Raw genomic sequence first — 211,472 nt, forward strand, 5'->3', positions numbered from 1 at the left:
TTTATTTTAGATAGCGGAAATCAAATAAGGCAAATAATTGTTAATATTTTAACATGATTTTTTGTGAGTGTTAAAGAAATGATTTTTTGTAAAGTAAATTACTCTTTTGTGCCTTGAGAAAATGTTTAAATTACACCCCCCCCCCCCCCCCCCTCCTATCATTTTAAAATACTCTTCTCGCTTAAAAGTGTATACAATATGCTCTACATTTGGTCATTTTCAATGTAAACAAACCTCTTAAAAGTGGTAAATAATTAAGAATGTGCCTCCCAATGATATTTTCTCTTCTTTTACAACTTTTTGCGTCACCACCAACTAATATTGACTATCCTATTATAAACTTTAGTATTTTAAAGGATAGAATGAAGTTTTAAAAACATTTATTATTGGCTTTGAAATTTCACCTAATATCTTTATTTCATATTCTAAAGCTACAAGATTTGTATTAGATGTTTAAAATTAACTATTAATCATGTTGAGCACAAAAGGGAAAAAAATCTCTAAAAAGCTCATTTACATTAAAATAGACTCAAATGAAACACATTTATCTTTCAAGGGAGGGAAGCGTATCTTTTAAAAAAAGACTGGAGGAGAATGTAATATAAGCATGTACCAAGAGAAGTGAATATAATTTACATTTTTTTTAAGTATTAGTGTCCTTTGATTGCCCAGCCATATGGAAGAATTGACTCAAGTGTGTACGCTGAATTTTTTTTAAATTTTTTTTAATTCGATACATAATGATTAATGTCCAACACATGACATAAAATGTCAGTGTTGGAAGCATGCCCCAACATGTTTATAAAACTTGCGAGTAAACTCCTATAGTTGAATGGGTTTACTTTTCCACATGGATGAAATGAGTTGAATTGCATGAAAACTCATTGGTTAGTAGACTTGGGTGGAATTAGGTAAACTTGGGTTATACATTGGCGAGTTTGAGATTTTGCTGGATCACATTAGTTTTTCCCAAACCAAAATGCAACATTTTTAGCTTAAAATGCTTTGGCCAACTTTGGTAAAATGATTTTTATATGCTTCACCTTTAAGTGTAGAAGCTAGCCCAAAAACACAAATCAATCTGCCTCATTCATTGGTTCCTTGTCATCACTGTTTTGGTTTGCTTTGACATAAAATTAGAATGATTGAATATTTACAATGCATATGGCATTAAATTATGTTTTAATACTTTTATAGGCATTATAAATATTATTTATTTATTAGGCATACTCTTGTGAGTTTAGAAGTAAGGTTTACAAAAGCTTCACAAGTTTACATAATCTCTCGAGTTTGACAACATTGATTCCCAGTTTAGAAACTCCAACACCTCAAGCAGAAGTGTCCATATTTCAAACTCCGCAAGAAATATAGCAGATAGGGAGGAATGATAATGTAAGCCACCTTATACTATAAGTTATGTGAAAATCCATAAGAAATCCAGTACATCCCAACATTGATTCAATTTCTATGAGAAGCCTATCTCTCTTCTTAATATTTTGACCCAAATTACAGGTTAGAGATGTTGTAGTAACTACAGATATTTCTAGGTACACAGTACCTGTTAGTGTTGTCCAAAAAATAAATAAACAGTGGCTGCGGGCTAAATTTCACTAGATGAATTTTGATTTAGTCAGCTTCTATTTAGAACTAGATCATAAAATGTTTGGTCAGTACAATCAACCCTGTGCACAAAAGATTCTATGAAGATTTAAGGTACTAAAAGATATTAAAAATAAATAACATTGATGCAAGCTTCAATTTCCTGCTTGAAACGATCCAAGACAACTATAAAATGCTGCACTATCAAGATATTATCTCTAAAACATGGTCTCAAAAGGCATCCACTGACTAAGCTGTTAATAATTCAAAAACAAGTCACCCCTCCATTCAAACACAAACATGCATGCAATCATATCTCCAATTTCCATATTCCACAGAGCATTAACTCGTTTAGTCAACTAAACCCTACAAGGTTCGAAAATCACACTTCTTATTCACAAGATGAAAATGTCAAAAAAAAAAAACAACGACAATACACAAGTATATCTCTCATCTCCCTCCAAACAAAGAAAAGAAACACACACGCATGATCATAATTCATAACCTTGAGCATCTCCAAAGGTACAATCAAGGTGGAGTTGATTAACTCACTTTTGATGGACTCTATAATGTCACTTGAGATTTAAGAACTTCAACAAGTTTTCTCCAATGGTGCAATTCTTAAGAACTTAAAATAGGTTCTACAATTGTTTCGCGATTCTTACCAACTGTTAAAAACAGTTGTTAATATAAGCAAAACTACGACATCAATTACTCCAAGGGTGAAATTACATAAGAACTGGTTCTCAAATTGAAGAACCTCAGAAGCAACTTCCATTGAAGATGCTCTTAACCACCACAAAGCAATTTAACAAAAAAAAAAAAAAAAAAGCATTTCCCACATTAGAACAAAAACTAATACAAACAATCAAAATTTGAGGAAAAAAATTGTAACTTGCCACCAAACTTATAACTTCCAACATATAGAAAGAGAGAGACAGAGAGAAAGAAAGAAATACCGTACTTGTTGTTCAATGTCACGGTAGGCCTTCCCGTAGCTAGCAAGATCTGCCATTCCATGTGAGAGATTCACCGACGCGCCACCACCCTCTCCGATCACTCGCCGCAGTTCCGGTCATCATAGAAAACTCCAACCTCTTCTTCTCTCCACAACCATTCACCCTCACATGAAAACCAAAACCTCTCTCTCTCTCTCTAAAAAACCAACAAAGCCCACTTCGTATTCTCTCTCTAGAACCTTCCTGGATCCGCACCTCTTCGCAGAACCCAAAAAAAAATCCCTTCAACTCCACTCACGGTTCCAAGTCAAAGACCAAACCAGTTTTCCCGAATCGGGAAAAAAACCGGACTTTCGAGCTTGTTGAACAGGGCTCTCAAAAGGGTCGCGGTGGCTCGCAACGGAAGAGCAGCTTCAGAAAGGAAACACCGGCGACGAAAGTGGGCTCCGGCGGGGAGACAGAGGAGAGAGAGAGAAAAAAAACACTGAAAGGTGAAGAGAGAGAGAATCGGAGGATGTAAAGTACACCTAGTCAAAGATTAAGAAAGACGGAAAATTGTTAAAATAATAAAATTAATAATTTAGAATAATTTAGACTTGCGACTTGGAATATGCATGCGGTAAAAAAATCAATATAAATCAAAAAAACATTTTTCGAGTTTATTTTTTTTTATATTTTTAGTGTCCGTTAATTTTTTTAAAAAAAGGTATTCATTTTCTAAAAAACTATATAAAGAAAATATTTCTATAAAAATATTTATTTATCAATTATATTCTTATATAAAAGTTGTGCATATATTCAAAATTTATGTTTATAATTTTAATAAAATCAAAATTGTTAATATTTATTAAAGGGATAAATTAAATTTTTACTTAATAAATCATGTAAACATTAAAAAATTATTCCTGGTGACAAGTACTTGTTTATTTTTATATATTTTTCTTTTGGTGAAATCATGCTTACTTTTGTGATGGGACCATTTCGGATGAAAATAATAATTTTATTTATTTATCTATCCAATACTAGCAAAAGAAAAAGAAATTATACGGAACAATGAAAAATTGTAGTTGAAAAAGAAACCAGATAACATTTTCTAAAATACAACTCTGACTTTTTCTTTTAAAACTATCAGTTGATTAAAAAGTGACATAATTTTGAATTTTATAAAAAGGATTTTCATGTTTGGGAAGGAGACACGTAGGACGTAATCTGAAGGGGACAGAGCAGGTAACTTTATGTTGATATTTGGCTAAGGTTGTAATAAATGAGAAAATGACAAAAAAAATCCCGACTTTTATTTTTTGAAAAAAATAAATTAATTAAAATATATGAACTTATGATAAAGGATTTTTTTATTAAACTAATATCAAAATTAAAATAAATTTTTCCTTTAAGATACATTTCAAAATCATTGTATAAAAAAGTTTGTTAATTGTTAAGCTTTTAAGAAGAAGAAGAATATTTTTCACTGCAGAAAAAAAATCTATTAAGAATTTAAGATCATATTAAATTTTTTAAGAAATTACTATCTGTTTTATAGAGCATTTTTTATATTCATCTTAACACATTTTCTTTTTATATTTCTCTTGTCGTACACGTTTTTCCTTTAACATACGTATTAATATTATTATTTTAAAAATATACAAAATAATTAAAAAGAGTACTATTAAGAATAAAACTTGATGTGTTTTAAAATTTCAGAGGTAAGAAATCCTTATTTTTTTTCCTTTCTTCCTCCATTTTCATTTTCTTCCATAGACAATTTTTAAAATTTCATAAAGGTGGTCTATTTCAATGTTGTGTGTTTTATGCTAGTTTTTGGGGGTTTGGGTGGTGGAAATGATGTAGAAATATAGTGAAGGTGAGGGAAAATTTATTTCCTCATTTCCTTTCTTTCTTCATATCAAAGAGAGTTCCTTGAGTTTGATAGGTATGGAAACTTAAACCAACTTTAATCTCATGTATGTTTGATGTATTTGATCATTATTTTTTGATTATTAATGTTGTTTAATTTGATGTTCATGTTTGTAAATGAAATATTTGAATTAGATATAGATTGGAACTTATTAGAAGGACAAGAATAGTAGAAAATCGTGATTCTGCAAACCTTATTTTATGATGGCTAAAATTATTTTTGTTGCGACTAAAATTTTCGCTATGGTTGAAATTTTTTTCATTGCGACTAAAATTATTTTGCTACAACTAAAATCACATATTTTCACTATAGTGAGAATCTATTAAGTTATAGTGAAAATTTGAGTCGAGTTTTTGTTCTTTGTTTTGTTGTGGCAAACTTCAAGCACATTGAAGCAAAAATGGAGTAAGAACACAAAGCAAAATGAGAAAAGTGTTGGGAATAGTGTTGACATGGTGACATCAAACACATCTTTTTCCTCAAGTGGTAAACCTCTTCTTATATTTTCCTTTGGATTGTCCTTAAGCTTATGAATATTTCAAGAAAGACATTAAAACTCTATTCCTTGAATTTGTTCTTATGCTTTTATATGTTGAGATTTGATAGTGTTGGATCATGAAAACTTGTGGTGTGAAAAGTCTCATGATGTGTAGATAAACTATGTGAGAGTTCATGTGATTGGTGATAATGATATGAATAGTGAATTGATGAGGAATTGAGCAAGATGTGAGTGATGAATTGGTGATAAGTTGAATGAGATGTATGATGTTGATGTCGTGTTATTATCATATAATTAACTTTGTTTTACAAACTAATATAAAATAATTATATGTTATGTTGAGTAACTCTATGTACATGAAGAAGACCCATAAATGCTAATTGTTGAAGTGATGATACATGTATATAATTATTGTAGTAAGAAATGCTCATAATTATGTTTATTGATGGATGTCTTAAATTGTGTTTATTGATTTCTCGATGATGATATGAGATGTGGTTGAGATGATATTGTTTTATTATTAGAATTAAATTAATGTTGAGATTCATGAGATTCACATTCATATAAGTTTTTAGTGAGTTGTTTGTAGGATTTCAAGGTGTTGGAATGTCTTGCTATATTTATTGAACCATAGGTGAGTTCATGAGAGTGATGAACATGTGAATGGTGAATCTATGATATTATGACTTCTTATGGTGTTAAAATCGGTGAATGAATTTGTGATGATGTATGATATTGATTTTGAATAATCATAACCTAAATGCTTTGATGAATAACATTGCATGTGAGTAGCACGCAAGTTGAGGGTGCTTGGTGGCCCTCAACCTAGTGTTGGAGGTTATTGATGATGGCTAACAAGAATGGACCTATAGATTGCATTGGTGAACGAATCCTTAGATAAGTTAAGGTCTTTGCAAGTTTTAACGAGGCAAGTTACTACCCATGCTCATCTATTTTCAATAAAGTCACACTTTCTCCGTAGGATTAATTCGGGTTTTCCTAAATGGTCAATGTGTGAATATGTTAATGGATGTACTTAGGTTAATTGCTCAAGAGGTGAAATCTTTCGAGAGTCAAGAGCTAGCATGGCTAGGTGCATTGATAATTTTGTCTTGAGAATGATGTGTTACTCGATGAGTCATGGACATACTTTGATGTTTAATAATTTATGGATTGATGATGAGGATTATGTAATATGATTGAACCTTTATGTAATGGTTGATGAACTAATGATTATTATGATATGCTTTATTATATGAATTTCTAAGAGATAACCCCTGACATATGTGAGGAGCAAATGGATAGGAGGTGATTCTTTGCCTTTGGAGGGTTCATTGATGTGTGTACTTTAGCGTGAAGATGTGTTATCAGTTTTTGTTTTCTATTAAAAGTTATGTATAATATTGAGTGACTTAGAACTTATATAATTTATCCTTATAATGTGATTTATATTTATATGTATATTTTTATGAGATTTGGATTACTATAATATTGTATGTGTATATATATTATATGATGTTTTATTTTTAAGTTATATATTTTAACTTTTGACCTTAAAAAAATTGACAAGTATTTTAAATCTTTTAATTTAAAGTCTTCAGCTAAAATTAATTCATAATTTCATATAATAACAACCTGTTGTTAAATAAACTAGTAGCATCATCATACATGGACATTGCCTCATTGCAACCCAAGATTTGTAATGACCTTGGTCTTTATGCAGAATCACCCGTTTACCAATCCTCATAACTACCCAAATAGTCATTTACTAACCTTTTTGCCACTGTATGTGCATATATGCTCTTTCACAGTAAAAATTATCAACTCATGCATGGAATCATGTATCTACCACAATAAACAAATCTAATTGTTGAATACAACAAAATTTGGTTACTTAAACATCCTTTCAAAGATTAGATACAATATTAACATTATGTTTACCATCACACCATGGCCTTCCACAAGGTACTAAGCCAAACTTACCTCGTGAGTGTCTAAGGTACACCAAATACCAATTCATACATAGATGGATAACATTTTTAAGTAAATATTAATATTGGAAAATACTCAAGTTTCACATTAATTAGAGATAATCTCAAAATATAATTTATAAGGTGAGGCTAACCCTCATCCTATGAGCTAATTTTTGGAGTTGAGTTAGATCCAAACTCATATTCTAAGATGATATAGTTTTGATCTTGAGATCTTTGGCCCTTGCTTCCGTTGCGCCCACCTATCATTTATTGTTCACGCATAAAGTTCAAAAAATATTGTGTAATTGATTTTACCATCAAACAATTAAAAAATGTATAAATTATGTTTTTGACGGAATACACGCTTGGGCCAACTTGACAAAAACATTTTCGTACAAGTTAACATTTTTTATTGGAGTTCGTTACTTCAACTAGTCACATGTTCTTTATATGTACTTTTAGACATTAATTAGTATGATACCCGCGTGATTGCATGGGTCCCTTTGATTTTGGCTCATCCAAAATGATCCCGTACATATTAATGTATTAATAAGATGATATATACTACATTCATCAAAGTAATACACATTCATGAATTATGGGGTGCTGTTCCCAACTGTTTTTTAATAAAAATTTCAAATTAAAAATAAAATATAACTAAGTAATTAAAATTAGGAGAAAAATGGAAACTGCGTCTCCTATATGTATAAAATTTATATCCTTCTTCCTTTCAGTATGGTAATGGCATGGTGTGGATATGTCTTTCAAGATACGTCAACTGGAAGCAATATTTCCCTCCTTTCTCACTGGTAATCACGAAATAACCATTTTTTTTTTACAAAGAAACGTATATTTTAATAAAGGCTATGAATTAATTAAGGACATGATCTCGTCAGCCACTTTTAAACCTTTCCCTTTTTGCTTTTTCTGTTCTGAATTATTACATAATGCATGTGACCACATATATGCCGTGCCAAAATTACACACACTAACAAAACCTAGCAATAGATATTTCTTGTGCAACTCATTAGACATAAGCTAGCCCTCTTAAACAAAGTAACATTGTAGGAACAATTTTAGTCATACATGCATTAGACGAACCATAAAGAAAAGTGTCTTCCAAGTAATAAGCTACTTTGGTCTTTGGCTTTGCAGCACCCACATGGCCTCCTCAACTACCTTTTCTCTAGCTTAGAGAGGTAAAAGGAGAGAGAGACTGAACTTTGTTTTGATATGGGCCAAACTTGGGGTGATTGCAACATTCCTAGCAAGAACCCTACTTTTGTTTGTTAGTACACTTTAAAGGAATAACTAGTTGCCAGCCTTTGCCTATTGTCTTATTTGTTGGTGACCCTTGTCATTGTCAACAACATAGTTTGGATAAATAAATGTTTATTCCTTCTTGAATGCATTCTAATTAAAATATGATGGTGGGGGCAAAATAGGTTTGGGATTGGAATCGAAGAGATGATATGCTTGCATATTGATATGGTCAAGTTGTGACTTTGACTTATCTTTATGTTCACATCATATATCATTCCCCCCCTATATAGGGCTATATGTACAGTTTTAACAAAATCAAGTTTAAATCATGAGCATCATTATCAAAATTAGTTTTGTTAGCACGGTTAGTTTGACAAATTCGAATGCATAATTATATTGTTGTCCTACATTGCTTTTATGTTTCAGAGACTCCAATAATGTGTGGTGGAGCCAAATTTTCAGGTTAATGGTAGTGGGTGTAAAGTATATTAATTGTATGGTATGGAAAGAGAGGAAAAAACACTATTTTATCAATTTGGGTATATATAGGATATTATCAAGGTTTTAATTAAACTGCAGTCTAAAATTAATGCAATAACGGCCATAACATTAAGATTTTTAAGGTTTATAAAATCAGATTTCAACAACAATACTTACTATACATTTTACTACTTTTTTTTTTTACTTAAGATTTTTCAGGACTTTACATTCATGATGACCCACAACTCGACAATTTAAAATCATAGATGTGATAACAATCATATTATTTGCTAACAATCATACATTCCTTTCCTTCCCATGGCATTAGTACCTCTCCCAAACTAAACCTCTTTAACTGCATATAACTCAAGTACTGATCAACTTTTCAATATATGATTTACAATAGTTAGAATAATAATTACCAAAAAAAAAGGATTAGAGATGTAAGGAATGAAGATCTGAAAGTGTGACACCCATGGTTTATTACAGTTCATCAGTATGACAAATCTGGCTTTTATTGTGTTCTTTTCTTTCCATACCTACATTATTATACACCCACTGACACTTTACCTGAAAATTTGGCTCCACCACGTTAGAATCTCTGAAACATAAAATGAAAGCAATGCAGCATAATAATAAGACCATGCATATCGAATTTGCCAAACTAACAATGATAATAAACTTTTCGTAATGGTGCTTATGGTTTAAACTTGATTAATTTCGTTTGTAATCTCTTCAGTCCCATACATCTTAATCTTTTAGATGGTTCAATAGGAGTTTTGTTATAGTAACTACATTTATCTTGCTATATGACGAAGTAATCTCTGTCCTAAAGTTTAGAGCAATGCGTCAAAGTGAAACTGGCAGAAAACAAGTATTTCGGCTTCAACCAAATCTTACTTATCCTCTTTTTATTACTTCCTAATTAACTTTCAATATAGTATTATTGAGGTAAATGCACCTAAAATAGCAACGAAACACAATTGATTAGTAGTTTTCCAAATGAATTGTCATAAAGAAAATCATAAAAAGCATCCAGATCTAGAGCAAAAGTATAAGTTGACACACAAAATAAGGTTTTAAAACAAAAGCAAGTTATAGACAAAATAGTCTTAAAAACATCTCCTTCAACCTTACCTTTGCAGTTGAAGTTTCATACCTATAGTGTCTCATGCTAGCCGATAGTCATCTTATCTTCATATATTCAAACAAAATAAAAATTTCTATTTTAACTTTTTTCCTATTATTTGATATCAGAACAATTATCTAAGCAAAATTGAGCATAAGTTGTTTGAAATTAGAATATAGTAACTTTAGAGCATGATTTGACAACGCATATTAAAAAGTATTTTTTTATACATAATTTTGAAATTTAAATTTTGGAAATTATTTTTTCTTAGTTTCAGAATTGAAACTCTGCAACAATGAAACTACACTCATCAATATTTAGGGTATTATCGGAAATTAAAAAATTGAAGCGAGGTGTGAAATAACAAAAAACAATGGCCTTATGTAAATCAAACAAAACTCCATCATTTGAGACCCAATTAACGGGTAGAATATCAAACCGAAATTAAAAAAAAAAATGCAAGCATGAGCCATATGAGGGATGTGTTTGGGACACCCATCATTTTTGTTGGTACACCCAACAGTTTTTCAAAATACCAAAAATACCCACCAAAATGTCCTGGATATTTTTGGTTATAAACAGCAAATTAGTTTTTTCATTTCTGCAACACCTTTCTTTTTCGGGAAATCGCACTCCCTTTGTGTAACTTTCTTCCGTTAGTGTCCTTTTGTAAGTGTTTGTAATCACCAGTGATGTATACGTGTTGTTTACGAATATACGGTGAAATACAGTGATTTTTTGTTGTCGGAGAAGAAGAGGTGCAAATTTTTTTTTCAAAACATACGAATTGACAATCCGTATGATTCATATAGATTGATAATTCGTATGATTCATATGAATCTGTACAAATCATACAAATTGTCAATCCGTATGAACCAAATCCGTATGTTTTGAATTTTTTTAAAATTATAATTTATTTAGAATTTTTTATACATTTAATTTATTTACAAAATCTGATAATTAAACAAATTTGACTGAATTTTGTATTTAGATATTTATTACAATAATTAATAGTTAAACAAATTTAGTATTTATTTAAATGATGTATTTGAATGTGTATTACATAGACTGAAAATTAAACAAATATGATATTTAATTGAATGGCGTATTTAGATGTTTATTACAACAATTGATAATTAAACAAATTTTTTATTTTTTTACATATGTAAATTTTTATTAAACTTATGATTTTTATTTACAAATTATATATATAAAAAATTAATTGTCACAAAATTTATTATGTAAATTTACATGTGCATTAAATATATATTAGAAATTTTAGTATTATATATAGTGACATTAATTATTTTATAACATAATTATTTTATTAGTTCGGTTGATTAGAACATTGTGCTAATAATGCAAAAATAATAGGTTCGATTCTTATTTGAACCATTAATTTGTAAAACATATTTTTAAAAAAATTCGTATCAATTTTACAAAAAGGCCTAACTGGAATTTCACATGTTACACTTTCTGGAAAGATTTTTTTGAAATACACTTAACTTCCTTTATTTTTTTTGTATTTCCTAGATGACCTTTTTGGAAAGGCAGTTCTAGGAAAACAAAAACATATTTCTGGAAAGGCTTTTTTGGAAATATAGAAAAGTGTATTCCAGAAGAACAAAAATAACTTTCAGAAAGGTCTTTCTAGAATACATTGATTTTTTTATATTTCAAGAAAGGTTTTTCCTAAATTATATTTTTGTACATTTGAAAAGGCCTTTCCACAACTATAAAAAAATTAGTGTTATGAAAAGGCATTTCCAGAATATGTTTTTATATTTCTGAAAAGGCTCTTCAGGAATTATGTTTTATACTTCTAAAAAGACCTTTGCAGAATTATGTTTTTATACTTTTGGAAAGGCTTCTATGAAAGAATAAAAAATTGTATATTCTTGAACTTTTATTTTGTTCCTAACTTCGTCGGTGGCTTTGTGCTTTCTTTTCTGCATTAGGCTGGTTTGGTGGTGGTGTAAGGAGGTTGCAATAATGGTGTTTGGGTTGACAATCGACAGTGGTTTCGGTGGAGGCTTGGCTTGCTTGGGAGAGATAGGGTATTTGTGTCCATTCGGGTCCTTTGGAGGTGCAAGGAGCAAAAAAGGAAGGTGCAAGAAGAAAAAAGGGAGATCCAGAAAGTAAAATCCAAGTTATTGTTGTTAGGGATCTACTGAAAGATGAAAATTGTTTCCGTCCTTGTCAAGAGAGATGAAAATCATCTCTCTTTTTCACCTTTTCACTAAAATCTACTCAGTTATGCAAATAAGGGTTGTTGTCAATTCAATCCTTACTTTCACATGATGGATCTCATCACGAGTATGCTCGCTAGGAACCAAACTAAAATTTTTTGTTTAGGGGCTTTGCTCTTTCTTGAAACCAAAAAAAGAAAGAAAGAAGTAACTTTTTTACGCCTACTGTTAGAGATTCCACATGTTACAAACCGATTTTGTATAATTAAATTAGAATCAAATTCACATTTTAAGATAATATTAGAACTTATCCTAGTAAGTCTTGTTGGACTTATTAGGCTACCACATCAGATTGTTATTGAACTACTTGTATATATCAAATCTTGCAAATTTCATGCTCTAAAAATTTTAATGTATGTGTTGTATAGTAATGATACCAAAATAATATATATAAGTGGATGACATTTGTCACTTTATAATCCAGTTTTATATGATTGAGAGATTTATACCCACATTCTAAGACATCATTTTTTTTATTTTGTTATTCACACTCCCTTATTTTTTTTTTCAATAACGCTCTTTATTAATAATCATAGTTTTGTTGTTTCAAAATTTAATCTTTAAAAGTCTATCTATATGCTTCAGAATTAAACATTTGAAAGTCAATTCCACATTTCAGGATTAAATTTCTAAAAGTCTATTTGTATATTAAGATGAAAGTCTCTCTTCTAATTTAGATGAAAGTGAAACTAAAATTTTGTAATTTTCAAAATATTCCAAACAATAGTAGATCGAACAAGATGTTAAAGAAAGTGTTTTAGATACATTATTACTAACATTTTAATTTTTTTGTCCTGAGATCATGGTTGTCTTTTGACTCAGAGAGTCAAAGACTAATTTTGCTTATAATGTGGTTGTCAGTGACCAAAGATAATTTTTACGCACAATGAAAATCAAATATTCGTTTTCTCGTTAAATATATCATTTTCCATGGCCACATGTGAACACAACTATCATTTCTATTATTTTTAATTGTGTAGCAAACAGTGTGCATTTACATAATTCCAAAATTTAAATACAAAAGGTTTTATGCATATAATTTTTAGAATTTAAATTATGAAACTCACTTCATTTTTAACATAATTCTGAAGTAATGATACTACACTCACTTGTAAGAGCGATATTATTGGAAAAAAATAATTCTGAAGTAATGATACTACACTCACTTGTAAGAGCGATATTATTGGAAAAAAATAAAATAAAAATTTAGTGGGTGTAGTAAAATTGAGGTGCTAAAAAGAAATTCTAGAAGAAATGCAAAAATAAATGCCATGACATCCAATCACTTTACTTTAAAATTGATTTTAATCAAAATTATTATTTTAAAAATCAATTTTATTCTAATTTTTATAAATACTCATTCAAATACTTATTCGTGCATCTTGTTGCTCCAACGATTTTTCAGGAAGCATCAACATTATTGCGGAGTTATTAATTAACATCTTTCTGCAACACACAATATTCTTTTAGCCGAGCCGAGATGAACATGGGATACTCAAATTGCAATTAATATTTTTTCAGGAAAAATATGATTGGTTTGGACCTGTTTCAATTAATAATTGATTAATAACATCATGGAATATTGCTTGATTATGACAATTAGTTCAATTATATTGCTCCTATAAACACTAGGGTTGATCAGAAAATAAGCTAATAAATGTATTGACTTCTCCTTTTTCAATACGATACAATGTTTATGGTTGGAAGGACCACCTCTTGAGATGTGCCAGTTATTAGTTTTTATTGTTAGAAAATAGAATTCTCGTTTTTCCTTTTAAAAAAGTTATGTATTCCATTTTAAAAATACTCTAATATATAATATATAAGTTATATCAAATTAAAAATATTACTTAATATGTCTTTACCTAAAAATATTAATTAATATGTCACACTTACATCCAACGAAGAAAATATAAAAGTAAATTTGTCGATGTGCTTTGCACACATGAAAAATAAAATTATCAGAGATATTTACAAAGATAGTACAATATAATGAATTAATGATTGTTTGTTAGTCCATGAAAAAATAGAGCGGAGCTTGAAGACCAATAACTACATTATAGGAAATTAGTAAAAAGAATCTCTCAACAAATAATATAGTTGAGAATTTGATTTATATTTGAGTCTTATAGCAATACAATACGAATATCGTAGATGTTATTGTTATATAATAATGATGTATATATAATAATTAGATAAATTATAGTTTTTATTATATTCATACTGATTGTATATATGAGTATGAAATATTGATATTTTTGTATTGTAATATAAATATGATATTTTAAATAAATAGTGGGATATACATTATATTTTTTTTGTAAATTTTTACATGTATCAAAATATATTAATACTTTCAAATAATGACAAAAAATAATATTTTCGTCTTTTATATTTTATAACTCTTTTGATGGGTTAGAAAATTAAGCACACAAACACATCAAATTTAAAAAGTAAAATGATTGCATAGACTTTAAAATTATTAGTCTTTGTAGAAATTTAATATAAAGACAAATTAAGCTTCCATTTTCTGTGCTTTAGCAAAATGACACATGATATTTATTGGTCTTAATTCTAAGTAGACTTTTCTTAGTATAATATCAATCCTAGAAAGTTTTAGAAATATTCTAACGTCCAACTTACGTATGTTTTGGAAGAGAGGAAAGAAAATGAAAAAGGGTAAAAAAGGTTTAAAATTTGAATTTGAAAAATTAGAAGGAAAGAAAATTTAATTGGCCAAAAGTAATACACATTTCCATCACTCCCCTTTTTTATTTTTCTTCTTTTATACACCTTACACCTATTTTATCTTTGAGGAAGACTAACAATATTCTTCTGTTATTTATTAAAATTTATAAAAAATAACAAATTTTAATTAATGGTTTCACATCAAAATTAAAAAATATATATAATCATTAAATAAAAAATAGAACTCACCAATTTAAATTTATAATTTTTAATAATTTTTAGACAATAATATACAACATTAAAAAAAAGATTTTTTTTTTCTTTATAACAATCACGCTGTCCCACAATTTTCTCTTATTAGATTGGCTAAGTGCATTTTTTTTATTTTTCCTTCGTATAACCTTTAATTTAGTTCACAATTAAGAGAATATGTCTTCTAGGCTTGAAGAGAGCATACTAAATACTTAGGAATTTTTGTCATTTCATTTATTCTCTTGAATTAGAAAATATATTAGGACCTTATTTTACTTTAGAGCATGCTAGTAATTTTAAACATTAAGATTTCTCTTATTTTTCTAAAATACTTTTTCTTATCAATTTTTTTAATTTAAATATATTTTTAGGTCCTTTAAATTTGGATTATCTTTGTTTTTTTCCTCCAAATTTAATTTTTCATTTTTTAGTTCCTCAATTTTGAAAAATGTTTTTTAAACCCTCTTGACTGATTTTTGACGATTTAAATGCATAACTTGTGGCATTTTTTGTAGGAGGAGGACTAAAAAAATATTTTTTAAAATTAAGGGAATAAAAATAAATTTAAATTTGGGGATCAACTACAAAAGTAATCTAAATTTGATGGTCCAAAAGTATATTTAAACAATTATTTCAAGAGACTATGAAATTTGATTGAATTAAGACCTAATCTTTGTAAGTTCTTGAAGCAGCCTAATAGGTAGATTCTGATTATAAAATAAGGATTACTTTGAGGAATTTATTATTAACATAAAGCTCCTTATCTTATTTTCCATGATCAATGTTCTAATTGTGAGATTTTGATTAGGGATGATAAAATAAGTTCAATCCATTGGATTGACCCATTTGATATGCTAATCAAAGCAATATAAGTTTAAATTTCCAACCTATTGTTAAAATAGGTTCAACCTATATATTTGGTAGGTAAAGGGACAGTTATGTTGGATCAACGTGTCGGGTCAACTTTCCTTTTTATTTTTTTTCTTATATTTGTTGTAATTCATTCAAACTTACTTGTCGAGGAGGATGGTTGTTTTGTTCTTTTTGGTTTTTCTTCACATTTTTGTGGTTGCTTTGTTTCCTTTCATTTCTCTTTCATGAGTTTTAAGAGGGTGATCTGAAGGGGGGAAAGATGGATTAAGGTGTGATTTTGATGTGGATGTGGGTTGATTATTGTGGAAGAAAAATTAATGACAGAAAGAGTGATAATTTTACATTGGTTGTTTCATAATTGATGTAGAAAGACACTTTTTATGTTGCTTACAAAACAATTGATGTAAAAAAGGAAATACATTTTACATAGACAAGATTTACATATTGGTTTTAGAATTGATGTAAAAAGCTCATTTTACCTGATGCAAAATATCTCCCCACCATTGGTGAATTTAAAAACATGTGCAAAGACTTTTTTATTTCTTGGGGACCGGTGCAAAGACTTGAAATTGCTAGTCTATACAAAACATTCATGTAAAGACAAATTAGTCATGCATTTTTTGTACTTTGGCAAAATAACACATCATATTTCTTGGTGGGCTTAAATAATTTTTTTTTAATATTTTAGTCCTCTTAATTTTAATACTTGGTTTTAGTCCTTACTATCAACTATCAACATTTACGGATTATGTAATAATGTTGTTGGTTGTCCATTGACTCGTCACGTTACTAATGAGTTAATTTGATAGACTGTGATGTGTAAATTTTGTAGTAATTTGGATCTTCAAATTCTCATATGTTAAAAATAATTGATAATGCTAGATTAGATGATGAGAGATTTTAAAAAAATTACACCTTATTTATTGTTAAGATCTTTGATAGCATGAGAAGTCAATGAATGGTTAATGTAACTACATGTTATGTAGTCAATTAATGTTCTTACTTTGATAATATGGACTGATTTATTTTTTTAATTTTTACTGGGACTAAACATTATTGAAAGGCTAAAACAAAAACACTCTAATAATTTATAGGAGCCAAAATGTTGTTTAAGCCTTGTTTGTTTTAATTTTACATAGACTTTTCTCAGCATCGTGTGCTCGTTAAAGTGACAAACTCAAATACTTTAATGTGCAGCTAACGTAGTGTAATTTAATGACATTACAAAAATTTCCTTGATAATCTAAAAATAAAATCATAGTTATATTTTTTATTTATTAAAATTTGTAACATCATTTTTTTGTCGAATTATCTGATGAAATTTTAGTTGTTACAACTTGCTGGTACAGTATGAAGTAGAGCTTGATGAATCTGTAATTAATATATGAGATAATTTTATTACACAATTATATAATTATTGAATTTTTTATTATAAATTGCTTATCACCTGAGCGTAATAAAGGAATTTAAAATATGTAAGCCTCGTATATGGGGTCTTCCTATTTTAATTTTTAAAATAAAGTTTTTTTTAAGAGAAAACTTCCTTATTTTGCTGTCTTCGATAAGTGAACGAGAATTAACAAGTCAATCATTTAGCCATACTATGTTTTTCGTCGTCATATTTTTTCTTTATTCTAAAAATTTACATTTGAAAAACTTAGTTTGTTTTCTTGTCTTTGAACAAGAATTAACAACTTATTGGTATGGTCATACTATCATCACTGTTCCCGATTTTCATTTTACTGAGTTGTTTCATATCAGCAAAAATATAATGAGCAATAATTGTTTTCAAAACTAACGTATGCATTTGTGAATTTAAAAACAAGTGCAAAGATTTTTTTATTTCTTGGGACAAGTGCAAAGACTTAAAATTGTTAGTCTACACAAAACATTCATGTAAACACAAATTAATCTTGCATTTCTTGAATAACACATCATATTTTTTTGGTGTGCTTAAATAATTTGATTACACAATTATATAATTATTGATTTTTTTATTATAAATTCTATATTTTTTCCATGAAGAATGGTAAGTTTAAATTGCTTATCACCTGAGTGTAATAAAGGAATTTAAAATATATATGCCTCGTATACGGAGATTTCGTATTTTAATTTTTAAAATAAGGTTTTTTTTAAGAGAAAATATCCTTATTTTGTTGTCTTCGATAAGTGAACGAGAATTAACACAACTGTGTCATCTAACCATACTATCAGCTATATAAACCCTGCGGCAGGCTCCATCTTTCATACTTCACCATTTAAGAGAAAGTGATCACAGTAACCGATCTTTGTTTTACTCTTAGTCATTTCATAATGAGTTGTTATTCTCTGAAACTATTTTATGCACTTTTGCTGCTTTTATTGCATGCTGCTGGATCCATTCTTGGATTCAACAGCCTTCCCAATAGCGCAGAAATTAAGTGCATTGAGAGTGAGAGACAAGCACTCCTCAACTTCAAACATGGCCTCAATAACAGAGACTGTTGCAAATGGAAAGGCATCCAATGCAACAATCAAACTGGTCATGTTGAGATGCTTCATCTCCGTGGTCAGGATGCACAATATTTGAGAGGTGCAATCAATATCTCTTCATTGATTGCCCTTCAAAATATTGAACACTTGGATCTCAGCTATAATGATTTTCCAAGGAGTCATATCCCAGAACACATGGGCTCGTTCACCAACTTGAGATATCTCAATCTCTCTTATTGTGCATTTGTTGGGAGTATTCCTTCTGATATTGGAAAGCTTACACATTTACTGTCTCTTGATCTAGGTAACAATTTTTATCTCCATGGAAAAATCCCTTATCAACTTGGAAACCTTACACATTTACAATATCTTGATCTAAGTTATAATTATCTGGATGGGGAACTCCCTTATCAACTTGGAAATCTCTCACAGTTGAGGTATCTTGATCTTGCGGGGGGGAATTCATTCTCGGGAGCACTCCCTATCCAGATTGGGAATCTTTGTTTGTTGCACACTCTTGGACTTGGTGGCAATTTTGATGTGAAATCCAAGGATGCAGAGTGGTTGACTAATCTTTCTTCCTTGACCAAACTTAGGCTAAGTTCACTACACAACCTTTCCTCTTCTCATCACTGGCTACAAATGATCAGCAAGCTTATTCCAAACTTAAGAGAGTTGAGGCTAGTTGGTTGTTCTCTTTCAGATACAAATATTCAATCTCTGTTTTATTCACCTTCCAACTTTTCCACTGCTCTTACCATCCTTGATCTTTCTTCAAATAAGCTCACATCCTCAACATTTCAACTGTTGTCAAACTTTCCTTCTCTTGTTATCCTTGACCTTTCCTATAATAATATGACATCATCAGTCTTTCAAGGTGGTTTCAACTTCAGTTCAAAACTTCAAAATCTTGATCTGCAAAATTGTAGTCTTACGGATGGAAGTTTTCTTATGTCATCTTCCTTCATTATGAGTTCTTCATCTTCTCTTGTTTTCCTTGATCTCTCCTCAAATCTGTTGAAATCATCAATTATATTTTACTGGCTCTTTAACTCCACCACCAATCTTCATAACCTTTTCCTTTATAATAACATGTTAGAAGGTCCCATTCCAGATGGATTTGGGAAAGTAATGAACTCTCTTGAAGTTCTTCACCTATCCGATAACAAACTGCAAGGCGAGATTCCATCTTTCTTTGGTAACATGTGCGCATTGCAGAGTTTACACCTCTCAAATAACAAGTTGAACGGGGAATTTTCTAGCTTCTTCCGAAATTCTTCATGGTGCAACAGACACATATTTAGGATGTTGCGTTTATCTTATAACCGGTTGACTGGCATGTTACCTAAAAGCATTGGATTGCTATCAGAGTTGGAGTATCTTAACTTGGCTGGGAATTCTTTGGAGGGTGACGTCACTGAATCCCATCTTTCTAATTTTTCCAAATTAAAATACTTGCGCCTATCAGAGTTGTCTCTGAAATTTGTCCCGAGTTGGGTTCCTCCATTCCAATTAATACAGTTGGGACTCCGTTCTTGCGAGTTGGGCCCCACTTTTCCTAGTTGGCTCAAGACTCAAAGTTCTTTGTATTGGCTTGATATTTCTGATAACGGGATTAATGACTCTGTACCAGACTGGTTTTGGAATAACTTGCAAAATATGGGATTCTTAAATATGTCTCACAATTATCTCATTGGTTCAATTCCTAATATATCGTTGAAGCTTCCTCTCAGACCGTCTATACTTCTGAATTCCAATCAGTTTGAGGGTAAAATTCCGTCATTTTTACTACAAGCTTCCGAGCTGATGCTCTCTGAAAATAATTTTTCAGATTTGTTTTCATTCTTATGTGACCAAAGCACAGCTTCAAATTTGGGCACTTTAGATGTGTCACACAATCAAATAAAGGGGCAACTGCCAGATTGTTGGAAATCAGTAAAGCAATTACTGTTCCTTGATTTAAGCAGCAATAAATTGTCAGGGAAGATTCCTATGTCCATGGGCGCCCTTGTTAATATGGAAGCCTTGGTTTTACGAAACAATGGTTTAATGGGTGAGTTGCCTTCTTCTTTGAAGAATTGCAGCAGTTTATTTATGCTGGACCTGAGTGAAAATATGTTGTCGGGTCCAATACCATCATGGATTGGAGAAAGTATGCAGCAATTGATAATCCTGAACATGCGAGGAAATCACCTCTCAGGAAATCTACCCATTCATCTCTGTTATTTGAACCGTATTCAATTGTTGGATCTTTCAAGGAATAATTTGTCAAGAGGAATTCCATCATGCTTAAAGAATTTCACTGCAATGTCTGAACAGACCATCAACTCAAGTGACACTATGTCTCGTATATATTGGTATAATAACACTTACTATGAAATTTATGGTAGTTACTCATTGGAAGGTTATACACTTGACATAACATGGATGTGGAAAGGTGTGGAACAGGGGTTCAAGAATCCAGAGTTAAAGCTCAAGAGCATTGATCTTTCCAGTAACCATTTAACCGGTGAAATACCAAAGGAGGTCGGATATTTGCTTGGGTTAGTTTCTTTGAATCTATCAAGAAACAATTTGAGTGGAGAAATTCCTTCTCGGATTGGGAATTTAAGGTCACTAGAATCACTTGACTTGTCAAGAAATCACATCTCTGGGAGAATTCCTTCTTCTCTTTCTGAAATTGATTATTTGCAGAAATTAGACTTGTCACACAACTCTCTTTCTGGAAGAATCCCATCAGGAAGACATTTTGAAACCTTTGAAGCCTCTAGTTTTGAAGGAAACATTGATCTTTGTGGTGAACAACTTAACAAAACTTGTCCTGGGGATGAAGATCAGACAACAGCAGAGCATCAAGAACCACCAGTCAAAGGTGATGATTCAGTTTTCTATGAGGGATTATACATCAGCTTGGGGATTGGATACTTCACTGGATTTTGGGGCTTATTAGGGCCATTACTACTGTGGCGTCCTTGGAGAATTGCTTACATCAGGTTTCTGAACAGATTAACAGACTATGTATATGTATGCTTATTGTGAATGTGGGAATTGTTGCTGATCGCTCAAGGCAAAAAGGTATGTTCTAGATTTATTTGTCAATTTCATGGTTTATGTTCTGACTTAGTCTTATTTTACATATATCAAGAAATTGCTTCACTGGATCAAAAAGAGCAATATGGATTTCACTTAGAGGAGGCCAAGAATAATAATAATAATTTAATCTAATTATTATTTAACTTGTAATTTTTTTAAAATTTTTTACAAAGAAAAAATATACAACTATATTAAGCATAAAAACATTACTATCTAATTAATTTTATCATTTATATGAAAATAAATAAATAATTTTTTTATTCCTAAATACTAGAAACATAAACTCTTTCAAATATATTAATTAGACATTTATGGAAGAAACAAATAGATGCATTTTTTAAAATGATTTTCCATAATTATAAATGTACACTTACACATTACAAATATTTTATTATTATCTTTAATTTCTTTTTATCTCACTTTTTACTATCACATTATATTACCTATTATACATACACTTCTCTTTCTTTTTTCTTTTTGTCGCCCTAAGTGTCAACTAAGATGACATGTATTATTTTTCAATATTTTTTTTCATAAATTTTAAGGGGACCGTAATTCTTTTAACATGGTATTTTAAATACACTTTGTGAAAAACTTGGGGGCCATGGTCCCTGCATGTATACTTCCATTTTCAATTTTATATGAAAAAATATAATTCTGTTTATATCTTGTAATTAATCCAGCACATTAATTGTTGTAAAAAAAAATGCTGATTGTTGCAGATGTGCTGCAGACTTCTGATCAGAGAAGAAACCATTGTTGGCAGCTACAAATGCGAGATAATTTCTTTGATATAGGAGTTTACAATGTTTTGTATTTAAGTAATGAACTGCAAAATCTTGTTTCCAGAAAGTTAGTATGCTATTGTTGTATTTATTGTATTTGTAATGCTGTTTGTTTTTCATTATTGTGCTTAGATCTGTGATATCTAAAATTTCACCACTTCATATTCATCTTCAACAATGCTTTCTACTATATTCTCCTAGTGCAGCTATACTTAACTGTGAATCAAATTTGTGCATGAGAAGAAGAATGCAAGATACCCTATTTGTTCCTAGTTACTACCAGTGTATTGCATCCTTGTGTTAGACCCCTTCTGTACATGCACTTTTGCTTTGCCAAAAGTAGCAAGTAGAGCATTAAAAATTGCATCAAGCTAGTGTTAGGTTGCTGGACTTATCAAATTTTATCTATTTATCTCAATTATCACGAAAATAGAAAAGAGTATATCTGTAAATGAAATTCACACAATGAATGCTAATTTGAAATTCTCTCTCTTCCGTTGCACCAATATGAGAGTGCCAATTAGATCCCATCATCTAGTCCTTTGACAGAGTAAGTATTTCACCAAGACCAAGACTCTATGTGGGCCTCAACTAAAGTTAGCTTCCTTTGTCGATAAAACTGAAGACGTTTGAACCAAAAGATTTTTCCAAAAAATCGATATTAATAAACATATTAATAAACTCAACTTGTTTTTAATTATGCTACTATTTTTTTAACATTCATTTTTATAAAATTGATGTTAAAATAACAACATTAAATATATATTTTCTAGTGTTATATAAAGGGTTCGATGTTAGGGTATGAACCCTAAAGCTGGCGTCGAGGGCAGCAAACCTCCAGCAAGAAGAAGAAGAAGAAGACACAGAGGTAAGAAAAGAGAAATATCATTTTTCTCATATCCCGCTTCATTATTTACATAGCTATATATAGAGGGATTCCTCTTAACAGAATTGTAAATTCTATCCAAAAGGAATCTAATAAGGATTTCTGTTTTCATATGATTGCCTACGAGGGAGCAACCACTACAAGCAGAATTTGGGGCTGATTCTTGCAATTCCATCTTCCAATTCTGCCCTTACACGTAGTCAGCCAGGTAAGCAAGCTTTACCACTCTTCTCTTGGTCCCTTCTCCTCTCTGCACCATTGGTGCTGGTGCTTCCTGTGTTTCTGGCATTCTCTCATGCTTCCCTATCATTCGACAAGCTAGATTGAGAGAAATTCAGAATCTGCTACGCTCATTCTCCTCATGCTATTTCATTGATCAAGGGTCCTATCATCTTGGCTCATCGATATGCTTCTCTCATTCAAAATATTCAGAATATGTCTTTACCTAAAAATATTAATTAATATGTGACACTTACACCCAACTAAGAATAGTAAATTTGTGGAAGTGCTTTGCACACTTGAAAAATAAAATTATTAGAAATATTTATAAAGACAATATAATGAATTAATGGTTGTTTGTTAGTCCCTGATAAAATTGAGTGGAGCTTGAAGACCAATAAGTATATTACATGAAATTAGTTAAAAGAATCTCTCAATAAATAATATAGTTGAGAATTTGATTTTTATTTGAGTCTAATAGTAATAGAATACCAATATTGTAAATGTTATTGTTATATAATAATGATATATATAATAATAATTAGACAAATTATAGTGTTTATTATATTCATACTGATTGTATGAGTATGAAATAGTGATATTTTTGTATTATAATATAAAGATTATGTTTTAAATAAATAGCGTATAAACTATAATTTTTTAAAATTTTTCACATGTATTGAAATATATTAGTACTTTAAAATAATGATAAAAAAAGATGATATTGTCATCTTCTTTGTTTTCTAACTCTTTTAATGGGTTAGAAAATTAAACACACAATCACATCCAAATTTAAAAGTAATACGATGACTGTATAGACTTTGAAATTATTAGTCTTTGTGGAAATTTTATATCAAGACAAATTAATTAAGCTTGCATTTTTTGCGCTTTAACCAAATGACAAATGATATTTATTCATCTTAGTTCTTAGTAGACTTTTCACAGTATGATGTTAACCCTAGAAAGACTTGGAAATATTCTAACGTGCAAGGACTTTTTTATTTAATGGGGACTAAAGATTGTGCAAAAACATTAGTGTAAAGATAAATTAGTATTGCATTTCTCGTATTTTGACAAAATAACACATCATATTTTTGGTGGGTTTAAATAATTGTTTTTTCCCTATAAAATTAAGAATTTTTTTGCACTTTAATATATAAATATTTTTTACATATATTTTAGTGCTTGTAATTTTAATATTTGAATTTATTGTTTGCTATCAACTATCAATAGGTTACTGATTATGTAAGAGTGATGTTGGTAGTTCATTGGCCTGTCGACAATATCAATAGTTTGACATGCTATTATATGTAAATTTTTTGGTAAATTGAATTATTACATTTTCATATATTTAAAATAATTGATGATGTTAGATCAACTTATGAGAAATTAAAAAAAAATATAATTTACTGAAAATAATTACATATTATTTATTGTTAAAATCTTTATAAGTTAATTAACGGTTAATGTAATTTCATGTTATGTCGTCAATTAATATTTTTACTTGACAGATTAAATGTTTTTTTTAAGTTTGACTAGGACTAAAATAAAAAACTTTGAAAAACTAAAGCAGAAAACACACTAATTTATAGTAGCCAAAATGATGTTTAAGCCTTGTTTGTGTTAATTTTACATAGATTTTTTCTAAGTATGGTGCTCGTTAAAGTGACAAACTCAAATACCTTTTATGGGCACCTCATATTTAATGACATTACAAAAATTCCCTTGATAATGTAAAAATAGAATCATATTTATATTTTTTATGTATTAAATTTTTAACATCATTTTTTTTTGTCGAATTATCTGATGAAATTTTAATTATTACAACATGCTGCTACAATATGAAGTATATCTTCATGAACCTGTAATTAATATACGAAATCATTTTATTACACAATTATCTAATTATTTATTTTTTTATTTTAAATTCTAATTTTTTTCTTGAAGAATGGTAAGATTTTGTAAGAGTAATTTTTTAAAAGCCATGTCTTAATTAAAGAAAAAAAATCAAATCACAACATATAAGAAAATATTTATTAGACGTGATTGATTAACATGGCAGTATCAAATGAAACAGGAATGGTTTCCCTCTCATATTTTTCTTTTAAAAAAATTATATATACAGGTTAATTAATTTTTTTATATAAAATATAGTTATGAAATTTATTAATTAACATAATTTTGTATGTTTAAGCTTGTTATTATTTTACTCCTCCACTACTTATTTTCTGGATATGTTCATGTTAATTAATCCCTATTAAATATTTTAATCCCCAACATATGAACACGGAAGATTCCAGCCAAAAGATATAATTGAACACATAGAATACCACCTTCTTTTTTTTTTTGGTCTAGAATAATACCACCTGTTTAAGAGAACATGCATCTACAAGTTATTGGTGGTTTTTTCTTCTTCTTATGATAGCATAGAAGAATATTATTGTGAAAATTCAGAAGTTAATTTGTCTTATCACATGAAAGTTTGAGGACACAATTTCTGCCCAAAACATAAGCTCCCATCACTATCTACTTCATCAACAGACTACATATATGTAATATGATTCTAAAAACAAAACACTTATAAACAGCCAGTTTAGTTAAATCCAAGCAATTGTTTTCCAAGTCTGCCAACCCTTAAAATATGGGTTAGAAAATTAAGCTCGCCCACCAATCACATCAAAAAGGAAAATTAAAACACGTCCACAAAAATATTTAAATCAAAAGAAAATTAAAGGAAACTCACGCTGATACATTAGTTTGTGGAAAAATTCTGTCTTCACTTTTTCCATACTAGGGTCCTTTGACTGATACATCAGCTAATCGCTATCAAGTTTCAAATATATCAACCAAATATTGAGATAAATGCCACAAAATCAAAAATAAAAAAGAACCCCGTGCATTTACATTATCTGAAATTCTTTGAATGGTATCTGGTCCAAGAGAAAATTCCAAAAGCAAAGAACTCTTAGAGCTTCAATAGTCATTTTCATGAGGTTAATCGTTACTGCAATAGTCTTTCAATAGTCTTTCCCTCACATGTTAGCCTTTCCCTCGAGTGAAAGTCATTTTCAATCCAAGAATATTCAATGGTGACCCTTAGAGCTTAATCGTTACTGCCCCTGGCTTGTCTAGCCATTGCCACAACATGTTCTAGAATCTTGTACTATTGCAACACCTGCAACTCTGCTACCTGACATTCATGCATGAATTCACCCATCAGAAAGACTTTTGATGCAAAGAACTCTATATCCATGAATCCATCAACACCATCTTACTCGTCTAAGCTAGTCACTAAGTCAAACCATTGACTCTGACATCAAATTTTTTGAAAAATCCAAGAGAGTAAATACTAGAGAAATTTTTCACAATAGGGTAATCAGTTTTGGCAAGTAGTTTACTGGAATTAAATAATATTGAATAAATTAATTTGAATAAATAAAATTAATAAACTAAATAATTTTTCAATTAAAAAAGAATAGATTTTTATTATAGTAATAGAATTATATAGTTTCTATCTTTTAGAACTTATATACATATATAATTGGTATGTGTATCCCAAAAAGTTTAGAAATCATAATCACATAAATTAGTCAAAGAAATCTTGCAAATGAGTTTGTTAATTGGATTACTAAAAAAAATTAGTTTGTTAATGGGGTGATTACAATTTGCTTATTTATTAGTATAAAACAAAGCAAATATCATCAATGGAGAGAATGAGAGGGATAGAAAGTGTGTTGTGGGTGAGTAGAGGTTTCTTTAGCCAAAAAGTTCCACACAAAGTTTCCAATTTTCTATCACATGCAAAACTTTGCCATAGTGTCTTTTGTTTTGCATTGACTTGGAAGTCAATTTATGCAAAGATGGAACGCGCCCAGAAATGTCAGAAATTATTAAGGTTGTTACAACATTGCCATCGAAATTGATTTGCACGTAGGTCATTATCAGAAAATTTGGCACTTAAATTTTATTTTAGTTTAATTTGTTTATTGCCAACTTTGAAATTTGGTCCACCATTTTTTTTCTTGTAAATTTGGTCTTTCCATATTTTAAATTTTGTTCACAATTAATTTGATATTCAATATTTACCAGAAACGGAGATGGCAACACTATTGGATCAATATTTTTTGGTAAATATTAGATGTATGAACAAAAATTATATTAGGAGATTTGTGCTCAAGTAGAGGAAATTAAAATATATAAACCTTGTATATGGAGTCTTCATATTTTAATTTTTAAAAAAAATTAAAGAGAAAATTTCCTTAATATTTTGTCTTCGACGAGAATAAACAACTCTGTCGTTTAGCCATACTATCAACTATATAAATCCTGCCGCAGGATCCATCTTTCATACTTGACAATTAAAGAGAAAACTGATCACAGTAACCGATCTTTGTTTTACTCTTAGTCATTTCATAATGAGTTGTTATTTTCTGAAACTATTTTATGCACTTTTGCTGCTTTTATTGCATGCTGCAGTATCCATTCTTGGATTCAACAGCCTTCCCAATAGCGCAGAAATTAAGTGCATTCAGACTGAGAGACAAACACTCCTCAACTTCAAACATGGCCTCATAGATCGCTATGGCATTCTCTCTACATGGAGTGACGATCACACTAACAGAGACTGTTGCAAATGGAAAGGCATTCTATGCAACAATCAAACTGGTCATGTTGAGACGCTTCATCTCCGTGGTCAGGATACACAATATTTGAGAGGTTCAATCAATATCTCTTCATTGATTACCCTTGAAAATATTGAACACTTGGATCTCAGCAATAATGATTTTCAAGGGAGTCATATCCCAGAAATCATGGGCTCGTTCACCAATTTAAGATATCTCAATCTCTCTCATTCTTTATTTCGTGGGAGTATTCCTTCTGATATTGGAAAGCTTACACATTTACGGTATCTGGATCTAGGCAGCAATGGATATCTTCGTGGACAAATCCCTTATCAACTTGGAAACCTTTCACATTTACTGTATCTGGATCTAGGTCGCAATAAATATCTCCATGGACAACTCCCTTGTCAACTTGGAAACCTTACACATTTACAATATCTTGATCTAAGTTATAATGATTTCCAAGGGGAACTCCCTTATCAACTTGGAAATCTCTCACAGTTGAGGTATCTTGATCTTGCGAGGGGCAATTCATTTTCGGGAGCACTCCCTTTCCAGGTTAGGAATCTTCCTTTGTTGCACACTCTTGGACTTGGTGGCAATTTTGATGTCAAATCTAAGGATGCAGAGTGGTTGGCTAATCTTTCTTCTTTGACAAAACTTAAGCTAACTTCACTACGCAACCTTTCCTCTTCTCATCATTGGCTACAAATGATCAGCAAGCTTATTCCAAACTTAAGAGAGTTGAGGCTAGTTGGTTGTTCTCTTTCAGATACAAATATTCAATCTCTGTTTTATTCACCTTCCAACTTTTCCACTGCTCTTACCATCCTTGATCTTTCTTTAAATAAGCTCACATCCTCAACATTTCAACTGTTGTCAAACTTTAGCCTTAATCTTCAGGAGCTTTATCTTTATGATAATAACATTGTTTTGTCATCTCCTCTCTGCCTAAACTTTCCTTCTCTTGTTATCCTTGACCTTTCCTATAATAATATGACATCATTAGTCTTTCAAGGTGGTTTCAACTTCAGCTCAAAACTTCAAAATCTTCATTTGCAACATTGTAGTCTTACGGATGGAAGTTTTCTTATGTCATCTACTTCCAGTATGAGTTCTTCATCTTCTCTTGTTTCCCTTGATCTCTCCTCAAATCTGTTGAAATCATCAACTATATTTTACTGGCTCTTTAACTCCACCACCAATCTTCATAAGCTTTCCCTTTATCATAACATGTTGGAAGGTCCCATTCCAGATGGATTTGGGAAAGTAATGAACTCTCTTGAAGTTCTTGACCTCTCGGGTAACAAACTGCAAGGCCAGATTCCATCTTTCTTTGGTAACGTGTGCGCATTGCGGAGTTTAGACCTCTCAAATAACAAGTTGAACGGGGAATTTTCTAGCTTCATCCGAAATTCTTCATGGTGCAACAGAGACATATTTACGAACTTGGATTTATCTGATAACCGGTTGACTGGCATGTTACCTAAAAGCATTCGATTGCTATCAGAGCTGGAGGATCTTAACTTGGTTAGGAATTCTTTGGAGGGTGAGGTCACTGAATCCCATCTTTCTAATTTTTCCAAATTAAAATACTTGCGGCTATCAGAGAACTCATTGTCTCTGAAATTCGTCCCGAGTTGGGTTCCTCCATTCCAATTAGAATACTTGGGAATCGGTTCTTGCAAGTTGGGCCCCACTTTTCCTAGTTGGCTCAAGACTCAAAGTTCTTTGTATTGGCTTGATATTTCTGATAACGGGATTAATGACTCTGTACCAGATTGGTTTTGGAATAAGTTGCAAAATATGGGATTGTTAAATATGTCTTCCAATTATCTCATTGGTGTAATTCCTAATATATCCTTGAAGCTTCCTTTCAGACCATTTATACATCTGAAATCAAATCAGTTTGAGGGTAAAATTCCGTCATTTTTACTAGAAGCTTCCCATCTGATTCTCTCTGAAAATAATTTTTCCGATGTGTTTTCATTCTTATGTGACCAAAGCACAGCTGCAAAGTTTGCCACTTTAGATGTATCACACAATCAAATAAAGGGGCAACTCCCAGATTGTTGGAAATCAGTAAAACAATTACTGTTTCTTGATTTAAGCAGCAATAAATTGTCAGGGAAGATTCCTACGTCCATGGGCGCCCTTGTTAATATAGAAGCCTTGATTCTACGAAACAATGGTTTAACGGGTGAGTTGCCTTCTTCTTTGAAGAATTGCAGCAGTTTATTTATGCTGGACCTGAGTGAAAATATGTTGTCGGGTCCAATACCATCATGGATTGGAGAAAGTATGCAGCAATTGATAATGTTGAACATGCGAGGAAATCACCTCTCAGGAAATCTACCCGTCCATCTCTGTTATTTGAAGAGTATTCAATTGTTGGATCTTTCAAGGAATAACTTGTCAAGAGGAATTCCAACTTGCTTAAAGAATTTGACTGCAATGTCTGAACAGACCATCAACTCAAGTGACACTATGTCTCGTATATATTGGTATAATAACACTTACTATGAAATTTATGGTAGTTACTCATTGGGAGGTTATATGCTTGGCATAACATGGATGTGGAAAGGTGTGGAACGAGGGTTCAAGAATCCAGAGTTAAAGCTCAAAAGCATTGATCTTTCCAGTAACAATTTAACGGGTGAAATACCAAAAGAGTTCGGATATTTGCTTGGGTTGGTTTCTTTGAATCTATCAAGAAACAATTTGAGTGGAGAAATTCCTTCTCAGATTGGGAATTTAAGTTCACTAGAATCACTTGACTTGTCAAGAAATCACATCTCTGGGAGAATTCCTTCTTCTCTTTCTGAAATTGATTATTTGCAAAAATTAGACTTGTCACACAACTCTCTTTCTGGAAGAATCCCATCAGGAAGACATTTTGAAACCTTTGAAGCCTCTAGTTTTGAAGGAAACATTGATCTTTGTGGTGAACAACTTAACAAAACTTGTCCTGGGGATGAAGATCAGACAACAGCAGAGCATCAAGAACCACCAGTCAAAGGTGATGATTCAGTTTTCTATGAGGGATTATACATCAGCTTGGGGATTGGATACTTCACTGGATTTTGGTGTTTACTAGGGCCATTACTACTGTGGCCTCCTTGGAGAATTGCTTACATCAGGTTTCTGAACAGATTAACAGACTATGTATATGTATGCTTATGGTGAATGTGAGAATTGTTGCTGATCGCTCCAAGGCAAAAAGGTATGTTCTAGATTTATTTGTCAAGTTCATGGTTTATGTTCTGACTTTGTTTTACATATATCAAGAAATTGCTTCACTGATCAAAAAGAGCAATATGTATTTCACTTAGAGGAGGCCAAGAATAATAATAATAATTTAATCTAATTAATATTTAACTTGTAATTTCTTTTATATTTTTTGTAAAGAAAAAATATACAACTATATTAAGCATAAAAACATTACTTTCTAATTAGTTTTATCATTTATATGAAAATAAATAGATACGTTTTTTTATTCCTAATTATTAGAAACATAAATTCTTTCAAATATATTAATTATACATTTATAGAAGAAACAAGTAGATGCATTTCTTTAAAATGATTTTCCATAATTATAAATGTATACTTGCACATTACAAATACTTTATTATTCTTTTTAATTTCTTTTTATCTCACTTTTTACTATCACATTAACACATTATATTATCTATTATACCTACACTTCTCTTTCTTTCTTTTTTCTTTTATCTCCCTAAGTGTCAACTAAGATGACATGTATTATTTTTCAATATTTTTTTCATAAATTTTAAGGGGACCGTAATTCTTTTAACATGGTATTTTAAATACACTTTGTGAAAAACTTAGGGGTCATGGTCCGTGCATGTATACTTCCATTTTCAATTTTATATGAAAAAATATAATTCTGTTTATATCTTGTAATTAATCCACCACATTAATTTTTGTACAAAAAATGCCGATTGTTGCAGATGCGCTGCACGCTTCTGATCAGAGAAGAAACCATTGTTGGCAGCTACAAATGCGAGATAATTCTTTAGTATAGGAGTTTACAATGTTTTGTATTTAAGTAATGAACTGCAAAATCTTGTTTCCAGAAACTTAGTATGCTATTGTTGTATTTTATTGTATAATATATTTGTAATGCTGTTTGTTTTTCAGTATTGTGCTTAGATCTGTGATATCTAAAATTTCACCATTTCATATTCATCTTCAACAATGCTTTCTACTATATTCTCCTAGTGCAGCTATACTTAACTGTGAATCAAATTTGTGCACGAGAAGAATAATGCAAGATACCCTATTTGTTCCTATAGTTACTACCAGTATATTTGCATCCTTGTGTTAGGTTGCTGGTCTTATCACATTTTATCTATTTATCTCACAATTATCCCGAAGATAGAAAAGGATATATCTGTAAATGAAATTCACACAAATGAATGCTAATTTGAAATTCTCTCTTCCGTAGCACCAATATGAGAGTGCCAATTAGATCCCATCATCTAGTCCTTATTTTAGGAATAAGTTTCGTAAGAAAAGGGAAAGGATCATAGGCAGTCTAAAACACAACTTCATTTCATGCAGTTTTGCCATTTCTTTTGCAATTTTCATTTTTTAATTTGTATTCTGCCATTTAAATTGATACACTTTTCTAAATGTTGTAAGCTATCAAACTTCTAGTTTTATAAGAAGTCTGTCTGCAATAAATGGTATCATTAGTAATTAGTACATATTCTCACTGGTATCACTGAAAATATCTCTTGGAGATTACCTTTTCAAGATAGGAGTGGACCACGTATGGTTCATCATGGGCTTAGCCTGTCAAAACATGATCATGATTCGTTGAAGGTTCACCACAAGTATTTACAATAAATCTATTGCAATACTAATTTTTCTTTTCTCTGCAGCTTTAGGCGAAGTCTCCCTAATTTAGGAATAAATGCATTAATTCGTAGTCTGTGCAAAACATTAGTGTAAAGATAAATTAGTACTATTACATTTTTCATACTTTTGACAAAATAACATATCATATTTTTTTGAGTTTAAATAATTGTTTTTTGCTCCTATAAAATTGAGGATTTTTTAATACTTTAATATATAATTTTTTTTATATATTTTAGTGCTTGTAATTTTAATATTTGAATTTATTGTTTGCTATCAACTATCAATAGGTTAAGAGTGATGTTGCTAGTTCATTGTTCCGTCGACGATATCAATAGTTTGACATGCTATTATTATATGTAAATCTTCTGGTAAATTGAATTTTTAAATTCTTATATGTTTAAAATAATTGATGATGTTAGATTAATTAATGAGAAATTTAAAAACATAATTTACTAAAAATAATTCCATATTATTTATTGTTAAAATCTTTATAAGTCAATTAACGGTTAATGTAATTCCATGTTATATCATCAAATAATATTCTTACTTACAATAAAGACTAAATATTTTTTTTAAGTTTGACTAGGACTAAAATAAAAAACTTTGAAAAACTAAAGCAGAAAACACACTAATTTACCATAGCCAAAATGAGGTTTAAGCCTTGTTTGTGTTAATTTTACATAGACTTTTTCTAAGCATCGTGCTCGTTAAAGTGAAAAACTCAAATATCTTTTATGGGCACCTCACAGTGTCATTTAATGACATTACAAAAATTCCCTTGATAATGTAAAAACAGAATCATATTTATATTTTTTATTTATTAAAATTTTTAACATCATTTTTTTGTCGAATTATCTGATGAAATTTTAGTTATTACAACATGCTGCTACAATATGAAGTATATCTTGATGAACCTGTAATTAATATACGAAATCATTTTACTACACAATTATATAATTATTGATTTTTTATTATAAATTCTAATTTTTTTTTCTTGAAGAATGGTAAGATTTTGTAAGAGTAATTTTTTAAAAGCCATGTCTTAATTAAAGAAAAAAAATCAAATCACAACATATAAGAAAATATTTATTAAACGTGATTGATTAACATGGCAGTATCAAATGAAACAAGAATGGTTTCCCTCTCATATTTTTCTTTTAAAAAAATCATATATACAGGTTAATTAATTTTTTATATAAAATATAGTTATGAAATTTATTAATTAACATAATTTTGTATGTTTAAGCTTGGTATTATTTTACTCCTCCACTACTTATTTTCTGGATATGTTCATGTTAATTAATCCCTATTAAATATTTTAATCCCCAACATATGAACACGGAAGATTCCAGCTAAAAGATATAATTGAACACAGAGAATACCACCTTTTGTTTTTGGTCTAGAAGAATACCACCTGTTTAAGAGAACATGCATCTACAAGATATTGGTGGTTTTTTCTTCTTCTTATGATAGCATAGAAGAATATTATTGTGAAAATTCAGAAGATAATTTGTCTTATGACATGAAAGTTTGAGGACACAATTTCTGCCCAAAACATAAGCTCCCACTATCTACTTCATCAACAGACTACATATATGTGATATGATTCTAAAAAGAAAACATGTATAAACAGCCAGTTTAGTTAAATCCAAGCAATTGTTTTCCAAGTCTGCCAACCCTTAAAACATGGGTTAGAAAATTAAGCTCGCCAATCACATCAAAAAGGAAAATTAAAACACGCCCACAAAAATATTTAAATCAAAAGAAAATTAAAGGAAACTCATGCTGATACATTAGTTTGTGGAAAAATTCTGTCTTCACGGTATTCTTTTTCCATACTAGGGTCCGTTGGCTGATACATCAGCTAATCGCTATCATGTTTCAAATATATCAACCAAATATTGAGATAAATGCCACAAAATCAAAAATAAAAAAGAACCCCGTGCATTTACATTATCTGAAATTCTTTGAATGGTATCTGGTCCAAGAGAAAATTCCAAAAGCAAATTTATTTTAAAGGATATAAAAATACAATAAAAAAATATTATGGTACCAGGAAATATGTAAAATGAACAAATAAGGAGAGAAGTATTTTTTTTTTCACAATATAGCATGCTAGACAGAATTATCAATTGTTAACAACACAGGTGTAAGCTAAGAAAAAGACTCTCAAGTTAATTGTCTTTTTTCTCAATATTTTATCCCGAGTAACTATATAAGTGATTTTTACATCACATTTTAACCTAAAAAATCATAAGGTTCATGTTTATGATTTTCTTCTCACTTATTATATGGTATTCAATTTTTTCATTTCTATCTGATGTGAGACTTTCATAGTTATATTTTTTATTTATTAAAATTTGTAACATCATTTTTTTGTTGAATTATCTGATGAAATTTTAGTTGTTACAACTTGCTGGTACAGTATGAAGTAGAGCTTGATGAACCTGTAATTAATATATGAGATAATTTTGTTAGACAATTATATAATTATTTGAATTTTTTTATTATAAATTGCTTATCACCTGAGTGTAATAAAGGAATTTAAAATATATCAGCCTCGTATATGGAGTCTTCGTATTTTAATTTTTAAAATAAAGTGTTTTTTTAAGAGAAGACTTCCTTATTCTTTAAAATAAAGGAATTTTTTTAAGAAATTATTAGTCTTTGTAGAAATTTTATGTCTTTGTAGAAATTTTATATAAAGACAAATTAAACTTCCATTTTCTGTGCTTTAACAAAATGACACATGATATTTATTGGTCTTAATTCTAAGTAGATTTTTCTTAGTATGATATCAATCCTAGAAAGTTTTAGAAATAGAAATATTCTAACGTGCAACTTACTTATGTTTTGGAAGAGAGGAAAGAAAATGAAAAAAGGTAAAAAAGGTTTAAAATTTGAATTTAAAAAATTAGAAGGAAAGAAAATTTAATTGGCCGAAAGTAACACACATTTCCATCACTCCCCTTTTTTATTTTTCTTCTTTTATACACCTTACACCTATTTTATCTTTGAGGAAGACTAACAATACTCTTTTCTGTTATTTATTAAAATTTATAAAAAATCACAAATTTTAATTAATGGTTTCACATCAAAATTAAGAAATATATATAATCATTAAATAAAAAATAGAACTCACCAATTTAAATTTATAATTTTTAATAATTTTTAGTCAATAATATACAACATTAAAAAAAAGATTTTTTTTCTTTATAACCAATAAAAGAGTACTAGACAGTGTCACTAACGATATTTCTCTTTCATATTCCCACCGGCGCAATCACTTTACCACTGAAACCACAACAACCATCACGCTGTCCCACAATTTTCTCTTATTACATTGGCTAAGTGCATTGTTTTATTTTTCCTTCATATAACCTTTAATTTGGTTCACAATTAAGATAATATGTCTTCTAGGCTTGAAGAGAGCATACTAAATACTTAGGAATTTTTGTCATTTCATTTATTCTCTTGAATTAGAAAATATATTAGGACCTTACTTTACTTTAGAGCATGCTAGTAATTTTAAACATTAAGATTTCTCTTATTTTTCTAAAATACTTTTTTTTATCAATTTTTTTAATTTAAATATATTTTTAGGTCCTCTAAATTTGGATTATCTTTGTTTTTTTCCTCCAAATTTAATTTTTCATTTTTTAGTTCCTCAATTTTGAAAAATGTTTTTTAAACCCTCTTGACTGATTTTTGATGATTTAAATGCATAACTTGTGGCATTTTTTGTAGGAGGAGGACTAAAAAAATATTTTTTTAAATTAAGGGAATAAAAATAAATTTAAATTTGGGGATCAACTACAAAAGTAATCTAAATTTGATGGTCCAAAAGTATATTTAAACAATTATTTCAAGAGACTATGAAATTTGATTGAATTAAGACCTAATCTTTGTAAGTTCTTGAAGCAGCCTCATAGGTAGATTCTGATTATAAAATAAGAATTACTTTGAGGAATTTATTATTAACATAAAGCTCCTTATCTTATTTTCCATGATCAATGTTCTAATTGTGAGATTTTGATTAGGGATGATAAAATAAGTTCAATCCATTGGATTGACCCATTTGATATGCTAAACAAAGCAATATAAGTTTAAATTTCCAACCTATTGTTAAAATAGGTTCAACCTATATATTTGGTAGGTAAAGGGGCAGTTATGTTGGATCAACGTGTCGGGTCAACTTTCCTTTTTATTTTTTTTCTTATATTTGTTGTAATTCATTCAAACTTACTTGTCGAGGAGGATGGTTGTTTTGTTCTTTTTAGTTTTTCTTCACATTTTTGTGGTTGCTTTGTTTCCTTTCATTTCTCTTTCATGAGTTTTAAGAGGGTGATCTGAACGGGGGAAAGATGGATTAAGGAGTGATTTTGATGTGGATGTGGGTTGATTATTGTGGAAGAAAAATTAATGACAGAAAGAGTGATAATTTTACATTGGTTGTTTCATAATTGATGTAGAAAGACACTTTTTATGTTGCTTACAAAACAATTGATGTAAAAAAGGAAATACATTTTACATAGACAAGATTTACATATTGGTTTTGGAATTGATGTAAAAAGCTCATTTTACCTGATGCAAAATATCTCCCCACCATTGGTGAATTTAAAAACATGTGCAAAGACTTGAAATTGCTAGTCTATACAAAACATTCATGTAAAGACAAATTAGTCATGCATTTTTTGTACTTTGGCAAAATAACACATCATATTTCTTGGTGGGCTTAAATAATTTTTTTTTATATTTTAGTCCTTGTAATTTTAATACTTGGTTTTAGTCCTTACTATCAACTATCAACATTTACGGATTATGTAATAATGTTGTTGGTTGTCCATTGACTCGTCACGTTACTAATGAGTTAATTTGATAGACTGTCATGTGTAAATTTTGTAGTAATTTGGATCTTCAAATTCTCATGTGTTAAAAATAATTGATAATGCTAGATTAGTTGATGAGAGATTTTAAAAAAATTACACATTATTTATTGTTAAGATCTTTGATAGCATGAGAAGTCAATGAATGGTTAATGTAACTACATGTTATGTAGTCAATTAATGTTCTTACTTTGATAATATGGACTGATTTATTTTTTTAATTTTTACTGGGACTAAACATTATTGAAAGGCTAAAACAAAAACACTCTAATAATTTATAGGAGCCAAAATGTTGTTTAAGCCTTGTTTGTTTTAATTTTACATAAACTTTTCTCAGCATCGTGTGTTCGTTAAAGTGACAAACTCAAATACTTTAATGTGCAGCTCACGTAGTGTAATTTAATGACATTGCAAAAATTTCCTTGATAATCTAAAAATAAAATCATAGTTATATTTTTTATTTATTAAAATTTGTAACATCATTTTTTGTCGAATTATCTGATGAAATTTTAGTTGTTACAACTTGCTGGTACAGTATGAAGTAGAGCTTGATGAATATGTAATTAATATATGAGATAATTTTATTACACAATTATATAATTATTGAATTTCTTTATTATAAATTGCTTATCACCTGAGCGTAATAAAGGAATTTAAAATATGTAGGCCTCGTATATGGAGTCTTCGTATTTTAATTTTTAAAATAAAGTTTTTTTTAAGAGAAAACTTCCTTATTTCTTTGATAAGTGAACGAGAATTAACAAGTCTGTCATTTAGCCATACTATGTTTTTCGTCGTCATATTTTTTCTTTATTCTAAAAATTTACATTTGAAAAACTTAGTTTGTTTTCTTGTCTTTGAACAAGAATTAACAACTTATTCGTATGGTCATACTATCATCACTGTTCCCGATTTTAATCTTACTGAGTTGTTTCATATCAGCAAAAATATAATGAGCAATAATTGTTTTCAAAACTAACGTATGCATTTGTGAATTTAAAAACAAGTGCAAAGATTTTTTTATTTCTTGGGACAAGTGCAAAGACTTAAAATTGTTAGTCTACACAAAACATTCATGTAAACACAAATTAATCTTGCATTTCTTGAATAACACATCATATTTTTTGGTGTGCTTAAATAATTTGATTACACAATTATATAATTATTGATTTTTTTATTATAAATTCTATATTTTTTCCATGAAGAATGGTAAGTTTAAATTGCTTATCACCTGGGTGTAATAAAGGAATTTAAAATATATAAGCCTCGTATACGGAGTCTTCGTATTTTAATTTTTAAAATAAAGTTTTTTTTAAGAGAAAATATCCTTATTTTGTTGTCTTCGATAAGTGAACGAAAATTAACACAACTCTGTCATCTAGCCATACTATCAGCTATATAAATCCTGCCGCAGGCTCCATCTTTCATACTTCACCATTTAAGAGAAAACTGATCACAGTAATCGATCTTCGTTTTACTCTTAGTCATTTCATAATGAGTTGTTATTTTCTGAAACTATTTTATGCACTTTTGCTGCTTTTATTGCATGCTGCTGGATCCATTCTTGGATTCAACAGCCTTCCCAATAGTGCAGAAATTAAGTGCATTGAGGCTGAGAGACAAGCACTCCTCAACTTCAAACATGGCCTCATAGATGGCTATGGCATGCTGTCTACATGGAGGGACGATGGCAATAACGGAGACTGTTGCAAATGGAAAGGCATTCAATGCAACAATCAAACTGGTCATGTTGAGATGCTTCATCTCCGTGGTCAGGATACACAATATTTGAGTGGTGCAATCAATATCTCTTCATTGATTGCCCTTGAAAATATTGAACACTTGGATCTCAGCTCTAATGCTTTTCCATGGAGTTATATCCCAGAACACATGGGCTCGTTCACCAACTTAAGATATCTCAATCTCTCTGCTTCTTCATTTGGTGGGAGTATTCCTTCTGATATTGGAAAGCTTACACATTTACTGTCTCTTGATCTACGTAAGAATTTTTATCTCCATGGACAAATCCCTTATCAACTTGGAAACCTTACACATTTACAATATCTTGATCTAAGTGATAATGATCTAGATGGGGAACTCCCTTATCAACTTGGAAATCTCTCACAGTTGAGGTATCTTGATCTTGCGGGGGGGAATTCATTCTCGGGAGCATTTCCTTTCCAAGTTGGGAATCTTCCTTTGTTGCACACTCTTGCACTTGGTGGCAATTTTGATGTGAAATCTAAGGATGCAGAGTGGTTGAATCATCTTTCTTCCTTGACAAAACTTAGGCTAAGTTCACTACACAACCTTTCCTCTTCTCATCACTGGCTACAAATGATCAGCAAGCTTGTTCCAAACTTAAGAGAGTTGAGGCTAGTTGGTTGTTCTCTTTCAGATACAAATATTCAATCTCTGTTTTATTCACCTTCCAACTTTTCCACTGCTCTTACCATCCTTGATCTTTCTTCAAATAAGCTCACATCCTCAACATTTCAACTGTTGTCAAACTTTAGCCTTAATCTTCAGGAGCTTTATCTTCGTGATAATAACATTGTTTTGCCATCTCCTCTCTGCCCAAACTTTCCGGCTCTTGTTATCCTTGGCCTTTCCTATAATAATATGTCATCATCAGTCTTTCTAGGTGGTTTCAACTTCAGCTCAAAACTTCAAAATCTGGATTTGTATAATTGTAGTCTTACGGATGGAAGTTTTCGTATGTCATCTTCTTTCATTATGAGTTCTTCATTTTCTCTTGTTTCCCTTGATCTCTCCTCAAATCTGTTGAAATCATCAACTATATTTTATTGGCTCTTTAACTCCACCACCAATCTTCATAACCTTTTCCTTTATAATAACATGTTAGAAGGTCCCATTCCAGATGGATTTGGGAAAGTAATGAACTCTCTTGAAGTTCTTGACCTCTCCGGTAACAAACTGCAAGGCGAGATTCCATCTTTCTTTGGTAACATGTGCGCATTGCAGGTTTTAGACCTCTCAAATAACAAGTTGACTGGCATGTTACCTAACGGGGAATTTTCTTGCTTCTTCCGAAATTCTTCATGGTGCAACAGAGACATATTTAAGGGCTTGGATTTATCTTATAACCGGTTGACTGGCATGTTACCTAAAAGCATTGGTTTTCTATCAGAGTTGGAGTATCTTATCTTGGCTGGGAATTCTTTGGAGGGTGACGTCACTGAATCCCATCTTTCTAATTTTTCCAAATTAAAATCCTTGTACATATCAGAGAACTCATTGTCTCTGAAATTTGTGCCGAGTTGGGTTCCTCCATTCCAATTAGAATCATTGGGAATCAGATCTTGCAAGTTGGGCCCCACTTTTCCTAGTTGGCTCAAGACTCAAAGATCGTTGTATGAGCTTGATATCTCTGATAACGGGATTAATGACTCTGTACCAGACTGGTTTTGGAATAAGTTGCAAAATATGGGATTGTTAAATATGTCTTCCAATTATCTCATTGGTGCAATTCCTAATATATCATTGAAGCTTCCTAACAGACCGTCTATACTTCTGAATTCCAATCAGTTTGAGGGTAAAATTCCGTCATTTTTACTACATGCTTCCGAGCTGATGCTCTCTGAAAATAATTTTTCAGATTTGTTTTCATTCTTATGTGACCAAAGCACAGCTTCAAATTTGGGCACTTTAGATGTGTCACACAATCAAATAAAGGGGCAACTGCCAGATTGTTGGAAATCAGTAAAGCAATTACTGTTCCTTGATTTAAGCAGCAATAAATTGTCAGGGAAGATTCCTATGTCCATGGGCGCCCTTGTTAATATGGAAGCCTTGGTTTTACGAAACAATGGTTTAATGGGTGAGTTGCCTTCTTCTTTGAAGAATTGCAGCAGTTTATTTATGCTGGACCTGAGTGAAAATATGTTGTCGGGTCCAATACCATCATGGATTGGAGAAAGTATGCAGCAATTGATAATCCTGAACATGCGAGGAAATCACCTCTCAGGAAATCTACCCATTCATCTCTGTTATTTGAACCGTATTCAATTGTTGGATCTTTCAAGGAATAATTTGTCAAGAGGAATTCCATCATGCTTAAAGAATTTCACTGCAATGTCTCAACAGAGCATCAACTCAAGTGACACTATGTCTCGTATATATTGGTATAATAACACTTACCATGCAATTTATGGTTTCTCATCGGGAGATTATACGCTTGACATAACATGGATGTGGAAAGGTGTGGAACAGGGGTTCAAGAATCCAGAGTTAAAGCTCAAGAGCATTGATCTTTCCAGTAACCATTTAACCGGTGAAATACCAAAGGAGGTCGGATATTTGCTTGGGTTAGTTTCTTTGAATCTATCAAGAAACAATTTGAGTGGAGAAATTCCTTCTCGGATTGCGAATTTAAGGTCACTAGAATCACTTGACTTGTCAAGAAATCACATCTCTGGGAGAATTCCTTCTTCTCTTTCTGAAATTGATTATTTGCAAAAATTAGACTTGTCACACAACTCTCTTTCTGGAAGAATCCCATCAGGAAGACATTTTGAAACCTTTGAAGCCTCTAGTTTTGAAGGAAACATTGATCTTTGTGGTGAACAACTTAACAAAACTTGTCCTGGGGATGGAGATCAGACAACAGAAGAGCATCAAGAAACAGCAGTCAAAGGTGATGATTCAGTTTTCTATGAGGGATTATACATGAGCTTGGGGATTGGATACTTCACTGGATTTTGGGGCTTATTAGGGCCATTACTACTGTGGCCTCCTTGGAGAATTGCTTACATGAGGTTTCTGAACAGATTAACAGACTATTTATATGTATGCTTATTGTGAATGTGGGAATTGTTGCTGATCGCTCCAAGGCAAAAAGGTATGTTCTAGATTTATTTGTCAATTTCATGGTTTATGTTCTGACTTAGTCTTATTTTACATATATCAAGAAATTGCTTCACTGGATCAAAAAGAGCAATATGGATTTCACTTAGAGGAGGCCAAGAATAATAATAATAATTTAATCTAATTATTATTTAACTTGTAATTTTTTTTAAAATTTTTACAAAGAAAAAATATACAACTATATTAAGCATAAAAACATTACTATCTAATTAATTTTATCATTTATATGAAAATTAATAAATAATTTTTTATTCCTAAATACTAGAAACATAAACTCTTTCAAATATATTAATTAGACATTTATGGAAGAAACAAATAGATGCATTTTTTAAAATGATTTTCCATAATTATAAATGTACACTTACACATTACAAATATTTTATTATTATCTTTAATTTCTTTTTATCTCACTTTTTACTATCACATTATATTACCTATTATACATACACTTCTCTTTCTTTTTTCTTTTTGTCGCCCTAAGTGTCAACTAAGATGACATGTATTATTTTTCAATATTTTTTTTCATAAATTTTAAGGGGACCGTAATTCTTTTAACATGGTATTTTAAATACACTTTGTGAAAAACTTGGGGGCCATGGTCCCTGCATGTATACTTCCATTTTCAATTTTATATGAAAAAATATAATTATGTTTATATCTTGTAATTAATCCAGCACATTAATTGTTGTAAAAAAAAATGCTGATTGTTGCAGATGTGCTGCAGACTTCTGATCAGAGAAGAAACCATTGTTGGCAGCTACAAATGCGAGATAATTTCTTTAATATAGGAGTTTACAATGTTTTGTATTTAAGTAATGAACTGCAAAATCTTGTTTCCAGAAAGTTAGTATGCTATTGTTGTATTTATTGTATTTGTAATGCTGTTTGTTTTTCATTATTGTGCTTAGATCTGTGATATCTAAAATTTCACCACTTCATATTCATCTTCAACAATGCTTTCTACTATATTCTCCTAGTGCAGCTATACTTAACTGTGAATCAAATTTGTGCATGAGAAGAAGAATGCAAGATACCCTATTTGTTCCTAGTTACTACCAGTGTATTTGCATCCTTGTGTTAGACCCCCTCTGTACATGCACTTTTGCTTTGCTAAAAATTGCATCAAGCTAGTGTTAGGTTGCTGGACTTATCACATTTTATCTATTTATCTCAATTATCACGAAAATAGAAAAGAGTATATCTGTAAATGAAATTCACACAATGAATGCTAATTTGAAATTCTCTCTCTTCCGTTGCACCAATATGAGAGTGCCAATTAGATCCCATCATCTAGTCCTTATTTTCGTAAGAAAAGGGAAAGGATCATAGGCAGTCTAAAACACAACTTCATTTCATGCAGTTTTGCCATTTCTTTTGCAATTTTCATTTTTTTATTTGTATTCTGCCATTTAAATTGATACACTTTTCTAAATGTTGTAAACTATCAAACTTCTAGTTTTATAAGAAGTCTGTCTGCAATAAATGGTATCATTAGTACTTAGTACATATTCTCACTGCTATCACTGAAAATATCTGTTGGAGACTACCTTTTCAAGAGAGGAGTGGACCACGTATGGTTCATCATGGGCTTAGCCTGTCAAATCATGATCATGATTCGTTGAAGGTTCACCACAAGTATTTACAATAAATCTATTGCAATACTAATTTTTCTTTTTTCTGCAGCTTTAGGCGAAGTCTCCCTAATTTAGGAATAAATGTCTTAATTCTAATCACTAGTTAGCAATTACTCTATCATCACCATCCATCTTATATCTCTTGTATCCTCTATTCTCTTTCGTTTTATTTAAAGAGATTCTCAATCCTAAAATAGTGTTCTCCGTCTCTAGTCTTCATGTTTTTCTCTATATTCAATGAGATTTCGGGTAAAGCCAGATGAATACATTTATAAACTAAATGTCAATGTTGGTAGTCTGCTTTCCATCATCGCAGTAAAGTTCCTTAGACAAGTTGGAATTCCTTTTGACAAGTTATTTCTTGAAAGATCCAAGATATGAATTTGCCTCAAATAACAGAGATGAACAGGAACACTTCCATTAAAGTGGTTTACACGCAAGCTCAAGATTTGTAATTGTTGTAAACTTTGTCCAATCCATGACGGTATTGGACCAGACAACAAATTTTCACTCAAGTCTAGTATATCTAAACGAGTGCAGTTCTTCAAGGTGAATGGTAGGTCTCCAATAAAATTGTTGTGTCTTAAGACCAAAGCTTCCAAATTAACAAGTGTACCCATGGACTGTGGAATCTTGCCTGACAATTTATTATTGCTCAGATCAAGAAATTCTAATGTATTTAGATGTTCCCAACAGTTGGGCAGTTGTCCCATTATTCGATTACTTGATAAGTCCAAAGTGTGTAGGTTTGTACTTGCTCTTTTTCCACACAAGAATGTGTTTAAGCCTGAAATCTTATTGTTGGAAAAATCTAATGCATAAGCGTGGGATAAAAAAGCAGGAATTTCACCTTCAAGTTGATTTGAATTTAGAATTATAAGTTTATAGTCATCAGTAAGCTTGATCGGGAAATTCGGAATTGTACCTTTGAGACTGTTGTAAGACATATTCATCAAACTTATAGACTGTAACTTGTTCCAAAACCAGTCTGGCACAAAGTCATCAATCCCAGCATCAGAGATATCTAGAAAGCCCAAGTGACTTTGAGTTTGGAGCCAACTTGGGAAACTAGGACCCAACTTGCAAGAAGCTAGTCCCAAATTATATAATTGGAAAGGTGGAACCCATGTAGTACCAAACTTTAGAGACAACGAGTTGTCTGTTAAGTCTAACTCCTCCAATTTGGACAAATTTGTGAGATGCCATTCATTGATATCACCCTCCAAGTAATTATCCTGTAGGTGAAGAGACTCCAACTCATGTAGCAACCCAATGCTTTTAGGTATTTCTCCAGTTAACCGATTATTGGAAAGATGTAATGTCCTCAAAGATGTAAAATTTGAAAGATTAGGTATTGGACCTTCTAACGAGTTATCATTAAGGTTAAGGGTGACAAGAGGAGATGAAGAATTTTGAATGGAAGCAGATAGCACAACACTTTCATCAGTGAGATTACAATCAACTAGACTCAACTCTCTCAAGTTTGTTATAAGCTCACCGATCATTTGTTGCCAGTAACGAGAGGAGCCAAGATTATGCAATGATGTCAGGCCAAGAGTTGTTAAAAAAGAGAGAGAAGATAGCCACTGTGCATCGTTAATTTTAAGATCAAAATTGCCTTCAAGTCTAAGAGTATGCAAGATAGGAAGATTCCCAGCCCGGAAAGGTATTGGCCCGGAAAGATTAAGTCCTCTAAGACAAAGATATTGCAGTTGTGAGAGATTTTTAAAGTGATAAGGGATCTCTCCATGAATAGCCACATTATAACTTAGATCTAGATATCGTAATGCTGTAAGCTTCCCTACTTCAGAAGGGATTTCTCCAAGAAGAGAATTTCCACTCAGATCTAGATGTTGCAAGCTTGTAAGCATCCCTACTTCAGAATGGATTTCTCCACGAAAAGAATTGAAGCTTAGATCTAAGTGTCGTAAGCTTGTAAGCTTCCCTACTTCAGAAGGGATTTCTCCGTGAAGAGAATTTCTACTTAGATCTAGATGTTGTAAGCCTGTAAGCACCCCTACTTCAGAAGGGATTTCTCCACTAAGAGAATTTAGGCTTAGATCTAGATGCTGTAAACTTGTAAGCTTCCCTAGTTGAGAAGGTATTGCTCCATCAAGAGAATTCCATTTAAGATCAAGATACTCCAACTTTGAGAGATTCCCCAATTCATAAGGAATTCTCCCACCAAACCTCGACCATGATAGATCAAGATATTTTAAGTTGGTGAACGAGCCCATAAATTTTGGGATGTAACTCCCTTCAAAATCATTATTGCTAAGATTCAAATATTCAATATTTTGCAAGTCAATCAATGAAGAAATATTGATTACACCTGACAAACGTTGTGGGTAGTGACCATGAAGATCAAGCTTGGAGACGTGACCTGTTTCATTATTGCATTGAAGGCCTTTCCATTTGCAACAATCTCTGTTATTTTCATCATCCCTCCATGTAGACAGCATGCCAGAGTCATTTACAAGGCCACGTTTGAAGTTGAGGAGGGCTTGTCTCTCACTTTCAATGCATTTCACACGTGAGATCTCCGATGTAGAGTTCAATCCAAGAATGGATATTTCAGTATGCAAAAAGCACACTAACAATGCAAACAAGATTTTGACAAAGTAACCACCCATTAGGATTTTTCAGATATGAATTATGGTTTACCAGTTATGCTGTATTGAACACAGCAGCAAGATTTAAGTAGTTACTATACTTGTACGGCACAATTTCTACGCCCTTTGTTTTCATTCGCTGTTCCAAGTCTAGAAAGCAAGAAAGTTTCAAAAGGTAGAGTTATTTGAATGAAAAGAAAATTAAAGGAAACTCTTGTCGTCAAAATGAGAAAATGGAATAGAGTTGAATATGAGAAACACAATTACTTCTTTATTATATATTTCTTGGTTTTAAATTAATATATCAAGCAGCAATTAGATCTTAGATGTAAAAAGAATATCGAATTCTAATGGAACTTCAATGTTAGCACAGCTTAATAAAAACAGAGGCACGGGATTTAAGTAGTTAGCACAGCTTAATTTCTTCGCCCTTTGTTTTCGGTCGCTGTTCCAAGTCAAAGCAAGCAAGAAAGTTTCAAAGGTAGAGTTGTCAAAATGAGAACATAGGAATAGAGTTGAAAATGACAGACATAATTATTTCTTTATTATGCATTTCTTGGTTTTAAATTAACAAGTGGGTTTTAGATTTAAAAGTTCTTGAATTATAATGAAACTTTAATGGATAATATATTCATACTAGTATATTAACTACGTTTAAATACTTTATGAAAAAACTTTCTAATAAGAATACTTATGAGAGGAAAAGACCATTTTTATAAAGATTTGATAATTAAAAAACACATGCTACAGGGATTAAAAAAAAAAAAAGATCGCATGAAAGAAATTTTAAAAGAATATTTGGACGTACTAGTTAGGATTTGAAGAAAAATTTAGTATAAAAACTAAAATTAAATCGTTTTATATTCGTGTTAAAATATAACTTCTATTGATTTAAACCTTAAAATTTATTTTTTTATCAAAATCCTACATAAAATAAAAAAATTATAATTTCTTCATAAAAAAAAACCTTCCATCTACTTATATAACACAACAGTGTTAAGTTTATATGTTACCAATCGTATTAGAGAGGACATGAAATCTGCCACATCAATATCATACCCATTTCGTATTTTACTCATTCAGTTTCTATATAGAAATTTTATTTTACTCATTCCAATAAGTTATTTATAGGGGTGTTTGCCGGTTGACTTAAATTGAATTGGATTAAACTTTTTATTCAACCCGATCAAAAATTTATATGTTGGGTTATGGGTCAGGTGTTACAAATCCAGCTAAATCGGATCACAAACTGGTTGAATCGAATTGGATTAATGGGGTGTGAATATTTTTTATTTTGTAAAAATAATTTTTTTTGCACAATTTGTTTTTATCTAAAGTTTTGTAAGTATAAAATAATTAAATAAACTCAAAGAAATTAAATTGTGACAATATTTAATTTATAGAATTAATGATTTTACTATCAATACGGTGTTTTTAAGTTAAAACATCATGATAGTTTAATAAAATAATTTAATAAATTATATGAGTTAAAAATTAATGTATTTTATATTTAATAATTAATTTTTATATAATAATAAATTTAATTATATGATATGAATTGGATTAGGTAAAATTTTAAAAATAAAACTCGTTACCAAATTAATTATAATCGAATCTTAATTTAATTGTGTCGAAATTGATCCTAATACTTGTAATCTAATCCAATATAATTAGATCAAATTAAATGATAGGTAATCTTAAACCCATGAAAAATCCTATTGTGACAAGATGTACATTGAGTGTGGACATCTTAAGTTTTTTTTTTATAGAAAAAATACTGGTAGTAAGTAATAAATATATTAAAAATTAAATAAATATATACATAAAAGTATCTTCTTTTAAATTACTTACAATATTATTTTCTATGTTAGTAACACTTAGATAGTATTTGTCCAAGCTTATTATTAACTCTTCTTCTAAAAGTAAAAGTTACGCCAAACACTCAAAATGGAAATGCTCTTTTGCACCCAACATTTTACTTCCTCAAATATAACAAAATTCAATCTTAGTCTTACTCACTTATCACATGACATAATAAAATATTGGAGCATATATTCGCTACCTAACAAGTTGTTTATTTTATATGATATTATTGTTTTTTTACCAATAGAAAAGATCTACGTATTATGTTAAGTAATTTCAAATTATGTTTTATTTATAATTAAAAAATTTTATTTCTTGTCTCAATCAAAATAATTGAACTTAAATTTTAATTGAAACATAAGTAAGTGAAAATAAAAAGTATAAAACTGTGTGTCTTTGAAAAGTTTCTTAAAATTAAATCATTAAAGTAAAATGTGTATGAGTTGCTTTTATACGGACTAATTAATTGAAAAAATAAGGAACTCGTAATTTTAAATAAATTAAAGGTTAAAATATAAGAGAGATCTTGTATCAAATTAATTGAGTCGGGTATGATTTAAACCTACTGAATGACAAGTATTTTATTAGCTTAAATATATTTAAGGTATATGCTAAATGTTTTGGATTCCTATTAAAAAAAATTATTGTTGTAAGTGCCTAATATATTAAAATTTTTATTTTGAATTTAACTAACTCATGATAATGACTCAAAAATAAAAGTTTAATATATAAGCAGCCAAAATAATGAAAAAATGAGTAAGGACATAGAACAAAGCTAAGTCATTTATTAGAGACCTTAAACATATTTAAACTTTATTTTTTTTAAAATATATTAAAACTGCATATTGTATTTTAAATTCAAATTTAAAACCTTGTAAATTGAGAAATTCACTGTAACTGTAATTAAGATATTGGAATGTGATGGTAATCGTAGTAGATATTCAACAATCTCAAAGATTCTTCAAAACTATTTCCTAAATTTTAATTTTTTAAGGTAATTTATATTTTCATGTTTGTATCAATATGATTTTATCAATATTTTTAAAAATAAACCGATCAAGACCAAAGGTTCAAGTTTCATTGGTTTAACTATATTAAAATATGGTAAAATTAAACAAGTATTAATTAATATAATAATAATAATAATAAAATAATACATACACTAGTATTAAGTAAATATAATATCATAACTTTATGACATTCGAAAATAAAATAAAACACTATTTTATAGATTTTTAATTAGCATTTAAAACGCATGAAAATAAAATATATCATAATACTTAATTTTAAATTTTAATAAATGATGATTAATGTTAGAGTGAACCTGAAATTATACTACTTACTAATAAATTAGTGGACACACATGACTTTTAATATATTGTTAAATTAATTTGTGACATTTATATATTTATAGACTAAATTGATGATTTTAAGGTTAGAGGAAGAACTATATTATCAGCTAGTGCACAGTTTAGATACTAAATAGGCAATTTATAGTTTGATTTTTATTTTGTGGCATTGTTTTTGGGTACAATTTTTTATGGAATTTTTTTCTTTATTGGTTTGATATTTTTGAAACATCATAGCAATTTATCTGATATTGGACAAGTGGCCCCAAGTGTGGAAAAATAACAAAGTGTAGACTCAGTTTTTCAACAACTTATTTCCCTGGGACCAATAATAATTGCTTGTTTGACATGGAATGGTCAATATAGACGGAGGGTGTAGAAATTAAGCCTTTCGTACAATTATACCAACTACATTAACCCTGTTGCTGTGTTTTCAATACATCGCAAATAATAATTCGAAGTGTTTTGTGTTGTTCTTCTACTCTTATCAGAGTTTATAGCATATATAGCAGAAATTACATATCTGGAAAATTGTAATGGGCAGTCACTTTCTCAAAATTTTGTTTGCAGTGTTAGTATCCCTTCTTGGATTCAACTGGCCAGCACAGAGTTCACATGTGAAATGCATAGAGAAGGAGAGGCAGGCACTACTCAACTTCAAACAAGGCCTCATAGATCACTCTAGCATGCTGTCCACATGGAGGGATGATGACAGTAACAAAGATTGCTGCAATTGGAGAGGCATTGAATGCAACAATGAAACAGGTCACGTACAAATACTCGATCTTCACGGTTTGAATACGCATTTTTTGACTGGTCTAATCGATCTCACTTCTTTGGTTTACTTGCAAAATATGGAGTATTTGGATCTCAGTTCGAATTATGATTCCAATAAAAGTAAACTCCCTGAACACCTGGGCTCTTTCAGAAGCTTAAGATATCTGAATCTATCATATATGAATTTTGATGGGGAGATTCCTTGTGAAATAGGAAATCTCTCAAAGTTGGAGTATCTTGATCTTAAAGTAAGTTCTCTCCGGGGACCAATCCCTTCTCAGCTAGGGAAGCTTACATGTTTACGATATCTAGATTTAAAGGGCAATTATGATCTCCATGGAGAAATCCCTTATCAAATTGGGAATCTCTCACTGTTGAGGTATCTTGATCTTGGGTTTACTTCACTTTCCAAAGCAATCCCTTTCCATGTTGGGAATCTTCCTATCTTGCATACTCTTAGACTTCCTGGCAGTTTTGATCTTATGGTTAACGATGCTAAGTGGCTATCTTCTCTCTCTTCCTTAACAAATTTTGGCCTGGATTCAATGCCAAATCTTGGCTCCTCTGGTCACTGGCAACAAATGATTGCTGAGCTTATTCCAAACTTAAGAGAGCTGAGACTAGTTCGTTGTAGTCTTTCTGATCATGATATTTCACCGTTGTTTCGTTCTCATTCCAACCTTTCCACTTCTCTTTCCATCCTTGACCTCTCTGATAATATGCTGACATCATCAACATTTCAATTGTTGTTCAACTATAGTCATAATCTCCAAGAGCTTCGTCTTCGTGGTAATAATATTGATTTGTCGTCTCCTCACCATCCAAACTTTCCCTCGCTTGTGGTCCTTGATCTCGCTGTTAATGACCTCACATCATCAATAATTTTAGGAAATTTCAACTTCAGCTCCACCATACAAGAACTTTATCTAGAAGAGTGCAGTTTTACTGATAAAAGTTTTCTTGTTCCATCTACTTTCATAAAAAAGTCTTCATCTTCTCTTGTCACCCTTGATCTCTCCTCTAATCTATTGAAATCATTGGCTATATTTCACTGGGTTTCCAACTTCACCACCAATCTTCATACACTTTCTCTTGATCATAACTTGTTAGAAGGTCCCATTCCAGATGGATTTGGGAAAGTAATGAACTCTCTTGAAGTTCTAACCCTTTCCTCTAACAAACTGCAAGGTGAGATTCCAGCTTCTCTTGGAAATATATGCACATTACAGGAATTAGACATTAGCAGTAACAACTTGAGTGGGAAAATTTATAGCTTTATTCAAAATTCTTCAATTTTGTCGTCTTTGAGGAGATTAGATCTTTCCAATAATAAATTAACGGGTGAAATACCAAAAAGCATTCGTTTGTTATATCAGTTGGAGAGTCTTCACCTAGAGAAGAATTATTTGGAGGGTGATATCAACGAATTGCATCTCACAAATTTGTCCAAATTGATGGAATTAGACTTAACAGACAACTCATTGTCTCTAAAGTTTGCTACTTCCTGGATTCCATCTTTCCAAATATTTCATTTGGGACTAGGTTCTTGCAAGTTGGGACCTAGTTTCCCAAGTTGGCTCCAGACTCAAAGTCAGTTAAGCTTTCTAGATATTTCTGATGCTGAGATTGATGACTTTGTACCGGATTGGTTTTGGAACAAGTTACAGTCTATAAGTGAGTTGAACATGTCTAGCAACAGTCTCAAAGGTACAATTCCAAATCTACCAATCAAGCTGACTGATGTTGATAGATTTATAACTCTAAATTCAAATCAACTTGAAGGTGAAATTCCTGCTTTTTTATCACAAGCGTACATGTTGGATCTTTCCAAAAATAAGATTTCAGATTTAAATCTGTTCTTGTGCGGAAAAGGTGCAACCACAAAAATCAACACATTGGATTTGTCAAATAATCAAATAATGGGACAGCTGCCTGACTGTTGGGAACATCTAATTTCATTAGCATATCTTGATCTAAGTGATAATAAATTGTCAGGGAAGATTCCACAGTCCTTGGGTACTCTTGTTAATTTGGGAGCTTTGGCCTTACGAAACAACAGTTTAACTGGAAAGCTACCATTCACATTGAAGAACTGCACAAGTTTATATATATTAGATGTGGATGAAAATTTGTTGTCTGGTACAATACCATCATGGATTGGAAAAAGTCTACAACAATTGGAAATCTTAAGCTTGAGAGTAAATCGCTTCTTTGGAAGTGTTCCTGTTCATCTCTGCTATTTGATGCAAATTCATCTGTTAGATCTTTCAAGGAATCACTTGTCTGGAAGAATTCCAACATGTCTGAGGAATTTTACTGCAATGATGGAAAGACCAGTAAACAGATCTGAAATTGTAGAAGGCTATTATGACTCTAAGGTCTCATTGATGTGGAAAGGCCAGGAACATGTGTTTTTCAATCCTGAGTATCTTTTAATGAGCATTGATCTCTCAAGTAACAACTTAACGGGTGAAATACCGACAGGGTTTGGGTATTTACTTGGATTAGTTTCTTTGAATTTATCAAGAAACAACTTAAATGGAGAAATTCCTGACGAGATTGGGAATTTAAATTTGTTAGAATTTCTCGACTTATCAAGAAATCATTTCTCAGGCAAAATACCTTCTACTCTTTCCAAAATTGATCGTCTTTCTGTGTTAGACTTATCAAACAACAATCTGATTGGAAGAATCCCCCTGGGAAGACAGTTGCAAACCTTTGATGCCTCTACTTTTGGACGAAATCTTGGTCTTTGTGGTGAGCAACTTAACAAAAGTTGTCCTGGAGATGAGACAATAGCAAAGCCTCAAGGACTAGCAATTGATGGTGAAGATGACAATTCAATTTTCTATGGAGCATTATACATGAGCATTATTCAATTTTCTTTTCTTTTTCTTTACGCCCTCAGCATCCCTACCCTCCTTTCTTCTCTGCATTCTCTCTTCCTCCACCGGCAACGACCTGCTTTTCGTGTGTTTTTCACGCAGTTCTCAAGACCAGGGTAAGTAATGACTGTGGACTGTTGCTGGAATTCCTTGCAGGTATCATCCCGCTAAGCCTTGCACATAGGCTTAGCCGGAACAAACAAGGGGAAGAGCAAAAAGGAGGAGCGCGCTCAGCCGCCACGAAACGCAAAGGCCATCACGACGCCCGCGCTTAGCCAGCACAGCCGTGCTAAGCGCGCTCACGAACTTCAGCGAACACGCTAAGCGCGCGCTAGCTGCGCTAAGCGCGTGCATCCGGCTGCAAGGAGGCGCGCCAAGCGCGGGGCTGGGCCTCGGGGTCCAACAGCCCTTCTGCTTTGCTTTTCACACCCCCCTTCCTTCTAACTTCACCCCCCTCCTTCTACTTTCTGCACCCCCTTCTTTACTATTTCCACCCCTAATTTGTTTACTTTTTGCACCCCCACTAATTACTAACTGCAATCTGTTTTGCTGTTTTTGTGGATTTTGTTTTTTTTTCAGATGGCTTCTCGCAAGCGCCGTGCCGTGCCCACACCAGGGGAAGCGTCCAACTGGGACACTTCCCGCTTCACATCTGAGGTTGCTTGGCACAGGTACCAAGACAACATTCAGCTCTGGAACATCCTTCCGGAGAGGAATGTTGAACTGGGACCTGGGATGTTTGACGAGTTCCTCCAGGAACTCAGGAGGCGCAGATGGGATCAGGTGCTGACTCACCTTCCGGAGAAGCGGATTGACGTGGCTCTGGTGAAAGAGTTCTATTCGAACCTTTATGATCCAGAGGACCACAGTCCCAGGTTCTGCAGGGTGCGAGGACAGGTCGTTCGTTTTGATGCTGACACCATTAACGACTTCCTCGACACCCCAGTTATTTTGGAGGACGGGGAGGAGTATACAGCATACACCAGATACCTCAGCACTCACCCTGATCCTGACACCATCGCGGCCACACTGTGCACTCCAGGGGGGCGCTTTGTCCTTAATGCTGATGGTCTCCCCTGGAAGCTCCTGAGGAAGGACATGACGACACTTGCTCAGACATGGAGTGTCCTTTCTTATTACGATCTTGCGCCCACTTCTCACACTTCTGATGTTAATCTTGACAGGGCCCGCTTGATCTACGGTTTGGTGAGCCGCATGGACATGGATGTGGGCAGCTTTATATCACAGCAGATCAGCCAGATTGCCTAGTCCAGCACCTCGAGGCTCGGGTTCCCGGCGTTGATTACAGCGCTGTGTGACATTCAGGGGGTGGTTTCTGATACCCTGATCTTTGAGTCACTCAGCCCTGCGATCAACCTAGCCTATGTGAAGAAGAACTGCTGGAACCCCGCCGATCCATCGATCACTTTCCCTGGGCCTCGCCGCACACGTACCAGAGCTTCAGCATCAGCATCTGAGGCCCCTCTCCCTACCCAGTCTCCGTCTCAGCCATCCCAGCGACCGCGACATCCACCTGCTTCCACCTCAGCATCCATGGACACGCATGGGCAGATGCTGAGGTCCCTTCACGTTGGACAGCAGCTCATCATGGAGAATATGCATAGGCTGTCCCTACACCTGCACATGGACCCCCCGCTCACCACTCCAGAGGCCTATCGTCAGCGAGTCGCCTGGCCAGGAGACCAGCCCTCCACTGACAGGGGGGAAGAGCCTTCTGGAGCCGCTGAGGATCCTGCAGTCGATGAGGACCTCATTGCTAACTTAGCCACCGCTGACTGGGGCCCATGGGCAGACTTGGGCGGAGGCAGTTGATTTTTCTTGATGTTTTCCTTTTATGTTCTGATGTTTCTTTTATGTTTTGTTTCTTTTGTGTTTTGTGGTCTGTTTAGGTATTAAAAAGAAGTAGTAGTAATAATATGAGAGATTTAGCATTTGTTTTCTGAATAATAATTGCATGATAACTTGAGCGGTCATAATTTTTGAGCTTGTTCTGAAAGGTTGAAACACTTGAGATGCCACTAGTCCTTGGAAACATTGGTTCTGGAAGCACGAGTCAGGAAGTGGAACATGAATAGCACAAGGTGAGAAGGATAGTCTGATGGAACAAGGTCATAACTGGTATGCCGTATACTTACTTTAATTCCGGTGAGAGTGTGAACTTAATTGTGAGAGAAAACGCCTGTTTTTAAGTTCCTGGTTTTGCATCACTCTTGAATTGTTAGAATAGTTACTTAAGGTGGAAATGATCAAGGCCATGTTTGTTATATCTAGCTACTTAGCCAAAAAGCCAACCCGACATCATTTTTTTCCCTTGCACCCATGATTGAGCCTATATATCATATTATTTTATTCTGAATTAACCTTTAAGCCAATAAAATGATAGGTCCTACCCTTTAGGATGATAAGAGAGCAAAAATGGGTTATAAAGGTCTTAATTTGGGGGATTTTGGAAAATAGGTAGCTAAGACAATGGTACAGCATGTAGTAAGACACCTCTTATAAACTAGAAGCCCGAAAAAAAAAATCATGAGTAAAATAAAGGGCAGAAACAAAGAGCAAGAGAGGTGGCAAAAGAAAAGTGTTGCGGGGAAATAAAAGGGTTAAGAAGAATGCATCGGAAGTATTAGAAATTTTTGCTCTCTTAATCCTAATTTGAATTTTCAAGAAAAACCATGATTTTTGTGAGCCAAGCCCCAATACAAGCCAATAAAGTCCTTAGTCATCCACCTGAAGGTAACTAAAGATAACTATACTTGAGAGGAAATGCAAAACTTTGGAATCTTACTTGCAGGTTGTTAGAAAATTGCAGACACTAAACCATACACTTGTGAGCAGAGGAAAACACCAGCCTTGTGAGGAAAGTAAGGCAAGCCAGATGTGATCAAGATTCCAAAGGACTGACTAACCACTTGTGTGTTTTATGCTTTCATTTTGAGATGTTGACAGATGCGGAAAGGACCACTGGAAGAAGGCCCGTAAGCCTACTTCAGCCACTATAAATAGAGAGGCAGTCCCAAGGAAATTCCATCCCATCTCAGAGCATCACTCTCAGTACCTCAAGCCTGAGTTTTCTTCCCTCTTTATATTCTTTGTTTTGTTAGCCTCTTCTTTCTTCCATCCCCAGTTGTAAGCCCTCAATGGGCATGAGTGGCTAAACCCCTAGCTAGGGCCTGGCAGGCCTAAAAAGCCAACGATGTACACTGAGCTTCAAGAATTATCAATGCAAAGGAATTTATTCCAGGTTTTTCTGTTCTATTTCTTTTCTTTTACTCTTGCATTCATTCTTAGATCTCTTTTTGGGTTTTAATCGCTCGGGATAGGGTAATTCTCAATAATATTTAAGATTCAATGCATGCATCAGTTTTAGGGGTTATACGCTTGGGAAAGGGTAACACCTAATAGAACATCTAAAGAAAAGAATCATTGGGTTAGCATTGCTAGGCATAGAATGATAACTCACTGCCCATGCATTTAAGCAACATCTAGAACTTGATCTTAATGCATTTTAATTATTGAATCTTCACAAAGGCATTTGGGAGATAGGTAGTTAAAATAGGCTTGCCAACGTGAGGCATCAGGGGCAAGTAGTCAACAGATGTGGGTAGAACTAATACCATTTCATTGATAATGAATATCTTATTTACATGCATCGTAGGCCAATTGGGTTTGTCTGGTCTTGGCATTTCTATCAATTGTTTCCCTTTTACTCATTTATTTTAGTAATAGCACTCTTTACTATTCCTACTTTCATTTCTACTTTACTACTTTACTCCCACTTACAAATTGAGAGGTATTAAAAAGTGCAATAAAATCCCTGTGGACACGATACTCGGACTTCCGAGCTTTACTACTTGTCACGATTTGGTGCACTTGCCAAAGTCTTAACACTGAATCTATCATATATGAATTTTGATGGGGAGATTCCTTGTGAAATAGGAAATCTCTCAAAATTGGAGTATCTTGATCTTAAAGTAAGTTCTCTCCGGGGACCAATCCCTTCTCAGCTAGGGAAGCTTACATGTTTACGATATCTAGATTTAAAGGGCAATTATGATCTCCATGGAGAAATCCCTTATCAAATTGGGAATCTCTCACTGTTGAGGTATCTTGATCTTGGGTTTACTTCACTTTCCAAAGCAATCCCTTTCCATGTTGGGAATCTTCCTATCTTGCATACTCTTAGACTTCCTGGCAGTTTTGATCTTATGGTTAACGATGCTAAGTGGCTATCTTCTCTCTCTTCCTTAACAAATTTTGGCCTGGATTCAATGCCAAATCTTGGCTCCTCTGGTCACTGGCAACAAATGATTGCTGAGCTTATTCCAAACTTAAGAGAGCTGAGACTAGTTCGTTGTAGTCTTTCTGATCATGATATTTCATCGTTGTTTCGTTCTCATTCCAACCTTTCCACTTCTCTTTCCATCCTTGACCTCTCTGATAATATGCTGACATCATCAACATTTCAATTGTTGTTCAACTATAGTCATTATCTCCAAGAGCTTCGTCTTCGTGGTAATAATATTGATTTGTCGTCTCCTCACTATCCAAACTTTCCCTCCCTTGTGGTCCTTGATCTCGCTGTTAATGATCTCACATCATCAATAATTTTAGGAAATTTCAACTTCAGCTCCACCATACAAGAACTTTATCTAGAAGAGTGCAGTTTTACTGATAAAATTTTTCTTGTTCCATCTACTTTCATAAAAAAGTCTTCATCTTCTCTTGTCACCCTTGATCTCTCCTCTAATCTATTGAAATCATTGGCTATATTTCACTGGGTTTCCAACTTCACCACCAATCTTCATACACTTTCTCTTGATCATAACTTGTTAGAAGGTCCCATTCCAGATGGAATTGGGAAAGTAATGAACTCTCTTGAAGTTCTAACCCTTTCCTCTAACAAACTGCAAGGTGAGATTCCAGCTTCTCTTGGAAATATATGCACATTACAGGAATTAGACATTAGCAGTAACAACTTGAGTGGGAAAATTTATAGCTTTATTCAAAATTCTTCAATTTTGTCGTCTTTGAGGAGATTAGATCTTTCCAATAATAAATTAACGGGTGAAATACCAAAAAGCATTCGTTTGTTATATCAGTTGGAGAGTCTTCACCTAGAGAAGAATTATTTGGAGGGTGATATCAACGAATTGCATCTCACAAATTTGTCCAAATTGATGGAATTAGACTTAACAGACAACTCATTGTCTCTAAAGTTTGCTACTTCCTGGATTCCATCTTTCCAAATATTTCATTTGGGGATAGGTTCTTGCAAGTTGGGACCTAGTTTCCCAAGTTGGCTCCAGACTCAGTCAGTTAAGCTTTCTAGATATTTCTGATGCTGAGATTGATGACTTTGTACCGGATTGGTTTTGGAACAAGTTACAGTCTATAAGTGAGTTGAACATGTCTAGCAACAGTCTCAAAGGTACAATTCCAAATCTACCAATCAAGCTTACTGATGTTGATAGATTTATAACTCTAAATTCAAATCAACTTGAAGGTGAAATTCCTGCTTTTTTATCACAAGCGTACATGTTGGATCTTTCCAAAAATAAGATTTCAGATTTAAATCCGTTCTTGTGCGGAAAAGGTGTAACCACAAAAATCGACACATTGGATTTGTCAAATAATCAAATAATGGGACAGCTGCCTGACTGTTGGGAACATCTAATTTCATTAGCATATCTTGATCTAAGTGATAATAAATTGTCAGGGAAGATTCCACAGTCCTTGGGTACTCTTGTTAATTTGGGAGCTTTGGCCTTACGAAACAACAGTTTAACTGGAAAGCTACCATTCACATTGAAGAACTGCACAAGTTTATATATATTAGATGTGGGTGAAAATTTGTTGTCTGGTACAATACCATCATGGATTGGAAAAAGTCTACAACAATTGGAAATCTTAAGCTTGAGAGTAAATCGCTTCTTTGGAAGTGTTCCTGTTCATCTCTGCTATTTGATGCAAATTCATCTCTTAGATCTTTCAAGGAATCACTTGTGTGGAAGAATTCCAACGTGTCTGAGGAATTTTACTGCAATGATGGAAAGACCAGTAAACAGATCTGAAATTGTAGAAGGCTATTATGACTCTAAGGTCTCATTGATGTGGAAAGGCCAGGAACATGTGTTTTTCAATCCCGAGTATCTTTTAATGAGCATTGATCTCTCAAGTAACAACTTAACGGGTGAAATACCGACAGGGTTTGGGTATTTACTTGGATTAGTTTCTTTGAATTTATCAAGAAACAACTTAAATGGAGAAATTCCTGACGAGATTGGGAATTTAAATTTGTTAGAATTTCTCGACTTATCAAGAAATCATTTCTCAGGCATAATTCCTTCTACTCTTTCCAAAATTGATCGTCTTTCTGTGTTAGACTTATCAAACAACAATCTGATTGGAAGAATCCCCCGGGGAAGACAGTTGCAAACCTTTGACGCCTCTACTTTTGGAGGAAATCTTGGTCTTTGTGGTGAGCAACTTAACAAAAGTTGTCCTGGAGATGAGACAATAGCAAAGCCTCAAGGACTAGCAATTGATGGTGAAGATGACAATTCAATTTTCTATGGAGCATTATACATGAGCTTGGGGTTTGGATTCTTCACAGGCTTTTGGTGCTTATTGGGGACAATACTACTTTGGCAACCATGGAGAATTACTTATATGAGATTCTTGAACAGACTGACAGACTATATATTTGTAACAATGGAAGTAAATATGGGGAAGTGCTATAGGTGGCTCACAGGCTAGTAGCCAGGTACCTAATACTGATAGCTTCTTTCTATGAACTTCATAGTTTTTATTTCTCTGCTTTAGTTAAATAAATCATTAGCTTTTTTTTCTAAAAGCATGAATCTAATTGTTAGAATATATTTTTTTAATTCTTTATCCATGTCAATGCTAACTCATGAAGTAGTGGTTTACTTCATTATCTCTCCTATGTCTCTCCAACACACATATTGGCTTTCGTAAAACCAACTCTTCTATTTCTTTAGTTCATGCTTTGACTAATGATTATTTTTCTTATTGCAAAGAAATTATAGATGGCGTGTTCTATTTAGAGAATTTTTTGTTGTTTTCAAATAACTTCCTGCAAAATTTAAACCTCTTTAATAATGCTTAGATTTATGTACTTTTTTGCAATGGCTAGGTAGATTTTCAGTTTCATTTAGTTTATTACTGAAATTCAGTCTTTAACTTTTCTCTATCACAATTAATATTTGTATTCTGAATTGTAGCACAAAGTTTGCTGTTTATGGCTGATTAGCTTCAAAATTGCAATCTTGGATGAAAGCTTTATGGATTGCTAGATGTGTAGGATATTTAGTATATTGATGTTTACCATGTAATGTAAAATCTCTGTTTGAAGGAACTTTTTGGTTTGATTGTCTTCCATTGTATAATGTATTGTAATTTTATTTTGTTTCAGTGTGGCCATGATTGCCATTAAAACAGATTTTGAGAAAGGTTGAAGGAAGTTATATGGTTAGAGTGTGACTCCTCTTTGGTGGTTTCTTCTTTCAAATCCCTTCATATTGTCCCTTGGCAATAATTACACAATCGCTTTAACAATTGTTTGCTGCTGACACAATCCCTTTAACAATTGTACTACTTATTAGCCTCTGCACATCTTGTGCACGACACCTTTAATTTATTCTGCCATGGAATAAACCAATATTTCTTGTTTGAACGAAATATATATATCTATGTTTTGTTCACAATGAAATCATGATTATATAAGTATAATGTAATTTTGATTGAAAATGTTATGTGAAACTCATTAACACGCGGCTCAAGCTTATTGGGTGAAGAAAAGCTTATAAAATGTGATAATTTCATATAAAACTATATTTCCAAGTGGATCAGTTAGTCATTAGAAGGAGAATTAAATAGTCATACACAAATTCACTAGGTCTTTTTTGCACAAATAAAAACTTGCTTATGATATTTTATTTTCAAGTTATTGTATGGAAATTAAAAATTTAATTAGGAGCTAGGCTTTTCATCTTAATTACTCAGATAAAATAGATAATCCAACAAAAAATCTCTAATTAAGTTAAACAAATGTTATGTTGCTTCGGAAAATTGCTGCTGGAAATAACAAAACCTATTATTACATATTCTGGTTTTTGTTTCAATAAAAATAAAGTGTAGCGCTCGAAGGTTAAAATAGTTGTAAAAAAAATAATAATATAAGATCAGAGTTGTACTTATATAAAATGAGGTTTTCCAAAACTTAAAATATGTATGCAACATGTATAAGCAATTAAGGAGCAATAACTCAGAAATTTATATTTATTGGTTCATCCCAACCCGGACTACACCCAATATTTACACTTATAGGATTTTCCTTTAAGATCAAACACTCTTACAACTAGTATTCTTTCTTTTGAAAGCTTCACAATATCCTGATATTCTAAACTTCTACAGGTTCTACTTAGTATTCATTGCTAGCTTTTGTAGTATAAACCACAACTCAGTATTTTAATGTTGTTAGATCAATTAATATATTTATTACGTCAACAATTTCAAATTTACATATAAAAAGCGTGGATGAAAATCCAGCGTTTTAATTGAATTGAAACAAAAAATAAATCCTTAATTGAGTTGAGTTTATAAACTAAAATTTCTCACTTGCAAAAATGATGTCATTAGAGTGTTCAATCTATATACACATTAATACAATGTCTTGTCTCAAACCTAACTCCCAATAATAATGGCATTAGAATGATCAATCAATAGACAAATAGTATTAATTAATACTAATAAGTTGTGTTTTTTTAGATTGAGTTCAATGTACAGTGTTTAATTTTGTCTGTTTCAGCTTCTCTCTCTTCCTCTTCTTTTTGAATTTTGACTCTATGAACAGAATGTTTTAGGGTATCTTCTCTTGGGATGAATCATTGAGTAATGTTATCGACCGTGGCAATGTTGCAGTTCTTTGGCGGTTTTGCATGCATTGAAAACTCTGTCGCTATGTACTTCGTGACAGAAGCAGGGTTTTCTTAATTAACACATTTGTTAACCGTTTGAGTTGCCATGTTCTTCTAGTCTCTGTGTAGTGAGTGAAATTAAACCAAATATACTGTTTGTTAAGCAATTACTTTCTCTCTTAAATTTTGAAAAAAATTAGGTAGAATTAAAAATAAAATCATCCTCTCCTTTTTTTCTCTTTAACCAATTATACTGTTTGTGTTATATTTATTTCCAAGTATCTATATCAGGGACAAAGTAAAAAATTCGCTTCAAGAGAGTCAAGAAAAAACATATAGTATAAAATTTAAAATTTTACATGCATAAATATACAAAAAATTACTATATAATATGTATCTAATATTTTTTATAAATAAAAAGTATATAACAATACTAAATAAAAATAATAATATTACTATATGAGAAAATAAATAATTAGATAAATAAAATAATTTTAAATAATTATAAATAAAGACATCAACAATTACAAACACTCTTAACACCTACTTATACTTTTTTTCGAGTGTCAGCTAATATGTAGTTTTCATAAATTATTTTTCAACAATTGGGGGGAAAGTTATAAGTAGTTAATGCAAGAGCCTATATATTTAAAATGAACATCTATTACATTCAATTGTTTTGAAAAAAAAAAGGAGGGTTGGGACATTTAATGCATCCGTGGCAATCTTGGCCTATAAATAGAAAGCAATTTTGCTCATTTGATTATCCCATCTCAGTTTTAGTATTTCATTCTTAACTTAGAGAGAGTTCTTTTGAGTGAGAATTGAATTCTCCTATTATAAGAAAAAATGTGTAATTGTTCTCTCCTTATATTTGGAGAGCGGTAATAGTTTTCTTTAACTTAAAGTGAAAATATTTCTCTCATCTTTACCCGTGATTTTTCCCTTATCCATTGATGATCTTTCATGTTAAAGTAATATTATGTCCATTCCTATTTTTTTCTCATATCTTATTTTAACCGAGTGATATTATTTTGTTATTCTAGTACCCAATACGATTTTGTCTTTTTAATCAAATTGCTCTACACAGTTAAAAGTGTCTTGTTTGTAATTCATATGATTAAACTGTTCACTTTTTGGGATATATACAGTTTTAATATATATTATTGTTATTATATGATTAAATTAAATTGTTTAATTACCATCTGAAATGTATGCAGCTTAATATTTGTTATTGTTATTATATATGTCTTAGATAATTATTTTTTCCCTTAAAAATTGCTTATCATGATGTTTGGAAGTTGGCTAGCTTTTAGTAGAGTAAATACACAGTTTGTGTTACCGTTTATTAAGTTACAGAGTTTGAGCAGCAAAGAGAAGCTACAAAGAAGATGGATGAATATTGGAGCATGATTTGTGGGGATTCTGTTTGTTCTGAGACTGTAGGCAAGCCTTGCTATTATGATCTATGAAGCACGAACACCTCAGCCCCTTGTCGTGTCTGGGTGTCCGATACAACACCGACACCGATATGACACCCGTACGACGTCCTATATTTTGGATATTACAGGTGTTCACATGTCCGCTGTCCGTGTCAGTGGGGGTACTTCATAGGTTATGATTTGAGGTTTTTGAAAGATCCTTCCACATGCATCATACATTTGATGATCATTTTGTTTGATGTGTTACTGCTGATCATGATGGCATTTGTTGCAATTAATTTGGAAGTCTTCATTGAGACCGTTTCAGGTGGAAAGATATTCGACTTTGCAGCTAGTTTCAGCCATATTCAATGGCTCTGTTGGGTTGTTGCTATAAGTCTTAAGCTGAACCAACTTCCAAGGGCATGGTTGTGGCTATTTAGTATTCTTATATTCTTTGTTTCTGGTTTTCTCTGTGCTTTATCCACGTCTTACACGATTAGTAGCCAAGAACTGTCCCTCAAGGCAGTTTTAGATGTTCTATCTTTTCGTGGGGCAATTTTTCTACTCTTATGCACATATAACGTAAGTAAATATGAAGACAATGATGGAGAAAATGAAGAATGTCTTTATGCCCCTTTAAGTGACCAATTAAATGAAGTTGATCCTATTAGCCATGTAACTCCATTTGCCAAAAGCTGGATTCTTTAGTAAGATTTCATTTTTGTGGTTGAGTCCATTGATGAGAAAGGGTTAAAAGAAAAAACACTTAAGGGTGAGGATATCCCAAAGTTGTATTTGTGGGCAATAATTCTGTGCTATTGGAGAGAGATTTTGATGTCAGGACTTTTTGCATTGCTCAAGGTACTAACTCTGTTAGCTAGTCCTCTACTACTGAATGTCTCATTGGTAGTGATGGTTCTCACAGTGCTTTGCAATACTCCATTTGGCAAAGTTACAGCATAAGTTTCTGACCAAACTTTTGGTAGCACAAGATGAGAGATTCAAGGCTGGTTCGGAGGCTCTACTGAATATGAAAGTGTTGAAGCTATATGCATGGGAAATCCATTTTAAAAATGCTATAGAAAGCTTAAGAAATATGGAAATCAAATGGTTATCTTCAGTGCTATTACAAAAAGCATACAACATCATTCTCTTTTGGTGTTCGCCTATTTATTAAGTAAGATCATTTTGTATGCATAATTAAGCTAGTTATTTTTTACTACTCCAGTACTTATTTTATGGATATGTTCCTGTTAATTATTTATTTTAAAAGCAAAAGACAATAAATATGTTCCTATTAATTAATAAATATGTTCCCGTTAATTTATTTTTTTTAATAAATAAATATGTTCCTGTTTGCATAAAAGAGTATAAAATGGATAATAATCTGATTTCACGCCATGCTCATATTCAATTTTTGAATAAACTAATTTACCAGTAAACAAATGGACAACAAAGAAATACGTATCAGGATATCCAACAAAAGGTGGTATATATAATGGTCCAATACCATCATGGATTGGAGAAAGTATGCATCAATTGATAATCTTGAACATGCGAGGAAATCACCTCTCCGGAAATCTACCCATTCATCTCTGTTATTTGAACCGTATTCAATTGTTGGATCTTTCAAGGAATAATTTGTCAAGAGGAATTCCATCATGCTTAAAGAATTTGACTGCAATGTCTGAACAGAGCATCAACTCAAGTGACACTATGTCTCGTATATATTGGTATAATAACACTTACTATGAAATTTATGGTTCCTCATTGGAAGGTTATACGCTTGACATAACATGGATGTGGAAAGGTGTGGAACAGGGGTTCAAGAATCCAGAGTTAAAGCTCAAGAGCATTGATCTTTCCAGTAACCATTTAACCGGTGAAATACCAAAGGAGGTCGGATATTTGCTTGGGTTAGTTTCTTTGAATCTATCAAGAAACAATTTGAGTGGAGAAATTCCTTCTCGGATTGGGAATTTAAGGTCACTAGAATCACTTGACTTGTCAAGAAATCACATCTCTGGGAGAATTCCTTCTTCTCTTTCTGAAATTGATTATTTGCAAAAATTAGACTTGTCACACAACTCTCTTTCTGGAAGAATCCCATCAGGAAGACATTTTGAAACCTTTGAAGCTTCTAGTTTTGAAGGAAACATTGATCTTTGTGGTGAACAACTTAACAAAACTTGTCCTGGGGATGAAGATCAGACAACAGCAGAGCATCAAGAACCACCAGTCAAAGGTGATGATTCAGTTTTCTATGAGGGATTATACATGAGCTTGGGGATTGGATACTTCACTGGATTTTGGGGCTTATTAGGGCCATTACTACTGTGGCGTCCTTGGAGAATTGCTTACATCAAGTTTCTGAACAGATTAACAGACTATGTATATGTATGTTTATTGTGAATGTGGGAATTGTTGCTGATCGCTCCAAGGCAAAAAGGTATGTTCTAGATTTATTTGTCAATTTCATGGTTTATGTTCTGACTTAGTCTTATTTTACATATATCAAGAAATTGCTTCACTGGATCAAAAAGAGCAATATGGATTTCACTTAGAGGAGGCCAAGAATAATAATAATAATTTAATCTAATTATTATTTAACTTGTAATTTTTTTAAAATTTTTTACAAAGAAAAAATATACAACTATATTAAGCATAAAAACATTACTATCTAATTAATTTTATCATTTATATGAAAATAAATATATAATTTTTTTATTCCTAAATACTAGAAACATAAACTCTTTCAAATATATTAATTAGACATTTATAGAAGAAACAAATAGATGCATTTTTTAAAATGATTTTCCATAATTATAAATGTACACTTACACATTACAAATATTTTATTATTATCTTTAATTTCTTTTTATCTCACTTTTTACTATCACATTATATTACCTATTATACATACACTTCTCTTTCTTTTTTCTTTTTGTCTCCCTAAGTGTCAACTAAGATGACATGTATTATTTTTCAATATTTTTTTTCATAAATTTTAAGGGGACCGTAATTCTTTTAACATGGTATTTTAAATACACTTTGTGAAAAACTTGGGGGCCATTCCATTTTCAATTTTATATGAAAAAATATAATTATGTTTATATCTTGTAATTAATCCAGCACATTAATTGTTGTAAAAAAAATGCTGATTGTTGCAGATGTGCTGCAGGCTTCTGATCAGAGAATAAACCATTGTTGGCAGCTACAAATGCGAGATAATTTCTTTAATATAGGAGTTTACAATGTTTTGTATTTAAGTAATGAACTGCAAAATCTTGTTTCCAGAAACTTAGTATGCTATTGTTGTATTTATTGTATAATATATTTGTAATGCTGTTTGTTTTTCATTATTGTGCTTAGATCTGTGATATCTAAAATTTCACCACTTCATATTCATCTTCAACAATGTTTTCTACTATATTCTGCTAGTGCAGCTATACTTAACTGTGAATCAAATTTGTGCATGAGAAGAAGAATGCAAGGTACCCTATTTGTTCCTAGTTACTACCAGTATATTTGCATCCTTGTGTTAGATCCCTTCTGTTCATGCACTTTTGCTTTGCCAAAAGTAGCAAGCAGAGCATTAAAAATTGCATAAGCTAGTTTTAGGTTGCTGGACTTATCACATTTTATCTATTTATCTCACAGTTATCACGACGATAGAAAAGGGTATATCAGTAAATGAAATTCACACAATGAATGCTAATTTGAAATTCTCTCTCTTCCGTAGCACCAATATGAGAGTGCCAATTAGATCCCATCATCTAGTCCTTATTTTAGGAATAAGTTTCGTAAGAAAAGGGAAAGGATCATAGGCAGTCTAAAACACATCTTCATTTCATGCAGTTTTGCCATTTCTTTTGCAATTTTCATTTTTTAATTTGTATTCTGCCATTTAAATTGATACACTTTTCTAAATGTTGTAAACTATCAAACTTCTAGTTTTATAAGAAGTCTGTCTGCAATAAATGGTATCATTAGTACTTAGTACATATTCTCACTGGTATCACTGAAAATATCTGTTGGAGACTACCATTTCAAGAGAGGAGTGGACCACGTATGGTTCATCATGGGCTTAGCCTGTCAAATCATGATCATGATTCGTTGAAGGTTCACCACAAGTATTTACAATAAATCTATTGCAATACTAATTTTTCATTTTTCTGCAGCTTTAGGCGAAGTTTCCCTAATTTAGGAATAAATGCCTTAATTCTAATCACTAGTTAGCAATTACTCTATCATCACCATCCATCTTATATCTTTTGTATTCTCTATTCTCTTTCGTTTTGTTTAAAGAGATTCTCAATCCTAAAATAGTGTTCTCCATCTCTAGTCTTCATGTTTTTCTCTATATTCAATGAGATTTCGGGTGAAGCCTGTTGAATACATTTATTAATTAACATAATTTTTTATGTTTAAGCTTGTTATTATTTTACTCCTCCACTACTTATTTTCTGGATATGTTCATGTTAATTAATCCCTATTAAATATTTTAATCCCCAACATATGAACACGGAAGATTCCAGCCAAAAGATATAATTGAACACAGAGAATACCACCTTTTTTTTTTGGTCTAGAAGAATACCACCTGTTTAACAGAACATGCATCTACAAGTTATTGGTGGTTTTTTCTTCTTCTTACGATAGCATAGAAGAATATTATTGTGAAAATTCAGAAGTTAATTTGTCTTATCACATGAAAGTTTGAGGACACAATTTCTGCCCAAAACATAAGCTCCCACTATCTACTTCATCAACAGACTACATATATGTGATATGATTCTAAAAAGAAAACATGTATGAACAGCCACTTCAGTTAAATCCAAGCAATTGTTTTCCAAGTCTGCCAACCCTTAAAATATGGGTTAGAAAATTAAGCTCGCCAATCACATCAAAAAGGAAAATTAAAACACGCACACAAAAATATTTAAATCAAAAGAAGATTAAAGGAAACTCATGCTGCTGATACGTTAGTTTGTGGAAAAATTCTGTCTTCACGGTATTCTTTTTCCATACTAGGGTCCGTTGACTGATACATCAGCTAATCGCTATCAAGTTTCAAATATATCAACCAAATATTGAGATAAATGCCACAAAATCAAAAATAAAAAAGAACCCCGTGCATTTACATTATCTGAAATTCTTTGAATGGTATCTGGTCCAAGAGAAAATTCCAAAAGGAAATTTATTTTAAAGGATATAAAAATACAATAAAAAGAATATTTTTACACCAGGAAATATGTAAAATGAACAAATAAGGAGAGAAATATTTATGTTCACAATATAACATCAATTGTTAATGGCACAACGATGTGTAAACTAAGACAAAGGCTCTAAGTCAATTCTCTTTCCTCTCAATATTTTATCACGAGTAGTGATTTTTACATCACATCTTAACCTAAAATTATAAGGCTCATATTTATAATTTTTTCTTCACTTATTATATGGTACTCAACTTTTTCATTTCTATATCATGTGAGACTTCTGTTAGTACTTGTACTTTAATAATCTTTTCCCTCAAGTTTGTGTCTCTTTCACATGTTAGCCTTCCCCTAGAGCATAAGCCATTTTTAATCCAAGAATATTCAATGATGACTTTTAGAGCTTAATTGTTACTGCCCCCAGCTTGTCTAGCCATTGTTACAACATGTTCTAGTATCTTGCACTATTGCAACACCTGCAACTTTGCTACTTGACATTCATGCATGAATTTATCTGTCAGAAAGACTTTTGATACAAAGAACTCTATATACATGAATCCATCGACGTCATCTTACTTGTCTATGTCAGTGACCAAGTCAAACCATTGACTCTGATATCAATTTTTTGAAAAATCGAAGAGAGTAAATACGAGAGAGATTTTCCGCAATAGGTCACCAAACAAATTATATAAGTGAACTTGACACTATCATCTTAACACTCCCATGCTTATTTTTGAATAAAAAAGCTGTAGGCAGATTCTAGAATAATTTTAATAGCATAAGAGATAGGCAAAACCAAAACATAGTTTTAGTTCACAAACTAAACAGGATCTAGACTTGTATGTGAGCCCCTCATTTCCAAAATCCAACCCCATCCTCTATTAGCTGTCCCAATCATAGAAGTAACACAATGCATAATATTAATTTAAAGCATAACAAACTATATATGTTCAAGAGCCAACCACTAATGTAAAGTGTGCTAAGCCAGTTCGTATACATACGCAGTAGGGTTAGCTACGTTAGAGCCTAACAGAACGGAATATTGAATGGCTGGTTCTGGAATTTGATCAATTACAATGTAATTCGGTAAAATTTGTTTTAAAACTTCATAGAAAATATCTTTTTTTCTATGCTCATTCAACCCTGCTCTTAGACATTAACTTATTTATAAGTAAAAATCAGAATGCAGGGTAGAGTGAATATGAAACGGCTTACCAGTAGGAAGAGGACTTCTAAGAACACCTGAGAAGTGTAATGTACAACAAGAATACAGTCTCGTGAGAATCAATTTTCAATTTCCCATGAATTTAGATAGCGAACTAGTAATTATTATAATTTCGAAAACAAAAGTGGTCAGAAGATCAACATGTCCTCACTTATACAAACTCAATCGATGGCACAAAAAAACAAAATTCCTGTTCAATTTCCATTCCATGTCTGGAGCAAAAGTACTTCCACAACAGCAATGGGAACAAAATAGCGTGCATAATGCAAATTGGTATTAATGACTGCTACAATTTTGTAATCTGCAGCATATAACAAAGCTTTGGAGGATGCTATTGCTGTTCTTATCCAAATTGCAATTAATGCCTATTGATTCTCGGGATTGTAATTTCTTTTTGCTTACATAGTACCTTTTTGTGTTGAGGATTTCTTCCTCCCATTAATAACAACAAGTTTGGTTGTTGACAATTTGGCAACTCTGATTTTAATATATGATAACATATTTTGATCCACGTGAGTTAAGGGTGAAAGATTAACTAAAATAGTAATAGGATTTGGTGCTATGTTTTATTCAAATTCAGCTGAAAAGTTCATGATGTGACATTTTGTTGTTAGGTCCAATCCAATATTGTTCTAGAGGATTCTAGTAGTTTCGGTGATGTCTTATATGTTTTACAACTTCTGTTTTTATTTTATATTTTCGCTTCTCTGAACTGTCTTGGTTTTTAACTCAAACGAGATTATTTCTTTTATATTTCTAAGAGAAAAATTTCTTATCTGCTCGTTACAGACAATGATTATGATATCTATATGTGAATAATAAATTCAGTTAGCACTGCTGATTTTGTATGCTCTTTTTCCAATCTACTCTGATGTCTTATCAATAAATATTCTGGAAATGGCTATCGCATAGACGCCAAGCACTTTAATTGCATAATTCTAACATCATGTTTTAGAGCTGACTCTTTTTGTTATATTTTTCCCAGTGCAAGTAAAACTCTGGAAAAGAGCTGCACTAGAGCAATGTTTTGTTTCCACAAATTAAGAACCATATATGACAGAAAGCTTTTTTTTTTCTTTATTTGGAGCTAAGGATAGTATGACAAAAGTTTCTGTAACAATATTATGTATGTAACATGTCGTCAATTGGAATGAAGAATTATGCCTAATCTGATGTTTATGCTTCCAAGTCTCCCATTCAGGATCAAGCTTCAGGCACCAAAGAGAAAAGTGGCGATTTTAAAGATTGTTGTGTCTCTGAACATCAAGCCAGAGACAAATGTGGTGCAGCAGGATGTAACAGACAAGTAAATACACTATATAGAGGACGAGTTGTAAAATGCGCTCTATTTTATATTAAGTTGACATATAAACGATTATAAAAATGAAAGTTTCATTATTCTAATTACGTTCTAAAATTATAGCAGATGTGAAATCTATTTAATTATAATATTATAAATTCTGAGCCAATTGTTAAAATTTTTAATGTGTTGACTGGTTAGTGAAAAGGGACTGTGTGATGAAGACCATTTGTTGGGCAACAACTTTTCCTCAACTACCTTTGGTATGTGTATGAACTATGAACACATTGTTCTATTTTCCATAAGATATATGGGTTCACCTTGTTTCACCGTTCTTGCTGAGGCCTTTAAGGTTTCGTCAACATTGTTCTCATGGTTTGATTAAAAAATAACATTTGTTAGGTAATTAACAACGCAGAGCACGCAGGGCAATTCATTTATATATGAGAGGTTGAAGACAGGTGTCTTTAATTTTCCACATGTTCTTATTTTCTCTCCTCTTCTTTGCCTTCAACTCACTACTTAATTATAACCCTTACGTTTCTTTTATTTTGAGTCCTTTAATTTCATACTAAAAGCAAATTAAGACAATAATTTAGTACAGTTTTTTTTCCTTAACAATTGACATTTACAAACATTGACCTTTACAAGGACTAATTAAGGGACAATAAATACAACAAATTTGAATAAAAAGGTACTTAAAACCTTCAAATCTGCATTTGATTTTTTCACTTTGTGTTGTCGTTGTCTTATGAGCAACAATACATTGGTAGCCTTTTCTCGTGCTAAAAGCAAAGGAAACTGAACTCCAAATCAGATGCAGATTGAATTTGTCATTTTGAGTAGTCATTGGTATGATGATGACCATTGTGAGCAAAGAAGGGACACAAAATGATGTGTTTGCAAGAGATGCGTTGCTGTCTGGGTAAGGTTTAAATTACTTTCTGAATTTTTGAATTAATTTGTTAATTGTAATTATTTGGCTTCATTTTATTATACCCAATTAATTTGTTAATTGTAATTATTTAGCATTTTTTATTGGAGTTCGTTACTTCAATTAGTCACATGTTCTTAATATGTACTTTTAGGCATTAATTAGTATGATACCCGCGTGATTGCATGGGTCCCTTTGATTTTCGCTCATCCAAAATGATCCCGTACATATTAAACGTATTAATAAGATTATATATACTACATTCATCAAAGTAATACACATTCATAAAAAACATATCTTGATTTTTTTCCAGTTAAGTTTGTTCTTATTATTTTATTTTTTTATAAGTATCATAATTAGGACATTTTTTCCTCTGTGAGACTTTGAAGTATCTCTGCATATTTTAATTCTTTAAAGATTAATTCTTAATTTAAAACTTAGTCATAATTAAAGTTTATCACCTTTTGCCAAGAACGTCTTGTGTGAGAAGTTTCTATTTGTTCTATATATAAGTATTGCAGCTAATTTATACCTCCAAAAGTTAAGTGTTTAATTATTTGTATCTGTTCTTTTTTTTTAAACTATTTTAATTATAATTTTAATACTATAATAATAATAATAACGTAATTTTCGTCATTGTAAAAAAATAGAAACCTTTTGCCATTTTCTTTTTATCGACATATTTGAAAGGAAGATAGTAAACCTATGGTGCTGTAAGAAAAAAATCACTATTGATTGATTTCTATGAATTATGGGGTGCTGTTCCCAACTGTTTTTTAATAAAAATTTCAAATTAAAAATAAAATATAACTAAGTAATTAAAATTAGGAGAAAAATGGAAACTGCGTCTCCTATATGTATAAAATTTATATCCTTCTTGCTTTCAGTATGGTAATGGCATGGTGTGGATATCTCTTTCAAGATACGTCAACTGGAAGCAATATTTCCCTCCTTTCTCACTGGTAATCACGAAATAACCATTTTTTTTAACAAAGAAACGTATATTTTAATAAAGGCTATGAATTAATTAAGGACATGATCTCGTCAGCCACATTTACACCTTTCCCTTTTTGCTTTTTCTGTTCAGAATTATGTTACTTTAAAGGAATAACTAGTTGCCAGCCTTTGCCTATTGTCTTATTTGTTGGTGACCCTTGTCATTGTCAACAACATAGTTTGGATAAATAAATGTTTATTCCTTCTTGAATGCATTCTAATTAAAATATGATGGTGGGGGCAAAATAGGTTTGGGATTGGAATCGAAGAGATGATATGCTTGCATATTGATATGGTCAAGTTGTGACTTTGACTTATCTTTATGTTCACATCATATATCATCCCCCCCCCCCCCCCCTATATAGGGCTATATGTACAGTTTTAACAAAATCAAGTTTAAATCATGAGCATCATTATCAAAATTAGTTTTGTTAGCACGGTTAGTTTGACAAATTCGAATGCATAATTATATTGTTGTCCTACATTGCTTTTATGTTTCAGAGACTCCAATAATGTGTGGTGGAGCCAAATTTTCAGGTTAATGGTAGTGGGTGTAAAGTATATTAATTGTATGGTATGGAAAGAGAGGAAAAAAACACTATTTTATCAATTTGGGTATATATAGGATATTATCAAGGTTTTAATTAAACTGCAGTCTAAAATTAATGCAATAACGGCCATAACATTAAGATTTTTAAGGTTTATAAAATCAGATTTCAACAACAATACTTACTATACATTTTACTACTTTTTTTTTTACTTAAGATTTTTCAGGACTTTACATTCATGATGACCCACAACTCGACAATTTAAAATCATAGATGTGATAACAATCATATTATTTGCTAACAATCATACATTCCTTTCCTTCCCATGGCATTAGTACCTCTCCCAAACTAAACCTCTTTAACTACTGCATGTAACTCAAGTACTGATCAACTTTTCAATATATGATTTACAATAGTTAGAATAATAATTTCCAAAAAAAAAGGATTAGAGATGTAAGGAATGAAGATCTGAAAGTGTGACACCCATGGTTTATTACAGTTCATCAGTATGACAAATCTGGCTTTTATTGTGTTCTTTTCTTTCCATACCTACATTATTATACACCCACTGACACTTTACCTGAAAATTTGGCTCCACCACGTTAGAATCTCTGAAACATAAAATGAAAGCAATGCAGGATAATAATAAGACCATGCATATCGAATTTGCCAAACTAACAATGATAATAAACTTTTCGTAATGGTGCTTATGGTTTAAACTTGATTAATTTCGTTTGTAATCTCTTCAGTCCCATACATCTTAATCTTTTAGATGGTTCAATAGGAGTTTTGTTATAGTAACTACATTTATCTTGCTATATGACGAAGTAATCTCTGTCCTAAAGTTTAGAGCAATGCGTCAAAGTGAAACTGGCAGAAAACAAGTATTTCGGCTTCAACCAAATCCTACTTATCCTCTTTTTATTACTTCCTAATTAACTTTCAATATAGTATTATTGAGGTAAATGCACCTAAAATAGCAACGAAACACAATTGATTAGTAGTTTTCCAAATGAATTGTCATAAAGAAAATCATAAAAAGCATCCAGATCTAGAGCAAAAGTATAAGTTGACACACAAAATAAGGTTTTAAAACAAAAACAAGTTATAGACAAAATAGTCTTAAAAACATCTCCTTCAACCTTACCTTTGCAGTTGAAGTTTCATACCTATAGTGTCTCATGCTAGCCGATAGTCATCTTATCTTCATATATTCAAACAAAATAAAAATTTCTATTTTAACTTTTTTCCTATTATTTGATATCAGAACAATTATCTAAGCAAAATTGAGCATAAGTTGTTTGAAATTATAATATAGTAAATTTAGAGCATGATTTGACAATGCATATTAAAAAGTATTTTTTTATACATAATTTTGAAATTTAAATTTTGGAAATGATTTTTTCTTAGTTTCAGAATTTAAACTCTGCAACAATGAAACTACACTCATCAATATTTAGGGTATTATCGGAAATTAAAAAATTGAAGCGAGGTGTGAAATAACAAAAAACAATGGCCTTATGTAAATCAAACAAAACTCCATCATTTGAGACCCAATTAACGGGTAGAATATCAAACCGAAATTAAAAAAAAAAAATGCAAGCATGAGCCATATGAGGGATGTGTTTGGGACACCCATCATTTTTGTTGGTACACCCAACAGTTTTTCAAAATACCAAAAATACCCACCAAAATGTCCTGGATATTTTTGGTTATAAACAGCAAATTAGTTTTTTCATTTCTGCAACACCTTTCTTTTTCGGGAAATCGTACTCCCTTTGTGTAACTTTCTTCCGATAGTGTCCTTTTGTAAGTGTTTGTAATCGCCAGTGATGTATACATGTTGTTTACGAATATACGGTGAAATAGTGATTTTTTGTTGTCGGAGAAGAAGAGGTGTGAATTTTTTTTTCAAAACATACGAATTGACAATCCGTATGATTCATACAGATTGATAATCCGTATGATTTATATGAATCTGTACAAATCATACAAATTGTCAATCCGTATGAACCAAATCCGTATGTTTTGAATTTTTTTAAAATTATAATTTATTTAGAATTTTTTATACATTTAATTTATTTACAAAATCTGATAATTAAACAAATTTGACTGAATGTTGTATTTAGATATTTATTACAATAATTAATAGTTAAACAAATTTAGTATTTATTTAAATGATGTATTTGAATGTGTATTACATAGATTGAATGACGTATTTAGATGTTTATTACAACAATTGATAATTAAACAAATTTTTTATTTTTTTACATATGTAAATTTTTATTAAACTTATGATTTTTATTTACAAATTATATATATAAAAAATTAATTGTCACAAAATTTATTATGTAAATTTACATGTGCATTAAATATATATTAGAAATTTTAGTATTATATATAGTGACATTAATTATTTTATAACATAATTGGTTTATTAGTTCGGTTGATTAGAACATTGTGCTAATAATGCGAAAATAATAGGTTCGATTCTTATTTGAACCATTAATTTGTAAAACATATTTTTAAAAAAATTCGTATCAATTTTACAAAAAGAACAAACTGGAATTTCACATGTTATACTTTCTAGAAAGATTTTTTTGAAATACACTTAACTTCCTTTATTTTTTTGTATTTCCTAGATGACCTTTTTGGAAAGGCAGTTCTAGGAAAACAAAAACATATTTCTGGAAAGGCTTTTTTGGAAATATAGAAAAGTGTATTCCAGAAGAACAAAAATAACTTTCAGAAAGGTCTTTCTAGAATACATTAATTTTTTTATATTTCAAGAAAGGTTTTTCCTAAATTATATTTTTGTACATTTGAAAAGGCCTTCCCACAACTATAAAAAAATTAGTGTTATGAAAAGGCATTTCCAGAATATGTTTTTATATTTCTGAAAAGGCTCTTCAGGAATTATGTTTTATACTTCTAAAAAGACCTTTGCAGAATTATGTTTTTATACTTTTGGAAAGGCTTCTATGAAAGAATAAAAAATTGTATATTCTTGAACTTTTATTTTGTTCCTAACTTCGTCGGTGGCTTTGTGCTTTCTTTTCTGCATTAGGCTGGTTCGGTGGTGGTGTAAGGAGGTTGCAACAATGGTGTTTGGGTTGACAATCGACAGTGGTTTTGGTGGAGGCTTGGTTTGCTTGGGAGAGACAGGGTATTTGTGTCCATTCGGGTCCTTTGGAGGTGCAAGGAGCAAAAAAGGGAGGTGCGAGAAGAAAAAAGGGAGATCCAGAAAGTAAAATCCAAGTTATTGTTGTTAGGGATCTACTGAAAGATGGGTACTGGGTAGCCTTTACCGATGTGTTAACCAGATTTGAGAATTGTTTTCGTCCTTGTCAAGAGAGATGAGAATCATCTCTCCTTTTCACCTTTTCACTAAAATCTACTCAGTTATGCAAATAGTTTGGGAGAATCATTTTAGGAAGACCTTACTCGAGTGTCTCTTGAACAGTTGTTCACCCTTATTAATAAGGGTTGTCGTCAATTCAATCCTTACTTTCACATGATGGATCTCATCACGAGTATGCTGGCTAGGAACCAAACTAAAATTTTTTGTTTAGGGGCTTTGACCCTTCTTGAAACCAAAAAAAGAAAGAAAGAAGTAACTTTTTTACACCTGCTGTTAGAGATTCCACATGTTACAAACTGATTTTGTATAATTAAATTAGAATCAAATTTACATTTTAAGATAATATTAAAACTTATCCTAGTAAGTCTTGTTGGGCTTATTGGGCTATCACATCAGATTGTTATTGAATTACTTGTTTTAATGTGTGTGTTGTATAATAATGATACCAAAATAATAATATATATAAGTGGATGACATTTGTTACTTTATAATCCAGTTTTATATGATTGAGAGATTTATACCCATATTCTAAGACATCATTTTTTTATTTTGTTATTCACACTCCCTTATTTTTTTTTTCCAATAATGCTCTTTATTAATAATCATAGTTTTGTTGTTTCAAAATTTAATCTTTAAAAGTCTATCTATATGCTTCAGAATTAAACATTTGAAAGTCAATTCCACATTTCAGGATTAAATTTCTAAAAGTCTATTTGTATATTAAGATGGAAGTCTGTCTTCTAATTTAGATGAAAGTGAAACTAAAATTTTGTAATTTTTAAAATATTTCAAACAATAGTAGATCAAGTAAGATGTTAAAGAGAGTGTTTTAGATACATTATTACTAACATTTTAATTTTTTTTGTCCTACATCTAAGATCATGGTTGTCTTTTGACTCAGAGAATCAAAGACTAATTTTGCTTATAATGTGGTTGTCAGTGATCAAAAATAATTTTCACGCATAATGAAAATCAAATATTCGTTTTCTCGATAAATATATCATTTTTCATATGTGAACACAACTATCATTTCTATTAATTTTAATTGTGTAGCAAACAGTGTGCATTTACATAATTCCAAAATTTAAATACAAAAGGTTTTATGCATATAATTTTTAGAATTTAAATTATGAAACTCACTTCATTTTTAACATAATTCTGAAGTAATGATACTACACTCACTTGTAAGAGCGATATTATTGAAAAAAAATAAAATAAAAATTTAGTGGGTGTAGTAAAATTGAGGTGCTAAAAAGAAATTCTAGAAGAAATGCAAAAAAAAATGCCATGACATCCAATCACTTTACTTTAAAATTGATTTTAATCAAAATTATTATTTTAAAAATCAATTTTATTCTAATTTTTATAAATACTCATTCAAATACTTATTCGTGCATCTTGTTGCTCCAAAGATTTTTCAGGAAGCATCAACATTATTGCGGAGTTATTAACATCTTTCTGCAACACACAATATTCTTTTAGCCGAGCCGAGATGAACGATGGGATACTCAAATTGCAATTAATATTTTTTCAGGAAAAATATGATTGGTTTGGACCTGTTTCAATTAATAATTGATTAATAACATCATGGAATATTGCTTGATTATGACAATTAGTTCAATTATATTGCTCCTATAAACACTAGGGTTGATCAGAAAATAAGCTAATAAATGTATTGACTTCTCCTTTTTCAATATGATACAATGTTTATGGTTGGAAGGACCACCTCTTGAGGTGTGCCAGTTATTAGTTTTTATTGTTAGAAAATAGAATTCTCGTTTTTCCTTTTAAAAAAATTATGTATTTCATTTTAAAAATACTATAATATATAATATATAAGTTATATCAAATTAAAAATATTACTTAATATGTCTTTACTTAAAAATATTAATTAATATGTCACACTTACATCCAACGAAAAAAATATAAAAGTAAATTTGTCGATGAAAAATAAAATTATTAGAGATATTTATAAAGATAGTACAATATAATGAATTAATGATTTTTTGTTAGTCCATGAAAAAATAGAGCGGAGCTTGTAGACCAATAATTACATTATAGGAAATTAGTAAAAAGAATCTCTCAATGAATAATATAATTGAGAATTTGATTTATATTTGAGTCTTATAGTAATAGAATAAGAATATTGTAGATGTTATTGTTATATAATAATGATATATATATATATATATATATCATAATAATTAGATAAATTATAGTTTTTATTATATTCATACTGATTGTATACATGAGTATGAAATATTGATATTTTTGTATTGTAATATAAATATGATATTTTAAATAAATAGTGGGATATACATTATATTTTTTTGTAAATTTTTACATGTATCAAAATATATTAGTACTTTCAAATAATGACAAAAAATAATATTTTCGTCTTTTATGTTTTCTAACTCTTTTGATGGGTTAGAAAATTAAGCACACAAACACATCAAATTTAAAAAGTAAAATGATTGCATAGACTTTAAAATTATTAGTCTTTGTAGAAATTTTATATAAAGACAAATTAAGCTTCCATTTTGTGTGCTTTAGCAAAATGACACATGATATTTATTGGTCTTAATTCTAAGGAGACTTTTCTTAGTATGATATCAATCCTAGAAAGTTTTAGAAATATTCTAACGTGCAACTTACGTATGTTTTGGAAGAGAGGAAAGAAAATGAAAAAGGGTAAAAAAGGTTTAAAATTTGAATTTAAAAAATTAGAAGGAAAGAAAATTTTATTGGCCAAAAGTAACACACATTTCCATCACTCCCCTTTTTTATTTTTCTTCTTTTATGCACCTTACACCTATTTTATCTTTGAGGAAGACTAACAATACTCTTTTCTGTTATTTATTAAAATTTATAAAAAATCACAAATTTTAATTAATGGTTTCACATCAAAATTAAGAAATATATATAATCATTAAATAAAAAATAGAACTCACCAATTTAAATTTATAATTTTTAATAATTTTTAGTCAATAATATACAACATTAAAAAAAGATTTTTTTTTTCTTTATAACCAACAAAAGAGTACTAGACAGTGTCACTAACGATATTTCTCTTTTATATTCCCACCCCACAATTTTCTATTATTACATTGGCTAAGTGCATTTTTTTTTATTTTCCCTTCATATAACCTTTAATTTGGTTCACAATTAAGAGAATATGTCTTCTAGGCTTGAAGAGAGCATACTAAATACTTAGGAATTTTTGTCATTTCATTTATTCTCTTGAATTAGAAAATATATTAGGACCTTATTTTACTTTAGAGCATGCTAGTAATTTTAAACATTAAGATTTCTCTTATTTTTCTAAAATACTTTTTTTTATCAATTTTTTATTTAAATATATTTTTAGGTCCTTTAAATTTGGATTATCTTTGTTTTTTTCTTCCAAATTTAATTTTTCATTTTTTAGTTCCTCAATTTTGAAAAATGTTTTTTAAACCCTCTTGACTGATTTTTGATGATTTAAATGCATAACTTGTGGCATTTTTGTAGGAGGAGGACTAAAAAAATATTTTTTAAAATTAAGGGAATAAAAATAAATTTAAATTTGGGGATCAACTACAAAAGTAATCTAAATTTGATGGTCCAAAAGTATATTTAAACAAATATTTCAAGAGACTATGAAATTTGATTGAATTAAGACCTAATCTTTGTAAGTTTTTGAAGCAGCCTAATAGGTAGATTCTGATTATAAAATAAGGATTACTTTGAGGAATTTATTATTAACATAAAGCTCCTTATCTTATTTTCCATGATCAATGTTCTAATTGTGAGATTTTGATTAGGGATGATAAAATAAGTCCAATCCATTGGATTGACCCATTTGATATGCTAAACAAAGCAATATAAGTTTAAATTTCCAACCTATTGTTAAAATAGGTTCAACCTATATATTTGGTAGGTAAAGGGGCAGTTATGTTGGATCAACGTGTCGGGTCAACTTTCCTTTTTATTTTTTTCTTGTATTTGTTGTAACTCATCCAAACTTACTTGTTGAGAGGATGGTTGTTTTGTTCTTTTTGGTTTTTCTTCACATTGTGTGGTTGCTTTGTTTCCTTTCATTTCTCTTTCATGAGTTTTAAGAGGGTGATCTGAATGGGGGGAAAGATGGATTAAGGTGTGATTTTGATGTGGATGTGGGTTGATTATTGTGGAAGAAAAATTAATGACAGAAAGAGTGATAATTTTACATTGATTGTTTCATACTTGATGTAGAAAGACACTTTTTATGTTGGTTACAAAACAATTGATGTAAAAAAGGAAATACATTTTACATAGACAATATTTACATATTGGTTCTAGAATTGATGTAAAAAGCTCATTTTACCTTATGCAAAATATCTCCCCACCATTGGTGAATTTAAAAACATGTGCAAAGACTTTTTTATTTCTTGGGGACCGGTGCAAAGACTTGAAATTGCTAGTCTATGCAAAACATTCATGTAAAGACAAATTAGTCATGCATTTTTTGTACTTTGACAAAATAACACATCATATTTCTTGGTGGACTTAAATATATATTTTTTATATATTTTAGTCCTTGTAATTTTAATACTTGGTTTTAGTCGTTACTATCAACTATCAGCATTTATGGATTATGTAATCATGTTGTTGGTTGTCCATTGACTCGTCATGTTACTAATGAGTTAATTTGATAGACTGTCATATGTAAATTTTGTAGTAATTTGGATCTTCAAATTCTAATGTGTTAAAAATAATTGATAGTGCTAGATTAGTTGATGAGAGATTTTAAAAAAATTACACATTATTTATTGTTAAGATCTTTGATAGCATGAGAAGTCAATGAATGATTAATGTAACTACATGTTATGTAGTCAATTAATGTTCTTACTTTGATAATATGGACTGATTTATTTTTTTAATTTTTACTGGGACTAAACATTATTGAAAGGCTAAAACAAAAACACTAATAATTTATAGTAGCCAAAATGTTGTTTAAGCCTTGTTTGTTTTAATTTTACATAGACTTTTCTCAGCATCGTGTGCTCGTTAAAGTGACAAACTCAAATACTTTAATGTGCAGCTCAGGTAGTGTAATTTAATGACATTACAAAAATTCCCTTGATAATCTAAAAATAAAATCATAGTTATATTTTTTATTTATTAAAATTTGTAACATCATTTTTTTGTCGAATTATCTGATGAAATTTACTTGTTACAACTTGCTGGTACAGTATGAAATAGAGTTTGATGAACCTGTAATTAATATATGAGATAATTTTATTACACAATTATATAATTATTGAATTTTTTTTATTATAAATTGCTTATCACCTGAGCGTAATAAAGGAATTTAAAATATATAAGCCTCGTATATGGAGTCTTCGTATTTTAATTTTTAAAATAAAGTTTTTTTTAAGAGAAAACTTCCTTATTTTGCTGTCTTCAATAAGTGAACGAGAATTAACAAGTTAGTCATTTAGCCATACTATGTTTTTCGTCGTCATATTTTTTCTTTATTCTAAAAATTTACATTTGAAAAACTTAGTTTGTTTTCTTGTCTTTGAACAAGAATTAACAACTTATTCGTATGGTCATACTATCATCACTGTTCCCGATTTTCATTTTACTGAGTTGTTTCATATCAGCAAAAATATAATGAGCAATAATTGTTTTCAAAACTAAAGTATGCATTTGTGAATTTAAAAACAAGTGCAAAGATTTTTTTATTTCTTGGGACAAGTGCAAAGACTTAAAATTGTTAGTCTACACAAAACATTCAAGTAAACATAAATTAATCTTGCATTTCTTGTACTTGGGCAAAATAACACATCATATTTTTTTGTGTGCTTAAATAATTTGATTACACAATTATATAATTATTGATTTTTTTATCATAAATTCTATATTTTTTCCATGAAGAATGGTAAGTTTAAATTGCTTATCACCTGAGTGTAATAAAGGAATTTAAAATATATAAGCCTCGTATACGGAGTCTTCGTATTTTAATGTTTAAAATAAAGTTTTTTTTAAGAGAAAATATCCTTATTTTGTTGTCTTCGATAAGTGAACGAGAATTAACACAACTCTGTCATTTAGCCATACTATCAGCTATATAAATCCTGCCGCAGGCTCCATCTTTCATACTTCACAATTTAAGAGAAAACTGATCACAGTAACCCATCTTTGTTTTACTCATCTTTGTTTTACTCTTAGTCATTTCATAATGAGTTGTTATTTTCTGAAACTATTTTATGCACTTTTGCTGCTTTTATTGCATGCTGCAGGATCCATTCTTGGATTCAACAGCCTTCCCAATAGCACAGAAATTAAGTGCATTGAGACTGAGAGACAAGCACTCCTCAACTTCACACATGGCCTCATAGATGACTTTGACATTCTCTCTACATGGAGGGACGATCACAGTAACAGAGACTGTTGCAAATGGAAAGGCATTCAATGCAACAATCAAACTGGTCATGTTGAGATGCTTCATCTCCGTGGTAATGGTACACAATTTTTGAGTGGTGCAATCAATATCTCTTCATTGATTGCCCTTGAAAATATTGAACACTTGGATCTCAGCTCTAATGATTTTGAAGTGAGTCATATCCCAGAACTCATGGGCTCGTTCACCAACTTAAGATATCTCAATCTCTCTGATTGTTATTTTATTGGGATTATTCCTTCTGATATTGGAAAGCTTACACATTTACTGTCTCTTGATCTAGGTAAGAATTTTTATCTCCATGGACAAATCCCTTATCAACTTGGAAACCTTACACATTTACAATATCTTGATCTAAGTGATAATTATCTGGATGGGGAACTCCCTTATCAACTTGGAAATCTCTCACAGTTGAGGTATCTTGATCTTGCGGGGGGGAATTCATTTTCGGGAGCATTTCCTTTCCAAGTTGGGAATCTTCCTTTGTTGCACACTCTTGGACTTGGTGGCAATTTTGATGTGAAATCTAAGGATGCAGAGTGGTTGACTAATCTTTCTTCCTTGACAAAACTTAGGCTAAGTTCACTACACAACCTTTCCTCTTCTCATCACTGGCTACAAATGATCAGCAAGCTTATTCCAAACTTAAGAGAGTTGAGGCTAGTTGGTTGTTCTCTTTCAGATACAAATATTCAATCTCTGTTTTATTCACCTTCCAACTTTTCCACTGCTCTTACCATCCTTGATCTTTCTTCAAATAAGCTCACATCCTCAACATATCAACTGTTGTCAAACTTTAGCCTTAATCTTCAGGAGCTTTATCTTGGTCATAATAACATTGTTTTGTCATCTCCTCTCTGCCCAAACTTTCCGGCTCTTGTTATCCTTGACCTTTCCTATAATAATATGACATCATCAGTCTTTCAAGGTGGTTTCAACTTCAGTTCAAAACTTCAAAATCTGGATTTGCAAAATTGTAGTCTTACTGATGGAAGTTTTCTTATGTCATCTTCTTTCATTATGCGTTCTTCATCTTCTCTTGTGTCCCTTGATCTCTCCTCAAATCTGTTGAAATCATCAACTATATTTTACTGGCTCTTTAACTCTACCACCAATCTTCATAACCTTGACCTTGGTTATAACATGTTAGAAGGTCCCATTCCAGATGGATTTGGGAAAGTAATGAACTCTCTTGAAGTTCTTGACCTCTACGGTAACAAACTGCAAGGCGAGATTCCATCTTTCTTTGGTAACATGTGCGCATTGCAGTGGTTACGGCTCTCACATAACAAGTTGAACGGGGAATTCTCTAGCTTCTTCCGAAATTCTTCATGGTGCAACAGAGACATATTTACGAGGTTGGATTTATCTTATAACCGGTTGACTGGCATGTTACCTAAAAGCATTGGATTGCTGTCAGAGTTGGAGGATCTTCACTTGGCTGGGAATTCTTTGGAGGGTGACGTCACTGAATCCCATCTTTCTAATTTTTCCAAATTAAAATACTTTCGCCTATCAGAGAACTCGTTGTCTCTGAAATTTGTCCCGAGTTGGGTTCCTCCATTCCAATTATTACACTTGGGACTCAGTTCTTGCGAGTTGGGCCCCACTTTTCCTAGTTGGCTCAAGACTCAAAGTTCGTTGTATGACTCTGTACCAGACTCTGATAACGGGATTAATGACTCTGTACCAGACTGGTTTTGGAATAACTTGCAAAATATGATATTATTAAATATGTCTCACAATTATATCATTAGTGCAATTCCTAATATATCATTGAACCTTCCTAACAGACCGTCTATACTTCTGAATTCCAATCAGTTTGAGGGTAAAATTCCGTCATTTTTACTACAAGCTTCCGAGCTGATGCTCTCTGAAAATAATTTTTCAGATTTGTTTTCATTCTTATGTGACCAAAGCACAGCTTCAAATTTGGGCACTTTAGATGTGTCACACAATCAAATAAAGGGGCAACTGCCAGATTGTTGGAAATCAGTAAAGCAATTACTGTTCCTTGATTTAAGCAGCAATAAATTGTCAGGGAAGATTCCTATGTCCATGGGCGCCCTTGTTAATATGGAAGCCTTGGTTTTACGAAACAATGGTTTAATGGGTGAGTTGCCTTCTTCTTTGAAGAATTGCAGCAGTTTATTTATGCTGGACCTGAGTGAAAATATGTTGTCGGGTCCAATACCATCATGGATTGGAGAAAGTATGCATCAATTGATAATCTTGAACATGCGAGGAAATCACCTCTCCGGAAATCTACCCATTCATCTCTGTTATTTGAACCGTATTCAATTGTTGGATCTTTCAAGGAATAATTTGTCAAGAGGAATTCCATCATGCTTAAAGAATTTCACTGCAATGTCTGAACAGAGCATCAACTCAAGTGACACTATGTCTCGTATATATTGGGTTAATGAGACTTACCATGATATTTATGGTCTTTACTCATTCGGAGGTTATACGCTTGACATAATATGGATGTGGAAAGGTGTGGAACGGGGGTTCAAGAATCCAGAGTTACAGCTTAAGAGCATTGATCTTTCCTGTAACAATTTAACGGGTGAAATACCAAAGGAGGTCGGATATTTGCTTGGGTTAGTTTCTTTGAATCTATCAAGAAACAATTTGAGTGGAGAAATTCCTTCTCGGATTGGGAATTTAAGGTCACTAGACTCACTTGACTTGTCAAGAAATCACATCTCTGGGAGAATTCCTTCTTCTCTTTCTGAAATTGATGATTTGGGAAAATTAGACTTGTCACACAACTCTCTTTCTGGAAGAATCCCATCAGGAAGACATTTTGAAACCTTTGAAGCCTCTAGTTTTGAAGGAAACATTGATCTTTGTGGTGAACAACTTAACAAAACTTGTCCTGGGGATGGAGATCAGACAACAGAAGAGCATCAAGAACCACCAGTCAAAGGTGATGATTCAGTTTTCTATGAGGGATTATACATCAGCTTGGGGATTGGATACTTCACTGGATTTTGGGGCTTATTAGGGCCATTACTACTGTGGCCTCCTTGGAGAATTGCTTACATCAGGTTTCTAAACAGATTAACAGACTATGTATATGTATGCTTATTGTGAATGTGGGAATTGTTGCTGATCACTCCAAGGCAAAAAGGTATGTTCTAGATTTATTTGTCAATTTCATGGTTTATGTTCTGACTTTGTTTTATTTTACATATATCAAGAAATTGCTTCACTGATCAAAAAGAGCAATATGGATTTCACATAGAGGAGGCCAAGAATAATAATAATAATTTAATCTAATTATTATTTAACTTGTAATTTTTTTTAAAATTTTTTACAAAGAAAAAATGTACAACTATATTAAGCATAAAAACATTACTATCTAATTAATTTTATCATTTATATGAAAATAAATAAATAATTTTTTTATTCCTAAATACTAGAAACATAAACTCTTTCAAATATATTAATTAGACATTTATAGAAGAAACAAATAGATGCATTTTTTAAAATGATTTTCCATAATTATAAATGTACACTTACACATTACAAATATTTTATTATTATCTTTAATTTCTTTTTATCTCACTTTTTACTTTCAAATATTTTTTTTCATAAATTTTAAGGGGACCGTAATTCTTTTAACATGGTATTTTAAATACACTTTGTGAAAAACTTGGGGGCCATGCTCCCTGCGTGTATACTTCCATCTTCAATTTTATATGAAAAAATATAATTCTGTTTATATCTTGTAATTAATCCAGAACATTAATTGTTGTACAAAAAAATGCTGATTGTTGCAGATGTGCTGCATGCTTCTGATCAGAGAAGAAACCATTGTTGGCAGCTACAAATGCGAGATAATATATTTGTATTTATTGTATAATATATTTGTAATGCTGTTTGTTTTTCATTATTGTGATTAGATCTGTGTTATCTAAAATTTCACCACTTCATATTCATCTTCAACAATGCTTTCTACTATATTCTCCTAGTGCAGCTATACTTAACTGTGAATCAAATTTGTGCATGAGAAGAAGAATGCAAGATACCCTATTTGTTCCTAGTTATTACCAGTATATTTGCATCCTTGTGTTAGACCCCTTCTGTACATGCACTTTTGCTTTGCCAAAAGTAGCAAGCAGAGCATTAAAAATTGCATCAAGCTAGTGTTAGGTTGCTGGACTTATCACATTTTATCTATTTATCTCACAATTATCACGATAGAAAAGGGTATATCTGTAAATGAAATTCACACAATGAATGCTAATTTGAAATTCTCTCTCTTCCGTTGCACCAATATGAGAGTGCCAATTAGATCCCATCATCTAGTCCTTATTTTAGGAATAAGTTTCGTAAGAAAAGGGAAAGGATCATAGGCAGTCTAAAACACAACTTCATTTCATGCAGTTTTGCCATTTCGTTTGCAATTTTCATTTTTTTATTTGTATTCTGCCATTTAAATTGATACACTTTTCTAAATGTTGTAAACTATCAAACTTCTAGTTTTATAAGAAGTCTGTCTGCAATAAATGGTATCATTAGTACTCAGTACATATTCTCACTGGTATCACTGAAAATAACTGTTGGAGACTACCTTTTCAAGAGAGGAGTTGACCACGTATGGTTCATCATGGGCTTAGCCTGTCAAATCATGATCATGATTCGTTGAAGGTTCACCACAAGTATTTACAATAAATCTATTGCAATACTAATTTTTCATTTTTCTGCAGCTTTAGGCGAAGTCTCCCTAATTTAGGAATAAATGCCTTAATTCTAATCACTAGTTAGCAATTACTCTATCATCACCATCCATCTTATATCTTCTGTATCCTCTATTCTCTTTCGTTTTATTTAAAGAGATTCTCAATCCTAAAATAGTGTTCTCCGTCTCTAGTCTTCATGTTTTTCTCTATATTCCATGAGATTTCGGGTAAAGCCAGTTGAATACATTTATAAACTAAATGTCAATGTTGGTAGTCCCTAATTTAGGAGATCGCGGTGATTTTGAGGCTGCTATTTATGTGACCACATGGAGGAATTGATGGTGGTATACGCAGCAATTTCCTAGACAGTAGACACTATCCTCACCTACTGGAGGCTATGAATATTAAGGAATCCTTTGACAGAGTAAGTATTTCACCAAGACCAAGACTATATGTGACTCTATTAAGGAATAAATGACATTAAATGTATATTTTCTAGTGTTATATAAAGGGTTCGACAAGCTAGATTGAGAGAAATTCAGAATCTGACTTGCTACGCTCATTCTCCTTATGCTATTTCATTGATCAAGGCTCCTATCATCTTGGCTCATCGGTATGCTTCTCTCATTTAAAATATTCAGAATATGTCTTTACCTAAAAATATTAATTAATATGTGACACTTACACCCAACTAAGAATAGTAAATTTGTTGAAGTGCTTTGCACACTTGAGAAATAAAATTATTAGAGACATTTATAAAGACATGACAATATAATGAATTAATGATTGTTTGTTAGTCCCTGGTAAAATTGAGTGGAGCTTCAAGACCAATAAGTATATTACAGAAAATTAGTTAAAAGAATCTCTCAATAAATAATATAGTTGAGAATTTGATTTTTATTTGAGTCTAATAGTAATAGAATATGAATATTGTAAATGTTATTGTTATATAATAATAATTAGACAAATTATAGTGTTTATTATATTCATACTGATTGTATGAGTATGAAATAGTGATATTTTTGTATTATAATATAAAGATTATATTTTAAATAAATAGCGTATAAACTATAATTTTTAAAATTTTTTCACATGTATTGAAATATATTAGTACTTTAAAATAATGATGAAAAAAGATGATATTGTCGTCTTTTTTGTTTTCTAACTCCTTTAATGGGTTAGAAAATTAAACACACACTCACATCCAAATTTAAAAGTAAAACGATTGTATAGACTTTAAAATTATTAGTCTTTATGGAAATTTTATATCAAGACAAATTAATTAAGCTTGCATTTTCTGCGCTTTAGCCAAATGACAAATGATATTTATTCATCTTAATTTTTAGTAGACTTTTCACATAATGATATCAACCCTAGAAAGACTTGAAAATACTCTAACCTGCAATGACTTTTTTATTTATTGGGGACAAGTGCAAAGATTGTGCAAAAACATTAGTGTAAAGATAAATTAGTATTGCATTCTTCGTACTTTGCCGAAATAACACATAATATTTTTGGTGGGTTTAAATAATTGTTTTTTGTCCTTATAAAATTAAGGATTTTTTTGTACTTTAATATATAAATATTTTTTTTTATATATTTTAGTGCTTGTAATTTTAATATTTGAATTTATTGTTTGCTATCAACTATCAATAGGTTACTGATTATGTAAGAGTGATGTTGGTAGTTCATTGTCCTCTCGACAATATCAATAGTTTGACATGCTATTATATGTAAATTTTTTGGTAAATTGAATTATTACATTTTCATATGTTTAAAATAATTGATGATGTTAGATTAACTGATGAGAAATTTAAAAAAACATAATTTAATAAAAATAATTACATATTATTTATTGTTAAAATCTTTATAAGTTAATTAACGGTTAATGTAATTCCATGTTATGTCGTCAATTAATATTTTTACTTGACAATAAAAACTAAATATTTTTTTTAGTTTGACCAGCACTAAAATAAAAAACTTTGAAAAATTAAAGCAGAAAACACACTAATATAGTAGCCAAAATGATGTTTAAGCCTTGTTTGTGTTAATTTTACATAGACTTTTTTTAAGCATGGTGCTCGTTAAAGTGACAAACTCAAATACCTTTTATGGGCACCTCACGTGTCATTTAATGACATTACAAAAATTCCCTTGATAATGTAAAAATAGAATCATATTTATATTTTTTATTTATTAAATTTTTAACATCATTTTTTTGTCGAGTTATCTGATGAAATTTTAGTTATTACAACATACTGCTACAATATCAAGTATATCTTCATGAACCTGTACTTAATATACGAAATCATTTTATTACATAATTATATAATTATTGATTTTTTTATTATAAATTCTAATTTTTTTTCTTGAAGAATGGTAAGATTTTGTAAGAGTAATTTTTTAAAAGCCATGTCTTAATTAAAGACAAAAAATCAAATCACAACATATAAGAAAATATTTATTAGACGTGATTGATTAACATGGCAGTATCAAATGAAACAAGAATGGTTTCCCTCTCATATTTTTCTTTTAAAAAAATTATATATACAGGTTAATTAATTTTTTATATAAAATATAGTTATGAAATTTATTAATTAACATAATTTTGTATGTTTAAGCTTGTTATTATTTTACTCCTCCACTACTTATTTTCTGGATATGTTCATGTTAATTAATCCCTATTAAATATTTTAATCCCCAACATACGAACACGGAAGATTCCAGCCAAAAGATATAATTGAACACAGAGAATACCACCTTTTTTTTTTTTTGGTTTAGAAGAATACCACCTGTTTAAGAGAACATGCATCTACAAGTTATTGGTGGTTTTTTCTTCTTATGATAGCATAGAAGAATATTATTGTGAAAATTCAGAAGTTAATTTGTCTTATCACATGAAAGTTTGAGGACACAATTTCTGCCCAAAACATAAGCTCCCATCACTATCTACTTCATCAACTGACTACATATATGTGATATGATTCTAAAAAGAAAACATGTATAAACAGCCATAAACTGCAAATTTTGAAGCTTTCATCCCGGATTGAAATTTTGAAGCTAATACGCCATAAACTGCAAATTCCGTGCTACATATCATATTACATATATTAATGGAAATGGAGAAGAATTAGACAACGAGTTTTCGTAGTAGATTAAATGAACTGGAAATCTAGCTATATAGCCATTCAAGTACACAAATGTGCATAGCTGTAAGCATTTTTTCATGAGGTTTAAACTTCAAACATTAGACATATCATTGAAAAAAAAATCTCTAAACAGAGAACATGCACCAGCATCTAAAAAATTTCTTTAACAAGAAGAAGAATAGTAATAATCTTTTTCGATAAAGTAACTACTATTAGTGAAGGCACAAATTAAAGAAACAGAAGGAAAGTAACTATTAGTAAACACTATGAAGTTCCAAAGGGTGAAGTTATTGGAATTACGTACCTACTAGCCTTTGAACCACATATGGCACTTGGCCATGTTCACTTCCACCATTAGAAGTATATAGTCTGTGAGTCTGATCAAGAATCTTTGGTAAGCAATTCTCCATGGTTTCCAAAGTAGTATTGGCCCTAATAAGCCCCAAAAGCCTGTGAAGAATCCTAGGCCCAAGCTCATATATAATGCTCCATAGAATATTGAATCTTCATCTTCACCATCAACTGCTTCTCCTTCAGGCGTCCCTATTGGCTTATCTCAGGGACAACTTTTGTTAAGTTGTTGACCACAAAGATTCGTATTTCCTTCAAAACTAGAGCCATCAAAGGTTTGCAACTGTCTTCCCCAAGGGATTCTTCCATTGAGATCGTTGTTTGATAAGTCTAAGACAGCAAGACGGTCAATTTTGGAAAGAGTAGATGGAATTTTTCCTGAGATATGATTTCTTGATAAGTCAAGAAATTCTAACGAATTTAAATTCCCAATCTCAGAAGGAATTTGTCCATGTAAGTTGTTTCTTGATAAATTCAAAGATACCAATCCAAGTAAATATCCAAGCTCTTTTGGTACTTCACCTGTTAAATCATTACTTGAGAGATCAATGCTCTTTAGAAGATTCTCTGGATTCCAATACATATGATCCTGACCTTTCCACATCAATAACACAATAGAGTCATAAATGAGAGGGGAGATTGATGTAGATGATATTCTTCGCCCCATTACAATTTGACTTGTGATTACTCTGCTTTCCATCATCGCAGTATAGTTCCTTAGACAAGTTGGAATTCCTTTTGACAAGTTATTTCTTGAAAGATCCAAGATATGAATTTGCCTCAAATAACAGAGATGAACAGGAACACTTCCATTAAAGTGGTTTACACGCAAGCTCAAGATTTGTAATTGTTGTAAACTTTGTCCAATCCATGACGGTATTGGACCAGACAAAATTTTCACTCAAGTCTAGTATATCTAAACGAGTGCAGTTCTTCAAGGTGAATGGTAGGTCTCCAATAAAATTGTTGTGTCTTAAGACCAAAGCTTCCAAATTAACAAGTGTACCCATGGACTGTGGAATCTTGCCTGACAATTTATTATTGCTCAGATCAAGAAATTCTAATGTATTTAGATGTTCCCAACAGTTGGGCAGTTGTCCCATTATTCGATTACTTTTGAATTATAAGTTTATAGTCATCAGTAAGCTTGATCGGGAAATTCGGAATTGTACCTTTGAGACTGTTGTAAGACATATTCATCAAACTTATAGACTGTAACTTGTTCCAAAACCAGTCTGGCACAAAGTCATCAATCCCAGAATCAGAGATATCTAGAAAGCCCAAGTGACTTTGAGTTTGGAGCCAACTTGGGAAACTAGGACCCAACTTGCAAGAAGCTAGTCCCAAATTATATAATTGGAAAGGTGGAACCCATGTAGTACCAAACTTTAGAGACAACGAGTTGTCTGTTAAGTCTAACTCCTCCAATTTGGACAAATTGTTGAGATGCCATTCATTGATATCACCCTCCAAGTAATTATCCTGTAGGTGAAGAGACTCCAACTCATGTAGCAACCCATTATTGGAAAGATGTAATGTCCTCAAAGATGTAAAATTTGAAAGATTAGGTATTGGACCTTCTAACGAGTTATCATTAAGGTTAAGGGTCACAAGAGGAGATGAAGAATTTTGAATGGAAGCAGATAGCACAACACTTTCATCAGTGAGATTACAATCAACTAGACTCAACTCTCTCAAGTTTGTTATAAGCTCACCGATCATTTGTTGCCAGTAACGAGAGGAGCCAAGATTATGCAATGATGTCAGGTCAAGAGTTGTTAAAAAAGAGAGAGAAGATAGCCACTTTGCATCGTTAATTTTAAGATCAAAATTGCCTTCAAGTCTAAGAGTATGCAAGATAGGAAGATTCCCAACCCGCAAAGGTATTGGTCCGGAAAGATTAAGTCCTCTAAGACAAAGATATTGCAGTTGTGAGAGATTCTTAAAGTGATAAGGGATCTCTCCATGAATAGCCACATTATAACTTAGATCTAGATATCGTAAGGCTGTAAGCTTCCCTACTTCAGAAGGGATTTCTCCAAGAAGAGAATTTCCACTCAGATCTAGATGTTGCAAGATTGTAAGCATCCCTACTTCAGAATGGATTTCTCCACGAAAAGAATTGAAGCTTAGATCTAAGTGTCGTAAGGCTGTAAGCTTCCCTACTTCAGAAGGGATTTCTCCAAGAAGAGAATTTCAACTCAGATCTAGATGTTGTAAGCTTGTAAGCACCCCTACTTCAGAAGGGATTTCTCCACTAAGAGAATTTAGGCTTAGATCTAGATGCTGTAAACTTGTAAGCTTCCCTAGTTGAGAAGGTATTGCTCCATCAAGAGAATTCCATTTAAGATCAAGATACTCCAACTTTGAGAGATTCCCCAATTCATAAGGAATTCTCCCACCAAACCTCGACCATGATAGATCAAGATATTTTAAGTTGGTGAACGAGCCCATAAATTTTGGGATGTAACTCCCTTCAAAATCATTATTGCTAAGATTCAAATATTCAATATTTTGCAAGTCAATCAATGAAGAAATATTGATTAGACCTGACAAACGTTGTGGGTAGTGACCATGAAGATCAAGCATGTAGACGTGACCTGTTTCATTATTGCATTGAAGGCCTTTCCATTTGCAACAATCTCTGTTATTTTCATCATCCCTCCATGTAGAGAGCATGCCAGAGTCATTTACAAGGCCACGTTTGAAGTTGAGGAGGGCTTGTCTCTCACTTTCAATGCATTTCACACGTGAGATCTCCGATGTAGAGTTCAATCCAAGAATGGATATTTCAGTATGCAAAAAGCACACTAACAATGCAAACAAGATTTTGAGAAAGTAACCACCCATTAGGATTTTTCAGATATGAATTACGGTTTACCAGTTGTGCTGTATTGAACACAGAGCAGCAAGATTTAAGTAGTCACTATACTTGTACGGCACAATTTCTACGCCCTTTGTTTTCATTCGCTGTTCCAAGTCTAGAAAGCAAGAAAGTTTCAAAAGGTAGAGTTATTTGAATGAAAAGAAAATTAAAGGAAACTCTTGTCGTCAAAATGAGAAAATGGAATAGAGTTGAATATGAGAAACACAATTACTTCTTTATTATATATTTCTTGGTTTTAAATTATTATACCAAGCAGCAATTAGATCTTAGATGTAAAAAGAATCTCGAATTCTAATGGAACTTCAATGTTAGCACAGCTTAATTTCTTCGCCCTTAGTTTTCGTTCGCTGTTCCAAGTCAAAGCAAGCAAGAAAGTTTCAAAGGTAGATGTGACACCCTCTACCCCTCACATATATATTAATAAAGGAATAAAAAATTCAAATATTAATTAAAAGTATTTTTAAAACATTTTTAAATACAAGCTTTTCAAATGGGTAAAAGGCTCACATTCACTTTCTTCTACATCATATTCAAACTTGTCCAAATAAATAATAAAGTCATCTCGACTCAAAGAAAGTCATATAAGTCTCATACAATTAATATAGAACCTATATCCTAATGTCACATCCTATCAGAGCGTGGTGTTTCCGTGTCCTCTAGCATGAGGTTCTTCATAGTCATCCACCTATTCATCTGCTCCCCCGAACACAAGTTCAAGATCATCACAGGATCCAAACACAACAACACACAGGGAGTGAGTTATCACATTCATAGCTAATAGAGAAACAAGACAATTAAATATATATATTATATAAATGAGATACCACTTGCTTAAACATAGCTCACGTAACTTCACCACTTCGTCATTCAAAATTCACTTTTCAATTATCAATCACATTACACAAGAATCCCACACTTAGATCAAGATATAATAACACATCAATTAGCAAGCATATGCAATAGTTATGCTAAGACTCAATTCTATATGCAATGTGGTACCATGTCAGTGAAAAAACACCCTGGGGCGCTTAGGAGTACATAACAAGACACACCACACAATGGATTTGTCAGGTCACTCTCACTAAGTAAGATCATAGGGAGACCAGTCAGGGTCACGATGTTTTGCGAGAATGCTCCAACCATATGAGATCAGCATAGGCTTAAAAGAGCACTCAAACCCGGTGACCCCCAAGGCCTACACTCCGAAGAGTCCGTCAGGGCCTCTCCCTGCTGATTCAGGTCCAACCCCTAAAATAATTTTTTTTACATGCAGACACTGCTCATGAATTATACAATACCCACGACCTTACACTCGTGTTTTAAACACGTTCAACACAATTGCGCTACGATTTAACACTGGTTCCTAAATAGGAAACCTACATTTTCTCTTTAACACTGCGCATCAACGCTTTTCTCAAGATAACGCTGGTCGGGTATTGTACAATTCATAGTTTACAACACAAGTAATTTCACATCAAGTGTTAACTACACACTTATCCACAACTAGAACTCATTCACAATTTCACATCTCATAGTGTCACAATCCACCATCACATGTTTACACGTATCTCACAAATTAACACATGTCCAACTTTACACTTATACTCAATCTCAATAACAATATTATAATCTCAAAGCAACATGTTATTCTACAATTCATCACATACTCACAATTTGAATTATCATTTCATATCCTCAATATAACAATTTATATAAAAGACTATCACAACATGAGGACTAAAACCCCTCAAATAATATTACACAATTATATCCAAATCATAGGTCGAAATATACAAATATCAAGAGCACAATTTATCAAGCAATTTTCATTAGGACATCAATATTTTATTTATAATCATAAAGGAAAAATTGCAATTTAACAAACATCCCAAAATAAAATCCCAATTTAATCCTCTAAGGATCCCTACACATGTTCTCACTAATTCCCAACTGTGAATAACTCATCCCTTACCTCTAAGCGGGTTCACGTGTCTTCAGCCAGCGATAGCAACATCTCTAGCGGTTCCCAGAAATTCTTTCAATTATTCATCCGACTGCTCCTATAGAATTCCGAAACGTCAGAGAGACGGAGAAAAGATTGAAACCTCCACTTGTACTGTCTTTATACGATTCCTTTTTCTCCCTCCACGAATATTATCTCGTAAATCCCAACGGTGGAAGCGTGCGGAATTGAATTTCGAACAACATATCCAAATTTCACAATAATCCAACGGTTAACGAAACCGGGATCGTAGTTTTACCAAGACAGCTCTGGGTTTCTGCGGGAAAGAAAAAGGCTACAATGCGAAGGGTTTTTCTCTCAGTGCAGACATGATATCAACATTCCCAACGGTGAGAATGCTTGGAATTGTGTTGAGAACATGATACTCAAATTTCACGACGATCCAACGATGAACGGGTTCGAGATCGTCGTTTTTCTGAGACTGGTTTGGTGGGCTGCGGGAAAAAGAAAGGATTTTGAGAGGAGGAGGGGAAAAACGAAAATGAGGCGCAGCTGACTTAACATAACTATTTATACCTAGGGTACTCAGCCTATTATTTGCTCTATATTTATTTATTTATTTATTTATTACTAAAAATCTTTTTAAATTTATTTACGAAAAATTGTGATGTTACAGTAGTGTCAAAATGAGAAAATAGGAATAGAGTTGAAAATGACAGACACAATTACTTCTTTATTATGCATTTCTTGGTTTTAAATTAACAAGTGGGTTTTAGATTTAAAAGTTCTTGAATTATAATGAAACTTTAATGGATAATATATTCATACTAGTATATTAACTATGTTTAAATACTTTATGAAAAAACTTTCTAATAAGAATACTTATGAGAGGAAAAGGCCATTTTTATAAAGATTTAATAATTAAAAAACACATGCTACAGGGATTAAAAAATAAGATCGCATGAAAGAAATTTTAAAAGAATATTTGGACGTACTAGTTAGGATTTGAAGAAAAATTTAGTATAAAAACTAAATTTATTTTTTATCAAAATCATACATAAAATAAAAAAATTCTAATTTCTTCATAAAAAAAAAACCTTCTATCTACTTATATAACACAACAGTGTTAAGTTTATATGTTACCAATCATATTAGAGAGGACATGACATCTGCCACATCAATATCATACCCATTTCGTGTTTTACTCATTCAGTTTCTATATAGAAATTTTATTTTACTCATTCCAATAAGTTATTTATAGGGGTGTTTGCCGGTTGACTTAAATTGAATTGGATTAAACTTTTTATTTAACCCAATCAAAAATTTATATGTTGGGTTATGGGTCAGGTGTTACAAATCAAGCTAAATCGGATCACAAACTGGTTGAATCGAATTGGATTAATGGGGTGTGAATATTTTTTATTTTGTAAAAATAATTTTTTTTGCACAATTTGTTTTTATCTAAAGTTTTGTAAGTACAAAATAACTAAATAAACTCAAAGAAATCAAATTGTGACAATATTTGATTTATAGAATTAATGATTTTACTATCAATACGGTGTTTTTATGTTAAAAAATCATGATAGTTAATCTAATAAATTATATGAGTTAAAAATTAATGTATTTTGTATTTAATAATTAATTTTTTTATAATAATAAATTTAATTATATGATATGGATTGAAACATAAGTAAGTGAAAATAAAAAGTATAAAACTGTGTGTCTTTGAAAAGTTTCTTAAAATTAAATCATTAAAGTAAAATGTGTATGAGTTGCTTTTATACGGACTAATTAATTGAAAAAATAAGGAACTCGTAATTTTAAATAAATTAAAGGTTAAAATATAAGAGAGATCTTGTATCAAATTAATTGAGTCAGGTATGATTTAAACCTACTGAATGACAAGTATTTTATTAGCTTAAATATATTTAAGGTATATGCTAAATGTTTTGGATTCCTATTAAAAAAATTTATTGTTGTAAGTGTCTAATATATTAAAATTTTTATTTTGAATTTAACTAACTCATGATAATGACTCAAAAATAAAAGTTTAATATATAAGGAGCCAAAATAATGAAAAAATGAGTAAGGACATAGAATAAAGCTAAGTCATTTATTAGAGACCTTAAACATATTTAAACCTTATTTTTTTTCAAAATATATTAAAACTGCATATTGTATTTTAAATTCGAATTTAAAACCTTGTAAATTGAGAATATGATTTTATCAATATTTTTAAAAATAAACCGATCAAGACCAAAGGTTCAAGTTTCATTGGTTTAACTATATTAAAATATGGTCAAATTAAACAAGTATTAATTAATATAATAATAATAATAATAAAATAATACATACACTAGTATTAAGTAAATATAATATCATAACTTTATGACATTCGAAAGTAAAATAAAACACTATTTTATAGATTTTTAATTAGCATTTAAAACGCATGCAAATAAAATATATCATAATACTTAATTTTAAATTTTAATAAATGATGATTAATGTTAGAGTGAACCTGAAATTATACTACTTACTAATAAATTAGTGGACACACATGACTTTTAATATATTGTTAAATTAATTTGTGACATTTATATATTTATAGATTAAATTGATGATTTTAAGGTTAGAGGAAGAACTATATTATCAGCTAGTGCACAGTTTAGATACTAAATAGGCAATTTATAGTTTTATTTTTATTCTGTGGCATTGTTTTTGGGTACAATTTTTTATGGAATTTTTTTCTTTATTGGTTTGATATTTTTGAAACTTCATAGCAATTTATCTGATATTGGACAAGTGGCCACAAGTGTGGAAAAATAACAAAGTGTAGACTCAGTTTTTCAACAACTTATTTCCCTGGGACCAATAATAATTGCTTGTTTGACATGCAATAGTCAATATAGACGGAGGGTGTAGAAATTAAGCCTTTCGTACAATTATACCAACTACATTAATTAACCCTGTTGCTGTGTTTTCAATAGATCGCAAATAATAATTCGAAGTGCTTTGTGTTGTTCTTCTACTCTTATCAGAGTTTATAGCATATATAGCAGAAATTACATATCTGGAAATTGTAATGGGCAGTCACTTTCTCAAAATTTTGTTTGCAGTGTTAGTATCCCTTCTTGGATTCAACTGGCCAGCACAGAGTTCACATGTGAAATGCATAGAGAAGGAGAGGCAGGCACTACTCAACTTCAAACAAGGCCTCATAGATCACTCTAGCATGCTGTCCACATGGAGGGATGATGACAGTAACAAAGATTGCTGCAATTGGAGAGGCATTGAATGCAACAATGAAACAGGTCACGTACAAATACTCGATCTTCACGGTTCAAATACGCATTTTTTGACTGGTCTAATCGATCTCACTTCTTTGATTTACTTGCAAAATATGGAGTATTTGGATCTCAGTTCGAATTATGATTCCAATAAAAGTAAACTTCCTGAACACCTGGGCTCTTTCAGAAGCTTAAGATATCTGAATCTATCATATATGAATTTTGATGGGGAGATTCCTTGTGAAATAGGAAATCTCTCAAAGTTGGAGTATCTTGATCTTAAAGTAAGTTCTCTCCGGGGACCAATCCCTTCTCAGCTAGGGAAGCTTACATGTTTACGATATCTAGATTTAAAGGGCAATTATGATCTCCATGGAGAAATCCCTTATCAAATTGGGAATCTCTCACTGTTGAGGTATCTTGATCTTGGGTTTACTTCACTTTCCAAAGCAATCCCTTTCCATGTTGGGAATCTTCCTATCTTGCATACTCTTAGACTTGCTGGCAGTTTTGATCTTATGGTTAACGATGCTAAGTGGCTATCTTCTCTCTCTTCCTTAACAAATTTTGGCCTGGATTCAATGCCAAATCTTGGCTCCTCTGGTCACTGGCAACAAATGATTGCTGAGCTTATTCCAAACTTAAGAGAGCTGAGACTAGTTCGTTGTAGTCTTTCTGATCATGATATTTCATCGTTGTTTCGTTCTCATTCCAACCTTTCCACTTCTCTTTCCATCCTTGACCTCTCTGATAATATGCTGACATCATCAACATTTCAATTGTTGTTCAACTATAGTCATAATCTCCAAGAGCTTCGTCTTCGTGGTAATAATATTGATTTGTCGTCTCCTCACTATCCAAACTTTCCCTCCCTTGTGGTCCTTGATCTCGCTGTTAATGACCTGACATCATCAATAATTTTAGGAAATTTCAACTTCAGCTCCACCATACAAGAACTTTATCTAGAAGAGTGCAGTTTTACTGATAAAAGTTTTCTTGTTCCATCTACTTTCATAAAAAAGTCTTCATCTTCTCTTGTCACCCTTGATCTCTCCTCTAATCTATTGAAATCATTGACTATATTTCACTGGGTTTCCAACTTCACCACCAATCTTCATACACTTTCTCTTGATCATAACTTGTTAGAAGGTCCCATTCCAGATGGATTTGGGAAAGTAATGAACTCTCTTGAAGTTCTAACCCTTTCCTCTAACAAACTGCAAGGTGAGATTCCAGCTTCTCTTGGAAATATATGCACATTACAGGAATTAGACATTAGCAGTAACAACTTGAGTGGGAAAATTTATAGCTTTATTCAAAATTCTTCAATTTTGTCGTCTTTGAGGAGATTAGATCTTTCCGATAATAAATTAACGGGTGAAATACCAAAAAGCATTCGTTTGTTATATCAGTTGGAGAGTCTTCACCTAGAGAAGAATTATTTGGAGGGTGATATCAACGAATTGCATCTCACAAATTTGTCCAAATTGATGGAATTAGACTTAACAGACAATTCGTTGTCTCTAAAGTTTGCTACTTCCTGGATTCCATCTTTCCAAATATTTCATTTGGGACTAGGTTCTTGCAAGTTGGGACCTAGTTTCCCAAGTTGGCTCCAGACTCAAAGTCAGTTAAGCTTTCTAGATATTTCTGATGCTGAGATTGATGACTTTGTACCAGATTGGTTTTGGAACAAGTTACAGTCTATAAGTGAGTTGAACATGTCTAGCAACAGTCTCAAAGGTACAATTCCAAATCTACCAATCAAGCTTACTGATGTTGATAGATTTATAACTCTAAATTCAAATCAACTTGAAGGTGAAATTCCTGCTTTTTTATCACAAGCGTACATGTTGGATCTTTCCAAAAATAAGATTTCAGATTTAAATCTGTTCTTGTGCGGAAAAGGTGCAACCACAAAAATCGACACATTGGATTTGTCAAATAATCAAATAATGGGACAGCTGCCTGACTGTTGGGAACATCTAATTTCATTAGCATATCTTGATCTAAGTGATAATAAATTGTCAGGGAAGATTCCACAGTCCTTGGGTACTCTTGTTAATTTGGGAGCTTTGGCCTTACGAAACAACAGTTTAACAGGAAAGCTACCATTCACATTGAAGAACTGCACAAGTTTATATATATTAGATGTGGGTGAAAATTTGTTGTCTGGTACAATACCATCATGGATTGGAAAAAGTCTACAACAATTGGAAATCTTAAGCTTGAGAGTAAATCGCTTCTTTGGAAGTGTTCCTGTTCATCTCTGCTATTTGATGCAAATTCATCTCTTAGATCTTTCAAGGAATCACTTGTCTGGAAAAATTCCAACATGTCTGAGGAATTTTACTGCAATGATGGAAAGACCAGTAAACAGATCTGAAATTGTAGAAGGCTATTATGACTCTAAGGTCTCATTGATGTGGAAAGGCCAGGAACATGTGTTTTTCAATCCTGAGTATCTTTTAATGAGCATTGATCTCTCAAGTAACAACTTAACGGGTGAAATACCGACAGGGTTTGGGTATTTACTTGGATTAGTTTCTTTGAATTTATCAAGAAACAACTTAAATGGAGAAATTCCTGACGAGATTGGGAATTTAAATTTGTTAGAATTTCTCGACTTATCAAGAAATCATTTCTCAGGCAAAATTCCTTCTACTCTTTCCAAAATTGATCGTCTTTCTGTGTTAGACTTATCAAACAACAATCTGATTGGAAGAATCCCCCGGGGAAGACAGTTGCAAACCTTTGACGCCTCTACTTTTGGAGGAAATCTTGGTCTTTGTGGTGAGCAACTTAACAAAAGTTGTCCTGGAGATGAGACAATAGCAAAGCCTCAAGGACTAGCAATTGATGGTGAAGATGACAATTCAATTTTCTATGGAGCATTATACATGAGCTTGGGGTTTGGATTCTTCACAGGCTTTTGGTGCTTATTGGGGACAATACTACTTTGGCAACCATGGAGAATTACTTATATGAGATTCTTGAACAGACTGACAGACTATATACTTGTAACAATGGAAGTAAATATGGGGAAGTGCTATAGGTGGCTCACAGGCTAGTAGCCAGGTACCTAATACTGATAGCTTCTTTCTATGAACTTCATAGTTTTTATTTCTCTGCTTTAGTTAAATAAATCATTAGCTTTTTTTCTAAAAGCATGAATCTAATTGTTAGAATATATTTTTTTAATTCTTTATCCATGTCAATGCTAACTCATGAAGTAGTGGTTTACTTCATTATCTCTCCTATGTCTCTCCAACACACATATTGGCTTTCGTAAAACCAACTCTTCTATTTCTTTAGTTCATGCTTTGACTAATGATTATTTTTCTTATTGCAAAGAAATTATAGATGGCGTGTTCTGTTTAGAGAATTTTTTGTTGTTTTCAAATAACTTCCTGCAAAATTTAAACCTCTTTAATAATGCTTAGATTTATGTACTTTTTTGCAATGGCTAGGTAGATTTTCAGTTTCATTTAGTTTATTACTGAAATTCAGTCTTTAACTTTTCTCTATCACCATTAATATTTGTATTCTGAATTGTAGCACAAAGTTTGCTGTTTATGGCTGATTAGCTTCAAAATTGCAATCTTGGATGAAAGCTTTATGGATTGCTAGATGTGTAGGATATTTAGTATATTGATGTTTACCATGTAAAATCTCTGTTTGAAGGAACTTTTTGGTTTGATTGTCTTCCATTGTATAATGTATTGTAATTTTATTTTGTTTCAGTGTGGCCATGATTGCCATTAAAACAGATTTTGAGAAAGGTTGAAGGAAGTTATATGGTTAGAGTGTGACTCCTCTTTGGTGGTTTCTTCTTTCAAATCCCTTCATATTGTCCCTTGGCAATAATTACACAATCGCTTTAACAATTGTTTGCTGCTGACACAATCCCTTTAACAATTGTACTACTTATTAGCCTCTGCACATCTTGTGCACGACACCTTTAATTTATTCTGCCATGGAATAAACCAATATTTCTTGTTTGAACGAAATATATATAGCTATGTTTTATTCACAATGAAATCATGATTATATAAGTATAATGTAATTTTGATTGGAAATGTTATGTGAAACTCATTAACACGCGGCTCAAGCTTATTGGGTGAAGAAAAGCTTATAAAATGTGACAATTTCATATAAAACTATATTTTGAAGTGGATCAGTTAGTCATTAGAAGGAGAATTAAATAGTCACACACAAATTCACTAGGTCTTTTTTGCACAAATAAAAACTTGCTTATGATATTTTATTTTCAAGTTATTGTATGGAAATTAAAAATTTAATTAGGAGCTAGGCTTTTCATCTTAATTACTCAGATAAAATAGATAATCCAACAAAAAATCTCTAATTAAGTTAAACAAATGTTATGTTGCTTCTGAAAATTGCTCCTGGAAATAACAAAACCTATTATTACATATTCTGGTTTTTGTTTCAATAAAAATAAAGTGTAGCGCTCGAAGGTTAAAATAGTTGTAAAAAAAAATAATATAAGATCAGAGTTGTACTTATATAAAATGAGGTTTTCCAAAACTTAAAATATGTATGCAACATGTATAAGCAATTAAGGAGCAATAACTCAGAAATTTATATTAATTGGTTCATCCCAACCCGGACTACACCCAATATTTACACTTATAGGATTTTCCTTTAAGATCAAACACTCTTACAACTAGTATTCTTTCTTTTGAAAGCTTCACAATATCCTGATATTCTAAACTTCTACAGGTACTACTTAGTATTCATTGCTAGCTTTTATAGTATAAACCACAACTCAGTATTTTAATGTTGTTAGATCAATTAATATATTTATTACGTCAACAATTTCAAATTTACATATAAAAAGCGTGGATGAAAATCCAGCGTTTTAATTGAATTGAAACAGAAAATAAATCCTTAATTGAGTTGAGTTTATAAACTAAAATTTCTCACTTGCAAAAATGATGTCATTAGAGTGTTCAATCTATATACACATTAATACAATGTCTTGTCTCAAACCTAACTCCCAACAATAATGGCATTATAATGATCAATCAATAGACAAATAGTATTAATTAATACTAATAAGTTGTGTTTTTTTAGATTGAGTTCAATGTACAGTGTTTAATTTTGTCTGTTTCAGCTTCTCTCTCTTCCTCTTCTTTTTGAATTTTGACTCTATGAACAGAATGTTTTTGGGTATCTTCTCTTGGGATGAATCATTGAGTAATGTTATCGACCGTGGCAATGTTGCAGTTCTTTGGCGGTTTTGCATGCATTGAAAACTCTGTCGCTATGTACTTCGTGACAGAAGCAGGGTTTTCTTAATTAACACATTTGTTAACCGTTTGAGTTGCCATGTTGTTCTAGTGAGTGAAATTAAACCAAATATACTGTTTGTTAAGCAATTACATTCTCTCTTAAATTTTGAAAAAAATTAGGTAGAATTAAAAATAAAATCATCCTCTCCTTTATTTCTCTCTAACCAAATATACTGTTTGTGTCTTATATTTATTTTTTCGAGTATATATATCAGGGACAAAGTAAAAAATTCGCTTCAAGAGAGTCAAGAAAAAAAACATATAGTATAAAAATTAAAAATTTTACATGCATAAAATATACAAAAAATTACTATATAATATGTATCTAATATTTTTTATAAATAAAAAGTATATAACTATACTAAATAAAAATAATAATATTACTATATGAGAAAATAAATAATTAGATAAATAAAATAATTTTAAATAATTATATATAAAGACATCAACAATTACAAAAACTCTTAACACCTACTTATACTTTTTTTTCTTTCTATATTTGAGTGTCAACTAATATGTAGTTTTCATAAATTATTTTTCAATAATTGTGAGGAAAGTTATAAATAGTTAATGCAAAAGCCTATATATTTAAAATGAACATCTATTACATTCAATTGTTTTGAAACAAAAAAGGAGGGTTGGGACATTTAATGCATCCGTTGCAATCTTGGCCTATAAATAGAAAGCAATTTTGCTCATTTGATTATTCCATCTCAGTTTTAGTATTTCATTCTTAGACTTAGAGAGAATTCTTTTGAGTGAGAATTGAATTCTCCTATTATAAGAAAAAAGGTGTAATTGTTCTCTCCTTATATTTGGAGAGCGATAATAGTTTTCTACTCTTATGCACATATAACGTAAGTAAATATGAAGGCAATGATGGAGAAAATGAAGAATGTCTTTATGCCCCTTTAAGTGACCAATTAAATGAAGTTGATCCTATTAGCCATGTAACTCCATTTGCCAAAAGCTGGATTCTTTAGTAAGATTTCATTTTTGTGGTTGAGTCCATTGATGAGAAAGGGTTAAAAGAAAAAAACACTTAAGGGTGAGGATATCCCAAAGTTGTATTTGTGGGCAATAATTCTGTGCTATTGGAGAGAGATTTTGATGTCAGGACTTTTTGCATTGCTCAAGGTACTAACTCTGTTAGCTAGTCCTCTACTACTGAATGTCTCATTGGTAGTGATGGTTCTCACAGTGCTTTGCAATACTCCATTTGGCAAAGTTACAGCATAAGTTTCTGACCAAACTTTTGGTAGCACAAGATGAGAGATTCAAGGCTGGTTCGGAGGCTCTACTGAATATGAAAGTGTTGAAGCTATATGCATGGGAAATCCATTTTAAAAATGCTATAGAAAGCTTAAGAAATATGGAAATCAAATGGTTATCTTCAGTGCTATTACAAAAAGCATACAACATCATTCTCTTTTGGTGTTCGCCTATTAAGTAAGATCATTTTGTATGCATAATTAAGCTAGTTATTTTTTACTACTCCAGTACTTATTTTATGGATATGTTCCTGTTAATTATTTATTTTAAAAGCAAAAGACAATAAATATGTTCCTATTAATTAATAAATATGTTCCCGTTAATTTATTTTTTTTAATAAATAAATATGTTCCTGTTTTCATAAAAGAGTATAAAATGGATAATAATCTGATTTCACGCCATGCTCATATTCAATTTTTGAATAAACTAATTTACCAGTAAAAAAATGGACAACAAAGAAATACGTATCAGGATATCCAACAAAAGGTGGTATATATAATGGTTGTTGACGAGAGATATTATTTTAAGATAAAAATGATTATAAAAAATTTTACTCATTTATTTAATCATAATTTATTATGTATTTAAAATTAATTATTTTAAAGTAATTCAAATGATAATATATTATTGAATGACATGTAAAACGTTTTTAAACTATCATAGTATAAACGTTAAACTCTTTTAAATTTAAATTATTAGATGATAAATTTTATTACATTATTTGTGGTTAGATACATACCAAAAGCTCGAAGCCTTTGCACCAATTTCATACCCTCTCACATTATTGACTGGCTTAATTTTCTACCCTATAAAGCATATTAGATGTGTAGTGGCATATTGCCAATAGTGGAAAATGCAACTTAGACAAGTTGAGGAATGAAAAACAATAACTCACTAAGCAAATTTTTAGGAGTATGCTATGGAGTGCAGGAACTGCGAAGTCGGGGTGTAAGCGGATGCGGATTATTTCTAAATCCAAATTGACCTAAATTTAAATAATTTAAATTGATTTTTTTTTTTGTTTTGGGTCAAATCTAAACTAATTAAATTTGTTGAATTTGGTTTGAGATATGAGTTTTAACATTTAAATGTATTGATCCATTAATTTATTATTTGTAATATATATATATATATATATATATATATATATATATGTGTGTGTGTGTGTTTTTCAATTTAAAAAAAATCAAATACTATTGATTATTGATTAAATAGATTTATTAACTTGAATTGAGTAAACAGCAATGTATTATTATCCTTCAAGATCAAAATGATAAAAATTTTATTGATTGAAATCACTTAAGGTAAACTTATAAAAATATTTTAAATTTATTTATAAAAAGTAGGTTTCATAATATCTCATTAATTTTGGTAAAAAAAAAAGTTACAAAACTATCCTGATGTAAAAAACGTAAGGTAAAAAAGGTGAAAAAAACAAGGGTACATATGTAACAATGCATATGACCACGCATTGTTAGATTTTCATTATTTTGTTAAGCTTGCAAGTATTTGTGGTGGTACCTGTCTGCTGCCTTTTATTTCTCTTACTTTTGTTTCTATTGATTCTTTTATTTAGTCTAACTTTAAGTTTAGTTAGTGATCTTACTTTTGTTTTTATTGGTTCTTTTAATTTAGTCCAACTTTCACTTTTCACATTGCAGTTTTCGTCCTTTCACATCTAAATTTTGAAATTCTAGTTAATATTAATTAAGCCTCTGTGATCGACAGAAAAGAGAATCACTAATCATTGTACATGGTTTGAGACCATGAGTTATAAACTAATTTTGAGGAAATTTTTTCATCATTGTACATGTTTTGTGACCATGAGTTCAACCCTTTCTTTACGTTTAACTACATGACCACATGAGCGAACTCGTAAATTATTATATTTTATTTTATTATCATCATGCACTACATGAAAAAAGAGAATTAACGGGAGTTTTATTTTTTAACGTTTTATTGTTGATATAATAATATACATATCAACTAGTTAAATATAGTTTTAAATTATTAGTTTCTTAAAAGGATTTTAAAATTGTGACTTTATAAAATCGGTAACAATAAATCAGTCATTCTTGACAATATGACACAATTATTACAATGACAATTTTATAAAATTATGATTGAATTTTTGTTACCAGCTAAAACATTTAACCTTTATTTCGTTTAGTAAACAATAATTTTATATGGGCTTTACATAAAAGAATAAAAAAAATAATTTAATTTGATGTATTTAGTTACATTGATTTCACTAGTTGTAAGAGTTCAAGTAATAAAAAGTGCATATCTTATCCCTTGAAGTGAGAAATAAAAAGTAAAAAAAATTCTGAGTGATTCTAAAAGAAATGATTTTTTAAATCATGTTAATGAATAAGATAATACAAACAAAAATAAAAATAAAAACGTAATATTATAAAAAATGTCATATGAACATTATTATTTAAAACGCACAAATAATGTCTCAATGGAGTTGAGTTGGAGGGATTGTCTCTTCTTTATATTTCTCTTATTGTGATGTAGAGGGAGTGTGCTCTTTCTTCTACTTCTTTTATATGATGCAATGTCCATGTGAAAGCTTGAGTGTTCATAAGTTTTATTATAAGTTTTATGTTTCTTTCTTCTCCAGCTAAACAACCCACGTTAGTTGATCCACACAATCAAATTTCTCACAGTACTCTTACCAATTTTACCTAATATTTAGGTACTGAACATAACTTACATTAAGCTCCTGCTATTTTACTATTGCTTTTCATTAAAATAATTTAAGAGAAATCATAGTAAATTTTAACAAGTGAAAATATTTATATGTTATGAACCAATTAAAAATTATAATAAATATAATCTTTAAGATAAGTTTTAATTATAGTTTTGATCCCTAATTAATATTTAATTTTTGTATTTAATTTTATAATAAATATTTCTTTTACGACTTTAGAGTCATTAAAAAAATTATTATAACTTTAAAGTTGTATTTAAAAAAATGAAAAAAAATATAAACGTTATAATTTTTTTTCACGATTTTAGTGTAAAAAAAACATGTTACAACCTTTTAGAATATTAATTTAAATTTTATCCTCATATTGTAAATTTGACAAAAAAATTCTTGATTGGTCATTTGGCCCCTTTGGGTCTCATGTGGTCCCAAAAGCTTTTATACCGTGTCAGTTTGATTTTGTGTTGGATAATTGATTTTAAATTTAAAATTGATTTTGAATATATTTCTACTTGTTTGGTTTGATGTTAGAGAAGAATTCATAATTAATTTTGAGTCCATAATTTCTAGTTAGGTTGAAGCAACTTTGAATAGGTTTTGTATTGGATCCAAAATTTTATATTGAATTTTAATTTATTTTTAACTTAATTTTATAATAAAATATTTAAACATACGACACATTAATTCAAAATTAATTTTAATCAAAATCAATTTTAATCAAAATCAATTTTACTAACACCCAACCAAACACACTTGAACAATCCATCCCTCATGCAAACCAACATTCATTTTTTAACCCTTTCATATCTCAGGTTGTGCCCAGTATTCATTTGAATTAAATTGGAACTCTCTGTAAACATGATTTATTTGATTTTTCTACTTCATGTATCAATTTTATTGTTTTAGTTTTTCTCTTTAAAATGCATTTTGTAATTTGTAAAAGCCTTCATACTTCTGTGAAGGGAATAATCAGTTTTAGCAAGTAGTTGTATGGAATTAAATAATATTAATAAACTAAATAATTTGCCAATTAAAAAAGAATACACTAATAGAATTATATAGTTTATATAATTTAGAACTTACATATATAATTGGTATGTGTATCCCCAAAAGTTTAGAAATCATAATTGCATTAAATTAGCCAAAGAAATCTTGCAAATGAGTTTGTTAATTGGGTTGATTATAATTTGCTTATTTATTAGTATAAAACAAAGCAAATATCATCAATGGAGAGAATGAGAGGGATAGAAAGTGTGTTGTGGGTGAGTAGAGGTTTCTTTAGTCAAAAAGTTTGACACAAAGTTTCCAATTTTCTACCCTGTGCAAAACGTTGCTATAGTGTCTTTTGTTTTGCATTGACTTGGAAGTCAATTTATGCAAAGATGGGAACGCAGAAATGTCAAAGAAATTATTAAGAGAAAACTGATCACAATAACCGATATTGATTATATAAATCCTGTCGCAGGCTCGATCTTTGATACTCGACAATTTAAGAGAAAACTGATCACAGTAACCGATCTTTGTTTTACTCTTAGTCATTTCATAATGAGTTGTTATTCTCTGAAACTATTTTATGCACTTGTGCTGCTTTTATTGCATGCTGCAGGATCCATTCTTGGATTCAACTACCTTCCCAATAGCGCAGAAATTAAGTGCATTGAGAGTGAGAGACAAGCACTCCTCAACTTCAAACATGGCCTCATAGATGACTCTGGCATGCTGTCTACATGGAGGGACGATGGCAATAACAGAGACTGTTGCAAATGGAAAGGCATTCAATGCAACAATCAAACTGGTCATGTTGAGATGCTTCATCTCCGTGGTGATACACAATATTTGATAGGTGCAATCAATATCTCTTCATTGATTGCCCTTGAAAATATTGAACACTTGGATCTCAGCTATAATTATTTTGAAGTGAGTCATATCCCAGAACTCATGGGCTCGTTCACCAACTTAAGATATCTCAATCTCTCTACTTCTTCATTTGGTGGGAGTATTCCTTCTGATATTGGAAAGCTTACACATTTACTGTCTCTTGATCTAGGTAAGAATTATCTCCATGGACAAATCCCTTATCAACTTGGAAACCTTACACATTTACAATATCTTGATCTAAGTGATAATGATCTAGATGGGGAACTCCCTTATCAACTTGGAAATCTCTCACAGTTGAGGTATCTTGATCTTGCGGGGGGGAATTCATTCTCGGGAGCATTTCCTTTCCAAGTTGGGAATCTTCCTTTGTTGCACACTCTTGCACTTGGTGGCAATTTTGATGTGAAATCTAAGGATGCAGAGTGGTTGACTAATCTTTCTTCCTTGACAAAACTTAGGCTAAGTTCACTACACAACCTTTCCTCTTCTCATCACTGGCTACAAATGATCAGCAAGCTTATTACAAACTTAAGAGAGTTGAGGCTAGTTGGTTGTTCTCTTTCAGATACAAATATTCAATCTCTGTTTTATTCACCTTCAAACTTTTCCACTGCTCTTACCATCCTTGATCTTTCTTCAAATAAGCTCACATCCTCAACATTTCAACTGTTGTCAAACTTTCCGGCTCTTGTTATCCTTGACCTTTCCTATAATAATATGTCATCATCAGTCTTTCAAGGTGGTTTCAACTTCAGTTCAAAACTTCAAAATCTTGATTTGCAAAATTGTAGTCTTACGGATGAAAGTTTTCTTATGTCATCTTCTTTCATTATGAGTTCTTCATCTTCTCTTGTTTCCCTTGATCTCTCCTCAAATCTGTTGAAATCATCAACTATATTTTACTGGCTCTTCAACTCCACCACCAATCTTCATAACCTTTTCCTTGATGATAACATATTAGAAGGCCCCATTCCAGATGGATTTGGGAAAGTAATGAACTCTCTTGAAGTTCTTCACTTCTCCGGTAACAAACTGCAAGGAGAGATTCCAACTTTCTTTGGGAACATGTGCGCATTGCAGAGTTTATCCCTCTCATATAACAAGTTGAATGGGGAAATTTCTAGCTTCTTTCAAAATTCTTCATGGTGCAACCGAAACATATTTAAGAGCTTGGATTTATCTAATAACCAGATTACTGGCATGTTACCTAAAGCATTGGTTTTCTATCAGAGTTGGAGGATCTTAACTTGGCTGGGAATTCTTTGAAGGGTGACGTCACTGAATCCCATCTTTCTAATTTTTCCAAATTAAAATACTTGTACTTATCAGAGAGCTCGTTGTCTCTGAAATTTGTCCCGAGTTGGGTTCCTCCATTCCAATTAGAATCATTGGGAATCAGATCTTGCAAGTTGGGCCCCACTTTTCCTAGTTGGCTCAAGACTCAAAGTTCTTTGTATATGCTTGATATTTCTGATAACGGGATTAATGACTCTGTACCAGACTGGTTTTGGAATAACTTGCAAAATATGATATTATTAAATATGTCTCACAATTATCTCATTAGTGCAATTCCTAATATATCATTGAAGCTTCCTAACAGACCGTCTATACTTCTGAATTCAAATCAGTTTGAGGGTAAAATTCCGTCATTTTTACTACAAGCTTCCGAGCTGATGCTCTCTGAAAATAATTTTTCAGATTTGTTTTCATTCTTATGTGACCAAAGCACAGCTTCAAATTTGGGCACTTTAGATGTGTCACACAATCAAATAAAGGGGCAACTGCCAGATTGTTGGAAATCAGTAAAGCAATTACTGTTCCTTGATTTAAGCAGCAATAAATTGTCAGGGAAGATTCCTATGTCCATGGGCGCCCTTGTTAATATGGAAGCCTTGGTTTTACGAAACAATGGTTTAATGGGTGAGTTGCCTTCTTCTTTGAAGAATTGCAGCAGTTTATTTATGCTGGACCTGAGTGAAAATATGTTGTCGGGTCCAATACCATCATGGATTGGAGAAAGTATGCATCAATTGATAATCTTGAACTTGCGAGGAAATCACCTCTCCGGAAATCTACCCATTCATCTCTGTTATTTGAACCGTATTCAATTGTTGGATCTTTCAAGGAATAATTTGTCAAGAGGAATTCCATCATGCTTAAAGAATTTGACTGCAATGTCTGAACAGAGCATCAACTCAAGTGACACTATGTCTCGTATATATTGGTATAATAACACTTACTATGAAATTTATGGTAGTTACTCATTGGAAGGTTATACACTTGACATAACATGGATGTGGAAAGGTGTGGAACAGGGGTTCAAGAATCCAGAGTTAAAGCTCAAGAGCATTGATCTTTCCAGTAACCATTTAACCGGTGAAATACCAAAGGAGGTCGGATATTTGCTTGGGTTAGTTTCTTTGAATCTATCAAGAAACAATTTGAGTGGAGAAATTCCTTCTCGGATTGGGAATTTAAGGTCACTAGAATCACTTGACTTGTCAAGAAATCACATCGCTGGGAGAATTCCTTCTTCTCTTTCTGAAATTGATTATTTGCAAAAATTAGACTTGTCACACAACTCTCTTTCTGGAAGAATCCCATCAGGAAGACATTTTGAAACCTTTGAAGCTTCTAGTTTTGAAGGAAACATTGATCTTTGTGGTGAACAACTTAACAAAACTTGTCCTGGGGATGAAGATCAGACAACAGCAGAGCATCAAGAACCACCAGTCAAAGGTGATGATTCAGTTTTCTATGAGGGATTATACATGAGCTTGGGGATTGGATACTTCACTGGATTTTGGGGCTTATTAGGGCCATTACTACTGTGGCGTCCTTGGAGAATTGCTTACATCAAGTTTCTGAACAGATTAACAGACTATGTATATGTATGTTTATTGTGAATGTGGGAATTGTTGCTGATCGCTCCAAGGCAAAAAGGTATGTTCTAGATTTATTTGTCAATTTCATGGTTTATGTTCTGACTTAGTCTTATTTTACATATATCAAGAAATTGCTTCACTGGATCAAAAAGAGCAATATGGATTTCACTTAGAGGAGGCCAAGAATAATAATAATAATTTAATCTAATTATTATTTAACTTGTAATTTTTTTAAAATTTTTTACAAAGAAAAAATATACAACTATATTAAGCATAAAAACATTACTATCTAATTAATTTTATCATTTATATGAAAATAAATATATAATTTTTTTATTCCTAAATACTAGAAACATAAACTCTTTCAAATATATTAATTAGACATTTATAGAAAAAACAAATAGATGCATTTTTTAAAATGATTTTCCATAATTATAAATGTACACTTACACATTACAAATATTTTATTATTATCTTTAATTTCTTTTTATCTCACTTTTTACTATCACATTATATTACCTATTATACATACACTTCTCTTTCTTTTTTCTTTTTGTCTCCCTAAGTGTCAACTAAGATGACATGTATTATTTTTCAATATTTTTTTTCATAAATTTTTTCTTTTTGTCTCCCTAAGTGTCAACTAAGATGACATGTATTATTTTTCAATATTTTTTTTCATAAATTTTAAGGGGACCGTAATTCTTTTAACATGGTATTTTAAATACACTTTGTGAAAAACTTGGGGGCCATTCCATTTTCAATTTTATATGAAAAAATATAATTCTGTTTATATCTTGTAATTAATCCAGCACATTAATTGTTGTAAAAAAAATGCTGATTGTTGCAGATGTGCTGCAGGCTTCTGATCAGAGAAGAAACCATTGTTGGCAGCTACAAATGCGAGATAATTTCTTTAATATAGGAGTTTACAATGTTTTGTATTTAAGTAATGAACTGCAAAATCTTGTTTCCAGAAACTTAGTATGCTATTGTTGTATTTATTGTATAATATATTTGTAATGCTGTTTGTTTTTCATTATTGTGCTTAGATCTGTGATATCTAAAATTTCACCACTTCATATTCATCTTCAACAATGCTTTCTACTATATTCTGCTAGTGCAGCTATACTTAACTGTGAATCAAATTTGTGCATGAGAAGAAGAATGCAAGGTACCCTATTTGTTCCTAGTTACTACCAGTATATTTGCATCCTTGTGTTAGATCCCTTCTGTTCATGCACTTTTGCTTTGCCAAAAGTAGCAAGCAGAGCATTAAAAATTGCATAAGCTAGTTTTAGGTTGCTGGACTGATCACATTTTATCTATTTATCTCACAGTTATCACGAAGATAGAAAAGGGTATATCTGTAAATGAAATTCACACAATGAATGCTAATTTGAAATTCTCTCTCTTCCGTAGCACCAATATGAGAGTGCCAATTAGATCCCATCATCTAGTCCTTATTTTAGGAATAAGTTTCATAAGAAAAGGGAAAGGATCATAGGCAGTCTAAAACACAACTTCATTTCATGCAGTTTTGCCATTTCTTTTGCAATTTTCATTTTTTAATTTGTATTCTGCCATTTAAATTGATACACTTTTCTAAAAGTTGTAAACTACCAACTTCTAGTTTTATAAGAAGTCTGTCTGCAATAAATGGTATCATTACTAATTAGTACACATTCTCATTGGTATCACTGAAAATATCTGTTGGAGACTACCTTTTCAAGATAGGAGTGGACCACGTATGGTTCATCATGGGCTTAGCCTGTCAAATCATGATCATGATTCGTTGAAGGTTCACCATGGTGACCACATGGAGGAATTGATGGTGGTATACGCAGCAATATTTGTTTCCTAGACAGTAGACACTATCCTCACCTACTGGAGGCTATGGATATTAAGGAATCCTTTGACAGAGTAAGTATTTCACCAAGACCAAGACTCTATGTGGGTCCCAACTAATAGTTAACTTCCGATCTTGTCGATAAAAGTGAAGACGCGCGTTTGAACCAAAAGATTTTTCAAAAAAATCGATAATAATAAACTCAACTTATTTATAATTATGCTACTATTTTTTTAACATTCATTTTTATAAAATTGATGTTAAAATAACAACATTAAATGTATATTTTCTAGTGTTATATAAAGGGTTCGACAAGCTAGATTGAGAGAAATTCAGAATCTGCTACGCTCATTCTCCTCATGCTATTCCATTGATCAAGGGTCCTATCATATTAGCTCATTGTATGCTCCTCTCATTCGAAATATTCAGAATATGTCTTTACCTAAAAATATTAATTAATATGTGACACTTACACCCAACTAAGAATAGTAAATTTGTGGAAGGGCTTTGCACACTTGAAAAATAAAATTATTAGAGATATTTATAAAGACATTACAATATAATGAATTAATGGTTGTTTGTTAGTCCCTGATAAAATTGATTGAGTGGAGCTTGAAGACCAATAAGTATATTACAGGAAATTAGTTAAAAGAATCTCTTAATAAATAATATAGTTGAGAATTTGATTTTTATTTGAGTCTAATAGTAATAGAATACGAATATTTTAAATGTTATTGTTATATAATAATGATATATATAATAATAATTAGACAAATTATAGTGTTTATTATATTCATACTGATTGTATGAGTATGAAATAGTGATATTTTTGTATTATAATATAAAGATTATGTTTTAAATAAATAGCATATAAATTATAATTTTTTAAAATTTTTAACATGTAATGAAAATATTAGTACTTTAAAATAATGATAAAAAAAGATGATATTGTTGTCTTCTTTGTTTTCTAACTTTTTTAATGGGTTAGAAAATTAAACACACAATCACATCCAAATTTAAAAGTAAAACGATTGTATAGACTTTGAAATTATTAGTCTTTGTGGAAATTTTATATCAAGACAAATTAATTAAATTTGTATTTTATGTGCTTTAGCCAAATGGCAAATGATATTTATTCATCTTAGTTCTTAGTAGACTTTTCACAATATGATGTCAACCCTAGAAAGACTTGGAAATATTCTAAGGTGCAAGGACTTTTTTATTTATTGGGGACCAAAAATTGTGCAAAAACATTTGTGTAAAGATAAATTAGTATTGCATTTCTCGTACTTTGACAAAATAACACATCATATTTTTGGTGGGTTTAAATAATTGTTTTTTTCCCTATAAAATTAAGGATTTTTTTGCACTTTAATATATAAAGATTTTTTATATATATTTTAGTGCTTGTAATTTTAATATTTGAATTTATTGTTTGCTATCAACTATCAATAGGTTACTGATTATGTAAGAGTGATGCTGGTAGTTCATTGTCCTGTCGACAATATCAATAGCTTGACATGCTATTATATGTAAATTTTTTGGTAAATTGAATTATTACATTTTCATATATTTAAAATAATTGATGATGTTAGATTAACTTATGAGAAATTAAAAAAAAAACATAATTTACTAAAAATAATTGCATATTATTTATTATTAAAATCTTTATAAGTTAATTAACGGTTAATGTAATTCCGTGTTATGTCGTCAATTAATATTTTTACTTGACAATAAAGATTAAATATTTTTTTAAGTTTGACCAGGACTAAAATAAAAAACTTTGAAAAACTAAAGCAGAAAATACACTAATTTATAAGCCAAAATGATGTTTAAGCCTTGTTTGCGTTAATTTTACATAGACTTTTTCTAAGCATGGTGCTCGTTAAAGTGACAAACTCAAATACCTTTTATGGGCACCTCACGTGTCATTTAATGACTTTACAAAAATTTCCTTGATAATGTAAAAATAGAATCATATTTATATTTTTTATTTATTAAATTTTTAACATCATTTTTTTGTCGAATTATCTGATGAAATTTTAGTTATTACAACATGCTGCTACAATATGAAGTATATCTTCATGAACCTATAATTAATATACGAAATCATTTTATTACACAATTATATAATTATTGATTTTTTTATTTTAAATTCTAATTTTTTTCTTGAAGAATGGTAAGATTTTGTAAGAGTAATTTTTTAAAAGCCATTTCTTAATTAAAGAAAAAAAATCAAATCACAACATATAAGAAAATATTTATTAGACGTGATTGATTAACATGGCAGTATCAAATGAAACAAGAATGGTTTCCCTCTCATATTTTTCTTTTAAAAAAATTATATATACAGGTTAATTAATTTTCTATATAAAATATAGTTATGAAATTTATTAATTAACATAATTTTGTAAGTTTAAGCTTGTTATTATTTTACTCCTCCACTACTTATCTTCTGGATATGTTCATGTTAATTAATCCCTATTAAATATTTTAATCCCCAGCATATGAACACGGAAGATTCCAGCCAAAAGATATAATTGAACACAGAGAATACCACCTTTTTTTTGGTCTAGAAGAATACCACCTGTTTAAGAGAAGATGCATCTACAAGTTATTGGTGGTTTTTTCTTCTTCTTATGATAGCATAGACACAATTCTGAAGAATACCACCTGTTTAATTGAAAATTCTGAAGATAATTTGTCTTATCACATGAAAGTTTGAGGACACAATTTCTGCCCAAAACATAAGCTCCCACTGTCTACTTCATCAACAGACTACATATATGTGATATGATTCTAAAAACAAAACACGTATAAACAGCCGGTTCATTTAAATCCAATAGTTTGTGGAAAAATTCTGTCTTCACGGTATTCTTTTTCCATACTAGGGTCCGTTGACTGATACATCAGCTAATCGCTATCAAGTTTCAAATATATCAACCAAATATTGAGATAAACGCCACAAAATCAAAAATAAAAAAGAACCCCGTGCATTTACATTATCTGAAATTCTTTGAATGGTATCTGGTCCAAGAGAAAATTCCAAAAGAAAATTTATTTTAAAGGATATAAAAATACAATAAAAAGAATATTTTGACACCAGGAAATATGTAAAATGAACAAATAAGGAGAGAAGTATTTTTCTTCACAATATAGCATGCTAGACAAAATTATCAATTGTTAATGACACAGAGAGGTGTAAGCTAAGAAAAAGACCCTCAAGTCAATTGTCTTTCCTCTCAATATTTTATCCCAAGTAATTATATAAGTGATTTTTACATCATATTTTAACCTAAACAATCATAAGACTCATGTTTATGATTTTTTTCTCACTTATTATATGGCACTCAACTTTTTCATTTCTATCTTATGTGAGACTTCTCCTCACACTTGTACTTCAATAGTCTTTCCCTCATGTTTGTGTTTCTCCCACATGTTAATCTTCCCCTCGAGCGGAAGTCATTTTCAATCCAAGAATATTCAATGGTGACCCTTAGAGCTTAATCGTTACTGCCCCCGGCTTGTCTAGCCATTGCCACAACATGTTCTAGTATCTTGTACTATTGCAACACCTTCAACTCTGCTACCCGACATTCATGCATGAATTCACCCGTCATAAAGACTTTTGATGCAAGGAACTCTATATCCATGAATCCATCAACGTCATCTTACTCGTCTAAGCTAGTCACCAAGTCAAACCATTGACTCTGATATCAAATTTTTTGAAAAATCCAAGAGAGTAAATACTAGAGAAATTTTCCGCAATAGGTCACCAAACAAATTACAAAAGTAAACTTGATATCATATCTTAAAGTTCCAACACTTATTTTTGAATAAAAAAACTGTAGGTGGATTCTAGAATAATTTTAATAGCATAAGAGATAGGCAAAACCAAAACATAGTTTTAGTTCACAAACTAAACAGGATCTAGACTTGTATGTGAGCCCCTTTTTGTTGCTCATTCAACCCTGCTCTTAGACATTAACTTATTTATAAGTAAAAATCAGAATGCAGGGGAGAGTGAATATGATACGGCTTACCAGTAGGAAGAGGACTTCTAAGAACACCTGAGAAGTGTAATGTACAACAAGAATACAGTTTCGTGGGAATCAATTTTCAATTTCCCATGAATTTAGATAGCGAACTAGTAATTATTATAATTTCAAAAACAAAAGTGGTCAGAAGATCAACATGTCCTCACTTATACAAACTCAATCGATGGCACAAAAAAACAAAATTCCTGATCAATTTTCATTCCATGTCTGGAGCAAAAGTACTTCCACAACAGCAATGGGAACGAAATAGCGTGCATAATGCAAAATGGTATTAATGACTGCTACAATTTTGTAATATGAAGCATATAACAAAGGTTTGGAGGATGCTATTGCTGTTCTTATCAAAATAGCAATGCCTAGCTATTGATTCTCGGGATTGTAATTTATTTTTGCTTATTTAGTACCTTTTTGTGTTGAGAATTTCTTCCTCTCAATAATAGGGCAAAAGTTTACATTGTGTTGAGAATTTCTTCCTCACAATAATAACAAGATTGATTGTTGACAATTTGGCAACTCTTAATTTAATCTATGATAACATATTCTGATCCACGTGAGTTAAGGGAGAAAAATTAATTAAAATTTAGGTGTGCTCTATAGTAATAGGATTTGGTGCTCTGTTTTATTCAAATTCAGCTGAAAAGTTCATGATGTGACATTTTGTTGTTAGGTCCAATCAAATATTGTTCTAGAGGGTTCTAGTAGTTTAGGTGATGTCTTATATGTTTTACAACTTCTGTTTTTATTTTATATTTTCGCTTCTCTGAACTTGTCTTGGTTTTTAACTCAGACGAGATGACTTCTTTATATTTAAAAGAGAAAAAATTCTTATCTGCTCAGTTACAGACAATGGTTATGATATCTACATGTGAATAATAAATTCAGTTATCAAGATGATTTTGTATGCTCTTTTTCCAATCTACTCTGCATGTCTCATCAATAAATATTCTGCACTTTAATTGCATAATTTTAACATCATGTTTTAGAGCTGACTCTTTTTGTTATATTTTTCCCAGTGCAAGTAAACCTCCCGGAAAGAGCAATAGAGCAATATTTTGTTTCCACAAAATAAGAACCACATATGACAGAAAGCTTTTTTTTCTTTATTTGGAGCTAAGGGTAGTATGACAAAAGTTTCTGTAACAATATGTGTAAAATTCATAAGCTCTTTGATATTAGACCTTAAAAATGGTTGGACAAGAAATAAAATGAAGTGAAGATAGCTGGATGTTAGACCAACTTCATTTGCACACCTTTGATGATAAGAAGTATAGCTGAATCAAGGTAGAGCTGTAGAGGACGAGGAGAACCTCAATAGACAGCTATGACACCAGCATGTTGATGTAATAATAGTCTAATTTGCACTGAACACTTTGATGATAAAAACAAAAGCATTTTTAATTATTCAATTACCAACAAATCAGTGTAATTAAAGAGAAATGCTAATGTAATTATAATCATTATTTTGTAGGTGGTAAAGCGAGTATTTAAATTTTGCAGGCTTAAATAAGTAGTCGGAACATACTAGCCTGATCAACAAACATTATTTTGATATCTCGCATTCTTGAAAAGAGATTATACAATAAAAAGACAATCAAAATCAATAGGTTTTTCCAAACACTTATTTTGCATTGCATAGCAAACATCAATACTACATAGTACATATCGTACACCTTCAGCTATTCATGAAGCTTTCATCCCGGATTGAAATTTTGAAGCTAATACGCCATAAACTGCAAATTCCGTGCTACATATCAGATTACATATATTAATGGAAATGGAGAAGAATTAGACAACGAGTTTTCGTAGTAGAATAAATGAACTGGAAATCTAGCTATATAGCCATTCAAGTACACAAATGTGCATAGCAGTAAGCATTTTTTCATGAGGTTTAAACTTCAAACATTAGGCATATCATTGAAAAAAAAATCTCTAAACAGAGAACATGCACCAGCATCTAAACAATTTCTTTAACAAGAAGAAGAATAGTAATAATCTTTTTCGATAAAGTAACTACTATTAGTGAAGGCACAAATTAAAGAAACAGAAGGAAAGTAACTATTAGTAAACACTGAAGTTCCAAAGGGTGAAGTTATTGGAATTACGTACCTACTAGCCTTTGAACCACATATGGCACTTGGCCATGTTCACTTCCACCATTAGAAGTATATAGTCTGTGAGTCTGATCAAGAATCTTTGGTAAGCAATTCTCCATGGTTTCCAAAGTAGTATTGGCCCTAATAAGCCCCAAAAGCCTGTGAAGAATCCTAGGCCCAAGCTCATATATAATGCTCCATAGAATATTGAATCTTCATCTTCACCATCAACTGCTTCTCCTTCAGGCGTCCCTATTGGCTTATCTCCAGGACAACTTTTGTTAAGTTGTTGACCACAAAGATTCGTATTTCCTTCAAAACTAGAGCCATCAAAGGTTTGCAACTGTCTTCCCCAAGGGATTCTTCCATTGAGATCGTTGTTTGATAAGTCTAAGACAGCAAGACGGTCAATTTTGGAAAGAGTAGATGGAATTTTTCCTGAGATATGATTTCTTGATAAGTCAAGAAATTCTAACGAATTTAAATTCCCAATCTCAGAAGGAATTTGTCCATGTAAGTTGTTTCTTGATAAATTCAAAGATACCAATCCAAGTAAATATCCAAGCTCTTTTGGTACTTCACCTGTTAAATCATTACTTGAAAGATCAATGCTCTTTAGAAGATTCTCTGGATTCCAATACATATGATCCTGACCTTTCCACATCAATAACACATTAGAGTCATAAATGAGAGGGGAGATTGATCTAGATGATATTCTTCGCCCCCTTACAATTTGACTTGTGATTACTCTGCTTTCCATCATCGCAGTAAAGTTCCTTAGACAAGTTGGAATTCCTTTTGACAAGTTATTTCTTGAAAGATCCAAGATATGAATTTGCCTCAAATAACAGAGATGAACAGGAACACTTCCATTAAAGTGGTTTACACGCAAGCTCAAGATTTGTAATTGTTGTAAACTTTGTCCAATCCATGACGGTATTGGACCAGACAACAAATTTTCACTCAAGTCTAGTATATCTAAACGAGTGCAGTTCTTCAAGGTGAATGGTAGGTCTCCAATAAAATTGTTGTGTCTTAAGACCAAAGCTTCCAAATTAACAAGTGTACCCATGGACTGTGGAATCTTGCCTGACAATTTATTATTGCTCAGATCAAGAAATTCTAATGTATTTAGATGTTCCCAACAGTTGGGCAGTTGTCCCATTATTCGATTACTTGATAAGTCCAAAGTGTGTAGGTTTGTACTTGCTCTTTTTCCACACAAGAATGTGTTTAAGCCTGAAATCTTATTGTTGGAAAAATCTAATGCATAAGCGTGGGATAAAAAAGCAGGAATTTCACCTTCAAGTTGATTTGAATTTAGAATTATAAGTTTATAGTCATCAGTAAGCTTGATCGGGAAATTCGGAATTGTACCTTTGAGAGTGTTGTAAGACATATTCATCAAACTTATAGACTGTAACTTGTTCCAAAACCAGTCTGGCACAAAGTCATCAATCCCAGCATCAGAGATATCTAGAAAGCCCAAGTGACTTTGAGTTTGGAGCCAACTTGGGAAACTAGGACCCAACTTGCAAGAAGCTAGTCCCAAATTATATAATTGGAAAGGTGGAACCCATGTAGTACCAAACTTTAGAGACAACGAGTTGTCTGTTAAGTCTAACTCCTCCAATTTGGACAAATTTGTGAGATGCCATTCATTGATATCACCCTCCAAGTAATTATCCTGTAGGTGAAGAGACTCCAACTCATGTAGCAACCCAATGCTTTTAGGTATTTCTCCAGTTAACCGATTATTGGAAAGATGTAATGCCCTCAAAGATGTAAAATTTGAAAGATTAGGTATTGGACCTTCTAACGAGTTATCATTAAGGTTAAGGGTCACAAGAGGAGATGAAGAATTTTGAATGGAAGCAGATAGCACAACACTTTCATCAGTGAGATTACAATCAACTAGACTCAACTCTCTCAAGTTTGTTATAAGCTCACCGATCATTTGTTGCCAGTAACGAGAGGAGCCAAGATTATGCAATGATGTCAGGCCAAGAGTTGTTAAAAAAGAGAGAGAAGATAGCCACTGTGCATCGTTAATTTTAAGATCAAAATTGCCTTCAAGTCTAAGAGTATGCAAGATAGGAAGATTCCCAGCCCGGAAAGGTATTGGCCCGGAAAGATTAAGTCCTCTAAGACAAAGATATTGCAGTTGTGAGAGATTTTTAAAGTGATAAGGGATCTCTCCATGAATAGCCACATTATAACTTAGATCTAGATATCGTAATGCTGTAAGCTTCCCTACTTCAGAAGGGATTTCTCCAAGAAGAGAATTTCCACTCAGATCTAGATGTTGCAAGCTTGTAAGCATCCCTACTTCAGAATGGATTTCTCCACGAAAAGAATTGAAGCTTAGATCTAAGTGTCGTAAGCTTGTAAGCTTCCCTACTTCAGAAGGGATTTCTCCGTGAAGAGAATTTCTACTTAGATCTAGATGTTGTAAGCCTGTAAGCACCCCTACTTCAGAAGGGATTTCTCCACTAAGAGAATTTAGGCTTAGATCTAGATGCTGTAAACTTGTAAGCTTCCCTAGTTGAGAAGGTATTGCTCCATCAAGAGAATTCCATTTAAGATCAAGATACTCCAACTTTGAGAGATTCCCCAATTCATAAGGAATTCTCCCACCAAACCTCGACCATGATAGATCAAGATATTTTAAGTTGGTGAACGAGCCCATAAATTTTGGGATGTAACTCCCTTCAAAATCATTATTGCTAAGATTCAAATATTCAATATTTTGCAAGTCAATCAATGAAGAAATATTGATTACACCTGACAAACGTTGTGGGTAGTGACCATGAAGATCAAGCTTGGAGACGTGACCTGTTTCATTATTGCATTGAAGACCTTTCCATTTGCAACAATCTCTGTTATTTTCATCATCCCTCCATGTAGACAGCATGCCAGAGTCATTTACAAGGCCACGTTTGAAGTTGAGGAGGGCTTGTCTCTCACTTTCAATGCATTTCACACGTGAGATCTCCGATGTAGAGTTCAATCCAAGAATGGATATTTCAGTATGCAAAAAGCACACTAACAATGCAAACAAGATTTTGACAAAGTAACCACCCATTAGGATTTTTCAGATATGAATTATGGTTTACCAGTTATGCTGTATTGAACACAGCAGCAAGATTTAAGTAGTTACTATACTTGTACGGCACAATTTCTACGCCCTTTGTTTTCATTCGCTGTTCCAAGTCTAGAAAGCAAGAAAGTTTCAAAAGGTAGAGTTATTTGAATGAAAAGAAAATTAAAGGAAACTCTTGTCGTCAAAATGAGAAAATGGAATAGAGTTGAATATGAGAAACACAATTACTTCTTTATTATATATTTCTTGGTTTTAAATTAATATATCAAGCAGCAATTAGATCTTAGATGTAAAAAGAATATCGAATTCTAATGGAACTTCAATGTTAGCACAGCTTAATAAAAACAGAGGCACGGGATTTAAGTAGTTAGCACAGCTTAATTTCTTCGCCCTTTGTTTTCGGTCGCTGTTCCAAGTCAAAGCAAGCAAGAAAGTTTCAAAGGTAGAGTTGTCAAAATGAGAAAATAGGAATAGAGTTGAAAATGACAGACACAATTACTTCTGTATTATGCATTTCTTGGTTTTAAATTAACAAGCTAGTGGGTTTTAGATTTAAAAGTTCTTGAATTATAATGAAACTTTAATGGATAATATATTCATACTAGTATATTAACTATGTTTAAATACTTTATGAAAAAACTTTCTAATAAGAATACTTATGAGAGGAAAAGGCCATTTTTATAAAGATTTAATAATTAAAAAACACATGCTACAGGGATTAAAAAATAAGATCGCATGAAAGAAATTTTAAAAGAATATTTGGACGTACTAGTTAGGATTTGAAGAAAAATTTAGTATAAAAACTAAAATTAAATCGTTTTATATTCGTGTTAAAATATAACTTCTATTGATTTAAACCTTAAAATTTATTTATTTTATCAAAATCATACATAAAATAAAAAAATTATAATTTCTTCATAAAAAAAAACCTTCCATCTACTTATATAACACAACAGTGTTAAGTTTATATGTTACCAATCGTATTAGAGAGGACATGACATCTGCCACATCAATATCATACCCATTTCGTATTTTACTCATTCAGTTTCTATATAGAAATTTTATTTTACTCATTCCAATAAGTTATTTATAGGGGTGTTGGCTGGTTGACTTAAATTGAATTGGATTAAACTTTTTATTGGTTTTAGTTCCTTTGTCCCACATCGTTTGGTTTGTAAAACTTGTGTGGTCTTAGTCTCACATCGCTTGGTTTGTAAAAACTTGTGTCTCATTAGTGTTATATATAGAGACACCTTGTAAGCTTTTATGTGTAAGTAATAGAAAGTTCTCTTAGTGTAGCCGTGGACGTAGGCACATACATTGTGTACTGAACCACATTAAACTTTGTGTCTTTTTCTTTCTTCCCTTTATTTCTTTCTCTTCTTTTATTGCTCTATACTAACAACTTTCTTCCCTTTATTTCTTTCTCTTCTTTTATTGCTCTATACTAACAACTGGTATCAAGAGCTTTTGGTTACTCCATGGGATTTCCTTAGTTTAAAGGAATTAGTGGGAGTCTTCTCAGTTTAGAGGAGGCAGTGGGAGAAATGGCATTAGAAGATGGGAAGATGAAGATAGAGAAGTTCGATGACAGAGATTTCAGCTTTTGGAAGATGCAGATAGAGGATTATCTATATCAGAAGAAGCTGTATCAGCCCTTATCAGGGGTTAAGCCAGAAGACATGAAGCAAGAAGAATGGAACTTGCTAGATCGACAGGCTCTTGGCGTGATCAGATTGACATTAGCCAAGAACGTCGCGTTCAACATTGTGAACAAGAAGACTACTGCAAGCTTAATGAAGGCGTTATCAGATATGTACGAGAAGTCGTCGGCAGCCAACAAAGTATACTTGATGTGCCGGTTGTTCAACCTCAAGATGGGATAAGGTATCTCTGTAACTGATCATATTAATGAATTTAATATTATTCTTGCCCAGTTGGAATCAGTGCAGATTAAATTTGAGGATGAGGTGAAGGCATTGATTCTATTGTCATCACTACCGGATAGTTGGGCTGCAACTGTTACTGCAGTTAGTAGTTCTACAAGGGATAACACATTAAAGCTTAGTGACATCCGTGACTTGATCTTAAGCGAAGATGTTCGCAAGAGAGATTCAGGAGAATCTTCCAGTCATGTTTTCAATTCAGCATTGAATACTGAAGGCAGGGGAAGGACTACCCAGAAGGGTCAGAATGGTCGAGGCAGATCAAAGTCAAGAGGGAAAGGTCAGAGAAAATTTCAAAGTTACGTTACTTGCTGGAATTGTGACAAGAGAGGTCACTTTAGCAATCAGTGCAAGGCACCAAAGAAGAACAAGTCGCACAAAAAAAAAGAAGCGCGATGATGATGAATCCGCAAATGCAGCAACTGATGAACTTGATGATGCATTAATTTGCAATTTGGATAGTCCTGTTGATTCATGGATCATGGACTCAAGTGCGTTGTTCCACACTACTCCCTCTAAAGATTTATTGTCTAACTATGTTTCTGGAAGATTTGGAAAAGTTTACCTTACAGATGGAAAATCTCTTGACATTGTCCGAAGAGGTGATATCAACATCAAGACCTCCAGTGGATCCCTATGGACATTGCACAATGTCAAACATATTCCTGCCTTAAAGAGAAATTTAATATCTATAGGGCAGTTGGATGATGAGGGACATCACACCACTTTTGGAGATGGAGCTTGGAAGGTAACAAAAGGCAATCTCGTTGTGGCTCGTGGAAAGAAGCGAGGATCTCTTTACATGATTGCAGATGATGATATGGTAGCAGTTACTGAGGCTTTCAATAATTCAACCATGTAACATCAAAGACTTGGACACATGAGTGAAAAAGGAATGAAGCTTATGGTGGCAAAGGGTAAGCTATCAAGCCTCAAGCATGTTGATGTTGGTGCTTGTGAACATTGTATCCTTGGAAAGCAGAAAAGGTCAGTTTCTCAAGGGCAGGGAAGACTCTTAAAGCTGAAAAGCTAGAATTGGTGCACACAGATGTTTGGGGGCCTGCCCCAGTGAAATATGTTGGAAACTCATGCTATTATGTCACCTTTATCGACGACTCTACCAAAAAGGTATGGGTTTATTTTCTTAAAAATAAATCTGATGTGTTTTCTGTGTTTAAAAGGTGGAAAACAGAAGTTGAAAATCAGACAGGTCTAAAGGTTAAAAGTTTGAAATCTGACAATGGTGGGGAGTATGATAGTCAGGAGTTTAAAGACTTCTGTTCAAAACATGGGATCAGAATGATCAAGACAATACCAGGAACACCTAAGCAAAATGGTGTTGCAGAAAGGATGAATAGAACCTTGAACGAGAGAGCAAGGTGTATGCGAATCCAATCTGGCTTGCCTAAAGCATTTTGGGCAGAAGCAATAAACACAACAGCATATCTCATCAATAGAGGACCATCAGTTCCTTTGAATTATTAGTTGCCCGAAGAAGTATGGTCTGGAAAGGAGGTAAAACTTTCACATTTGAGAATTTTTGGTTGTGTTTCATATATACTGACAGACTCTAATAATAGAGATAAATTGGAATCGAAGGCGAGCAAGTGTTATTTTATTGGTTATGGATCTGACATGTATGGCTACAGGTTTTGGGATGACCAAACCAAGAAAGTTATCAGAAGCATAAATCTTAATTTTAATGAGAACTTATTTTATAAGGACAAATTTTCTGCAGAATCTACATGTGCAGGTAAACTGTGACACCCTCTACCCCTCACATATATATTAATAAAGGAATAAAAATTCAAATATTAATTAAAAGTATTTTTAAAACATTTTTAAATACAAGCTTTTCAAATGGATAAAAGGCTCACATTCACTTTCTTCTACATCATATTCAAACTTGTCCAAATAAATAATAAAGTCATCTCGACTCAAAGAAAATCATATAAGTCTCATACAATTAATATAGAACCTATATCCTAATGTCACATCCTATCAGAGCGTGGTGTTCCCGTGTCCTCTAGCATGAGGTTCTTCATAGTCATCCACCTATTCATCTGCTCCCCCGAACACAAGTTCAAGATCATCACAGGATCCAAACACAACAACACACAGGGAGTGAGTTATCACATTCCTAGCTAATAGAGAAACAAGACAATTAAATATACGTATTATATAAATGAGATACCACTTGCTTAAACATAGCTCACGTAACTTCACCACTTCGTCATTCAAAATTCACTTTTCAATTATCAATCACATTACACAAGAATCCCACACTTCGATCAAGATATAATAACACATCAATTAGCAAGCATATGCAATAGTTATGCTAAGACTCAATTCTATATGCAATGTGGTACCATGTCAGTGAAAAACCACCCTGGGGCGCTTAGGAGTACATAACAAGACACACCACACAATGGGTTTGTCAGGTCACTCTCACTAAGTAAGATCATAGGGAGACCAGTCAGGGTCACGATGTTTTGCGAGAATGCTCCAACCATATGAGATCAGCATAGGCTTAAAGGAGCACTCAAACCCGGTGACCCCCAAGGCCTACACTCCGAAGAGTCCGTCAGGGCCTCTCCCTCCTGATTCAGGTCCAACCCCTAAAATAATTTTTTTTACATGCAGACACTGCTCATGAATTATACAATACCCACGACCTTACACTCGTGTTTTAAACACGTTCAACACAATTGCGCTATGATTTAACACTGGTTCCTAAATAGGAAACCTACATTTTCTCTTTAACACTGCGCATCAACGCTTTTCTCAAGATAACGCTGGTCGGGTATTGTACAATTCATAGCTTACAACACAAGTAATTTCACATCAAGTGTTAACTATACACTTATCCACAACTAGAACTCATTCACAATTTCACATCTCACAGTGTCACAATCCACCATCACATGTTTACACGTATCTCACAAATTAACACATGTTCAACTTTACACTTATACTCAATCTCAATAACAATATTATAATCTCAAAGAAACATGTTATTCTACAATTCATCACATACTCACAATTTGAATTATCATTTCATATCCTCAATATAACAATTTATATAAAAGACTATCACAACATGAGGACTAAAACCCCTCAAATAATATTACACAATTATATCCAAATCATAGGTCCAAATATACAAATATCAAGAGCACAATTTATCAAGCAATTTTCATCAGGACATCATTATTTTATTTATAATCATAAAGGAAAAATTGCAATTTAATAAACATCTCAAAATAAAACCCCAATTTAATCCTCTAAGGATCCCTACACATGTTCTCACTAATCCCCAACTGTGAATAACTCATCCCTTACCTCTAAGCGGGCTCACGTGTCTTCAGCCAGCGATAGCAACATCTCTAGTGGTTCCCGGAAATTCTTTCAATTGTTCATCCGACTGCTCCGATAGAATTCCCAAACGTCAGAGAGACGGAGAAGAGATTGAAACCTCCACTTGTACTGTCTTCATACGATTCCTTTTTCTCCCTCCACGAATATTATCTCGCAAATCCCAACGGTGGAAGCGTGAAGAATTGAATTTCGAACAACATATCCAAATTTCACAATAATCCAACGGTTAACGAAACCGGGATCGTAGTTTTACCAAGACAGCTCTGGGTTTCTGCGGGAAAGAAAAAGGCTACAATGCGAAGGGTTTTTCTCTTAGTTCAGACATGATATCGAAATTCCCAACGGTGAGAATGCTCGGAATTGTGTTGCGAACATGATACTCAAATTTCACGGCGATCCAACGGTGAACGGGTTCGAGATTGTCGTTTTTCTGAGACTGGTTTGGTGGGCTGCGGAAAAAAGAAAGGGTTTTAAGAGGAGAAGGGAAAAAACGAAAATGAGGCCAAAAGGAGACAGCTGACTTAACATAACTATTTATACCTAGGGTACTCAGCCTATTATTTGCTCTATATTTATTTATTTATTTTACTAAAAAGCTTTTTAAATTTATTTACGAAAAATTGGGATGTTACAATTCCACCCCTCTTAAAAGAAGTTTCGTCCCCGAAACTTGCCGAAAGATCGAGAAAAAGATATCACGCATATGATTATCAATATCAAGTTGTGTGTCTAGTTGAAACTCTTTTTCCGTTACTTCGATCACAAGACTCCTCTGCACTTAACTACTAAATCCGGTGATCCTCGTTTACTCAATGATAGAATTTCATAAGTAAGTCTTCTCACGAGAGTGACATCTCAACTATAATAGAATGTGAAAGACATACTATAACTGAAGGAATCTCAGGGAACCGCTATAGATGTTACTATCGTTGGCTGAAGACACGTGAGTCCGCTCAGAGGTAAGGGATGAGTTTATCGCAATTGGGGATTAGAATGAACATGTGTAGGGATCCTTAGAGAACTAAATTTGGGTTTATTTTGAGATGTTTATTGAACTATAATTTTCTCTTTATGATTATAAATATAATATTATTGTGTTCTATGTACCAATTGATGTCCTGATGAGAATTGATTGATAAACTTGAGTGCTCTTGATGTCTTTGTGTTTAACCCATGAATTTGATTAATTGATTTTGATATAATTGTGAGAAACTATTTCAGGGATTTTACACCCCATGTTGTGATGAAATCTTTTGTATAAATTGTTATGTTGAGGTTATGAAATGATGATTCAAACTGTGAGTATGTGATAAATTGAACATGTGACGGACGATGAAATACAAGTGTATTGAGATGAGATGTGTGTATTGAGTTGTGAACTATGAACTGTGCAATCACACAATTGTAAGACCCTTTAAGGGTGACGAGTATTGTGATGGGATCCACTGTGGGAACCCGACGAGTTAAAATGATTTTGAAAACAATTGAGTAGATGTGTGTATTGCATAGTTCATAGGTAAAGTGTACATGATTCATGAGGTGTGATAACATGTTAAATTGAGATTATACCATTGTGATTGGGATTAAGTGTATGTGATAAATTGAGTATGTATATGATTGAGATATATATGTGCATTGAGTTGTGAACTATGAATTGTACAATCACACGATCATAAGTCCCTTCAAGGACGACGAGTTAATGTTAAGTCCCTTTTATGACGACGAGTTGATGTTAAGTCCCTTTTAGGGCGATGAGTTGATGTTAAGTCCCTTTTTGGGCGACGAGTTAATGATAAGACCCTTAAAGGGCGGCGAGTTAAAATTATTTAGAGAACAATTGAGGAGCCGTGTCTTTTGTACAATTCATAGATAGAGTCTGTGTGCTAAAATAGTTTTAGGGGTTGGACCTGAATCAGGAGGGAGAGGCCTTGACGGACTCTTCGGAGTGTAGGCCTTGGGGGTCACCGGGTTTGAGTGCTCCTTTAAGCCTATGTTGATCCCATATGGTTGGAGCATTCTCGCAAAACATCGTGACCCTGACTGGTCTCCCTATGATCTTACTTAGTGAGAGTGACCTGACAAACCCATTGTGTGGTGTGTCTTGTTATGTACTCCTAAGCGCCCCAGGGTGGTTTTTCACTGACATGGTACCACATTGCATATAGGCTTGAGTCTTAGCATAACTGTCGTATACGCTTGCTAATTGTTTATTATGAAATTGATGTGTTATTATATCTTGATCGGAGTGTGTGATTCCTGTGTATAATGATTGATGATTGAAAGGTGTGATTGATGGATGAAAAGTGTGATTGATGAATGACAAAGTGATGAAATAATGTGAGATATGCTAAGTAAATTGTATTTGGCTACTATATGTTGTGTTGTTTCTCTCTAGTAGTTAGCAATGTGATAACTCACTCCCGGTTTGCTGTTTGTGTTTGGATCCTGTGATGATCTTGAACTTTGTGTTCGGGGGAGCAGATGAATAGGTGGATGACTATGAAGAACCTCATGCTAGAGGACACGGGAACACCACGCTCTGATAGGATGTGACATTAGGATATAGGTTCTATATTAATTGTATGAGACTTATATGACTTTCTTTGAGTCGAGATGACTTTATTATTTATTTGGACAAGTTTGAATATGATGTAGAAGAAAGTGAATGTGAGCCTTTTATCCATTTGAAAAGCTTGTATTTAAAAATGTTTTAAAAATAATTTTAATTAATATTTGAATTTTTATTCCTTTATTAATATATATGTGAGGGGTAGAGGGTGTCACAGAGGCAGTGATACAAGAAGTTTAATGAGTTTATAAGCAACTCAGGATTCAAAAGATGTGACATGGACCATTGCTGCTATGTTAAGAAATATACTAATAGTTATGTTATCCTTGTCATGTATGTTGATGACATGTTGATTGCAGGATCTAGTATGGCAGAAATTAACAAGTTGAAGCAGCAGTTGGCAGAAAACTTTGAAATGAAGGATCTTGGTCCAGCTAAACAAATCCTTGGTATGAGAATTCTTAGAAACAGATCAGAAGGAATCTTGAAGCTGTCTCAGGAGATGTGTTTATGCTTCAGAAAAGCCAATCTCACTTTACAGGAATTTTCAGATGCAGACTTGGGAGGAGATTTTGATACCAAGAAAAGTACCACAGGCTACATTTTTATCTTGAGAGGTACTGTTGTGAGTTGGAAGTCTAAAATTCAAGATAGAGTTGCTCTCTCAACCACGGAAGCCGAGTACATAGCTATCTCAGAAGCAGGTAAATAGATGATTTGGCTAAAGAATTTTCTCAATGAATTAGGGAAAGAACAAGATGATGCTCCAATGTTTAGTGACAATCAAAGTGCTATAAGTCTTGCTAAGAATCTAGTCTTCCATTCTAGATGCAAGCATATTCAATTAAGATACCATTTTATCAGGGAGTTGATAAATGATGGAGACCTATCTTTATTGAAGATCTTAGGATCAAAGAGTCCAGCAGATATGTTGACTAAAGCTGTTACAACTGACAAAATGAGGCTTTGCATTGCCTTAGTTGGCCTTCAAGGATAATTGAAGATGAAGGCGCTACACTAGGTAAAGAGTCGATGAACTCATTGCTTACAAGGAACTGCTAGAGTTTGGAACTTAGACCCCAAGTGGGAGAATTGTTAGAGTTTGTGGTCTTAGTTCCTTTGTCCCACATCGCTTGGTCTGTAAAACTTGTGTGGTCTTAGTCCCACATCGCTTGGTTTGTAAAAACTTGTGTCTCATTAGTGTTATATATAGAGACACCTTGTAAGCTTTTATGTGTAAATAATAAAAAGTTCTCCTAGTGTAGCCGTGGACGTAGCCACATATATTGTGTGCTGAACCACGTTAAACTTTGTGTCTTTTTCTTTCTCTTCTTTTATTGCTCTATACTAACATTATTTAACCCGATCAAAAATTTATATGTTGGGTTATGGGTCAGGTGTTACAAATCCAGCTAAATCGGATCACAAACTGGTTGAATAGAATTGGATTAATGGGGTGTGAATATTTTTTATTTTGTAAAAATAATTTTTTTTGCACAATTTGTTTTTATCTAAAGTTTTGTAAGTATAAAATAACTAAATAAACTCAAAGAAATTAAATTGTGACAATATTTGATTTATAGAATTAATGATTTTACTATCAATACGGTGTTTTTAAGTTAAAAAATCATGATAGTTTAATAAAATAATTTAATAAATTATATGAGTTAAAAATTAATGTATTTTATATTTAATAATTAATTTTTATATAATAATAAATTTAATTATATGATATGAATTGGATTAGGTAAAATTTTAAAAATAAAACTCGTTACCAAATTAATTATAATCGAATCTTAATTTAATTGTGTCGAAATTGATCTTAATACTTGTAATCTAATCCAATATAATTAGATCAAATTGAATGATAGGTAATCTTAAACCCATAAAAAATCCTATTGTGACAAGATGTACATGGAGTGTGGACATCTTAAGTTTTTTTTTTTTTAGAAAAAAATACTGGTAGTAAGTAATAAATATATTAAAAATTAAATAAATATATACATAAAAGTATCTTCTTTTAAATTACTTACAATATTATTTTCTATGTTAGTAACACTTAGATAGTACTTGTCCAAGCTTATTATTAACTCTTCTTCTAAGAGTAAAAGTTACGCCAAACACTCAAAATGGAAATGCTCTTTTGCACCCAACATTTAACTTCCTCCATTACATGCCGTAGATAAATATAACAAAATTCAATCTTAGTCTTACTCACTTATCACATGACATAATAAAATATTGGAGCATATATTCGCTACCTAACAAGTTGTTTATTTTATATGATATTATTGTTTTTTTACCAATAGAAAAGATCTACGTATTATGTTAAGTAATTTCAAATTATGTTTTATTTATAATTAAAAAAATTTATTTCTTGTCTCAATCAAAATAATTGAACTTAAATTTTAATTGAAACATAAGTAAGTGAAAATAAAAAGTATAAAACTGTGTGTCTTTGAAAAGTTTCTTAAAATTAAATCATTAAAGTAAAATGTGTATGAGTTGCTTTTATACGGACTAATTAATTGAAAAAAATAAGGAACTCGTAATTTTAAATAAATTAAAGGTTAAAATATAAGAGAGATCTTGTATCAAATTAATTGAGTCAGGTATGATTTAAACCTACTGAATGACAAGTATTTTATTAGTTTAAATATATTTAAGGTATATGCTAAATGTTTTGGATTCCTATTAAAAAAAATTATTGTTGTAAGTGCTTAATATATTAAAATTTTTATTTTGAATTTAACCAGCTCATGATAATGACTTAAAAATAAAAGTTTAATATATATATGGAACCAAAATAATGAAAAAATGAAGTCATTTATTAGAGACCTTAAATATATTTAAACCTTATTTTTTTCAAAATATATTAAAACTGCATATTGTATTTTAAATTCAAATTTAAAACCTTGTAAATTGAGAAATTCACTGTAACTGTAATTAAGATATTGGAATGTGATGGTAATCGTAGTAGATATTCAACAATCTCAAAGATTCTTCAAAACTATTTCCTAAATTTTAATTTATTAAGGTAATTTATATTTTCAAGTTTGTATCAATATGATTTTATCAATATTTTTAAAAATAAACCGATCAAGACCAAAGGTTCAAGTTTCATTGGTTTAACTACATTAAAATATGGTCAAATTAAACAAGTATTAATATAATAATAATAATAATAAAATAATACATACACTAGTATTAAGTAAATATAATATCATAACTTTATGACATTCGAAAATAAAATAAAACACTATTTTATAGATTTTTAATTAGCATTTAAAACGCATGCAAATAAAATATATCATAATACTTAATTTTAAATTTTAATAAATGATGATTAATGCTAGAGTGAACCTGAAATTATACTACTTACTAATAAATTAGTAGACACACATGACTTTTAATATATTGTTAAATTAATTTGTGACATTTATATATTTATAGACTAAATTGATCGTTAGAGGAACTATATTATCAGCTAGTGCACAGTTTAGATACTAAATAGGCAATTTATAGTTTGATTTTTATTTTGTGGCATTGTTTTTGGGTACAATTTTTTATGGAATTTTTTTACGTGCCCGGTATGGGGCTCCCTTGATTCCCCTCATATGAGCCTTACTCGTAAGCCATTTGGAGGCACATGGGTTTGCCTCAGCATAAGCATCATCAACGACGCACTGATGCACCGTCGGAAAGTGCTTGTATATCCAGCACTACAAACACGAAGTCAACATTAATACAAAAACATGTATTTCGTCCTAGTTCAATTTAAATTATAAGTAATACAATATTTACCAGAAATAATGTCATTTAATCGGCCATCTGCCGTGTAGGAGTCTGTGACGCTTCGTTCAGATGGTCATACAAGTGCTCCAATGCTGCCGCTCCCTAAAAGAATCCCCCTGCCTGAGCCAGGTCCCTAAAAGCCTCCAAGTGCATGACATGAACATGTGTTGCACTCTTGTTAGCGAAAAGAGTGCAGCTGACCAAGTGGAGGAGATACGCGTGGGCTGCTACAACCCAACGTCTGGCCCAACATCCGTGGAGCTGCGTAAGAACCTTCTTCCGCATGTGACAGATGCTTCGTCTCCTTCGTGCGGAAGATGGTTCTTTCGTTGGTTCCTGCAGAAGAAAGTTCTTCCGCGTGAACCAACGGAAGAACCATCTTCCGCTCGAAGAAGACGAAACATCTTTCACATGCGGAAGAACCTTCGTCTTCTCCCTCGCGCAACAAGCAAAACACAGAGGTCATCTACCCTAAGGCCATTCCTCCATGGATGCAGTCCTAAGCTCTAAGTCATCTACCCTACAACAATAATCAAAGAAAAAAGCAATTAAAGGGTAAGAAAAGGAAGCTAACCTCGACACCGAAGAATGTATAAGGGAATGCAGGTGGAAATGGCTGCACATAAGACGAAAGGGGAGAAGCTGCGGAAGAAGGTAGTGGCGCTGGGTGTGGGTCTCGCTTTTTTATTTAAAATTAACCAAGGATAATTTTATCCATTCATTAAAGTGTTGGGTGCACCAACAATAGTGCTGGGTGCACCTAGCAACACCCTCTACTGAAAGGTGAGTACTGGGTAGCCTTAACTGGATGTGTTAACGAGATTCGAGAGTTATTTTCGTCCTTATCAAAAGAGATGACAATCATCTTTCCTTTTCACCTTTTCACTAAAATCTATCCAGTTATGCAAATAGCTTGTGAGAATCATTTTAGGAAGACCTTACTCGAGTGTCTCTTGAACAATTGTTTACCCTTATTAATAAGGGTTGTCATCAATCCAATCCTTACTTTCACATGATGGATCTCATCACGAGTATGCTGGCTAGGAACCAAACTAAAATTTTTTGTTTAGGGGCTTTGCCCCTTCTTGAAACCAAGAAAAGAAAGAAAGAAGTAACTTTTTTATGATTGTTCTTAGAGATTCCACATGTTACAACTGATTTTGTATAATTAAAATTAGACTTAAATTTATATTTTAAGATAATATTAGAGCTTATCCTAGTAAGTCTGCCTTGTTGGACTTACTGGGCTACCACATCAGGTTGTTATTGAAATACTTGTATATATCAAATCTTGCAAATTTCATGCGGGAGAAATTTAGTCCTTAACGTGTGTGTGTGTTGCATAGTAATGATACGAAAATAATATATATAAGTGGATGGCACTTGTTACTTTATAATCCAGTTTTATATGATTCAGAGATTTATACCCACATTGTAAGACATTGTTGACTCGTTGGCAAGTGTACCAAATCGTCACAAGTAGTAAAGTTCTTAGAAGTCCGAGTGTCGAATCCACAGGGACTTTGTTTGTACTTAGATTAATGCAAATCCAATTTAAAAGCAAGAGATAAGAAATTTAAAATTTAAAATAAAAGATAAAGATAATAGATAAGATAAGATGAAAGAAATTTAAAATAAAAGATAAAGATAATAGATAAGATAAGATGAAAGAAATTTAAAATAAAAGATAAAGATAAAGTCAAGATAAGATAATGTTGGGAACTGACTTGCCTAACCTGCCTAGGATGTATGAGTTTATGATTTTTCTTTACCAATTCAGGTGATTTTATAATGTAATCACTCTATGCCTAACAATGATTTTATTATGATATCTTTTCTTCTTGTTCTATTAGAAGTTATCCTCTCCCGAGCGTCTAACCCCTAAAACTAATGCATGCATATCTTCTTTAAATCTTATTTAGAAGTTACCCTCTCCCGAGCATCTAACCCCTAACAGAATATAAAGATGAGTATGCAAGATAAAAACAGAAAAGAAAATAGGAAAGAAAAACCTGGTATTGCATTGATAAATAGTGAAGAGTACATCATACATCACATTGGCTTCTAGGCCTGCCAGGTCCTAACTAAGGGTTTAGCCACTCATGGCATTGAGGGCTTTACAAGTAGAAGAGGGGTGAAAGAAAGAAAGGGAGTAAATGAAACCCCTAGGAGAGGGGGTTCTGTCGTGGTTTTTTCTGTCCCTTGGACTGGCTCTCTATTTATAGCTGTTGAAGTGGGCTTTGGGCCTTCGTAGGCGCGCTCAGCGCGACACCCCCTCGCTCAGCACATGTAGATCGCGCGCTTAGCGCGCATGTTGCAGGCTTAGCGCGTGCTTCTGTTAGATCGCGGGCTTAGCGCGCGTGTTGCAGGCTTAGCGCACGCTTCTGTTAGATCGCGGGCTTAGCGCGCGTGTTGCAGGCTTAGCGCGCGCTTCTGTTGGATCATGGGCTTAGCGCGTAACGCGCGCTCAGCGCGCGTATTGGACTGGGCCTACTTCAGATTTTCTTCTTTTCTTCAATTTTTCTAGCCTTTTTGCTTGTTACACCTCCAGTTTTTATATCTGCGGCCAAAATTCAACAAAACATCAATTCTTTAATATTTAAGCGCAAATAACTGCTAAATAATTATTTTTAAAAACAATTTTGCCTTATTTTCTATTATCAAAATACAATTATTTAGTAGTTATCAAAATCCCCCAAATTAAAACTTTGCTTGTCCCCAAGCAAATCAAATTAAAAGCAGGCTCCGAATGCTTCAACATTTTCAATGGCTGCAATTTCTCAGATTCCTCCAACTGGTCCTTTCCGCATTTGTCATAATCCCACTATGGAAGCATAAATTACATCAAGATGAAATTGGTTAGTATCGGAAATCAATCAAGTTGGTTTGCCTCACTTTCCTCACAAGGTTAGTGTTTATCTCTACGCACAAGTGTTTGGGGTGAGTGTTTAAAATTTATACGACCTGCAATTAAGATTCCCAAATTTTTGCACTTCATCTCAATTAAAGTTATTCTTACTTACATTTGGTGGATCACTAAGGACTTTTATTGGCTTGTAATGGGGCCTGGCTAGACAAGAAATCATGGTTTTTCTGGGATTTCAAACTTAAGGTTATAAGAGAGCATTCATCCTAGAAAAACTTAGCCTAGGCTTTATTTGTTTTTCAGCCTTAACACATATGCAATCTATTTTTCTTATTTCCAACCTTAGCACTTATGGCACCTTTTTTTTTTCTGCCCTTATTTTCTCTTTTTTTTTTTTTTTTGGAAAGTGACTTTGTGTTTACAAGCTCTTTTTATTATTATTTTTTTTTTGGAAAAAGACTTTGGGCTTACAAGCTCTTTTTTTTTTTTTTTGGGTGCCTTATTATGTGCTACTTTTACATTCCCAAGACCATCTTCATTCTATCCATTCCCCAAATTAGGGGTTTATTATGACTAAAACCTTTATGCTCTCTTAGAACCCTAAAATAAGGTTAGAGATATCACAATTAGGCTCAGGGTTTTTTTTAAAAAAAAATAATTACTAATTTTGGCTCAACAAGGGTGCAAGGGATAAATTTCATCACAGGTTTGCTTTTTGGCTATGTGGCTAAAATAAAAATAAAACATGGCCTTGATCATATCCACCTTATGTAAATAATCTAACAGTCTAAGAATGATGCAAAATTAGGAATTTAAAAACAGACGTTCTCTCATAATTAAGTTCACACAGCTCTCCAGGACAAGATAAAGTTATCGGCTTACCGGAACGTGATCTCTTTCCATCAAGCTAACCTTTTCTCTCTTTGTGATTCATGTCTCACTGGTTGACTGACTCTTACTTCCAGGAAACCAGTATTTTCACAATTGTCATGTAGCATTTCAAGTGTTGAATCCTTCAGAAAAAGCCTAAATAGTGACTTCACAAATATCATGCAATTTTTATTCAATGACTAAATTTAAACTACTGAAATTAAAATGCATAAAATCAAAATGCACAAATTCAAAATAAAGAAAAGAAATAACACAACTATCCTAAAAGAAACAAAATGCGATTAACTAAAAGAGAGATAAAGTAAGAAATCTTGGGTTGCCTCCCAGTAAGCGCTTCTTTAACGTCATTAGCTTGACGAGTCAAATGCCTTCAAGGTGGCATGAAGGTCACAAAGAACACATCTTCCTTGCATTTTCGTCTCTTAGCTAGAGACGCCATGAAACTCATGTATGCTGGAAACACCTTCCATATTGTAGCAAGAAAAGTGCTGGTGGTCAAGGAGAGAAGGACACTTAAGGGTTTATCATGTTTTTCATGTCTTTCTTCCTTGACAATCAGTTGATGAGGAGTGGTATTGACTTGGAGAATACTTTCTTGTTGAATTTCTACTTGTGAGTACTTCTCCCATTGTTGTGCTTTCTCCTCATTTCTTTCTATCTCTTCCTTCTTTTCTTCTTTCACATCTTCCTCAGTTAAAATTACCTTGCACTCCTTTTTGTGCTTCATCTCAATATTTACCGCAAAGGTTTCGGTGGGCTTTTCAGCAACTAGCTTAGCTAATTGTACTTCCAGATTTCTGATTGCTGCATCAGTGCTCTTCTGATGTGACCTTGCTTCCTGCATGAATTGTACCAGCAATTCTTCTAGCCTACTGCTTTCTTCCTGTGGCCTGGGCTCTTGGTCACGTAGAATGACATAATCATTGGCCGCCATATTCTCTATTAGCTTAATAGCTTCTTCTGGAGTCTTTAACTTGATCTTCCCATCGGCTGAGGCGTCAAGGAGCTGCTTGGAATGGGGTTGCAAGCCATCAATAAAGATGTTGAGCTGGACTGGCTCACTAAACCCACGTGTAGGAGTCTTCCAAAGTAACCTATGAAAGCGATCAAGGGCTTCACTCAATGATTCATGAGGGTGTTGGTGGAAGGATGAGATTTCCACCTTTCCCTCAATGGTCTTGGACTCTGGGAAATATTTCTTCAAGAACTTCTCCACCACCTCGTCCCATGTCCGCAGGCTATTCCCTTTAAACGAGCGAAGCCATGTTCTTGCTTCACCGGCCAAGGAAAAACAAAATAAGTCAAGGTGGATGGCATCTTCAGGCACTCCTACTATCTTCACCGTGTTGCAAATGTCGACGTATGTGGCCATGTGTGCGTATGGATCTTCACTTGGTAGGCCGTAAAATTGATTCCCTTGAATCAGCTGGATCAAGGAATATGGATATGAGAAGTTGGTCGTCTGCACCTCTGGTCTAGCTATGCTGGTGAAGTACTGAGGTATAATAGGGCTAGAGTAATCCTCTAGCGTCATTCTCTGTGGACGATTTTCTGCCATGATGCGTTCTTCGAAGAAGGAGTGTGCACTGTTAACAAAAGAAATAACTACCGTGCACGTTATCATAGAATAAATACTTTTTTTTTATTTTAAAAAAGAAAAGAATAAAGTAAGAATGATTAAAGGGAAAAAAAATTGAAAAATAAAACAAAGTAGCTAAAATAAATAATAGATAAAAAAAAGAAGAAAAAAAAAGCAAAACAAATAAAATAAAAATAAAAAATAGAAAGTGAAAACTAATTGCTTACAAATTGGAATATGCAAATAATCAAGTACGAAAAACAAAGTCCCCGGCAACGGCGCCAAAAACTTGTTGACTCGTTGGCAAGTGTACCAAATCGTCACAAGTAGTAAAGTTCTCGGAAGTCCGAGTGTCGAATCCACATGGACTTTGTTTGTACTTAGATTAATGCAAATCCAATTTAAAAGCAAGAGATAAGAAATTTAAAATTTAAAATAAAAGATAAAGATAATAGATAAGATAAGATGAAAGAAATTTAAAATAAAAGATAAAGATAATAGATAAGATAAGATGAAAGAAATTTAAAATAAAAGATAAAGATAAAGTCAAGATAAGATAATGTTGGGAACTGACTTGCCTAACCTGCCTAGGATGTATGAGTTTATGATTTTTCTTTACCAATTCAGGTGATTTTATCCCACCCACATCTATTCATTTACTTGCCCCTGATGCCTCACGATGACAAGCCTATTTTACCTATCTATCCCCCAAATGCCTTTGCAAAGACTCAACAGATAAAATGCATGAAGTTCTAATTCTAGATGTTTGCTTTGACGCATGGGCATAATGTAATCACTCTATGCCTAACAATAATTTTATTATGATATCTTTTCTTCTTGTTCTATTAGAAGTTATTCTCTCCCGAGCGTCTAACCCCTAAAACTAATGCATGCATATCTTCTTTAAATCTTATTTAGAAGTTACCCTCTCCCGAGCATCTAACCCCTAACAGAATATAAAGATGAGTATGCAAGATAAAAACAGAAAAGAAAATAGGAAAGAAAAACTTGGTATTGCATTGATAAATAGTGAAGAGTACATCATACATCACATTGGCTTCTAGGCCTGCCAGGCCCTAACTAAGGGTTTAGCCACTCATGGCCATTGAGGGCTTTACAAGTAGAAGAGGGGTGAAAGAAAGAAAGGGAGTAAATGAAACCCCTAGGAGAGGGGGTTCTGTCGTGGTTTTTTCTGTCCCTTGGACTGGCTCTCTATTTATAGCTGTTGAAGTGGGCTTTGGGCCTTCGTAGGCGCGCTCAGCGCGACACCCCCTCGCTCAGCACATGTAGATCGCGCGCTTAGCGCGCATGTTGCAGGCTTAGCGCGTGCTTCTGTTAGATCGCGGGCTTAGCGCGCGTGTTGCAGGCTTAGCGCGCGCTTCTGTTGGATCATGGGCTTAGCGCGTAACGCGCGCTCAGCGCGCGTATTGGACTGGGCCTGCTTCAGATTTTCTTCTTTTCTTCAATTTTTCTAGCCTTTTTGCTTGTTACACCTCCAGTTTTTATATCTGCGGTCAAAATTCAACAAAACATCAATTCTTTAATATTTAAGCGCAAATAACTGCTAAATAATTATTTTTAAAAACAATTTTGCCTTATTTTCTATTATCAAAATACAATTATTTAGCAGTTATCAGACATCATTTTTTTTATTTTGTTATCCACACTTTATAAGGGTATTTATTTTGAAAGTCATGACTTAATTAAATAAAAAAAATCAAATAACAACTTTTAAGAAATATGAATAAACAATGGTACAATAAATCATACAAACAAAAACAAGTTTAAATTGCTTATCACTGAGTGTAATAAAGGAAATTAAAATATATAAACCTCGTATATGGAGTCTTCGTATCTTAATTTGAAAAATAAAGTTTTTTAAATTGCCATGAAATGTATATTTTCTAGTGTTATATAAAGGGTTGGACCAAGCCAGATTGAGAGGAATTCAGAATCTGACTTGCTACTAGGAGTGGGAATAGGTCAGACCGGCCTACAGGGGCTTATGACCTGGCCTACATAAAGCCTGACCTGAACTGACTTATTTAATTAAAAGGTTAGACTCAGGCTTTTTTAAAAGCCTATTAAATTAAATAGACCAGACTTAGGCTTATTAAAAAACCTTATAAGCCTGATAGGCCGGCCTATATATATATATATACTTATATTATTTTTTGGATACAATTAATTTTTTTTTTGAAACTATCAGACTTTGATTACACATTACTGCTCCATAACTTCTATTCCTATAATCAGGTAAGACTTTAATTACAATTTAGGTGTGAGTCATGTGCCATTTTATATTCCTCATTATTTTTATTGACTTTCATTTTCCTTTAACTTTCCTATTACGTTCCTACTCCATAAAATATTAAATATTTATTGTGAAAAAAGCTTTTAAAAAGACTATCAGGTCAGACCAGACTTTTAAAAAGGTCAGGTCAAGTCAAAATAAAAATCTTTAATAGACTATAGACTAGACTCAGACCTCAAAGATTCATCATAGGCTAGACTCAGGCCTTTCAAAGTCTGACCTGACCTGACCTATTCCCACCCCTACTTGCTACACTGATTCTCCTCATGCTATTTCGTTGATCAAGGGTCCTATCATTGTGGCTCATCGGTATGCTTCTCTTATGCAGAATATGTCTTTACCTAAAAATATTAATTAATATGTGACACTCACACCCAACAAAGAATAGTAAATTTGTCGTAGTGCTTTGTACACTTGAAAAATAAAATTATTAGAGACATTTATAAAGATATTACAATATAATGAATTAATGATTGTTTGTTCGTCCCTGATAAAATTGAGTGGAGCTTGGAGACCAATAAGTACATTATAGTAAATTAGTTAAAAGAATCTCTAAACGAATAATATAGTTGAGAATTTGATTTTTATTTAAGTCCAATAATAATAGAATACGAATATTGTAAATATTATTGTTATATAATAATGATATATATGATAATAATTAGACAAATTATAGTTTTTATTATATTCATACTGATTGTATGAGTATGAAATATTGATATTTTTGTATCGTAATATAAAGATTATATTTTAAATAAATAACATATACACTATATTAGTACTTTTAAATAATGACAATAAAAGATGATATTGTCTTCTTGTTTGTTTTCTAACTCTTTTAATGGGTTAGAAAATTAAGCACACAATCACATCTCGAATTTCAAAAGTAAAATGATTGCATAGACTTTGAAATTATTAGCCTTTGCAGAAATTTTATATCAAGACAAATTAAGTTTGCATTTTCCGCGCTTTAGCCAAATGACAAATGATATTTATTCATCTTAGTTCTAAATGACTTTTTTATTTCTTGGGGACAAAAGACTTGAAATTCGTAGTCTGTACAAAACATTCGTGTAAAGATAAATTAGTATTGCATTTCTCGTACATTGACAAAATAACACATCATATTTTTGGTGAGTTTAAATAATTTATTTTTGGTCCCTATAAAATTAAAGATTCTTTTAGTACTTTAATAAATATTTTTTTTATATTTTAATGCTTGTAGTTTTAATATTTGAATTTATGGTTTGTTATCAACTATCAATAGGTTATTATGTAATAGTAATCTTGATAGTCCATTGACTTGTTGACCATATCAATAATTTGACATGCTATTATATGTAAATTTTTTGATAAATTGAATTTTTAAATTCTCATATGTTTAAGCCTTGTTTGTGTTAATTTTACATAAACCTTTTTCTAAGCATGGTGTGCTCGTTAAAGTGACAAACTCAAATACTTTTTATGGGAAGCTCACGTGTCATTTAATGACATTACAAAAATTCCCTTGATAATGTAAAAATAGAATCATAGTTATATTTTTTATTTATTAAAATTTTTAACATCATTTTTTTGTCGAATTATCTGATGAAATTTTAGTTATTACAATATGCTGCTACAATATGAAGTATATCTTCATGAACCTGTAATTAATATACGAAATCATTTCATTACACAATTATATAATTGTTGATTTTTTATTATAAATTCTATTTTTTCCTTGAAGAATGGTAAGATTTTGTAAGAGTAACTTTTTAAAAGGCATGTCTTAATTAAAGAAAAAAATCAAATCACAACATATAAGAAATATGAATAAATAATTAGTACAATAAAACATACAAACAAAAACAAGTTTGAATTGCTTATAGTGTAATAAAGGGATTTCCTTCAAAAATACATGTGGAAAAATGCGAGCCTACTAAAATAAGAAAGAACTAAGATGAGCTATAAACTCTAGTATCATGTTAGATTTCAATTTAAAATCAATTGACACTAAGTGAAGTTGTCTAACAAATCTATAAACTACATCCCAAGAATTGAGAGAAGTGATGTGAGACTTCCTAACAGTTTTTTTAGCCAAAAAGTTCGACACAAAGTTTTCAATTTTCTACCCCATGCAAAACGTTGCTATAGTGTCTTTTGTTTTGCATTGACTTGGAAGTCAATTTATGCAAAGATGGAATGCAGATATGTCCAAGAAGTTATTATTAAGGCTGTTACAACATTGCCATCGAAATTGATTTGCAGGTCATTATCAGAAAATATGGCACTGAAGTTTTATTTTAGTTTAATTTTGTTATTGCCAACTTTGAAATTTGGTCTCCCATTTTCTTTTTCTTGTAAATTTGGTCTTTCCCCATTTTAACTTTTGTTCATAATTAATTTGATATTCAATATTTAACAGAAATGGAGATAGCAACACTATTGGATCTATATATATTTCTGTTAAATATTAAATGTATGAACAAAAATTATATTAGGAGATTTGTGCTCAAGTCGAGGATATTAAACTATAAAAACCTTGTGTATGGAGTCTTCGTATTTTAATTTTAAAAATAAAATTTTTTTAAAGAGAAAATTTCCTTATTTTGTTGTCTTCGATAAGCGAACAAGAATCAACAACTCTGCCATTTAGCCACACTATCAGCTATATAAATCCTAACGCAGGCTCAATCTTTCATACTTCACAATTAAAGAGAAAACTGATCACAGTAACCGATCTTTGTTTTACTCTTAGTCATTTCATAATGAGTTGCTATTTTCTGAAACTATTTTATGCACTTTTGCTGCTTTTATTGCATGCTGCAGGATCCATTCTTGGATTCAACAGCCTTCCCAATATCACAGAAATTAAGTGCATTGAGACTGAGAGACAAGCACTCCTCAACTTCAAACATGGCCTCATAGATGGCTATGGCATTCTCTCTACATGGAGTGATGATGACACTAACAGAGACTGTTGCAAATGGAAAGGCATTCAATGCAATAATCAAACTGGTCATGTTGAGATGCTTCATCTCCGTGGTTGTAGTAGACAATATTTGAGAGGTGCAATAAATATCTCTTCATTGATTGCCCTTGATAATATTGAACACTTGGATCTCAGCTATAATTATTTTGTTGGGAGTCATATCCTAGAACTCGTGGGCTCGTTCGCCAACTTAAGATATCTCAATCTCTCTGAGTCTTTATTTGGTGGGAGCATTCCTTCTGATATTGGAAAGCTTACACATTTACTGTCTCTTGATCTAGGTAAGAATCTTTATCTCCATGGACAAATCCCTTATCAACTTGGAAACCTTACACATTTACAATATCTTGATCTAAGTTATAATCATCTAGATGGGGAACTCCCTTATCAACTTGGAAATCTCTCACAGTTGAGGTATCTTGATCTTGCGGGGCGGAATTCATTTTCGGGAGCACTCCCTTTCCAAGTTGGGAAACTTCCTTTGTTGCACACTCTTGGACTTGGTGGTAATTTTGATGTCAAATCTAAGGATGCAGAGCAGTTGACTAATCTTTCTTCCTTGACGAAACTTAAGCTAAGTTCACTACACAACCTTTCCTCTTCTCATCACTGGCTACAAATGATCAGCAAGCTTATTCCAAACTTAAGAGAGTTGAGGCTATTTGATTGTTCTCTTTCAGATACAAATATTCAATCTCTGTTTTATTCACCTTCCAACTTTTCCACTGCTCTTACCATCCTTGATCTTTCTTCAAATAAGCTCACATCCTCAACATTTCAACTGTTGTCAAACTTTAGCCTTAATCTTCAGGAGCTTTATCTTCATCATAATGACATTGTTTTGTCATCTCCTCTCTGCCCAAAGTTTCCTTCTCTTGTTATCCTTGACCTTTCCTATAATAATATGACATCATTAGTCTTTCAAGGTGGTTTCAACTTCAGTTCAAAACTTCAAAATCTTTATTTGCAAAATTGTAGTCTTACGGATGGAAGTTTTCTTATGTCATCTTCTTTCATTATGAGTTCTTCATCTTCTCTTGTTTCCCTTGATCTCTCCTCAAATCTGTTGAAATCATCAACTATATTTTACTGGCTCTTTAACTCCACCACCAATCTTCATAACCTTTTCCTTGATTATAACATGTTAGAAGGTCCCATTCCAGATGGATTTGGGAAAGTAATGAACTCTCTTGAAGTTCTATACCTCTCCGGTAACAAACTGCAAGGCGAGATTCCATCTTTCTTTGGTAACATGTGCACATTGCAGAAGTTATACCTCTCAAATAACAAGTTGAACGGGGAATTTTCTAGCTTCTTCCGAAATTCTTCATGGTGCAACAGAGACATATTTACGATGCTGGATTTATCTGATAACCGGTTGACTGGCATGTTACCTAAAAGCATTGGATTGCTATCAGAGTTGGAGGAACTTTACTTGGCTGGGAATTCTTTGGAGGGTGACGTCACTGAATCCCATCTTTCTAATTTTTCCAAATTAAAATACTTGCACCTATCAGAAAACTCGTTGTCTCTGACATTAGTCCCGAGTTGGGTTCCTCCATTCCAATTAATAAAGTTGGGACTCGGATCCTTCAAGTTGGGTCCTACTTTTCCTAGTTGGCTCAAGACTCAACTTTCGGGTTTGTCTTCATTTTTGTGTGACCAAAGTGCAGCTGGAAACTTGGGCCTTTTAGATTTATCAAACAATCAGATAAAGGAACAAATTCCAGATTGTTGGAAGCGTGTAGATACACTACTGGTTCTTGATTTAAGCCACAATAAATTGTCTGGGAAGATTCCCATTTCCTTGAGCACCCTTGTTAAATTGAAAGCATTGGTTTTAGGCTACAATAATTTAATGGGTGGATTGCCTTCTACTTTGAAGAATTGCAGCAATTTAATTATGCTTGATGTGGGTGAAAATATGTTATCCGGTCCAATACCATCATGGATCGGAGAAAGTATGCACCAACTGATAATCTTGAACATGAGAGGGAATAACTTCTCTGGAAATCTTCCCAATCATCTTTGCTATTTGAAGCACATTCAATTGTTGGATCTTTCACGGAATAAGTTATCCAAAGGAATTCCAACGTGCTTAAAGAATTTTACTGCATTGTCTGAAAAAAGCATCAACAGAAGTGATACTATATATCGTGTATATTGGTACAATCGTAGTTACTACGAATTTGACAGTCTCAGTTTGGGTGATTATACGTTTGACGTAACATGCATGTGGAAAGGTGTGGAACATGGGTTCAGAAATCCAGAATTGTTTCTCAAGAGCATTGATCTTTCAAGTAATAATTTAACAGGTGAAATACCAAAAGAGGTTGGATATTTGCTTGGGTTAGTTTCTTTGAATTTATCAAGAAACAATCTGAGCAGAGAAATTCCTCCAGAGATCGGAAATTTAAGTTTGCTAGATTCCCTTGACTTATCAAGAAATCATTTCTTTGGGCAAATTCCTTCTTCTTTTTCTGAAATTGATGGTCTAGGCAAATTAGACTTGTCAGACAATTCTCTTTCCGGAAGAATCCCATCAGGAAGACATTTCGAGACCTTTGAAGCCTCTAGTTTTGAAGGAAATGTTAATCTTTGTGGTGAACAACTTAACAAAACTTGTCCTGGAGAAGGGGAACAGACAACAGCAAAGCCTCAAGAATCAGCAGTCAACGGTGATGATTCGGTTTTCTATGAAGCATTATACATGAGCTTGGGGATTGGATACTTCATTGGGTTTTGGGGCTTCTTAGGACCAATACTACTTTGGCTTCCTTGGAGAAATGCTTACATGAGGTTCCTGAACAGATTGACAGGCTACATATATGTATGGTTGTTGTAAATGTGGCAAAGTGTTGCTGGTGGCTCGAAGGCAAAAAGGTACGTTGTAGCTTCTATTTTTCAAATGCATGGTTTATCTTTTGCTATAGTTGTATTTATCAAGAATTGTTTCACGTACAAAATAACGGTACTAAAATGTATTTTGAACTGAAAGTTCATACTATCAGTAATCTAATTGCTAGAAGTTTCCAAATTATTTGTTCTTCGTAAGTATTTTTTTTATAAACTTCCTAACTTAACTAACAAATGGAAAGAATGTGATTTTAGTCCTTATACTTTTGGTTAAAGATCCTTATACTTATATATTGATAATTGTGTTCCTCAAACTTTAAAAAGTATGTGGATTTAGTCCCTCGGAACTTTAAAAAACATGATGAAATCTTAGTAAGAAAGGACTAAATCTACATAATTTTTAAATTTTAAGACCAAAGTTATGAATATGAAAGTATAGGAACCTTGATAACGTATAATCGATAGTTAAGTAATAAAAAAGAGTTAGCAAGCAGTTATCCAATTGAGATATTTTTTTTTCTTTTTTAAAAGAAATTGTTTCATACATAAATACGTACATAATATTAGTCTTTTAGTTTAATATGTATCATTTTTGTGTCTTTCCTACGAAATTTCTTATTTTAATTCTTAATGAGTGAATTAAGTCATTGAGAAGTTGTTTCTCATAAAAAAGAACTAGCCTTACTTTTGTGAAATATAGATATGATTCTCAAATCACAATAGTTCACTCGTATAAGTATATGAGTACCTTGTTTTATGGCCCACACATCTCTATAGTACTGGTAGTTTTATTTTTTTACTCATAATACTAATACTGGTAACTCTATACTACTCAGATATTTCTTGTAACAGTTACAGTATATATGTTGATTTCAGAGTAATTGACTTGATTTATATAAGATAGTTTTTCTAATGTTAATTTGAAGATTCTAAAAGGGATTGTTATTGCCCCCAGAGCTCAGGTGGTGCTCTCAGCCCCACTAAAAAAGGTGAAGTGTTTGGGGTTTGATTCCCCAATCCCACCAAGTCCTGCCCAAGTTCTTGGGACTGCAAAGATATTAACAAAGCCAAATAACATTTGTTTGTTGTTGCAGAATAATGATATATATTGCATTCATTTCCAATTCTATATAGACAAATACAATTCCGCCTTTATCTTGTAATCCACCACATTCATGCTGGTGCAAAAAAATGCAGTTTATTGCAGATGTGTTGCACACTTCTGATCTGGGATGAAAGATTCGTTGGTTGCAATAAGTGCAGGATATTTTTTAGTATTACAGTTTACAATATTTTGTATTTAAGTAATGAATTGCAAAATCTTGTTTCCAGAAACTTTCTATGATTTCTGATAATTATATATGTAGCTTCAACATTACAAATACTTTATTATTATCTTTAATTTCTTCTTATCTCACTTTTTACTATCACACTATCACATTATATTACCTATCATACTTACACTTCTCTTTCTTTTTTCTTTTTGTCTCCCTAAGTGTCAACTAACATGGCATGTATTATTTTTCAATATTTTTTTCCCATAAATTTTAACGGGACCATAATTCTTATTACATGATATTTTAAATACACTTTGTGAAAAACTTGGGGGGGGGGGCATGTCCCTGCATGTATACTTCCATTTTCAATTTTATGTAAACAAATATAATTTTGTCTATATCTTGTAATCCACCACATTAATTTCTGTACAAAAAATGCTGATTGTTGCAGATGTGGTGCACGCTTCGGATCAGAGAAGAAATCATTGTTGGCAGCTACAAGTGCGAGATATTTCTTTAGTATAGGAGTTTACAATGTTTGGTATTTAAGTAATGAACTGCAAAATCTTGTTTCCAGAAACTTAGTATGATATTGTTGTATTTTATTGTATAATATATTAGTAATGCTGTTTGTTTTTCATTATTGTGCTTAGATCTGTGATATCTAGAATTTGACAACTTAATATTTCATCTTCAACAATGCTTTCTACTATATTCTCCTAGTGCAGCTATACTTAACTGTGAATCAAATTTGTGCATGAGAAGAAGAATGCAAGATATCATATTAGTTCCTAGTTACTATCACTATATTTGCATCCTTGTGTTAGACCCCTTCTGTACATGCACTTTCGGTTCGCCAAAAGTAGCAAGCAGAGCATTAAAATTTGCATCAAGCTAGTGTTAGGTTGCTGGTCTTATCACATTTTATGAATTTATCTCACAATTATCATGAAGATAGACAAGGATACATCAGTAAATGAAATTCACCCAATGAATGCTAATTTTAAAATTCTCTCTCTTCCGTTGCACCAACATGAGAGTGCCAATTAGATCCCATCATCTAGTCCTTATTTTAGAAGTCTGTCTGCAATAAACTTCTAGTTTTATAAGAAGTCTGTCTGCAATAAATGGTATCATTAGTAATTAGTACATATGCTCACTGGTATCACTGGAAATATCTATTGGAGACTACCTTTTCAAGATAGGAGTGGACCACGTATGGTTCATCATGGGCCACCACCAGTATTTACAATAAATCTATTCGGTTGGTTGGAATACAAGTGTAAGATGACATCCCACAAAAAGTTGAGTACTATATAAGTGAGGAGAAAATTAATAAATTTGAGTCTTAAGATTTTGGGTTAAAGTGTGGTATCTTATGAGGCAGAGGTGATGCAGAGGAGGTGTAGATGGTTAGGTACATTCAATATTTTTAATTTTGTATAGAGAAATAAAATTCCGTCTTTATCTTGTAATGCACTGCATTAGTTATTGTTTGGACAAATAAAAAAATCTCAGTTTATAGCAGGTGTGCTACACACAATTCTTATATATATGGGTTGAAATCATTGTGGGTTCCAACAAGTGAAATAAACCATCTGCACCTCCTTTTATTTTCTTTCTTGGGATCACAGCAGCTGCAACAAAGCACCCTCCCTTTTACTCTCTTTGTTCAAAACATAGTATCAGCAACCAACGCTGGGACACACCAAGGGCAAGTGGTGAACACCATAACCACTTGCTAATGAGGACTTCTATACGCTAACTTGGTATACCCCTGAAGTTCTAACCGAGTTAGAACAAAAATCCTTTGACAGCTTAAGTATTTCACCAAGACCAAGACTCTATGTGAGTCTCAACTAATAATTAACTTCCGATCTTGTCGATAAAAGTGAAGGGGTTTGGACATTTTGGCCAAGAATGGAGCTTCTGAAGATTCTTTAGTTTTTAGTCTGCATCTTCTTACTGATGCGTCAGGAGTTGTCTTTCCTCGTTTGTAGTTTTTGCCTTTTATTTTCTTCCCACACACACAAAAGAAAAAAAAAAACAACCTTGGACCACGTAAAAGTTGTAACCCAAAAAGAAAATAGTTGGACATAGCCCAAAACGACGACGTTGCGATTCATCACTTGTGAACACCCCCATTTCCCCACCGCAAAGTCTCATTCTGCAAAATGGAGGCCAGTGTCTCATCCTCTCTCGGCCTCCCTTCTCCCAAACCCCACGAAATCTCAATCTCAACCTCACTGATTTTTTTTCTCTCCTCATACACTTTTTTTCCTACACCCTCCCTTTCGCCTCCACCTCCAAATGGGCCTGGCCCACCCCAAAGCCCAGCAACCAATCCCTCCTCAAAACCCTCTCCGATGTACAGTCCTTGTGTTAAAACTTCATATACTGTTTTTGTGCTTAGATCGTAATAATGTGTAGGATCTACTAGGATTGTGGCTAAATATGTGCAAGCATTTTGTTCTTTTATGGAATATTTGGGTTGCCATGGGATGTTCAAGGGTGAGGGAAGGGAAGGCTAATTCTGTTTTAAAGTGAGAGTTGTGGATTGTATTTGTGGATAAAAATGAATAAGGGGTGATTAGAAGGTTACATCCTAATGTTATTGTTATTCCTTTTATTTTAAAAATATTCAAATGAATAAGGCGTTTGTTGTTGTATTCAAATAAGAAAATATTATTTTCAAATGAACTATTCTAGTATGTTGTAACATGTATAAAGTCTGAAGAAGTTTTGGCATGAAATTCTATTAAGAAGGAAAAACACGTGTCAAACGTCACATCACATGTGAGTCAGGCAAAACACACGATTGAGGAAAGAGAACATATTATTGAAGGACTTCGCACATTAGGGTATATGATGAAGATAATTTTCTATTTGATGTCTCTTTCTTTCTGAAATTCTGATTTCATTTCCTTCCTTTCTTTGAGATATTTTTTTGATCTGTTTGTATTTGAAGTTATCATAGTGAGTTGTAATGTCATTACTCCAAGATTGTTTGTGTCTTGTTTCTGTTATTTGTCACATTCTTTTCCTTACTGATTGTATTCTAGTGTCTCGGAACAATATTAATTCAGTTTGATAATAAAAAAACTACATTGATATGTTTCATATGAACTATTCATTATTTCTTATTTCTTGCTCATGCCTATCAAAAGTAGAGTTTTCTCAAAAAATGCTTATTAGGCATGATTGCAATTGAATGGTTGGTAATTGTCTACGGAAAAAAAATATATTGATGGATAAATTATTGATAACTTAGTTAAGATTGCACGAGATCAAGTCAATGTGTAGTGCATAGAATCATCATAAGAAAATATAATGGTTCCTAAAATAGGAAGCAAGTTGTGCAACATTTTGGAATTCAAAATGTATTGTGGGGGAGTTGTTGGAGATTTCGAATCATGACCGGAAAAAGTAAGTAGTAATTGTAAGTCATGATCTAATAGAAGGGTTCCCACACCTTTATAAACTTTCTATTAACTTCAAGATGTATTTAATTTCTTGTGCTTCATATTTTAGGAGGATAATCAATCAAATACAAATTTATTTTATCTTGTATTTTATTTATTTTTAACATTTTCAGTCTTTATTGTTTTCCTTTATTGTTTTTTTTTTACTACTTTGATTTCTTGTTTTCATTTCATATACTTTTCATTTATATTTCCAACCTTTGTCTTTTACACAAAATCCTATCTTCTACATTCTTCTTCATTCACCTAAACCTAATTTCTTTTAGGAGTAATTTGAGAACCCATCATAATCAAGAAGCATATTCCCCCTTCTTTGCACAAATCCTTTGATTATTCTGGCCTTTCCAGATCTTGTTGAGACTAGGGAAAACATATTTCGTCTGATTTTGAATTTTTAAGTGACATCAATGATAAAATTGTTTTTACTTTTATTTTAAATGAGAATTATAGTAAATTATAGCAATTCTTGACACCAATTCCTGATATCTTGCCTTACCTACAGTTGAAGCTCCAAGTCAATCATAGTCTCGGCTTCTAAAAACTCTCATGTAAAGTAAAAACTCTTGCAGACCTTCACAGACTATATATCAACTGTCTTGAAACAGTGATTTCCAAGTCATTACACATTGTGCAATAAAATTACAAATACATTATACAATGAAAGACTATCAAATTAATAAGTTTCTTGAAACAGTGATTTTCCAAGTCATTATACATTATACAATAAAAAACTATCAAATCAATAAGTTTCTTGAAACAGTGATTTACCAAGTCATTATTTCAGAATATCATTCTTTTGACATATGTTACATTGTAAACTTCAATACTTTATATGTTACGCTTCATGCAATCCATGATATGCTTTTATCCCTCATCAGAACTCTGAAGCAAAACTGCCATAAACTGCAAATTTTGTGCCAAAATTCAGATAACAGACATTAATGGTGATGGACAAAAATTAGAAACTGAATTTTAGTAATAAATTAAACTAAATGAAACTCAAAATCTAGCTAGTCATTAGAGTACAAAAATGTACATAACCCTAAGAATTATTAAGAAGCTAATTCATTAGAGAAATCATTTGAAAACAAAAGAATTTCTCTAAACAGAACACAACCTATAATTTCTTTCCAAGAAAAATAATCACTTCTTAGAGATGTAACTACGAATAGTAACAGCAGAAGTAAAGAAAAGAAACAGGAGAATTAGATAAACTCAATGTGTTAAATTGATAAAAGCCAATATGTGCGTGTGTTGGAGAGATGCATAAGCAAGAGATATAATAAAGTAAAATTGTATTACATGGAGTTAGAATTAACAAATAACTGAGATAAAGAATTATATAAATAAAATCAATCAATTAGATTCGCTTCAAAAAGAACATTTTTGTTAGGAAAATGTAACATCCCAATTTTTATAATCTAGATTAAAAAGGATTGTTATTTATAAATAAATAGAGTTTTAAAAAAATGATGAGATTTTATAAATAAATAAATAAGAAGATATAATTATTAATTAAAATAATGATTTGAGAGAAAATAAAAATGGTATTTCATTTATTTGTTTGATAGAAAATAAAATAGAGTTTGTTTTTATAAAATAAATAAATAAATAAATATAGAGCAAATAATAGGCTGAATATCCTAGGCATAAATAGTTATGTTAAGTCAGGTGCCTATTTTTTGCCTCATTTTCGTTTTTCCCCTTCTCTCAAAACCCTTTCTTTTTCTCGCAGCTCACCAAACCTGTCTTAGAAAAATGACGATCTCGGACTTGTTCACCGTTGGATCGTCATGAAATTTAAGTATCATGTTCGCAACCCAATATCGAACATTCTCACCGTTGGGAATTTCAAAATCATATCTGAGATTAGAGAAAAACCCTTCGCATTGTAGCATTTTAATTTTCCACAGAAACCCAAAACTGTCTTGGTAAAACTACGATCTCGGTTTCGATAACCGTTGAATTTTCATAAAATTTGGATATGTTGTTCAAAATTCAATTGGGCACACTTTCAATGTTGGGATTTTCGAGATAATATTCGTGGAGGGAGGAAAAAGAATCGCATGAAGACAGTACAAGTGGAAGTTTCAATCTCTTCTCCGTCTCTTTGACGTTTGAGAATTCTATCGGAGCAGTCGGAGGAATAACTGAAGGAATCTCAGGGAACCGCTAGAGATGTTACTATCGCTGGCTAAAGACACGTGAGTCCGCTCAGAGGTAAGGGATGAGTTATTCACAATTGGAGATTAGTGAGAACATGTGTAGGGATCCTTAGAGAACTAAATTTGGGTTTATTTTAGGATGTTTATTGAATTATAATTTTTCTTTATGATTATGAATGCAATATTATTGTGTTCTATGTACCAATTGATGTCTTGATGAGAACTGATTGATAAACTTGAGTGCTCTTGATGTCTTTGTGTTTAACCCATGATTTTGATTAATTGATTTTGATACAATTGTGAGAAATTATTTTATAGGCTTTACATCCCATGTTGTGATAAAGTCTTTTGTATAAATTTTTATGTTGAGGTTATGAAATGATGATTCAAACTGTGAGTATGTGATAAATTGCATATGTGACGGATGATGAAATACATGTGTATTGAGATGAGATGTGTGTATTGAATTGTAAACTATGAACTGTGCAATCATACAATTGTAAGACCCTTTAAGGGTGACGAGTATTGTGATGGGATCCACTGTGGGAACCCGAAGAGTTAAAATGATTTTGAAAACAATTGAGTAAATGTGTGTATTGCATCGTTCATAGATAAAGTGTATATGATTCATGAGGTGTGATAACATGTTAAATTGAAATTATACCATTGTGATTGGGATTAAGTGTATGTGATAAATTGAGTATGTATATGATTGAGATATATATGTGCATTGAAGTGTTGTGTGCATTGAGTTGTGAACTATGAATTGTACAATCACACGATCATAAGTCCCTTCAAGGGCAACGAGTTAATGCTAAGTCCCTTTTAGGGCGACGAGTTGATGCTAAGTCCCTTTTAGGGCGACGAGTTGATGTTAAGTCTCTTTAAGGGCGACGAGTTAATGATAAGACCCTTAAAGGGCGACGAGTTAAAATTATTTTGAGAACAATTGAGGAGTCGTGTGTTTTGTACAGTTCATAGATAGAGTCTGTGTGCTAAAATGTTTTCTGGGTTGGACCTGAATCAGGAGGGAGAGGCCTTGACGGACTCTTCGGAGTGTAGGCTTTGGGGGTCACACGGTTTGAGTGCTCCTTTAAGCCTATGTTGATCCCATATGGTTGGAGCATTCTCGCAAAACACTATGACCTTGACTGGTCTCCCTATGATATTACCTAGTGAGAGTGACTTGACTTAGTATTGTGTGGTTTGTCTTGTCATGTACTCCTAGGCGCCCGACGAGGTTTTTCACTGACATGGTACCACATTGCATATAGGCTTGAGTCTTAGCATAACTGTCGCATACGCTTGCTAATTGTTTATTATGAAATTGATGTGTTATTATGTCTTGATCGGAGTGTGTGATTCCTGTGTATAGTGATTGATGATTGAAATGTGTGATTGATGGATGAAAAGTGTGATTGATGAATGACAAAGTGATGAAATAATGTGAGATATGCTAAGTAAATTGTATTTGGCTACTATATGTTGTGTTGCTTCTCTCTAGTAGTTAGAAATGTGATAACTCACTCCCAGTTTGCTGTTTGTGTTTGGATCCTGTGATGATCTTGAACTTTGTGTTCGGGGGAGTAGATGAATAGGTGATTGACTATGAAGAACCTCATGCTAGAGGACACGGGATCACCACGCTCTGATAGGATGTGACATTAGGATATAGGTTCTATATTAATTGTATGAGACTTAGATGACCTTCTTTGAGTTGAGATGACTTTATTATTTATTTGGACAAGTTTTAATATGATGTAGAAGAAACTGAATGTGAGCCATTTACTCATTTGAAAAGCTTGTATTTAAAAATGTTTTAAAAATACTTTTAATTAATATTTGAATTTTTATTCCTTTATTAATATATATGTGAGGGATAGAGGGTGTCACAGAAAAGGCACTCTCCCTTTCCATCACAAAAGGAGTTATTGAGGTATTTAATTCTGAAATAGAAATAAATATTATGAAGTTAAAAGAAAGAAGTTATTGGAATAACATACCTCCTAGCCTTTGAGCCACCTATCGCACTTGGCTACATTCAGTTCAACCGTTAGAAGTATATAGTCTGTCAATCTGTTCAAGAATTTCAGGTAAGCAATTCTCCATGGTTGCCAAAGTAGTATTGGCCCTAATAAGCCCCAAAAGCCTGTGATGAATCCAATCCCCAAGCTCATATATAATGCTCCATGGAAAACTGAATTGTCATCAAGTGCTGGTCATTGAGGCTTTGCTATTGTCTCATCTCTTGGACAACTTTTGTTAATTTGTTGACCACAAAGACCAGGATTTCCTTCAAAACTAGAGGCATCAAAGGTTTGCAAATGTCCTTCCCATGGAATTCTTCCACTGAGATCATTGTTTGATTAGTTTAACTTGCCAAGACCATCAATTTTGGAAAGAGTAGAAGGAATTTTGCCAGATAAATGATTTCTTGATAAGTCAAGAATGTCTAGTCAAGTTGGATTTCCAATCTCAGAAGGAATTTCTCCATTTAAGTGGTTTCTTGCTAAATTCAAAGAAACTAATCCAAATAAATACCCAACCTCTTTTGGTATTTCAGCTAATAAATCATTACTTGAGAGATCAATGCTCTTTAGAATATACTCAGGATTCCAAAATTCATAATCCTGACCTTTCCACATCAGTAGCACATCAGAGACATAACTATAGAAGTTAATCTCTTTAACTGATATTTTTCGTCCCCTTTCAATTTCACTTGTGCTTACTCCCCTTTCCGTCATTGCAGTAAAATTGCTGAAACAGGTTGGAATTCTTCCTGACAAATTATTTCTTGAAAGATCCAAGAGATGAATTTTCCTCAAATAACTGATATGTATAGGAACACTTCCAAAAAAGTGATTTACTCTCAAGCTTAGATTTTCAGTTGTTGTAGACTTTCTCCTATCCATGAGGGTATTTGGCCAAACAACAGATTTTGAATCACGTCTAATATATCTAAATGAGTGCAATTCTTCAACATGAATGGTAGTTCTCCAATTAAACTATTGTTTCGTAAAACCAAAGCTTGCAAATAAACAAGAGTACCCATGGACTGTGGAATCTTCCCTGACAATTTATTATTGCTTAGATCAAGATATTCTAATGAATATAGATCATCCCAACAGTCGGGAAGCTGTCCCATTATTTGATTATTTAATAAATCCAAAGTGTACAGGTATGTAGTTGCATTTTTTCCACACAAGAATGAATTTATATCAGAAATCTAGTTTTCTGAAAGATCCAATGTCCAAGCTTATGACAAAAAGTTAGGAATTCGACCTTCAAATTGATTTGAATTTAGAATTATTGATGTTCCATAACGTTTGGTATGAAGCTTGATTGGTAAATTTGGAATTGTGCCTTTGAGACTGTTGTAAGACATATTCATACCATATATATGCGGTAACTTGTTCCAAAACCAGTCTGGTACAAAGTCATCAATCCCAGCATCAGAGATATCTAGCATGCTCAAGTGACTTTGAGTTTGGAGCCAACTTGCGAAACTAGGACCCAACTTGAAAGAATAGTCCCAAAGTATGTAATTGGAAAGGTGGAACCCATGTAGCACCAAACTTTAGAGACAATGAGTTGTCTGTTATGCCTAAGACCTTCAATTTGGACAAATTTGTGAGATGTGATTCAGTGATATCACCCTCCAAGTAATTCTCCTCTAGGGAAAGATACTCCAACTCATGTAGCAACCCAATGCTTTTAGGTATTTCTCCAGTTAACTGATTATTAGAAATATCTAATCTCCTCAAAGATGTAAAATTTGAAAGAATAGGTAGCATGCCAGTAATCCGGTTATCTGATAAATCCAGAGTCTGAAATACAAGTCTGTTGCACCATGAAGAATTTTGAATGAAGCTAGAAATTTCCCCACTCAAGCTGTTATTGTTAAGGAATAATGCCTGCAATGTATATGACCTGTTTCATTGCTGCAGTCGATGCCTTTCTTTCCATTTGCAACAATCTCTATTGTTATCACCATTGCTCCATGTAGACAGCATGCAAGAGTCATCTCGATGGCCTTGTTTGAAGTTGAGCAGTGCTTGTCTCTCCCTCTCAATGCATTTCACATGTGATGAGGAGTTGAATCCAAGAATGGATGCTTGGGTATGCAAAAAGCACACTAACATTGCAAACAAGATTTTCAGAGAGTAAGTGCCCATCACAATTTTCCAGATATGTAATTTTATGAAACAACAATCGCCAACAAATGTGACTTGCGATGTATTGTAAAGTGGAAGCATAGCAAGCAGGATTTAAGTAGTTTGTGTACGACTAATTTCTACGCCCTTAGTTTTCGTTGACTATGCAAGAAATTAAGGTAGGATGATTCAAACGAAAAGAAAATTATAGAATCATTAGATGTAAACGAGATAATGGGAATAAAGATGAAAACGAGAGACAATTATTTTTGTTATCATATATTTCGTGGTCTTCTATTTTTTTAAAAGATAATGGTCTTCTATTTTTTTTTAAAATTCATTTTGATACCTTATCTTATTTTAAAGGTTTAAAATGATCCTTTAACTAGTTAAACATTCATAATGATATTCTAACCGAGTATTATTTGATGAAAAAAAAAATGAATATATTTAAGTGGCTGAAGAATTATTTTGAATTTTTTAAATAAGACAAGTTACTAAAATGAAAATTTTAAAGTATAAATAATCATTTTGAATGATTTAAATGAGATAAAGAACAAAAGTAAACTTTTAAAAGATAAAAGATCATTTTGAGAAAAATAAATAAGATAAAGTACTAAAATAATCATTTATCCTTTTTTATCATCACTGTTATTATAAAACTAAATATTTAAAGAATTAAAATAAATAAGGTTTAAATATTTTTTTATCCTATAATTTAGTGCTTTTTTATTTTTGTCTTTGTAATTTTTTTTATTTTAATCCTTAAAGAAGTTTGTTTATTTTATTTTTCGTCCTTAAAACGTCTAGATGACACTTTGAATAATAAACAATATGTTTTGAATTGTGAAAATAGGTTGTTTGAAGTTCTTTAAGGGAAAAATCAAGGTAAATTAATTATCGTTTTAGCCTTTATATTTTTCACTTTTTTTAATTAAATATTCATGATTGTTTTCCAATCATTTTTTACATTTACTAATATTTTAAAAATATTTACTATGACATAATTGATTAGCAAGCAAGGCTGGATCCAAATGGGACAAAGAATTGTGTTGCACTCTCATTGTTTTCCTTTATATAGACTTTAATTTATATATATATATATATATATATATATATATATATATATATATATATGTACCGCTATAAATTTATCAATTAAGATCATTTTGTATGCATAATTAAGCTAGTTATTTTTTACTCCTCCGGTATTTATTTTATGAATATGTTCCTGTTAAATAATTTATTTTAAAAGAAAAGACGATAAATATGTTCCTGTTAATTTATTTATTTTAATAAATAAATATGTTCCTATTTGCATAAAGAGTATAAAATGGACAATAATGTGATTTCACGTCAAGCTCATGTTCAATTGTTGTATAAACTAATTTACCAGTAAAAAAAAAATGGACGACAAAGAAATGCGTATCAGCATATCCAAAAAAATGTGGTATATATAATGGTTGTTGATGAGAGATATTATTTTAAGATAAAAATGGTTATAAAAAATTTTATACAGTAATTTAATTATAATTTATTATATATTTAAAATAATCATATTAAAATAATTTAAATAGTAACATGCAATTGAATGATAATATAATTTTTTTATTATATATTTAAAATAATTATCTAAATATAATTCAAAGATAACATGTAATTAAATAATAATATAAAATAATTTTAAATTATCAATACATAAATATTAAACTCTTTCTTAATTTAAATTATTAAACGATAAATTTTATTATATTATTTGTGGTTAAATACAGACCTAAAGCTCGAAGCCTTTGGACCAAGTTCATATCCTCTCACGTTATTGACCGACTTAATTTTCTACCATACAAATCATATTAGATGTGCAGTGGCATATTGCCTATAGTGGAAAATGCAACTTCACAAGTTGAGGAATGAAAAACAATAACTCAATGAGCGAATTCTTCGGGGTACGGTGTGGAGTGAAGAATTGAAGGAGTCTAAGCGCCAGAGGTTGCTTACTAAATCTGAATGGGTCAAAATCAATTAAAATAATTTAAGGTTGATAATTTTTATATTTGAGTTAGATCTAAACTGAACCAATCATTGAATTTAGTTTTTAACATGAGTTTTAATATATGAACTCATTGATCTATTATTTATCTTAAATTATTATTATTATTTGTAATATATATTTAAATTTTTTAAAAATTAAATATTATTATTTATTGATTACATAAAGTTGTCAACACAAATTAAATAAATATCAATACATCTTTATCCTTTACAATCAAAATGACAGGTTTTATTCATTGAAACTACTTGAGATATGAGCTTCTAAAGATATTTTGATTTTATTTACAAAAAGTAAATCTTATAATACTTCATTAATTTTGAGGAAAAAAATGTTTAAAATCCTTCCTTATTATGTTTATTAATTTTTTTTTTTACCTCATTTGGGTTGGTATTTATGCAAACACCTAATGTTAAAAACGTAAGGTAACAAAAAAAAAAAAAAAAGAAGGTACAAATGTAACAATGGATGATCATATATATCAGACATATCTTCTTTAAATCTTATTTAGAAGTTACTATTTTTCAAGCATCTAACTCCTCCTAATAGAACATAAAGATGAGTATGCAAGATAGAAATAGAAACAGAAAAGAAAATAGGAAAGAAAAACCAGGTATTGTATTGATAGACAGTGAAGAGTATATCATACATCGCGTTGGCTTTTAGGCCTGTCAGACCCTAATTAAGAGTTTAGCCACTCATGGCCATTGAGGGCTTTACAATGAGAAGGGGTGAAAGAAAGGGAGTAAATGAAACCCCTATTATAGGAGTTCTGCGGTGGTGTCCGTCCCGCCTTATACTGACTCTCTATTTATAGTTGCTGAAGTGGGCTTTGGGTCATCGAAGGCGGGTTTTGCGCGACACCCCGCGCTTAGCGCGTGTAGATCGCACGCTTAGCGCGTGTGTTGGAGGTTTAGCGTGTGTTTCTGTTGGATTGCGGGCTTAACAGGCTTTTCTCGCTTAGCGCATTCTATTCCAGTTATGCGCGCTTAGCATCTGTTGCGCGCTCAGCGCACGTGACAACTTTCGAGCTTAACGCCTCACTTAGCGCCTGTGCTTCCTGGTCCGCTTAGCGCGTGATACACGCTGAGCGCGTATATGGATTGGGCCTACTTCAGATTTTCTTCTTTTCTTTAATTTTTCTGACCTTTTTGCTTGTTACACCTTCAATTTTTATATCTGCAGCCAAAATTCAACAAAACATCAGTTCTTTAATATTTAAGCGTAAATAACTACTAAATAATTATTTTTAAAGACAATTTTGCCTTATTTTCTATTATCAAAATACAATTATTTAGCAGTTACCATTCTTTTCAATTTTTCTTTTCGTTTTACCATATATACTTCCACGTAACAACTTTCACTTTTCACATTGCAGGTTTCTAAAAGTCTATTTGTATATTAAGATGAAAGTCTCTCTTCTAGTTTAGATGAAAGTGAAATTAAAATTTGTGAAAAATTCCAAACAATAGTAGAGAAGAGATGTTAAAGAGAGTGTTTTAAATATATTATCACTAATATTTTTATTCTTTTTTCCTACATTTGAGATCACGGTGTCTTTTGACTAAATGAGTCAAAGACCAATCTTCCTTGTGATGCGAATGTTACTAACCAAAGATAATTTTTACATATGATAAAAATTGAATATTGGTTCTCTTGTTAAATATATCATTTTCCCCATGTGAACACAACCATCATTTCTATTAATTTTAATAGTGTAACAAATAGTATGCATTTACATAATTCCAAAATTTAATTACAAAAAGTTTTATGACATATAATTTTTAGAATTTAGATTATAAAATTCACTTCATTTTTAACATAATTCTGAACTAATGACACTACGTACACTCACTTGTAAGAGTGATATTATTGGAAAAAAATACAAAATAATAAAAATTAGTGGATGTAGTAAAATGGAGGTTCTAAAAAGAAATTCTAGAAAAAATGCAAAAAAAAATGCCATGACATCCTATCACTTTACTTTAAAATTGATTTTAATCAAAATTATTATTTTAAAAATCAATATTATTCTAATTTTTATAAATACTCATTCAAATACTTATTCGTGCATCTTGTTGCTTCAAAGATTTTTCAGGAAATATCCCTAAAGTAAGCATCAACATTATTGCGCGCGGAGTTATTAACATCTTTTTGCAACACACAGTATTCTTTGAGCCGAGATGAAGGATAGGATACTCAAATTGCAATTAATATTCTTTCAGGAAAAATATGATTGTTTTGGACCTGTTTCAATTAATAATTGATTAATAACATCATGGAATATTGCTTGATTATGACAATTAGTTCAATTATATTGCTCCTATACCCACTAGGGTTGATCAGAAAATAAGCTAATAAATGTATTGACTTCTCCTTTTTCAATACGATACAATGCTTATGATTGTAACATATGTATCTTTTACACTAAAATCATGAGGGATAGAAGAATGAAAGATACCCTATTAGTTCCTAGTTACTACCAGTATATTTACATCCTTGTGTTGGACCAGTACATGCACTTTTGGTTCGCCAAAAGTAGCAAGCAGAGCATTAAAAGTGTTAGGTTGCTGGTCTTATCACATTAAAATTAAGCATTGATAGGGGTCCCAGCAGCTTGGAGACTTCAACAACCCATCCATCACTCAAAAACAAGTCAACATAGGAAGACTGAGTTTTCGTTTGGAGTATAGCTTATTCCAAGTCAACATAACCTTGTCTTAGTACATTAAATTCCAAGTCAACATAACCTTGTCTTAGTACATTAAATTCCAAGTCAACATAACCTTGTCATACGAAGACTGAGTCTCTCTTAGCTAGCACATTACAGTTGTCTTTGTTTGGATCTATGAACAATTGTGATGTGATGTCTTTTGGGTCGGTCAAACGACTATTTGGGGATATTTTGCTTTAATTCATCCTATAGACTAAAATTTAAATTAATATTTAGGAAGGGATAAATCATAATATTTATTATGATTTTTGAATTAAAAATTGTTATATATGTTACGGCTTTTTTTTTTTTACATCGGAGTCGAAACTTTTTTTACAACACCAATTTTTTATTTTTATAAGCAAGACATTAAAGTTGTAATAATTTTATTTTATACGACTCAAAATCTTTAAAAAAATTCATACGATTTTAAAGTCACAAAGTCTTTTATTGAAGTAGTAAATTATTTTACGACTTTAATTTTTTTAATCATACACAATTTTTTATTTTAATTATTCAATAAATTAATGTATGTTCTCTTTTTTAGTTTTATTTAATATTTTTTGATATTGTTTTATCTAATATTTTTATATTATTTATTAATGTTAATGATTATTATTTATTTTATAAATTATAAATTATTAATATTATTTGATAAATTATAGGTTAATTTTATTTTTAATATTAGTAACAAAACATTTTATTATTTTTGTTAAAGAAATGTATGGTAGATTTTATTTTTTATTTAAAATTAAGTCTTTTGTATTATTTTTTAATTTATAAAATAAATAATTATTCTTAATTAGCATCAGTGAAAAAATATAGAAAATATTAAATAAAACTAAAAAAAAGAACCCATACATTAATTCATTAAATATTTAAAGTAAAGAATTATTTATGATTTAAAAAATGCATGCAAAACAATTGAAATAGTAAAATAATTTACGACTTTAATAGAAAAGCTTCTTTTAAGACTTTAGAGTGTGAAAAAAATACTCTTAAAACTTTGACATTGTATTTTAAAAAAATGAAATAATGAAGTAGTAAAATTTGTTAGAAGTCCAGGGTAAAAAAATTGTAATAGATCTTACAATTGAATTTAAAAGTTGTAATATTTATTACAACTTATTTCTTTTGGAATATTAATTTAAATTTTATCCATAAATGATGAATTTGAAAAAATAAATTATTCTTAATTGATCGTTGGTACTTTTGGGTCTCATACAATCCCAAGAACTTCAAGATTCGGTGAGTGCATGTTTGATTTAGTATTGAAGAATTGATCTTGAATATATTTTCAGTTATTTTACTTATTTTGTTTCTCGTTAAAGAAGAATTCAGAATTAATTTTGAGTTAAGTTAATAATTGATTTTAGATTGAAATAACTTTGAATAATTTCTCTATTAAATCCAAAATTTTATATTAAATTTTAATTTTAACTTTGTTTCATAATAAAATATTCATATATAAATCACATCACTTTAAAATTAATTTTATAAAACTAATTATAATTAGAATCAATTTTACCAACACCCAACCAAACACACATTTCAGCAATCCATCCCTCAGGCAAACCAACATTCATTTTCTAACCCTTTCTTTATGCTATCTCAGGTCATTTGAATTAAATTGGAACTCTATGCAAATATGATTTATTTGATTTTTCTATTTCATGTATCAATTTTATTGTTTTAGTTTTTCTCTTTAAAATGCATTTTGTAATTTTAGTGAAGGGGATAATCAGTTTCAGCAAGTAGTTGACTGGAATTAAATAATATTGAATAAATTTAATTTAAATAAATAAAATTAATAAACTAAATAATTTATCAATTAAAAAAGAATGCACCTTTATTATAGTAATAGAATTATATAGTTTCTATCTTTTAGAACTTACATATATAATTGGTATGTGTATCCAAAAAATTTAGAAATCTAATTGCGTTAATTAGCCAAAGAAATTTTGCAAATTGGTTTGTTAATTGGATTACTAAAAAAAATTAATTTGTTAATGAAGCAGGACTGTGCATGATGCAAGACAAATTAAACATCAGCTTGAGGCCCCAAAAATTGCTTCCGATGAAGGCTTGTTGTTGTTGGTAACAGAGCTCAGTGAGAAAGCCATGGGAACAGAAGCAGAAGCCATTTCGGGGTTGTGTTGTGCTTGCTTACCTGGCTTGGCCTGAAGATTCTGCTGCTCAAGAGATTGGGGCTCTGAGAGTGGATCACGAAATGGACACGATAAGATGCAAGGTGTTAACTGGAGATTTTCTGTTGACGTGGCACCTGTAGGTTATCCTACGTGGGATTTTCTTTACCTGGTATTGGGAGGATAAGGTTATCGATAATCTGGAACATGATCCACTTAAGAGCTGTGGCTTCAAGAGGGATAATGTTGCTTACTCTTGTGACATTAAGGAGCAAGGACTAACTTGAATAGACATTTAACGGGCAAAGAGAGGAAATAATCCTTTACTTATTTTTTTTACTAGGTCAGACTATGGATTTGTAATTTTTACTGGTTCAAAAGAAAAGAAATTTTACATGTTCGGATCATTTGATTAATCCTTTTCTTATTTAATTCATAAGAGGAGTAAATAAATTTTAAAATTTTTTACTTCGATATTTTTGTAATTTTGAAAAAAAAATGTACTTAATACCTTAAAAATATTTTATTTGCTTTTAATGAGGAAGAAGTTTTTCAAAATTAAAATTGATTAAATCATATCTAAAATCAACAATGTTATAAGATAGATCGAATGAGTTAACTATTTTATCTATTGAAAGTGAAGTGTTAAAATTGCTTAATTATAAAATTCTAATAAATAATTTTACAGCTAAAAAAGTTAAAAGATTATTATAAAAATTGATATTTTATATAATATACTAAGTCTCTTTAAAATTTTTAAGATCGGCCTGAGTAATTCTAATTTTCTTATATTAGTACAAGACAAAGCAAATATCATCAATGGAGAGAATCAGAGAGATAGAAAGTGTGTTCTGGGTGAATAGAGGTTTCTTTAGCCAAAAAGTTCGACACAAAGTTTCCAATTTTTTATCACATGCAAAACTTTGCCATAGTGTCTTTTGTTTTGCTTTGACTTGGAAGTCAATTTATGCAAAGATGGAACGCGCGCTGATATGTCAAAGAAATTATTAAGGTTGTTACAACATTGCCATCGAAATTGATTTGCACGCAGGTCATTATCAGAAAATTTGGCACTTAAGTTTTATTTTAGTTTAATTTGTTTATTGCCAACTTTTTGAAATTTGGTCCACCATTTTTTTTCTTGTAAATTTGGTTTTTTCATTTTTTAAATTTTGTTCATAATTAATTTGGTATTCAATATTTACCAGAAATGGAGATGGCAACACTATTGGATCAATATTTTTTGGTAAATATTAGATGTATGAACAAAAATTATATTAGGAGATTTGTGCTCCAGTAGAGGAAATTAAAATATATAAACCTTGTATATGGAGTCTTCATATTTTAATTTTAAAAAATAATTAAAGAAAAAATTTCCTTAATTTTTTGTCTTCGATAAGTGAACGAGAATAAACAACTCTATCGTTTAGACATACTATCAGCTATATAAATCCTGCCGCAGGCTCCATCTTTCATACTTCACAGTTTAAGAGAAAACTGATATCAATAACCGACCTTTGTTTTACTCTTAGTCATTCTGATATCAACTAAAATATAATGAGTTGTTATTTTCTGAAACTATTTTATGCACTTTTGCTGCTTTTATTGCATGCTGCAGGATCCATCCTTGGATTCAACAGCCTTCACAATAGCGCAGAAATTAAGTGCATTGAGACTGAGAGACAAGCACTCCTCAACTTCACACATGGCCTCGTAGATCGCTATGGCATGCTGTCTACATGGAGGGACGATGACAGAAACAGAGACTGTTGCAAATGGAAAGGCATTCAATGCAACAATCAAACTGGTCATGTTGAGACGCTTCATCTCCGTGGTCATGATACACAATATTTGATTGGTGTAATCAATATCTCCTCATTGATTGCCCTTGAAAATATTGAACACTTGGATCTCAGCAATAATGCTTTTGAATGGAGTCATATCCCAGAACTCATGGGCTCGTTCACCAACTTAAGATATCTCAATCTCTCTCATTGTTTATTTGTTTGGATTATTCCTTCTGATCTTGGAAAGCTTACACATTTACTGTCTCTTGATCTAGGTGGCAATAGCTATCTCCATGGACAAATCCCTTATCAACTTGGAAACCTTACACATTTACAATATCTTGATCTAAGTTATAATGATTTCGATGGGGAACTCCCTTATCAACTTGGAAATCTCTCACAGTTGAGGTATCTTGATCTTGGTGGAAATTCATTTTCGGGAGCACTCCCTTTCCAAGTTGGGAATCTTCCATTGTTGCACACTCTTGGACTTGGTGGCAATTTTGATGTGAAATCTAAGGATGCAGAGTGGTTGACTAATCTGTCTTCCTTGACAAAACTTGAGCTAAGTTCACTACACAACCTTTCCTCTTCTCATCACTGGCTACAAATGATCAGCAAGCTTATTCCAAACTTAAGAGAGTTGAACCTAGTTGATTGTTCTCTTTCAGATACAAATATTCAATCTCTGTTTTATTCACCTTCCAACTTTTCCTCTGCTCTTACCATCCTTGATCTGTCTTCAAATAAGCTGACATCCTCAACATTTCAACTGTTATCAAACTTTAGCCTTAATCTTCAGGAGCTTTATCTTTATGATAATAACATTGTTTTGTCATGTCCTCTCTGCCCAAACTTTCCTTCTCTTTTGATCCTTGACCTTTCCTATAATAATATGACATCATCAGTCTTTCAAGGTAGTTTCAACTTCAGCTCAAAACTTCAAAATCTTGATTTGCGAGATTGTAGTCTTACGGATGGAAGTTTTCTTATGTCATCTTCCTTCATTATGAGTTCTTCATCTTCTCTTGTTTCCCTTGATCTCTCCTCCAATCTGTTGAAATCATCAACTATATTTTACTGGCTCATTAACTCCACCACCAATCTTCACAACCTTTTCATCTATGATAACATGTTAGAAGGTCCCATTCCAGATGGATTTGGCAAAGTAATAAACTCTCTTGAAGTTCTTGACCTCTACGGTAACAAACTGCAAGGCGAGATTCCATCTTTCTTTGGTAACATGTGCACATTGCAGAGGTTAGACCTCTCAAATAACAAGTTGAACGGGGAATTCTCTAGCTTCTTTCGAAATTCTTCATGGTGCAACAGAGACATATTTAGCAGGTTGGTTTTATCTTATAACCGGTTGACTGGCATGTTACCTAAAAGCATTGGATTGCTGTCAGAGTTGGAGGATCTTCACTTGGCTGGGAATTCTTTGGAGGGTGACGTCACTGAATCCCATCTTTCTAATTTTTCCAAATTAAAATACTTGCACCTATCACAGAACTCATTGTCTCTGAAATTTGTCCCGAGTTGGGTTCCTCCATTCCAATTAGAATCATTGGGAATCAGATCTTGCAAGTTGGGCCCCACTTTTCCTAGTTGGCTCAAGACTCAAAGTTCTTTGTATAAGCTTGATATTTCTGATAACGGGATTAATGACTCTGTACCAGACTGGTTTTGGAATAACTTGCAATATGTGAGATTCTTAAATATGTCTTTCAATTATCTCATTGGTGCAATTCCTAATATATCGTGGAAGATTCCTTACAGACCATTTATATTTCTGAATTCAAATCAGTTTGAGGGTAAAATTCCGTCATTTTTACTACAAGCTACTGGGCTGATGCTCTCTGAAAATAATTTTTCAGATTTGTTTTCATTCTTATGTGACCAAAGCACAGCTGTAAATTTTGCCATATTAGATGTATCACACAATCAAATAAAGGGGCAACTCCCAGATTGTTGGAAATCAGTAAAGCAATTACAGTTTCTTGATTTAAGCAGCAATAAATTGTCAGGGAAGATTCCTATGTCCATGGGCGCCCTTGTTAATATGGAAGCCTTGGTTTTACGAAACAATGGTTTAATGGGTGAGTTGCCTTCTTCTTTGAAGAATTGCAGCAGTTTATTTATGCTGGACCTGAGTGAAAATATGTTGTCGGGTCCAATACCATCATGGATTGGAGAAAGTATGCATCAATTGATAATCTTGAACATGCGAGGAAATCACCTCTCGGGAAATCTACCCATTCATCTCTGTTATATGAAGCGTATTCAATTGTTGGATCTTTCAAGGAATAACTTGTCAAGAGGAATTCCAACTTGCTTAAAGAATTTGACTGCAATGTCTGAACAGACCATCAACTCAAGTGACACTATGTCTCGTATATATTCGGTTAACATTGCAATTTACGGTTACTCAGTGAGGGATTATACGCTTGGCATAACATGGATGTGGAAAGGTGTGGAACGGGAGTTCAAGAATCCAGAGTTAAAGCTCAAAAGCATTGATCTTTCCAGTAACAATTTAACGGGTGAAATACCAAAAGAGGTGGGATATTTGCTTGGGTTAGTTTCTTTGAATCTATCAAGAAACAATTTGAGCGGAGAAATTCCTTCTCAGATTGGGAATTTAAGTTCCCTAGAATCACTTGACTTGTCAAGAAATCACATCTCTGGGAGAATTCCTTCTTCTCTTTCTGAAATTGATTATTTGCAAACATTAGACTTGTCACACAACTCTCTTTCTGGAAGAATCCCATCAGGAAGACATTTTGAAACCATTGATGCCTCTAGTTTTGAAGGAAACATTGATCTTTGTGGTGAACAACTTAACAAAACTTGTCCTGGGGATGGAGATCAGACAACAGCAGAGCATCAAGAACCACCAGTCAAAGGTGATGATTCAGTTTTCTATGAGGGATTATACATCAGCTTGGGGATTGGATACTTCACTGGATTTTGGGGCTTATTAGGGCCATTACTACTGTGGCGTCCTTGGAGAATTACTTACATGAGGTTTCTGAACAGATTAACAGACTATTTATATGTATGCTTATTGTGAATGTGGGAATTGTTGCTGATCGCTCCAAGGCAAAAAGGTATGTTCTAGATTTATTTGTCAATTTCATGGTTTATGTTCTGACTTTGTTTTATTTTACATATATCAAGAAATTGCTTCACTGATCAAAAAGAGCAATATGTATTTCACTTAGAGGAGGCCAAGAATAATAATAATAATTTAATCTAATTATTATTTAACTTGTAATTTTTTTTAAAATTTTTTACAAAGAAAAAATATACAACTATATTAAGCATAAAAACATTACTATCTAATTAATTTTATCATTTATATGAAAATAAATATATAATTTTTTTATTCCTAAATACTAGAAACATAAACTCTTTCAAATATATTAATTAGACATTTATAGAAGAAACAAATAGATGCATTTTTTAAAATGATTTTCCATAATTATAAATGTACACTTACACATTACAAATATTTTATTATTATCTTTAATTTCTTTTTATCTCACTTTTTACCATCACATTATATTACCTATTATACATACACTTCTCTTTCTTTTTTCTTTTTGTCTCCCTAAGTGTCAACTAAGAACTAAGATGACATGTATTATTTTTCAATATTTTTTTTCATAAATTTTAAGGGGACCGTAATTCTTTTAACATGGTATTTTAAATACACTTTGTGAAAAACTTGGGGGCCATGGTCCCTGCATGTATACTTCCATTTTCAATTTTATATGAAAAAATATAATTCTGTTTATATCTTGTAATTAATCCAGCACATTAATTGTTGTAAAAAAAAAATGCTGATTGTTGCAGATGTGCTGCAGGCTTCTGATCAGAGAAGAAACCATTGTTGGCAGCTACAAATGCGAGATAATTTCTTTAATATAGGAGTTTACAATGTTTTGTATTTAAGTAATGAACTGCAAAATCTTGTTTCCAGAAACTTAGTATGCTATTGTTGTATTTATTGTATAATATATTTGTAATGCTGTTTGTTTTTCATTATTGTGCTTAGATCTGTGATATCTAAAATTTCACCACTTCCTATTCATCTTCAACAATGCTTTCTACTATATTCTCCTAGTGCAGCTATACTTAACTGTGAATCAAATTTGTGCATGAGAAGAAGAATGCAAGATACCCTATTTGTTCCTAGTTACTACCAGTGTATTTGCATCCTTGTGTTAGACCCCTTCTGTACATGCACTTTTGCTTTGCCAAAAGTAGCAAGTAGAGCATTAAAAATTGCATCAAGCTAGTGTTAGGTTGCTGGACTTATCAAATTTTATCTATTTATCTCAATTATCACGAAAATAGAAAAGAGTATATCTGTAAATGAAATTCACACAATGAATGCTAATTTGAAATTCTCTCTCTTCCGTTGCACCAATATGAGAGTGCCAATTAGATCCCATCATCTAGTCCTTTGACAGAGTAAGTATTTCACCAAGACCAAGACTCTATGTGGGTCCCAACTAATAGTTAGCTTCCTTTGTCGATAAAAGTGAAGACGTTTGAACCAAAAGATTTTTCGGAAAAATCGATATTAATAAACTCAACTTATTTTTAATTATGCTACTATTTTTTTAACATTCATTTTTATAAAATTGATGTTAAAATAACAACATTAAATGTATATTTTCTAGTGTTATATAAAGGGTTCGACAAGCTAGATTGAGAGAAAATCAGAATCTGCTACGCTCATTCTCCTCATGCTATTTCATTGATCAAGGGTCCTATCATCTTGGCTCATCGATATGCTTCTCTCATTCGAAATATTCAGAATATGTCAAAAATTATTAGAAATATTTATAAAGACAATATAATGAATTAATGGTTGTTTGTTAGTCCCTGATAAAATTGAGTGGAGCTTGAAGACCAATAAGTATATTACATGAAATTAGTTAAGAGAATCTCTCAATAAATAATATAGTTGAGAATTTGATTTTTATTTGAGTCTAATAGTAATAGAATACGAATATTGTAAATGTTATTGTTATATAATAATGATATATATAATAATAATTAGACAAATTATAGTGTTTATTATATTTATATTGATTGTATGAGTATGAAATAGTGATATTTTTGTATTATAATATAAAGATTATGTTTTAAAGAAATAGTGTATAAACTATAATTTTTTAAAATTTTTCACATGTATTGAAATATATTAGTACTTTAAAATAATGATAAAAAAAGATGATATTGTCGTCTTCTTTGTTTTCTAACTCTTTTAATGGGTTAGAAAATTAAACACACAATCACATCCAAATTTAAAAATAATACGACTATATAGACTTTGAAATTATTAGTCTTTGTGGAAATTTTATATCAAGACAAATTAATTAAGCTTGCATTTTCTGCGCTTTAACCAAATGACTAATAATATTTATTCATCTTAGTTCTTAGTAGACTTTTCACAGTATGATGTCAATTCTAGAAAGACTTGGAAATATTCTAACGTGCAAGGACTTTTTTATTTATTGGGGACCAAAGATTGTGCAAAAACATTAGTGTAAAAATAAATTAGTATTGCATTTCTTGTATTTTGACAAAATAACACATCATATTTTTTGTGGGTTTAAATAATTGTTTTTTCCCTATAAAATTAAGAATTTTTTTGCACTTTAGTATATAAATATTTTTTATATATATTTTAGTGCTTGTAATTTTAATATTTGAATTTATTGTTTGCTATCAACTATCAATAGGTTACTGATTATGTAAGAGTGATGTTGGTAGTTCATTGGCCTGTCGACAATATCAATAGTTTGACATGCTATTATATGTAAATTTTTTGGTAAATTGAATTATTACATTTTCATATATTTAAAATAATTGATGATGTTAGATCAACTTATGAGAAATTTTAAAAAAACATAATTTACTAAAAATAATTACATATTATTTATTATTAAAATCTTTATAAGTTAATTAACGGTTAATGTAATTCCATGTTATGTCGTCAATTAATATTTTTACTTGACAATAAAGACTAAATATTTTTTTTAAGTTTGACCAGGACTAAAATAAAAAACTTTGAAAAACTAAAGCAGAAAACACACTAACTAATTTATAGTAGACAAAATAATGTTTAAGCCTTGTTTGTGTTAATTTTACATAGACTTTTTCTAAGCATGGTGCTGGTTAAAGTGACAAACTCAAATACCTTTTAGGGGCACCTCACGTGTCATTTAATGACATTACAAAATTTCCCTTGATAATGTAAAAATAGAATCATATTTATATTTTTTATTTATTAAATTTTTAACATAATTTTTTTGTCGAATTATCTTCATGAACATGTAATTAATATACGAAATCATTTTATTACACAAGTATATAATTATTGATTTTTTATTTTAAATTCTAATTTTTTTTCTTGAAGAATGGTAAGATTTTGTAAGAGTAATTTTTTAAGAGCCATGTCTTAATTAAAGAAAAAAATAAATCACAATATAATAAAATATTTATTAGACGTGATTGATTAACATGGCAGTATCAAATGAAACAAGAATGGTTTCCCTCTCATATTTTTCTTTTAAAAAAATTATATATGCAGGTTAATTAATTTTTTATATAAAATATATAGTTATGAAATTTATTAATTAACATAATTTTGTATGTTTAAGCTTGTTATTATTTTACTCCTCCACTACTTATTTTCTGGATATGTTCATGTTAATTAATCCCTATTAAATATCTTAATCCCCAACATATGAACACGGAAGATTCCAGCCAAAAGATATAATTGAACACAGAGAATACCACCTTTTTTTTTTTTGGTCTAGAAGAATACCACCTGTTTAAGAGAACATGCATCTACAAGTTATTGGTGGTTTTTTCTACTTCTTATGATAGCATAGATGAATATTATTGTGGTTTTTTTTGGTCTAGAAGAATACCACCTGTTTAAGAGAACATACATCTACAAGTTATTGGTGGTTTTTTTTTTTTGTCTTATCAGATGAAAGTTTGAGGACACAATTTCTGCCCAAAACATAAGCTCCCACTATCTACTTCATCAACAGACTACATATATGTGATATGATTCTAAAAAGAAAACATGTATAAACAGCCAGTTCAATTAAATCCAAGCAATTATTTTCCAAGTCTGCCAACCCTTAAAATATGGGTTAGAAAATTAAGCTCGCCAATCACATCAAAAAGGAAAATTAAAACACGTCCACAAAAATATTTAAATCAAAAGAAAATTAAAGGAAACTCACGCTGATACATTAGTTTGTGGAAAAATTCTGTCTTCACGGTATTCTTTTTCCATACTAGGGTCCGTTGGCTGATACATCAGCTAATCGCTATCAATGCAAGTTTCAATATATCAACCAAATATTGAGATAAATGCCACAAAATCAAAAATAAAAAAGAACCCCGTGCATTTACATTATCTGAAATTCTTTGAATGCTATCTGGTCCAAGAGAAAATTCCAAAAGCAAATTTATTTTAAAGGATATAAAAATACAATAAAAAATATTTTGGCACTAGGAAATATGTAAAATGAACAAATAATGAGAGAAGTATTTTTCTTTACAATATAGCATGCTAGACAGAATTATCAATTGTTAATGACAGAGAGCTCTAAACTAAGAAAAAGACTCTCAAGTCAATTGTCTTTTCTCTCAATATTTTATCCTGAATAACTATATAAGTGATTTTTACATCATATTTTAACCTAAAAAATCATAAGGCTCATGTTAATGATTTTTTCCTCACTTATTATATGATACTTAACTTTTTCATTTCTATCTGATGTGAGACTTCTCCTCACATTTGTACTTTAATAGTCTTTTTCTCATTTTGTGTTTTTCCCACATGTTAGCCTTTCCCTCGAGCGAAAGTCATTTTCAATCCAAGAATATTCAATGGTGATCCTTAGAGCTTAATCGTTTTTGCCCCCGGCTTGTTTAGCCATTGCCACAACATGTTCTAGTATCTTGTACTATTGTAACACCTGCAACTTTGCTACCTGACATTCATGCATGAATTCACCCGTTAGAAAGATTTTTGATGCAAGGAACTCTATATCCATGAATCCATCAACGCCATCTTACTCGTCTAAGCTAGTCACTAAGTCAAACCATTGACTCTGATATCAAATTTTTTGAAAAATCCAAGAGAGTAAATACTAGAGAAATTTTCCACAATAGGTCACCAAACAAATTACATAAGTAAACTTGATATCATATCTTAGAATTCCAACACTTATTTTTGAATAAAAAACCTGTAGGTGGATTCTAGAATAATTTTAATAGCATAAGAGATAGGCAAAACCAAAACATAGTTTTAGTTCACAAACTAAACAGGATCTAGACTTGTATGTGAGCCCCTTTTTTATGCTCATTCAACCCTGCTCTTAGATATTAACTTATTTATAAGTAAAAATCAGAATGCAGGGGAGAGTGAATATGATACGGCTTACCAGTAGGAAGAGAACTTCTAAGAACACCTGAGAAGTGTAATGTACAACAAGAATACAGTTTCGTGGGAATCAATTTTCAATTTCCCATGAATTTAGATAGCGAACTAGTAATTATTATAATTTCGAAAACAAAATTGGTCAGAATATCAACATGTCCTCACTTATACAAACTCAATCGATGGAACAAAAAAACAAAATTCCTGATCAATTTTCATTCCATGTCTGGAGCAAAAGTACTTCCACAACAGCAATGGGAACAAAATAGCGTGCATAATGCAAAATGGTATTAATGACTGCTAGAATTTTGTAATATGCAGCATATAACAAAGGTTTGGAGGATGCTATTGCTGTTATTATCAAAATAGCAATGCCTAGCTATTGATTCTCGGGATTGTAATTTATTTTTGCTTATTTAGTACCTTTTTGTGTTGAGAATTTCTTCCTCTCAATAATAGGGCAAAAGTTTACATTGTGTTGAGAATTTCTTCCTCACAATAATAACAAGATTGATTGTTGACAATTTGGAAACTCTTATTTTAATCTATGATAACATATTCTGATCCATGTGAGTTAAGGGAGAAAAATTAATTAAAATTTAGGTGTGCTCTATGTCAACGGAATTAAATGTCACAGCACGAAATGAAATGTCACAGCAAATTGTATGGGATTGCACATTTATTTGTAACAATTACTCTCTTAATTAGGATAATTAGCTGTAATTGTATATATGGCAGTTTAGCTATTTTATTGGGCTGAAAATCAGGATAATTAGCTGTAATTGTGTATATGGCAGTTTAGCTATTTATCGGGCTGAATATCAGCTTGACAGATTGTAATTAAAGTGTATTTATATGAGAAATCTCTATGAGGAGCAGCAGTTTTTGGCCTAACCTTTTCTGAGTTTAACATGGTATCAGCCTAGGTTTCGATCCAAGACCCTAGTCTGCACTTCTTTCCTTGTTCTTTCAGCCTCGTCCAAGTTCCAGTTCTCTCCAAGTCCTTGTTTTTTTTTCTGTTTCTTGGTCATTTCTTTCCCAGTCCAGATTACCATCCCTTGTTCCATGTCTACCAAAAAGTATGATGTTCTCTTGGTTCGCCTTAATGGCAAAAACTACTCAGCTTGGGCATTCCAATTCCAGATCTTTGTCACTGGAAAAGACTTATGGGGTCATGTTGACGACAGCTCTCCCGTCCCTGACAAAGACACAGCTAAGGTTGAACACGCCAAATGGACAGTCAAAGATGCTCAAGTCATGGCCTGGATCCTAGGCTCTGTCGATCCCAACATTGTCCTGAATCTTCGGCCTTACAAGACAGCAGCCACAATGTGGAATTACTTGAAGAAAGTCTACAGTCAGAACAATGAAGCTCAAAGGTTTCAGCTTGAACACGACATCGCTACCTTTAAACAGGATAGTCTCTCCATCTCTGATTTTTACTCTCAATTCATGAATCTTTGGGCTGAATACACTGATATAGTTTATGCGGACTTGCCTTCAGAAGGCCTCAATTCAGTCCAAACAGTTCATGAAACTACTAAACGTGATCAATTTCTTATGAAATTGAGATCTGATTTTGAAGGTATTCGGTCCAACCTCATGCATAGAAATCCTGTACCATCACTGGATGCATGTTTTAATGCTCTGTTGCGTGAAGAACAGCGCCTCCTTACACAGTCCATCATTGGAGATCACAAATCCGCTATTGTTCCAGTGGCATATGTGGCCCGAGGAAAACCAAAAAGCCATGACATGCGTACTATTCAATGTTTCTGTTGCAAGCAATTTGGACATTATGCTTCTAACTGTCCGAACAAATTCTGCAACTACTGCAAAAAGGATGGACATATTATTAAAGAATGCCCCATAAGGCCACCTAAGCGAAATGTCACAGCTTTTACAGCCTCAGTTGATTCATCTGTTCCTAATAATTCAGTAAATCCAACACCTGTTCAGCAACAAGCTCCTGATCCTGCTCCGACTATGACCCCTGAAATGGTTCAACAAATGATCATTTCAGCATTCTCTACTTTAGGATTCTCAGGTAAATCCTCTTCCCCTTGGTATTTTGATTCGGGGGCTTCCAACCACATGACCAACAATGCTCAATTTCTTACTAATATCAAAAAATATCTTGGAGACCTCAAGATACACACCGCTGATGGAAATCCTTTGCCTATCACAGCCACTGGTGATATTTCTCCATCTCTAACCAATGTTTTTGTTTCTCCTGGTCTCACTAGTAATCTCATTTCAGTTGGTCAATTAGTTGACAATGATTGTCAAGTACAATTCTCACAGTCTGGTTGTCTTGTGCAGGATCAACACTCAGGGAAGATAATCGCGAAGGGGCCTAAAGTTGGACCCCTTTTCCCAATCCAATTCTCATTGCCTTTCAGTCTTTCTTTGCCTTTAGTTTCTTGTAATTCTGCTATTGTTGATTACCAAGTGTGGCATAAGCTTCTTGGACATCCAAACGCAAATGTACTTCATGACTTGCTCAAATCTAATTATCTTGGAAATAAACACAATTCATCTCTCAATGCTGTTCACTTTGATTGTATTCCTTGTAAACTTGGTAAAAGTAAAATTCTGCCTTTTCCAACACATCAGTCTAATGTAACACAACCTTTTGAAATCATCCACAGTGATGTTTGGGGGGTGGCACCGGTTATATCTCATGCTCATTATAAATATTTCATAACTTTTATTGATGATTATAGTCGCTTCACTTGGGTCTATTTTCTGCGATCAAAAGATGAAGTCTTTTCCACTTTCAAGTTTTTCCATGCCTTTGTTCAGACCCAATTTTCGTCAAAAATAAAAATCTTTCGCTCTGATAATGGGGGAGAATACATGTCACACTCATTTCAGGACTTCTTGCAATCCAATGGCATTGTATCCCAAAGGTCATGCCCCTCAACTCCACAACAAAATGGGGTAGGGGAAAGAAAAAATCGCCATTTGCTTGATGTTGTCCGCACCCTTTTGCTGGAGTCTCATGTGCCATCACGTTTTTGGTGTGAAGCCCTCTCCACTACAGTTCATCTTATCAACCGATTGCCATCTCCATCAATAGGTAATGAATCCCCTTTCAATCGGTTATATGGTCATCCACCCAATTACTCAAATCTTCGTATCTTTGGTTGTGTGTTATGTCCATCTTCCTCCAAGAGAACGCACCAAGCTCACTGCACAATCTGTTGAATGTGCCTTTCTTGGATATTCTCCTCATCAAAAGGGTTTTCTATGTTATGATCCTACCATCCATAGGATTCGAGTATCTAGAAATGTCATTTTCCAAGAAAATGTATACTTTTTTGCATCACATCCTGACCTTACCTCTCCTCCAATTTCTGTTTTGCCATTGTTTTCTAACTCTCATGCAAGAGAACCATCTCCTAAACCTCTCTTGACCTACAGCAGACGTAGCACTGCAAACCAAAATCAACAGACAGAATCTCAAGGGCCCCTTCGAGATAATTCCTTGGCTGCTGATCCAGTAGAAGAACCAGAACCAGCTCCTCCAAGACACAGCTCACGCATTATTAAGCCCCCAGACAGGTATATCCATTCCATGACAGCCTCATTATCCTCTATTCCTATCCCTTTCTCTTATAGCCAGGCCATGAAGAATGCTTGTTGGCAAAAAGCTATTGAAACTGAACTTCTAGCATTGGAAGAAAATCAAACATGGGATATAGTCCCGTGTCCCACATCTATTAAGCCTTTAAGTAGCAAGTTTGTATTCTCTATAAAGCTGCGTTCAGATGGATTCATAGATCGTTACAAAGCTCGTTTAGTTGTGCTTGGCAATAAGCAACAATATGGACTGGACTATGATGAGACTTTTGCACCAGTCGCCAAGATGACAACTGTGCGCACTATTCTTGCTCTTGCTGCCTCACAATCTTGGCCACTACATCAAATGGATGTCAAAAACGCATTCCTTCACGGTGACCTTAAGGAGGAAGTTTACATCAAGCTTCCTAATGGTATGCCTACCCCTTCACCTAATACTGTTTGCAAACTGAATCGCTCTTTATATGGATTAAAACAAGCACCAAGAGTATGGTCTGAAAAGTTTCGCTCGACACTACTTGTTTTTGAATTCACTCAAAGTCAGTATGATCCCTCTCTTTTCCTACAAAGGACTCCTAAAGGCATCGTGGTGCTTCTTGTTTATGTGGATGACATTGTGGTCAGTGGTTCAGATCAAGATGCTGTTTCTAGAATAAAAAATCAATTGCATTCAACCTTTCAGATGAAAGACTTAGGCCATCTCACTTATTTCTTGGGTTTAGAGGTGCATTATCATCACCAAGGCATTTCTCTATGTCAGCACAAGTATATTCAAGACTTGGTTCAACTAGTTGGACTCCCAAATGCCACCCCTGTTGACACTCCCATGGAAGTTAATGTTAAATATCGGAGAGATGAAGGTGAACTTCTTGATGATCCCATTCACTATCGCAAGCTCGTGGGAAGTCTCATCTATCTAACTATCACTCGTCCAGATATTTCTTTTGCTGTCCACACCGTGAGTAAGTTCATGCAATCTCCGAGGCATTTGCATCTTTCAGCAGTAAAACGGATCATTAGATACCTCCTTGGCACCCCAAAGCATGGTCTGTTTTTTCCTGCTGATTCCTCCATACAACTCCAAGCATACAGTGATGCTGATTGGGTTGGTTGTCCAGACACAAGAAAATCCACTACTGGCTGGTGTATGTTCCTAGGGAATGCTCCTATTTCATGGAAATGTAAGAAACAAGATTCAGTCTCAAAGTCCTCCACTGAAGCAGAATATCGCGCGATGTCTGCCGCTTGTTCCGAAATAATATGGCTGCGTGGTCTCCTCACAGAGCTTGGATTCTCTCAAGCACAACCAACTCCGCTGCATGCTGACAACACCAGTGCCATACAGATTGCAGCGAATCCAGTTTACCATGAACGGACTAAACATATTGAGGTTGACTGTCACTCTATTCGCGATGCCTAAGATCGAAGAGTCATCAGTCTACCACACATCTCAACTTCCATTCAAATAGCTGACATTTTCACTAAAACATTAACACGTCAGCGACACAATTTTCTACTTAGCAAATTGATGCTAGTCGATTTCCGGGCATCAATTTGAGGGGGAATGTCAACGGAATTAAATGTCACAGCACGGAATTAAATGTCACAGCAAATTGTATGGGATTACACATTTATTTGTAACAATTACTCTCTTAATTAGGATAATTAGCTGTAATTGTATATATGGCAGTTTAGCTATTTTATTGGGCTGAAAATCAGGATAATTAGCTGTAATTGTGTATATGGCAGTTTAGCTATTTATTGGGCTGAAAATCAGGATAATTAGCTGTAATTGTGTATATGGCAGTTTAGCTATTTATTGGGCTGAAAATCAGCTTGACAGATTGTAATTAAAGTGTATTTATATGAGAAATCTCTATGAGGAGCAGCAGTTTTTGGCCTAACCTTTTCTGAGTTTAACACTCTATAGTAATAGGATTTGGTGCTCTGTTTTATTCAAATTCAGCTGAAAAGTTCATGATGTGACATTTTGTTGTTAGGTCCAATAAAATATTGTTCTAGAGGGTTCTAGTAGTTTCGGTGATGTCTTATATGTTTTACAACTTCTGTTTTTATTTTATATTTTCGCTTCTCTGAACTTGTCTTGGTTTTTAACTCAAACGAGATGATTTCTTTATATTTAAAAGAGAAAAAATTCTTATCTGCTCAGTTACAGACATCGGTTATGATATCTACATGCGAATAATAAATTCAGTTATCAAGATGATTTTGTATGCTCTTTTTCCAATCTACTCTGCATGTCTTATAAATATTCTGCACTTTAATTGTATAATTTTCATATCATGTTTTAGAGCTGACTCTTTTTGTTATATTTTGTTTCCACAAAATAAGAACCATATATGACAGAAAGCTTTTTTTTCTTTATTTGGAGCTAAGGGTAGTATGACAAAAGTTTCTGTAAAAATATGTGTAAAATTCATAGGCTCTTTGATATTAGACCTTAAAAATGGTTGGACAAGAAATAAAATGAAGTGAAGATAGCTGGATGTTAGACCAACTTCATTTGCACACCTTTGTTGATAAGAAGTATAGCTGAATCAAGGTAGAGCCTTAGAGGACGAGGAGAACCTCAATAGACAGCTATGACACCAGCATGTTGATGTAATAATTGTCTAATTTGCACTGAACACTTTGATGATAAAAACAAAAGCATTTTTAATTATTAAATTACCAACAAATCAGTGTAATTAAAGAGAAATGCTAATGTAATTATAATCATTATTTTGTAGGTCGTAAAGCTGAGTATTTAAATTTTGCAGGCTTAAATAAGTAGTCGGAACATACTAGCCTGATCAACAAACATAATTTTGATATCTGGCATTCTTGAAAAGAGATTATACAATAAAAAGACAATCAAAATCAATAGGTTTTTCCAAACACTTATTTTGCATTGCATAGCAAACATCGATCAATACTACATAGTACATATCGTACACCTTCAGCTATTCAAGAAGCTTTCACCCCGGATTGAAATTTTGAAGCTAATACGCCATAAACTGCAAATTCCGTGCTACATATCAGATTACATATATTAATGGAAATGGAGAAGAATTAGACAACGAGTTTTCATAGTAGATTAAATGAACTGGAAATCTAGTTATATAGCCATTCAAGTACACAAATGTGCATAGCTGTAAGCATTTTTTCATGTGGTTTAAACTTCAAACATTAGACATATAATTGAAAAAAAAGTCTCTAAACAGAGAACATGCACCAGCATCTAAACAATTTCTTTAACAAGAAAAATAGTAATCATCTTTTTCGATAAAGTAACTACTATTAGTGAAGGCACAAAATAAAGAAACAGAAGGAAAGTAAATATTAGTAAACACTATGAAGTTCCAAAGGGTGAAGTTATTGGAATTACGTACCTACTAGCCTTTGAACCACATATGGCACTTGGCCATGTTCACTTCCACCATTAGAAGTATATAGTCTGTGAGTCTGATCAAGAATCTTTGGTAAGCAATTCTCCATGGTTTCCAAAGTAGTATTGGCCCTAATAAGCCCCAAAAGCCTGTGAAGAATCCTAGGCCCAAGCTCATATATAATGCTCCATAGAATATTGAATCTTCATCTTCACCATCAACTGCTTCTCCTTCAGGCGTCCCTATTGGCTTATCTCCAGGACAACTTTTGTTAAGTTGTTGACCACAAAGATTCGTATTTCCTTCAAAACTAGAGCCATCAAAGGTTTGCAACTGTCTTCCCCAAGGGATTCTTCCATTGAGATCGTTGTTTGATAAGTCTAAGACAGCAAGACGGTCAATTTTGGAAAGAGTAGATGGAATTTTTCTGGAGATATGATTTCTTGATAAGTCAAGAAATTCTAACGAATTTAAATTCCCAATCTCAGAAGGAATTTGTCCATGTAAGTTGTTTCTTGATAAATTCAAAGATACCAATCCAAGTAAATATCCAAGCTCTTTTGGTACTTCACCTGTTAAATGATTACTTGAGAGATCAATGCTCTTTAGAAGATTCTCTGGATTCCAATACATATGATCCTGACCTTTCCACATCAATAACACATTAGAGTCATAAATGAGAGGGGAGATTGATCTAGATGATATTCTTCGCCCCCTTACAATTTGACTTGTGATTACTCTGCTTTCCATCATCGCAGTAAAGTTCCTTAGACAAGTTGGAATTCCTTTTGACAAGTTATTTCTTGAAAGATCCAAGATATGAATTTGCCTCAAATAACAGAGATGAACAGGAACACTTCCATTAAAGTGGTTTACACGCAAGCTCAAGATTTGTAATTGTTGTAAACTTTGTCCAATCCATGATGGTATTGGACCAGACAACAAATTTTCACTCAAGTCTAGTATATCTAAACGAGTGCAGTTCTTCAAGGTGAATGGTAGGTCTCCAATAAAATTGTTGTGTCTTAAGGCCAAAGCTTCCAAATTAACAAGTGTACCCATGGACTGTGGAATCTTCCCTGACAATTTATTATTGCTTAGATCAAGAAATTCTAATGTATTTAGATGTTCCCAACAGTTGGGCAGTTGTCCCATTATTCGATTACTTGATAAATCCAAAGTGTGTAGGTTTGTACTTGCTCTTTTTCCACACAAGAATGTGTTTAAGCCTGAAATCTTATTGTTGGAAAAATCTAATGCATAGGCGTGGGATAAAAAAGCAGGAATTTCACCTTCAAGTTGATTTGAATTTAGAATTATAAGTTTATAGTCATCAGTAAGCTTGATCGGTAAATTCGGAATTGTACCTTTGAGAGTGTTGTAAGACATATTCATCAAACTTATAGACTGTAACTTGTTCCAAAACCAGTCTGGCACAAAGTCATCAATCCCAGCATCAGAGATATCTAGAAAGCCCAAGTGACTTTGAGTTTGGAGCCAACTTGGGAAACTAGGACACAACTTGCAAGAAGCTAGTCCCAAATTATATAATTGGAAAGGTGGAACCCATGTAGTACCAAACTTTAGAGACAACGAGTTGTCTGTTAAGTCTAACTCCTCCAATTTGGACAAATTGTTGAGATGCCATTCATTGATATCACCCTCCAAGTAATTATCCTGTAGGTGAAGAGACTCCAACTCATGTAGCAACCCATTATTGGAAAGATGTAATGTCCTCAAAGATGTAAAATTTGAAAGATTAGGTATTGGACCTTCTAACGAGTTATCATTAAGGTTAAGGGTCACAAGAGGAGATGAAGAATTTTGAATGGAAGCAGATAGCACAACACTTTCATCAGTGAGATTACAATCAACTAGACTCAACTCTCTCAAGTTTGTTATAAGCTCACCGATCATTTGTTGCCAGTAACGAGAGGAGCCAAGATTATGCAATGATGTCAGGTCAAGAGTTGTTAAAAAAGAGAGAGAAGATAGCCACTTTGCATCGTTAATTTTAAGATCAAAATTGCCTTCAAGTCTAAGAGTATGCAAGATAGGAAGATTCCCAACCCGCAAAGGTATTGGTCCGGAAAGATTAAGTCCTCTAAGACAAAGATATTGCAGTTGTGAGAGATTCTTAAAGTGATAAGGGATCTCTCCATGAATAGCCACATTATAACTTAGATCTAGATATCGTAAGGCTGTAAGCTTCCCTACTTCAGAAGGGATTTCTCCAAGAAGAGAATTTCCACTCAGATCTAGATGTTGCAAGCTTGTAAGCATCCCTACTTCAGAATGGATTTCTCCACGAAAAGAATTGAAGCTTAGATCTAAGTGTCGTAAGCTTGTAAGCTTCCCTACTTCAGAAGGGATTTCTCCGCGAAGAGAATTTCTACTTAGATCTAGATGTTGTAAGCTTGTAAGCACCCCTACTTCAGAAGGGATTTCTCCACTAAGAGAATTTAAGCTTAGATCTAGATGCTGTAAACTTGTAAGCTTCCCTAGTTGAGAAGGTATTGCTCCATCAAGAGAATTCCATTTAAGATCAAGATACTCCAACTTTGAGAGATTCCCCAATTCATAAGGAATTCTCCCACCAAACCTCGACCGTGATAGATCAAGATATTTTAAGTTGGTGAACGAGCCCATAAATTTTGGGATGTAACTCCCTTCAAAATCATTATTGCTAAGATTCAAATATTCAATATTTTGCAAGTCAATCAATGAAGATATATTGATTACACCTGACAAACGTTGTGGGTAGTGACCATGAAGATCAAGCTTGGAGACGTGACCTGTTTCATTATTGCATTGAAGGCCTTTCCATTTGCAACAACCTCTGTTATTTTCATCATCCCTCCATGTAGAGAGCATGCCAGAGTCATTTACAAGGCCACGTTTGAAGTTGAGGAGGGCTTGTCTCTCACTTTCAATGCATTTCACACGTGAGATCTCCGATGTAGAGTTCAATCCAAGAATGGATATTTCAGTATGCAAAAAGCACACTAACAATGAAAACAAGATTTTGAGAAAGTAACCACCCATTAGGATTTTTCAGATATGAATTATGGTTTACCAGTTGTGCTGTATTGAACACAGAGCAGCAAGATTTAAGTAGTTACTATACTTGTACGGCACAATTTCTACGCCCTTTGTTTTCATTCGCTGTTCCAAGTCTAGAAAGCAAGAAAGTTTCAAAAGGTAGAGTTATTTGAATGAAAAGAAAATTAAAGGAAACTCTTGTCGTCAAAATGAGAAAATGGAATAGAGTTGAATATGAGAAACACAATTACTTCTTTATTATATATTTCTTGGTTTTAAATTAATATATCAAGCAGCAATTAGATCTTAGATGTAAAAAGGATATCGAATTCTAATGGAACTTCAATGTTAGCACAGCTTAATTTCTTCGCCCTTTGTCTTCGTTCGCTGTTCCAAGTCAAAGCAAGCAAGAAAGTTTCAAAGGTAGAGTTGTCAAAATGAGAAAATAGGAATAGAGTTGAAAATGTCAGACACAAATACTACTTTATTATGCATTTCTTGGTTTTAAATTAACAAGCTAGTGGGTTTTAGATTTAAAAGTTCTTGAATTATAATGAAACTTTAATGGATAATATATTCATACTAGTATATTAACTATGTTTAAATACTTTATGAAAAAACTTTCTAATAAGAATACTTATGAGAGGAAAAGGCCATTTTTATAAAGATTTAATAATTAAAAAACACATGCTACAGGGATTAAAAAATAAGATCGCATGAAAGAAAATTTTAAAAGAATATTTGGACTAGTTAGGATTTGAAGAAAAATTTAGTATAAAAACTGAAATTAAATCATTTTATATTCGAGTTAAAATATAACTTCTATTGATTTAAACCTTAAAATTTATTTTTTTTTATCAAAATGATACACAAAATAAAAAAAATTCTAATTTCTTCATAAAAAAAAAACCTTCCATCTACTTATATAACACAACAGTGTTAAGTTTATATGTTACTAATCGTATTAGAGAGGACATGACATCTGCCACATCAATATCATACCCATTTCATATTTTACTCATCCAGTTTCGATATAGAAATTTTCTTTTTTTTAAAAATGAAGGTAATTATTTTTTAAAAAGGTAATTATTTAAAACTAATTTTATTTTATTCTTTAAACTAATTTTCTCATTCAGTTTCTATATAGAAATTTTATTTTGCTCATTCCAATAAGTTATTTGTAGGAGTGTTTACCGATCGACTTAACTTGAATTTGATTAAACTTGTTATTCAACCACATGAAAAATTTATGTGTTGGGTTATGGGTCAGATGTGTGTAACGTTTTTTACAAATCCAACTAAATCAGATCATAAACTGGTTGGGTCGAATTGGATTAATCGGGTGTTAATATTTTTTATTTTGTAAAAATAATTTTTTCAAGCACAATAATTTTCTTTTATCTAAAGTTTTTTAAGTATAGAATAACTAAATGTACTCAAAGAAATCAAATTGTGATAATATTTAACTTACAGAAGTAATGGTTTTACTATCGATCAATACGGTGTTTTTATGTTAAAAAATCATGGTAGTTTAATAAAAATAATTTAATAAACTATATGAGCTAAAAATTAATGTATTTTGTATTTAATAATTAATTTATATATAATAATAAATTTAATTATATGATATGGAACTTGGAGATCAATAAATACATTATAGAAAATTAGTAAAAAGAATCTCTCAACAAATAATATAGATGAAAATTTGATTTTTATTTGAGTCTTATTGTAATAGAATATGAATATTGTAGATGTTATTGCTATATAATAATGCATATATATATATATATATATATATATATATATATCATAATAATTAGATAAATTATAGTTTTTATTATATTCATACTGATTGTATGTGTATAAAATATTGATATTTTTGTATTGTAATATAAATATTATATTTTAAATAAATAGCGTGATATATACATTATAATTTTTTAAAAAAAAATTCACAAGTATCAAAATATATTAGTACAAATAATGACAAAAAATGATATTGTCGTCTCCTATGTTTTCTAACTCTTTTGATGGGTTAGAAAATTAAGCACACAAACACATCAAATTTAAAAGGTAAAATGACTGCATAGACTTTGAAATTGTCAATCTTTGTAGAAATTTTAAATCAAGACAAATTAAGTTTGCATTTTCTGTGTTTTAGCAAAATGACACATGATATTTATTGGTCTTAGTTCTAAGTAGACTTTTGTTAGTATGATATCAATCCTAGAATGATTTAGAAATACTCTAACGTGCAACATAAGTATGTTTTGGAAGAGAGGAAAGAAAATGAAAAAGGGTAAAAAAGGTTTAAAATTTGAATTTAAAAAATTAGAAGGAAAGAAAATTTAATTGAAAGAAAGTAATCACATATTTTCATCACTCTCCTTTTTATTTTTCTTCTTTTATACACCTTACACCTATTTTTATCTTTGAGGAAGACTAACAATACTCTTTTCTGTTATTTATCAAAATTTATAAAAAATCACAAATTTTAGTTAATGATTTCACATAAAAAATTAAGAAATATATATAATCATTAAATAAGAAATAGAACTCGCCAATTTAAATTTATAATTTCTAACAAATTTTAATTACTTTATAACCAAAAAAAAAAGTACTAGACAGTGTCACTAACGATATTTCTCTTCTTTTATATTTCCACCGGCGCAATTACTTTGCTACTGAAACCACAACAACTATCACGCCTGTCCCACAATTTTCTCTTATTACATTGACTAAGTGCATCTTTATTTTTATTTTTCCTTCATATAACCTTTAATTTGGTTCACAATTAAGAGGATATGTCTTCTAGGCTAGAAGGAGTATACTAAATACTTATTTTGTTGATAACATGGACTGATTTTTTTAAAAATTTTACTGGGACTAAAATAAAAAACATTGAAAGACTAAAAATCATAGTTATATTTTTTATTTATTAAAATTTGTAACATCATTTTTTTGTCGAATTATCTGATGAAATTTTAGTTGTTACAACTTGCTGGTACAGTATGAAATAGAGCTTGATGAACCTGTAATTAATATATGAGATAATTTTATTACACAATTATATAATTATTGAATTTTTTTATTATAAATTGCTTATCACCTGAGCGTAATAAAGGAATTTAAAATATATAAGCCTCGTATATGGAGTCTTCGTATTTTAATTTTTAAAATAAAGTTTTTTTTAAGAGAAAACTTCCTTATTTTGCTGTCTTCAATAAGTGAACGAGAATTAACAAGTCAGTCATTTAGCCATACTATGTTTTTCGTCGTCATATTTTTTCTTTATTCTAAAAATTTACATTTGAAAAACTTAGTTTGTTTTCTTGTCTTTGAACAAGAATTAACAACTTATTCGTATGGTCATACTATCATCACTGTTCCCTTCCCGATTTTCATTTTACTGAGTTGTTTTATATCAGCAAAAATATAATGAACAATAATTGTTTTGAAAATTAACGTATGCATTTGTGAATTTAAAAACAAGTGCAAAGATTTTTTTATTTTTTGGGACAAGTGCAAAGACTTAAAATTGTTAGTCTACACAAAACATTCATGTAAACACAAATTAATCTTGCATTTCTTGTATTTGGGCAAAATAACACATCATATTTTTTGGTGTGCTTAAATAATTTGATTACACAATTATATAATTATTGATTTTTTTATTATAAATTCTATATTTTTTCCATGAAGAATGGTAAGTTTAAATTGCTTATCACCTGAGTTTAATAAATGAATTTAAAATATATAAGCCTCGTATACGGAGTCTTCCTATTTTAATTTTTAAAATAAAGTTTTTTTTAAGAGAAAATATCCTTATTTTGTTGTCTTCGATAAGTGAACGAGAATTAACACAACTCTATCATTTAGCCATACTATCAGCTATATAAATCCTGCTGCAGGCTCCATCTTTCATACTTCACCATTTAAGAGAAAACTGATCACTGATCTTTGTTTTACTCTTAGTCATTTCATAATGAGTTGTTATTCTCTGAAACTATTTTATGCACTTGTGCTGCTTTTATTGCATGCTGCAGGATCCATTCTTGGATTCAACTACCTTCCCAATAGCGCAGAAATTAAGTGCATTGAGACTGAGAGACAAGCACTCCTCAACTTCAAACATGGCCTCATAGACGACTATGGCATTCTCTCTAATTGGAGGGACGATGACAGAAGCAGAGACTGTTGCAAATGGAAAGGCATTCAATGCAACAATCAAACTGGTCATGTTGAGATGCTTCATCTCCGTGGTGATGATACACAATATTTGTTAGGTGAAATCAATATCTCTTCATTGATTGCCCTTAAAAATATTGAACACTTGGATCTCAGCTACAATAATTTTGAAGGGAGTCATATCCCAGAACTCATGGGCTCGTTCACCAACTTAAGATATCTCAATCTCTCTGATTGTTATTTTATTGGGATTATTCCTTCTGATATTGGAAAGCTTACACATTTACTGTCTCTTGATCTAGGTAAGAATCTTTATCTCCATGGACAAATCCCTTATCAACTTGGAAACCTTACAGATTTACAATATCTTGATCTAAGTTATAATGATTTACATGGGGAACTCCCTTATCAACTTGGAAATCTCTCACAGTTGAGGTATCTTGATCTTGGGAATTCATTTTCGGGAGCACTCCCTTTCCAGATTGGGAATCTTCCTTTGTTGCACAGTCTTGGACTTGGTGGCAATTTTGATGTGAAATCTAAGGATGCAGAGTGGTTGACTAATCTGTCTTCCTTGACAAGACTTAAGCTAAGTTTACTACACAACCTTTCCTCGTCTCATCACTGGCTACAAATGATCAGCAAGCTTATTCCAAACTTAAGAGAGTTGAGGCTAGTTGGTTGTTCTCTTTCAGATACAAATATTCAATCTCTGTTTTATTCACCTTCCAACTTTTCCACTGCTCTTACCATCCTTGATCTTTCTTCAAATAAGCTGACATCCTCAACATTTCAACTGTTGTCAAACTTTAGCCTTAATCTTCAGGAGCTTTATCTTGGTCATAATAACATTGTTTTGTCATCTCCTCTCTGCCCAAACTTTCCGGCTCTTGTTATCCTTGACCTTTCCTATAATAATATGTCATCATCAGTCTTTCAAGGTGGTTTCAACTTCAGCTCAAAACTTCAAAATCTGGATTTGCAAAATTGTAGTCTTACGGATGGAAGTTTTCGTATGTCATCTTCTTTCATTATGAGTTCTTCATTTTCTCTTGTTTCCCTGGATCTCTCCTCAAATCTGTTGAAATCATCAACTATATTTTACTGGCTCTTTAACTCCACCACCAATCTTCATAACCTTGTCCTTGATTATAACATGTTAGAAGGTCCAATTCCAGATGGATTTGGGAAAGTACTGAACTCTCTTCAACTTCTTGACCTATACGGTAACAAACTGCAAGGCGAGATTCCATCTTTCTTTGGTAACATGTGTGCATTGCAGAGTTTAGACCTCTCAAATAACAAGTTGAACGGGGAATTTTCTAGCTTCTTCCGAAATTCTTCATGGTGCAACAGAGACATATTTACGAACTTGGATTTATCTGATAACCGGTTGACTGGCATGTTACCTAAAAGCATTCGATTGCTATCAGAGTTGGAGCTTCTTAACTTGGCTGGGAATTCTTTGGAGGGTGACGTCACTGAATCCCATCTTTCTAATTTTTCCAAATTAAAATACTTGCACTTATCAGAGAACTCATTGTCTCTGAAATTCGTCCCGAGTTGGGTTCCTCCATTCCAATTAGAATACTTGGGAATCGGTTCTTGCAAGTTGGGCCCCACTTTTCCTAGTTGGCTCAAGACTCAAAGTTCTTTGTATTGGCTTGATATTTCTGATAACGGGATTAATGACTCTGTACCAGACTGGTTTTGGAATAAGTTGCAAAATATGGGATTGTTAAATATGTCTTCCAATTATCTCATTGGTGCAATTCCTAATATATCATTGAAGCTTCCTAACAGACCGTCTATACTTCTGAATTCCAATCAGTTTGAGGGTAAAATTCCGTCATTTTTACTACAAGCTTCTGGGCTGATGCTCTCTGAAAATAATTTTTCAGATTTGTTTTCATTCTTATGTGACCAAAGCACAGCTTCAAATTTGGGCACTTTAGATGTGTCACACAATCAAATAAAGGGGCAACTGCCAGATTGTTGGAAATCAGTAAAGCAATTACTGTTCCTTGATTTAAGCAGCAATAAATTGTCAGGGAAGATTCCTATGTCCATGGGCGCCCTTGTTAATATGGAAGCCTTGGTTTTACGAAACAATGGTTTAATGGGTGAGTTGCCTTCTTCTTTGAAGAATTGCAGCAGTTTATTTATGCTGGACCTGAGTGAAAATATGTTGTCGGGTCCAATACCATCATGGATTGGAGAAAGTATGCATCAATTGATAATCTTGAACATGCGAGGAAATCACCTCTCCGGAAATCTACCCATTCATCTCTGTTATTTGAACCGTATTCAATTGTTGGATCTTTCAAGGAATAATTTGTCAAGAGGAATTCCATCATGCTTAAAGAATTTCACTGCAATGTCTGAACAGAGCATCAACTCAAGTGACACTCTGTCTCATATATATTGGAATAATAACACTTACTATGCAATTTATGGTTCCTATTTCGAGGGTTATACGCTTGACATAACATGGATGTGGAAAGGTGAGGAACGGGGGTTCAAGAATCCAGAGTTAAAGCTCAAAAGCATTGATCTTTCTAGTAACAATTTAATGGGTGAAATACCAAAAGAGGTCGGATATTTGCTTGGGTTAGTTTCTTTGAATCTATCAAGAAACAATTTGAGCGGAGAAATTCCTTCTCAGATTGGGAATTTAGGTTCACTAGAATCACTTGACTTGTCAAGAAATCACATCTCTGGGAGAATTCCTTCTTCTCTTTCTGAAATTGATTATTTGCAAAAATTAGACTTGTCACACAACTCTCTGTCTGGAAGAATCCCATCAGGAAGACATTTTGAAACCTTTGAAGCCTCTAGTTTTGAAGGAAACATTGATCTTTGTGGTGAACAACTTAACAAAACTTGTCCTGGGGATGGAGATCAGACAACAGCAGAGCATCAAGAACCAGCAGTCAAAGGTGATGATTCAGTTTTCTACGAGGGATTATACATGAGCTTGGGGATTGGATACGTCACTGGATTTTGGGGCTTATTAGGGCCATTACTACTGTGGCGTCCTTGGAGAATTGCTTACATCAGGTTTCTGAACAGATTAACAGACTATTTATATGTATGCTTATGGTGAATGTGGGAAGTGTTGCTGATCGCTCCAAGGCAAAAAGGTATGTTCTAGATTTATTTGTCAATTTCATGGTTTATGTTCTGACTATGTTTTATTTTACATATATCAAGAAATTGCTTCACTGATCAAAAAGAGCAATATGGATTTCACTTAGAGGAGGCCAAGAATAATAATAATAATTTAACCTAATTATTATTTAACTTGTAATTTTTTTTATATTTTTTACAAAGAAAAAATATACTATATTAAGCATAAAACATTACTATCTAATTAATTTTATCATTTATATGAAAATAAATAAATAAATTTTTTATTCCTAATTATTAGAAACAGAAACTCTTTCAAATATATTAATTAGACATTTATAGAAGAAACAAATAGATGCATTTTTTTAAAATGATTTTTCATAATTATAAATGTACACTTACACATTACAAATATTTTATTATTATCTTTAATATCTTTTTATCTCATTACTATCACATTATATTACCTATTATACATACACTTCTCTTTCTTTTTTCTTTTTGTCTCCCTAAGTGTCAACTAAGATGACATGTATTATTTTTCAATATTTTTTTTTCATAAATTTTAAGGGGACCGTAATTCTTTTAACATGGTATTTTAAATACACTTTGTGAAAAACTTGGGGCCATGGTCCCTGCATGTATACTTCCATTTTCAATTTTATATGAAAAAATATAATTCTGTTTATATCTTGTAATGAATCCAGCACATTAATTGTTGTAAAAAAAATGCTGATTGTTGCAGATGTGCTGCAGGCTTCTGATCAGAGAAGAAACCATTGTTGGCAGCTACAAATGCGAGATAATTTCTTTAATATAGGAGTTTACAATGTTTTGTATTTAAGTAATGAACTGCAAAATCTTGTTTCCAGAAACTTAGTATGCTATTGTTGTATTTATTGTATAATATATTTGTAATGCTGTTTGTTTTTCATTATTGTGCTTAGATCTGTGATATCTAAAATTTCACCACTTCATATTCATCTTCAACAATGCTTTCTACTATATTCTGCTAGTGCAGCTATACTTAACTGTGAATCAAATTTGTGCATGAGAAGAAGAATGCAAGATACCCTATTTGTTCCTAGTTACTACCAGTATATTTGCATCCTTGTGTTAGATCCCTTCTGTTCATGCACTTTTGCTTTGCCAAAAGTAGCAAGCAGAGTATTAAAAATTGCATAAGCTAGTTTTAGGTTGCTGGACTTATCACATTTTATCTATTTATCTCACAGTTATCACGAAGATAGAAAAGGGTATATCAGTAAATGAAATTCACACAATGAATGCTAATTTGAAATTCTCTCTCTTCCGTAGCACCAATATGAGAGTGCCAATTAGATCCCATCATCTAGTCCTTATTTTAGGAATAAGTTTCATAAGAAAAGGGAAAGGATCATAGGCAGTCTAAAACACAACTTCATTTCATGCAGTTTCGCCATTTCTTTTGCAATACTAATTTTTCATTTTTCTGCAGCTTTAGGCGAAGTTTCCCTAATTTAGGAATAAATGCCTTAATTCTAATCACTAGTTAGCAATTACTCTATCATCACCATCCATCTTATATCTTTGTGTTCTCTATTCTCTTTCGTTTTGTTTAAAGAGATTCTCAATCCTAAAATAGTGTTCTCCATCTCTAGTCTTCATGTTTTTCTCTATATTCAATGAGATTTCGGGTGAAGCCAGTTGAATACATTTATAAACCACATGGAGGAATTGATGGTGGTATACGCAGCAATATTTGTTTCCTAGACAGTAGACACTATCCTCACCGACTGAAGGCTATGGATATTAAGGAATCCTTTGACAGAGTAAGTATTTCACCAAGACCAAGACTCTATGTGGGTCCCAACTAATAGTTATATTCCGATCTTGTCGATAAAAGTGAAGACGCGCGTTTGAACCAAAAGATTTTTCAAAAAAAATCGATAATAATAAACTCAACTTATTTATAATTATGCTACTATTTTTTTAACACTCATTTTTATAAAATTGATGTTAAAATAACAACATTAAATGTATATTTTCTAGTGTTATATAAAGGGTTCGACAAGCTAGATTGAGAGAAATTCAGAATCTGCTACGCTCATTCTCCTCATGCTATTCCATTGATCAAGGGTCCTATCATCTTAGCTCATTGGTATGCTCCTCTCATTCAAAATATTCAGAATATGTCTTTACCTAAAAATATTAATTAATATGTGACACTTACACCCAACTAAGAATAGTGTTTACGCTGGAATTTGGTAAACAACCGCTAGTCTAAGTTAATTGCTTGCGAGATCAACTAGTGAATCTCAGGAGCATGCCATTTGTGTGTTTGCTTTAGATGTAAAGTCGTAAATGTTCATCATTGCAACAAACATTTACTGGTTTGAGCCTTACAGGAAGTAAAATTGTTTGACAGGATCGAAATGCTGGAAGTAACTCGACAAACGAAAAGTAAAATGCAGAAATTAAAGGATCAGCGAGTTCATTCGATCGAATGAACCATTTAAAAAGCAGGAATTATAAAGTGAAACGTAAATTGCATTGCATTCGAAATGTAAAGTTTACAGGAACTTAATATGGTTCACAAACATACATTCTCCTTGCGTACTCGTTTCTCTCTGCGCTGGGTACTTTGAGTATATAAGGACTTGTAGTAATGATTTGCGACCCCGAAATCTGACTAAAAACTGCTATATATAGACATTCGAAAATAAACTGCCCTAACGGTCGAACACTATCCTAATGCCAAGTGTCCTGCTACGTACACCCTACATGCACATAACTGCTCCTTAGAACGGTTATCCACATTGCTCGAAGTCAAACTGATTTTGTGAAGTTTTGTCAGAAATTGTGCTAAGTCCAGAAATCTTGCTGCCTTGACTTCGACTCGACCATACACTAGCTCGAATCGCCCAATGGTTCGAAGCCCTCTTTCTTGTCTTAGCCTTATACTTCGTAAATACTTCCTCGAACCTGTGAATCCCTTTCAATAGACTCTTCTTTCCTTTTGATTCGAACATAATCTGGCAAAATTCGTATTTAGAGCATATTTTTAGCTCATAAAAAATATGGGCTAACAAATTGCCCCCAAAAAATGTCTGCTTCGATTCGAGATCGAAGGAAGATGAGAAGTTGACATTTTTTCTCTTCTTCCACCAATTTTCCTGAAACGGTGACATGATGGCACATTTACTGGTAACCGTCGCCTCGATCTCCCACTACCCATCATTAATTCCACTTTTCTAGGCAGAGTGGGACACGTGTCACGCTGGGGAGTCGGAAGGGAAATCTGATGTGATTGATTTTTGACCCTTGATTCTTATTATATTGTTTTTCCCTTTTTTAAAGTGAAACTCCATAAATAGCGCCAGAACTCCAGACAAAACCCCTTCAGCTTCTCTGCTTCCAAAACCTTTCTTCTTCTTTGCTTCCGAAACCTTTCTTCTTCTACTTCATATTTCCGGCGAGACCATCTTACTTTCAGATCTTCATATCAACTTGTTACTCCTTTCATCATCAACCTCACCGTATCTCTGAGCTTTGCCACTGTTCTCCGTGAATCCAAGCCTTTACTTACTGATTCTATCAGTCACCAAACCCTTCGTACGAATCATCCTTTTTCAGACTTCTTACGATGTCGCAAGAACAATCAGTCCCATTTGCTGGGAAATGGCAACACTTTACAATCAGGAACGATGGAGAGAAGGTGGTCCCAGAACCCCATGGTAACGCAGAACAAACAGAAACCTGGGAATCAGAGGTGATGATCCCTTTTGCAGTGGAAAGAACAGTTTACGCTTTTGGTGGCCCCTTACCAGACAAAGCATCATTTTCGAGTAAAATGGATAAGGTATTTCCCTGCTACCAAACTTGTGAACCTAGGATTTTTGATAGTGAGCCTTACAACTTTAATTGTTTAAGCAAACCCCACAAACTCTTTCGGTCCGCCCCGTCAATAGCCCATAGGGATTACCTACCTTGGCTTGATCGAGTCGAACAAGCGTATGAGGATTTCTGGAAGACATATGGCATCTTTGATTTGATACAATTCTCTCGATCTGGTCCTGAATATCGACCAGAAATGCTGATAGCAGCTATGCACTTTTTCGAGTCTTCTACCAACACCTTTCAATTTAAATGTGGTATGATGACCCCCACTCTCTTAGATGTAGCCGCCCTCACAGGCCTTAGGCCTAGCGGAGAAACTTATGACCCCACTAATTCTAGTGACAATATCAAACTAGTATATAAGGAGAATACCTTTTCCAAATATATAGCTGAACACAAAGGACCAGTCGACGAGGAGGTTTCTGATGAAGAACACGTAGCCTTCTTAACCCTGTGGCTATCTCACTATGTTTTCTGCATGAAGTCTTTGCAAGTAGCCAAAAGATTTATTCCAATGGCATTACAAATTCATGAAGGTCAAAACTTTGGATTTGGACGCCTCTTATTAGCAGTGCTATACGAATCGCTTGGTGAGGCATGCGATGATCTGAAGAAATCGAAGGATGGGTCTTCCTTCTTAGTGTCTGGACCTATGTGGCTTCTCCAGCTGTGGCTTAATGCCACTTTTGAACAAGAAATGGGATTAATAATCCCACAAGATTATGCTGAAGAAGTTGCCAATCGCTCGATCGAAGGCTAGAGAGCACTTCGACTAACACCCAAGACCTTAGACCAAAACTCACAACAGCTGTTCCTAAAGTACATGAGGATTTTTCTGAGCTTTGACAAGTTTCTTCCCCAACATGCTCCATTCATTAATCGAGAGGTTGGCCCGGCTTGGTTCACTGACTATTTTCCTGCTGTCGATCCGGACAATGAAGAAGAAGTGAACGAAATATGGTCATTTTACTTGAATCCACAGATCCTGTCTTGTCGTACCGGTGTTCAATCGAACTATTTAGGCCTGGTTGGATACCAGCCTAATTTGGTTTCAAGACAATTTGGCCTCTCGCAAATCCGTCCTAAAAGCTTGTTCGAAGATCCTCGAGACGTCATAAGAGGGGCCAATCTTTCGGAAAAGACTTTCAAGAAGTTTTTGAAGATTTCTCTTGATGAAAACTATAACCTGCATCCTTTTGAGTTCAACCATTCCCACTTCTACACCATGGGGTTTGTTACCTGGTGGGAGAAATATTATTCGACCCGTTCAGTTGGAGACACTACTATCATGATCTCCAGACTTGAGAGTGGTTTTACACAACCAACGGTCGAGAATATCCGCTCAAACCTTCAAGCTCGAGGTATTAACTTACTTTTGACTTTCTAAATTGATATGTATTTTTTGCCTTTTCTAATATTCTTACTTTCAGGCAAAACAATCATGACGAAGAAAAGTACTGAAACGTCTCGAGCTGATGTGAGACCCAAGAAACCCACTGGGGTGAAGATCCAAGAAGGGAAACAAGAAGAGAAGGTAACTTCTTCTGAACTTATCTTTTACTCTTAACGTCTTTGCCTCATATTTCTTTATTTTTTCAGAGTCAAAAGAAAGATGATAGCACTGAAACTACCACTACTTCAAAATGCTCGAAGCATGCGGTCGTCGAATTAGACGAAGAGAAAGATGCAAGTTTTATTTCTAATGTCAATATTATAATTCTCTTTCAAGTCTATATTCTGACATTTCTTTACCCTCATAACACAGGAAGAAGAGGAAAGACCTCTTATAAGAAAAAGAAAGTTACCTGCGACTTCGACCAAATCTGCTAACCAAACAGAGACAGGCAATTCCCAGGCTCAAATGCCTAAGAAGAAAAAGAAGGTAAAGCAGGTCGAACCTGAACCTCCTGTGGCTGTCGAGGGTGGTGAGCCAATCAAGAAGAAAAAGAAAAAGACCAAGTCCTCAAAAGAACAAGGTGACAATCAACCTGTTGACGTCCAACCACCTTCGACCGATGTTGACGGCACTGAAGTAGAGGCTACTCCTTCTATTGCTGAGATGGGCAACCCTGTCGTGCAACCGAACTCACCACAAGAACAACCTGCCGTCGAGGTATCATCCTCTTAATGTGATTTTAATCATAGCTTATACGAAACTATTTGTTAACCTTTTTCCATGACAATTCGAATCAGGTACAACAAAATGTTTCTGTAGAAGAAATACCCTCACGTGCTCGAACATCTCCCGCTCCTGAGACGGATGCAGTGAATGTTGAGGAACAGGGTGAAGGTCAAGGCATTGGATCCAGTAGTCCTCATGAATCGAGTCAGAAAAGTTCATCCGAAGAAAATTTTTTCGATGAAGGGGCCATAAAAGAGGCTGAAGCTGGAGGTTCGGACATTTACCCGGCGTCTTCAACATCTAAGCTTTCCGCTAGCATAGGGATCGCAGAAGATACATTCATTCAAATGCAAGACGAAGACCCTGCTGCAGCCCTTCGACTCCTGCTGAACACAAGTCAAGCCAACTCCTCAAGTGAAAAGATTCCTGGTGCTTCGTCCTCATCTGATGCTGAAATAAACTCTTCAGTACGCCAAGATTCTCTGCTCTTGAAGTTATCCATGGAATACGCACGGGAAGATGTGCTTAAATCCATTGAAGAGAACCCCTCTGCTGCCTTTGGGCACCTGAACTTTTTGAAGAAATTGCATAACCCCCTTACCTCTGATGAGATTCTAGGCAAAGTTATCCAAATCGAGGCCATCATTGACCAATTTGCAAATACTGTGCAGAAAAAACGCGAAAATGGCGCAAGACTAGATGCCCAGAAACAGGCACATATCCTTCTGCTCGAGAAAGCCCGAGCTGCTCAACATGAAGTCGAACGTCTCACCAAAGAGGCAAAAGAAGGATCTTCTGAGATCAAAGCCTGTGATGATAACATCTCCTCCTGGGAGGCAACTATTACGGATTTGCTGTCTCAGGTCGATGATCTAAGGCAAAAAATTGTGACAGAGCAGGCCAAACGCAAGGAACTCCAGGAGAAGGCCGCTAACTCGATTCAGAAACTGGTTGCTGAAAAAGGGAGGGAAGGCCTGAAGGCCTTTAGCGCATCTCAAGCTGTAGCAGATGAGGCGAGAGTTATGGAGAGTGCTGACCAGGTCTTAACTAAAGAGATGGCCACCTTGAAGAAACTATATGAGGACTTGGTCATGCATTAGTAGAACTTATAATTTCTTTATTTCGAATTTTGTATTTCGATTCTACTTTTGATGTAATACTGACACATGCCCTTTTGTGGCAATTTACTGTTATCGCCATTTTTATGTTTCCATTATTTCTTCCTATTCTATGCTTATTTTAACTTCGAGCAATGTTGGTTTATATTTTTTCAAATATTTACCATTTATACTCAAAGTACGTTTCTGAGGGGTTAATTCCTCTAATTCATAAGCACCATTCGAATAGATCTGAATTATTTTAAACGGTCCTTCCCAATTTGGGGACCATTTGCCCAAGGCTCGATCCTTACTATCCATGGGCAGGATAACCTTCCAAACTAAATCTCCAACATTAAAAGTTTTTGACTTCACTTTCTTATTATAAGCTTTAGCAACTCTTTCTTTTTGTTTAGTCAAAACTTCTAATGCTCTTAATCTCTCCTCATCTAAATCAACTAACTCATCTGACATCATTTTCCAATAATGGTCGATTGGAATGTCCATTTGTTTTTGTACCCTGCTGATTGCAAATGTATTTCGACCGGAAGTACAGCATCGTGCCCATAAGTCAGTCGAAATGGGGTAGTATTAGTTGATTCCTTAGGAGAATTTCTACATGCCCATAAAACTTGATCTAACGTTTTATTCCAATTTCTTGGCTTTTGGGCAATGTGTTTTTTAATCAAGTTAATTACAATCTTATTGGCTGCTTCGACCTGACCATTTGCTTGCGCGTAATATGGTGTTGAGGTTAATAATCGAAAGCCAGTTTTTTGGGCAAATTCTTTCATTTTTCGTCCAGTAAAAACTGAACCTTGATCAGTGGTAATTGTTTCGGGAATACCAAACCTATAAATAATATAATTTTGAATGAAACTAATTACTGCTTCCTGATCAACATTTGGCAAAGGGACTGCTTCGATCCATTTTGTAAAGTAATCGACACCAACTATGATATAACGCTGGTTCTTAGAAGAAGCAGGCTTGATTTCACCAATTAAGTCCAAAGCCCATCCTCTGAAAGGCCAAGGTTTGATTATGGAGTGTAACTCACTAGCAGGTACATGCTGTATCCCTGCATGCTTTTGGCATTCCTGACAGCCTTTAGCAAATTCTATACAGTCTTTTAACATCGAAGGCCAATACAAACCTTGCCGAAATAAAAGCCATTTCATTTTATGGCCTGCTTGATGTGATCCACAAGCCCCACTGTGAACATGGGAAACTGCCAAGTATGCTTCTGATTCACTTAGACATTTCAGCAACACTCCTTCTGCAGTCTTTTTAAACAAATCATTTCCCACAATCACGTAATTTAAAGCCCTATATTTGATCTTTCGAGCCACATTGCCTATTGGATTTTCCAAATATTCAATAATGGACTTTCTTCAATCATTATCTAACATATTGTCAATGGCCAAAATTTGAATTTTTTCCTGGAGATCATTCATGCTTTCATCTTCATTATTTTGTGGTATACTTGCCCCCACAAGTTTTGGCATTGGCAATTTAGTACTTAATGGCTCCGGTATCACCAGTTTATCTTTTATTTCGATCAACTGAGTTAATTTTTCCTTCGACATTTTGTACCCTGAAGCTATTTGGGCTAAATCATTTGCTTCTTGGTTTTCTTGTCGAGGTATATGCTCAATGTTAATGTAATCGAAATGATTCAGAAGAGAACTCGCCATAACAAAATATTTTGCTAAGTGTTCATTAACACATTTGTATTCTTGTGTTAATTGCTTCAACACTAATTCTGAATCACCCCTTATGTTAACATTTCTTGCCCCCAGGCTAATTAAAATTTCAAGGCCTGTAATTAGAGCTTCATACTCAGCCTCATTATTAGAACAAAGCCCTTTGATTTTATATTTGAACTTAGTTGGAACTTTATTGGGGGATATTATTAAAACTCCAATTCCAGTTCCATGTTTGTGTTTCGAACCATCGAAATACAAAATCCAAGGCTCTGTATCGACATAGTCTTGCGGCATTTCGATCACCGAGTGATCTACAATAAAATCTGCCACAATTTGACCCTTAACAGATTTCAAAGGCTTGTACGTTAAAGAATATTCTGTTAATGCTAAAGCCCATTTTCCAATTCTACAGTGTAGAATAGGTTTTGACAACATGTGCTTAATAATATCATAATGAGAATATACATAAACATCAACAGGCTTTATATATTGCTTAAGTTTTGCACAAGAGAAATACAAACAAAGACAAAGTTTTTCTATGGCAGTATATCTAGTTTCTGCATCATTTAGTACACGACTAAGATAATAAATTGCATGCTCTACGCCATCATCATCTTCCTGAGCCAACATGCTACCAATGGTCTTGTCAGATGCAGCAATATACAACTTCATAGTCTTGTTTCGACTAGGAGGCATTAACACAGGAGGCTTGATCAGATATTCTTTAATTTCATCGAAAGCCTTTTGATGCTCTTCATTCCATTTGAATGGTTCATCTTTCTTGAGTCGAAGTAATGGCGAAAAAATTTGAGCTTTGCCACTTAGATTCGAAATGAATCGCCTCAAGAAGTTGATTTTTCCTAGCAAAGACTGAAGCTGTTTTTTGGTCGAAGGGGGCTTCGTCTCAAGAATAGCCTTTGTCTTGTTTTGATTTATCTCAATGCCTTTTTTATGCACCACAAAACCAAGGAAATCTCCTGCACGCACACAAAAAGCACACTTTAATGGATTCATTTTTAATCCATGTTTCCTCATTCGTTCGAAAGATTGCCTAAGATAATTCAAATGGCTATCTTCTGAGGAAGATTTGATGATTATATCATCAATATAAATTTGCATAAATGTGTCAATAAAATCATGAAACATGGAATTCATGGCCCTTTGATAAGTGGCCCCAGCATTTTTCAACCCAAAGGGCATAACCACCCATTCATAAGTGCCTAAAGCACCAGGGCATCGAAATGCTGTTTTCGACACATCACTTTCAGCAATAAATATTTGGTTATAACCAGAATAACCATCTAACATGCTTAAAAATTCGAAGCCAGCTGCCGAATCTACCAACATTTCCGCTACTGGCATAGCATATTCATCTTTAGGTGTAGCATTATTTAAATCCCTAAAATCTATGCATACTCTAAGAGTTCCATTCTTTTTAATGACAGGGACTATATTTGCTAACCATTCGACATACCTGGCAGATCTGATGAATTTACACCTCAGCAGCCTTTCGATCTCTTCCTTAATTTTGGACATGATTTCTGGTGCGAATCTTCTTGGTAGTTGTTTTACTGGTCTTTTTCCCTCCTTAATCAGTAATTTCATTTCGACCATTTCTCTGCTTAACCCAGGCATTTCGTGGTAATCCCAAGCAAAACAGTCTTTAAATTCTCTAAGAAGAAGCACCAGCTTTTCTTTTAGACTTGAGGTGATATTGGCACTGATATAGGTTGGCCTTTTTATCGAGCCATCTCCAATGTCGATTTCTTCCAAAGGATCTTGAGCCTGCATCTTTGGCACCTCACTTATGGGATTTTTCTCAAACCCAGCGGCTCATCATCATAAATACAATCCAGTCTTCGATCCTTTGTTTCTTTGTTTTCATGATCTTCGATCTTGGCTTCAACTGCCATATTTTGTTGAGATTCAGCCTCAAAGGCCGTATTTAGTCTATTTTCGGCCATATAAGCCATAATTCTGGCCCATGCAGTGGCCTCAGTCATATTAATCTTCATATATATTCCACCCAGTTGGTGGAATGACTCCATCTTCAGAGGGAACAGCATCAATTTCCTCCCTCTCTCATATAAACCCATAGGTAGGATGGAGTTTGACAGAGTGGATAACATTGTCACTTGATTCGACAACAGCCTCCTTGTCACCACAAGGTGCTATGTTAGCCAACTTTTTGTCAAAGGTTTGTGCAGTAACATTATCAACCTCTGACTTATAGAAGCTTTGATCTGCCTCTATATTTTCAACAATCCCATCTTCCCTCCAGATAATGAGTTTCTGGTGGAGAGTAGATGGCACAGCCCCAACTCCATGGATCCATTCCCTTCCTAATAGCAAGTTAAAATTAGCCTTGGACTGTATCACCAGGAACAGAGTTGGTCGAACTATACTGCCTACAGCAACATCTACTTGAATGGCTCCCAATGAATAGCCAGTTTTGCCCTCATAATTAGAGAGCACAATGTTGTGAGCAGATAGATCAGTGTCACGTTTCCCGATCTTGTAGAGCATAGATCGAGGCATTAAGTTGACAGCCGCTCCTCCATCTACAAGCACTTTGTTGATTCCAATATTCTCAACCTTTGCCCTGATGAAAAGAGGTTTGAGATGACTTTTCATCTGAAAATCTGGCTTTTCGAAATAAGCTAATTGTTCTTCCACACAGCCATTGTTCATAACATAGTAGCACACTGGCTTTGGGTCAGCCATATCAAAATGATCGAACTCACTTTCGATCTCAGTAACCTCAGACTGTACGTCGTATTCAGATGGCAAGATAGATACCACACAGATGACATCAAAGTCTGGTTCAGAATCCAGTAGATCCTCATCCTCCATCTTATCTTCATCCATCGGAGGTAGGAGTCTCTCCTTTACTGGCCTCCTAGACACTTCTTTATACTGGCCCGTTTGCAGATTCTGTTGGGCCAATTTCTTCTGACGCTGGAACCTGCGCCATTGGGTCCTCGTCATAGGATTCTTTCCTTTGTAATTGTTCCTATAAGAGTACCTATTAGCCTCCTATGGGCCAATTTGCTTCGTTCCACTCGAACCACCTACTTCCATGGCCCCTTTGTTAAACCTTATGAGTCCCTGGTGCATCCATTTTTCGACCGGAACTGAACCAGGAGGAGCGAAAGTATTCCTTCGACCAGACTTCTGATTACTGTTCGACTGCATCATAACCCTTTTGCCTTTATCGAAACGTTGGTTCTGCTCTGCCCCCTTGTTAATAACTTGGTATTTTTTGAGGCCCTCAGTAGCCTCCCTATCACATACTGCACTGCAGCGAGGGCAGAGCATCACACTCTTGTTTTCGAGTTTGCATCTGTTCAAGAAATCAATTAAATCCTCCTCAGCCTGAGGATGCACAACCTTCATTTGTTCGTTGTAATCCTCTTCAGATATACCCTGAACTTGCACCTGAGACAACTCCATTGTTTCGACCATCATTACTTCTTGGGGTTCTGCATAGAGAGTTTCAGCAGCTTTGGATGTTTCAGCATTTGCCTGAACAACCTTTGGTTTCTCACCAAATTTGAGCCTCCCTTCGTTGAGAGCCTTTTGAACCAAATCCCTGAAAAGAACACAACGTGAGGTTTTATGGCCAAGGAAATTATGAAATTTACAATAACCCCTTTTCTTCTGTTGTTCGATTGGGGGTACTTTCAAGCCCTTAGGAACAACAATTTGGCCATCGGTGACTAATAAATCAAATATTTCATCACATTTAGTTATGTCAAATGTATAAGTTTTAGACACGAATTTATCATTTTTAGGTTCAACAGGGTTTTTTTCATTGGAAGGTCTAAGGAGTTTACAAACATAAGGAGGTCCAGGTTTTAATTCTGTTAAATCAACCTCATTGTCTTCGATATCTTCATAAATAATATCGAACTCCTGGTCACTGTCATTGGTTTCGACATATGCAACCTTTTCCTTCTTGTGGAATTTAACATTTCTAGCCTTTTCAGCCTTCAATCGTTCGAGTTGTCGAACTCTATCAGCCAATTGAGCCATATCCCTTAAATACTGGGTATCTAATTTCTTTCTAATCGAATAGTCTAGGCCACCAGCAGCCATTTCGACTAATTCATGTTCAGGGACTTGGGTGAAACACCTTGCCTTTAAGAGTCTGAATCTGTTCAAATAATCATCAATTGATTCAGGTGCCTTACATCGAACGCTGGCTAACTCTTTAAGGCTGATCTTAGACTGTCCCATATAAAATTGCTCATGGAAAATCCTTTCCAATTGGTTCCAATTATGTATGGAATGAGGAGGAAGGGTTGTAAAACCATGTAAAAGCATTTTTAGTCAAGGAATTAGGGAAAAATTTCATTCTTAAATTTTCATTATTAGCCAAATCCCCTGCCTCGACCAAATATCTAGCAATGTGTTCGACAGTGGACTCATTTGTCTCTCCTGCAAACTTAGTAAACTTAGGGATTTTCACACCCCTTGGTAATTCTGTCTGTAACACATACTCAGATAATGGAGACACAAAATTAGGCCTGTGTAAGCCTAAGTTCAAACCATTCTGCACCAAAATCGTTTCGACCATTTGGGCCAGGTTATTCTGCCTATCGAAACGGTTTTGGTTGAATATTCCCTATTACTTCTTCAGCATTTTGGTTCCTATTTACCAATACTATACCAGGGTTTGGTTCGACCTGTTGGGCTGGTGGCTCTATGCGTGCCAATGGTTGTGGTGCTTGAGCCATTTGCATCCCTGGATTGTTAGGCATCTGTATCTCTTGGACAGGCGCCTGTATTTGGATCTGTCGAATTGGTGGTTGCTGTATGGGTGGTGCCCCAAAAAAGTCAGCAATTCGACTTATTTGATTTGTTAACATTTGGTAACTGTCATTTGTATTTTGAATTAAGGGGTTAATAACAGTTCCTATTTGCTGTGTTAACATGTTCACCATATCATGGTTACTTTCATCCATTTGTTGTCTGAGTGACAAAACGGATGTATTGGTTAAATGTTGAGGAATTATCCTACCTTGATTGCCCGCTACAGACCCTGATGGAGAGGACATATTAAGATTCTCTATATTTGGTTGAGAGTTTTGCAACCCTGCCATCAAAGATGTAGGCATGCCATATAGAGGGTTTTGAAGCGGTCGAAAGGGACTTCCACTGGGATTCCCTAAACTAGGGTTATTCCATGGGGCAAAAGCAGACGCTGACGTGGTCGAACTTGCCAACGTCATGTTGGTCATGGGAGAAGTTACCCCTGTCTGATTCATAACCGTCGAAGCGGTCGAACTTATCGTGCCAACAGTTTGGTCAGGAATTGCTCCTATGCCGGAATTTATATTGGCATTACTGACAGATGTCTGCGTTGGTTGCCCCTCCATATTTGGAAGGTCATTGTTTCGATTACTTGGGGGTGGTCTAGCCATCCTTGTACGAGTTTTGAATTCTGTTAAGTGTGGAACAGATTTCCCACTTCTTAAATGCATACAAGATCAAAACAATTAAGAATGCAATAAACCAACTGCACTAAATAAAACTTTAATAATAATTTAAAGCCAAAAACACACGATTGACCGGTCCCACTGGGCGTGCCAATTTGTTTACGCTGGAATTTGGTAAACAACCGCTAGTCTAAGTTAATTGCTTGCGAGATCAACTAGTGAATCTCAGGAGCATGCCATTTGGTGTGTTTGCTTTAGATGTAAAGTCGTAAATGTTCATCATTGCAACAAACATTTACTGGTTTGAGCCTTACAGGAAGTAAAATTGTTTGACAGGGATCGAAATGCTGGAAGTAACTCGACAAACGAAAAGTAAAATGCAGAAAATTAAAGGATCAGCGAGTTCATTCGATCGAATGAACCATTTAAAAAGCAGGAATTATAAAGTGAAACGTAAATTGCATTGCATTCGAAATGTAAAGTTTACAGGAACTTAAAATGGTTCACAAACATACATTCTCCTTGCGTACTCGTTTCTTCTCTGCGCTGGGTACTTTGAGTATATAAGGACTTGTAGTAATGATTTGCGACCCCGAAATCTGACTAAAAACTGCTATATATAGACATTCGAAAATAAACTGCCCCTAACGGTCGAACACTATCCTAATGCCAAGTGTCCTGCTACGTACACCCTACATGCACATAACTGCTCCTTAGAACGGTTATCCACATTGCTCGAAGTCAAACTGATTTTGTGAAGTTTTGTCAGAAATTGTGCTAAGTCCAGAAATCTTGCTGCCTTGACTTCGACTCAACCATACACCAGCTCGAATCGCCCAATGGTTCGAAGCCCTCTTTCT

At 32.4% G+C, this 211,472-nt stretch overlaps 20 protein-coding genes, 1 long non-coding RNA gene and 2 pseudogenes across 25 annotated transcripts in view; 15 read left to right on the forward strand and 8 right to left on the reverse strand.

The window, feature by feature from the left end:
- Window positions 1-11,935: 11,935 nt before the first annotated feature.
- On the reverse strand, window positions 11,936-12,055 carry LOC114391309 (annotated as a pseudogene).
- A 6,137-nt stretch (window positions 12,056-18,192) lies between these two features.
- LOC114389987 (receptor-like protein EIX2) lies at window positions 18,193-21,390 on the forward strand. Its single transcript, XM_028350678.1, has one exon. The coding sequence runs from the start codon at window positions 18,193-18,195 to the stop codon at window positions 21,388-21,390; it is 3,198 nt and encodes a 1,065-aa protein (XP_028206479.1).
- A 6,297-nt stretch (window positions 21,391-27,687) lies between these two features.
- Window positions 27,688-32,242, forward strand: LOC114389337 (receptor-like protein EIX2). The gene is made up of 2 exons (XM_028349985.1): window positions 27,688-31,179; window positions 31,925-32,242. The coding sequence occupies exon 1, from the start codon at window positions 27,750-27,752 to the stop codon at window positions 31,140-31,142; it is 3,393 nt and encodes a 1,130-aa protein (XP_028205786.1). The 5' UTR covers window positions 27,688-27,749; the 3' UTR covers window positions 31,143-31,179; window positions 31,925-32,242.
- A 6,945-nt stretch (window positions 32,243-39,187) lies between these two features.
- Window positions 39,188-42,547, forward strand: LOC114389988 (receptor-like protein EIX2). Its single transcript, XM_028350680.1, has one exon. It carries the CDS (start codon window positions 39,218-39,220, stop codon window positions 42,545-42,547), a length of 3,330 nt encoding a protein of 1,109 aa, XP_028206481.1. The 5' UTR covers window positions 39,188-39,217.
- Window positions 42,548-44,513: 1,966 nt separating this feature from the next.
- LOC114389989 (receptor-like protein EIX1) lies at window positions 44,514-46,877 on the reverse strand. Its single transcript, XM_028350681.1, has one exon. It carries the CDS (start codon window positions 46,875-46,877, stop codon window positions 44,514-44,516), a length of 2,364 nt encoding a protein of 787 aa, XP_028206482.1.
- Window positions 46,878-51,316: 4,439 nt separating this feature from the next.
- Window positions 51,317-53,850, forward strand: LOC114389990 (receptor-like protein EIX1). The gene has a single exon (XM_028350682.1). The coding sequence runs from the start codon at window positions 51,328-51,330 to the stop codon at window positions 53,848-53,850; it is 2,523 nt and encodes an 840-aa protein (XP_028206483.1). The 5' UTR covers window positions 51,317-51,327.
- A 4,095-nt stretch (window positions 53,851-57,945) lies between these two features.
- On the forward strand, window positions 57,946-59,071 carry LOC114389991 (putative receptor-like protein 16). Its single transcript, XM_028350683.1, has 2 exons — window positions 57,946-59,016; window positions 59,058-59,071. The coding sequence occupies exons 1-2, from the start codon at window positions 57,957-57,959 to the stop codon at window positions 59,069-59,071; spliced, it is 1,074 nt and encodes a 357-aa protein (XP_028206484.1). The 5' UTR covers window positions 57,946-57,956.
- Window position 59,072: 1 nt separating this feature from the next.
- On the forward strand, window positions 59,073-61,452 carry LOC114389338 (receptor-like protein EIX2). The gene is made up of 2 exons (XM_028349986.1): window positions 59,073-60,514; window positions 61,187-61,452. The coding sequence occupies exon 1, from the start codon at window positions 59,158-59,160 to the stop codon at window positions 60,505-60,507; it is 1,350 nt and encodes a 449-aa protein (XP_028205787.1). The 5' UTR covers window positions 59,073-59,157; the 3' UTR covers window positions 60,508-60,514; window positions 61,187-61,452.
- A 4,216-nt stretch (window positions 61,453-65,668) lies between these two features.
- Window positions 65,669-66,526, forward strand: LOC114389992 (receptor-like protein EIX2). Its single transcript, XM_028350684.1, has one exon. The coding sequence runs from the start codon at window positions 65,669-65,671 to the stop codon at window positions 66,524-66,526; it is 858 nt and encodes a 285-aa protein (XP_028206485.1).
- Window positions 66,527-77,612: 11,086 nt separating this feature from the next.
- LOC114391310 lies at window positions 77,613-77,716 on the reverse strand (annotated as a pseudogene).
- A 6,152-nt stretch (window positions 77,717-83,868) lies between these two features.
- On the forward strand, window positions 83,869-87,217 carry LOC114389993 (receptor-like protein EIX2). The gene has a single exon (XM_028350685.1). The coding sequence runs from the start codon at window positions 83,897-83,899 to the stop codon at window positions 87,215-87,217; it is 3,321 nt and encodes a 1,106-aa protein (XP_028206486.1). The 5' UTR covers window positions 83,869-83,896.
- A 6,202-nt stretch (window positions 87,218-93,419) lies between these two features.
- On the reverse strand, window positions 93,420-94,397 carry LOC114389994 (receptor-like protein EIX1). Its single transcript, XM_028350686.1, has one exon. It carries the CDS (start codon window positions 94,395-94,397, stop codon window positions 93,420-93,422), a length of 978 nt encoding a protein of 325 aa, XP_028206487.1.
- Window positions 94,398-94,505: 108 nt separating this feature from the next.
- LOC114389996 (receptor-like protein EIX1) lies at window positions 94,506-95,165 on the reverse strand. The gene has a single exon (XM_028350687.1). It carries the CDS (start codon window positions 95,157-95,159, stop codon window positions 94,506-94,508), a length of 654 nt encoding a protein of 217 aa, XP_028206488.1. The 5' UTR covers window positions 95,160-95,165.
- Window positions 95,166-100,180: 5,015 nt separating this feature from the next.
- Window positions 100,181-104,479, forward strand: LOC114390236 (receptor-like protein EIX2). The gene is made up of 2 exons (XM_028350945.1): window positions 100,181-103,524; window positions 104,191-104,479. The coding sequence occupies exon 1, from the start codon at window positions 100,242-100,244 to the stop codon at window positions 103,515-103,517; it is 3,276 nt and encodes a 1,091-aa protein (XP_028206746.1). The 5' UTR covers window positions 100,181-100,241; the 3' UTR covers window positions 103,518-103,524; window positions 104,191-104,479.
- A 6,737-nt stretch (window positions 104,480-111,216) lies between these two features.
- Window positions 111,217-115,604, forward strand: LOC114390101 (receptor-like protein EIX1). 2 transcript variants are annotated; one of them, XM_028350785.1, is made up of 2 exons: window positions 111,217-114,567; window positions 115,360-115,604. In XM_028350785.1, exon 1 carries the CDS (start codon window positions 111,292-111,294, stop codon window positions 112,888-112,890), a length of 1,599 nt encoding a protein of 532 aa, XP_028206586.1. In that variant the 5' UTR covers window positions 111,217-111,291; the 3' UTR covers window positions 112,891-114,567; window positions 115,360-115,604. The 2 variants fall into 2 exon arrangements, with proteins under 2 accessions (XP_028206586.1, XP_028206587.1); XM_028350786.1 differs by having other exon boundaries at window positions 115,371-115,604.
- Window positions 113,490-114,530, forward strand: LOC114389997 (receptor-like protein EIX2). The gene has a single exon (XM_028350688.1). The coding sequence runs from the start codon at window positions 113,490-113,492 to the stop codon at window positions 114,528-114,530; it is 1,041 nt and encodes a 346-aa protein (XP_028206489.1).
- Window positions 115,605-121,920: 6,316 nt separating the features above from the next.
- On the reverse strand, window positions 121,921-125,614 carry LOC114389998 (receptor-like protein EIX1). The gene is made up of 2 exons (XM_028350689.1): window positions 122,523-125,614; window positions 121,921-122,146 (listed from the first exon to the last, which is right to left on the reverse strand). The coding sequence occupies exon 1, from the start codon at window positions 125,592-125,594 to the stop codon at window positions 122,526-122,528; it is 3,069 nt and encodes a 1,022-aa protein (XP_028206490.1). The 5' UTR covers window positions 125,595-125,614; the 3' UTR covers window positions 121,921-122,146; window positions 122,523-122,525.
- A 22,083-nt stretch (window positions 125,615-147,697) lies between these two features.
- On the forward strand, window positions 147,698-149,780 carry LOC114389999 (receptor-like protein EIX2). The gene is made up of 2 exons (XM_028350691.1): window positions 147,698-149,680; window positions 149,766-149,780. The coding sequence occupies exons 1-2, from the start codon at window positions 147,698-147,700 to the stop codon at window positions 149,778-149,780; spliced, it is 1,998 nt and encodes a 665-aa protein (XP_028206492.1).
- On the forward strand, window positions 149,560-152,766 carry LOC114390435 (receptor-like protein EIX2). The gene is made up of 2 exons (XM_028351179.1): window positions 149,560-150,804; window positions 152,506-152,766. The coding sequence occupies exon 1, from the start codon at window positions 149,780-149,782 to the stop codon at window positions 150,764-150,766; it is 987 nt and encodes a 328-aa protein (XP_028206980.1). The 5' UTR covers window positions 149,560-149,779; the 3' UTR covers window positions 150,767-150,804; window positions 152,506-152,766.
- Window positions 152,767-156,165: 3,399 nt separating this feature from the next.
- LOC114390436 lies at window positions 156,166-160,814 on the reverse strand. Its single transcript, XR_003661905.1, has 2 exons — window positions 159,705-160,814; window positions 156,166-156,439 (listed from the first exon to the last, which is right to left on the reverse strand). It is a non-coding gene; the product is annotated as an uncharacterized LOC114390436 (long non-coding RNA).
- Window positions 160,815-170,255: 9,441 nt separating this feature from the next.
- LOC114390432 (receptor-like protein EIX2) lies at window positions 170,256-174,642 on the forward strand. 2 transcript variants are annotated; one of them, XM_028351175.1, is made up of 2 exons: window positions 170,256-173,662; window positions 174,411-174,642. In XM_028351175.1, the coding sequence occupies exon 1, from the start codon at window positions 170,323-170,325 to the stop codon at window positions 173,623-173,625; it is 3,303 nt and encodes a 1,100-aa protein (XP_028206976.1). In that variant the 5' UTR covers window positions 170,256-170,322; the 3' UTR covers window positions 173,626-173,662; window positions 174,411-174,642. The 2 variants fall into 2 exon arrangements, with proteins under 2 accessions (XP_028206976.1, XP_028206977.1); XM_028351176.1 differs by having other exon boundaries at window positions 174,422-174,642.
- Window positions 174,643-185,342: 10,700 nt separating this feature from the next.
- Window positions 185,343-189,258, reverse strand: LOC114390433 (receptor-like protein EIX1). The gene is made up of 2 exons (XM_028351177.1): window positions 186,012-189,258; window positions 185,343-185,636 (listed from the first exon to the last, which is right to left on the reverse strand). The coding sequence occupies exon 1, from the start codon at window positions 189,051-189,053 to the stop codon at window positions 186,015-186,017; it is 3,039 nt and encodes a 1,012-aa protein (XP_028206978.1). The 5' UTR covers window positions 189,054-189,258; the 3' UTR covers window positions 185,343-185,636; window positions 186,012-186,014.
- A 3,725-nt stretch (window positions 189,259-192,983) lies between these two features.
- The window catches only part of LOC114390431 (receptor-like protein EIX2), a 38,562-nt gene continuing 20,073 nt past the window's right edge, over window positions 192,984-211,472 (forward strand). Inside the window, exons 1-2 of one of the 3 annotated variants that reach the window (XM_028351171.1) lie at window positions 192,984-196,381; window positions 197,113-197,357. In XM_028351171.1, the coding sequence (XP_028206972.1) occupies window positions 193,036-196,344 (3,309 nt within the window). In that variant the 5' untranslated portion in view covers window positions 192,984-193,035 and the 3' untranslated portion in view covers window positions 196,345-196,381; window positions 197,113-197,357. Of the gene's footprint in view, window positions 196,382-197,112; window positions 197,358-211,472 lie in introns of those variants that run through there. The other 2 variants (XM_028351173.1, XM_028351172.1) reach the window with 2 other exon arrangements.

Source organism: Glycine soja, chromosome 16, assembly GCF_004193775.1.
Source record: "Glycine soja cultivar W05 chromosome 16, ASM419377v2, whole genome shotgun sequence".
Taxonomy (NCBI): domain Eukaryota; kingdom Viridiplantae; phylum Streptophyta; class Magnoliopsida; order Fabales; family Fabaceae; genus Glycine; species Glycine soja.

Coding starts and splice junctions, on each gene's coding strand:
- LOC114389987 (XM_028350678.1), top strand. CDS start 18,193: ATGAGTTGTTATTCTCTGAAACTATTTTATGCACTTTTGCTGCTTTTA.
- LOC114389337 (XM_028349985.1), top strand. CDS start 27,750: ATGAGTTGTTATTTTCTGAAACTATTTTATGCACTTTTGCTGCTTTTA.
- LOC114389988 (XM_028350680.1), top strand. CDS start 39,218: ATGAGTTGTTATTTTCTGAAACTATTTTATGCACTTTTGCTGCTTTTA.
- LOC114389989 (XM_028350681.1), bottom strand. CDS start 46,877: ATGGGTGGTTACTTTGTCAAAATCTTGTTTGCATTGTTAGTGTGCTTT.
- LOC114389990 (XM_028350682.1), top strand. CDS start 51,328: ATGGTTAACGATGCTAAGTGGCTATCTTCTCTCTCTTCCTTAACAAAT.
- LOC114389991 (XM_028350683.1), top strand. CDS start 57,957: ATGGTTAACGATGCTAAGTGGCTATCTTCTCTCTCTTCCTTAACAAAT.
- LOC114389338 (XM_028349986.1), top strand. CDS start 59,158: ATGTCTAGCAACAGTCTCAAAGGTACAATTCCAAATCTACCAATCAAG.
- LOC114389992 (XM_028350684.1), top strand. CDS start 65,669: ATGCGAGGAAATCACCTCTCCGGAAATCTACCCATTCATCTCTGTTAT.
- LOC114389993 (XM_028350685.1), top strand. CDS start 83,897: ATGAGTTGTTATTTTCTGAAACTATTTTATGCACTTTTGCTGCTTTTA.
- LOC114389994 (XM_028350686.1), bottom strand. CDS start 94,397: ATGCTTACAATCTTGCAACATCTAGATCTGAGTGGAAATTCTCTTCTT.
- LOC114389996 (XM_028350687.1), bottom strand. CDS start 95,159: ATGGGTGGTTACTTTCTCAAAATCTTGTTTGCATTGTTAGTGTGCTTT.
- LOC114390236 (XM_028350945.1), top strand. CDS start 100,242: ATGGGCAGTCACTTTCTCAAAATTTTGTTTGCAGTGTTAGTATCCCTT.
- LOC114390101 (XM_028350785.1), top strand. CDS start 111,292: ATGAGTTGTTATTCTCTGAAACTATTTTATGCACTTGTGCTGCTTTTA.
- LOC114389997 (XM_028350688.1), top strand. CDS start 113,490: ATGGGCGCCCTTGTTAATATGGAAGCCTTGGTTTTACGAAACAATGGT.
- LOC114389998 (XM_028350689.1), bottom strand. CDS start 125,594: ATGGGTGGTTACTTTGTCAAAATCTTGTTTGCATTGTTAGTGTGCTTT.
- LOC114389999 (XM_028350691.1), top strand. CDS start 147,698: ATGAGTTGCTATTTTCTGAAACTATTTTATGCACTTTTGCTGCTTTTA.
- LOC114390435 (XM_028351179.1), top strand. CDS start 149,780: ATGGGTGGATTGCCTTCTACTTTGAAGAATTGCAGCAATTTAATTATG.
- LOC114390432 (XM_028351175.1), top strand. CDS start 170,323: ATGAGTTGTTATTTTCTGAAACTATTTTATGCACTTTTGCTGCTTTTA.
- LOC114390433 (XM_028351177.1), bottom strand. CDS start 189,053: ATGGGTGGTTACTTTCTCAAAATCTTGTTTTCATTGTTAGTGTGCTTT.